This window comes from Nyctereutes procyonoides, unplaced genomic scaffold (assembly GCF_905146905.1).
Source record: "Nyctereutes procyonoides isolate TBG_1078 unplaced genomic scaffold, NYPRO_anot_genome, whole genome shotgun sequence".
Classification (NCBI taxonomy): Eukaryota; Metazoa; Chordata; class Mammalia; order Carnivora; family Canidae; genus Nyctereutes; species Nyctereutes procyonoides.
Genome location: NW_026575126.1, coordinates 21,494,029 through 21,769,436, shown reverse-complemented (window position 1 = coordinate 21,769,436; position 275,408 = coordinate 21,494,029). Strand labels below are relative to the sequence as shown.

The window sequence follows — 275,408 nt, the reverse complement described above, 5'->3', positions numbered from 1 at the left end:
CCTGACAGTAAATACATGACCCATAAAAGGAAAAACTGATAAACCAGAACTCATTAGAAGTAAAAACTTTTGGGGATCCCAGGGTGGCTCAGCGGTTTGGCACCTGCCTTTGGCCCAGGGCGCAATCCTGGAGTCCCGGGATTGAGTCCCGCATCAGGCTCCTGGCATGGAGCCTGCTTCTCCCTCCTCCTGTGTCTCTGCCTCTCTCTCTCTCTCTCTCTCTCTCTCTATATATATATATATATATATATATATATATATAATTAATAATATATATTAATATATTATTAATATTTATTGATATATAATATATATAAATCTTTTTTTAAAAAAAGTAAAAACTTTTGCACCAGCAAAGACCCTGTTACAGGGTTAGAAAAAGTAAGCTATAGAAAATAAAATATATGCAAACTACTTACCTGAAAAAGGACCAGATTATACAGTTGACTCTGTGCAGTTGAAACTCGTGTTGTTCAGGGGTCAAGTACATAAATTCTCAAAGCTCAAAGCAAGAAAACCAAATCAGTTATAAAAGGGGCAAAAACCATAAAAAACATGTAGATGCCTAATAATCATATGAAAATATATTCAACAAAATGATGTTTCATTAGCTATTAGGAAAATTCAAGTTAAAACCATAATGAAGGGACACCTAGTGACTCAGCAGTTGAGCATCTGCCTTTGGCTCAGGGTGTGATCTCAGAGTCCCAGGATCAAGTCCCACATCGGGTTCCCTGCATGGAGCCTGCTTCTCCCTCTGCCTATGTCTGTGCCTCTCCCTTTCTCTGTCTCTCATGAATAAATAAATAAAATCTTTTTTTAAAAAAATGAAGTATCACTACCCAAATGGCTAATATAAACATCACCAACAGCTGAAACTACTGTAACATTTTCTGTCAACTAAATTTTTAGAAAGTTACCTGATGCTGACAAGGATGCGAGAAAAATTAGATCACATTATTGGTGGGATAAAAAAAATGGTAGTCACTGGAAAATATTTTAGCAATTTCTTATAAAATTGAACATGCATTTACCATGCAACCCAGCATTTATACTCTTGGACACATCCCTGAGAAATAAAAATGTGCACATAAGAAGCTGTACACAAGTTACATATAGCAGCTTCATATTTAATAGCCTCAAACTAGAAATAACCCACATGCCCTTCAAAGAGTGAAAAACTGGTTAGGGGCACCTGGGTGGCTCAGTTGGTTAAATATCCGATTCAGCTCAGGTCCTGATCTCAGGGATATGAGATGGAGCCCCAAGCCAGGCTCACAAGCTGGGCATGGAGTCTGCTTAATATTCTTTGCCCCACTCCACCCCCCCCAAAAAAAACAAATAGTGAATGGTTAAACTTTGGAACATCCATACCTTCGAATACTATGCAGCAATAAAAAGAAACACACTTTGGATACATGTAATATTTGGATGGACTTCAAGGGAAATGTTGGGGGGGGATCTTAAAAGGTTACAAACTATAAGATTCCTTTTATGTAATATTCTTAAAATAACAAAATTAGATAGAAAACAGATTAGTGGTTGCCAGGTGTTAGGAATGAAGGGAACAAAGGGACTGTAGCTATAAAGACAGCCTTCTGATGAAACAATTCTGTATCTTGATTGTGGTAGTTGCACAAACCTATGTATGATAAAATTACATGAACTGTATTAACACACAAATGAATGTGTAAAATTGGTGAAATCTGAATAAATTCTGGATTGTACCAGCATCAACTTTCTAGATTTCATATTGTACTACATGCAAGATGTTACCACTGAACGAAATGGAAGAGTGTATAGGGACTCCTTGTGGGTATTTTGCAACTTGTGTATATTCCAAAATAAAAATTTTAAACAAAACGGCACAGATTAACATTATACCTGAAACAGACATTATTAGAATATTGGTATATATGTACATACTCTGAGTGAAGCCAGAACAAGTGATATAATTTTTTTAAATAAAATTAAAATATTCTCAGTTAAAAACAGATTGTCAGTTTAGGTATTACCTCAATCCTTAAGATTTATTAGTAGAAAGGGGAAACACTATATATTTCAGGGAGCTTAAGGAATTGAACTTGATTGTTTTTACATGAAAAATGAAAGTCAAACTTTTTCTTTTGGAATTCTATATTCTAAAAGAGTGCCCAGAGGTTATACTACAATTACGTGGTTATCAGAACACCACCATGGGAAAACCACACCAATTTCCCAATGTTGCACAATCAGCATTCCGTGTATCTCAACAGAGAAGCTATCCTTGACTTTCTCAAAAGCTGATTTTTCAGTGGACAATCCAGGCATACAAGTATATAATGAAACTCTTGAATACAATGATTGATTGATTCCTTCACCCATAAAGGTAACAAAGTCTTTTTGCTGTAAAGAACCTTAGGATTAAGGCCTATATGGCAGATATGACTGAGAAGCACCTTACTAAATATAATACAAACTACTATAAATTCTTAAATGCCAAAGGGGCATAAATTTAAAACCAAATGTGCTAGGAATTACTACTCCACTATCCTTGGACATACAGCAAAGGAGAAAAGGATGAACAAAAACCAGTTTGTTGAGACAGGGGAAGAGGGAAAGTTTAGGTAACATTATGCAAATAGCCCACATATATTATCAAAGGAAGGGTATTTTCTATTTGGCACCCAAGGGAAGATGAGGATGCAGTACCTTTATATCCTCAAAGCATCTAATACAAATTAAAATTACCACAATATTCCAAGTTAAGGTTTAATTTTTAGAATGAGAAAAATTTGAGCATTATTGTCTAGAACTTTGTAGAACACAAAAGCGAAAAATCTGCCCTTTAAGAGTTGACAGTGTAACTGGAGAGAAAGGCTAGTATTCAGGACTCATCAATTACTCATTTTTCTTAGCTTTGTCATTCATTGCTCCAAGAATTTAGCTGGGATCCCTCAAACTTGGGTTGTGTCCTTCTCATGTACTGTTTCAAAGCATTGACCACGACGTATCATAATTAATGCATACAAACCCTCTACCAGACTGACAGCAGAGAATATATAGGTCTATTCTACCCACGCATCCAGCACAATGCCTAAAACACAGTCTGTTAATGCAATGATGCCCACTGTTTAGAAATGAGATGTGAAGTTTCAAAACAACAGGAATGATCTTTTAGTAAAAATAAATTAAAAGTCTACAAGTTTAAGGCTATGTGTTTTTTTTTAATTATTTTTCTTTATTTATGACAGTCACACACACAGAGAGAGAGAGAGAGAGAGAGAGAGAGAGGCAGAGACACAGGCAGAGGGAGAAGCAGGCTCCATGCACCGGGAGCCCGATATGGGATTTGATCCCGGGTCTCCAGGATCGCGCCCTGGGACAAAGGCAGGCGCCAAACCGCTGTGCCACCCAGGGATCCCTAAGGCTATGTTTATATAACATTATCTCTGGACTGTAGAATGGAAGATTTTTGGAGTTCTGTGTTACACAAATTTCTTGCTAAATCATTTTTATATCACAGAAAATAATAAAGCTTTTCCTTTTAGGGAAAAAAAAACAGTTGATAAAAGATTTCCTCCCTTGTTTTTCTGATCTACCATATCCAATGCCCTTTTCTTCTAAACCACAGTTTCATTCTCTTAGGACTGCTTCACTAATTCTCTCTTTTGGTGCCAGGTGAGAAACAACTTGGGGTTAAGCAGAAAAGCAATACTTTAGAAACATTAGCATTATTAACTCCAAGTCAGGGTTAAATAGGGCAAAGGAGTACTTTTCACCCCAGGTTAGAATAATTTCTATCACAGGAAAATCCAGTATTGAATACTACTGCAGGTTACATATAAAAGGGAGAAATTACTTAGTAATATTTAGTTTCCATGGTCCTCTAATACTGGGCTATAGCAAAATGGTTGTCATTTTCTAAACCTAAACTTACACTTTTCAATACCAAAGACAAAATAGTGTAGTTTTTCAGTGAGGTCAGATTCAGTAACTACTTGAATATTTTGAAGTATTTTGATGCTGCTTTTTAGTGCTAGCCAAGAAGCCCACCTGATACTTTTCTATCACTCTGAATATAAGTATTTTAAGTATTATCATTATTTTTTCTCTCCAGGACAGTCTTTTCCTCATTCGTTTTAAAAATCAAACTATTTGCACATTATTTTCAGTATTCTTTTCAGAAAGTATTTCCAATTATGATTTTTATTACAACCTGCTTTTTATGCAACACCACTTTGGACTTAGCAGACATCTGAATTCACAACAGTGTCCACCTACAAAGCCCCACAAATTATTCTATTGGAAACACTTCCAAGTGCTTTTGCTTCAAAATAAAACATGTTTCCCCTGATACAGATATCACTTGCTTTTGTTCAGCTAACACGATAATTCTGCTCTAATTAGTTCTCTATGATAGTATGGTGAGACAGAAAATGGTCATATTTTTATTGAAAATTTTCTACAAATTTTCTTCGTAGTACCATCATGAAGAAACTTAAGTTTTAGGGTCTTTGCTTAATGAATGGTGATGAGCAAATTTTTAATACTAAAGAACAGAAGCTTCTGGGAAATGCCTAGCAGAAGCAACTAACAACTACTCTTGCTCAGTAATACAGTCCTACTCCATTTCTTTACTTCTTCCATTACTTTCAAGCATGAACTTTTTATTACAACCACATCTACCTTCCTTACTATTCTCTAAGTAGACCTGCTCCTCATCTATTCCATTTAATATCACTAGCTTCCCAGGTTCTCAAAACTTAAAAGCCTTACCTGCTCAGTCATCAGGTACTGTCAGCTCAGTTCCCTAATCACTCTTAGACATATTCCTACCATTCCCACTGCTTCTACTACCTCAGATTTATCTACATGCAAATCTAGACTTGGCACTCATCACCATTTCCCTCAAAGTGATGTTACACACCAGTGCCAAAGTAATCTCAAAACACACTATCACGTGGCAGTCCCATCAGAATCCTGACCCTTTTCAGCTTCACCCACATCACATCCCAACCATTTCTGTGTAGGCTTAAAGACCTTGCTTCCTTCTCTTTCACTCAATGCCCTATTGTGCTCCCTTTTCTACAGGTTCCTATCTTTCGTGTTCCAGTTTAAACTCCTTCATTAAGTCTTCCGTAATAATTCTTCTCTCAAAATGTCCTCCACAGCCAGTCCCCAGGACAAAAGTAACCTCTCCGGCCTCAAATCCTCTTGCGACTCTGACCCCTTTAAATAACTGAACATACACATTCTTATCTTCCTAGCAAAAAGAAAACTAGGGGATGAAGGTAACTTGCATCTATTTTACATTTTCCTCCTAGTGGTCTCTTGGAAAACTATCAACACCAAAATACCAAATGAGATGTTCAATCTCAACGCCAGGCCTATTCCTACTCTGCTTCTTCATTATGAACTGAGCTTTATTTTCCCTTAGCCTATATATTTAAGCTAACCCACTCTTCAAGGTACAACCTAACAAGTATGACAGCCCAAAACAATCTCATTTCTCTGGTGATATATATCCACCTATTTGGATACCTGGAGTCGCATTTTCCAATGTTATTTAATTCTCAGGTTTATAACCTACCTCCCCAACTGTGCCAGTTTCTATATCTCTTGAACTTTCCCTTAACCAAAGATCACTTCTGAATTTATTTATACTGTTTCTTATCCTATCCTACTTTTGCCAGTCAAAATCTGATCCTCCTTCAAAGCCAAATGCAGAGGCAGCCCAGGTGGCTCAGCAGTTTAGAGCTGCCTTCAGCCCAGGGCCTGATCCTGGAGACCCAGGATCAAGTCCCACATTGGGCTCCCTGCATGGAGGCTGCTTCTCCCTCTGCCTGGGTCTCTGCCTCTCTCTGAGTCTCTCATGAATAAATAAAATCTTTTTTTTTTTTAAGCCAAATGCAAACAACATTCTGTTCAGTAAGTCTTTCTCTAGGGGTGCCTGGGTGACTCAGTGGTTGAGTGTCTGCCTTTGGCTCAGGTCCTGATGCGGACTTGATCCTGGGGTCCTGGGATAGAATCCCACATCAGGCTCCCTGCTTCTGTGCCTATGTCTCTGCCTCTCTCTGTGTCTCTCATGAATAAATAAAATCTCTTAAAAAAAATCTCTAATGTCTCTCCAGGTTCCTATGGAACTTTGACAAGTATTCCATACTACTTACCACATTTCAACTTAAATTTAGCTGTATTTATAGGTCTGTGCCCTTCAAAACTTAAGAACTCAGACCAGGATTCCTAATATTTCATCTCCCTTCACAGCAACTCCTAGGTATTCAAAGAATGACTGTAGCATTTAAATAAACAGCACAAAATGGTTTGAAATACCATTAGGAACTGAAACATACAAAAAAAAATTCCTGTAATAATACTCGTGGGTTAAATTTTATCTCCCCCTTCCCCAACCAATGCCAAGTCCTAACTTAAGCACCTGTGAATGGACCTTAGTTAGATATAGGGTCTTTATAGGTATAATTAAGTTAAAGATCTTGAGATAGGATCCTCCTGGTTTTAGGGTGGGGCCTTAATTCAATGACTGCTCTCTTTATAAAGAATTAAGAGATTTGGCAGAGGATAAACTATAAAATTGGAGATAGGAAGTGGAGCAATATGTCTACAGCCAAGGATTGCTGGCTGCTACCAGAAGGAATCAACCTTGCCACCACCCTGATTTCAGACTTCTAGCCTCTAGAACCGTTAAGAGATAAATTGCTGTGGTTTTAATGCTACCAAGTTTGTGACAAAATGTTATGGCAGCCCTGGGAAACAAATACAAACACCTCAGTTGTATGGCATTTTAAGCATCTAGGAAAATAAACTTTTCTTCATTTTCAAAGATAATGAGATTCTTAGGAAATAATTTCTTTGGGTTGTATTTTGCTAAAACTTTATTTTACCTCATTTTATGCAATGGATTTTATTTATAAATAAGTTGTGGCTTATTTTAAACTGAGTTTAGTGCAACCTCTCAATATAAAATGTCCTATGTTAAGGATACAATTTTAAAAGATGTAAAACCAAAGTTATACCCATGTATGCTATGAAAAAGAAATCCATGCTATTTCTAAAGCAAATAATTCATTGTGAATAGATGGAGTTCTATTTTATCACTGTATTTTCACTGCAATATAAATCTGAATGTTCTTAATGGTGAAGGTTCATATTTTCAACCTAACTGGGTATTAGGTATGGACCAACATTTTGTTTATTCTCTATTAAAAAAATTTAACCCAGCACTTCCCTTTTAATTATTATGCCATGTTTCAAAGTTATCCAACTTTCGCTTAAGTCAGTATGCTTAAGAAACACAAAAATAATTTCAATGAGCCTAAACTAAGTGTAAAGCTCTCAGATTCCAAATATATGTATGACTGTGTATTTTTCTAATTTTGCTTATCTAAGACACCGGCAACTTCCATTAGCAGATAAAATCTATTATAATAACACAGCTGATAACATACATATTTTGTCCAGGAAGGATCCCAAAATAAATCTAAATTGTATTTTAAAGAGCACAAGCCTTTATAATAAGTACTACTTTTTTTTTTTTTTTTTTTTTTTTTAATGATAGTCACAGAGAGAGGGAGAGAGGCAGAGACATAGGCAGAGGGAGAAGCTGGCTCCATGCACCAGGAGCCCAACGTGGGATTCGATCCTGGGTCTCCAGGATCACGCCCTGGTCCAAAGGCAGGCGCTAAACCGCTGCGCCACCGAGGGATCCCAAGTACTACTTTTTAAGTACAAACTTAGTTTTAAAATATTTTCAAACTTTTGAAAATCATTTCAAAAATAATTTTTTAAAAGTCAAAAGTTTAATCCTGAAATGTTTTGAATTACACCTCCCACATAAAAAAAAAGTAACAAGCACAGGTCAACTTAAATTTTACACATTTTCCTGACTTTAGCCAAGTTCATAAAACAAACCAAAGTTATTAGTCTTTCTGCCCAAAGGTCCTGTCCCCATGCTTTAATAAAAGCACCTTTTTTCTGCACCAAAATCAAACAAAAAAATTCAGCTGACATACAAACATTAGTTTACATGAATTTGGTAAAACAATTATTTTCTTAGAAATTATGATCCTCTGAAAGCTTGACTGACATTTTAACTGCAATTTCAGCAAAGTACTAATAAGCTAAAATTTTTAGTATCAATTCTTGCACTCATTTAACCTACAAAGTCATGGGAATTCCCAGCCGTTAATTATTGCTCTGATTGAAATATCATCTCTTCTCCTTTTTATTCCTTCAAGCTACCTTTATGACTATTTAGTATGTGCATATAACAAAGCCATGTCAATTTGCTATTCTTATATGACAAGTCCACACTAGACAAGACACTATTTTCTCTTTTCCATAATGCAGAGATGGCATGGGCCATTCAGTCTATCATCTTATGGGAGTGGAGGAAAAGCCACCTGGCTCAACTATGAGCCATGGAGGCAGTTTTGGTTCCTATGACCCTGTTTATCATCAAATCTGTTCCAGAATCCAAAAGCAGATCCAGTGATATTCTTTTGTACTGTAATTTTGCTTTTGTCTAATGATATTGGTTTTGTACTGTAATTTTGCTTTTGTCCTGTTCCACTTCCTAGTTAATAGAAAACAATGGTGCTATGTTTTCCAAGACATTTTTGCTACCTTAAGGTAATCTCAACATCGTTTAGAGGCACAAAATAGTCAACCTACTCTAGCCTGTGTACTTATTCAGTTGTCAGATTTCTAAAAATCTCAACCACTTATACATTATAAAATAGGAAGCAAGAAAAACAAAATGAGAAATCCTTTTGAGTAATGAATATTTTAAAAGTGGGCTGCTGGTTTTTCAAAGGAAATCACTCTTGAAAACATACTCAAGAATCTTAAAAAAAAAAATTCAGAACTGTGGGTAAAATAAGGTTTAAAATTTTTACGTGGTTATGTCTTTGTGCCAGAAAACCTTGCTTAAATTTTTTTCAATCCTACAGTGAATTAATAATGTTTAGAAGCAAGGTGGGAGAAATGTTTAGAAGCAAGGTGGGAGAAAGGAAAGCCACTCATTGCACTGTAAATAAATGTAGTTTATTAATGTGGCACTGCCACAGAAGATATATGTAAAGCAGACAAGTATAATATAAAAGCACCACCTAGCCTAAGTCATGAAGAATACGGACTGATTCCCCTATCCACATTTAGACCTCTGAGAGTACCACCATATTATAGCAACATATAATAGATTAATGTTCACAATGTCTCAGTAATTAGGAAAAAGATTAACATGCTAAAGACAGTGTTTTAAAAACATCAAGTACTTAATACATTCTAGGAAAATCTTCAATGAAGTGGCATTTTAAATATTTCTGGTCTCATTTAATGGCTTAAAAGTTCTTAAAGAACAAACTATGATTTATGAGGAGGATCAAGAATGAGTTTCTAGCGACATATTTCACTGGAAATTTTACACCCAAAGATAAAAATAACATAGAAAAGTCTCAAATACCAGGTTATGCAAAATTATAATACAAAGGAAAAGCCAGACCTGTTATAGATCCACTCTAGGATTCTGGAAGAGATTTGGTAATAAAAGAATATAGGAATCAAACTGTGGTTCCACAAATCTTAGATGAGCTAATAGGTTTTCCCTTCCAAAACCTTCTCCAATGTGCATCATCTCCTTAAACTTCTCCAGAAAAAGTTTAACTTCACAGATATCTAAGCAAGCTTTATATACTTTGCAAAGGGGGCTCAAATTTTCAAAAATCTTGTCTCAAATTCTATATAGGCAAAATCTCCTTACTTCCACTAACAAAGTCAAAGATAAAATACATAAGAGGTCAATTACCAGCCAAAACAATACTAATTGTAACCCTTCACTAAGCATATATGTAGTATTTATACCAGATGCTATTGACATTTAACTTAAATTTATAACCTCATTTTGAGTTATTTATTTACTCATATAAATTGTTATATATCTACAACTACATATGCATAATTTATAGAAACACTATAATAGTAATATAATTAGATTTTTTAAATAAATTTATTTTTTATTGGTGTTCAATTTGTCAACATATAGAATAACACCCAGTGCTCATCCCATCACGTGCCCACCAAATTTTAAAAAGACATTCAAAACATTTGAAAAGCTTGATTTTTTTTAAGATTTTATTTTAAAGCTTGATTTCTTTTTTTTTTTTTTAAAGATTTTAAATTTATTTATTCATGAGAGATGCAGAGAGGGAAGCAGAGACACAGGCAGAGGGAGAAGCAGGCTCCATGCACCAGAAGCCAGACGTGGGACTCGATCCCGGGTCTCCAGGATCGTGCCCTGGGACAAAGGCAGGCGCCAAACCGCTGCGCCACCCAGGGATCCCTAAAGCTTGATTTCTTAAAAGAATTGTTTTTGGTGGGCTATGAAAAACTTACTTTTAATTAGCTGCTAAATATTCATTCAGATATTGTCAACAGTTTTTTCTTTTAAGCACTTGACATAATTAATGATGGGTTGAATAAACTTGGTAGAACTCCGTAACAAAAGTAAACTAGTTTTATTTAATCCCCAAGTCTAGGCCACACACAAAGCACTAAGGATCAAACATAAAATATCCACAAGGGAATCTGCAGACACTAATAGGCACATGGAGATTACCTCTCACACTATGCCTTCAATATTGAATAGAGCCCTCCAAAAGCATTTATCTGCCATATTTCTGTAGCACCGATCTTGCATATATTTTGTTTCATGAACTCAATGGCAGCGCTATCCCTATGATACTCAAGAAAATTCAATGAAAGTAATTAAATATTAAGGAATAAGATTTTTATTGGGTAAAGTTGAGCTCTGGAGGGCCACAAACCATTATCTAAGACTTTTTCTGACCCCTATGAACCAATCTGTGTCTCTTTTGAGACTGTATCACCCTTACTGTGCATGCATGGGAAGAAAAAGAGAAAAAATTGATTATCTTCTGGTAAATCCAAGAACAAAATATTAGACTAATGATTTTGAACAAGGTATATTTTTGTTTCATCCAATAAGTACGTTTTATCATCTATGAAGGTTTTGTTCATTTGTTGCTTAAATCCAGTAGAATTTTCTTGAATAAGATATCACATTCCTTGAAGGTGCTGCAAAAGTAAGGAATTATTATTACTAAGCATTCAGTTTCAATGCTCATCATCTCTAACAGAGAAAATAGCAAACGGAGCAAGCAAAGACTGACTGTGTTGGGCAGAAGTGAGGAAAGGAAGAAAAATAGAGTGAGCTAGTTAATTTGCAGTCTTATCCTAATTTTAAAAATAAAGACAATATAGTGTTTGATCTAGCTATTGCTCCAAGACATTTTAATATAACTTAAAAAGTACAAATATTGTATTTACTCCCATACTATTTGTTATTCAGAGAGCCAATCAGTTTGCTTTCATAGCTTCTCTCATCTCTAAATTTTTATCAGTTTGACATCTGGCTTCTTAACCACTACTAATTATAAAAGAATCCATTACCAGATAAAATTCTCACTTTACATTTAACTGTTAAGTTTTTATTTTCCTGAGGAAAGAAGTTGACTGATCAACTGCCACAGAAGAAATTAAAGGAGATGTTTGGGAGTGTATTATTTGTAGAAGTATTTAAATATAACTTAAAGACAAAAACTCTCCCACATTAAAAAGGGCATTCTTTTTACTATTTTCCAAAGGTGCATGGACATCTATCTTCCTTTGTCATCACATCCTCATTCAGACAACTCTAGAATTACATTATACAACAGTCTACTTTAACTATGTAAGTCAGACTATGCTCCAACCAAAACTTAATAGTACCTGATAGGAACTCAACCAAGTAGTCCAAAAGAATTCTACCCCCAACACTGATAACAGTAATCTTCTGAATATATACACAATAGAAACCAAACATGTACAATTGGACGTAACTTGTAAAATATAAGGAGAGAGGTACCCTCACTCACACATCAGTGAACATTTAGTTGTTAAACATTTAGTAACAAAAGATGACTAGCAAGATCTGACTTCATCACTCCTACATTAGAATTTATAGAATAACTCTTGATAAGCTCACATTCTGATCTAGTCAGATCACGTAAGAATCCATACTTCTCATTTTATAATCAGGATATTTATAAAAATGCATTTGTTTTGAATAAAAATGTAATTAAAACCAGTAAGGCATACTATTTTTACATCTTTTCTTTCTATAGTCTAGGGGCAAAGCTTTTTAGGAAAAAACAAAACAAAACCAAAATCCTTTGATGTGAACCTGACACCTTCTATATAAGCAAAAAGAAAAAAAAGTCGAAAGTCTGAATTTTTTTGAATTTTGGGGACAATGTAGATAGGGGGAGATATATTGTCTTTCAAGTAGGAAGTGTATAAACTGACTAAACGTAGTTTATTTTTTAAAGGATCATTTTAGATGAACATACAATAATTACTATTTAAGGGACAAGAGGAAAATGAAAGCCAAGTTTCATAACGATTAATTCAAGTGAACATATTTACAATGGAATTGGAAAATCCTCAGTTCCCTGGCTAGATAAAAGCAGTCATCTACTGCATCAGTGTGTATTTTCAAGCAAATACAGAAGCAAAACTCATTAGCTCTTTAAAAAATACACACATTTAATGTTGGTCTGTTTTAATTCTAAGTAAAGCAATTCCAAAAATACAAACTGAACATCAGAGCCATGTGGAACCACCATGATAAAATAAGACAGACATTCACAATAATTACGTCTAAAGACAGTTCAGCTTAATAAATCATCTTCCAAGTATACTAAAGAAAGAGTTACTAAAAATACTGCTGGTGTTCAGTTAGAATTAAAGGACTTTGGGGAAAATGAAATAATATGATACAGGTGGAGTGAATAAGGTTACACGGGATTTACATTTTCCATTACCCCTAGATATAAACAAACATTCAAAATCAACACAAACTCTGTGTGTTATTCAAAATATTGCAGCTGCAGGAAAGGCAACTTTAAATTAATAGCTAGGGGAAAATCAAGTTTTGGTGGAGGTAAACAGAAGTGACAGTTTTTAATTTGCACTTTTGTAAAGCTCATTTATACCTGGCCAACCAGGAACCAAATGCAGGACAACGAAGTTCTCTGCTTCTTTTGGCTATAATGTGATAAGAAAAGGTCATCTTTTGAAGATGTTTAAAGAAATAAAGCAACTTTCTTTATAAACAGTCAAATAATCAATCAATGGAATAAATAAGTACTAACCCACATTTTTACCGCTCTGTAACCACTACACTTTACATATTTTTCATTTTGGCGGCAAATTCCCCAATTTTTAGGCAAAATCCACCAATCACTTTTAAGAGTAAAATGAATAGCCACCAAAATAAGAATATTCTTCTGTTTACTCTTTGGCTAAAAAAGAAAACAAACAAACAAAACAAAACAAAAAGAAACAGAAGACAACTCTAACACTGGTGATAAAAGAAACTGTTTTTTTACATGTAAAATAAAGTTATCAATTTAAATCTTGGTACATTTTATAAAAACAAGAGGTAATGTTGTAATAAAACAGCAGTAGCCTTGTCAAGCAACATACTGTTTGTTAACCCTGTGCAATAAAATACTTTGTTCATACTACACTTATTCAACATGACTAACAGTTACTACAGACATTTCAGGAATCTTCACGGGACTCCTATAGACTTACTGTTAAAACTGAGAGACATTTACAATCATAATGTGCCATGAAAACTTGAAAACGTTACTTCTAGTAGGAAATAATGTTCATATTATTTGAATTGGTTTTAGGTACTGAACAGCTGAGTTACAAGGACTGAAACTGAAAAGCATTCTAAAAGCCCATGAACACTGTTGTTCACACCCTTCTTCAGAACACACTAAACTTTAAACTTGTTTGACACATTTCTCTTCATACATAGCAAGCAACAGCACCCAATAAAAGCCTGAGAAGAAATGCTGCTGTGTAAATACTGCAACTATTCCTGAAAAAAGAATTATGGGATATATACTCCAAAGCTGCCCATTCCCATAATTTGTATTGCATAGGTCACATAATCACACACATATATATACACCCTTGTGTATATATATGCACATGCAAAGAATATATTAAGACGACAATGAAGTCTAGTCACAGAGCAATTTACAGGCTCAATATATTTTTTACACTTTGCTTGAAAGAAAATTTCAATATTTTACAGTCTTTTAGTAGGCATTATATACACTGCACTTTATGAAATCTGAAAGGTATTGAAATAAATTTTTTCCAACATTTTGGTAACAAAACAGACAACGTTTCTCCAAATACTTGTGCTATCTATCTACATGATCTGTTTGATCTGATAACCACTAATCACAAAAACTGACTCAATGGAATAATTAGAAAAATTATCTAACACCATGCATGGATTTGAATCATTTTTAATATCCTATCCTAGAAACATTCTACAAATCTTAAGATTTAAAAAATTAAGTCTCTGTTCTGATTTTTAAAAGATATCTTTTTATGACAATATCCATAACATTGACAGGTACATGTTAAGGCTAGTATCATCTCCTTTTGTGAAATTTTTTGACTTTTTTTTTTTTTTATAAGAAAGATAGTAAAAGCCAGACTCCTTTATCCTTTAGGGCTTTGAACTGTACCTACAGAAAATGAGAGTGCAGTGAACATAATGTTCAGTCCTACAGTCAGGATGCAGTTGCTCCTTCCCATTCCACAAGATACTGCACCTTTCCATCAAGTGTCACCCGACGAGCCAATACTCGGTATTTTTCACCACATGCTATTCTACCTGCAGCACCAAAATAACTGGTAATGGAGTTTTTCAGATGATTGAGTTGCAACTCCTGATCTGCTAAGTTATTCAAAATCTCTGTGTTGAGTTCATCAAACTGGTAATCTTCTTTGCCTTCATCATCTTTTACAATTTCTGAGTTCTGAGTCTGGAGTGCTCTTCTTGGAAGACGACCCCTTCTCCTCCGTAAATGTGGTATTGCAGCAGGCCAAGATCTTCCTGTACGAGTTCTTTTTCTGGAGTCAGATAATCTATGGAACAACAGAGTCCTATAATTGTCTACTAAGTTTATAAAGCATCCTCTGACCAAACAGTACATTCTCAGATTTTTTTTCTATCACTCTAAGTATATATCCTTGCTGACATAAAAGTCAGCCAAACCAAAACAATACATGCTATTTTTATAAATGGATTATCACTCGCCTTCGTTAGATTCCATCACCTTCTTGGGGCTGACCTTTGAAGAGCTTTTCTTCCTTAACAATGTACTATTAAGCTTAAAAGAATCGGAGGAAGTTTTTAATTACGAGGCCAATGAGACAAATTCTTACCGAGAAGAGGCCCTATTGCATTATATATTGTCAACAGTCTTATCAATAAATAGAAGATAGTTCATTCACTCATTCAATACAGCAAATATTTAATAAGCACCTACTCCATACTCAACATTGTTCCCTGTGCTTAAAAAAATGGTAAAACTAGAATAAATGTTCTCTTTTTACCAGTTCTAGGCCTAGTGAAGTAATATAATAAACTGGAACAAGCATAAACTAGAAATCAGGGTACCCCTGAATCTAGCTCTGTGATACTGGCCAAATTCAAATATTCCTCTGTATTCTCTTCTGTGAAGAGATTAAGTGAAGGGGTTGAAATAGATCATCTTTCAGTCATTTTCAGCTCAGGAACTCAATGATTTTACAATCTTATAACAAGGGAAGCATATAGCATTACAGCTAAATTCAAAGGCTTTAACAGTAACACTGCTCAACTCAACACCCCAGCTCTGTTATGCTTGCTAATAAACATGCTAGTTTGGCGTATTTCTTAAAACTTAGTTTCAGTTTATCTTTAAAATGGGAATAATAGGGGATCCCTGGGTGGCGCAGCGGTTTAGCGCCTGCCTTTGGCCCAGGGTGCGATCCTGGAGACCCGGGATCGAATCCCACGTCGGGCTCCTGGTGCATGGAGCCTGCTTCTCCCTCTGCCTATGTCTCTGCCTCTCTCTCTCTCTCTCTCTCTCTGTGACTATCATAAATAAATAAAAATTTAAAAAAAAGAGTCTCTTATAAAAAAAAAAAATGGGAATAATAGGACTTACAATTCAACAGAATGTTTTATGAATTAAATAAGACAATATATGTATGAAGATCAGCACAATGCTTGGGTAAGAGGCCAAAAATAGTTCACCCTATTAATCATAATTCATTAAAAAATGAGTTACATTTTAAGCTTTTTAATACTCTGAATTTTGTATGATGTACATGAGCAGTTTTTCATTTGTGAACAAAAATTAAACTAAGGGAAATAGGGCAGCCTGGGTGGCTCAGCAGTTTAGTACTGCCTTCAGCCCAGGTCATGATCCTGGAGACCCAGGATCCAGTCCCATGTCGGGCTCCCCACAGGGAGCCTGCTTCTCCCTCTGCCTGTGTCTCTGCCTTCTCTCTCTCTCTCTCTCTCTCTCTCTGTGTCTCTCATGAATGGATAAATAAAATCTTGGAAGGAAAAAAAAAAAAAACCCTAAGGGAAATATAAAACTTGCAAACTCATAGCTCTGACCTCAAGAAACTCTCTCTTCATACCTGGTATTATCATGCTTTAGAAAGGTGTCCTTCTGAATGAATAGTCAGGTTAATTAAAATATTAGAGGAGAAGTCTGCTATTGACAGAAATCCTGAGTTTAAAATCCTTTTATTTTATTTTTTTTAAAGTATTTATTTTCTTTTAATTTTTTTAAAATTTATTTATTTATGATAGTCACAGAGAGAGAGAGAGAGGCAGAGACACAGGCAGAGGGAGAAGCAGGCTCCATGCACCGGGAGCCCGACATGGGATTCGATCCCGGGTCTCCAGGATCACACCCTGAGCCAAAGACAGGCGCCAAACCGCTGCGCCACCCAGGGATCCCTTAAAATCCTTTTAGTAACAAAAGGATTTACATGTCTGATTTAGATATTAAAAAAAAAAAAAAGTCTTTATGAGCAAGGCACACCTAAATATTATAAGCATAAAAAGGTCTCAAGTAAAATAACATAGCCTATAAACACCAGTATACCTCTTTTCTGTTCAAAAGGAAAATTTCCTGATAAATATTAACAACCTAAGGAATCTACATATGGATTGCTTCCCAAACGCTGAAAGCCATACTTAAATCACTTTAATTGCTAAAAATTTATTTAATCATTACAAGAAAAAAATTATCTAGAAGAAAATGAGTAAGGAGTATGAATATAAAATATCTACCCATAATGCCTGGAAATGCTAGACGAGGTAGTTTCTTTTGCACTGGAAGCACCCGTGAAATCCACATCTGAGGTATTGGATGAATGTGCAGTTCCCTCAGTTCTCCTGAGACAAAAGAATTTAAATGGTATAACGACTATATTACATAACAATAGAAATACTCATTTCCCCCCAAAAGAAAATTCCTAGGATAGGAGAAAATAACTTGCTATTTACCCTATAGAACAAGGTAAATCCAAGGTAGGATTCTCTGAAATTGATTCCTTATCCTGCAAAATAAAAAACGACATATTTAAAGCATTGTTCTAAAGTAAGTGGAAAAGATGCTCATTTCTCAGTTAACTTCAAGCATCCTTCCTCTCTGAGAACATATACCAACACGTCCTCTTACCAAAGGTGGCTCAGCAGTTTTCTGAATCATTTTTCTTGTATATGGGCCCGGTGGACGACCTACAGATTTTTTCTTTCCTTTTTTTTCTATTCCATTGCTTACTTCCCTGAAACATAAAACCATTAAGTATTTAATCTCTACATAAAGAAAACAAAAAGACAATAGATAATACACAGTGGCTTGGCTCTACTTACGTAATAATTAGGTTATACTTATTATATTTTTATATTAATGGTAATATAAAAACAAAGAAATTAAATGTAAGTTGAATCTATAAGCTTAGTCAAGGGCATAGATAATACATTCTAATTTAAATATACATTTCTTGATTTAAGAGATATTTACATAGAAAGGTTTAAGGAAAAAAGTGTTCTCTTTATAATTCTGAAAAATATATAGCACCTAAGAGTTAAAAAGCAAAAACAAAAACAAATAGACTACTTATATTGGATAGACGATTTCAAAACTCCCAGAAGTTCAATATTTAGTTTAGGTAGTTTTAGGTATTATGTGGGTACTTGGGAGATATTTCAAAATTTTACTACTAAAAGTTATTACAAATTTAATAGTTACCCACATGGAGCCAGGAAGTATAATTATTAAAAATATAATAGTTATAAACATAGGTTGCCTTTAGAAATGAATATATATTTATCCTTGAATTATGTTTATAAGAAGAGAATGAAGCCCAGGGTGGCAGTGTAGAGGAAGGAATTCTTCTTACAGGCAGGAAGTCATTCAAAAGGCACAATGTACAAAGATCTAAAAAACCATTTTTGAGACATAAAAGCAAGTATCCAAGCATCACGCAGGGGGGAGGAAAAACAATGGTCAAAGATTATCTCTAATTAATAGAAGGGAAGAAGAAAAAGGGTAAATACCAACATATAGAACATCTACTTAATTTATTCAACAAACATATCTACCATATAAAAGGGATATTAATATTAGATCATAGAAATATAAAGGTTTTTCCTGTGTAAAGGGGTTCAAAATATAGTCAGAAGTTAACAAGGATATATACAAGCAGGCTAATAAAAAGGGTTCAGTGCTGTAAGAAAATTACCCAGGAAAACTTAAATAAAAAAACATGGAAAAGGAGGAATAATAATATATAATAGGCTAAAAAGAGGTGAATGGAGAAAACCAGAAGACAACTACTCCAGGCACCCAACTAAAGTTGGGGAAGTACGAGGAAGGAGAAAGGCAACTAGAAAAACAAAGCATAACTAGAACTATAATCAAAAGTCTCAAGGATAAGGTAGATGGGGTATACATTTTGGTGGTGGTGGGGCGGGGGATCAACATTTATAGAGGACTCTGGGACTCAAGAAAGTACTCTCAGATTAAAAGGACCAATTCATAGTAGGATCCAGAAGGAATAGAGAAATGCCTTTAAAGAAAGTTGAACCATTTCCTGGTAGCATCAAATGAAAACCCGATAGCTAACCCATATGGAGTTATCTTATTAATATCATGATAGGAATGAGAAAATTTGCGTAAACTTTCTAATTCATAATATGGGCAACTGATAGCAAAGGACTGATGATAAAATCTGAAAGTGCTAGGAAAATTTTTTCCTTTAGGAAAAAAAAACTTGAAAGCAGTATCTACTTTATTACAAATTCAAATGGATATGAAACACTGTCAACCCTGTGTAATTAATTATCTTTTCTTACTCTCCAAGATGACTATCTCATACCTTTTATTTGCTCCTTAAATCTCTGCACAAACCTCTCAGCCATCTTTACAACTTATTATTTCACTTAGAAAACAGAAGCTACAATGCAATAATCTTAGTCATCTTCCAAATGTCAACTCTATAACAGAACTAGCATCTTTACCCATTTTCACCCAATTTGAACAAGAGTGTAAAAGTCCTTCAATCAAAGGCCATTCCCACATTTAAGTTTTAAATCCCTTTCCCTTTAGCTTCTCAAGGACTTTACAGTATCTTCAATTACCTTCCCACTCTCCTGTGCCAATCTCCTCTCCACTGTATCATTCCTACTAGCACATAAAAATAGGTTCCAATTAATTTTCCATCTATTAAAAAATCACTTGAGTACTTCCTTCTCCTCTTCAAACTTCCATTTGTCTACCTCTCTGCATAATAAAACTACTTCTGAGTGTTGGTGACAGATATCCTTTCCACTTTCTCCCTTCTCATTCAGAATTCTTCAGGATTATTTCCTATTTTCCCCTTTTCCTTTATTATCATCATTATTATTTTGAATCTGCCTATGTCCCTTTGTTGTAGATAAAGCCCAGTCTTGACATGTTAATTGAGCAATGCTGGATTCAATCACACTTCAACCACTTCAATCTGACTTCTATCCTTACCTCCAAAAAAAACAAAAAACAAAAAACAAAAAACCCTCCTGTTTCTGTCAAAGTCAGTAATAACAGAATGTTATTTTATGCAATAAACATTTTTCTCTCATCTTAAATCCACCTCTTAGCAGTATTCAATACTGTTTAATATGCTCATCTTCCTTGAAACACTCCCCTTCTCTTGGTTTTCAAGACACCAAACTTTCCTAACTTACTGATCCTCCTAACTTACTGATCATTCTTTTTTAGCCTCTTTCGTTTATTTTACCTCTTCCAAATCTCCAAATGATAACAGGGCATTATTCTCGGTCACAGTAGCCCCCCACTCTGACCCCGCTCTTGCTTCCTATGCAATTTCACTCATTTTCAAGGCCTTCTAAATCAGCTTCCAAATTTCTATCATGTGCCCTGATCTCTCCTGAGGCTCCTGGCTTTATACACCCAGTTGTCTGTACTTAACATCATCACTTACATATCCCTTATAAAAAATCCCAATCTCAATTGGTATGAGACAGAAGAATGCTTCACTCACCTTGCCAAAATCTGTTCTTGTAGGTCTTGATAACAGATATCACCACTGACCAGTTGCTCAAGCCAGAAATCTGGGCATTATATAACTTCATTCCTCCCTTTCTTTCATAAATTTAATTCATTAGCAAAGGCAATAAATTCTGTCTTCAAAAGAGGTCTTGGATCTATTTTCTCTCCATTTGATACCACCTACCGGGGCAATCTCTCACCTGGACAACAAGCATTTTTTCTTGCTTCTATTCTTAAACTCTATACCTATCCATTCTCCAAATAGCATACAAGGAGTATTTTTAAAGGATAATTCAATCTGCTTATATCTTTAAATAGCTCTCCATTACACTTAAAAAACAACCAAAACTCCTTAGAAGACTTACAGAACTCTATATGATCAGGCCCCACCCAAACTTTCCAACACCTGATGCTATTCTCTAGCCTTCATTCATACCTAAATAGTCTGTGATTTCCTAGAACCTGCCTTATAGCCTTCATACTTATATTTCCACCACCTGCAGTATTCTTCTTTTGTTCTTCACACTGTTAGGTTAGTCTCATTCTTGGTGTTTCAGCTTAAATATCATCTTAAATATTAAGGCATTCCTTAAGCCTTCTTCTTAATAGACTGTTTCACCCTCTATCCATCCCAGTACAATCTAAAACCATATGCTATGTTCTAGATGGCACTGGCATGATCTGTATTTTGTCACTTTTCCCCATTATACTGTAAACCCCATCAGGACAGAAAGAAAGTCTGTCTTGTTGTTATTACATCCACAGCACTTCGATACTAAGGTGCTTGAAATATGGAATGAATAAATGGATGAATGAATGAATGAGAAATGAGCAAACAAATGAATATGCCAGTACTTAAACTGTCTGCTAACAAAATCAATAGGGCTTATTCCTGGAAAGTCTAAGATCTAAAATAAATAAATAAACATCTAATTTAACTCTTTGTACCTTGTCTAAGCAAGAAATTATAAACAGGAAAACAAATCAAGGTAACTACCACTTGTACTTTCAAATATACTAGTAAGACTAAATAATACATTTTTAGTTACAAATAATCTAAAGAGAAAAACTAAGCCACAGATCAACTTTTACCTTGAATCAGATATAGGTTTGGATGCCTTTCTGCCTTTAATTTTAAATTCATGGGATGTTCCTTCAGGTTCTTTCTCTGCTTTGAAAGCCACATTTGGTGGCACAGGAGGAACACGAATTCGCAACCCAAACAAATGCTTCTTCTTCTTTATTTCTTTCCCAGACATAAACCTAAATTTTTAAAAAAATTAACTAAAAATTTAAAAACTGAACACATATACATGGCAGACCCTAACTCATAACTTTCAGATATAAAGCCTTTACACATGAAAGTCCACCCAATACTACACAACTCACTCTTTCCCTTTGCTTTCCTTGATTCTTATCTGCTCCAGAGCCAAATCCACAGTATATAAGGAGGGAGGGATAGTATCAGAAGGAAGGGAGAAGAGTACATGTCCACTTCCCTTTTTAAAATGTGGCATCTGACTTCTTAAAGGAAGAAGAGTAGAGTAGTGTCTTTTTAGTCCTAACATGTGTTTTCCCATATTTTGGTGTCATCTATTTAAAAGATGTCCAAAAAGATTTAGGAAAAGAAGAATTATATTTCAGGGTGGATCTGTCAGATCCACTGGCCAGAAGGTAACAAGTGTTATTAGCACTGGTAAAGAGGACCCAGTATGAGAGGTCCAAAAAAATAAAAAGAGTATCTAGTGTATCAGATCTAGAACTGGAAATAACCTGGAGCAGAGAAAGGTTATTTCAGTGTGGGGTTAGATCTCTGAAAAATGTGCCCCATAATTCTTTCCCAAAGTCCTCAGGCTCCTTTTTCCAAAACATCCCCACCTACCTTAATTCTACTGGACCCTGCCTAGCCTCAGGAACCACTACACCAAATGGTTGGAATGTTCTTCCACTGCTATGCAGGTTTGAGAAAGGGGAGCTCTCGTTTCTATCAGAATAGCAACAAATGTATTATCTGGTACCCTAGATTGGATTACAGAATTCACATCCCATAAAGTATTTTTACCAGCACAGTAACTGCTCAAGCACTTTATGGCTTTTTGAACTGGCCTAAAGATCAGCTACTAGTAATTATGACATTTTTAAGGAGAAAACGCCGTCAAGTTCAAAAAAAGCAACTTGCTACAAACAAGTATTTTATAAAATAGCTCAATGATTGGTTAGAGCCAGCATATACACTTACAAAATTATTTCTATTGAAATTTTTAAATATTTTAAAGAAACGTAGATATGCTTTTGCCTTTTTTTTTAAAAAAAAACGGAAAGCCCTATGGAAGAATATATTAAACAATAATCAATTATCAAAAACTTAGTACTAATACTACTTCTCTGTAACTGATGACAATAACGAATCTTAAAACCATAGAAAATCTCAATCATTTTAAAACCAATATTCTCTATAATACTTTCCACTGTTGTTTGCATTTTCCCACCAGCTAAGACTTTATTTTCAGAATACTGTATTATAAAAACAAGTCATTACTGAACATGTTTTTCAACTGAACAGGCCAAATTCCCCTGAGATATTGATATGCCTGCCTCCCATCCACCAGTCCCAGAGGAATGCTCTTCCCTTCTCCAACCCTTGAGAATCACTGCTTTACCTCTGACTGAAAAAGAATAGGACATTAAAAAGCTTTAATGGTTTGTACTAGTTCTAAACACCAATCCCAAAATTCTTAAACAATGCCATTATTCCTTATACTTACTAAATGTCTCCCTCATAGGGATACATAAAATAAATCAACTTACATGGTCTTGTAATCATTTAATGCCTCCAGAACATGCTCATATCTTTCAGATTTTGGTGTGTCTGCCAGCTGTGAAGTATCAAGAAACAATTTAACGCACTATAATTTCATCAATTAGTAATATACAGGTGCTAGACAGAGGCAATGTGATGCAGAAGAAAAGTGTACTGACTGGTAAGTCAGAAGATCTAAGTTCTAATTCCACGTCTTCATTGACTAGCTGTATGATCTAAGGCCATTTAACCTCTTAAGACTTGTGTTTTTATCTAGAAAAAGGGAGTAAAAATCTTTCTCTAATTACCTTACTAGTAATTATATGAATCAAATGATATGTCTGAAAGAACTGTAAAATGCAAAACACTACAAAAATGGGATTTTATTAAATTTATTTTAATTCTATAATCTGAGGAAATAATACATTAGAATGACTTTAATATCAACCATATATAGGTTCTAATAGATATTCTAATCGATACTAATAAGTGACAGTATAAAATGTAATGAGAAACATAAAATTTTACTTCCCGATACTTGTAATATTAGCAGAACCCAATAATCTCTATAACATTGAATAATTCTGTGAAACTCAGGGGGGAGGGGGTTATTTCATAAAAGTTATAGACTTTCGCCAGCCCTAAAATTCAAAATGTCTCAGTAATTTCTTATCACAAATCATTTTGAAAACTATCCAATTCTAGAAAATATTATTTTGTTTCAAAAGGGCTTCCTTAAGAGTCATTTCTGCCTCTTCCAAGTTTAAAGACCTAATAGCAAAAATTATAAATTATAAAAGGAACATTTTCAACTCAAGCCACAAAAGCTTTTTTAAAAAAATCCAGAATATTACAATTGATTTTCAAGTGTACCACCAGTATACTCTTTACCAATTTAAATTTCCAACCCTCAGAACTGCTTCAGGTAAAAAGATCGAACATATCTGCCAAATAGAATGTTGGAGGTAGAAGAGACTTATAGAGCCATCTACTTCAATTCTCTTTATTTTACAGATTAGTTAACAGATATAAACGTTAATAAATAAAGTGCTCAAATTCACATAGCTGATTAGTGAGAGAGCTAGAATCTGAACACAGGTGATGATAAGTCCTTTCATTCAACATTCACTAAGAGCCCATACTGTGCTAATGTGTTGGGTGCTTTTAGAAAAAAGAAAGAAATGGGACAGTTTTGTGCTCATGCCTCTAAACCATACCATTTCCTCTTAATTTCTGTAGTGTTCAATGACAGAAAATTTTTATTAAAGAAGAATTAACAGAATCAGACCTTAAAGCTTGAAAGACACTCTAGATGTCCATCTAATTCAAAGTTCCAACAATATTGCAATCCCTTTTAATATATAGTACAGATAGTCATTCAACCTTGGTTTAAATATTACCAATGATGAAAGCTGATGAGGTACCCACTGAGGAAGCCCAATCCGTAGGTGGACAAAACCTTTCTTCCTGGAACTCTTCTATTCCCTCTTTGACAAGACAGTTCTTCAAATATCTGACAGCAGCTATCATGTCTAAGTATAGGATATGTCTAAGTTTAAAATTTTTAGCAGCCACATTACATGATTACTTCATATTAAGCTTTGGCTAACTAATTCCAGCTCTTCCTCATCCCTCACCTCCCCATCTCAACTCAAAAATCTTATCAGATAAACTGATCAAATCAAGTATTCGCTCTCATACATTGCTTCTTCTGAACTGGTTGGTTGTATATTTAAGTCTAAAAGCAGAACTTTATAACTGTTGTTAATCTGATTTGGTTTTCAGGTCAGTGTTTGAGATAATCTTCTCTCTAGATTCTCTCATTCTTCTTGAATTAGGGGTAGACACAAAGACAGAACTCTGTGGAGTTCCAGGAGACTCCAGGAGACTCTCCGTCAAGGTTATTTCCAAGACACTGACTGCTTTTGTTTCTATTATTCAATTGGCTACATATCCATTTAATTTCTACTTTTAAACTTAACCAGTTCAAATTTGAGTATCTAATGTGAAATTCAGTTATACTATGTCTATACTACACTCATAGCATTTGACATACCAGTGTGGCTAACCATATCAAAAAAAAAACCTAGTGTATTTAATATGATTTATTCTGATAGTGTTTTTCCTTATTGCTTTTTAAATCTTCACAAACCACATCTGAAAAATGTGCTCTACAATTTCTGACAACGAAACTAACTTCTCAAATCTACTCTTTTGCTTTTTGAAAAGTACAATGAACTCTTTTTCTGGTACTTCCTCTCTATGGTTCTCAGAAATTTTACCTGTAAGTTCCTTTGGCACTCCAAAACTCTTTTGTATAGAAGTATTAATTTCAACTGGCATTATGGGGCCAAGGATCTCCTTTCTGTATTTTGAAGACTCTAAGTACAGATATTATAGTTTAAATCAAATAACCTGTACTAAAAGAGTATCATGTTGTATGTCGACCACCTGACCATGAGATTTATAATTTATACTGCAGACATAATAACCATTTTTGTTCCTCCCATCACAGACATTAATCTCACACTAAGCTTTTACTTTCAGGGTTGTAAATTCTATATAGACAAAAATGCTATTCAGTATAGTTAAAACTCTTCCTGTCAATAAAATATACCTTTAAATCACCAAGTTTGAATTCCATGCTGCCAAGGCTTAAGTATGCAAAAACAGATGAAGTCATCTGTTTGCCAACCTATATGCTGCATATTAATATGAAACACTCAAAGTCTCAAGTATTATTAATACACACCTCTATTACGCATTTTTTCTCTAGCCAAAACATCATTTCTGCTATAGTATTTCATTTAAGTTTTATCAATGCCTTTCTCCCTTACATCCTTCAAAAGGTAGCAATACACTACTCTGCTATGAATCTTTGAGGTTTAAAATTTAAGATTACCGTTAACAGAAAAGGAGGCTCCCCTTACAGAATTAGGATTTCAGATCACGTTAGGAATTAAGGACAAATGTTAATAAGCAGATTCCAAAGTATGAATATCTCATTTTAAACTCCTAAAAGCAATTTGGTACAACTGTTAATTTCTCAATCTAAATAAAAACCTTAAGCAACATTTATTTGGGATCTCAAATGTTGTATTACATACTTTTACTATCTCCAAGAAAATATTACAAAACAATAGTTTCTCAAATAGCTACAGTCTATACAAGGCATCAGGTTACAAAGATGTAAAAGAAAACAAAAATCACATAAGGAAACATGATATAGAACTATCATTATATTCCAATATGTCCTAAAAATTTCAGCTTCTCTTCACAATCTCAAAATAGCCAACTAAGAAAAAAAGTTATACATAAATGTTAAATTTGCCTTTCAGTATGAAAGGATATACTCTCCAAAAAGTTTAATATTTTTGAAACTTCTTTTGTTATAATAGAAGTCATAGTATTTTCTCTTACCAAAAACAAAGCACAAAACACTAACTGGATACTACTGATTCAATTAAAATTGCTCCAACTAACTAGAAATAGAAAAAAATATTTATGAAGCTTCCAAAATAACATAGTTACCATTAAATTTCGACCAGCTCAAATTAAGTCCTAATTCAGCTCAGAAATGATAAATATAAGTGCCTCCCTATCACTAGTGTGTCCACATGTATTCTTAACCAAAATGCCATAAAAATTTCAATCAACTTCTCAAGTCATCCTTTACCCACATGGGGGAAGAAACTCCACATTTAAGAGAGAGCAAAATCATAACTATTTTTCTGCATTGTTTCATCTTTGAAGAGAAACTTCTAGAGCAAGTGTCTATATCATACAATCTATGTATATAAAGTAAGAACTAATGGTCAAAATGACACTCAAGTACTCATTTAACCAACAATATACTTAACATACAGTATTTCCCATGTTTTAAAGTAATTAAAGGTACTTTATAAAAAGATTTTTAACATAAAAAGATTTTTGAACAAAAAGTTTTATAAACCTAAGTCTGGACTAGCGACAAAACTCAATTTGCAATTCAATTTCAGTTAACCAAAGACATACTATTTTAATAATCTAGAATAATCCATTATTTGTATTACCTTTGATTCTATTATCACAAACATTTAAAAGTAAGCTAAATGAAAATTACTGAATAAATGTTACAGGCTGGTATAAATTTTATGGTCTCATTATTAAAATCTCACTCTCAAAACCAATTATAATGACAATATAAAGATATAAAAGATTAATACAGAGGATTAAAAGCTAACTTCCATCTGTAAATATCTGAAGATGGAATGGCTAAGTTTGAACATTTTCTTTTTTTAATGCAGAGAAAAAGCAATCAGAAATGATTAGAAAATCATTTGTTCTGATAATAAAATTTTTTTTTTAGATTTTATTTATTTATTCATGAGACACACAGAGAGAGAGAGAGAGGCAGACACAAGCAGAGGGAGAAGCAGGCTCCATGCAGGGAGTCCAATGTGGGACTCGATCCTGGGACTGTGGGATCACGCCCTGAGCCAAAGGCAGGTGCTCAACTGCTGAGCCACCCAGTGTCCCTCTGATAATAAATTTGATGGCTCCAAAAAAATGGAAACACTCCTCAGAAAAGTAAAACTTCTCCATTGTAAAGTTTAAAAAGTATAATGTTCTTAATTTTTTAATTAAAAAAAAATCCCTATTAGCAATAAGAAATAGAAATTTATTTCTAGGACATTATTACATAAGCTAAAGAAAATGAAAATATATCTACTAGTGAATTTTTTCTGATGTACAGCCAGAACTGAGAATCCTGAGATTCATAACCTGAACTCCTTTCTTTGAAAGACTGATTTTTGTTTTCTATTTTCAGTCTCTTGAGTAAAATCTAAAAAGCATTTTTAATGAGATAGTATTTGAAATAAAATAACTTGAGTCTTTATATGTATGCCCACCATCTACATGAAGTAACTACAATAGAATTTAATGTGAACCATAAAATATACTAAGACTATAGATGTATCTGCATATGAAGTGCTAAAAGAACCATGGCAAGAAAGAAAGCATTTTTAAAAAGAATATATTAAAGCATTATATAATAAGATGACTATAATGAACACTACAGTTACTAGTGCCTTATATTTACTTTTTTCTATTACTAATCGTTTGTTAAAATTTATCAATTTTGTTAGTCACTTGTTCTCTCAAATTTCATCCAAAAAAAGCATGTAACAGAAAAGAATGTTCTATTTCTAACTTATAACACTCAAAACATCTTAACTCAATTAATTTTAATATCTTTGATTTTAAAAATCTAAGTATTCTACAAGTGTTTGATTTATATTTTATGTAGCTGATCTACCGCCAACTTTTAAATGTGCATTATTTGCTCTCCCTGATGCCCTGTAAACCCCTGATATCCTATTTGACAAGAACTTTTTATAAACTGTCCCATGTCTAAAAGCTACAAAAAAACAGAAATTCCTCCTAAATTTCACATTAGTTTATACCTCAAAAAGTAATGTGACTAAAATTCACACATCTAATTCCACATACTATAAAACAAAATTTTTATTTAAGCTAAGAGTAGTTAGGGGCACCTGGGTGGCTCAGTCAAAACATATGACTCTTCATTTCAGCTCAGGTCATGATCTCAGGGTCGTGAGATGGAGCCCAAGCTGGCATTGGGCTCTACAGTAGGCATGGAACCTGCTAAAATTCTCTCTCTGCCCTCCTCCTACCCTTCCCCATCATTCCTACCCTCTCTAAAGGAAAAACAAAACATTAAGCTAAGAGTAGTTAATATCCATATTTTAATAATCCTAAAAATGCTAAAAACAAGGTAGCTATTAAAGTCACTTTCTGCTTTGTGCTCATCTATGGTTTCAAAATCTTCTTCAATGAATATGCATTAACTTTTATATTGCTTTTTCTAAAAGACTCTGTAAACCAACATGTGTGATTAGACTTTGCAAATGAAAAGCAAAATGAGATGTCAGAATGAGGGGGATAATTTCCAACTAGGATAGCTTCACTCCCTAACTCACTATTTTACACTATTACTGGGTCCTCCCATTCCTGGAAGTCAAAGATATACATACATATATAAGAGAGTACCAATAAGAGAGGAAAGTAGAGTATTGGTTACATCTCTTAAGCTTATAGAAACTTAGAAAAACAGGAGGAGGAACCAAATGCAAGATATACAATAATTAGGATTTCTCCCTCCCTTCTATCTTTAACCACAACAATTCTCATTTCAGAAAATGGAAGAATCAAGTAATTTTCTTCTTCCTTCTACATTTTTCTCTGAGTCAAGAAACAATAAATGGGAGGATAAGAGGACTAGTCCTGATATCCTCATCAATGTTACTTCACCCTGAACTAAAAATAAAATTCTACTTTAAATGTGTGACTTGTACATGTATCTTAGTTGCTTTTAATAGAAACAAAACAAAACAAAAAAGACATCAAACAGCTAATGAAGTTAACTTTAACTCTAAGACCACTTACCTCTCCAGGATGTAATCTATCCCAGTTTTCATTAATGTATGTCATAAGTTCAAGTTCAGAATCAAAGTATTTCTTCTTGTGAATAACACTTAGGTTGTAAAGGCATAGGTGTGCTATATCTACCCTGGAATCCAAAAATAATCACAATATACAAAAACAATGTTTTTGGGTTTTGTTAAGAAATCACATTTAAAAAAAATAAAAACAGCAATTAAAAAGTCCAAAGTGAAGTATTTAGGTAACCAAAAGGTCAACAGCATAAGTCATATTCACAATATAATAAAACATCACATGAAAATAACTGGAAAACATTAAATACACTCAGTAGTAAATATAAAGTAAAAAATATCTGAATAATTACTTCAAATACATTCAAAGAGGAAGTAACCAAATGAAAAAATAACTTAAAATAAAAAATTTTGTATTTCACTTACATATAAGCCTTACAACAGATCATACTTTAACACTTTATCTGATTCATGTGTTAAATCTTATCTTTTCCTAAAATACATTAAGCATTTAATAAAAATTCCTAAGTATTTACTATAAGCATTTTATCAGTAAATCTCCAAAATTCATCAAACTTCCCATACCCAAGAATTACACCAAAGCAGAAACTGGCATATTAGGTATAAGACCTCTCTCCTCTATTTTATGCTATTCTGAAGACCCAGAAGAATTAAAACCATGAATAAGAATTTAAGAATCTAAAAAATATGTAAAGCTGCATTTTATGCATTAGAAAATAACTGGCTTTATTACTTTAGCAAGATGACTAGATAATCTTTAGTGAAATGACATCAGATTTAAGGATAAATAAAAGAAATAAAGACAAGCATAAAGAAAAGTGATTTTTCATTTAAACCAAGTTACTGTATACAGAATGTTTCACCCTGTAGGTTTAAGAACATGGCCCTTTATTGCTCCTTAACATAAATGTCCATACTTACCACTGTAATGGTAGACGTTTGAGGTATTCTGGTCCAGAACTGCAGACAGAGCAAATAAACGTATAAAACCTAAGGAAAAAAGAAAAGCTGTATGTTGAATAATCAAGGGTATACATAAATTATCCAACAGTTAAAACTAATATTCAGCAGGTACATATCCTACAATAGTTGTGTGATACACAAAGCAAAGTATAATTTGAATTATGATATTGTGATTTAAAGTTTTCCAGTAACAACAGATGAAACAGTTCATAATGGGGGGGGGGCAAAGGCAGTATTTTTTACCCATCAGACATTCAGAGTTCACATACAGACTCATACACAGGTATAGTTTACTAATGGTTTGTGTGTACCGTGAATTGCAATAGCAGCCCCCATATACAATGTTATATTCAATGCTCTAAACAATCTGGTAAAATAAAAGGAGATAAGCTGATCTTCCTAAGTTCTGAAGGATAGTAAGCAGCATAAGCAGCATTTAAACCCAGATTTTTACACCACGTTCAGTGCCCTTTCATTTTTCTTCCTAGAGCCCTCTACTATTCCACTTTCTCCTAATCCAGAAAGTACAGTGGGTCTGCTTTTGTAAAATCTTTAGATCGAAGGTGTAAATTTTGTACCAAAATTCTGTGGCCTTTTCCAATTTTCTGTCATAGGATCCATTTGAGGTTCTTTAAAGGAAGGTACCAATGGGAATAGTTTAGAGCATTGTGGGGCAATAGGAATAAATATAATCACTGATCAAATACTTAAAATTGTTCTGGAATAACATCTAAAAGCACAAAAATTATTTGTATTTTAAAATTATGCATAATTCTAGTATATCATTCAGTATTTTCCCTCTAAGGTGACTCCTTAAAAAAAATTTAAAAAATAAGGTGACTCTGCAAATCACCACTGCAATGACATTTAGAAATCTGAAACTGCAAACATAACTACAGTATAAAAGCTAAAAAAAAAAATTTTTTAAGTCGATTGGTAAAGGTCAAGTACCCTTCTCACCTGTCTCCAAATAGCATTGGCTTTTGAAGGCATTGCACACAAGCCTCATGAAACCACTGCTTACATTTGCAGCATTGTAGCATCTTTAAATACCAGCTATAAGAAGAGAGTTAAGGTTAAAATTACTACCTTTGGAAATAAACTTTTAAAAACAAAACCAAACCAAAAGTTGCATTATAACAAAATAGTTCTGATTACACTATGACATTTTTGCTATAGTTAGCATTAAATTTTTTCTTTCCCAAAAAGGCTACTGATGAATGATTTCACCCCTCTTTTCTTATCCACGAAAATTTATATAAGCTCTTTAAAGATACATGTACTATTTCCAGTCAACAAATGCCTGGTTCCTACACTAGTAAAGAATCTCAAAAAACAACCTAGGATTTTTTTTCACATTAACTCTCTACACTGAATAAGGGAGATTAGTTTCAGAAGTTACTGATGTATGCAGCTATTTGCCCCATATACCAAATAGTCACAGGCAGCTTTGTTTCTTCAGTGTTTCCATTATTTTTGTCCATTATGATGAGAAGGAATGAGAATAGCAATTTAATAAATTTGGTTAACAAAATTGTAAGTCTAATCAAAAACTCTACCAAATGTAAAGGCTTTGTGGCAGGTTCTGTTCTTTTTCAGATAGCTGAACAAGCTAATAAAACCAAATCTCTAGCCTAAGGATATCGTCTATTTTCAGCTAGTGTATGGTTTTGATATACTGATATCTTTATTTGCCACCCAAATAATGCCTTTTCTTCCAATAATTATTTTGCTCAACAAGTGAGTACCCCATTAACTGTAAGCCATATGTACACAAAGACAAAAAGACTGATATTAAGTAAGGTTATTCATTCATCAAAAGACTAATAAATACTAATTATGTTCCAGGTACTTAGCTAGGTCCCTGCTAAAGTTATAGAGTGGCTAGCAATATTAAACACAGTTCATGTGGTCATGGTATTTAAAGAACAACAAATGATCCACCTCATAAAACGCCTATGACAACTTCCACCAATTTTGAGCAATACTTTAAACTAAATGGTAGGTGTAAACTGAGTAAAGGAAATGATCACTCTCTATCCTTATTCACTGTATCTCCTTTATAAGTGATTAAAGAAACTAGACAAATATTTCTTAAAAATCTGCACATGAAAAAAAAAATCTGCACATGACCAAAAACTAAGAATTGTTATAAAAATGTTAAATCAAAAAAACTCCATTAAGTACTAAAGATTAAGCAGAATGAAGACCTAAAAATTCATTCATCTATACATTCACTTATTCATGTTTCATCACTGAACAACGTATATCTCAGTCATGGTAAACTTTTAAAGACATTTTAAGTCCATGCATTTGAACACATGTTAATGACAATGACTATCCCAGCATTCTCCTAAACAGTACCCTTATCAGGCGCCTGGTTGGTTTAGTTTGTTAAGCATCTGACTTTGGCTCAGGACATCTCTAGGTTCTCAGACTGAGCCCTGCATCTGGGAAGGAAATGGGAAGTCTACTTGTTCCTCTCTCTCTGCCCCTCCTCACCCCTCATGCTCTCTCTGCCGCTCTCTCAAATAAATAAAATATTTTTAAAAAGTAATTAAATAAATGGCACCCTTGCCTTAAGAGAAACACTGAGTCTGGAAGGAAGAAAGACACAAAAATCCAATAATTACAATCTAAAGAGTGAAATATAAAATGATTCGCTAGCCATTTTTTTTAAATGTAGTACAAAAACATGATGTATGACTTGGCTTAATGAGATTATAAAAAATAATAATAATAAAGAATTAGAAGTATCAGTTGACCACCACAAACCCAAAATGAGCCAAAAAAATAAAATGTGACAATTCAAGAGAAATAATATATACAATCTTTCCTTAAACAACAGAAGTATACCGTTCTGAACTCTAACAGCTCAATTATATTCTAAGGCTATTCTTGGAAACACTGTATTTTCTAATCATAACACCGTATTTCAAGATTAACTTTCAAAAACTGGAGAGCAACAAAGACAGAGGTTAGATGTCATGTTGCAAAGAATGTTTGATCATAATGGAGATTTTAACCTGAGAAAAAAAACTATTGGTATGAATCATGAGAGTAGGAAATATGATTGCTCGATTGAAATATTTTAAGAGTTACCTCCTAAGAAAGATAAGATGTACCCATTTAGTTCCAAAGAGCAAAAGTAGGACCAGTGACCAGCAGTTAAAGATAAATTTCTAAACATTCTTAGACTAATTTATTTAGCTCATATTCCATGATAAAGATGACTATAACTATGGCCTCTAATTTTCTCCCCTACTTTTCTTAATTGATATTTTCATGCATTTACAATTCACTACCATTCTCACACCACAATCAATAACAAAAATAAAGAAGATAATATAAACAAAAATCACTTAAGGGGCATAAAATAACTATTTACTTACTCTCCAGGGCCTCCACAATAGCAATAACATTGCTGGACATTGGTTTTATGACCTGCATCCCATTCAAGGTCTGCCACACTATAGGGTAATGTCTGCTTCATGACTTGCAATGCTTTGGCATTTGGTCCTTTCTTAAGCGCACCACCCCTCTATATTAGAGGGAAAAAGTTATTTAAATGAATGAAGGATAAAATTTTAAATACAATTCTTTAACATAAAAATGCTTCTGAAACTTCCGAAGAAATTTCCATTCTAAATTTCTTACCATATCACAAACTGTTTGACTAATAATAATCTTTATTTTGTCTTTCAAATTAATTGCCCCAATTCCAAGACCACTCACTATCAGAAAATAAGTGCAAGGATAGCTGCAAGTCACTTAAGCATCATTAGTCAAACAATAAGCATCACCTCTTTCTACCCAGCATTGATTGCTCATTTCAGTCACATAAACTTTGAACGTACACAATCATTACGTTGAGAATGCCTTACAAATTCCATTTAGGGCTTTAGCCCAAAACACTTAAAAGATACCTTTGTTGTTGTTGCAAAAACACACTGTCGACAGAGCCATTTTTCATCTGAATCAATCACACTGGAATCAATATGAGGTGTGTGACACAACTGATGATATCCTTAATATCAAAAAAAGCATAAAGCAAATTCTATTTTATTAATAAATACTGCAACACAATTTCAAGAAGGCATTTCAGTACTCTTCGCCTATATTAACATATTTACAATTGATGAATAAATTTATGATAACAGCTTCAAATTATCAATGTAAAGTATTTTTAATCATTAATTTTCAACAGGAGCATTAAGTATGTAATACAGCTTTTCCACAAGATTAAAAGAAATAAAGGTTTACCTTGGCCACACTTATCACAAATAACCATTTCATTGGGAGCTTCTGAATACTCTTCTTGACATATTGTACAGACCATTTCCCCACTACCAGTGGCTCCTAAAATGTTGAAAATATATATTAAAAGACAGTCATAATATAGAAGTATCTTATATAACAAAGCTACTTTTTTGACTCAGTGGGTAGCCCACATTGGCAATATTTATTCACTAGATCATAATGATTTCTTCTCAAGACAAAGTACTATCTATAAAATGCTATCTCTATGCACCCTCTGTCCCTCCCACTTTAACTTAAGATACCTAACTACCTACATTGATAATTTAACCTGTTTTTACAGCAGAGGGCATAATGCAAACTGCTCTCAGGCAAATCTCTTATCATTCACTTCTAACATTACTACTCCCCTTGTCACCTGCTGGACAAGAAGATGGGATGTTTTGTGAACACTCCAACTACTCTCCAGACTACACATCTACCTATATACATATATTCACTTACCCTACACTGCCTACCATCATGAGACTAAAGAAAGAGGGCAAAGAAGATAATGTCAATGACTTCTTTGTGGATTCAATACATTTCTTTTTATTTACTAACTTATGAAAGAAGCTGAACTCCAATGATTTAATCTCCCATTTCTGAAATCTGGAAATATGGTGTCCAACAGAATATCCTAACAAAATCTCAATGCAACAAATGTTAAGCTGTTTCACAGTTACTAATTGTATTTTTTACCTGAATAGGTAAATTATTTCTTTAGGCATTTTTACTCCAAAAACAATTTTATTATTAAAAAACAACAACAAAAACAATTGTATTCTACAGAATTTAGAATATGATTTTAACGTTCTAACATCATTATTCCCAGTATTCTCTTCTCATCAATTTCATAGTTAAACTACACAGTATATTCATTTGTCAACAATAATAAAAATGTACCATTATGGTACATTATGGTACAATCAGCCGGCCAGGTATTGTTAGGCTCTTGACATATATTACTTTGTTTAATTCTAAAATTATTACATAAGTATGTCACTTATAGAGAGGAACTGAGGCTCAGAAAGATAAACTAACCAACCCAAGGACTCTTAGAAAGTATGAAGGCTAGGATTCAAATCCAGATATGCCAGAGTCCATACTCTCTCCACTGTGAGTTCCTTCCTTCTTTTCATTATTTTGTCCTATTTTTTCTATCAAAAGTATTATTCACACTGCTATTTTCAAAATTATAATTTCTAATAGTTGTATAATATTACATCCAGTGGAAATAACCAAATTTACTTTATTACACCTCTACTCTTAGATCTGTAAGTTAACAAATTTTTTATTTGTTCATTTTTTGCAGTTTTTCTTGCCTTTTGGTCTCTCATCCTCTCTCCCTATCTCTCCCAGGCATTGTTTACTTCTTTGTACACTTGGAAGGACACAGCCTCCATAGCTTCTAAGTTTATGATTCCAGTCAGGAGAGCAACCAGACTGAGCCTGGCACCTCTCAGTCCAAGTCTGCAATTCCTGAAAAAGGACTGACAGCCCCAGGTTTTGTCTTAGGTATATCAATTTTGTTGTTTTTGTTAAAATAAAACTACAGTAAATACTTCCACCTACCTTTTCAGTTTGAATTATTTCTTTTGAATAAACTGCTAGAACTGCATACGCAGTATCGATTAAAGAATATAAAACATTAATGTAATTGTTAAAGGAATATCCAAGATAAAAATTATTTTCACAGAAACCATAATATTGTTAAATTTTAAAATCTTTTTAAATTTGTTTTAACCTATCTCCCTTTTGTAATGCACTTTTCTTTCACTACTAACATGACTATATATTTTTCCTTATTTACATAAAACTTTTAAAAGAGTCTTACTAGACAGGTGAAATTAATCCAATTTATCAAGTTGTTTTGATATATATCTATTGTTAGCAAGTTTCTTACAGAAAGAAAATTACTAAAGCTACTCTCCTACATTGAAATCTGCCATAGTGCAGTATTTAGTTTCACTTGGTCATTCTATAACAATTACATGTGTGCTTTTTGGGTGCTATAAAGAGTTAAATAGGGGTGCCTGGGTGGTACAGTGGGTTTAGCATTGGACTCTTGGTTTAGGCTCAGGTCATGATCCTAGGATCATGAGTCTGAGGTCTGCACTGGGTTCTGTGCTCAGCACAGAGTCTGCCTGAGTTTCTCTCTCTCTCTCTCATTCTGTCCTTTTCCCCTATGAATGGGCACACTCTCTCTCTCAAATAAATAAAAAAATATATTTTTTTAAAAAAAGGGTTAAATAGCTAAGGAGTGATCCTTTTTTTCTTTCCAATTCTAAGGATAATAATTTTTAAAAAGCCAGTCAGCAAAAACAATCACAGACCACTTAGCTGATAAACTGGGTGCAACACATATTGGACAGTACCTCTTACTGTAACAACTTTCTATATGTACTACTGGCATTTTTCTTCCTGTCTGGAAGGAAGGAGTGGAGAGAGGGAAGAAAGGAGACAGAAAGATCTATTTTTAACCTGCAAGAACCCTGAAAAGTTGAGAGAGTCACATTAACTAACAGGGGAACAGAAGCAGTATAACATGTTTCAGTCCTACCACAGAGAAAAACTCAAGTTTACAAACTAAGAAAGAAAAAATTCTGTATGCAGGATAACAAGACCTGCTCAGTATCACTACTGTTGGAGAACTATCCTCCTATCCCTTTCCTCATTGACTCAATTTCAGGTTCAAAACATAATTTCAGTACTTTAAACTGATTAGTCTTAAAAACTATAAAAAATTTGTCTTAAAAGATATTTTACTAGAGTTACAAGCTATTGAGTTCCCCACCAAAGCCTGGTACCAAACTATGTATATGGTAATTAGAAATTCTAATTCTTTTACCAAAACTTTCTTAGTCTTTAAAAAAATTATGAAATGAAGAAATAGAACACAGTAGTAACCTACCACAGAGTTCCACTTGGGATTCAAATTAAAAACCCAAGCACTAAGTACTTTAGAAAGATATCCAACCTTCAAGGAAAGAAAATTTACGTCTCCTTTCTACAAGATATGAAACACAGGTCTTATTGCAATTAAAAAAAAAAAGTGGGGGTTTGGTATACAACTAAAATACTTAGATTTTTTTTTTAAAAGATTTTATTTATTTATTTATGAGAGATAAAGAGAGAGAGAGAAGCAGAGACACAGGCAGAGGGAGAAGCAGGCTCCATGCAGGGAGCCCGACACGGGACTCGATCCCAGGTCTCCAGGATCACACCCTGGGCTGAAAGCAGCACTAAACCACTGAGCCACCCGGGCTGCCCAATACTTAGATTTTTAATAATCATAATTTATAAATTACTTTTCATGAAACATCTAGAATAACATGTTTATATGGCAGATTCAAAGCGCATACGTAATTATAGAAATTATTACAATAATAAAATAGAAAGCATTACAAGAAACATACCTATAACCAAACCAAGTCATACCTGTATTCATTTTTACTTCTACACAAATACAGAATAATTTTCCCATCTAAACATTAAAAATTCTAATTAACCGATCATTTCAAATGATTCTTATTAATGAATACTTCTAATACTCTAAACCTGTTTAAAATACCCTAATTTCCCCCAAAACATCTGGCAAATAGTATGTTCTCAATAAATACTAGCTCTCTGCATTACTTTTACTATTATAAGCAAGTAACAGTTAAGTTGAAGCCCAGTGGCTAAAAATTTTTCTTCAAAGTTATTAGATGGGTCCTAACAATAGTTCATAGATGTGCATCACTGATGCATCTGTTCTTTAGTCTTAGTCTATCTCTACTCTAACAAGAATAATCCCTGTTCTTACAGGGTCGATGACATAGATTATAACTCCTTGAGGACTGTGAAGAATACATTTTCTCAAAAGTGATTCAGAGTTACTCAATAGAAAATGACAGGCTAAAGGAAATCAAATTTTAGTGTAAATCATGTTCAAGAGAAATAGTAGCACCTGCCTGTTTGAATGTCCTTCCAGAGAACCCAGGATTTAGAACTGTCTTCAAATATGATGAAGCAGCTCTGTTTCAATATGTTTATCTGAAATATAAAGGAATTATGGTGATTTTCTTGTAAGTCAAAAACTAAGTTTTGAAGTTAAATTTATAATTCAAAATTATTAAAAGTTTACTGCAAAAAAAACAGCAAAAGATATATAAAGGTAACTTGCCTTTTTGATAGTTCCAAGATAAAACAAGCCATCTGACCATCTAGCTAGGACATCCTGACCCTCTTCAAATTTACATGCTGGCTTTTTGACTTTATGTCCATCCTGTAAAGACAGCTTGGTCAAGGATGTTGGGGTCTTTTGGTTTCGACGTAAAGGAGACCGCTTGTGGACCAGTGAATTACCTGCCCCTGTAGAGTCTCTGTTTAGGAAATAAAAGACCATACATAAGATTAACTTACTTATAGAGCTTATTTATGATATGCTTTATATATTAATCAAAAATTTTGATTTATTAAGAACCTTAAATTGGAGAAAAATATAATAGGTAACCTCAAATCACAAATGCTCTCTAGGAACAAATAACTTTAAAAGAAAATAGTAGATGTTCTCAATATTCATTCAGTGCCTACTTTTACTGAGGCAAGGATTCAGCAACCACTCCAAGATCACACATATTCAGGTCAACTATTATCAATATAACAGCTCTAAACTGAAGTAGGTAAGCCACAGTCTTGAGCAAAGGATGCCTTAAATCTCATGACTGGGTTTAAATAAACTAAAAGAAGTTACATGGCACATTCCATAGCACATGAGAAAGAATAAAAATGATTAGGCCACACATAGTAAAAACACACTGACCAATGACTTTGGGGTGGTTAGATATATTCAACTCATTGGAAGAGTAGTGATGACCTCCTTTCAGGGAACCCTACTGAATTAAGTCTTGTATATTAATGAGAACATGTCCCAAGTCCCTCAAATACAAAGATTAAGAGTTTATAAAAATTAAGAACTACCAATTTCACAAAATCATATTCAAACGAGAGGTATAACATCACTTACATTTTTTAACCAAGAGACTCCAAAATTGTATCCCAAAAATACATTATAATTTGCATATTAATTATTCCATAAACAGCACAGCATATCCATAGCATAACTACTATCAACTTTTCTCAAAGGTAACAAAGTACTGTTTGTTTTGTTTCACTTTCTTTACTTAGATGCTTTACTAATTAAACATACAACAATGTAGAAAACTAGACAGTAATTGAAAAGTAGATAGTATAAAAGTTAAGTAAAAATAAAAGAAGTAGGGACCCCTGGGTGGTTCAGCGGTTGAGGGTCGGCCTTTGGCTCAGGGCATGATCCTGAAGTATTGGGATCGAGTCCCACATCAGGCTCCCTAATGGAGTCTGCTTCTCCCTCTGCCTATCTCTGCCTCTCTCTCTCTGTGTGTGTCTCTCATGTATAAATAAGTAAATAAATAAATAATCTTAAAAAAAGAAACAAACAAACAAACAAGTAGGTGGGACACCTGGGTGGCTCAGGGGTTGAGCAGTTGAACGTCTGTCTTTGGCCCAGGGTGTGATTCTGGAGTCCCGGGATTGAGTCCCACCATCAGGCTCCCTGCATGGAGCCTGCTTCTCTCTCGCCTATGTGTCTCTCATGAATAAATAAAATCTTAAAAAAATTAACAATAAAAAATAAGTAGGGAAGAAAAAATGTTTCAATAGCTAGGAATTGGAACTACCCTACTGCAATACCTAAGAATACACAAATTCAAGGAAATTCTTGTCATCGGCTTCAACATGGATGAACCTTGAAGACATTTTGCTAAGCAAAATAAGCCAGACAAAAAGAACAAGTATTGTATAATCCCACTTATATGATGTAATTAGAGTATCAAATTCATTGAGACAGAGAGCAAAACGGTGGTTGCCTGGAGCCAGGAGGAGGTCAGCATGCAGAGCTGGTGTTTAAAGAGTAGTACAGAGTTTCAGTTTGAAAGATACTGTATTTTTTTTCAAGTTTTTATTTAAATCCCAGTTAAAAAATAACATCAGGGCAGCCCCGGTGGCTTAGCAGTTTAGCGCCGCCATCCACCCAGGGTATGATCCTGGAGTCCCGGGATCAAGTCCCACATCAGGCTCCCTGCATGGAGCCTGCTTCTCCCTCTGCCTGTGTCTCTGCCTCTCTCTGTGTGTGTCTCTCATGAATAAATAAAATACTTAAAAATAAATAAAAATAAAAAATAACATCACATAAAATAAATTCCAGTTAGTTAACATACATTGTGATATTATATTCAGGTGTAGAATTTAGGGATTCATTATTTACATACAATACTCAGTGCTTCACAAGTGCCCTCCTTAATACCTATCATCTATTTAACCCATTCCCCCACCCACCTCTCCTCTAGTAATGAAAGACCTACTACATTTTAAAGATATCTTAAGGAATAATGATTGGTATCTTCCCAAATTTGTTGAAAACCATTAATCTGGGGGTACCTGGTAGCTCAGTAGGTTAAGTATCTCTGCCTTCAGATAAGGTCATGATCCCAGGTCCTGGGATCAGGCCCCAAGGCAGGCTCCCTACTCCACAGGGAACCTGCTTCTTCTCTCTCTCTCTCTGCCTCTCCCCCTATTCATGCACACACAGACACACACTCTCTCTCAAATAAATAAAAATCTTAAAAAAAAATTAATCTGCACATCCAAGAAGCTCAGCAAACTACAAGTAGGACAAATGGTAAAATGACCTAAAGTATCTGCCATATACCCAAGTTAGTCCATTTCAAGTAAAAATAATAGTCCGTGAAAAAGCTGCTACTTCAGCTGACAACTAAAAACAATGACATAAATACCTTATGTATACTTCCTATTTCATCTCACACGACATTAAAAATCTAAACTCAGGGGCACCTGGGTGGCTCAGTGGTTGAGTGTTTGCCTTTGGCTCAGGGCAAGGTCCTGGGGTGCTGGGATGGAATCCCATACCGGGCTCTCCATGGGAAGCCTGCTACTCCCTCTATGTCTCTGCCTCTCTGTGTCTTTCAAGAATAAATAAATAAAATCTCAAGGAAAAAAAAAAAAAGAATGTTCTTAAGTGAAACAGGGTTTTCTCTGTGTGTGTGGGCACGTTGATGTATATGGAGGGTTTTTTGTTTTTGTTTTTACTGTAGGTGCTCAACAATAAAGAATATTGCCTTGTTTATGCTAACGTACACAGAAGTTTGACCAAACATTGTTTTCATGCCATCTATACAGAGATCAACACAGTGAAGAAGGGAAATAACATCTAAGCATTAAGAAAATAATTTTGATCTTTCAGACTTCTACAAGGATCTATTGTAGTGATGGATGTAGTGTAGTGTGATCCATCTCACACTATGAGAACCATGTTCTAAATAAAAGAATATATGTTACCATGTATCTAAATAAAGGGACTATGTCTGCCATAGATAGCTGTAAGGAAAAGGCATTTAGTATGATGATTAAGGAGTTAAAAGTCTGACAAGATGAGTGCTAGAGAGAAAAATGGAGAATGAATAACTACCATTAATCTTACCAACAGGAGTGCTCAATGCTAGGCTGAGAATCTTCTTTTACTAGACACTAAACAACTTATTGCCTTCAAATCACAATATGAAAATGACTCATATCACAGTAAGTACTTTCTGGAAAACTATAAATCCAGGGCACCTGGGTGGCTCTGTCCGTTAAGCTTCTGCCTTCAGCTGAGGTCATGATCTCAGGGTCCTGGAATTGAGAACCACATTGGGCTCCCTGCTCAGTAGGGAGTCTGCTTTTACCTCTGCTCCTCCCCCCACTTGTGTGCACAGCAAGCAATATAATTAATTATAGGTGAAAAATGACTTAATAGAATGCCAAGGTGGCTACTCGGACCTAGAATCTTCCAATTCTAGACTGGAAAATGTACAAAAATCAAAATTGCAAACATTCCCAGATTGGTTTTGTATGCTATGCTATTGCTTCAACAGATTCTTTTTCACAACTGTCTCCCACCTTACTCCCTTAAAATGCTGTAAGGATCTTTGAGGGAAAAGAGAACTAAAATTCCCTTGTTTCCTTATGCTCCCTGCTCCCTTCCACCACACTCCCATTTTCTTTCCTCCCATTCAGAGCCAAACCTTTGGAGGAAATTTACACACTCCCAACTCTCTCTACTATATTCTTCCCCATTTACTCTTCAGCCCACTGCAACACAAATCACTGTTCCCTCACTCAAAAACGCCACACGAAAAACAGGGAATGTGTCTGTCTTACAATGCTCTGCATAGGGCATGATACATAAAAGGCAGAAAGGTTATATGGAAATGTATAAAGTTGAAGCAATTCAAGAAAAATCTATATTTAAAGAGTTACATTATTTCTAAAAATGATTGCATGCACAAATAATCTGTTTTGTTCTGAATAAACAATAGAATCTAATTCATATACCACAACAAATACAATCTTTTATTCACATAAACATGAAGAACATAAATCATACAAAACTGCATTAATAAACTGGTATTTATGGAAAGTATTATCCTTTTAGAATTTTTGCCCAAAGAAACTAACAAAAAATAAAGCAAGAAAGTAAAGCAAATGACCTATATATAGCACAACTCAAACGTAATAAGGATAAACACTACATTTATTCCTCCCCCAAGGTTATTTCACCCATTATTGTCACTGATTACTTCCCTCTTCTCTAGAATGTGACCTTTATTAGAAGCCAGATTAGTTTTTCTAATTTTAGAATTTATTATTTCCTTTCTGATTAAAGGTAAACATAAAATGGTAAATAATACAGAAAGAGTGGAAAATGAAAATTTTCCATGTTACTTCCTCCCACAAAAGAACTGTTAATCTCCTGACTTTTCTTATGTAAATACCACATATAAAGACATAATTAATGTTTTAATAAAGAGCGGAATATTAAATATACCGTTCTATAACTTTTCTCATACATATAGTAATGTATCTTGACAATGTTATATCCATTTATGTAAGTATAAAACAAAAGTATGTAAGATAATTGTTTCTTCAAATGCCAAGCTACTTTCCAAATACAACCCAACTGAAGAACATTTAGTATGTTTTCAATGTTTTACTATTACAAGCAATATAAAGCTCATCCTTTTACATTTTTAAGTGTTTCTGCCACTACATGAGATAAATTAATAAAAAATAATTACCGTATCAGAGAATATACACATTTTTCCTTTTTTGCTGTAAAAATTACAAACATATGCAAAAGCAGACCAAACAAGTATAACAAATCATCAGGTACTCACCACCCAGTTTCAATTATCATCTCATGACCAAAACTACTTCATTTTAACACCCCATTTTACATTATATGTATTTTAAATTACAATGTCAAATGAATCTCCAAAAAAGTAGTCTCACTGACACTACCACAACAGTACTTGAAGGCTCATCATACCTTCACCAACAGTATTTATCCTTTTCCTATTCGACAGACAACACACACATACACACACACAGATTTCTATCTACAGTTCTATTATTATTAGAAAAGGATTTTTTCCACAGGTTTGTTAATTTGTATGTCTTCTGAAACAGCAGATATCCTGTCTTTTTTTAAAACTGAAATGTTGGGATCCCTGGGTGGCGCAGCGGTTTGGCGCCTGCCTTTGGCCCAGGGCACGATCCTGGAGACCCAGGATCGAATGCCACGTCAGGCTCCCAGTGCATGGAGCCTGCTTCTCCCTCTCCCTTTGTCTCTGCCTCTCTCTCTCTCTCTCTCTGTATGACTATCATAAATAAATTAAATTTAAAAAATAAAATAAATTAAAAAAATAAAACTGAAATGTTCATCTTTTTCATAATGACTTAAGAGCACCTTATATATTATGAATAACGCTTTGTTATACATGTTGGAAATACTTTTTCTAGCTCACACACTACAAAAGTGCCATAACAAAGACTTTTTGATAGGAGGATCAGTACTTAGGGTGCTCAGCTGGCTCTGGTCAGTTGCTACAAAGCTGTATCTCTCCTCTTGCATTCAGGCTAGGCTGCCTTGCCTGTTAAAGGAGTCAGACCAGAATACACACACACACCACACCACCACACACTCAGCTGTCAGAAAGGACAAACACCTACCATTTGCTTCGATGTGGATGGAACTGGGAGGCATTACGCTGAGTGAAATAAGTGGAGAAAGACAATCATCATATGGTTTTAATCATATGTGGAATGTAAGAAATAGTGAAAGGGACTACAAGGGAAAAGAGGGAAACTGGGGAAAAATCAGAGGAAGTCAAACCATGAGATTCCTAACTCTGGGAAACAGAGGGTGGAGGAAAGGAGTGACTAGGTGACAGGCACTAAGGAGGGCACTTGATGGGATGAGCATTGGGTGTTACATTATATGTTGGCAAACTGAATTTAAAGAAAAAAAAATCAGATCAGAGAAAATTTAAACAGAAAACCAAAGCAAATAAAGTAGTTGGTGTGCTTGCCCTTTTCTTAAGCTGTGTACTCTCAACCTCTGTTGTTGGGTTATGTAAGGTGCCCATGTTCTTCTCAAGACCATCAAATCTCCAGTCCATGCCTTTTTGTTTTTCATGTTACTAGTGCCAATAATACTGTTGCTTCTCCCAAATGGAGTTAGATAAAGTTAAATTTCATTCTACTGCCAAGTAAAGTGCATATCCCCCACTTAACAAGGAAACTATCTGAATATTACATGGGAGACCACAGTTAATTTCTTTTGTCTACAATAATCTATGAGGCCAATATTAAAAAACATAGATTAAGAACTATTTTCTCAATAAATGGCAAAAAATATGAAGAAATTTGACTTTCAGGTTAATTATTTTTCCTTCAATAAATATTTAGTAAGTATCTGTTCTAAGCCTGGTGAATAAGATAGTCAAGGTCTCTATCTTCAGGGTCCAAGATTTTGATAGGGAAGACTCAACTAGACCTTCCTTCTTAAGTCTCTTTTCCTGATTCAACCTCACCCACCTAGTTCAGGTTAGATGTTCTCTTGGTATGCAATAGTTCTCCCATCACTGTATTTCTCATACTGTGTTCCAATTGCCTTAGTTATCTTCATCTACTCTCCACTTCCTCAACAGTTTGTATTCGGAGGGAAAATGTCCCATTTTGTTTACCATTCCTTCCCAAGACCTAGCCTAGTGCCAGAATGTATTAAGAACATAATCAATAATCAGCAAATTACCAATAGTTAACTGGTAATTTAATTAAAGGCAATCTCTTAAGAGCCAAATGCCACTACCCCAACATAGGACTTATCTCCCCATAAGGAACTTTCATCCCTCTGCTGCTGAGTTTCCCCTCCTATTCTCTGATAACCCAATCAGTCATGACTGATCCCCCACCAAGTCTCTAGTATCCTTATCACTACTCTTCAACCCATGAATTTCCACTTGGCAGCAAAGGAAGGAACACCTAGTCTCACTTTGCATTGTCACCCTCCAGTGGAACACTTCTCTCACTGACTCACCCTACTCCAAAAAGTCAAAAGAGTATGCAATTGCAGGAAATAACAGGCACTGCTACAAAAGAGAAGAAAATACTGATTTTGCCACTATCCTTTTATCTGTCCCGTCCTAACCGATCTCATCTCTTAAAAAACAAAAGCTGCCATCTATCCCAGGCTCTTTCACACAATTTCTTCCCATCTCAGGAAAAAGTAGTACATGTGTGGGTGAATCACATGTGAACGATATAACATAACCTAACAAGCACCACATTTGGTGAGATTTTTCACAACGATATGGTTAAACTCATGAGGCTGTGCAGGGCTGAACCAGGGCCCAGGTGCAAGCAGAAGACAATCTACTGAAGCTTGGGCCTGGATTAAAGGTATGGGAAAATAATTCTCTTTCATCTCTTGCAGAAGGTGTAAGTAAAATGAAGCTTGAGGCTGGCTAAATTCTTTTTGGTAGAGATTTCCTTGAAAGTAGAACATCAAAGAGGACCAGGGTCAGACTGAGAAAATAGAAATCATAAAGCAGGCACCTTAATGACTGGCTCTACTCTAATCCTTAGTTTTAGAAATTATAAAAACATAACAATGCATATTTTTAAAATTTCAAGTAGATAAAAAGGTTTAAAATGAAATGCAATAGTTGCCCACCCATCCCTTCCTACATCCCAATCTTGCTCTCCAGAGGTTGGTGCTTTCTTTCTTAACTCTTTCAGCTATTTCTTCTGGGAGGTTACCTCCGTAGCTCTAAATAATGTGCATGTGCTTATATTTCTCTTTTTAATGGATCTATTTCGTCTTTTTTTTTAACTTTTTAAAAAAAGATTTTATTTTACTTGAGAGAGTGTGATCAAGAGAGAGAGAGAGAGAGAGAACACTATTAGGAGGGGGAAGGGCAGAGGGAGATGGAGAACCAGACTTCCTACTAAGCAGGGAGCCTGATGCAAGGCTCAATCCCAGGACTCCCAGGACTGTGACCTGAGCTGAAGGCAAACATTTAACTGACTGGGGCGCCCACGTGCACCTCACATCTAACTTATTATAAAAAATTGCAGGGGAGATCCCTGGGTGGCTCAGCGTTTTGGCACCTGCCTTTGGCCCAGGGGCGATCCTGGAGTCCTGGGATCGAGTCCCGCGTTGGGCTCCCAGCATGGGGCCTGCTTCTCCCTCCTCCTGTGTCTCTGCCTCTATGTCTATCATAAATAAATAAATAAATAAATAAATAAATAAATAAATAAATAAATAAATAAATAAATAATCAATCTTTAAAATTAAAAAAAAAATTGCAGGGCACATGGTTGGCTCAGTGGCTGAGCAGCTGCCTTTGGCGCAGGTCATGATCCCAGAGTCCTGGGATCAGTCCTGCATCAGGCTCCCACAAGAAGCTTACTTCTCCCTCTATGTCTCTTTGTCTCTGCCCCCTCTTTCTGCGTCTCTCATGAATAAATAAAATCCTTAAAAAAAAAAAATGTAACTACCAACTCCCAAACTCTACAATCTTATTGGACTAATTTCATGAAATCAATAATGTGTTGATATGGATGGAACTGGAGGGTATTATGCCAAATGAACTAAGTCCATCAGAGAAAGACAATTATCATATGGTTTCACTCATATGTGGAATATAAAAAATAAGGAAAGGGCCCACACATAAGGGAAAAGAAGAAATGAGTGGGGAAAAATTAGAGAAGCAGACAGACCATGAGAGACTCCTAACTCTGGGAAACAAAAAAGGGTTGCAGAAGGAGAGGTAGGTGGGGGGACAGGATAACTGGATGACAAGCATTAAGGAGGGCACATGATGAGCACTGGGTGTTATACTAAATGTTGGAAAACTGAACTTAGATAAAATATTAATAAATAAATAAAAGTATGTTTTAACTAATTAAAACTATAAATATTCATCACCGCAAAGCTAAATGGCACACTTCCATCAAACAATCTTTCTTACTTTTTTTTTTCCTGGAATTGCTTATTAACGTGTTCCTTTGTTTCCTTGGTTTCAAATTGTCAAGAATTTATTAAAACCTTTTTCTCTACAGGTAACTCTTGCTTCTAGAGCTCTCCATATTCCTGCACCACTCTGCACTGATTACTCTCTAGGCCTTATCATCTTCAGAGTTTCTCTTATCACTCTATTTTCTTGATTACATATTCTTTTGTTGGAGCTATGGCTTGCAATTAAAAGATATATACATGTACATTTTCTTTTTTATAACTTATTTATTTTATTTTAGAGAGAGTGAGAACAAGTGAAGGGGAGGTCAGAGAAAAAGGGAAAGACAGTCTCAAGCAGACTCTGTCCTGAGTATGGAGCCTGATGTGGAGCTCGATCCCAGGACCCTGAGATCATGACCTGAGCTGAAATCACCAGTCAGACACTTAACTGTGTCATCAGATGCCCCTACATGTACATTTCCTGAGCCTTTATGTATCTAAACCTATCTCAATCCTAAACTCATGATGGACTGTTTCCTGGATATGGAATTTGATGTTGAAAATATTTTCCCTAAGAAGTCTGATGATGTACCTATATTACATTTAATATTCAGCACTGATGATGAAAAATCTGATACCTCAGTAGAGGTATTCATTAAGAAATGAGTAAGTCATAGAGATAAAAGGTACAATAGGGAATATAGTCAATGACATTGTAAAAGCATTGTGGGGTGATAGCTACACTTATGGTGAGAAGAACATAATGTAAAACTAATATAATATTGTGTGTCAACTCTATGTCAAAAACCCACAAAACCATAAAAATAAAATCAGAAATGAAAGAGAAAACACTAAAACTGATACCAGAGAAATACAAAGGATTACTATACACAATTATAAACCAATAGACAATCTAAAAGAAATACATTGCTAGAAACATACAACCTACCAAGACTGAATCATGAAGAAACAGAAAATCTAAACATACCAATTACCACTAAGGAGATTAAATCAGTAATCAAAAACTCCCAAAAAACAGAAGTTCAAAACAAGACATCTTCACTGGTGAATTCTACCAAACTTTCAAAGAATCTTCTCAAACTCTTCCAAAAAAACAGAAAAAAAGATAACATTTCCAAACTCATTAATGAGGCCAGTATTATCCTGATACTAAACCCAGACAGGGATGCCACAACAAAAGAAAATCACAGGGTAATATTCTTGAACACTGATGCAAAAATCCTCAATAAAATATTAAGTAAACTGAATTCAATAGTACATTAAAGGAATCAAACACCATGATTATGCGGGATTTATTCCAGATACAAGATGGTTCAAAAAAAAAAAAAAACAAGATGGTTCAACATCCACAAAAATCAATGTGATACACCACACCACAAATAGAGGATAAACATCTTATGATCACAACAGATACAGAAAAAGCATTTGATAAAAGTCAACATTCATTTATGATAAAACTCTCAACAAAGTGGGAATAGAGGGAACACATCTCAACATAATAAAGACCATATATGACAAACCCACAGCTAACTCATACTCAGCAGTGAAAAGCTGAAAATTTTTCCTCTAAGATCAGGAACAAGACAAGGATGCCCTCTTTCACCTATCTTTCTCAACATAGTATTGGAAGCAATAGCTGCAGCAATTAGGCGAGAAAAAGAAATAAAAGACATCCAAATTAGAAAGGAAGAAGTAAACCTGTTACTATTTGCAGATGATATGATGTTATATATAGAAAATCCCTAAGACTCCACCAGAAAACTGTTAGAACTAATAAATGAATTCAGGATACAAAGTCAATATACCAAAATCTGTTGCATTTCTATACACTAGTAACAGACTATCAGGAAGAAAAATTTTAATTTTCATTTATAAATTGCACTGATAAAATTGGCAAATATCTGGGGAAGAATAATCAGGAAATCTAGGAAGTAGTTGGATAAAATGATGCACAGCTCAGAAAGAAAATCAGGTTTGGAAATAAAGACTTGAAGTCATGAAAACAGTGATGGTATTTGGAGCCCTGAATAAAAATGAGAAGAGAAATGGAATGAGAACTTTACTATAGTAAAACAGCAAAGTGAAAATTCTCTGCCCCTTCTCATGCTAAAACAAAGAGAAAAGAAAAACTTAAAACCACTCCATCTTCAATCATACTAGAGTACAGGTGAAACTCTAAATCACAATATACAAAAATGGAAAACAGCTGAAAGAATAATAAACACTGACAAAATGGAGAAAATTAAACTTAAGCACCCAGCAGGGAAAAAAAATGATGAGAAACAACCCACTTGTCCCTCAGAACCCCAAAGACTGAAGAACTGGTGGCACCGGACTCAAAAGACAGAGGTCAGGTGAGCTCAAAGAATAGAAGAATATGTGGAAGTCTGCATAAAAGGACAGGTGGATCCCTAGTCACATCTTGTATCTATATATCATATCAGGAGATGGAGGAAAGTTTATCCATTCAAAGAACTGAATAAAGGGAAACAAACAGAAAGCACAGAGAGAACAGGTAAAGTACTTACTGAAAATGGGGTAAGTTTTCTTTATGAATATATTCAAGGGGCAGCCCTGGGTGGCTCAGAAGTTTAGCACCTGCCTTCAGCCCGGGCGTGATCCTGGAGACCCGGGATCGAGTCCCACATCAGGCTCCCTGGATGGAGCCTGCTTCTCCCTCTGCCTGTGTCTCTGCCTCTTTCACTCTCTCATGAATAAATAAATAATATTTTAATAATTAATCAATTAATTCAAGCCATTACATGAAAAAGAAATGAATTTAAAAATACATTTTTCAATACCTAATAAATAAATGGATCTAGGCATTGAGTACCAGTGGCTCTAACAGCACAAGAGAAACAACCACTATATGCTTCTTGGTGGGAGAACACCACACCTATTAAATAGTCTTGCAAAAAAAAAAAAAAAAAAGGCAATCTGGGATAACTTCTAGATCTAACCACCAATTTATAGAAAATGCAGAGAAATGACGTTCAACTGTACAATACAGATGTAATCAACAAAATCCAAGTTGGGAAATCTACATCAAATGACCTAGTTTCTTCCACAAATAACCTGCACCCCAAAATAATTAAATTGAAAAAAAGAGGAAAGTAACAAAGATTTAAAACACTTTTTTTTTTAAGATTTCATTTATTTAAGAGAGAGCACACAAGTGGGGGGGGTGGGTAGAGAGGAGAGAGGAAGAGGCAGACCCCTGCTGAGTTCAGAGCCCCACCCAGGGCTCAATCCTAGGACCCCGGATTCATGACCTGATCTGAAAGCAGACACTTAACCAGGCGCCCCTAAGGTATATATGTTTAAAAGATGCTCAACATCCCTAATCTTCAGGGAAATGCAAATCAAAACCACAATAAGATATAACCTTAACATCTGTTAAGATGGCTAAAATTAAAAAAAAAAAAAAAAAAAACCAACAACACGAAATAATAAGTGTTGGGAAGAATGTGGAGAAAAGGAGGCCTCGGGGATCCCTGGGTGGCTCAGCGGTTTAGTGCCTGCCTTCGGCCCAGGTCATGATCCTGGAGTCCCGGGATTGAGTCCCACGTCAGGCTCCCCGCATGGAGCCTGCTTCTCCCTCTGCCTGTGTCTCTGCCTCTCTCTCTTTCTCTGCGTCTCTCATGAATGAATGAATGAATGAATGAATGATCTAAAAAAAAAGACGTAAGAAAGATACATTTAAAAAAAGAAAGAAAAGGAGGCCCCGTGGTGTGTTGGTAGGAACATAAATTGGTATAGCCACTGTGGAAGATAGAATACAGTTTCCTAAAAATATTAAAAATAAATACCATATGATCTAGTAATTTCATTATTGAGTATCTATCCAAAGAAAATGAAAACACTAATTCAAAGATATATGTGTCCCTATGTTTATTGCAGCACTATTTACAGAGGCAAGATATGGAAGCAACCCAAGTGTCTATTGATAGATGAATCAATAAAAATGTGGTGTATATACACAATAGAATATTATACAGCCATTAAAAGGTTGAGATTTGTGCCATCTGAGACAACATGGATGGACCCAAAGGGTGTTGTACTAAATGAAGTTAAACAGAGAGACAAATATCATATGATTTCACTCAAAAATGGGGAGGGAGGGAACAATCAGACTTGGGCACCTGTGGGGGACTCAGTTAAGAATCTAACTCTTGATTTTGGCTCAGGTCATGATCTCAGGGTTGAGAGATTGGGTACCACCTCCTGCACCACATTGGGCATGGAGTACCTGGGTGGAGTACTCCCACCCAGTACTGGGAGTACCTGGGTGGCTCAGTTGATTAAGCTTTCGACTCTTGGTTTTGGCTCCGTTCATGATCCCAGGGCCCTGAGAGCAAGCCCCATATCTGGCTCCACACTCAGCACAGTCTACTGGAGATTCTCTCCGTCTCCTCCTTTCCCCTCTGCCCCACCACTCCCAAAAGAAAAAAAAAAAAAAAAGAATCAGATCTGTTAATTAATACACAGAAAAAACTGATAGCTGCCAGAGGGAAAGGGTGGGAGTTGGGCAAAATGGGTAAAAGGGCAGTGGGAGATACAGGCTTCCAGTTATGAAATAAATAAGTCATGGGAATAAAATGCACAGCATAAAGCCTACAGTCAATGATACTGTAACAGCAATATATGGAGACAGACAGGAGCTGGAGCTACCCTTGTGGTGAACATACTATAATATACAAATTTGTGGAATCACAAGTCTATGAAGATTTATCACCCAAACACCCTTTTTTGGGCCTTAATAGACAATACCAAAGAGAGGCAATAAACAAATAAAAGACAGACATGGGTTGCAAAGGAATCAACACAGGGGAGATACAAAGGGAATTCCCAGGGTGACTGTGAAGCTTGAGCCCCAAGACTAAATCTGTACAGTTAAATCTAGAAAGCAAGTCCAGATTAGAGAAGAACTCCAGAAGAGCTCCAGGAAAGTATCTCTAAGAAAAACATATGTAACTGATAAATTACAGGACAGATGGGCAGTATAGAAAAGTAACTGCTAGACAAATGCAAACTGCAAGTAAATGCAAGACATTTTACAGAACAGTGGAAAGACGTGTGAAGATCTCAATGTTCAAAAAAAATAAACACACTATTTTTTTAATGAGGAAAATTTTAAATCCGATTGTGTAAGAAAGAAATGTAATCCCAGAAAAAAATAGCTAAAAACAGTTAACAAATGTTTAGCACAGTTCTAAGAATAACTCATTTAACTGCATGTAATAACTCATGTAATAATTCATTTAACTATGAGCATTACTTTGCCATGTCAATATTCCATATGGCTCATACTCAATGTTTATATAATAATACAAAGGAAATTTTTTGTATAAGCGTGTTGAAAGAATAGAAAAGACTATGATAGAAATTCCTCATCTAACATTATTGAAAAAAAGCCCAAAATTGATGAAAACAAAGCAATGTTTTACTCAGAAATATAAAGAAATAGCTTAAGAGTTAAAAAGCAGTTGCCTCCAAGAAAGGTAGAGAGAACATATCAAAAACTCACATATTTTTAGAATTTTATAACTAGAGCTTGATGGCTCACACTCTCAGAAAGTAATTTTTTTTAAGATTTTATTTATTTATTCATTAGACAGAGAGAGAGAGGCAGAGACCTAAGCAGAGAGAAAAGTAGGCTCTCTGAAGGGAGCCTGATGCGGGACTTGATCTCAGGACTCTGAGATCCTGTCCTGAGCCAAAGGCAGATGCTCAACCACTGAGCCACCAAGGCATTCCAAAGTAGTATTTTAATTTAAAAAAAATACTACGTGGAAAGGGGCTCTAATACCAGGTAAACTCGGGGGCCTTTTCACAGAACTACCTTGGAAGCTTTGATATGTTAAGACACATGTTATAGTTTTTTGCTAATATTAGATCACAAGGACTCCCACTCCCTCACGATGTACCAGCTCAAAAAAACTACAGTTTTAAGGCAGTGGTTCTCAAATGTAATCAATTCCATAGACCAGTACCAATCTATAGCAAAGTAAGAAAAGCAAGGACAATATATTTTTAATTAAGTTAAAATTAATCAACTTAAGCCATTCTGTATTTTGAGAGCACATCCTTCTTAAACTCTTAGTACCTTTTCTTTAGTGAGTGAAGGTAGTAAGTGGCAATTTCTAAACATTCTTACTTTTCCAAAATAAAAAGCTGGCAACCCTATGTCAGTACATTATTTCCATTCTGCCAAAGACAGTCAATCGTTCATGAAAATCAAATCAGACAATCTTTAGAAAACACTTCTTGGCATGATAGGCAAAAAAAAAAAAAACAAACAAAAAAACAAAACAACTCTGAGGAAAGAAGTCAAAACAAAAATAGAAAGATAACCTAGAAAAAATAATACCCTAAAAAAAAAAAAAAACAAGGAAAACCAGTAGTAGTAGTAGTAGTAGTAGTAGTAGTAGTAGTAGTAGTAGTATGTACCTAGTAGGTTAAATAAAATGAATAATAAAAACTGTTTATTGAAGTTAACAATTCCAAAGTCATCTAAGACCACAGAGTTCAAATGCCAGACCACACGGGGTTTAGAAGCAAAGACAAACAAACAGGCTGAGTTTAGGTTACTTTTCTAAAACTGTGGCTCCTCAAGGAAATCAAAGGAGGTTTGGGGGTGGAAAATATCTGAACATTAATACTAGCTGTTGCTTACAAAAATGAAGAAACTGTTAAAACTAAAGGAAAAATAACATTCATAATCTAAGAAACCTACTCTCTTACTTGCTTACACTGATGATAAAGTCAGATTAATCTGTGTAACATACATATTAAAAACCAAATCAAACAATATTTTAGAAATTTATACCTAAATCACTCTCTTGAAGTTCTAAAAATGTCAGGTAATACTGGATTACATCCCCAAGCTCTTGACTCTTAATATATGGTAAACTCTAGCAGGCCACATTGTCTTGTAGACAAAGTTAGTCTCAGTATTTGTCATCTGGTATCCCAATTATGAACTGGTCATAAAATAAGTGGTACGGTCAAAAATATTTGCAGACTTAACAAGTGGTAAAATGCCACTATCAAGCCTCTAGACCATAGTTTATTTAGCTACAAGGCTTTTACTGGCCTAATTTAAGTCTACCAGTAATGAAAGGCATTTCTAGAGATGATTCAACTTGATTAAGTTTCCTAGGATAGGAATAGCTGGCTGCCCCCGATTTTGACACAACTCAAGGACATCTGTCTCTAGTTTACTTTTTCAAAGCTCTGCATTTAAGAGTCTTATGTAGATAAATACAAAAGGACTTTATAAATAGTTCAAACAAAACTAAAATATTAAAATATTTACTAGGCTGGACATGGATGGGGCTAAAGAGTAAAATTTTAAGCAAAATAATTCAGAGAAAGATAAATACCATACGATTTCACTCCTACGCAGAATTAAAGAAACTAACGACCAGGAGGGAGAAAAAGGGAGAGAAAGAGAAACAAACCAAGAGTCTTAACTAAGGAGAACAAACTGATCATTAAGAGAGAGAAGAAGGGTAGGAGGATGGATTATTAAATAGGTGATGGGGATTAAAGAGCACACTTGTCATGATGAGCACTGGGTGACACATGAAATTTCTGAATCACTGTATTGTACATGTGAAACTAATATAGTACTGTATGTTAACTATACTGGAATTAAAAACTTAATTGAAAATAAATTTTAAAGATATTTACTAGGCTGAAAAGGTTAGAAATACAGGTTAGTTTTTTCCTCCTGTAGGAGGAGTTATTACATCTTTGCATCTTAAGATCTAGCCATACGGGGCTCCTTTTTCAATTCTTTACAAACCAAGATCTTTCCCACCCAAGATATCCATACATACTGTACCTAGTATCAAAACTGCCCTCTCCACTCCAGCTTTCTTTGCATATGACTGATTCTTCTAAGTAACTCTATAAAGTAGTTGCACTCTACAGTATTCTCTCAGAGAACTCTTGTTCTTTAAAGCGCTTATTATAACCCATAACTACATTTTTCTCCATTCTTTATTTTGAAAACTGTCAAATATAATCAGAAGAAAATAATAACCATCAATATACTCTTCACCTAGATTCACCATTAATATTTCACAATTCTCTCTCTCACCCCCATACACGCACACCTTTTTTGCTGATCATTTGAAAGTTTCAGACATCATGACACTTTACCTGTAAATATTAGGATGCACCCCCCCGCCGCCCCGCCCCAGGTACCTGAGTGGCTCACTGGTCAAGCATCTGCCTTTGGCTCAGGTCGTGATCCCAGAATCCTGGGATGGAGTCCCACACTGGGCTCCCCACAGGGAACCTGCTTCTCCCTCTGCCTATGCCTCTGCCTCTTTGTGTTCTCTAATGAATAAATAAATAAAACCTTAAAAAAAAAAAAAAAGATGTACCTCCTCCCAGAATGAACTTTGTCCCATACAGCCACAAGACTATGATCATAGCCAGCAAATTTAACATTAATATTACTGCCTAAAGTACAGTCCAAATTCTTTATTTGACATGAAAATGTTCTTTAAAGCTTTTTCAAAATCTAGGATCCAGCAGAATTCACACATTGTATTTGTCATGTCTCTTTCCTTTCCTTAATCTCAACTATATCCTTGTTTTAACAGGATATTTTTTGAAGCCATCTTCTAACTTCTATGCTGAATGCTAACATGCTACATATTCTGGATTTGTCTTATTGTTTCCTCATGACTGAAATGAGGTTAAACAGTTTTAGTAGAAACACTACATTGATGATGCTGTGTTTACTTGTTTTGTATGTGGGTGTGTGACTCCTTAAAAATACAAGGGCAGTATAAATAGCTTTGTTCAACAATGCATTTCTACCACCTAAGACAATGTCACATATAGGAGTCCTCAATAACATGTGTTGAACAAATAAGAAAACAAATTCTCCACAGCACATACTATCAAGTATTTTCTTCAAGAGAGGCAACCAATAGATATTTATGTTAACTTATGATTAAGAGATGTTAGAAACCAAAACTATGAGAATGTTTTGAAATTTAGTATAAATATATTTTCAGCAACAGATAAAGCGTTCTTTCTTTTATTTCAAGTTTTTATTTAAATTCTAGTTAACATAATAGTGTAATGTTAGTTTCTAGAATTTAGTGATTCATCATTTACATATAACACCCAGTGTTCATTACAGCAAGTTCCCTCCTTAATATCCATCACCCATTTAACCCATCCCCCGCACCGACCTCCCCTCCAGCAACCTTCAGTTTGTTCTCTACAGCTAAGAGTCTGCTTTATGGTTTAACTCTCTCATTTTTTTCTCCTATGTTCATCTGTTTTGTTTCCTAAATTCCACATTTGAGTGGAATCATGTGGTATTTGTCGTTCTATGACCGACTTATTGTGCTTAGCATAACACATTCTAGGTCCACCTGTGTCGTTGCAAATGGTAAGATTTCATTCCAGCTAACGTTCCATTGTTTATATATATCACCTCTTCTTTATCTATTCATCAGTTGAATAGATACAGCTAACGTATCCATTGTTTATATATATCACCTCTTCTTTATCTATTCATCAGTTGATGGACATTTGGGCTTTTGCCATAATTTAGCTATTGTTGATGCTTCTATAAACATCAGGGTGCATGTATCCCTTCAAATTAATGTGTTTGTATCCTTTGGGTAAATACCTAGTCATGCAATTGCTGGATCTTCAGATAGTTCTATTTCTACCATTTTGAGGAACCTCCATATTGTTTTCCAGAGTGCTGCACCAGTTTGCATTCCCACCAACAGAGTAGGAGGATTCCTCTTTCTCTGCATCCTCACCAATATCTGTTGTTTCCTAGACTGTTTTAGCCCTTATGATAGGTATGAAGTGGTATCCCATTGTTTGATTTTTATTTCCCTGATGATGAGTAATGTTGATCATCGTTTCATGTGTCTGTTAGCCATCTGTATGCCTTCTTTGGAAAAAAGTCTACTCATGTCTTCTGCCCATTGCTTAACTGGATTATTTTGTTTTTTGGGGTATTGAGTTTGATAAGTTCTTCATAGGTTTTGGATACTAGCCCTTTAACAGATAATATCACTTGCAAATATCTTATCCCATTCAGAAGGTCGCCCTTTAGTTTTGTTGACTGTTTTCCAGTAGGTAAGCTCTTAACCAGAGTTAAGATGCATAAAATGCTATCTACCTAACGGAGAATTTGCAAATTACTATCACAAAGTCCTCGGAGGAGTTCAAGCGCTCACAAAAGATTAATATTGAAGACAGGAGGATATGACACTCTCTTCTCAATGAAAATTGATTTGTTTTGCTCCTGTATGTTTAGAGCATCTTAGTATTAGAAAACTAATTCTCGGGGATCCCTGGGTGGCGCAGCGGTTTGGCGCCTGCCTTTGGCCCAGGGCGCGATCCTGGAGACCCGGGATCGAATCCCACGTCGGGTTCCTGGTGCATGGAGCCTGCTTCTCCCTCTGCCTATGTCTCTGTCTCTGTCTCTCTCTCTCTCTCTCTCTCTCTGTGTGTGACTATCATAAATAATAAATAAAAATTTAAAAAAATATATTTAAAAAAAAAAGAAAACTAATTCTCAAACAAAACAAAACAACTCTCCTAGGACAATTTGGTGGTAAATATGCCAGCCACTCTTTAAAGAGCTAAAAGTTCAAAATGATTAAGATCTAGTTTCTTGGGATCCCTGGGTGGCTCAGCGGTTTAGCATCTGCCTTCGGCCCAGGGCATGATCCTGGAGTCCCGGGATCGAGTCCCACATTGGCTCCCCGTGTGGGGCCTGTTTCTCCCTCTCTCTCTCTCTCTCTCTCTCTCTCTCTCTCTCTGTCTCTCATGAATAAATAAAATCTTTAAAAAAAAAGAAAAAATGATCTAGTCTCTTGGCCTCTGGGAACTTGAAATCAAGAGAAAGCAGATACATATTTTTCAAAAACCTTAGGAGCGTTAGCTAGATATATATGCAAAGTTTTTACTACACAACAAAAAGTTCTTTTAAAAAATAATTTTTGTTATGTACAAATCTTTAGAAAGAGGAACTTGATGAAAGGTCTGTTGGAGCATTCAATTTCTTCACTAGCAAGGTAGGGTCTTATTTCAGAGAAAACAGAAGCCACAAACATGAAATTCCTCAACTTTCTCCTTACCCTTCCTTCCCCAAAATCTATCCACAAAAGCATGTACCTAATTCACTTCTGTAAAGTGGACATGGCTTTTCTCTCTCCAGTTAGAGAATAATCTCACTTGATAAAGTTAATTGATAAATTAACTTCTTTCCTTTATTTTAAATCTTAATTTTCCTTGATGCAAATCTGTCATAACCAAAAGGAAATTAAAAAGAAAAATAGTCCTTACAAATGATTTCATTTTTCTCACTTTCACCAATAAACTCTAAAAAGTACAATCCACTTAATCCATTACAAATTGTCCTGATTACTGTTAACAATTGCATCAAAGACCTCCAAATAACCAAATACTAGACAATGTCCTTGTTTCAGTTCTCACCATACCCAATCTGTGTGTAATAACTGATGGTCATGACCTTTTTCTTGAAATTCACTTCCTTTGTTCCTGAGATACCTATCACCTGTAGTAAGTGATTCTTCTCATACCTTTCTGATGTTTCTGTATTGATTTTTCCTCCCCTGCCAACCCTTTAAAATGCTGCAGTGGTCTAGGGCTCCCTTCTTTTGTCCTACATGTTCTGCATGTTCTCCTAATGCTTCACTTAATTTTTATCTGTTGCCAATTTCTAAATCTCCAGTCTCATCCTGTCTCATAAGCTTTAGACCATTACTGCCAATTGCCCTAGACATCTCAACCTGGATTCTCCTAGCACCTTTAATTTAACAGAAATGAGATTTTCTTCAAATTCTTCCCCTTTCTCCAGTTAATGCCATTACTGTCTCACCAGTTCTTAATCCAGAAGTGTTATTTGATTCTTCCCTCTTTCCTAACTCTCCAAATATTCACCAAGTCCTAATTATTCCTTAAAGTTCATCTCTCAAACATCTACTAAAACCACTACCTTATTTCAGGTCATTACCAGTTCTCACCTGCACTATTACCATATACTTCTCTAACTGATCTTCCTGCTACAGATCCATCCTTTAATTAATGCACTTTCAATTTGCAGTATGGAAAACCTGTTTTAATTACTCTCTTGCCTAAACAGCTCCAACTGGTTGGTCCTACTGCCTAGACAAGTCATTAACCAAAGGACAATTTTTCACATTTTAACTCTATGAAATGTAGATCTGTGTTGTAAGTGGTGATATAATCAGCAAATAGCCAGACAGCATGAACAAAGTACTCATTACCAATGCATATAAATACACTAACAGCACCAGAATCAAAACATAGAATATTGGTGTTCATAGCCAATGGGGAGGAAATATTAAAGAAAATGCTGAGGCATCTTTTATCCCTAAAGAAACCAAATGGTTGTGAGAGAAGGTGGAGTACACAGTAAATGAGACATGTTCAGCTGGTTTCTCAAAGTGAGAATCAAGAACAGACATACTATCCTTAACTATAAATCTGCAATAGAGCCCAGCACCAATTTTTATAATTACTTTAATACTCATATAGATTAGCTTAAGAAATACTGTCACTAATAATACTAATAAAAATTGACACTGAGTAAACTATACTACAGAACTGAAAAGTGATTCAGAATCCACACACATACAAAACCGTACTAGAGGGGATCCCTGGGTGGCGCAGCGGTTTGGCGCCTGCCTTTGGCCCGGGGCGCAATCCTGGAGACCTGGGATCGAATCCCACGTCGGGCTCCTGGTGCGTGGAGCCTGCTTCTCCCTCTGCCTGTGTCTCTGCCTCTCTCTCTCTCTCTCTCTCTCTCTCTGTGTGTGTGTGACTATCATAAGTAAAAAAAAAAATTAAAAAAAAAAACCGTACTAGAATAAACCAGATCAGCAAAGTTGCAGAATACAAGGTTAATATATAACAATCAAAAGCATTTCTATGTGCTACCAGTGAATAATCTGAAAATGAAATGAAGGAAAAAATTCCATTTGCAATAGCACCAAATAAAAACTTAGGAATAAATTTAACAACAACAAAATATAAGGCTTGTGCAATGAAAACTGCATAACAAAGAGAAAGTAATTAAGTAAAACTTACATAACTAGAAAGAAGACATCCCATGTTTCTGGATGTTAACATCTGTTTTTTGTTGTTGTTGTTGTTGTTGTTGTTAGGATGTTAACATTGTTAAGAGCACAATATTTCCTAAGTGGAGCTACAGATTCATTACAGTATCAAAATTCCAGCTGCATCTTTTTTGCAAAAACTGACAGACTGCTCCTAAAATTCATATAGAAGAACAAGAAATTGGGATACCTAGGTAGCTCAGTAGGCATCTGCCTTTGGCACGGGGCATGATCCCCGGGTCCTGGGATCAAGTCCTGCATGGGGCTCCCGGCGGGGAGCCTGCTTCTCCCTCTGCCTATGTCTCTGCCTCTCTGTGTCTCTTATGAATAAATAAATAAAATCTTAAAAAAAAAAAAGAACAAGAAATCCAGAATATCCATTGAACATTGAAAAAGAAGAAAACCAAAAGACTCACACGTCCCCATTTCAAAAGTTAACACAAAGTAATAATAATAGAGACATTATGATACAGGCATAAGGACACAAAAGTGAAATAAAATTGAGGGCACTTGGGTGACTCAGTGGTTGAGCATCTGCCTTTGGCTCAGGTCCATGACCCCAGGGTCCTGGAATCAAGTCCCACATCAGGCTCCTCACAAGGAGCCTGCTTCTCCCTCTGCTATGTCTCTGCCTCTCTCTGTGTGTCGCATGAATAAATAAATAAAATCTTTAAAAAGGAAAGGAAAGGAAAAGGAAAAAGGAAAAAGGAAAAAGGAACGGAAAGGAAAGGAAAGGAAGAAAAAAGAATATTGAGAATCTGGAAACAAATCCTTACATTCACGTTCAACGGATCTTTGAAAAGAATGTCAAAACAAATCAACAGGGAAGAAGTTTTTTAACAAATGGTTCAAGGAAATTGGTATTCACATCTTTAAAAAAATGAAGCTGGACACCTACCATCACATGCAAAAATTAACTCAAAATGGATTATAGACTAACCCTAAGAGGTAAAATTACATAATTCTTAGAAAAAAAAAACATAATTTGTGTCACTCTTTGTTAGGCAACATTCTTTGATAGGACATCAAAAGCACATGCAAAACAAGAAAAAGGATAATTAGACTTCATCAAAATTAAAGACTTTGTGTTTCAAAGAACATCATCAAGTCAAAGAACCCAAAGAATAGGAGAAAATAATTGCAAACCACAAAGCTGATAAAGGACTTCTATCCACAGCACATAAATAATTTAATTTTTTACATGGGCAAAGGACCCAAATAGACAGTTCTCCAAAGAAGGTATACAAAAAGCTAATAACTACATGGAAAAGATGCTCAACATCATTACTCATCAGGGTAATACGAATCAAAACCACAATGAGATACCACTGCACACCCACTAGAGTGCTTATAACCAAAAAGACAGACAAGTATTGGTAAAGATGTAAAGAAACTAGAACCCTCACAGCTGCTGGTGAGACTAAAAGGGTGCAGGCTCTTTGCAAAACAGTTCAGCAGTTTCTCAAAACCTTAAACACACAGGTGTCATCTGACCTGGCAATTCCACTCCTAGATATGTAACCAACAGAAATGGAAATACATGTCCACACAAACCCTGTAAATGAACATTCACTGCAAATAAAAACTGTAACAGCAAAAGGTGGAAACAATCCAAATGCCTATCAACTGATGAACGGATTAACAAAATCATATAAATATCCACACAATGAAACACATTTTGGCTGTAAAAAGGAATGATACATGCTACAACATGGATGTACCTGAAAATATTATGCTAAGTGAAGAAGCCAGACACAAAAGGCCATATATTACATGGTTCCATTTATGTGAAATGTCCAGGATAGGCAAAATAAAAACATAGAAAATAGATAAGTGGTTGCCAGGGGATGGAGGGGGGAGGAGGAAATGGGAAGTGAATGCTAACTGGTATGGGATTTCTTTTGGGGGTAAAAAAATTTCTAAAATTAGACAGTTGGTGATGATTACATGTTCTATGGGGTGGGGGGAAACCACTAAATTGTAGAACTTAAAGGGTTAATTTTAATGGCATATGATATATTTCAATAAGGCTGTTATTTTTTTTAGTGACTCCAAAAGACTTAATAGGAAATTGTAGGAATACCTTAACACAATGTATTTCAATTATATTTTCCTTATGTTTACACAAGATTGATAGATATTAAAAAGCTGTATATAAAAGGTGAATAATGGAAAGTGACTGCTAATGGTTACAGATATTCATTTTGCACTGATAAGAATATTCTGAAATTAGATCATGGTGATGGTTGCACAACTGTGAATACACTAAAAAAGTCAGTAAATTATACCTTAAAAGGGTACATACGTGTGAATTATTTACATATGATATATGCATTATCTCAATAAAGCTATTATTTTAAAAGTATATGGTTAATATATGTAAATTTTACCTAAAAAAGCTTTTTAAAATCATAAAAACAATGGAGTGCGGAGTGCAGAGATATAGATGAAACCTACATGAATACAAAAAAGTTTATTATACTATTCTGTTCACTTTGTTTCTAAATTTTCCTTAATAAAAAAATTTTAATATAAAAATAAACATTTTTTAAAAAATAACAAAGTAAACTAACTTTGTCAACATCCATTTTTGTTGTTGTTTGACAAAGGAAACAGAATCAGATAACTAAAAGATCAGAGAAGGGGTGCCTGGGTGGCTAGGTTAAGCTTCTGACCTCTGCTCAAGTCATGATCAGGGTCCTGGTAGGGAACCCCAGAGTTGGGCTCCACACTCAGTGGGGAGTCCGCTTCTCCATCTCCCTCTGTCACATCTCCTCCCATGCTCACAGGTGCGTGTGTGCCTCTCAAGTAAACAAAATGTTAAAAAAAAAAAAATAGAAAAAGGTTAGAGAAGTTGCTACCTTTTCATTTTTTGGCAGGGATACAACAAAAGACTTGATGTGAGGCAAAAATGAAGACTACTTCATCTTAAAAATGTACAGAGAATTTCAATCCTTGGTTCCAAGATAGCTCCCTTCCCTTGGGTTCTGATGGTTTCCATGGTTATGAGATGCAACAATTCCTAATATATGGATGCAATACCCTCTAATACTATGCTGTCTAATACAGCAGCCACTAGCTACATATGGCCATTTAAAGCTTAGTTTTGTAATGAATTAAATTAAATTATAAATTCAGTTCTCAGTCATACCAGTTACATGTCTAGTGTTCAACATCCATATGTGACTATGGGCTAACTGGATGGAGCATAAACAGGTCACTGCCATCAGTGGAAAAAGTACTATTGAACAGCACTATACAGGAAAATCTCCACAAACCTATACACTCCAATTTAAGGTTGTTACACAGTATTTCACTGTAATAAACAAATCCTGAAAAACAAGGGAAACAAAACATAAAAATATCAACCAAAGAATAGCATTGATGGAAGTTTAGACTAACTAAAACAGTAGTTAAATTTTACTTTCAGAACCACCTAGCTACAGATGTTGACCATGACAACTCTTCAGAGGCAAATTTCCCCATCTGTTAAAAATTATGACTATACCACCAGTTTCCTAAAGTCAGATATAAAGATTATGCTGAAATAAGAATAAAGCAAATTACACTTTCAGTTAAGGATCTAATGAAAGGTATATTTATAAATCAATGACATCAAAGAATTTATGACCCATACCAAAATACACAGAATAAAATCCCTTTCCAAACTGAACTTTGAGGAAATCAGCATAATTAAAAAGATCATTGAATATATTTTGTTTCACTAGAAAAAAAGTTTAACCAGATGACTTCTACACTTCTAGTTCTAAAACTGTGTGCATTTCATCCCGATTAATTATAGATTTCTGTTAATGCCATTAACATGAATATGCAGCATCAGGAAACAGGTGCATTCTCAATTCAAATATTTCAGAATATTTTTAGCACTTTAAAAAAAAACTGAAGGTGAGCAAACTTAAAATGTGCATTCGAATATATTTTTATATTTAGAAACCTAAAAAAACAAGAACAGAATTTCACCTTGTATTCCCTCTCTAGTTTTACTGCAAATGGCCAGAGTGTGAATAACATTATAAATATCAATGACAGAATGCTCTATGTTAAGAAATTTAAAATCAACTCTTTCCTTGCCAAAACTACAGGGCACCTAAAGCTGTTAGTCAAAATGGCTCCCCGTAAAGCTTGACAAACCTCTGAAAAAGGTCACTTAATGCAAGTGTATTTTACTTTACCCTCGTAAAATACTCTCAAATTCAGTCTTTGCAATCTACTGCCCAAAACAAAACAAAAAGGAATTCTCAAGAGAGAATGAAAACATGGAAATGAAACCAGCGCGCAGGCAAGGTATACAGAGGGGTCACATGGAATCAATACTGAGGGAGAAAGTTACTACTACCGGAGCATCTGGAGTCCAATTAATTCAGGCACTATTTACATATTTCTAGTTCTGTACTGACCTCATGTGGTGCTTTCTTACGTTATCCACAGGCCTACGTAGGTCTGCATATTTGAATTTGTAAATGGTTCTAACTACGCTTAAAGTGAAATGTTTTCAAGCATAGAATAACATTCCATATCCCTTTTCCCATTGTTCACGAACCCTCTCTGTTCGTCAAATCACCCCGATAAATCCATCTGTTCCCTCTAGTTGCTTCCAAAGAAAAAATTCTAGCAACCAAAGACACCAGATTGTAAAACACACACACACACACACACACACACACAGAGTTAAGAGTTCTGGCACTACCAAAATATGTTAAGAAATCTTGGCAAATCAGTTAAAAATCCCTTGAACCGTAATTACCTCAGTTGTGAAAATGAATAATACATATCTACATCCGAGCAGGGAATAGGAGTTAGATTTCATTGTGTCTCTCCCCCTTCTCACACTTTCCCTCCCACTTGTCCCCTTTACAGCTTTCGGGGTTTGCTTCCAGGCTCCACTTAGTGTTTCACTTATCCTGGTACTCCATCCTGCCCTTCTACTCCAGCCCCTTACTCCAATTCCATACAATTCCACCACCCCCTGGTTCCAAACTGCTACTTCCCTTCGCGCCCCCTAAGGTCCCAGGCAGCCCCTCCACTCAGCTCCCCACGTCTCCCTCAGTCCGCATTTCCTAACGGCTCCTCCTCTCGGCTCCCCACCCCCTCATCACCAGGTTCATCCTGCCCCTCCAACCGTCTCCCGCCCCCAGGTTCCTTCCTGCCCCTCCAAACACAGCTTCCCCGTCTCAACGTTTTATCTTGGTCCTCTAACCGACTTCCCTGATGCCTCGCTCGCTCCCTATTTTCTCCGACACCTGACTACTCCATTCTGTCCATTCTTTTCAACATACACATAAATGCAAGGGACCCGCATACACACACTGGAGATCCCACCCCCACTTCGATCCTCCATCTTTCCCTTTTATACTTGCTTCCTTTCTTCCCTCTTTCCCCCCCGCCCACCCCCACCTCCTCCGGAAGAGCCTGGTTCCCAGGCCAAGGTCTCTCACCTCATTCGGTCACTTCAGTGGTGCCAACCGCTTCATACAGGAAAAAACAACCAATCACGTCCCCTTGGGCGCTTCCCCTGCGAGTCCAAGCACTTACTGGGCACCCGCCCCACCGGGCACCCCGCACATGCACACGCACAAACCGAGGTCCTGGGGACGAGGGTTGAGAGTAGAGCGAGCCTTCTCACACCGGCCTCAAACACAGCCCACTTCGCTACAGCCCTTCGCCATTTTGGTTTCCCGCGGACTGCCGGTGCATTCTGGGAGCGCGGAGCGACTCCGGTGCCGAATGGCAGCTCTCCAGGGCTGCGAGGGGGCGGGGACTGCGCAGCGAGCGCGGAAGGACACGGCGCGCTGCGGCCCTGGCCGGAGCTGAACAAAGAGGGACTCTTTAACGCAGCGGCGCAGGCAGGTCCTTCCGCCGCCGGCGCTAACACAATAGTGGTCGCTGCGCTTCTGGCGGTCGGCTGTCTTACTGCTGTTTCTCTCTCTTATAAAGGAAAGCGTCGTGTCCAGTCTGCACCGTGCATTTTTTTTTTTATCCTGAGAAATGCGGCAGTGCTCTGTACTACGTCTTGTCTTGCCGATTTCCTCCTGTAACCTTAGATAAAGCACGTTTCTTCTATCTTCACCTTGCAGCCTGCTGTTAGAATTGCCTTCAGCGAGCAGATCCTGGATGTCAGAATTAAATTGTGCTCGGCGATTATTGTCCAGTCCCAAATTCCTTATCAGGAGCTCCTTGCATAGAAGATTTTCGGACATTTTTCCCCCTTAACAATGAAAGGTTTTTCTGTGTGTCTGCTTTGCAGTCATTCCTCATTGTGATGAAACCTGAGAATCATCGGGTGCAAAGTGATTTATTTTAGGAATACAGAACTTTTTTCATACCAGGGCAGACCCTTAGCCTGCCAATATTCTGCTGCCGACCGGAAGCCCAAGTGACAAACTGGAAGTGCATGCTTGTCTCCGACTTAGGCTTAGATGCTGCCCAACTCCTCTTAGTAATTACCTGGGATACCTTTGCTTATAACATTGACAAAATGTTTTTTTAAATCATTTTATATGTTTGTCTCATTACATAACAGGGATAACTAATACACGGTTAAATTAATACATGGTTTTCTTTCTCTCTGAAAAAGTACTTCTTGGTCCTAAACTCGCTTTGCTCATATTTCAGATGGGATTCCCTCAGCCCATAATCTCAGGGTCTGGAAAATAAATATTCATTCTATACACACCATTCAATATTTTTAATATTTTAGTCATACCCTTCCAGTCCTTTGCTTCTCCTAATAATCCTAATCAAATTTCAGTCTGTCTTACTAAAGGTAGCCTCTCTCTGCTATCTTTCAAGTTTCACTTTCTCAATTCTACTATAGTTGCTCATAAATTCCTCTTCCGTGCCCTTAACACTTTTGGTTGAGAAGAGCTTTGACTTAAATAAAGCAGATGCAGTCCAAAAATGGATAGAGATCTTATCAAAGAGGTGTATTTGCTGTGCAGTAAAGCCTAGTCATAGGGACACCTGGGTGGCTCAGTGGTTTAGCGCCGCCTTAGGCCCAGGGCGTGATCCTAGAGACCCAGGATCGGGTCCCACATCCGGCCTCCTGCTTGGAGCCGGCTTCTCTCTCTCAGCCTGTGTCTCCGCCTCTCTCTCTTTGTGTCTCTCATGAATAAACAAAATCTTAAAAAAAAAAAAAAGCCTAATAACATCAGTTCTGGAGAACATTTGGTCTAAGTTCTCCTCAGTGTTTCTCTCAACGGGTCATCAAGCCACAACTTCAACATCTTGAGTGGTTAAGTAGCTCAGAGACAGTCATTTCAATTTCATAAATGCTAGTAATTAGAAAACTCCATCTGTAATGTATAATCTGCCTTCCTATGATTTCCATTTACTGATCTAACTTTTGGCCTCTTTAGCCACACAAAAGTATTCTAATCCCTTACACATTACAGAAGCAATGATGCCTATTAAAAAAAAGAGAGAGAGAGAAAGCTTGTCATTTTTCTACATAAACACACAGGTTCAGAAGTTCATTGATTTAGGGAAACCAGGTACTCAGGGTATCAAAGGCACTGAGAGTCACAGTAAAATATAAAGAACAACCATAACTGGGGGCTTAGAAATTTCTGTTAACCAAGCAACATGTGATAGATTAGGACTTTACATAGATATGGGTATTACGTAGGTATATCCGTGGCAGGAAGTGAGCCTAGGATCCTCCTCCTAATGCTAAGTTTCTCAGAAGCAAAAGCAAAGTAACTCCAGTCAAACTGTAACCTTACTGTTGTTGTTATTTATACCATAGTCATTAGGACTGTTCTGGTTCTCCTCAGCTTCCAGGCATAGTAAAATTGTACTCTCTTGCATCTTTGAAGTTAGACTTGGCCATGTAACTCCCTTTTACCAATAAAATGGGAGGAGAAGTGATGTGTATCATTTCCTAGGAAAAGCTTTAAGAGGCAGAAGCACATTCCTTTCCCTCCTGCTGTGGTGATGATGGAACCATGTGTTGAAAGAGAACATCTGTCACTTTAGGTCCCTTAATGACTACAATAAGCAGAAATTGGAGTTGTACAACCATCACAACAATCTAGTTTTAAAACATTTCTACCACCCCAAAAATATTCATTATGCCCTTTTCTAATCAACCACCATTTCCATTTCCACCCCCAGGTATCTGTCTCTATAGATTTGTCACTTCTGCTCATGTTATATAAATGGACTCCTACAATATTTTGATCTCGCTTGTTTCACTCATCACAATGTTTTCTTCCTTTTGTATTGCTTCATTGAATGAATGTACCATATTTTGCTTTATCATTTCACCGGTTGATGCACATTTGAAATATTTCCAATTTTTGACTATTATGAGTAATGCTGCTATGAAAATTTTTGTACAAGTCTTTTTAGATACTTGACTCCTAGAAGTGGAATTGCTGTGTTGTATGGCACATTGATGTTTAACTTTTTAGGATGCTGCCAAACTGTTTTCCAAAATGTGACAATGTTTGAGGGTTCCAATTTCTCCACATCCTCATCCATACTTGATATTGTCTATCTTATTTAAATTGAAGGATAAGTTACCTAACTTTCTACCATGACCTAACTGTACTATCTTCAACCTAGCCAAACCATTCCCCAGTCAAATGTATGATTCTCCTACCTCTTAGGAGATTTCTTATAGATTCCCCCATTTTTTTGCTAACAGAACCCAGAGTCTCCCTTCTCTGTCTCTTTCTCTCTCTCTCTTTCTCTCCCTCTTTTACTCCATAAATGTTGGGTGAATATCATCTTGTTTTTTGATTATGTTTCTATTTATACAAAGAATCAAAGAACTGTTGTCTCCAGTGGGAGTGAAGTGATTTCTCATTGTGGTTTCAATTTTTATTTCCCTAAAGGCTAATGATTTTGAGCATCTTTTCATGTGCTTATTTGCTAACCATTCTTATATCTTTGGCCCATTTTTAACTGGACTGTTAGTCTTCTTATTATCAAGTTATAAGATCTTTATTTATCCTGGATATAAATCCTTTACCACATACATGATTTGTAAATATTTGCTCCCACTCTGTGTCTTCTCTTTTCATTTTCTTAATGGTGTCTTTTGAAGCTCAAAAGTTTTTTTTAATTTTGATTAAATCCTATTTATCTTTTTTCTAAATGCCAAAACTTTAGATCTTATATCTTAGAACTTTTTGCCTAACCCAAGATCACAAACATTTTCTAGTATGTTTCTTTCTAGTTTTATAGATTAGCTTCTTTATAGTCCATGATTCATTTGAGTTAATATTTGTGTATACTATGAGATATGGGTATTCATCTTTTTGCATGTGCATACTAAATTGGAGGAAATAAAATGTTGTTGTATTGAACCACTGCAATTTGGAATTGTTTGCCACCCAGCATCTTTTATGTGTATTGCTTATCCTGACTGATAAAACCTAGATATGTTAATATGGAATAGAACTCAATAATAGCATTAGGGGATCCCAGGGTGGCTCAGTGGTTTAGCACCTGCCTTTGGCTCAGGGCATGATCCCGATCCCAGGATTGAGTCCCGCATCAGGATCCCTGCAGGGAGCCTCTTCTCCCTCTGCCTATGTCTCTGCCTCTCTCTCTGTGTCTGATGAATAAATAAATAAAATCTTAAAAAAAAAACAACTGAAGATAAAAAATATGAGAATTTTAAAAAAATATGAGAATTTAGCAGAATATTCAAAACACTAGGTAATTCTCAATATTTAATATTGAGAAGTCACAAGGAATATTATAAAATACTATGTTTATAAGACTAAAAGCTCTCAACTATTAGTTATTACTCTCTCATGGAAAAGGGCTAGAAGACCCTTAATATTGTGCACTGTACAGGAATAGAAATGCAAATCATCAGACAAGTCAGATATGTCAAAGAAAGACATTCTGTGTCTTTGTAGTTTGCTTTCATAAATCTGGAAAGGGAAGTAAAACTGAAAAAGCAAAAGAAAAATAAATGTTTCCATAATTATCAAATCAAAAGGATTTGTTAAAATCCCTTTTATTTTTGTCCAAAGTTTAAGCATCCATATATAACAACACCTCTTTTAAAACACAGCTATTTGCTGTAAAATGTATGTACAGTTGACCCTTAAACAACACATGAGTTAGGAACACTGACCCCACCCTCATCCTGCACAGCCGATAATCCATGTATGATTTTTGACTCCCAAAAAACTTAACTACTGTGCTAGCTTTGGGAGTACATGTACCAAAAAACTTAACTACTAACAGCTTACTGCTAACTAGAACCCTTACCAGTAACATAAGCAGTGAGTAACACATATTTTGTAAGTTATGTGTAGTATATACTGTATTGTTACAATAAAGTAAGCTAGAGAAAATAAAACGTTATTAAGAAAATCATAAGGGGGGAAGCCTGAGTGGCTCAGCGGTTGAGCGTCTGCCTTTGGCTCCAGGGCGTGATCCTGGAGCCCCGGGTTCGAGTCCCACATCGGGCTCCCTGCATGGAGCCTGCTTCTCCCTCTGCCTGTGTCTGTCTGTCTCTCTCTCTCCCTCTGTGTCTCTCATGAATAAATAAATAAAAATATTTTTTAAAAATCATAAGGGGAGCATGCCTGGGTGGCTCAGCGGCTGAGTGTCTGCCTTCTGCTCAGGGTGTGATCCTGGGTCCGCGGATTCGAATCAAGTCCCACAGGAGGTACCTTCCGAGGATCCTGCTTATCCCTCTGTCCATGTCTCTCCCTCTCAGTGTCTCTCATGAATAAATGGATAAAATATTTTTAAAAAAGATGAAAAGGAATTCATAAGGGGCATCAGGGTGGCTCTGTTGGTTAAGTATCTGCCTTCAGCTCAGATTATAATCAGTGGGTCCTGAGATCATGCCACAAACTAGCCCTGATTCCGCTTCTCTTCTCGCTTCCCTGCACAGCAGGGAGTCTGCTTCTTTCTTTTTCCCTTTCCCCCACCCCCTCACTTGCTCTCTCTCTCTCTCTCTCTCTCTCTCTCTCTCAAATAAATAAATAAAATCTTCTTGAAAACCTGGGTGGTTCAGTCGGTTAAGCATCCAGCTCTTGGTCTCGGCTCAGGTCATGGCTCAGGGTCCTGAGATAGTGCAGCAATCAGGCTCTGCGCTCAGTGGGGAGTCTGAGTTTCTTTCTCCCTCTTTCTGTTCCTCTCCCCCACCACTCATTCTCTCCCTCCCTCTCTCTCTCTCTCTCTCAAATAAATGAATAAGAAAAAGAAAATCATAAGTCAAATACATTTACAGTACTTTATTGTATTTATAAAAGAAATCTGCGTGTAAATGGATCTGTGCATTTCAAACCCATGTTTGTTCGAGGCTCAAACGTATAGAAAATTTAGACCCCTCACATAATACACCTTAAAATGTAGTGTGCCCATTATCAATGTATTGCCTGTAATTTCGAAATCCACTCTTCATTACTTGCTTTGTGAAAATGGATGGGGACCCTTTAAATATTTTTCCTTCACCAGCTTCCAGAACGTTAAGCTTTGTCAGAGAATTGAAGAGACCATGCATTATAAAGCAGTTTTCCCTTTTGGTTCTAAGTGCACTCTCAGCAGCCTCCTACAGTGTGCACAGCTTCCCCAGAGCTAGATCCTGACGTATATGCACCTTCCTCAGGCTTGTGAAATCATCTTCACTCTACCCCAACCCCAGAAGAATTAGCATGTGCTGCCATTAAAAGTGACATTTCTGCTGTCTTGGCAGTCAGAAATTTAAGGTGAGTGATTGAAAAGGGTGTGTGCAGTCCAAACAAATCACTCAAGAGTCATAAGAGCTAGATTCCAAATCCCATTTCCATATACCTGCTTATAATACAAGCTTTGGAAAATTAAATCACCAAAATTTGGGAGAACGGAGATGAGAGAGAGAGAGAGAGAGAGAGAGAGAGAGATTGAGAAAGAGAGAATTATATCCAATAGTAAGAAAGATAAACTGTGTTATCTATCTTTACACTGTTAATTTGCCCACTGAGCCAAAGATGTGGACAAGGTAAGAGAGACAGCATGAAGTGAGAGGCAGAGAAACAAAAGTAGAAATCCCAGAGGACTGAGGACCTTAGGTGCTAGCCAGATTATGTCACTTTATTAGCTGAGTGATCTTGAGCAATCACTAAACTCTCACAGTCTGACTCTTTTTGGGGGGTCAATGGGGAGGCTAAGAATATCAACATTCAATCTTTATCACACAGAATAACTGAAATGGTATATATAAAAATGTTTTTTTCCTCTTGGAACAATTATGACATGTTTGACTCCCCTGATTCAACTTCAAGTTCTTTGAGGTTTGAAGGGCATTATTCTTATTTATTTCTCTATCCTTGGAAACATCTGGGTCACAGAATAACCCTTACAATAACTAAATTTTAAAATGGATATTTACTTAACAATGTTAAGTATGTTCTTCTATATGTGGAGAACTATGCTGTGACTGTTCAGGACAGGATACAAACATCAATAATACATATCCATAAAGTAGGCTAAAAGGTCTAGAGATAGTGATATTAATAAGTAATTAAGGTACAATATAAATCTATAAAAATGTGAAAAGGTATGATATATCCTAGGAGTGAGAACAAATTCAGTGGGACCTAGTGTGAAGGATATAAACAAGGATAGAAAGATGGCCAGGTCTTATTGTGAGAGACCTCATATGATGAGTGGTATATAGGTCAAGACTTTTTTATGGCAAGGGTCATTTCTGCAACCCGAGCAAGCCTGGGAAGACCACAACCCTTTGCCTTGGTCTTGCCTGGAGACAGAAACAAGAAAGATAAAGGATCCTCCATCTCAGTCTCTCTCAATCTCCTCCTTTCCCCCTTCTCTCTCTCCCTCTCTCCCTCTCTTGCTTCTGCTCTTCTTGGAGTGTTTCATTTTCTTCTTCTGCAGATGGCCATCTCTGGTTAGTAGGAAACAGGGCATTTGGCAAGGCTACATATTTCTATAGTAACCAGTCAAGAAAAGAGAATTTTCTCCCTTTATCTCTTTTCCCAATCCCTACTCCTCACTTTTAGATTTCTAGGAAGGAAAGTAAGGGAACGGAAGGGAACAGAAGGGAAGGGAAAGGAAGTATTCCAATGGACTAGGCTTGGGTCAGAGGCCCAACCTGGACCTGATGTTACAGGCAAGAAGATGAGCTATGATGTTCAGCAAAAATTAGATCAGTACCCATCCCAGTAGCCAAAGAAGTGGAGTTTTCTTATCAGATGCCACCACAAGAAGCACATAATTGAAGTGGAAGAGAAGGTGTTTCCACCAAAAAAGGGGTTGTTCTTCTGGGCTGCCCAAATACTTTAAGTCTACTAATATGCAGTGAAGTTTGTACTTCCATTATAATAGCAGTAATAATGTTAATAATAATAATAATAACATCTGTTGGATTTTATCCTTTGTCAATATGTATGAAAAGTACTTTACAAATGTTATTTAATTTTCCCAAAAACCCTAAGAAGAAGATATTAATTCCTATTTATTTTACAGGTAAAGCAACAAAGACACAGAGAAGATAAATTATCCAAAGTCACACAAATAAGTGCAGATTTTAATCCAGTTTTGTTTACTTTGGAACCATTCTTTAACCACTATCCTATATAGAAACAGAAGAACCATCAGAGGCTTTAAGATAAATCCATTTGGGACACTCAGTGGTTGAGCATCTGCCTTCAGCTCAAGGTGTGATCCTGCAGTCCTGGGATCAAGTCCTGCATTAGGCTCCTTGCAAGAAGCCTGCTTCTCCCTCTGCCTATGTCTCTGCCTCTCTCTGTGTGTCTTTCATGAATAAATAAAATCTTTAAAAGAAAAGATAAATCCTTCAGAAATATCTCTCGAATAATGTTGTGGAAATTGGATTCAAGGTTGGAAGTACTGCAAATGAAAAGGCCACTGCAACTGTCCAGTTGAGTAATGGGTGAATGCCTGGACAGAGAAAAAGAAGGCACCCCAAAGACAGAAAGAGACATCAACAAAACTTGACAGTCATTGGAAGAGGTACGTGAAAGAGTGAATTGATTTAAGAATAATCTTTGAGGGACGCCTGGATGGCTCAGTGGTTGAGTGTCTGCTTTTGGCTCAGGGCGCAATCCCAGAGTCCCAGGATGGAGTCCCACATCAGGCTCCCCGCATGGAGCCTGCTTCTCCCTCCGCTGATGTCTCTGCCTCTGTGTGTGTATGTGTGTGTGTGTGTGTCATGAATAAATAAAATCTTTTTTAAAAAATTACTTTAATCTTTGAGGTTTGTGGCTTGAATAAGATGAAAGATGATGATTGTGTTTCTTTGTTTCTTCTTCTCTCTCCCCTTTCTTCCCTACTTCATCTTAACATAAGGTGGCTGAAAAAAAAAATAAGGCAGCTGATGTTGAAATTAACCAAGATAAGTAATAAAATCTGTGGAACAATTTAAAGGAAAAACTAATGAAATTAAGTTCTGAAGAAGTTGAATTTAAGGTGCCCATGGAATATTAAAATGAGTATGTCCCGTGGGCAGCTGGAAATGATGCATCTGGAGCTCCAGAAAGGAGTGGGTTGGTATTAGATGGAAAACTACACACCTAATCAACCCTTAGTACTCCAATCCAATCTGCTTCATTAGTATTCTCCCCCGACTCTCCTATGCTAGGAATAAGAGGTTGGCACAATTAGCAATTATAATTGAAGCAGAATAAAATATTAGGCAATCAAATTTAATTTCACAAAATTTACATATTAAACTGGAGGATTTGCAGGATTGCTGATAAGAAGACAAGAATGAGCAAATAGTGTTTATGGATTTTGTTTCACCATTGTCATCAGTTAATAATAAATGTACAGTTGGAGTGCCTGGCTGGCTCAGTTGGTAGAGTATGTGGCTCTTGATCTCAAGGTTGTAAGTTTGTGCCCATGCTGGATGTAGAGACTACTTAAAAGCAAAAACTTTACAAAGGATAATAATAGAAGTAGTAGTAGTAGAGTTTATGGTTATCTCTAAGCGGTAAGTTTTTCTTCTTCTTTGTGCTTGTCCCTATTTCCTAATTTTCCTGAACTTCTAATATTTAAAAGGTTATTTAAAACTCATACAGTGCAGCAATATAGGTTTTTGGTCATGTGACCATGAGAAAATTTAGATGCTGCCAGAGGCATTTGGAAGCTCCAAGGCTGTCAAAATCTGGGCTCCTTAGGGAGCTCTCCAGGGTACTAAACTGCCTCTCTTGAAATTCTGACCAGTGAATCGGATCTTTGTGTTTCTCTTCTGACTTATTTGCCCTTGGTCTACACTGAATCCTGGTCTTCTGATTAACTGGCTGTCTCAACAATGTCTTAACTATCAACTTAGTTCTCTAAATGAGTTCCCAACAGGCTTTAACTGTTGATTATACACTGATGCCTACAAAATCTGTAGAACCAGTAATTTTCTTCCCACCCAAATTCATCTATTCTATTTCTACTACCATTAGCCTTCACTAATTTGTTTGACAAACTGGTGTAAATGGATAGGTAAAATGTAAAATTGCTAAACTTCCAGGAGATAACAGAGAAAATCTATTTGGCTTGCATTTGGCAATTCGTTTTTAGATTCAACACTAAAACCATGTTCCATGAATTAAGAACACTGATAAGTTGTACTTTATGAAAAATATTTTTGCTTTGTGAACAACACCATTTAGATAATGAAAAGAAGGCCAAGGATTGGGAGAAAATATTTGCAAAAATACATATCCAGAATTCAAAATAGAAAGTGGATATACAGAAATCTGTTCCCTTTCTATACACAAAAAATGAAGTAGCAGAGAGAGAAATTAAGAAAACACCCTCATTTACTATTGCACCAAAAAGAATAAAATAGCTAGGAGTAACTTAGCTAAAGAAGTGAAAGACCCCATACTCTAAAAACTATAAAACACTGTTGAAAGAAATTGAAGGTGACAAATGAAAGATACACCATGCTCCTGGACTGGAAGAATTAATATTGTTAAAACACCCATACTACACAAAGCAATGTAGAAATTCAATATAATTCCTATCAAAATACCAACAGTACTTTTCACCAAACTAGAACAAATAACTAAAATTTGTATGGAAGCATGAAAACCTCAAATAGCCAAAGAAATCTTGAGAAAGAAGAACAAAATTAGAGGTATCAGAATCCCAGATTTCAAGAAATACTACAAAGTTGTAGTGATCAAAACAGTATTGTATCAGCACAAAACTAGACACATAGATCAATAGAACAGGATGGAGATACCAGAAATAAACTCATGCATATATGGTCAATTAATCTGACAAAGCAGGCAAAAATATACAATGCAGAAAAGACAGGTTCTTCAGTAAATAGTGTTGCAAAAACCGGGCAGCTACATTCAAAGGAATGAAACTGGACCATTTTCTTACACCATATACAAAAAATAAACTCAAAATGGATTAAAGACCTAAATGTGAAACCTGAAACAATAAAACTCCTAAAAGAAAATAGGCAGTAATCTCCTGGACACTGGTCTTAGCAACATATTTATGGATATGTCTCCTCAGGTAAGGGAAACAAAAGCGAAAATAAACTATCAGGGCTACACCAAAATAATAAGTTTCATATAGGCAGAGAAATCACCAACCAAATGAAAAAACAACCTGTGAATGGGAGAAGATAATTGCAAATGGTATATCTGATAAGGGGTTGATACCCACAGTATATAAAGAATTTATGCAGCTCAACATCAAGAAAAACCAAACAATCCAATTAAAAATGGACAGAGGACTTGAATAAACATATATCCAAAGAAGACATATAGATGACCAACAGATATATGAAAAGATGCTCACCATTGCTAATCATCAGGGAAATGCAAATCAAAACCACAACAACAAAAAAAAACAACTCACACCATTCAGAATAGCTAGTAACAAAAGGCAAGAAATAACAAGTGCTGACAAGGATGTGGAAAAAGAGAATCCTCTTGCATTGTTGGTGGGAATGTAAATTGGTGCAGCCACTGTGGAAGACAGTATGGACAGTCCTCAAAAAATTAAAAATAGATATCCTATATGATATAGTAAGTCCACTACTGTATTATTTACCCCAAGAAAATGAAAACACTAATTCATAAAGATATATGGACACTTACCTTTACTGCAGCATTATTTATGACAGTCAAGATATGGAAACAACCTGTTTATTCACAGAGGAATGAATAAAGAAGATATGGTATAGACAGATAAGTATACACTGGATTTTTATTCAGCCAAAAAAAAAGAATGAGATCTTGGGATCCCTGGATGGCTCAGCAGTTTAGCGCCTGCCTTCGGCCCAGGGTGTGATCCTGGAGTCCCAGGATTGAGTCCCACGTTGGGCTCCCTGCATGGAGCCTGCTTCTCCCTCTGCCTGTGTTTCTGCCTCTCTCTCTCTCTCTCTCTCTCTCTCTCTCTGTCTCTCATGAATGAATAAATAAATAAAATCTTTTTTAAAAAATTAGATCTTGCCATTTCTGACAACATGGGTGGTCCTATGGATATTATACCAAGTAAAATACGTCAGATGCAGAAAGAAATACTATATGATTTCACTTATATGTGGAAACTGGAAAAAAACAAAACAATCAAAAACAGAAACAGACTCATAAATACAGAGAACAAACTGGTGGTTGCCAGAGGGAAGGTGGGAGGGGATGAGTGAGGTAGGTGAAAGGGATTAAGAGATACAAATGTCCAATTGTAATATAAGTAAGTCACAGAGATGACAAGTACACCATAAGGAATACTGTGAATAATATTGAAATGTTGTATAGTGACAGATGGTAACTACACTTATCAAGGTAAGCATTGAATAATATATAGATTTGTTAAATCACTATGTTGTGCACCTGAAGCTAGTATATCATTATATGTCAACTTCACTTAAATAATAAAATCTTTCAAAAATTTTAATTATGATGTTTAGAAATGTATAAATCTTATAGATACTGTCAATTATGTCTAAAAATGATTCTCCTCTATAATCCATGTGCTTTCCCCTTACTCTTTTTTTTAAGCTGGTGGGAAGTGTTACAATTATTGAAGAGCAGTTTATAAAACTTTCTGAAATGAGTTTTCAAACAATCTTTTGTAATTGCAATTTCATTGTTTGGTACCTATTTTGCCTTGGCTGCTATTAAAATTTCTAAAACATCATAAGCTATAAAGATTTCCCATATTACATGCTCATATTTTTTAGTTTATCTATAATCCCAAGAAGTTCTGGTTTTAAATTGCTCATTTTTTTGAATCTTCAGTCCTTGAACAAATTTTAAATAGGCTATACTATACTATGATTTAAAAGAAACAGCAGAACATAAATGGGAAGGGAGGCCATGGATATCAGTCAATAGTCATAGTTGATAAATTTGGGGAAGGTCTAACTTTTTAAAATCAAAGTCAGTAGTGTCAATTGATTTTATTGAGAATTTTTTGGTAAGCAAATGATAGTCATTTCTACCCAGATCTTATTCTTATTTTCTCGAAATTTCACCTTGATACGTAGTGAACTCAGTGTGGTTGATGAGTATATTAGATTTCATAATAATGTGAAAATTACTGGGCTGAATTTTGGTTTAGAGCACCAATTGTTGTGGTATTTACTTCTGTTTGAATCAAGTATAGTGTCTAATGTCAAAACAATACATTGGATCCAGTAACTCTTAGGGTAAAAATTATCCATGTGCAGATGGTGACAAGAGTGACCAATTAAACTCGGATGTATAAATACCATAAGTATGTATTCACAGTTATGAATGAAATAAGAATTCTCACAGTATTAATGCACTTTCAACAAGCTGTGCAAATAAAGAGTGAAACACAATCTGTTCTATACGTTTTCACAGTCTTAATTGCTGTAACATGAGAAATCCTTTCTTAAGGGTTGAAACCCTCAGCTGCTTTTAGATCACAAAAGTCCTTCAGTTTACAGTTAGAGGCTTCTCTACATCCAGAATATTTGGTACTCTTATGGACAATAGTCTCACTGTTTAAGTTAACAGATTTCATATACTTGGAAGTAAAGTGCTTTTAAGTCATGACATGACTTTAGCTTTGGCCTTAAAATTAAGCCTTTTATTAAAAAGGACTTTTGGCCTTTTATTTCTAAGGACTTCTTTCTGTAAAAGGATTCTTCTGTTAACATATAACATATTTCCATTATAACATTTGATTTTTCTTTTGCATCTTCACAAAACCAAAAAAAAAAAAAAAAAAGTTTTGTGCCAGCCAATAGTTGTCTCTAACACATATTTTTTTCCAATTACAACGTGTTGGTGTTATTTCTGGAAAAATATAGAAAAGTACAAAGCATAAAATAAAAATGATTCATAATCCACATAGACATGAACACCATTAACAGTGTGGTATTCATAGTTCTATATAAAATACTTATTTTAAAAGAAAGAAAAATGACATTCCTGGTTCATTTAAATTGGAAGTGGGAATTGCTAGAAGTGTGGTTAGATAGATTTGTGAATATTTTCTTTTCCAATACCTATTGTGGAGATAATGATGAATAGCTCTATGATGGCAGAATGGGATATATCTGTAATTCCCATTCCCAAGAAAATTTCAAAAAATGTTACATAGGACTTAAATATCGCCATAAAGAAGAATAAGTGATGAATAAACTCATTATCAAAACTTATCTTAATTTTTTAAAGTTTTTTTTAAAGATTTTTATTTATTTGAGACAGAGGGAGGGCATGAACGGGGGTGGAGTGGGGTGGGGGAGGAGCAGTGGGAGAGGGAGAAACAGGCTCCCTGCTGAGCGAGGAGCCCAATGCAGGTCTGGATTCCAGGATCTGAGCTCATGACCTGAGCTAAAGGCGGAAACATAATCGACTGAGCCACCCAGGCACCTCTCAAGATGTATCTTTAATGTGAGGAAGAGGGAAGCCCTGGTGGCTCAGCGGTTTAGCGCCGCCTACAACCCAGGGCCTAATCCTGGAGACCCAGGATCGAGTCCAGCGTCAGGCTCCCTGTGTGGAGCCTGCTTTTCCCTCTGCCTGTGCCTCTGCCCCTCTCTCTCTCTGTCTCTCATGAATAAATAAATAAAATCTTAAAAAAAAAATAAAGTGAGGAAGAACATCAAGAAGTAATTTAAAAAAAACTATAGAGTTGTACAACACAGAGTGATGACTCTTAATGTAAACTGTGGGCTTTAGTAAATAATAATGTATCAATGTCAGCTCATCAATTTGACAAAGGTACCACCCAATGCAAGATGCTAATAATAGGGGACGCTAAGGCCTAAGGGTAGGGAAAGGGAGTATATGGAAGTTCTCTTTACTTTCTACTCAGTCTTTCTGTAAACCTAAAACTGCTCTGAAAATTAAAGGTTACTAATTTTTTTAATGAAAAAGAGAAATAAAATAAAATAATATGAATCTGCAAATCTCAATACTTTTGTGATGGATTTTTCACTTGCATGTTTGCTGATTCTTTTCCATTTCCTGAGCCCTTAACCAGTAACCATGACACACCTTCATCAGTTCTCTTCCTTTTTATTCTCCAGTCTACTCTTTCTAAACTAGTTCATCTGCTTCCATGCCTTCAATTGTTACTCATCAGATAGCACTTAGTACTTAGTGCCTTCGTTTCTTCCACTGAAAGTACTCACTCTCCCCGTATTCTCATCTTGGCCATATTCTCTACCATCTTCCATCCTGCTTCCACTTTCCATCATTTCAGGCATATCAGATGAATATGCTGTCTTTTCATACTTATCAATCTGCCTGAATGCCCTGGTGAATCCTTTCATCTTTCCCTATCATATTCTTTAAGCAAATCTTCTAAAGCAAATGTCCCTAGTTTTGTAAAGCTACTCCTACCTCAACCATTGATTTTTTTTTAAAGATTTTATTTATTTATTCATGAGAGACACACAGAGAAAGGCAGAGACATAGGAAGAGAGAGAAGCAGGCTCCATGCAGAAAGCCCAATGCCGGACTCCATCCCCAGGACTTCGGGATCACACCCTGAGGCAAAGGCAGACCCTTAACTGCTGAGTCACCCAGGCGTCCCTCAACCATTGAACTAAGTCAGCATTTGCTTATAATCACAGACGGGACTTTAAAAAAAGGGAAAAATAATCACACAGTCTGGCTTATATTGTCATTAGTTATATATTTTGCTTCCTTCCTTCACTAATCAATGACATCTCAGGAGGTAGGATATATACATATTACTCAATTTTGCATTGTCCTGTTACCAAGTATGGTACTAGGAGCATAGACAATAATAAAGATTTTGGTTCCTGATAATCAGGCTTGAGCCAAGCTCTGACTCACTCTTCTGCTTTCACAAAATACTTGTTGAACTGAGTGAAAACATTGATGGGGATTGTTGTCTGCAAGAAACAGTCCTGAAATATTAAAATTTACATTTTTATGTTAATAGACTTTTAGTATATATCTTTTTAGGTCATTAAAAAGCATCTACTTTAAAATATAATAAAAAATAATTTGTAAAATAGAGAATTATACTTTAAAAGGACTGTTGAACAATATAGTTTTTAAATATCATCAAAAGAAACTGAGTCTGATATGATCCAGAATAAGTAAAGTTTCATTAGCATTTTTCTAGAACTTTTCATGGGAAGGGTATCTGGATAAATCAAAATGAGTATTTCAGTTGGCATGAAAGCTACAGTCTTTTTTTTAAAAAAAAAGATTTTATTTATTTACTCACGAGAAACACACACACAGAGAGAGAGAGAGAGAGGTAGAGACACAGGCAGAGGGAGAAGCAGGCTCCATGCAGGGAGCCCGACGTGGGACTCAATCCAAGGTCTCTAGGATCACGCCCTAGGCTGAAGGCGGCGCTAAACTGTTGAGCCACCCGGGCTGCCTGAAAGCTACAGTCTTATGTGAAACATCAAATTTACACAAAGATTATGAAAGAGAGATATGATGACATGATTGTGTTTTTGGTTTTGGTTTTTTAAAACAGCACTACTTGTATCATATGCTGAGTTTCTGGTCACTAACACACACACACAAATACAACTGGATATGTTGTATTATTAATCTGGACTAGAAAAATAACACTTTACATGTTAATTAGCATATTTAGAGGTGAAGATGAAAATATTACAACAAACACAGTACGAACCTAATTCCTTAAAATGCAAATAGATGTTAATCGAGGAGGGCTGAAGTAGACCTTCAAGATTAGCACTAGATACAGATATATGAAAATGCAGAATATGATCAGAAGCAAACACAAATCCCTGTCTCTCTTTCTTCTTTTTCTAATAAGAGTTAATTTAGTGCTTATTATGTGCTAGGCACTGCGCTAGCAGCTGGAGATAGAAAAACCAAAGAGTCTTTATGAATCCTACCCTCACAGTTAAGTGAAGGAAAAGTAAGTAAACAACTGCAATACAAATTAAATGCTGTAATAGAAATAAGAACAAGGTTATGTGAGGAGGAAGAGCCTTTAAATTTGCACAGAAAGAAAGTAGGAAGAAAGTGAAACCAGTGTATGGAGTTAAGCTCTACATCCAATGAGATAAAATGTGCGGGTGACAGATGGCAGCCATGCAGTACCCCACCAATGGAGTGTTGTGGAGTGAATAGCAAGTAGGTTTGTCTAACTGGAACAAGGAGTTTGTGTTGGGAATAGGAGAACATAAATATAGGCAAGCAAAGGAAAGTATGTGACTTGGGAGCAAGGGCCTAGAGACATGAACTTTTTGTTAATCTGTTACCATTATGAAAATGGACATTTCCTTGTTCATGTGTGAGCTCCTCTTCATCCTTCAAAGACCAGTTTAGATGTTCTAGATCTTCATCCCATTAGTGCCAACATGGAAAGCTCCTTCTGTGCTTCACTTTGTTCCTATGTCCATGTTTCACTTGCTCACATTGTGATTTACTTAGATACTGATTTATTTGTTTCTTCCTTTTAGTCTGGGCTTCTTGAAAAAAAAAGGCTATGCCTTTTCCCTCTATGTCCTATTATAGGGAGGCTCACAATATAAATAGGGTGATGAAACAACAGAAGAACAGCATTTGTGCCTGGGTGGCTCAGTCAGTTAAGCATCTGCCTCCAGCTTAGGTCAAGATCCCAGGATGCTGGGATCCAGCCCACATCAGGCACCCTGCTCAGTGGGGAATTTGCTTCTCCCTCTTCCTTTGCCCCTCCCCCTGCTGTGTGCATTCTCTCTCTCAAATAAATAAATAAATAAATAAATAAATAAATAAACCTTTTAAGAAAGAAGAACAGCATTTGTTTCCTTGTTGTTGTTATGCTTTTTGAAAATAAAGTTGTATTTGGAGGGGGAAAAAGTGTTGACACTGACTATGCACATTGTCTTTCTTCTTTAATTTTTAATTAATTAATTAATTAATTTTTAAAAATATTTTATTTATTTATTCACAAGAGACCGAGAGAGAGAGAGGCAGAGACACAGGAAGAGGGAGAAGCAGGCTCCATGCAGGAAACCCGATGTGAGACTCGATCCCGGGTCTGCAGGATCACACCCTGGGCTGAAGGCAGCGCTAAACCGCTGAGCCACCCGGGCTGCCCTAATTTTTAATTTAAATTCAATTAATTAAGATATAGTGTATTATTAGTTTCAGAGGTAGACTTCAGTGATTCATTGATCTTATATAACATCCAGTGCTCATTATATCAAGTGCCCTCTTTAATGTTCACCACCCAGTTACTCCCTGCTGCAACTTCCTCCCCTCCAGCAACCCTCAGTTTTTCCTTTTTTTTTTTTTTTAGTTTCTTTCCTTTGATTAAGAGTCTCATGCTTTGTCTCCCTCTTCGATTTCATCTTGCTCTATTTTTCCCTCCCTTCCCCTATGATCTTCCATTTTTTTCTTAAATTCCACATATAAGTGAGATCATATGATGATTTTCTTTCTTTAATTGTTTATTTCACTCAGCATAATACCCTCTAGTTCCATCCACATCATTGCAAATGGTAAGACTTCATTTATTTGATGGCTGAGTAGTATTCCCGTGTGTGTGTGTGTGTGTGTGTGTGTGTGTGTATACACATCTTCTTTTTTTTTTTAATACCACATCTTCTTTATTCACTCATCTGTAGATGGACATCTGGCCCGTTTCCATAGTTTGGCTATTGTGGACATTCCTGCTATTGGGGTGCAGGTGTCCCTTTGGATCACTACATTTGTATCTTTTTTAAAATTTATTTTTTATTTTTTTACTACATTTGTATCTTTAGGATAAATATCTAGTAGTGCAGTTGCTGGGTGGGCTGTAGGGTAGCTCTATTTTCCACTTTTTTGTTTCCTTCTTTTTTTATTTTTTAAATTTTTTCTTTTTTTTAAAACAGAATTTCTCTTTTGCCTTTTCAATGAAATGGTTTTTCAGTAGCGTTAGTCTATATATACCCATAGAAAGGCAAGAAAACCCAATGTGAATTACTTGTTATATATTTCTTACAAGGTTTTTTTTCCTTCCTACTTTATAACTGCAGATAACCCAGGAATGTTATTTAAGGGTGTCCTGGAAGTCATTCTTCTTCAGTTCCCACCCATTCTATTTAATTCTGAAGTTTGAAGGCGTCTTTCAGGCTTATCTTTACTCTTAAGTCATAGAAGTACTTTTTGATTCAGATTGATGTCCTAGTCTTCTTTTCATTTAGACCATTCACAAGTCAACTGTGATTTATTTTAATGGCAAACAGTAGCTGCAACAGAAAGACACAATCGAATGAAGTCACTATAATGGCTTTTACCAAAGATTAAATCCTTTCTACCCTTTTTTCTACAAACAGATCCACCTGGTAGCTTCAGAAGCTGGATTTTCCTGGTCTTCGTCAGCATATGTGTCTTTTCCTGCTTATTTTAGAAAAAAAGTGCTCTGCTTATCAGCCTGAGACATTTTTTGTGAAATTGATCAATGCTGATTCCAGAAGTTGGAGCCACAGTGTTCCATGGAAAGCTCTCTGTCCAGGTTTGATTGTACTCTATATATTGTTTTAAAAAAATAAAAATAAAAAAAATAAAATGTTTTAGGGTAGCCCGGGTGGCTTAGAGGATTAGCGCCACCCTCAGCCTAGGGCATCATCCTGGAGACCTGGGATCCAGTCCCTGGACAGGCTCCCTGCATGGGTGGGGCCTGCTTCTCCCCCTGCCTGTGTCTCTGCCTGTCTCTCTGTATCTCTCATGAATAAATAAATAAAATCTTTAAAAAATATAAAAATAAAGTGTTTTAGTGCTAAGAACTTTTTTGATATTATAATTCCTTTGAAATCAATGATCCAAGTGTGAGATGTATGTAATTTATACTTGCTTATCACGCTGCAGACTGCCTAAGGGCAGACACTATCAGTTATAACACATTGGGCAGGGTAAAACCTAGTGAATATTTCTTGAATTAGGTTAATTGAAACCAGGGTTGGCTACATAATTTGGAAAGCCCGGTGTGGTAAAAAGTGAAAATACCAGGTCACTTTGTTAAAAAAGCAGGAGAAAATCACCATAAAAAGTACTAAAATGGAATGTTTATGGCAGTTTTTTTTTATTTTTATAAATTTATTTTTTACTGGTGTTCAATTTGCCAACATATAGAATAATACCCAGTGCTCATCCCGTCAAGTGCCCACCTCAGTGTGTTTATGGCAGTATTATTCATAAGACCCACATTAAGGAAACATATGGAAACAACACAAATGTCTATAACTGAAAAATGGATAAACAAAAATGGTACATTCATACATGGTATATCATTTAGCCATAAATAGGAGTGAGGTACTGATCCATGCTACAACGTGAATGAGCCTTCAAAGAAATGTGCTAAGTAAAAGAAGGCAGTCACAGAATGACCATATATTATACGATTCTATTTATATGAGATATCCCGAATGGGGAAATCTACAGAGATGGAAAATAGATTAGTGATTACCTAGAGCTGAATTGGGGGGGGGGGGGGGCGGGGAAAGGGAATGGATTTTTTTTTTTTTTTTAAGAGATGAAAATGTGGGCAGCTCGGGTTGCTCAGCGGTTTAGCGCCGCCTACAGCCCAGGGCGTGATTCTGGACACCCGGGATCGAGTCCCACGTCGGGCTCCCTGCATGGAGCCTGCTTCTCCCTCTGCCTGTGTCTCTGTCCCTCTCTCTGTGTCTGTCATGAATAAATAAATACAATCTTAAAAAAAGAGAGATGAAAATGTCCTAAAATGGAGTGTGGTGATGGTTGTACTTTTCTGTGAATATAACAGAAACCAATGAATTGTACACTTCTAACAGGTGAATTATATGATATGTGATCTATACCTTAATAAAGTTGTTTTCAAAAAGTACTAAAATATTTTTACTTTCTTCTGAAGTTTCTTTCTGGACTTGCCATGATGTTGTTTATTTGATATGTAATGTCATTCTAAATATAAAAAATATAAAAGTTAAAATTATTAGCATGAATTTTAATGTTCACTTTGTATTATGTGATACTAGTTTTAAACGTAAATATAAGAGTATTGGGAACCCTGGGTGGCTCAGTGGTTTAGCGCCGCCTTCAGCCCAGGGCTTGATCCTGGGGACACCAGATGGAGTCCCCTGTCAGGCTTCCTGCATGGAGCCTGTTTCTCCCTCTGCCTGTGTCTCTGCCTCTCCCTCTCTGTGTCTCTCGTGAATAAATCAATAAAATGTTTTTTTAAAAAAGAGCATCTCACTCGTACAATTACCAAAATTACACAATTCATATATTATAGTTCATACTTGTGCAAATATTTCGTTCTTACTAGAACAATGGAAACACTCTACAAAACAAACTCAACTGTTTTTATTTCACTTCTGGTTATGCACACATTATACCAGCACTGTCTTCAGCATACTGATGAGTGAGGAAGAACTGAAAGGAAAAGAACCATAGGTTGCTCTCTTTCTTTCCTTCTATGTTGTCATTTTCAGCATAAGTAGTTGACTAATACAGGGAAGTAACATGAGTAAAGAAGGATATGATGGGATTTCTGAGTCATTTGTGTTTCTTTAGGATACCATTGCTTGCTCTCTGATTTAGAGTAAGTTCTGGTCTGAATTGAAAAAATGGCCTCTCAGGGCCCTGCTAGTTTTAGATGTAATGCGATTATCTTGTGCTTGCTTTACAACTCACTAAACTCCCAGGCCGTATGGCTCTCCACTGGAATTTTGTGTTTGTGGGGGCAAATCTAGAAAAGCATATACAAATTCACCAGCAAAGAATGGATGACACTCTTATCTCTGCCTATGCCACATTGTCCCACCAGACTTCACTTACAAAATTTAAGTTCAAAGATAAAATAATTAAACATTTCCAGATGGAGACAGCAGAGCATTAAACCAAGTGGTGGACATTTCTGAGCATGAGCCCTAAGTGGCTTGCATGTCCATGAAGCCAACTCTGATTGAGAAATACTCCATTTCTAAATGATTTTAGTTACATCTTTGGATAAGCAATGCATCTGAGGGCAGAAAATTTCCTGAGTTCTGGTCTTTTCTTCCAACTGAGTGACTTTGAGCAAATGATGTTTTAATCTGCAGGCTCTCAATTTAATCGGATGTTTCCATCTCTCCTATATACTGCCTTGACCTAAAAAAAGCTAGAAGAGTAAATTACTGAGTCCTTTTTCACACCTTTTCCCAATTCAGTTTAAAAGAGAAGTTTGGTAAAAATATATGCCATGATTACTTGAATATCTAAGCATGAGTTTGAGTGGGAACAGATTACCCTGCACAAAAGGTTTTAATTCCCAAGAAGGCTGAGGTTGACTGAGGGAAGAAGGGAGGGGGTGAGCAGTTGGATGCTGTGGGAACATGGTTATGGTTCATTAGGGCATGTATCTAGTCTGGATGTGTGTCAAATAAACCAGGAGACGTCTAAGGAAAAGCTCATCAGCCCCCAACCCTCTCCAGAATAAATGAATAAAAAGGCAGTTTGTAAGTTAAAATTGCAGATGCTCAATGATAAAATTCAAATAGCTTTATATCCACAGCTAATTTAATGGCCTTAATAAGTAAAGGTCATCTATACAAACTGTCTAATAGAAATATTCAAGTTATTTATTTATTTACATTTTATTTAAATTCAAATTAGTAAACATATAGTATATTATTAGTTAGAGGGGTAGAATTTAGTGGTTTATCAGTTGTATATAATACCCGGTTCTCATTACATCATGTGTCCTCCTTAATGCCCATCACCCAATTACCCCATCCTTCCACCCACCACCCCTCTAGCAACCCTCAGTTCCCTATAGGTAAAAGTCTCTTAAGACTTGCCTCTCTCTTTCTCTCTCTCTCTCTCTCTATCTTATTCATTTTTCCTTCCCTTCCTCTATGTTCATCTGTTTTATTCCTTAAATTCCACGTATGAGTGAAATCATACGGTAATTGTCTTTCTCTGACTGACTTATTTTGCCTAGTGTAACACACTCTCATTCCATCCATCAAGTAAGTCATTTATAATGCTATTTAACAAGAAAAATACTTTTTTTCCATCAAGGTTCATGTAGCTAAAGCATAGAACACTTTTGAGTTATTTTATAAATATTATAAGAATAGGAGCTCAAAGTATTTACTGAATGTAGAATTATCATTTTTTTTATTTATTTAAGAGAGAGAGAGCAGAGCAAGAGAAAGAGCACAAGCAGGGGGGAGGGCAGAGGAAGAGGGACAAGCAGACTTCCTGCTAAGCAGGGGGCCTGATGCAGGGCTCAATCCCAGGAAATTGATCATGATCTGAAATCATGATCTGAGCTGAAGGTGGACACTGAGCTAACCGACTGAGCTATCTAGGTGCCCCTGAATGTAGAATTAAATAAGGAAACTCGTCTTGAAGAAAAATTGTTTAAGCCTGGGAGATGGGCCCCTAGATACAATTGAATGCAATAAATTCCACTAGCCATTATTTTATTGGTAAGAAATGCCTGTTAACAGACACTTCCCTTTTTAACCTACTATGTAATGATTATGAAGTTTCATATATAGCTCTAGGACTCACAAAAATTTTGGAGTGCCTGAGTGGTTAAGTGTCTGCCTTTGGCTCAGCTCATGATCCTGGAGTCTTAGGACTGAGCCTGCATTTAGGCTCCCTGCTCAGTGGGGAGTCTGCTTCTTCCTCTCCCTTTGTTCCCCCCCCTTCTACTCTCACATAAATAAATAAATAAATAAATAAATAAATAAATAAATAAATAAATAAAATCTTTAAAATAAAACAGAGTGCATGACTACATACAGTATATCCTACAGACAAAGAGGTGGAAAGAGGAAAAAGAAGACTGAGGTAAGGAAAGAAAGAAGAAGAAAGAAAGAAAGAAGAAGGAAAGAAAGAAAGAAAGAAAGAAAGAAAGAAAGAAAGAAAGAAAGAAAGAAAGAAAGAAAGAAAAAATGATCCATATTATAATGTCTACCACCAATACTACAGCCAAAGTATACAAAACAAACACACAAAACATTTCAAAATAACTCAGGAGGAAGATGATAATGGCTAAACTCTTGTAATATACCTCAGAGTCTATGGGAGAGCCAACCCACCTCACTGTGTAGTCTGCACATATGGTGCCTTGTGGTTTTTGCCGTAAGGAAGAAATACACAATTTTAAGTTTTTTGTTTTGTTTAGTTTTTTTTAGAGAGAGAGACAGAGAGAGAGAGAGAAAGCAAGGGGCATAGCAGAAGGAGAAGCAGGCTCTCTGCTGAGAAGGAAGACTGATGTGGGGCTTGATCCCAGAACCCCAGGATCACAATCTGAGTTGAAGGCAAACGCTTAACGGAATGAGTCACTGAGGTGCCCCTAAAATTTTAAGTTTAGGTTAAGAACTATAAAACTATAAGGTACCCATAAAAGAGGCTCACTCCTTTTTATTACTTATACTATACAATTTTAAAAATCCAGTTTTAAAAATGAGCACTGAATCATGTTATTATAAGGTAGGCAAATGATCCTCCTTCATTATGAAGAAAGTCTGAACTGGTCATGTTTTTTTCTGAATGTTTAGAGAAGAGGCAATGAGGGGCACCTGGGTGGCTCAGCCGATTAAGCATCTGCCATCCATTTGGTCCATGATCTCAGAGTCTCCTGAGATCTCTCTGCTTAGTGGTGAGTCTGCTTCTCCCTCTCATTCTCCCTCTATGTTCTCTCTCTCTCTCTCCCAAATAAATCAGTAAAATGTTTAAAAAAGAAAAGAGACAATGAGAGTACTTTGGTTTGAATTCAAGTAAGAGGGTTTCAAATAAAGATTTTGGAATTAAACAGCTCTAAGTCCCTTGAAGATTTAGTTCCCAGAACATTATATTTATAGTGCATGTGGTGTTTGATTAGCAATATGTACTATTCTCTGACCAAATATAAGTAAAGATTTTATTTACTTAGTTTCTAGATTAAGATTTTCAAACTCCTCTATATATCATCAAAAACATATTTCTGCTTTAAAAAACTTTTCATCTTGTCAAATAAATCGAATTCATTATTTTTCTAGATGCCTACTCTTTTAAGGTTATAAAATTCACTTTAGTTGCCTTCCTGTGTCACAAACCCTATCAAAACAACATACTTAAAAAAAAAACTACATGATGCAAATGTAAATTTTATCCCTGTACAGATGGTTGATACATTACCTTTTGGGTAAAGAGAGGTGGGGGTAGGAGAAACACAATCCCAGGCCAATTTTCATGGCATTGTTCAAGTGTAGAACAATCAGAGAGCCCACCTGCGATCTCCTTCTATATTAAGAATACTCAGTACATGAAAAGATACACGAACCTAACCTTTTAAAGTAATGACGTATTTAGCTGTTATTATTTTTTAAAGATTTCATTTATTTATTTGACAGAGAGAGAGCATGAGTGGGGAGAGAAGCAGAGGGAGAAGAAGAAGCCTCCCTGCTGAGCAGGGCTTGATCCCAGGACTGTGAGATCATGACCTGAGCCAAAGTCAGTTGCTTAACCAATGGAGCCACCCAGGTGCCCTAAGAGTCACATGCTCTTCTGACTGAGCCAGTCAGGTGCCCCCACATCATGATTCTAACAGGTTGTTTTTTTTTTTTTAATATTTATTTATTTATTTATGATAGTCACAGAGAGAGAGAGAGAGAGAGAGAGAGAGAGAGAGGCAGAGACACAGGCAGAGGGAGAAGCAGGCCCCATGCACTGGGAGCCCGACGTGGGATTCGATCCCAGGTCTCCAGGATCGCGCCCTGGGCCAAAGGCAGGCGCCAAACCACTGCGCCACCCAGGGATCCCTAACAGGTTGTTTTTTAAAGCATAACTTCACTTGAGTAAAGTATTTACAGAAGACAAATATATAAAATTGATGAAAATAGGATGGCTTTGGTGAAGGTGAGAAGTAAACAAAGACACTTCATACACATGTAAGTCTTTCTGGAGGTCAGAGCACTACAGACCCAGATTATTAATACTAGCTAACTTATTTGGGACTATTTCTGTGCCAGTCATTGTGCTAAGAACTCTATAGTATATTATCTCATATAATCACCATACCTTTCTATGAGAAAAAATCCCTTATTAGCTCCATTTTACAGACAAACTAAAAGTCAAAGCTGTTGTTCATTGTTAAATTAATTAATGGTCACATGCTGGTAGCTAATGGAGCTGAGCCTTGACACCAGATTCCCTGACTCTAAAGCTTGGGCTTTAACTGCCATGGGTATCTGACCTTCTACGAAAGTAAGCATGTTACAGGTGTCAAACGTTGGGCAGCGTGGGGAGGTAAGAGGAACAATAGTGGCCACACCCCATCCAGCCAAAGTACACTGGATTGATCTACATCTGCTCTCCTATCTCTTCATCTCTTTTCTCCCCCACCTGTCCTTCTTTCCCACCTACTCATTTGTGGCTTCCCGTAGACTGCAGCATCCCTCGATCAGATCTGGCACCTTGTGGTTAAACACAGGCTCCACCTTCTGATGTTCCCATTGCTTCTCTGATTGAATCTGACACTAACTTCTGCTTTCTAGGAGCCCAGACATCTGTTTTCAGTTTTCTGATGCCCCAGGTGTGGCCACCAAAATGCCCATTGTGGGAAAACTGTTGGGCTGGGGAAACTAAGAGAGCCAACATTAAATGCATTCTGTTTCTTTTACTTAGAAGGGAAACACAAGTTGCTTACATTTTGAGGTGAAATCCAGTGCTCTGGTTCCCACACTTACATGTGAGCTTCTTCTTTGCTCAAAATTCACTACCTCAAGCAAAAAGTATTTCAACACTGCTTTGAGGGCAGACCCGGTGCCTCAGTGGTTTAGCGCCGCCTTCAGCCCAGGGCCTGACCCTGGAGACCTGGGATCAAGTCCCACATCCGGTTCCCTGCATGGAGCCTGCTTCTCCCTCTGCCTCTCTCTCTCTCTCTCTCTCTCTCTCTCTCTCTCTGTGTGTGTCTCATGAATAAATAAATAAAATCTTTTTAAAAATAGTATTTCAATACTGCTTTGAAAAGAGAAACATTATTTATTCCATACCGACATGTAGTCATTAAAGAAATACTTGTAAGAAATGTGAGAAACTTTACTGCTTTTCTCTCTCTTTTTCTCTTCCTCTCTCCTGCCTACACCACAAATGCAGGAGGCAATTAATATTTATATAGAATCAAATGTATAGAAAGATTTCTGTAATAGTCAACAAAAATGCATATGAATAAAAATACTTGGTCTTTCAAAGAGAATTAGAAAAGGTATTTTCACTTGGATCCTTGCAAAGTTGTCTCCATAATATAATCCAAATGAACTATGGGATCAAAAATTCTGGGTTGCTGCAGGAGACAGGCCTTGGCTCTTATCACCTCAGCCTTCTAGGAAAGAGGCCTGCAGAGGGCTGAGGCAATGAGATGCCCAGACTGTACCTACATCCATCTCACCCATACCCCACTATCACCTAGAACTCTCTGTCAAGGGACAGTGCTCTTTGAAGCTTCTTCAGCCCCTGTGTCCACCAAATGTTCCTGTAATTCTCTGGGCCCAGGGAAGTCCCTTTCTCTCTGGACAGATTTCAGGGTAGGGAAGCACTGCCCATTTGCTTGCCAAAACCCCAGCCTTGATACTTTCTGTTAGGGTTTCAGTTGCATAATCAGTAACGTTTCTAGAGCTTGGAGCTGAGTAAGAGAAAGATACAAGAACAGGGCAGTTGTAGATCAAAATATCACCTTAATTTTGGCTAGTTTGGAGTATGTAGTTTAGCAACAGACTGCCCTATCCACTCACAGGCAGTACTGAGTGACCCTAGACCTCTCCCTATAGAATTCAAAGCATAGAGAAAGTCCAGAATGTATGTTCTCTGCAGGAAGGTAGATCTCAAAGAGAATCAAGGAAGGAGCATGCTCGTCTTCTTTAAAGGTAATTCCTCCACCCTGGTGGGGTGGTGCAGAAGGAGAAATGATTTGAGGTAGGAATATATGCAGACCCCTGGCAGTGGTCAATGGCCTGACCATCTGGTCAGGAACAGAGGAGGAAAAGGACTGGAGGATTGGAGGCAAGTAACAAAGGCATATGGATGGTCATAGAGAATAATCACTGAGTGTGAGGATTTTTGTATCATCTGTTAATGCCTGCTGGAAGCATCCAACACAACTGCTGAGCAAAGTAAACAAAATTTCTCAGCTAGTTGATGTTAGCCAGCCATTGCCACTGTCAATCCTGGAGCAGGCATGATGGGAATGGGAACAGACTGACTACTGTGGCAGAGATGGAAGCTATATGTTGGCCCCAGAGCATGGGCTTCCACGTGCTAGGGCCAGTCTAGCTATTGCTGCCTCTAAATGTCAGCAACTCAGACAAACACCAGGGTCCGCAAATGGAACTGTTCTTCAAAGAGACCAGCTTAAGTTCTTTTCTATCCTGGAAGAGCTGGTGGTTCATCCTCACATCCTCAACAATATATATTCCAAGTATGAGTTTGCCTTTCCTGCTCACAGGGGCACAACCAGCACCATTTTCTAGAGCCTTATAGGAAGCTTGATGCACAGACATGAAATCACACTCAAAATAACCTCTGACCAGGGGATCCATTTCATAGGGAGGAAGAGGTGGGAATGGTCCACAACTCCATTTTATGTTTGAATGGTACAGTCAGAAGATAACTTAGGCTATCCATTTGGCATTGCCTAAGTAGACGTTGTAGAGTGGTTAACATTTTGTTTTTCTTATATACTGTTATGGGCTGAACTTTGTCACCTGCAAAAATCATATGTTGAAATCCTAAGCCCCAGTAAGGAACTCTTAAAGAGGTAATTAAAGTAAAATAAGGTCATTAAGAGAGCCCTAAATTCCAGTATGACTAGTGTCCTTATAAAAAGAGCTTAGGACACAGACATGCATAGAGAGAAGACCATGTGAAGACATGGAGAGAGGACAGCCAGCTATGGAGAGAGGACAGCCAGCTGTAAGCCAAGGAGAGAGGCCTCAGAATGAAATCAACTCTGCTGGCCCCTTGATGCGAGACATCCAGCCTCTTGAACTGTGAGAAAGGAAACTTCTGTTGTTTCAGCCACCCAGTCTGTGGTATTTGTTATGGCAGCCCTAACAAACCGATACATACACTGTTAATAATAACTAACATGGATAGTAGTTACCTTTACAGGTCATAAAGCACTTGCAGTTACATATCTGATTTGAATCTCATAACAATGCTGATATGGTGATAATTTTCAGTTAGGGAATTGAGGACATGTGAGTCCCAAAGATCACATAGTAAGCAATAAAATTGGGTCTTGAGCCTATGAATTCTGAGTCCATCTCCTCTCTATGAAGGGCGACCGTCTCTTAAAAACCCATCAATGGCCACATTCCTTACTTAGAATGGTTTATCAAGGCCTTCACCTTCCAGGGTGCCCCTTTCCCACTCCATGTACTATCATTCACCTCCTTTTGGCCTTATGCTTTATCAACACAGAATCATCACTCTGCATTCAGTACACCTTGCTCTCTCATGTTATTGTGTGAACTGTTTCTCCAGCTGGGACACCTTTGATGCTCTCTGTACTTGACAAATTCCAATATATTCTTCAAAACCCAACCAAACACCACCTTCTGTGTGAGTCCCCCTCCCCATGACTTTCTCTCCTTTGTGCTCCCATATTTTGCCTATATATCTATAATTACACTTATCTCATGAGTCTGGGAAGCAAATTAGAGTGAAAAGGGCCAGAATTTTGGAGCCAGGCAGATAGGGTCAACCTCTGACTCTGCCATATTTCAATCAAATAGCTTTTATTGAGTATAAATTACAAGAAAGGCATTGAACTGTGGTTCCAGGAGTACAAATATGACAAAGCTGTGCTCACCCTGAAAGAAATTCAATCCTAATGTAATCTAGTTGAGAATTCAGACAAACAATTAATTAAAATTTAGACAGACAAGTGTACTGCTAGAGATATGTTCAAAGAGCACTGGACAAGGCACTGACCCTTCTCTAGTTCAAGGAAGGCTTTTTTAAAAAGGATTTTATTTATTTATTCATGAGAAAGGCAGAGACATAGGCAGAGAGAGAAGCATGCTTCCTGCGGGAAGCCTGATGCAGACTCGATCCCAGGACCCCAGGATCATGACCTGAGCCAAAGGCAGATGCTCAACTACTGAGCCACCCAAGTGCCACAAGGAAGGCTTTTTGAAGGATAAACAGGAATTAGGTGAAGATAGGTAGACAATTTCAGCCAGAGGAAGTAAATACACTGAGGAGTGAGAGACTGGCAAGGTAATTCTAAGTCTTGGTGTCTTCATCTACCAATGGGGAGATGTATACCAACCTCTTTGGGTTGGCAATAGGATTAAATGATACATCATATAGAAATCATCTAGTAAAGTTCCTGACTTTGAGTAAGTACTCAGAGTATTATTATTTTTAAAGATTTTTAAAATTTATTCATGAGAGACAGAGAGGCAGAGACACAGGCAGAGGGAGAAGCAGGCTCCATACAGGGAGCCCAATGTGGGACTCGATCCCGGGACTCCAGGATCACGCCCTGGGCCAAAGGCAGGCGCCAAACCGCTGAGCCACCCAGGGATCCCAGTACTCAAATTATTGAGGCTATTATTTTGTTGTGAAATGCTTCAATCTCTCCTGATTGTCCCTGAAAACTTTTGAGGGGTAGAAACAATCTTATTCATCCTTGTATCATTAACTTCTGACACTGTGCCTGGCACATAGTGAGCACCAATATATAGTTGTTAAATAAGCTTATGAATACATGAAGGACTGAGCACATGTTTTAGGATATCATCTATTCTAAGAAAAAGGTAAGCAGTTTAAGAAAGGAATCAAAAAAACTATAGCAGCCTTTTAAAAGTCTTCAAACTTTTCAAAATTTTCTCTTTTTTCAATTAATAGAATAAGTGTTCTTCTTGTGATTTATGTCTCCCGATTTATCAGAAATTACCAACAATTCTGCCTTAGAAAACTCAAAGAGCAGCAAATCTCAGATAAGTTCATTTTGATGTGGAAGGAAGGAATAATGAGTCCATGGGACTCCTGGCTGACTCATTCAAGAGAGGATGTGACTCTTGATCTCAGGGTTGTAAGTTCAAGCCCCACATTGGGTGTACAGAGTATGTAAAATAAGATAAAATCTTTCTTATTTTTATTTATTTTAAAGATTTTTATTTATTTATCCATGAGAGACACAGAGAGAGAAAGAGAGGCAGAGACACAGGCAGAGGGCAAAGCAGGCTCCATGCAGGGAGCCTGACGCGAGACTCGATCCTGGGTCTCCAGGATCACGCCCTGGGCTGAAGGCGGCGCTAAACCGCTGAGCCACCCGGGCTGCCCAAACCTTTTTTAAAGAATCCAAATTCCCTGATCTTATTCCTTCAACGGTAATTAATACTTTATTACAGAGGATTAAAACATATATTTCACTAAGAGTTGGTCAGTGATAGAAGCCTGGGAGACTAATGTCTCAGGAACTCTTTCTTTCCCATTGACAAGTCCTAAGAGGATCCTGGGAACATGGTGAAAAATACTGTTTTAATCAATTTTATAAATACCATGTGAGTAAATAGAAGCTTGTAGGTCTTTGTGACAACCATTCTTTTTAGCACCAAAAAAAAAAAAAGGTAAGATAAATAGACATCATATTCCAAGGTCAGATGCTCTTGAAACAGTACCAAGCTATTTACTGTAAGAGTAATTAAATTGTAATTGAAGCACAGTTTAAACAGCCTAACAAATCTTTGTCCAGTCAAGCATCCCTAGAGGAGGTGCTGTACTTCTGCATGAATCTTAAAGGTACTCCAGCTGTATGTGTAATCTGAATTTATGCTCCAAATTACCAAAGCCAGATTCTACTTTCCACTATTTAATCTATTTTCTTCAGTTTGTATGCAGAATCTGCCAAGCAGGTGGTCTGTAGCTTGCAACTGACAACACTTCCCAGCTGTTAAATTTACACATTGCTCTAATTTAAGTGCTTAATTGCTCTCAGTGCACTCAATTTACAGCTCATAAACCCCTTCCAAACGGCCCCCAAACCTCTCTGCCTATGACGGATTCAAAGTTAAATGAACCATAGTGTCCCTTGGTGGGAAAATGAAATATCTGATTAATCTTATACTCTTTAAATGCTTCTAATTATTTGTAAGGAAAAAAATTGATATCTGAGTGTTTTCTCTAAATTAGTTGTGGACAGAAGTAAAGGTTAGGCTCAGCAACTGCCAGGCAGTCTACTAGTCCCTTAACAAATATCCTTACTCTTTGAAATCAGAACATAAAGATGGTACCTGCCCTTATCTTTATATAGTGGCTAGGATGACCCCGGAGGATCATAGAACTATTCAGCACTTTGTGGGCAATGAGTACATCATTGCAAACTGTTACAACGTCAATGGCATCTAATGAAGGTGAAGAACACAGTTGCTGTGTTACAGTCTGATGGAGAGCCTGTGAAGATTTTTCTATCTTCAAAAAAAAAAAAAAAAAAAGATTTTTCTATCTTCCCCCTTTCCTGGGAAACTGAAAACTGACTTTGAGAGAATTCATCTTATTTAACTCTCACGTTTTAGGAACAAGGATACAGAGCTCCCAAAAGTTCAAGTGGGCTTGTCCAGCTAGTGAGTGATGACAGGCAGGACTGGAATCTCAGGTCTTTGCTGTCTCAGGCAGTGTCGAGTCGTTTGCCACTTGACAACCCAACCTCTTTTGTCCTTCAATTCTTGGCCATCACCTGCAGCAAGGAGAGAGCACAGAATATAAGTAAACCTTGCACAAATACAGAAATTGATTTTTTTTCCCAATCAACAATACCCAGGTGCTTTCTGCTTTAAGCCAAACCACATATGAAAATAGAGATTTATATACTAGGCTAAATTATGGAGTGCTTCTTGACTTAATTCAAAAGGATTCACTATTGGATTGTCTTAAAATCTGGCTTCCCTACTGAATTTTAAAGTGGTTTATGCTGGCCTCAAGAACACATCTATTATGTAAAATAAGGTATTTATGCATTCAAACCAATTAACAAGTGGTGTTTATAAGGTACCTAACTATGCCAGGTGTTATACAATTTTTAAAAATGGTAAGTACAATATAAGCCGTCTTCCATACTGACAAAGAGCTTGCATCTTAGTCATGGGCAGGAGACAAGCAAATGAAACAACCTGAAAATGAAACAGTATATAATGAAGTTAAAATGTACAGTATGGAAAATATATAGGATATGGATAACAAAAAAGACAAGTGAAATCTGCATGACACTTAAACATCTGTATTAATTTTATTTGTATAATTTTTGTTTATTTATGGGCTATCAAATAGAAACAGGTTAAAAAGCAATGTAAATGAAACTGTGACCATTTGACAGGTTTGTAAGAGTTTTGATGCCCCCTGGTGGTCAGTCATAATAGTATTGAATGTCTGAATTTACTGTTCTGCAACTTTGATGCCTGAAAACAATGGAGGAGACTTTAATTTTAAGCTACTTTTAAAAGGTTTTTTTTGAATAAACAGACGCCGCATAGTATGGTGGTTAACCCATAATCTCTGGAGCTATATTGCCTCAATTCAAACACCAGCTTTGCCACATACTTAAGCCTGGACGGGCAAGTGACCCTTAATCTTTCTAGGTCTCAGTTCCTGTCTGTAAAATGGGAATAATAATAGTATCCTATTCATGACATTGTTTTGAGAATTAACTTAGCTAATATCTGTAAAGCACTTAGAATAGTACCTATCACATAATAAGCATAATATAAATGCTAAATGAATTAAAACAAATCACAATAAAGATTATCCTTATATTTAGGTTATATACAGTAATTTATACTTTTGCTAACTTGGGAAAATTAACTTCCCTGGGCTTAAGTTCCTTTAATAGTAAATAATTATGTGTCAGGAAAATTTTTTTAAAAGACTACATATGTATGTATGTGCTTAAGACTTTTAGAGAAGTTTTAGCTTCATAGTTCCCCATTACTGACATCCCCTATCAGAGAGAACATTTATTATAACTGATGAACCTATTGACACACCATTATCACCCAGAATCCAAAGTTCACATTATGATTCACTCCTGGTGTTGTACATTCTGGGTGTTTGGACAAATGTTTTCCAGAATGTCATATAGTTGAAATCACAGAGTATGTAACCTTTTCAGATTATTTTCTTTTGTTTAGAAATATGCATTTAAGTTTCTTTCATGCCTTTTCATAGTTTGTTTTTCTTTTGTGTTTTGGGGGGGAGGTTGAGAGAGAGAGAGCATAAGTGCAAGGAGGGGAGGGGCAGAGGGAGAGAGAGAGAGAATTCCAAGCAGACTCCCCACTGAGCACAGGGCCTGATGCAGGGCTCAATCTCATGACCCTGAGATCATGACCTTAGCCCAAATCAAGAATCAGATGCTTAACCAACTGAGCCACCAGGTTCCCAGCTCATTTCTTTTTAGTTCTGAATAATATCCTGCTGTTTGAATGTACCACAGTTTATTTATCCATTCACTTACCAAAGGACATCTTGGTTGCTTCCAAGTTTTGGCAATTATGAATAAAACTGCTATAAATATACATATTCATATTTTTGTTGTGGACATAGATTTTTTTAAGATTTTATTTATTTATTCATGAGAGACAGAGAGAGGCAGAGACACAGGCAGAGGGAGAAGCAGGCTCCGTGCAGGAAGTCCGACGCGGGACTCAATCCCTGGGACTCAGGATCACGCCCTGGGCCAAAGGCAGGCAGTAAACCACTGAGCCACCCAGGGATCCCCCTGGACATACATTTTAAGTCTTTTGGGAAATAATAAGGACCCAGATTGCTGGATCATATTAAAGGATATTTAGTTTTATAAAAAATTGCCAAACTGTCTTCCAAAGTGATTGTACCGTTTTGCATTCCTATTAGCAATGAATGAAAATTCCTGCTGTTTCCATCTTTGCCAGAATTTGGTGATGTCAGTGTTCTGAATTTTGGCCATTGTAATAGGCATATAGCTCATTGTTGTTTTAATTTGCATATCATTCATGACATAAAATGTAGAACATCTTTCCATATTTATTTGCCATCTGCATATCCTCTTTGGTCAGGTGTGACTATATTTCTTTTTCTTTTTTTTTTTTGAGTTTTAGATTTGCAGAAAAATTGAGAACATAGTCCATAGAATTGACACATACCCTACACCCAATTTCTCCTATTATTACCATTCTATATATGTATTGTATATACACATATTACAATATACATTATTATTAACTCAAGTTCATAGTTCATTCAGATTTCCTTAGTTCTTACCTGATGTCCTTTTGCTACACATTCAGGATACCACATTACGTTTAGTTCACAAGTCTCTTAGACTCCTTTTGACTATGACAATTTTTCAGACTTCCCTGGCAACTTTGAGGAAGACTGGTCAAATATTTTGTAGAATGTCTCCTTCAATTGGAATTTGAGGTTTTTCTCCTGATTAGATTGGGGTTATGGGACTTGGGGAGGAAGATCACAGAGGCAAAGTGCCATTCTCATCATATCATACCAAGGGCATATACTATCAGCATGATTTATGACTGTTGGTGTTGACAATGATCACCTGGCTGATGCAGTTTTTGTTAGATTTCTCCACTGTAGGGTTATTCTGTTTTCCTCCCTTTCCATACTCTTTAAAGGGAAGTCATATCTAGCCTTCATTTAGGGGGTTGGGATTTATGCTCTCTCTCCCTGCAGACGGAGAGTCTATGTGAATTATTTGAAATTCTTCAGCACAATTTGTCTCTTCTCCTTAATTTATTAATTTATCCAATCATTTAATTATATCACTATTGACTCATAAATATTTATTTTATACTTTAGATTATTATCCAGTATTACTTTCATCTATCTACTTATTTATTTGCCCAAATTGTTCCTGGCCCCTGGAAACTCCTTCAGTTGGCTCCTCTGCCCCCCTTTTAAAATCACACCCTTACTTTCTGGCATGACAACATGCTTCAGGCTCACCCAGTCCTTAAATCAGTCATTTCTCCAAAGAGCCCTAGTTCTTTTCATTGGAGAATGATATTAGAAACCAAGATCTGGGCGTCAGGCATGTTTGTGATAGGGCTGTCATTTCTTTTAGGACCTCTCAGTTAACAGATCAAAGAAATATATGTGTGTGTATAGTGATCGGTGTATATATGCATGTCTATAAATATTTCTGTTATGAAACCATATGCATCTATGTTAGCTAAACCTGAGGTCCTACTGATGTCTCCAACTCTAATTCATTACAACATGGATGATTTTAACCTCCTGCTCCTGCTTATCTGTAAGTTCTCATTCCCAAAATGAGATACTTGGCTCCCACCAAGTGCCATCCCTGTACTCAATTGTCTAGACCCATGTGCAACCATTTTAGACTGGATTATTTCCTTTAACAGTATGCATTTAAGAGTCCTCCATGTCTTTTTGTGGCTTGGTAGCTTCTTTCTCTTTATCTATGAATAATATCCCATTGGATAGATGTACATTTTATCTGTCAGGCATTGTTTAAATAATTGAAAATGCAGAGATAAAGAAAAAAATAATTTTTACCCTGGAGAAGTCCACTGTGATTGGAACTGGTGGCCCATAAATACATTGCAGCATGGTAAGAACTGTGTTACATATATAAGCAAAATGCTGTGGGCACCCATGGGAGAAAGTGGATGTCTAGTGGGAATGCACTGAGGCATAGGTATAGTGAAAAGCTGGCATTTTCTTTGGGCCTTGAAGAAAAGTAGGTCTCTGAGGGGGATAAGGGAAAAGAAAGATGATTGGTGAAAAGAACCTGCCAACAAGTATTGCAAGAAGGTGAGAGAGATTATTTTAGGTCCTGGAAAACAAGTGCATTTTTCTAATCTGCATGGGTGAACTCAGAGTTAGATTTGCAGGATAGGAAGAAAGGTTCTATGGTGCCCCTTCCCTTGGATAATAGCAATAACAATGTTTCTCACTTAATGAGCAGCTACTACCATGTGCCAGGCACAGTGGAGGCACTTTACACATATTTTCCCCTCACAGAACTGGACTGGTATGTGTGTAATGCACATACATGCAAAGATACGGAAGGAGCCCATCATTCTTTGTGTTGAAAGCTGATCCCACTGATGATGATTGCTATTAAAGTGTGTGCTGGTGACCTTAGAGACATTGTCTTACATGTATAAAGAGAAACTGCCCTTTGATGTCTCTTCTTCTTTAGGCCCCTTTTAAAAAGCCATAACATTATCGATTGCTGCATTCTTTGGGAGTGTTCACTTCATCTGTCTGGCATCAGACTTCCAGATCACCTCATTTTCTTCTTTACATCTAAGATTTTATATTTACCTAAACAATTCCAGAAATATGTGATCATAGGGACTGAGATCAGAATTGGAGGACACCAAGCTTTTCTTTGAATAAAATAGCAATATGCTACTTTCTCTGGACTGTTCCATGTAAGTTTCCTTAATAAAGTCCAAACAATGCTTGGTGGCTCAATTAGTTAAGTGGCTGCCTTAAGCTCAGGCCATGATCCCAGGGTCCTGGAATCCAGACCTGCATCAGGCTCCCTGCTCAGCAGTGAGTCTGCTTCTCCTTCTGCCCCTCATCCCCTGCTCATGCTTACTCTCTCTCTCGAATAAATAAATAAAATCTTTAAAGAGAGAGAGAGAGAAAGTCCAAACAAATCTGCTGATCTCTTTTTGGGCTGCCAGCTTCTTACTCAGAGTTCAGAACTGAACTTTCCCCACCTCACACGTTGACTCTATAATATGTGGCAAGGTCTTCAGATTGGGCCAACACTCCATGGAGGCCATCAGAACAGCACTATTCTGGAATAGGGTTCTCTAGGGCAAAGAACTATAAAAATGTAGAAACTGGAAGAGTAAGATCTGCCTCAGTTCCAACTCTGTTTGATCATCAAGACTTTTGGCATTGGAAGATGACATGTCAATTTGTACCAAAAAACAAGTTACCAGTTTGGAATAATCTTTGATGAAGCCTTGGCAATCCTGTTGATGCTGCAAATCCTTTATATATTTCAGCCAAAGTAATCCGTCAGGGAATGTGTACTGAGTGACACATCACATAGCTAAAAATAAAGCGGGAGTTAATTTGACACCCACAACTAGATGACAAAAGTGAAGCCTACAAAGTGATTCAAAATTTATGTTATTTCCAACATTTTAAATACTGATGATTAGGTTTCTTGTATTCATTTCCTATGGTGCGAACTTTCCAAACACTCTACTTAAATTCATTGCAGAATAAAATTTTGAGATCTAAGGAATTATAAACTTGCAATTGCATAAATATAAATATGTGTCCCTAACCACATTTGGTTAGGTTAGTTAGTATTTGGTTTAAAGTCCTTATAAATGTATCAGTATTATAATCACAATCACACCTTTCCATTTAGGTAAAAAGCTATTTTGTCAACTTAAACTAGAGGTGGTTGTATGTACAACCAATTCTGCTACTTATTTGAAGCACCCCAAAGGCAGGTATGTGTTTTACAAGTACTTGTACTCTCTATGCAGCAGAGGCTTCCAGTTGTCCTCCAATAATCATGGTACTCCCTACTCTCCAATTTTTAAAAAGGTTTTTATTTAAATTCCAGTAAGTTAACATGCAGTTTTCTATTAGTCTCAAGTGTACAATATAGTGATTCAGCACTTTCATACATCATCCAGTGGTCAACCCAAGTGCACTCCTTAATCCCTGTCACCAATTCAACCCATACCCCCACCCATACCCCTTTGGTAATCATCAGTTTGTTCTCTTTAGTTAAGAATCATTTTCGTGGTTCGCCTCTCTTTCTCCCCCTTTTTTTCTCCTTTGTAATATTTCTGTGTGTGTGTGTGTGTGTGTGTGTGGTCTTGTCTATTTACCAATTGATGGACGCTTGTCTTGCCCTCCAGTTTTTAAGTAGGTCACATGACCACTTAGAATAAAGACCACATTTCCTCAGCCTGCCTTACAGGTAGGTGTGGCCTAATAATTAAGTTCAGACAAATGCTATGTAAGAGTAAGTGTCCTATAGAAGTCTCCAGGAACTTTCCTTCATTTAGCTTTCTTCTCTGTTCCTTCCTTCTTCATCCTGGCTGCATGGCGAGCGGTTATCTTGGACCATCAAGTGATCTTTGAACAGAGGCCAGGCCTAGCAGAACTGTTCTGGCCTGCCTCACTCTGGACTTTTATGTGGGACAAACTCCTATCTTGTTCAAGCCACTGCCACTAGCAACTGAACATAATTCTAACTGATAAACAAAATCTCCAGTATACCCTGGCATATCACCACCGAGGCAGAATGTATGAAAGTTCATTGCATAAATACTGCAAATTTCGGGGTATACATTATTTTTGTTGACCCAGAAGTTCATGGGCTGACACAGGAAAACAGTGAGGTCACCCCAAGGTCAGAGGGAAATGAAATCAAGGAGCTCCAGCAACCAGGAGTAGCCCTTGTCAGACAAATAAGGAAGAAATAGTCAAAGCCAAGTCTCAGCAAAGGAAAACATGACCCAGTCGGCGGGGACCTGAACGTAAGAGGAATTTGCGAATCTCTCTCTCTAGCCTGGAGGGTAATGAACGAGTAGCTTAGAGTCTATGTCACAGGCTCTTAACTGGGGATACTAATGCTCTTTGGGGGACTTTGGCAATATCTGAAGACATTTTGCCTTGTCACATCTGGTTAGGCGAGGGGAGGTGCTGTGGGCATCTAGTGCATAGAAGCCTCAGGTGCTGCTAAAAATCCTACCATGCATAGGACAGCCACCAAAGCAAAGAATTATCCAGCTCCAAATGTCGATAGTGCTGAGGTGAAGAAATCCTGGTCTAGCTGACTATAGCTGTAGAGGCTGGACCCTCCACTCTAGCTACTCCTGGAGCTCAGGCCAGAGGTCAAATGGATCATTTAGCCAGCCTAGATAACAGCTTGGAAATAGAAAATCCAGACTTTCATGTTCAGCGTCATTAAGCAGACTTTGTGACCAAGCTGAGTTCCTGCAAGTTGCTCCTGGAATACTAAACAGCTTATACCTTGAAATTCCTCCCACATCACAAAGATAATTGTGCCCTACCTAAGGCTGAGACTGTGACATGCTCCCCAGCCATTAAGGAGAACATGGAATATAAAACAGAGAGTGTGGGTATGTATGGGGGTTATAAGATCTCTCCTCATTCCAAATATGGGGAGAGAAATGAAACTGACAAGCAGCTTTTCCTTTGGTGTGTGTCATCTGTGTCCTAAATGTGGTAACGAGCCCACATTCCCAAGGCCAGGGCTTGTGCGAGAGATCCATGCCAGAGTGGCTGAGAGGGCAGATCTATTCTTGATTCTGCAGTTGATTTGCTGTTTGAACTGAAATAACCCTCTGACTTTTCCAGGCACCAGTTTTCCTTATAGTGTGAAAGTCAAAATTATCATTAGCTGAAGGGGAGGCCTGAGGGAAAGAAAGAGGAAGAGCAAGTTGATTGAACTGCTCTGGCTCTCAGGCACTATCTGCATAAATCAGCTCACTTCAGCCTCAGAATATCCCTGTTGGCTCTAGGATGACAGTACTGTGGAAATAAAGTCCTAATTATATTCCTGCATCTATGTCAGCATGCATACATCTGTTTCTCATACTAATTGGATTATAATAATTACTTTTGTTTCTCAGAAATGTATTTGCCCAACTGCATTAAATATTAATTGGATGCTTATTATACACAGAGCACTATACTTGATGTTATGTGGTTCTTGCCCACAAAAGGCTTTCATTCACATTCACACAATAAATTATAATACAAGATAGAAAGTCATAATGCCATAAAAGAGACATCAATAAAGTGTTATGGTCCTAGGGGGAGTGGAATAATCAATTTTGTTGGAAGAAGTAGGTTCAGTCATTCATTGTTTTGGTTAAAATATATTATTGCACCTCTGATATATGTCAGGCAGTATACTAAATTATGGACATTCAAAGATGAGAGAGACCAAAGAGCTTAGCTGGGTGGGTAAGAGATGTATATCAAGAAGTTGCATTTGAGGGCAGCCCGGGTGGCTCAGCAGTTTAGCGCCACCTTCAGTCCAGGGCGTGATCCTGGGGACCCGGGATGAGTCCCATGTCAGGCTCCCTGCATGGAGCCTGCTTCTCCCTCTGCCTGTGTCTCTGCCTCTCTCTCATTCTCTCTCTCTCTCAGCCTGTGTGTGTCTGTCATGAATAAATAAATGAAATCTTTTAAAAAAAAAGTGGCATTTGAGCAACATTATGTTAGAAGTTGTTCATAGTCCTTCCAAAGGTCAGATAGGTCGGGGGGGGGAGGGGGAGGGGTAATCCAGGCAAAGGGAAAGAATAAGGAAAAACTCAGGATGTCAAATCAGCCTCCACATAGTTCCTGATCACTACCCAAATCCCAATTCCCACCCATAACCACACCCATTACACCTTAATTTAGGAGGGAGCTTCTCCCTAAGTATTGCTCTGTAGCCTAAATCCTCCGCGAGGATTTTTTGTTTGTTTAATGGATGTGCAACATTTCTCCCATTAGCAATTATCCACGTTATTTCTGCTTGGAAACAACTATTAAAATGATACAGTAAATATCCTGATGTATGGATCTTTGAATATTTGTGTGAGTCTGTCTATGGACTAAAACTTTAAATTGGGGTTGTAGTAATTAATTTCAAGGACAAGTCACGAATTGACAGGGATCTGATTCCTAGAGAGATGAAGGGTGTATGATAGAGCACTGAGCCTCTAAGAGAAAATGGCAGAAAGAGAAAATGGAAGGCTCTCAAGACAAATTTCACCTGCCTCATATTTTTGTGTAAAGGCAACTCTGTCTATAAACTCAACCTGGGGTTTGCCAAGTGTGTCTTTACCCCTTTCAAGATTCTGCTTCAGTGAGACTCATTTCTATCCGGATGTGCTGAGCATTACTCCAGTGTGATCGAGAAAGATGGACCTTGTTCAATTTTAGCTTTTGATGATCAGTGCTTTGAGAACCATAGGTCTGATGTAATCATCAGAACCCACGTGGGAATCCAGGTCCTATTACTCTTGCTGTTCTAGTTTGCTGAAAGGTGTGGGGATGGTGCTAGCATAGAGAAGAGAAGAGGGCAAGGAAGCCAAAATAACCCTTTTTAAATCTTGCCTGGATTTAATTGAATCAACAAATGATACAATCTTTTTTTAAAAAAAAATTAGATATCATTCACATACCATAAAATTCACCAAAGAATGTACAATTCAGTGGCTTTTTGGTGTATTTACAAGGTTGTACCACCATTGCTATTATTTAATTCCAGAACATTTTCATATCCCAAATAGAAACCCCATATCCATTGGCAGTCTCTGTCCATGTCCTCTCCCCCAGCCCCTAATCTACTTTAAATCACTATGGTTTTGCCCATAGTGGACATTTCACATAAGTGAAATCATACAATATGTGGTTTTATGTGACTAGTTTCTTCCAGTTGGCATAATGTTTTCATTATTATTCATAATGTTTTCATTCACTATTGCTAAGAGATTTTACCGAAATAAACTGATGGAATGAATAGCTTAAATGCTTGTTTGTTTTCTGCAACACCAAACTCACATTCTTGCACTTTCAGTTTCTAGACCTAGGATTTATCTCTCTTTAAAAATCATTTCTCTTGAATATAGTGCTGATGTTATGAAAATCTGTGGAGAGGAAAGATGTAAGTGTGACCTTGTGCCTTGCCTCTACTTTCCAGAGTCATTTTTAGATTCAGAACTGATTACATATTATCTCTAACCGGCACAATGAAAGAATAGAATTTTAATGTCTCTTTCTATTAATATCTCACCTTTTAAAGCTACATAAAGTAGATCAGTCTTAGAATCCACAAAATCTACAGTAAATCTTATTTGAGCATGAAATTCTTTGCTGGATCCTGTAAATTTTCTACACTTCTTTTCAGCATCCAGAATTTTTAGCAATTACTATTGTCTGAGTCACAGAATTATCCAGGGCAGGGATATATGTCTGCTTTGTTCATTGCTATATATTTCCCCAGTTTCTAGCACAATAGGTAGGTGGTAGTGTAGAAAGTGCTCAATAAATGTCTGTTGAAAAATAAATGGGTGTGAAGCATTTAAGAAATCCTTATTTGTATATTGTCTGATTTAAGATTTGGTCTAATTTCTTTCCAGGAGGGGGGAGTTAGTTTCTTTCTTTCTTTCTTTCTTTCTTTCTTTCTTTCTTTCTTTCTTTCTTTCTTTCTTTCTTTCAGATTTTATTTATTTGACATAGAAAGAAAGTACAAGCAGGAGGAGCAGCAGAGGGAGAGGGAGAAGCAGGCTTCCCACTGATCATGGAGCCCGATATGGGGCTTGACCCAGGACCCTGAGATTATGACCTGAGCTGAAGGCAGATGCTCAACCAACTGAGGCACACCAACATTGAGAGTTTCTAACAATATACATAATAAAGCCCTGGGAAATGGTAGACTAGCCTGATCAGACTTGTGTCCCAGGCCTACTGAGGGTGGGGGATGGGATGGGCAGTTTCTAGGACTTGTGTGGGAGCAAATCTGCTAAGGAAAGGGGGTGCTGTTATCAAAAGAATAGGAGACAAGGAACTGGGGAAACAGAACCAATAGCTATCTACATGAACTCATTAAAAATTATTCAATCACATTACATACTCCAGAAAGAAAGCTTAAAATGAGAAAGAAGGAGAAAATGCGAGGTATTCCAGCAAGGGGTGGAGGGCAGTTGGAGGAAGAGAAGGGAAGCAGAATGTGTGAGGCAGAGATTTGGGGATGGGGAAGGAGAAGGAGGTTAGCAGCAGACAAGGCAGGTGCAAGCAGGCCAGGTGGCAAAGCTAGGATTTTATTCTCAGTGTGGTGGAAATGACATGGCCCATTTATGTGTTTAAAGATCATTCTGGCAGCCCTGTGGAGAATGAACATGGAGAGATGACAAGAGGGGAAGTCTGAAAACTAGTTAGGAGTTTATTGCCAACTAGGCAAGTGACGCTGATGGCAGGGACTAGGCTGGTAGCAGGCAAGGTAATGAGATATGTTAAATTACCCACATATTAAGTGACTGTGTGCACAAATAATTAACTTCAACTGGGATACATGCTACAAAGGAGATGAGTAAGGCAACTTGGTCTGGTCTGCCGGGCGGGAGAGCAATCAGGTGAAGTTTTAACCAAATGACATTCAATTGGGACTGGAAGGATAAGTAAAAAGGGAGAGGAGAAGAAAAATTTCTAGTGCAGGAATGCAAGTGGGAAGGCTTTGAGGCCAGGAAGGGCACAGCTCCCTCCAGGAGCCAAGAGGCAGCCCGTGTGGCTGGGGCAGAGAGCAAGAGGAGCAGTTACATGAGATGAAGCTGGTGCGGTCAGCAGGAGCCAGGTCTTGTAGGGTCTTCTAAACCTTACATGCCTTGTATGACTGTACACCTAAAAGCACAAGCAACCGTAGAGGGATTTTAAGCGTGAGTGGGACGTTGCTGGTTCCCTCTGTTAATGTATTAAACACCATCAACATGACCATCACCTACATGGTCAGATTCACAGTTTAGAAAGAGTACTTCTTAAATTTTATTTATTTATTTGAGAGACAGAGAACACAAGTGGGGAGGGGCAGAGGGAGAAGCAGATTCCCTGCTGAGTAGGGAGCCTGACATGGGATTTGATCCTGAGATTCAGGATCATGACCTGAGCCTAAGGCAGACACTTAATGGACTGAGCTACCCGGTGCCCCTAGAAAGAGTAATTTAACTGCAATATGGGAGGTGAATAAGAGAAAGTAAGAGTGAGTGCAGAGGACTGAGTGGTGGACTTTTGAAGCAGACAGTAGAAAATGGTTGTGGTTTGTAGTACGGAGGTGGCAGCAGCCATAGAAGGAGGAGGTGGATTATGTGGGGTTGGCGGATTGGGGGAGCAGGGGTGTAATAGAGGCTCAGAGACTGGGCATTGCACAACAGGCATTGGCAGATGGGGTTTAAGCAAAGGTTTGGACATTGTGTTAGATTCCAAAGAGCAGCTAATCAGTCCCCTGCTTCTTAACCTATAGCATCTTAGAATGTCTTTAAAGGACTGTGGCAAAGTTTGCAGAATGACTAGCAGGAAATAGATGGTGTGCTCAACTTGGAGCCCTTCTAAGTGAGCTTATTTACAAAGGGTTGCTTACAAAGACGTGGGCAGGATGTAGAAGAATCACAAAGAATAACCCTAGGCCCCAAATAGATGTGGTAAATTACCAGAACTTACTGAAGAAAGTCATATAGAAAAGATATCTTTGACTATGATCTTTGGTGAAGGGATTCACAGGGAAGAAGCCTGGAGAGTAGAAATTCTCCTTGAGTCTCTCTTCCCTCGCATCAATCCATTTGCTTGGGACCAACCCCTTTGGCTAACCCCAACCAGAAGCCGGAAGGCTTGGAAAATCTGTGATGGATTCAGGTTGGCCTCCAGGTGCTAGTGCAGAGTGAAAGGTGAAGAGTGGACCTGAAGGGGCAAACATAAATTCATCCTAGAACCCAATCAAATTAACAACTCAAATCCTCACCTCTTAGCCTGCATTGGAATAGGATTTTGAACATTTAAACTGGGAAGCAAAAATGGAAGAAGAAAAATGTTCTCAACTGTTGGAGGAAGTCCCTCCACCCATCCTTATCTATTATTCAGGATATTTAGTTGTTGTGATCTGATGAAAATTCCCTTTTGGGATCTGTAGCATTTGCCAATCTTTCAGCAAGATCTTCAAAAATACAGTTTGAGAAGTAAAGAATTTCGCAGCGAAATTCAAAGGAATCCAGTGTGCATCCTGCCCAAGTGTGAGTTGTTTTCTGCAACCTAGGCAACTCCTCCTCTTAAACACACCAGAAGCAGGGAATTCTGGCCAGATAACAAAATTATTTTGCTGCATCATGAATCTGATCAACCCAGGCTTTTTGCTTTTGTTTTCCCTATTACCCAAGTTACAGCAAATTTGTTTTTCTAAGCACATTGTCTTTTTAAAATCCGTGGCCAATCATGGAAAAATCATCTATTACTTCAAATTCTGTTGGTCAGCACATTTTCCATCCATGACTAGTAAAACAGGTTAGCCAGGTATCTTATTTCTTTACCCTGTAAAATGTTATGATCTTGGAACAGGCTTTTAATATTTTTCTTAATGGCTCCAGTTTCCACTGCAAGTTAACAATGATTATTTGTGGTCTGACAGTTCCCTTGGCATTACACCAAAAACAGAAGCAAGAAAGCACATTCTCCGCCAGAGAGGCTTAACATCTAAGCCAGACATTCAGCTGTGAATCCAAATTTCCTTCTCTTCTATACTTCTCTCTCTTGAGTAAAAAATGTCATCTGGCAGGTTCTTTGGTTTTCTAGTTCCAGAAAGCTATTTGAGCCCAGCAATTTCCAAAAATGTCATAGCATTTTCAAGTCAGTATAAATGTCAGTCTGTTTTCTTAAGTAGAATATGTGTGTCCAAGTTAAAAGAAATGAATTTTTTTTTTCTCTCCTTAGAAAGTTGGTTATCAAATATTGTCTTGGGGCAGAACAGCAGCCTGTGACTAGTAATGTAGATTGGTCAATGGTAAATTGTGAGGTGCATACAAACAGATTGGAACACTGTCCCTCTTTCTTGCTCTTCCTCCTCCAGCTCTGTCCTTGCCACCCCAGTCCCACCCATAACAGCACTCCAGTTGAGTGAAGAGAGACCAGTCATGATGGGAGGGCCAGGGGAAGGCTGTGTGAAGAACTCAGGATAGCTTGGTTTCTGAACACTTTGGCTAAAAGTACAATAACAACAAAAATGTTTCAGTTCAAAGCCTCAGAAACGAAAGGCAACTTAATTTTACTTTTTTAGGTTTAAAAAATAAGATCAGGGAACAGAGACCTCTATTTAACAAAAATAATCAATTTTAAAAGTCCAGTGCTACTTGATGGGATGAGCACTGGGTGCTATACTATATGTTAGCAAATCGAACTTCAATAAAAAAAAAAAAAGTCCAGTGCTAAAGTATGATTATTTAAGGGCAAGATATGACTGACAAAGACAGGAGAATGAAAAGCTGGAAGGAGAAAGAGAGAAATGACCCCAATGATTGTCAAATTCCTGAGAAGCACAAATTCAATGTATTTATAGTAGTGCTGGTATATTCTTACCAGTCTTTTCTTTGCAATAAAAATTGCTTAATTTATTATTTATTAAATATAACTTATATTTTCCTTTTAACAGTTAGTTTAGAGTATTTTTGAAGCAAATAATTAAATTTTTAAAAAGATTTTATTTATTTTAGAGAAAGAGAGAGAGAAGAGTGTGCACACGTGCAAGTAGTGGGAGGGGCAGAGGAAGAGAATCTCAAGCAGACTCCATGCCTAGTATGGAGCATGAAGCAGGGCTCGATCCCGCAACCCTAAGATTATGACCTGAGCTGAAACCAAGAGTCAAACATTCAACTGACTGAGGTGCCCCAATATTTACAATTTTTAAATCTTTAATAAAAACTTATGTATGGAAGGCATATAACATGATGATTTGATATACATAGTGAAATGATTACTACAAACAGGGTAGTCAACATGCTGTCTCCTTACATAGTTACTATTTTTGTCTATGTAATGAATGTACCTGAAATCTACACTCTTAGTATATTTTCAGTGTTTGGTACAGTATCTAGTACAGTTGACCCTTAAACAGCATGGGTTTGGGCCATGTGGGTTCATTTATACATGTTTTTTTTTACAGTACAGTATGACTGTAAATGTATTTTCTCTTATGATTTTCCTAGTAACATTTTCTTTTCTATAGCTTACTTTGCTGTAAGAATATAATACATGCAACATACAAAATAAGAGTTAATTGATTGTTTAGGTTATCTGTAAGGCTTCTGTTCAACTGTACGCTATAAGTAGGTAAGTTTGGGTGAGTCAAAAATTATACACAGGGAAGGCGAGTGGACCAATAGGGGAATAGATAAAGGGGTTAAGAGGTACAGACTTCCAGTTATAAATTAAATAGGTCACTGAGATGAAAAATACAGGACAGGGGATGTGTCAATAATATTGTAATACACTTGCCAAAGTATATCTTAATGTATATAATTGTTGAATCATTATGTTGTACACCTGAAACTAATATTTCACATCAATTCTATTTCAATTAAAAATTTTTTAAATGAAAAATTAAAAAGTTACATGCAGATTTCCAACTGCATGGGGGCATCTACCCCCAACCCTCCTGTTGCTCAAGGGTCAACTGTATAGTCATCATGCTATACATTAGATCTCTAGACTTCTTCGTACTACATAAATGCTCATTGGTATTCTTTGACTAACACCTCCTCAATCTCCTTCTATCTCCCATCCCTACCAGGCCCTGATTCTACTCTCAGCTTTTGAGTTCAGTCTTTTTTTAGATTCTACATGTGAGATCATACTGTATTTGTCTTTCTCTGGCTTATTTGACTTAGCATAATGTCCTCCAGATTTCTCTTGATAGGATCTTGTTCTCCCACACACCTCTCTCTAGCCTGTTATAAATCTATGTCTACACTTCTAGTTTCTAAGCTGATCTCTGAAACCTATGTCACCCTAACTTCTAGTGGCCTGGTTTATAATTAATAATTCCTTGCTTTAGGCAGGAAACAACAAATGTTGGAGAGGATGTGGAGAAAAGGGAACCCTCTTACACTGTTGGTGGGAATGTGAACTGGTGCAGCCACTCTGGAAAACTGTGTGGAGGTTCCTCAAAGAGTTAAAAATAGACCTGCCCTACGACCCAGCAATTGCACTGTTGGGGATTTACCCCAAAGATTCAGATGCAATGAAACGCTGGGACACCTGCACCCCGATGTTTCTAGCAGCAATATCCACAATAGCCAAACTGTGGAAGGAGCCTCGGTGTCCATTGAAAGATGAATGGATAAAGAAGATGTGGTTTATGTATACAATGGAATATTACTCAGCCATTAGAAACGACAAATACCCACCATTTGCTTCAACGTGGATGGAACTGGAGGGTATTATGCTGAGTGAAGTAAGTCAATCGGAGAAGGACAAACCGTGTATGTTCTCATTCATTTGGGGAATATAAATAATAGTGAAAGGGAATATAAGGGAAGGGAGAAGAAATGTGTGGGAAATATCAGAAAGGGAGACAGAACATAAAGACTCCTAACTCTGGGAAACGAACTAGGGGTGGTGGAAGGGGAGGAGGGTGGGGGTGAATGGGTGACGGGCACTGAGGGGGACACTTGACGGGATGAGCACTGGGTGTTATTCTGTATGTTGGTAAATTGAACACCAATAAAAACTCAATTTATTAAAAAAAAATAATTCCTTGCTTTACATTGGCCTCTAGTATTTGTTGACACCTGAATAAACATTTATTGCTGACTCATTGCTCAGTTTATTTAATAAGAGATCTTTTTCTGAACAAGTCTAGTAGAATAGCCCAGGCTTTAAAGTTAGGTAGATCTGAGTTTGGGTCTCAAACGCCAACCTAACAGCTGTATGATTTGGTTAAGTTACCTAACTACTCTGAGCTTAAATTTTCTCATTTGTCAAATATGGACACTCAGGTCATTGCTAGGATTATTTGATACTTCATATGTTAAAGAGAATAATGTCTGGCAAATGGATACTTTTCATTCTCCTTTATTTCCAACCCATCCAGTAGGAAAAAAAAGTGAAGGAAGAAGATATGGCTGTATGAATGTCTAAAGTTCTATTTAATATCTCACCAAAAAGAGAAATGGGATTCTCTGGGCTTATGAACAATCTAGCAATTAAAATTCCTGGCAATGGATGAGTCTCCTAATGTTTCAATCCCAAGATTTAGAATCATGAGAAAAGCAGTGGTGTCTGCAGTGTCAATGGCATTATTCAACACTCTGAATATTTCAGTTAGATCTCAGTAGTGATGTTTTTTTGCAGTAGGCCTCCTTTTTTTTTTTTTCTTGGCAAACTATTCTGGCCTAATTTTTTGAAAGAGAGGGGAATAGGGAAAAGAAAACTCTGAATATTAATAAATTCCATGCTTATAAATAGTAAACAGAATTAAAACTGCCTTATGAAATCAATCCATTAAAAATTCTCTTTCATAAAAGCAAAAAAAAAAATCTAAAAAAGCGACAACAACAAAAAAGTGTTTGGCATAATGTGCCTCTAAAGAAATAATCTTCTTTTCTCCAAGCAATAAGGGTGATGGCAGAAAAACAATGGTTAATTAATTAGGATAAACGTGGTCAAGAAAAGCTATTTCATAAAGTAAAAACCAGGGAGCAGAGAGAAACCCAGGCAAAGAGTTAGTAGTAAATAATAAAATGATCAAGGGACTGGCATTAAAGAAAATAAGTGGCCATCATAAATGAGTCCCGACTCAGGAAAAACACTCAATGATTTCAGCTGTGTAGATAATCCCATGATATATAGATAGATCTGCTGGATGATAGGCACCTGGGGAGAGCAAGAAAGTATGTGCTATGAGCAGGAACCTTGAAAAACTAGCAACTCTTTAGCTTTCCTATGCAGGATCTCCTAGGCATAGGACCTAGGAGTCACTGGGCTAAGCTGGCTGATATCCTTGTACCCATCTGGATCCTTCCAGAATGTCAGAGATATGGAGTAACCAGGCCAATATGCACCTCCTTCCTTACACAGAAATCTCATGGCTCTTCCTAAACCCCCATTTCTGCCCCAGTCCTAGGATATAAGAAGCAGCTAAGCAAGTAAAAAATGCAAGAGTCTAGCCAGTTCATCATACAGCAGGATAAAGAAATTATGCAAAATCCGAGTCTATGACTTCCTCACAGAGGGTCATGGGTTTTGGTTCACCTCAGGCTTCACTCCACCTGAACTGATTTTAATCCACAATGCAGTTCTCTAGGCTGCCAGCCTAACCTCCTGGAATCCACAATGGCTAAGGAGGGAGTCAGGACTGGCCCCGTTCCAGATTAAGGCAGAGGACACTGGCCTGCCCAGTTTGAGCCTGTGCTCTCATGACTGACCTAAAGCCAAATCACTCCCCAAAATATTTGCTTTTTCATAGTACTGAACACCAAAGGCAGGAAAGATTAGATGATCATGTCAATAACAGTGAAAGCTTACTTCCCTGCCTATTCTGTGGTTTGTTCTTACTTCTTTATCAGGCAATATTAACGGTGAGGCTGAGAGTGGGAATGTAGCAGAGTAAAGCATGCATGGTGGGAGGCAGTTGAGAAGAGAGATGCTATAACCATTAACTCCCGTGCTCCTAACCTTTTTCCTCTGAATATATCTTCTCCACTCCTCCAGAAAATTAAGGTCCTGTTTGCATGAGCATCTAGGTTTCACAGGGTTGAATCACTCTTTCCTGTGAGCCCATCAAAGCTTAAAAATGGGCTTAGATGCTCCTCAGCTGAAAACAACCCTAAATCCTACAATGACACTCTCAACATGAGCCTCTTAGAAGCCTTGGTGAAAAGAAAGCAGATCACCTTTCTACATCCCTTCTTGCTCGGTCTCCTGGCTTTTTTCCTTATATTGGCTCTGTAGGAGAGATTTCTACTCTGAGCTGCAATTAAAAGCCAAGGGCCTGCTTTTCTACCTCATTCCTGCTATCCCATTTCCCAGGAGTGGGCCCTTCACTAATATGGAATAGATTACTTTGAATGACACTGCTCTGCTTAGAATTTAGGACCAGTTAAGACCAGTAAACCCCATAAACACAGCCTCACTATTTTTTTTTACTGTAAAATAAGTTCTTGGATCAGAAGCAATGTCGTATGGTATACCATAGTGGTTGATTAAACATTAGCTAAGAACATGTATAGTATTTCTGGAAGATATATGGTATGCAAGAAAGATTATCCAGAATAAATTTCTATTCCAATGAAGACAAATTACCAAATTCCTTAGTCATAGTAATAGAAGGGGCCATATAATAAATCTGCCACCAGGTGGCAGTCTCTTCTTGCTGAATGTACTATGGAATTGAGGGCTCAAGGAAGGTGGAATCCAGGGCACAAGGTCAGGTTGACATTCAGCAGTGGCAGTAGCCAGACCAGCTTTGTTGAAGGGAACTTCATATTAAATCCTGAATAATCTCCATCCCTAACACCATTAATTTTTCTGAGTCTATTGTGCAAGTACTGAAGAGTTTAGAGAAAGAATCTGAGAGTCACAAAATGAATAATCTTGTTCACCCAATTATTCAGATCATCTTTGATGGGCATTCACAAAGGACACAAGTATTCCCACATCCTGGGATCATTCCAAGATATTCATTCATATACATCTTCCCTACACCTCCTGCTACCAATCCCCTGATGTTCTGTTTTTCCCTCCAAATTTCTGAACATGTGACCAAGCCTTTCATCATTGCCCTTGAGGGGCAGCCCTGGTGGTGCAGTGGTTTAGCGCCGCGTGCAGCCCAGGGCGTGATTCTGGAGACCTGGGATCGAGTCCCACGTCGGGCTCCCTGCATGGAGCCTGCTTCTCCCTCTGCCTGTGTCTCTGCCTCTCTCTCTCTCTGTGTGCCTCTATGAATAAAATCTTTAAAAAAAAAAAAATCACTGCCCTTGAATTTATATGGATCTACATTTCAGTCCATTTCTCTTTCTTTGCAAATCGACCATTAGATGTACTAGTCAGTTATGTCCACTGGGAGGATTTCCACTCCTCACTGTCTTTTCATGACACACCTAATTTGGACAACTGTAGCAGTTTTGACTGGTAACGTTATATTGTGGAAAGCCACTTAATGGCTTGTAATTTGTAATTTGTAATCCAGGCTTGAATTTTTTCATCCTTTGTCAATTGATCATAGAGAACTTTCCATAAGAATACAGGTGTGGGTTGAATGAGAGATATCTGCTTATGCAACTTACCTGGGTCTCAGAAAATACTTAAATCTTAAAAAAAAAAAAAGGTTACTTAAAACTGATTTTACATAGGCCATTTCCCCTTGATGATGGAATGCTCAGCTTACCAAATTCATGGTTTGGTGGTGCAGACAACTCCCAGTTAAGATGAGCAACTCACTTCATGTTGGGTGTTCTGAGGTCTGGTAGAGATGGCTAGAGGCCTTGGTAAGACACACATATTCCAGAGTTGGGAGATAAACTCTATGTAGATTCAGAGACCATCTACTTCAATGTAGTTTTTAGGAGTCCAGTGGTTCAGGCTTCTCGAATAACCACTCCAAAGTGAAAGAAAAATTGCAGCATCTTTCACTCTACCATAAAGAAAGAAGCAAAGAGCCCATTGATCTCATTGGGTTCTGGAAATAACATATTCCACACTTAGGAATCTTGTTCTTGCCCGTATACTGGGTGACGTGGAAAACTGCGAGCTTTGAGGGGCCTTGGAGCAAGAAAGGGCACTTTAGCAGGTCCAAAATGTGGTGCAATTAGCACTATCTCTTGGGTCATATGATCCAGCAGGCCTTACCGTGATGGAGGTGCCCATGGTGGCAAAAAATGGAGTAAGGGGCCTATGGAGAATTGCCGTGGGAGGATCACAAGGCTGGCACCTGAAATTTTAGTATATGTGCTGCCAAAGCGAACACTTGGCACCTGAAATTATGGAGAAAGTTCATGCTATCCACAGTAGAGGATTATATATCTTTTGCAAAACAGTTCCTGGCAAGTTACAGAAGACAAATTATTTTGATAGAGGCAAAACACTCTCTCCGAGATGCTAAAAAACAAAGTAGACAAAATGGGTCAGTCAATTGATATTATCCAGAACTCATCAACAGCAATCTCAGAGTTGACATGATGGACATATAAATGGAACAACTAGGGAATCCCTGGGTGGCTCAGAGGTTTAGTGTCTGCCTTCAGCCCAGGGCGTGCTCCTGGAGTCACAGAATCGAGTCCCACATCAGGCTCCCCGCATGGAGCCTGCTTCTCCCTCTGCCTGTGTCTCTGCCTCTCTCTCTCTGTCTTTCATGAATAAATAAATAAAATCTTTTAAAAAAATAAATAAATGGAACAACTATGTGGTAGAGATGGTGGCTACATATGTGCCCAACAGCATGGACTCATATTTAGCAAGGCCAATCTAGTTACCACTGTCTCTGAATGTCTAACTTGTCAGCAACAGAGATCAACATTATGCCTACAATGTAGCATTATTTTTTCTAGGAAATCATGGTGGACATTGGAACTGTCCTATTATTTTTTCTTTTCTTTCTTCTTTTCTTTTCTTTTCTTTTCTTTTCTCTTTCTTTCTTTCTTTCTTTCTTTTTCTTTCTTTCTGAGAGAGAGCATGAGTAGGGGTGGGAGGCAGAGGGAGAGGTAGACAGAGTAGCAGACTTCCTGGTGAACAGGGAGCCCAGTGCAGGGCTCAATCCCAGGAGCCCAAGGTCATGACTTGAGCTAAAGGCAAATGCTTAACTGACAGCCACCCAAGCACCCTGGAACTATTCTGAAAGAGCTAGTGGTTCACTCTTATAAGGATAATACAAATTCCAGGTATGAGTTTGCCTTTCTAAGAGAGTCTCCACCAGAAGCTTATAAAAGTGTAATATCTGACAAGGGGGCCTGTTTTGGAGCAAAGGTGCAGACCCATGACTACTATGGGTCCAATTGATCTTATCACATACCATACTGTCAAGATGCTGCCAGCCTCCAAAAATGTCAAAATGGCAAATGAAGTACCAACTTTGTCCACTGGTCTACATTTATTTATTTATTTATCTTTTTATAAAAAATATTTTATTTATTTATTCATGAGAGACACGAACAGAGAGGCAGAGACACAGGAAGAGGGAGGAGAAACAGGATCCATGCATAGAGCTTGATGTGGGACTCGATCCCAGAACCCCGGGATTATGCCCTGAGCCAAAGGCAGATGCTCAACCTCTGAGCCACCCAGGCATCCCTCTTTTTTTTTTTTTTAATTTTATTTATTTTTTCATGATAGAAAGAGAGAGAGAGGCAGAGACATTGGCAGAGGGAGAAGCAGGCTCCATGCCAGGAGCCTGACAAGGTATTTGATTATAGAAATAATCACTGTTATATATTTTTTTTATTTTATTATTTTTTTTGCTTACTTGTTTTTTTGTTTGTTTTTTAGTTTTTAAAAGTGTTACTGTTAAGTTAAAGGGGAAAGTGTAACAAAAACTCTTTTCATTGCTTCAGAAAGTAGCCCTTTTAACTTCTGAGCTCTAGAGTCTTTGCCTTTTCTCTTTTGAACTCTCTAAAACCTGTGTGGCTCTTTTATCATCATAAAAATCTTCTGGTGCTTTCAGAACCACTTCTCTGCAACTTCTTGCCACAGAAACTGCATCACTGAAACATATGTCTTCCATCGTCCTGAACCCTCTAAATCTATCATTGTTGTTTTTTCTATCAGTGTCTGAGTGTTTCCTATAGAATTTGACAAAGAAATTTATTTACCTGGTACCTCCTGAGTTCTAGAAGCCTACTAATATTTATCTCAAGTCCCAGAAAGTTCTATTCTAAAGTGAATCTGTTGTACAGATAATATAACAAATTATCCCAAAATTAGCAGTTAAAGCAGTATTTATTATCTTACACAGTTCCTAAAGGTCAGATCCAGGAACAGCTCAGCAGGGTGGATCTCTTATGACGCTGCAGTCCATATGTCATCTGGCAATGCCGTCATTTCAAGCCTTGAACGATGCCGAGGATCTGCTTCCAAGATGACTCACTTGCATGGCTGTTGGCTCAGTTCCTCATTGTCTGTACCTTTCCTCACAACATGGTAGCCAGAATGAGTAATTCAAGAGAGAGTAACCTAGGCAGAAGCTGCAGTTGCAATGTCTTTTAAAGCCTTGTCCTGGAATCAACACATCAAATATGGCATATTCAGTTTGTTAGATGCAGTCACTTAGTCTAACCCATAGTTAAGGGAAGACTCTTGTAGAAGAGCATAGCAAAGAATTTGTGGACATATTTTAAAACCACAAAATACAACTTTGGAAAGACTTCCCTATGTAGCAGGATCCACCCACCCCATTAGTTTCCTCTCAATCTTAAGGCTATTGTCAGAGAATAATGCCAAATTGCTGAGTTCAAACCTAGCAGAGTATTCAAAAGCCTACATACCATATACACTTATTCTGTTCCTGGTAATAAAACCATCATTTATTCCTTTTCTTGAGCACATGTGGATAACCCTGAGGTGTCATTAGATCCTTGAAATTTAAAAAAGCACCCTTAGATTGCCAAACATGCTGTTATTTTCCTCAAACTCCAGAAATGTGTTGAACTTTGAGCCATAAAATGCAATGAAAGGCCACAGAATATAAAAAGCGTAGGCTTTTCACTCAGGAAGGACAGTTAATTGTATTTTAATTTTGTTCAAAGAAATAAATGTAAAACAAATAAAAAATCAATTTACAGAAGTATTCAGGAGTAATGTATGAAATGGGATATTTGGAATCTGCAGGCCTAAAAAGTATGGAAGGAAAAATTTGGGTTCAGTGATGAATAAAAGTTTGATGAAGAGCTGATTACTATTAACTATATCTCACTTCTGTTTCCAGGCTTCATTGGATACAGGAACTAGATTTATTCTTCTGCCGGAAATAATAACAAAAAAAGCAGATTCAAAATGCTTTTGAAATTTAAAAAATTACCTTAAGAAATTAGGAAATGGATCCCTGGTGGCTTAGCAGTTGAGCATTTGCCTTTGGCTCAGGGCATGATCCTGGTCTGGGGATTGAGTCCTCCATCAGGCTCCTCACAGGGAGCCTGTTTCTCCCTTTGCCTATGTCTCTGCATCTCTCTGTGTCTCTCATGAATAAATAAATAAAATCTTGAAGAAAAAAATAAGGGAACTAGAAAATGAAGAGCAAATTAAACTCAGAGTAAATAGAAAGGAAATAGTGAAGATAAGATAGAAATTAATAAAATAGATAACAGGGATCCCTGGGTGGCGCAGCGGTTTGGCGCCTGCCTTTGGCCCAGGGCGCGATCCTGGAGCCTTGGGATCGAATCCCACGTCGGGCTCCCGGTACATGGAGCCTGCTTCTCCTTCTGTTTGTGTCTCTGCCTCTCTCTCTCTTTCTGTGACTATCATAAAAATTAAAAAAAAAATAGATAACAGAGAAAAAAATCAATGAAACCAAAAGCTGATTCTTTAAGACAATCAATAAAATTTATAAATTAATAAATTTCTAGCCAGATTGGTCAAGAAAAAAAGAGAATATGCAAATTACTAATAGCAAATTTATCAGTATCAAGTGATATCACTAATTCTATAGCTATTAAGAAGGTAATAAGGGAATATTATGAATAACATTGTACCTATAATTTCAACAGCTTAGATGAAATAGACAAATTCCTTGAAGAACACAGACTACTAAAATTTACTCAATTACTAAATTTACTCTTTTAAAAAATTGAATTTGTAGTTACGAACCTTTCTACAAAGAAAACTCCAGGCCCAAATTGCTTCACTGGCACATTATAACTAATATAGGAAAGAAAGAAAGAATACCAATTCTGCATAAACTCTCTCAGAAAATTGAAAAGTAGAGAGTTTCCCCCAACTCATTATATAAGGCTAATATTATTATCCTGATACCAAAACTAGACAGACATTGCAAGAAAAGAAAACTTCAGACCACTGTCCCCTGTGAACATAGTGCAAAAATTCTAAAAATACTTTTACCAAGTCAAATCCAACAATATATAAATGGGATAATAGAGTATAGCTAAATTGGATTCATCCCAGGAATGCAAGGGTGGTTTAACATTTGAAAAATCAATCAATGTAATTTATCAAATTAATGAACAGAAAAAGAAAAGCTATAAGACTACCTCAATATGTGGAGGAAAAAAATTGAACAAAATCTAGCATCCATTTCCAATAAAACTCTCAGCAAACTAAGATTAGATGAGAACTTCCTCAACCTGATAACAGCATACATCAAAAACCTGTAGGGGCACCTGGGTGGTACAGTTGGTTAACTGCCTGGCTCTTGGTTTTGGCTCAGGTCATGATCTTAGGGCTGTAAATTCAAGCCCTGTGTCAGGCTTTGGGCAGAGTTTGCTTGGGATTATCTTTCCCTCACCCTCTGCCCCTCCTGCTCATTCTCTCTGTCTCTGTCTCTGTTTCTCTCTCTCTCTCTTTCCCTGTCTCTCTCAAATAAATAAATAAATCTTTAAAACAAAACAAACCTATAGCTAATATCAAACTTAGGGTTAAATATAGAGTGTTTCCCCCTAACATTAGAAACAAGCCAATGATTTTCATTCTCACCACTTCTATCTAACATTGTACTAAAAGTTCTAGCCAGAGCAATAGGTCAAAGGAGAAATAAAACACATCCAGATCAAAAAGAGTATCTTTATTCACAGGTGAAATAATTACCTATGTATAAAATCTGATAGAATCTCCAAAAATCTACTAGAATAAATGAGTTTAGTAAGGTCTCAGCATACAATATTAATCTGCAAAAATCTACTTTACTCTTCCATGTTTCCAACAAACAACTAGAATCTAAATTTTTATTTTTATTTATTATTTATTTATTATTATTTATTTATTTATGTTTTAGAATCTAAATTTTTAAATGACTTTTATAATAGTATCAAAAATATGAAATACTTTGGCAAATAAGCACATGGAAAGATGCCCAATATTGTTAGTCATTAGGAAAATGTAAATTAAAAACCACAATGAGATACACTATACAGACACTATAATAAAAAAAATAGACAATATGGAGTATTGGCAATGATGTGGAGAAACTGAAACTTCATACTCTGCCGATGGAACTATAAAATAATATCATAAGTTTGGAAGTCTTTTAAAAAGTTAAATATATACTATTACATGACCCAGCCAAACTCCTAGGTATTTACCCAAGAGGAAAGTCAACATATGCTTACACAAATACTTGTACATGAGTGTTCATAGAAGATTTATTTGTAATAGCCAAAAATTGGAAGTAACCCAAATGTCTGTTAATGGGTGAGTGGATAAACAAATTGTGGTATAGCCATATAACGGTGTACTACTCAGAATAGAATACAATGAACTACTGATACATCAGCATGAATGAATCTCAAAATAATTACTGTAAGTGAAAGAATTCAGACCAAAATAAAATTTTAAAAAGCAAAATGAGTACATACGGTATTATTAAAACTCTAGACAACACAAACTGATCTATGGTGACAGAGTATAGATTGGTGGTTACCTGGTTAGAGAGTGTCAAGGGAGGGGTACAGGGGTATATGAAAACTTGTTTAGGTGATGAATACTTTCCCTATCTTGACTACGGCGGTTGCTGCATAGGTGTATATATATATCAAAACTTACCAAATTGTACACTTCAAGTATATGCAGTTTACTCTATATCAATTATACCCCATAAAGGTATTTAAAAATTGTGAAAGTGATTTTTAGTAAGACTTGAAGGAAGTGAGGACATTAGTCTTATGGATAGCTAATGTGAAGTTTTTAAAAATTAACAACCAGATCTTTGCAGTGGACATTTATTTTTTTCTTTTCCCCCAGCAATATTCCCTTCCTCTGGTAAAATAGCACCTTCTTCACCAGAATTAGTTTTGGCTGAAAGTGACAACAAATGCAAAATGTTAGGAGCTAAAACAAGCTAGAGTTTTGCTTTCTCTTTTCATAAATTTGGACAGCTCAGAGCTGGTATGTTTCCATTATCACCAGGGACCCAGATTCCTTCTCCTTCTAATTTGTCGCTACAGCTTCCATTTCATGATCCTAGCTATTCTAGGTCCAACTAAAACATTTCCATTCCAGGTAGCAAGAAGGAAGAAAGAAGCATGCCCCTTCTATTAAGAACTCTTCCTAGAAGTTGCATATACTCTTTTACTTAGATTCCACTGGCTAGAACTTAGTTGCACACAATGGGGAGAACTAAGAAATACTGTCTTCATTCTGAGCTGCCATGTGCCCAGATAAAAGTCAGAGATAAAAGGAGAACAAGGATATTGAGAGACATCTAAATAGTCCTTGCCATATCCACTTATTTTTTGGAAATTTCTTCTGCTCTCTTACAAAGCATGTGTTTAGTGAGGGCTACCGGTCATTTTAACATCTCATTGGTCACAGAGATGGATGGGCACATGATCTCAGCTGGGCCAATGAATGTGACAAATATGGGAGTTGGGAACTTGAGAGCGCCTGGCAGTTATGGGACCATCCTCAGGAAAGCCAATATGCAAAGGGCAGTGAAGACCAAAAGAAGGGTTCTGAAGATGTCCAAATCACTGCTGCAGCCACATTTGAGGCCCCCTTGGCTACATTGCTCACCCCTCATTTATGTTATCTGAGACAATGTACCTTCTGCAGCATAACTGTTAACCAAAGACAACCCTAAGGAACCAATTTAGCCTTTAAGAAGCCTTCTAAGGGGTCAGTTTCACTCAAGAATAAGCACTATCTTTGAAGTAATTCACATAAGAAATATAAATGATTAGAAAACATATAAAAAGATGCACACTCTCACTTCTAACTAGGGAAATAATTATTAAAGCAAAAGGAATATACCTTTTTCATTTGCTTAGCAGATTGGCAGTTTCAATAGTTCCTCAATATCTGAGCAAACATATTTTAGTATACAATTGTGAGAGTATAAATTGATACATTTGTGGAGAAAATTTTCCACTAACAACCATAATTTAAAATGCATGTATCCTGGGGTGCCTGGGTGGCTCAGTTGGTTAAGCGTCTGCCTTCCACTCAGGTCATGATCCTGGATCCTGGAATAGGGCCTTGTGTTGGGCATCCTGCCCAGTGGGAAGTCTGTTTCTCCCCCTCACTCTCCCCACTTGTGCTTTCTCACTCATTCTCTCTCTCTAATAAATAAATAAAACTAAAATATAAAATAAAATAAAATGCATGTATCGTTTGACCAGAAATTTCATTTTCAGGAAATGGCATGCCAGGAAACTAAGCATAAGAATATTTATTAAAGTGTTATTTCAACAAGTGAAAATTTGAGTCAAAGTAAATTATTTTTTTAAGATTTTATTTATTTATTTATTTATTTATTTATTTATTTATTTGAGAGAGAGAGCTGTGCAGGGGTAGAGGCAGAGGGAAAGGAATAGAGAGAATCTTTTTTTTTTTTTTTTTTTGAATAGAGAGAATCTTAAGCTGATTCCACACTAAGTAAGCGTCAAGCCTGACTGGGGCTTGAGCTCATGATCCTGAGATCATGATCTGAACTGAAATCAGGAGTCAGGGCTTTAACCAACTGAGCCACCCAGGCACCCCTAAAATGTTTATTTTTTTTCCCTAAAATGTTTATTAATTGGAAAAGTTTCAATACATTATGGTACATTCATGTGATGGTATATTTTATTTTATTTTAAGATTTTATTTATTTACTCATGAGAAACACAGACAGAGAGGAGAGAGAGAGAGGCAGAGACATAGGCAGAGGGAGAATCAGGCTCCAAGTGGGGAGCCTGACGTGGGACTTGATCCGGGGTCTCCAGGATCATGCCTTGGGCTGAAGGTGGTGCTAAACTGCTGAGCCACCTGGGCTGCCCTGATGGTATATTTTATTTTATTTTATTTTATTTTATTTTATTTATTTTTTCTGATGGTATATTTTATTTTTTTATCTTATTTTTTTGTTTTTTATTTTTTATTTTTTTATTTAAAAAAATTTTGATGGTATATTTTAAAACAATTTTATAACAAGGCTGTTATGGCCTTAAATATATATATATATATATATATATATATATATATATATATAAAACCATTATAAAGAATAGGATGAATTTAGGTGGTAGCATATAGGTGAGACACTTAAATAAAAAGAGCAAATTACAGTATGTAAAATATAATCTCATTTATTTAAAAAATATACTTGTACAGAGTCTTTCAAAATTTGGGATTATCTCTCTGACTAGGACCTTATATTCCTTTTTTTTTTTTTTTTTTTTTGAGAGTGAGAATGAGAGAGTGCGTGCATGAACTAGGGGAAGGGGTAGAGGGAGAGGAAGATTCCCTGCTGGGCAAGGAGCCACATGTGGAACTAGATTCCAGAACCTTAGATCCAGGACCCTGGGATCATGACCTGAGCCGAAGGCAGAAGCTTAACCCACTGAGCCACCCAGGTGCCCTCTATTTTCATTAAAAAAAAAAAAAAAAAATCACAATGAGACAAAAATCAAAGGATACTGAGAGTTGTAAAAGAGGTTTTGTTTTGTTTTATTCTGCAAATGAGAAGTATGTGTGTTTGTCTGTCTGTCTGTGTACATGTGTATGATGTTTTGTAATTTGACCAGGCAACAGCCTGATAACAGCCATACTATCCTTGCCCATTTGCCTAAAGGTGAACTTGCTTAATGATCTGAAAGGGACTGCCCCAGAGTGAGTTCTGCTCACTAGCCAATGAGGATCAGCAACAGGAGTGATGTCCTCTTCCCCTGCCAGACCTCTGCCAAACCAAGCAAGTAAATGTTCCAAAACAGGAAGATGTTCTGATGACTTCTATTAATTTCCTCAGGGCAGAAGTTGTGAATCCATGGTGATGGTGAGTCTGGCCTCTTACTTGAGACCCTAAGTGACTGAGTGACTGACAGATTTCTCCTCAGTCTTTTGTAGAAACATAAAAAGCAAGCATTGTTTTTTTGTTGTTGTTTTGTTTTGGTTTTTTTTGTTTGTTTTTTTTTTTTATACTAAGAAGCTTAAAGCAGGGTTTTCATGAGTGCATTATAAATTTTCCTTTATTGTAGATATGAGTCTTATCTTTTTGGAAAGACCACAGAGATCTTGGAGTATCTTGCTTAAGAATAAGAGATAACAGTTATAGCCTGTTCATCTTACCTGCTTTCTCCATGAAAAAAAAAGGAGAGAGAATCATCATATAACACTGTTAGGGACATAGGAATACCCTCTAGTTCCCCTGGGGACTTTTCTTAAGATTGTACATAGACAAAGTTCTGGAAGGAGACACAAGAAACCCTCCATGGTTACCCAGGGGTAGGGAGAATAGAGAGGATGAGGGTAGGAATGCTTTCTGTGTCTTTTGAATATTTCACAAGTGCCTATACTTTCATAATTAAAGTTTTTTTTTTTTCCTGATGTGAATTAATGCTGTATGCCTGTTGGGTGTGTGCTTTGAAATGGACCCAAAATAAAGTCTGAGAAAAATCTTGGTCCTGCATTTTCTAGTATACCTCCATGCAAAAGTTTGGTGGCTTTCTATTTTGGCATAATGGTTAGAGGTTTTCCTTCCATAAAAGGTATCAATTCTATGTTGATTATGCTTAATTACACCATGGAACTTCTACACTTCAGAGTCTTCTCAGAAAATATAACCTTGAATTGCTTGGTGTTGAATTATTCACAAAAGTTTAGTTGTAAAAATCATGTTCAGGGAGTTTGGCCTAATGGAAATGGACCCCTTCTCTAGATGTTCTAAATTTTGCAGATTTGGAGGTAGATCCTTTGAGAGATTTCTTGGCCTACATTGTCTCAACACCCCTTACCCTCACGACATGGCCTTTTTCTGACCTACATTTTGTCATTTTGCCTTGAGCGAACAGAGAGGTGTTTTAAGAAACAACTACAACTATCATTACATAAACTGTAGGATTGTTACTGTGAACATTGTCTAGACATCACAACAATATAGAAAAAGCTGTGTTTCTTCCTGAGCATCTAGTCTTCTTTTTATCTTATGCTATTCACACTGTAAATCTTATAGTAACTTTGTTTTCCCTTGGCCACTAGGAAACACTAAGCCAAATTTGTGTGTTTTTCAGCACCTATATGGAAGTTCAGAGATGAATTTTAGTACCTGGATATTATATATTATACTATATTATATATTATATTACTTTAATTTTACACTCTAGATATTATATTTTTCTACCTCTTAACTTTTCCTTTGATCCCTTTCCTCATTTATGTTAGTATATTTTTGTTATATTTTATGTATTTCTATAAAAGATTCTAAAGCTCCCCTCCCTCCTTTTTTTTTTTTTTTTTTTGAATAAAGGTTGAGGGATCCACTTTCGCTTTGGAGCATGTAATTTGCTAAACCTCTCGTGATTCAAACTAGGATTCCAAAGTCTTCTACAAGGTTTCTGGTTATATCATCTTAATGCCAGTGTCCTCAACATTAACATCAGACCCTGTTGTCACAATTCTAGAGTAATCATGAGTGTTGCAGACCCCTCCCTATGAAGTCAATATTGTCTAGATCAAGCTATTGTGTTTTGGTTAGTGAAAAAAAAAGTCATAAGACTTGAGCTCCAGACTCAGCTAATTTATTCATTTATCTAAAAATTTATTACTAGTTTACTACATCCCAGGCATGCAGTTAAGTTCTGTAGATACAATGGTAAGCGAAAAACAGACATGCCCTCAAAGAATTTATAATCTAGAAGTGAAAAAAGACACTAATCATATTAATCCCACCTGTAATGTAATTACAGATCATGAACAGGTTTGGGGAGCATGTGATGTGGGATCAGAACTTGTCTTGGGAGTCTGGAAAGACTTGTTTGACTTGGTATCTGCAAGACAACTAGGAGTTTGGGAAGAGGATAAGGAGAGGCAAGAAGCATTTGGGGAAGTGAAAACAGAATGTGCATAAGCCATGTAGCAGGAGAGAGCACAGTGGAATGGAGGAACTGAAAGAAGAACCCTGTGGCTAAATGCAAACATATGTGGGACAGTGGTGTGAGCTGAGGCCTATGGCAGTATGCAAGTGTAGCCTACTAAACCGCTGAACCGTTTTAAATAATGACTAACTGTGTAAGCTATGATAAATGATCCAACTTTTCTACACCTGTTTTCTTGGCTGTAGAACACTGATTCTTAAGTGCATGGTGATGCTAAGCTACCTACCAAGCTACAGTTAAAGTTACGGGGGGATTTACAGCTAAACTTTCTCTAGGGGCCAACATACGGAAATTTCCATTTACCCAAGAGAAGAGCCATCTATTTTTTTTAAAGGCCCTTGGGGAGTTTTTTTGTTTTTTGTCTTTTAATCAAATTATACACTGTGAAAGAACAATATCACATGTAAATAGGCTTGTGATGGATAGCCAAGAGAGAACAGTATACATCCCACCCCCTATTCAGGTACCAAAACTTACAGTTTTGTTAATCTTCACAGAAAACTTACAATATGCAAGACACTTCCAGCTATGTTATTTTGTTTAATCTACACAAGAAGCCTATGGCTTAAGTATCATTTTTAATCTTTCAGAGATGAGAACACTAGTGACCAGAGAGATTAGGTAACGTATTCAAAAACATAGAGCTAGAAAATTATAGAGCTGGAATTCAAACTCTGTCTGATCCAAACTCACAAAAATATCACTCACCACAGGGACCTCAACAAGACTAGATCAGTTCCAGAGTTGCCTGTCAGACCTTGTTTTGACAATGAGAAGGGAAAGGAAAAACTGGATCCACTAGTTCTCATTCCATGAAGCTAATGTAAAAAAAAGAAAAAAAAATCCTATCTTCTGAGGAAATGCCCTCAACTTCTGCTATCAACCCCCCTCAGGTAAGGCATGACCAGAAAGTCAGTTATCTGTCAAAGCATTTCCTCTGTCCCTTATCTGCTGGGCATTTATTCCAAGACCCCAGTGGATACCACAGATAGTACCAAATCCTATATATACTATGTTTTTCCTATGCACATCCACCTATAATAAAGTTTAATATATCAGTGAGGCACAGTAAGATATTAACAACAATAATAAAATAGAACAATTATAACAATATATTGTAAAAAAAGTTATATGTATGTGGTCTCTCTCTCTCAAAGTATCTTATTGTGCTATACTCACCCTACTTATGATGTTGTGAGATAATCCAATGTCTGTGTTATGAGATGAAGAAAGATGAATAATACAGGCACGGTGATGTAGTATTAGGCTACTATTAATCTTCTGAGAATATGTCAGAAGAAAGATTGTTTCTGGACTGTGGTTGACCGTGGGTAACTGAAACTGTGGGAAGCGAAACCACAAATGAGGGGGGATGGTCCCCCAGCTTAAAAGAAGGAAATGAAATAGATAAACCCTTCTGCCAATAAAGATAAAAGATTCTGTTTCCCCAATTGGCCCTGACAGGGAGTGGGTTCTGCAAGACCCATACTTTATGAAGAGAAGGGAAATGTCACCAGACTTTCATATCTGTAGAACTTGGCTAGCATTCTGTAAAGAAGGGGAATATAACATGGTACCAGCTGTCAATGCTTCTGTTTTAATAACAAAACTACCTTTGGAACAAAGTCAGACCCACACTGGGATGGAATAGGATGTCCTAGACACGAGTTCTAACTTGGTGTAGGATTATTAAGAAGCAAAGTACTACAATCCTGCTGAGTCAGTGGACAGAATCTATTTTCAGTTCTCAACTTGTCCTGAGATGCTGTAAATCTCTTGCCAAGACTTGAATCAGTACAGCATCTGTGAGAACTGATTAAGAATGCCACATCACCTTAGGAAGAGAGCAAGAGTGCTGTGAATTCATATTTGGATAAAAGTGTCCCAAAGTGAAGAAAATTAGCCAGGTATTTAGTCAGTCAAATCTTTTGTTAATAAAAGGAAAAAAAGGAGGACCTGCTCTGGTTGGCCCAATTCCATATTCCCTGAGCAACTAATTTCCTTTTCCCCTACTTCTCCTGATAGTACCAAGCTGGATACCATTTGGCCCAAGAATCAAGGTTTCCTTATAGACTTCTTTACCTAGGTATTTGGCTCTGTCATCCAGACCTCTTGTAGAGGATGTACTCTTGCATTCTTTTTTTTTTTTTTTTTTTTTTTAAGATTTTATGTATTTATTTGACAGGCAGAGGAGAGAGCACAAGCAGGGGGAGGGGCAGAGGGAGAAGCAGGCTCCCTGCTGATCATGGAGCTCAGTGCTTGGGTGGGGGTGGGGGTCTCAATCCTAGGGCCCTGGGACCATGACCTAAGCCAAAGGCAGAGGCTTAACCAAGTCACCCAGGCACTCCTGCTTTTGCATCCTGGGTTCCTATCTGCCTGGCTTTTGGCATTCCTGGTCTCTTAAAGCATTCTTTTGGAATTTCTGGTCAATTTGATGTCCTTGCCTGATTTCTGGCGCACTCTGATTTCTGCCTGTCTTTGGTTCTTGTGTACTGATATGTCTTGTCCTTTGGTTTCTGAGTGCTTTTCAACTTCTGTGTTTCCATGCCTGCTCACCCACTGCCTAGCAGAGAGCCACCTCCAACTTCCCTTACCTGTTTGATTTTTTTAAACCCATTTTTGTTGTAAAGCACCACCATTGTTCACAATCCAGAACTGACATTTTTAGAGCTTTAGGTGGAGCAATCAAGAGGAAATACCCTTTTGGAAAAAGGAAATGCAGGATTGGAATGTAGGGCTACTAGCCTCCTTTAGATCTGAATCTCAGGAAGGCAATACTAGGGAGCATAAAGTTAAAAAGATCTGAATCCAAAAAAGAGATATGTATTCCTGGTAATATAGGCAATAAAATAATAATCCCCTAAGGAGAACTTAAAATAAGAACCCTGAAAGATCATTAATTCTTAATAACATTCTATTTTTCATATCAAGAAAATTTTGTTCCTTTGAACTACTTTTAGCCTATTCAACCAAATGTTGAATATGTGAATTTAGAATTTTTTAATGGGTAAATATCTTAACATCCACAAACACTTATGCTAATGTAGTTTTAGGGTACCAAATTTGAAGCTAGTATTTAATTTCAAATCTAACTGAATTGTGCTATTTTCATAGGAATACACAGGCTCCTTTTGAAAAGTTTAATTTTAGGTTGTAGGAATTCAAAAGAGTTAGCTCTTAAGGTACACATGTCGCATGCCATTCCGTATCATCGATATATTTTTCTTATAAACAAAGGGGCAACTCACTCTTGTTCCCTCAAAAATTATAAGTTATGTGACTCTAGAATGTTACATTTGGAATTTTCCTTAGAATCAGAAAAACAAATTCAGTCATTTCTGTTTTCCAGAATAGCATAACCTTTGTTTTACTTTAAAGTGAACCAAGCAAAGCAGCAGAAATATGTAGGGACTCAGAGAGCCCGTGGTATAATTCTGACTGTGCACCTTTATAGCATGACCTTGGGCAAATTACTCAACATCTCCTTACCTGAGAAAGATTGTTAACCAATTCTGGCCCCACAGTCTATGACTTAGGGTCAAGTCATCCTTGTACTTGTTTTACCCTGACAATATGCTAGACTTTACCTCTCTTCATGTGTCCCTACTCTTATAATTAAGCCTCTGCTGTGGTCTCTGTTCCACAATTTATCTTCCAGTTGCTTGCCCAGCATAGTTATTACTTTTAGGTTGCAGCCCTGCCCTGTACACAGGTTATAGAACCTGGCAGTATTTGGACAAATCTTCCAGTGACCCCTTCCAGTCTTCTGGTCTGAATCCCAAAGAACTATGTCCCTCTGAGTTGTTTGATTTTGTGTCAACTTAACTCTGTGTCAACTTGGCTGTGTATTCAACTGCTGCCTCAGGCCATCCACTGACAACTGCTTTTATGAACTATGGCCTGATATCTTGAAATATTTTGAACACTTGTTAACATGTCAGTATCCCCAAGTTCCAATCCTCAAGTTCCAATCCATATCCCAGTGGATATGTTCAAGACTGGTTCTTTTCCCTTCTCTGGTACTAGTGGGCCATACCCAGCCTACTCCCAAGATGCCAGGTATGTGGTTCTATAAGGTATAATCCTATAGCTTCAAGAAATTGTTAAACTGTGTTCATTATAATCTGTTTAATAAAACAGGGACAAAAGTGACATAGTTCAAAAGATCTCTATTAATGTAACAGTGGTCAAAACTTTTACAGGAGTTGTACTTAAGGGACTAGTTTTGTTTACTTTTTTTACTTTTAAAGATTTCATTTATTTTTTCATGAGAGACACACAGAGAGGCAGAGTCACAGGCAAAGGGAAAAGCAGGCTGCCTATGGGGACCCTGATATGGAACTCAATCCCAGGACCCCAGGATCACGACCTGAGCCAAAGGCAGATGCTCAACCACTGAGCCACCTAGGTGCCCCTAGTTTTGTTTACTAAGAAAATTAATTTGTGGGGTGCCTGGGTGATTCAATTGGTTAAGCAGTTGACTCTTGATTTCAGCTCAGGTCATGATCTCAAGGTTGCAGGATGGAGCCCCCTGCGTGGGACTTTCTGTGCTCAGCAGGGAGACTGTTTGAGATTCTCTCTCTCCCTCTTCTTCCCCTTCTGCCCCTCCCCCCTAAAATAAATAAATAAATCTTAAAAAAACAAAGAAAATTAATTTATGTGGAAAAACTCATTCCCCTAAAACTCAGAAATGGATTTTTACCTAAAGCTTTTGAGGAAGGATTGTTGAAGATGTTTGTGTTCCATGAATTTGTTCAATAATAAGTTTCATAGGAATGGCTGTGAATTTACTTATTTACCCAGTCATGCTTTTGAAGTGAAAAACTCCTTCTATTGTTTTTTTTTTTTTTTTTCACTTAAAAAAAAGTGTGATTGCATGTGGTTTTCCAGCATGGCATTTTAGGCATCTATGTGTGTGTGTAGCACTTAGTCTGTGTGAGGTATTATGCTAAGAACTTTATAACATATAGTCTAATTTAATTGTCACATAGGTTTATTAACCTACTACTAAAGATGAAATTGAAGCATGGAGATTTCAAGTAACTTGCCCAAGGAGGTCATACAGCGAGAAAGTGACAGAACCAGTCAAACAGAATCTCCAGATAGCCCCTAATCACTACCTGGAAACAAGAAACACTAAAGAAAACGAGGAGAAAAAAAAAATTGGGAAAAGATAAGGAATATACTTCACAAGAAGTATGAACACTTACTACATTTTCTGAATTGGTTGGTTCTGACTGGATTTTACTAGGGGTAATCAGCGAGGAAACATCTGGGTCTCCTAAGATCTTTGCTGTCATCTGAGAGAATTGGATGTTTCCTGGATTTGGATGGTTATTCCTGTGCTCAAGAGAACTGGGAAATATTTAGGGCTGGTCTTCAGAAGGAAGATAACACTACAAATCACCCTAATAAACAGTGCTCTGGAACTGTGCTAACAGGTCAACTCTCGTTGCATTAAGTCTTTATGCAATTTTCCCCTTCTGTAGAGAGCATGGCATATCCTGGCATAACCTTATGCACGAAATAGGGAAACCAGATTGTGGAATGGTATTTGAATGTTAGGACATTGATAGTTATTCTAAAGGAGACCCTGAGACTATAGCCAGAGGCTGAAAATATTCTCAGTCTCAGGACAAGTTGATACCCTGCTGAAGACCACAACCCACCATAACAAAATAAACCCTTCAATAACTTCAATGTGATGAGCTTTGTTTTTCCTTCCAGGAGCTTCTTAAAGAATAGTTGTTTTCATGATTAATCCAAAGGTGTTCTAAGAAATGCCACCATCGCAGGCGTGTGACAAGCTTTGTATGATAATTTCTGACTTGCTTGCTATAGTCATTGTGAATTCTCAATAGAAGTCTTTTAGTGCCATGTTTTCATTGGGGGAATTTCAATTTCCAGAATCATAGTGTTATGCCTCAAGTCAGACAAAATCCTAGCATCAAATTATAAGCTGTTCCTTTTCTTGAGGAACTATTCCAAAAAACCCACAATATTTCTTCAGGGAATGTATCAATAGGAATAAGAAATGGAACATAGATTGTCATTCATGATTCTGTTTCAGATTTTGAATGTTGCTTTTAAGTTAAAAACATCTTTAGAACATATTCTGTTTTTACATTTTTTTTGTCCTCTTGGCAGCCTCATTTATTCATTCATTCTTTTAGCAAATATTTACAGATTACCATCTATATGCCAGGTGCTGTGCTAGGTATTAAGAACACAACAATGAACCAGAATTTGCTGTCAAATTCTAATCATTCCATTAAATTAAATTAAATTAAATTAATATTAATATTAAAAAACAGATACACAAAATGCCTGCCCTACTTCATATTAAATTTCTTATGTTCTACACTCCTAACATCATTTTATAATATTTTGGACACAATAGTGGTGTGATATCAATGGAAAATTAAAGAATCATTGTATTTTTAAAAATCAATATCCAATTGGCCTTTTCATAGAAGATAAATGAGTGCCTTATCTCTTGTTTCAGTTTTCTGTCTTTCCTTCCTTCTTTCTTTCTATTAAATTTTTAATTTTAATGCCCTGTCTCCCATTTTAGTCATGTTCTCCTAAGTTATAACAGACTTCATTTTTCCTGAAATGCAAATTCAGTCATCACCTTGCCTTAGCATTCTAGTGGGTGGTGGTGACTGAATTCGTGCCCCAGGAAACAGTGTAAATAAATATACTATTTATCTATCCTGTTCTCTGAGGAATTTCACATAAAACAAGCGTTCTTTTTAATTTTTATTTTTAATTTATTTTTATTTTTTAAAATTTTATTTATTTATGATAGTCACAGAGAGAGAGAGAGAGGCAGAGACATAGGCAGAGGGAGAAGCAGGCTCCATGCACCGGGAGCCCGATGTGGGATTCGATCCCAGGTCTCCAGGATCGCGCCCTGGGCCAAAGGCAGGCGCCAAACCGCTGCGCCACCCAGGGATCCCGAATTTTTATTTTTAAAAAAGATTTTATTTATTTATTTGAAGAGAGAGAGAAAACACGAGTTGGTGGAACTGCAAAGAGAGAGGGAAAAGCAGGCTCTCCACTGAGCAGGGAGCCCAATGCGGGGCTGGATTCTAAGACCCTGAGATCATGAGGGGCTGTAAGGCAGACCCTTAACTAGCTACCCAGGCCCCCCAGGGGTTCTCTTTTAATTGAATCACTAATTCAGAGCCTCATCTCCTCCCTTCTATTTTCTCCACTAGTTCCTTTCCTGCTTTCCCTTCTGAAGCTTCAAAGAAGCTCCTGATTGTGTCTACTTTTCCAAATCACTCACAAGGAGGTCAATTCAGAGGTCATAAAGTCAGATGCCTGTAGGGACCAGCCTGGAAAGAGAAATAAGTGCTGGAGGCTGAGGGGAGTTAGGGGGGACTCCAGCAAACCGTCGAGCGCAGGCCCAGAAAAGAGGAAGATGCTGTACTTAGTGTCAACTCATTGTTGGGTGAATGGAACACTGGGTTAGCTGATCATCCCATTTTCAAAAGAGTTAGAAATCTGGATCTTTATGTAAAATGTCCCAATCTGTAAATGTTGAACCACTCAAAGGAAACAGTCCTGCCCAGGACTGCCATTTGCAATCTTGGTTCTTATTGGTGTTGAATTTGAAAAACTAAAAGCACCAGAGGTTTTTGAAATGTCCTTGAAGAATATGAGTTGAATTTGTGACCCAACTCTTACACTCAAGGGAAAAGGAAAAGGAAAAGTTCTTATCAGGGGTGTGATTGGATATTGGTCTAATTAGTACATTTTCGTTAATCTAATCAGTGCATTGCCATTTTACAGTTTTAAAAAATGTAATAAAGCAATCCATCTTTTATGTAAGAAAAGGAAAGGTGAGATACATATTCAACTTAAAAAACATATTCAGTTTTGTTTTTATTTATATGAAGGAACACTGGCACTGAAAGAATACATTAAAAATTAATGAGTGATTATCTTTGTAGGGTAGGGATAAGGTAGAGAGGCATGAGTGTGGGAATAAGACTTTTCAATCTACACTTTTATTTAGTTTTTATTTTTGAAACAAGTGAGAATATTATATATTCAAAAATCAAATTTTTAAAAATGAAAATAAATGGCATTAACATGCCAAATTACTTTTTATTGCAGGCAAGCATGGCAGATGACAGGTTGAAAAAGAAATTAGAATGCATAAAAATAGATAACAGGACAAAATTATTTAAGGTAAATGTAATTATAAATGCTAAAGAAGAAGCAAAAGGAATAATGTTTCAATGAGGATAGCTAAAGACATTTTTTTTAATTTACTCTTTAAATGATATCAAACTGCTGTGGTATTTATAGCCCACTGAACATACATACTTAAGACTTATTTTTTTTAAAGATTTTATTCATTTATTCATGAGACACACACACACACACACAGAGGCAGAGACACAGGCAGAGGGAAAAACAGACTCCATGCAAGGAGTCTGACGTAGGACTCGATCCCGGGTCTCCAGGATCACACCCTGGGCCAAAGGCAGGCGCCAAACTGCTGAGCCACCCAGGGATCCCCAAGGCTTATTTTTTAAAGATTTATTTTATTTATTTATTTATTTATTTATTTATTTATTTATTTATTTATTTATTTATGAGAGACACAGAGAAAGGCAGAGACACAGGCAGAGGAAGAAACAGGCTCCATGCAGGGAGCCCGACATGGGACATGGGACTCGATCCCGGGTCTCCAGGATCATGACCTGGACCAAAGGCGGCGCTAAACCGCTCAGCCACTGGGGCTGCCCCCCAAGGCTTATTTTTTTTTTTTAATGTTTTTTTTTAAATTTTTATTTATTTATTTATGATAGTCACAGAGAGAGAGAGAGAGAGAGAGAGAGAGAGAGAGAGAGAGGCAGAGACACAGGCAGGGGGAGAAGCAGGCTCCATGCACCGGGAGCCCAACGTGGAATTCGATCCCGGGTCTCCAGGATCGCGCCCCGGGCCAAAGGCAGGCGCCAAACCACTGCGCCACCCAGGGATCCCTCAAGGCTTATTTTTTAAATGCCAATATTTACAACGTAATATTGAAATACTTCCTTTACTATTGTTTTATTTTATGATAAAAATTTTGGACATCTATATAAAAATGAGAAGGGGATAGATGTATTTTTCAAAATTCTTTTGTGAGTATATAACCAAAAACGTTCAAAGACTGCTGATCTTTATGTACCTATACAGTTGACTCTTGAATTACATGGGGACTAGGGGTGTCAACGCCCCAGCACGTAGTTGAAAATCTGCATAATTTTGACTCTCCAAAAACTCAATAGCCTACTATTGACTGGAAGCCTTACCTATAACATAAATAATGATTAACACATTTTTGTATATGTATTATATGCTATATTCTTACAATAAGTTAGAGAAAAACAAGTGTTACTAAGAAAATCATAAGGACGAGAAAATACATTTAATGTACTGTAGAACATCTGCATATAAGAGATCTGCAAAGTTCAAACTTATGCTGTTCAAGGGTCACTTCTACCTGAATTACTGGAGTCATTCCTTGGTCCATGGAAGGCCAAAGTTAACATTACACAATGATAAATTAGCACCTCTGAACAGAATCATATGGATTAGTTTTGGATTAGTTAGCGTTTACTCAGAAAACCAGAAAACCTTTAAGTTCTATAAGGATGAACACCAGGTAAACAGGTAAATTTATAAGGTAAGTCCAATATGCAAGCTCAAGAATTTGCAGGGCTAACATGGTAAGAGTACAAAGGAGGTGTACTCTACCAAGTTAAGAGGTAGAAAGTTTCTTACTCAAATTTGCTATAGGCCAACCTGCTTGGGCCCATCTTGGGACACATACAGGTGGATTTAAAACCAAAAGTACAAGTCTAAAATTAAAAAAAAAAAAAGCAAAACAAAAAAACAAAAATACAAGTCTAGTTGTATGAGGGCTCATCAAACCCACCTATAATGAGGCTCACAGTGTGGACCTTGGGAAATTGCTCTAGCCCCACGTTTCTCTTTCAGGTTCTTGGAACATATGATGACAAGGAAAACAACCCAAGTTTGAAATGAAAATGATCTAAACTGGGGCACCTGAGTGGCTCAGTGATTGAGCATCTGCCTTCGGCTCGGGATGTAATTCTGGGGTCCGGGTTTGAGTCCCACACTGGGCTCCTTGCAGGGCCCTCTGCCTATGTTCCTGCCTCTCTCTGTTGTGTCTCTCATGAATGAATAAAATTTAAAAAAAATAAAATGATCTAAACTAATTTTTTCTTTCCACATAAGAAAATATTAACTAACTTAAGCTTTGTTGACTCTAAATAAAAGCTGAGTAATTGTTTCTTCTCATTTGGTTGAACTTTTGTCTTTGTTATTCCTGTTTATTATATCTCTTACCAGGGAAAATTGAAGACTCCCAGGTCACCTTTCATCTATCACCCGCTGGTCCACTCAAAGCTCTTCATATGACCTGTTTTGAATCCTTTTCTGGCCACTCCTCAAATTCTGAGACTATTCCACTGTGTCCTCTGGAATTCATGGTCCATCACCAGCAAAATCCTCTGTATCCTCACTCTCTTCTCTGAATATTTCCTTCACCTTGTTCTAAAGCAAGCCTGGCTCACATTCTGTAGATGCAATTGTCCCAGCAGCCTTTCCAGAGACCTCATACCACTGGACTTGGAGGTGGGCTAAGAATCTTCCTTGCTGTTCATTGCTTCTTTCAGTCTGTTCTTCCTCTTCCTTTTCTAATTTCTCCCCCTGCTCAGTATTTGCTTTGTTTTTTAACTCATGTCCTCTGGTGTTGTTACTCTCGTCATTGTGGTAGTCACCTACTCACTCATAATCACTCTGCCTGATTTTCCCAGGGCTACTGGCATCCTCTCTAGCATCTCTCCTAATTCTAAGTCCTATTTTCAACACATACATACATACATAATCCTTATGGCACTCTCCTTGACTCTTTTCCAATGACACTGTATCCACACTTCTTAGGCATTCACTGCCATTGTTGTATTTCACTCTAGACTTCAACACTTCTCCATAATCTTGTTTTCATGCACCCCACTCTAATGACCATATTGCTGTGGTCACTGCAGAAGTAGGATGGACTCCTCTACCCCAAATTTTGTTTGAATGTCAAGACTAACATTCATGTACCCGAGAGTATGCAAAGTTGTATGGGGCACCTAGCTGGATCAGTTGTGGAGTTTGTGGCTCTTGGTTTCAGAGTTGTGAATTTGAGCCCCATGTTTGGTGTAGAGATTACTTAAAAATAAAATCTTAAAAAAATAGTTTTAACATTCACAAAAAGTAGCTTTCAAAAAGTAGAAAGCAGGGCAGGCTCCTAAGCTGGTACAAATATGGGCTGAGGGAACAGAGAAAGAGACTATCTTAGGGTTTTATGGTGATTGAGGGGTGGGACCAGGATGAAGGTTCCCTCAAGTGGGGTGAGTGTTCCATGGTTTGAATTTTCCACTAGCACCAAAGGAGCTATCTTATCAGTTCTCTCAGATGTGGGGCAGACGGAAAAGAGGAGAGGTGGGGCTTGAAAGCTGCCAATGAGTATTTAAAAAGTGGAGTCAGACTCTTCATTATACATCTATCTTTCCAGTTCATTCCCCTTTATTCTCTGACTCTTACAGTCTCTCAAACCCACAAAATCTTGGAATTCATTGATCCTACCACCTTTCTCTGTCCTTAATCTCTCCATATTCATTCTTCCTTCATCCTAAACTCCATGGAGAATCATAATCACTCCCTTACTTATATTCTCAACTTCCTTGCTCTTTCCTTGGTAAACCTGATTAAAAAGAATTCTAAGCCTGCTCTGAACCTGCATCCTGGTAGCTAATTATTATTGGACCAAAAAAAAAAAAAAAAAGCACAACCACACTGACTTATCTCACTTACCTTCATGATCCTGAACTCAAGTGGGTCCTTTATGGCACTCAGAATTTTTCCTTAGTTCATTCATCTTCCCATTCTCCTCGATAACTACTTCACATCGTCTCTTTTCTCTTCAAAGCTCTGTTATCTTCTGCACCTCTCTATTTTTTTAAAATATTTTATGTATTCATGAGAGACACGGAGAGAGAGGCAGAGACATAGGCAGAGGGAAAAGCAGGCTCCATGCAGGGAGCCTGATGTGGGACTCAATTCCGGGACTCCAGGATCACACTCTGAGTGTGAAGGCAGACACTCAACCACTTAAGCCACCCCAGTGCCCCTGCACCTCTCTATTGATGACCTTACTTCCTTTGTCTCTGAGAAAATTGAAATGATCAGAAGAGAACTTCCACAGATTCCCACAACCCCTCCTATCCACCTGCTTGCCTGTTCCCATAGAAGATCCTTTCACTTGTGTGCTAGATTCCAAACTCTCTCTCACTCAGTGACACTGCTTCAGCAATTCTTTTTTTCAAGATAAGGGTTTTTTTTTTTAAAGATTTTATTTATTCATGAGAGACACAGAGAAAGGCAGAGACACAGAGGGAGAAGAAGGCTCCCTGCAAGGGGCCTGATGTGGATTTGATCCTGGACCTGGGGATCACACCGTGAGCTGAAGGCAGATGCTGAACCGCTGAGCTACCCAGGCGTCCCAGCAATTCTCTCTTCTTGATGCTACATTAATTTTTCATCTTCCAGATCTTTTCCAGATCATTCTGCTCAAAACCAAGTTTTTCTCCCAATTTGTCAATCTGCTTTTGACTCCACTTCCACCACCAGTTATTGCTCATTTTTGGGCTCCCCTTTAGAAAGAACTTCTCAAAAGAATTGTATTAGATATCCTAATTCCCTCCCCCCATTTTTTTTCTTAAACCCACATGGATCAAAATTTCTCCCATTGCTCCACTGAAGTGTTACCATTAGCTTCCATGGTACTAAATCCAAAGGTTAGTTCTCAGTCCTTACATATAAGCATTCACCTCTCCTTGATACACTATCTTTACTCCACTTCCAGGCATCTCTTGGCTTTCCTCCTTCACTGGCTGCTCCTTCTCAATCTCCTTTGCTAGCTTCATCCTTGGTTCTCTCCTATTTACACTCACTCCTTTGGTGATATTGTCCAGTTTCTTGACTGTAAATATCATCTAAATGTCAGTATTACTCAAATATTTCTGGCTTGACCCTCTCTTTTGAACCCCAGACTCAAATACACAACTACCTACTCAAGATCTTCCCTTGGATTTCTAACAGACCTCATATGTCAGATGTTCAAACTGAACCCTGATCTTTCTCCTCAAACCTATACTACCTGTAGTTCCCTTCATCTTCACTATTTTTTCCTTTTTTTTTTCAAATCCCCTACCAGCTTTATTACCCTATTAGATTTCACTGGTCCTATTTATTATTTATTGCCTATTACCCCCACCTCGAAACATGTAACATTCACAAGGGTTGAGATTTCTGTCTGTTTTGTTGGGCTTTATAACCCTAACAACTAGAACAACTCCTGGTGTCCGACTAATTTATTGGGTGAATGAATGAATGAATGAATGAATGAAACAAGTAGTATCCATTCTTACCTAACCAGCTGAGTTCTCTTAACCCAAACTGAAAATCAATGAAAAAAAAAAAAGAGGGATTTATCTGCAAGCAATAACCCTGATTTAAAATCTGTGTATATAGGTTGGGGGAGGGGCCGGTGCGAAGTTGTTGTTTTATTCCCCCCCCCCCCCCCCAGATAAGCAAAAGCACCAGAACAAGGTTTAGGTAAAAACCACAGCGAGTGAGTAAAGGTTGATTTCTGGAGAAAACCCTTCTCGGCGTACTGAGCTAGCAGGAGGTCTAGCTGGCTCCCTAACCCGCGCTGGCATCGCGTGGAAAGGTGGCCTGTCGGGTGAGAACAAGCAGGATGCGTCTCCCTCCACTACAAGGCTCTCGGATCAACAGCTGTTCTCCCACTAGGGTGGCTCTTTTTTTTCCCTTATTTGGACTTCACTGTCAAAAAGAAAGACACCACACCCTTCGTTATGCAGCCTTCACCGCGTAGCTGTGCCACGTCCCAGGTCTCCTATCTTCGGGACTGCGTTTTTAATTCAGTAGTATTTTGGGGTTGTTGTTTTTTTTTTTTTCCCCTTTTGAGTCAGGGTTCCTGGGTGGGGCCAGAAAAACTCTGAAGACGCTTGAAAACAATACAAACCGAAAAAGTCTGAATTTTTAAAAAGTACATCCAAAAAGAAAAAGAAAAAAAAGTTGAAGGCCGTTACGGGGCGGGACGGCTTCGGGGGGCACTGCGAGCTCAGCGGCGGGGAGCCCGGTCCGCGGTGGCTCCGCCGCGAGCGCAGAGCCCCCCGCCCGCCCCCCAGCGGCTGCAGGGGGCGCCCCCGGCCCCCGAGCCCCGCCGCCGCGCGAGGGGCGGGTCGAGCCAGGGGCCACGCCACGAACCTCGAGCGTCCCCGAAATTTCCCTGCAGCGCGCCCGGGACGCGTCCCGAGTGAAGGAGCGCAGTCCGCATCGGGGTTGGCGGGAGGCGCGGCGAGGGCGGCGAGGTCCGCAGGGTCCGCAGGGTCCTCGCCTCGCCCCGCGGAGCGCGCGCCAGCCGGCCCGCCGCGGCGCCCCCTGCCTCCTCCGCACGCCTCCCCTTTAAGCGCCAGGCGCAGCTGGATTTGTGTCGGCCGAGGCGAGGCGCGACTCCCCTTTATGGCGGAGTCGGCGGCAACGTCGCTGACAGCCGCGGCGGCGGCGGCGGCGGCGGCGGGGCGGAGCGGAGCAGGAGGCCGAGCCTCGGGCCGCCGGCCGCCGTCGCCGCAGCGGGGCCGGGGGGAGCGCGGCGCGCGGCGCGGCGGGGGCGGAGGAGTGGGCGGGCCCGGCGGGCTGGGGGCGGGGAGGAGGGGGAGGCGGGGGAAGCGGGGAGCCGGGCCGCCGGCGCTCGGGTCCGCCTCTGACTGCGGCGCGGCGGGGCGATGTGTGATTACCATGGCGAGGAGTCTCTGTCCGGGCGCCTGGCTCAGGAAACCCTGTTACCTCCAGGTAGGCCGGCGGCGAGCCCGCCGGGAGGCCCCCCTCGCCGCGCGGGACTCGCGCCCCCCCCCCCCGCGGGTCGGCGCCCGCCCGACCCCCGCTGCCCCCTGCCGTCCGGCACCTGGCGGCGCGCCCTCCCCGGCCGCCCGGCTCCGGGGCCCGGGTCTCCCCGCCTGGGCTCGCCCCGGCGCCCCTGGCGTCCCGCGATCCCCGAGCCGTGCCCCGGGCGCGACCCCACGTCCCCGGGAGTTGAGGCTGGGCAGCCGGGGCTCGGACGTGCCGCCGGCTTCCCCCGGGTCCGCTGCTCTCCTGCCCCTCCCCGGTGGGCCCCGCAGGTCGGCTTTTCAGGACTCTGTGTCTTCGCTCGGTGGTGGGAAAGGTGGTGTGTCATTCCACCATATTTCAGAAGATTGTGGCAATTTGTCACCTCAGTGTTTCCCCCCCAGATTCGCGGAGCAGCGACGTGTGCGTGCCTAGCGCTGAGCCCCTGGATTCGGTCCTCCCATCACGCCCGCGCTTTAAGCGGGAGGCCGGGCTCAGGAGCCCGAGAAAGAGGCGGGTGGGGGTCTGCCTCCTAAAAGGACGGGGGACGGTGCCTGGTGCCGATCTCAAATACCCGAGCAATGCAAACGTAATTCTCAGTCATGTCATGTGTACCGTTCGCGTGTTCATCTTGCATGATTTCCCGTTCCACCCTCTGTGCCGCTGCCAGGCTGTGTCTTGGAGCCCTGCTGCTGCCTTCATGTAGTGTCGGTCACCAGGGGGACCCAGCCGGCGTCGTGGGCAGCCGAGCGCACAGCCATCACCCCGGTGCAAAGACAACTACAAATCAGTGCCTCGCGTGGGTCAGCAGCGTTGTCCGCATCCAGAGGACAGTACTCCCTTTACCCCTTACATTAAAAGGCTACGGTATTGATAGATTATTTTGGGGAGAGGAATTCATGCCCTGCTGGCGCTTTTATGAATTAGTCTAAAAGTTGAGAAGAAACCATCGAGGGGCAAATAAATCATTCTTGTTTGGAAATTGCCTATGTAAATGGTTACCCTGCATTGAATGATGTACTGCAAATTGGAAGCCTGATTTGACAACATATGATACAAAGAATATAGGAGTGAAAATTGAACGCCCTGAGTCCTTGGAGCAGCTCCACCAGTAGTAATTATGCTGGAGTGACAGTGGAGTGAGGCAGTGTGGAATTCAACCCAGGCCAGACACCGCTTCATAACCCTTTACGTGAACAAGAAAAATCTTTCTAGGCTCTCTCCCCAAAATAAGTTTATTGGGATATTTAGATCTTGTTTTTTTTTTTTAGACCAAAACTAGCCATTTTAATTTTTTAGATACTGTGGCCGACTTTATTTTAGATTTTGATTAGTCTCTAAATGTTCTCCATAAATGTGGACAGGTTTTGGCGCCATAGCTCAAGAGCTTTCAGATTGGCTGAATTAAGATTACTTTTACAAATAGTTATGCTTCCATTAATGGCAAACATTTGGCAATTCTGCCTTTCTGAATGTGCACATCATTATCTGTTACTAAATTAAGGGAAATTTGGATTTTTTAGACATTTCAAAAGGATTTGGGGGCATAGTGATATTTTTTTAATTTTTTTTTTATTGGAGTTCAATTTGCCAACATATATCATAACACCCAGTGCTCATCCCACCAAGTGTCCCCCTCAGTGCCCATCACCCAGTCACCCCAACCCCCCACCCGCCTCCCATTCCACTACCCCTTGTTCATTTCCCAGAGTTAGGTGTCTCTCATGTTCTGTCACCCTCACTGATATTTTCACTCCTTTCCCCTTTATTCCCTTTCACTATTTTTTTTATATTCCCCGAATGAATGAGACCATATAATGTTTGTCCTTCTCCGATTGACTTATTTCACTCAGCATAATATGCTCCAGTTCCATCCACATCAAAGCAAATGGTCAGTGTTTGTCGTTTTTAATGGCTAATATTCCATTGTGTATATAGATCACATCTTCTTTATCAATTCATCTGTCGATGGACACCGAGGCTCCTTCCACAGTTTGGCTACTGTGGACATTGCTGCTATAAACATTGGGGTGCAGGTGTCCCGGCGCTTCACTGCATCTGTATCTTTGGGGTAAATCCCCAGCAGTGCAATTGCTGGGTCGTAGGGCAGATCTATTTTTAACTCTTTGAGGAACCTCCACACAGTTTTCCAGAGTGGCTGCACCAGTTCACATTCCCACCAACAGTGCTAGAGGATCCCCTTTCTCCACATCCTCTCCAACATTTGTTGTTTCCTGTCTTCTTAATTTCCCCCATTCTCACTGCTGTGAGGTGGTATCTCGTCGTGGTTTTGATTTGTATTTCCCTAATGACATAGTGATATTTTAGTAGACTACTTCTACATAAAATAATGATTAAATAGAAACATTATGAATTTTAGTTTTATATTTGAATTAAATAAACTTAAAACTTGGGAACCCGGGGGACTGGTGTCTTAATATCTTGGTATTAGTATTTATTCTCTTTATGAATTTTCTTGTTAGTTCATTCTCACTGTACTGTTTCAGTTTAACCACATTAAAAAAAAAGGCCTTCACATTACTTAAGTGTCATATCTTTTTCTGTTTCCTGTTGTCTAAATGCCTCCTCACCTTCTGCTTTTTAGAATTCTTCTACTGCTAGGTGCTTCAACCTTGAAATTGTTTTGGGCAAAGTCAAAATACTTCCAACTGAGACTATTATACAGCTACTCAAGTTTCTCAGCTACTGAAGATTGAGTTAATACGTACAGTACTCCCTTTCCTCTTTTATTGTTTTATTTTTCCTGAGAATAAAATCATGTTCTTTTAGGAACAGCATGAGGCCTGAGAACAGAGCTGAGCTTTGTTCATTTGTGCTTCTGGTTCATCATGACCTTGAAAAAGTTTCCTGACTTTTTAGTTCCATAGTTTCCATATCATAAAGTGGAGATTAGGGTTCTTAACTGAGTACATCACATGAGTATAGTGAGGACAAGCTAGATGAGGTTAGAGCTGCTTTGTGACATTTTTACTACACTTTATTTATTTATTATTTATTTATTTATTTATTTATTTATTTATTTATTTATTTTTATTTTTTTATGATGGTCACAGAGAGAGAGAGAGGCGCAGAGACACAGGCAAAGGGAGAAGCAGGCTCCATGCACCGGGAGCCTGACGTGGGATTCGATCCTGGGTCTCCAGGATCGCGCCCTGGGCCAAAGGCAGGCGCCAAACCGCTGCGCCACCCAGGGATCCCTTTTACTACACTTTAAATAGAAAAGTGTGTGAATTTAAATGGCAAGTATATATAGGTAAATATGTTGAATTCCTTCATCCAAAGATTCCTGGATTTCTACTCCCCTTCTTATTTATTAGACATTTATTGATATTGACCTAGGTACAAAATGACTTATCATATTGAGTTTAGTCACTTCTTTAATATTTGCTGGAGGCCTGTCACATGCCAGTAACTTTGTGAGGTGGTAGCAATTCTTTTGGAGCTAATCAAACGTATTTGTGATCCTCATGGAGCTTAAAGTCCAGTTAGGGAGACAAACATTAAATAATCCCAGAAACAAGGCACCTGGGTGGCTCAGTCAGTTAAGTGTCTGCCTTTTGCACAGGTCATGATCTCAGGGTACTGGGATCCAGCCCTGCCTCAGGCTCTCTGCTCAGTGGGGAGCCTGCTTCTCCCTCTCTCCTGCTCCCCTCATTTGTGCTCTCTCTTTCAAATAAATAAAATCTTTAAGAAAAAATCTCAGAAATGTGTAATGACAACAGTAAATGCTATGAATGAAAAGAGAAGCAGCAAAAGACTACCTGAAAGGAAGAAAACTGTTTCTTGCTCTTTTAAAATTATTTTACTATGGCAATTTTTATACAGACGTAAGGCAGAAAAGAATAATGAAGTCTCACCTACCTATCTACCTGCCCTCAAGAACTACCAGTATTTTATTTCATTTCGACCCCCATCGTCCTCCTTCCAACTAAAATAGGGTTTTTTTAATAATTTTTTAAAAAAATTAATTCTAGTATAGTTAACATACAGTGTTATATTGGTTTCAGGTGTACAATTAGTGATTCAACACTTCCATACGTTACCCAGTGCTCATCATAACTGTGCTCTTAATCCCCATCACCTATTTCACCCACCCCCACTCTACCTCATCTCTGGTAACCATCAACTTGTTCTCTATAGTTAAGAGTCTGTTTTTTTGATAGTCTCTTTATTCTTTTGTTTGTTTTGTTTCTTAAATTCTACATATGGAATTTGTTTTTCTCTGGCCAACTTATTCTACTTAGTGTTATACTCTCCAGCTCCATCCATTTTGTTGCAAATGGCAATATGTCATTCCTTTTTATGGCTGAATAATATTCCATTATATATGTATATACATATATATAATATATATATGCCACTTCTTTATCCATTCATCTATTGATAGACTAGGCACTTGGACTGCTTTCATAATTTAGCTGTTGTAAACAATGTTGCAGTAAGCATAAGGGTGCACATATGTTTTTGAGTTAGTGTTTTCATAGTCTTTGGATAAATTCCCCAGGAGTGAAATTACTAGATGATAGGGTAATTCTATTTTTAATGTTTTTATTTAATAAAGTTTTATTTTTCAAAATGTACAGTTGGTAGGATCTATTCATACATCTTCACCAGCAGCTATAGGGCATCTCCATCCTTAGTATTTCTTGTGTAAATTACTTGAGCTCTGTGCTCTGAAACCAGTTTAATAGATCCTTTACTAAGGAGCTAAAGGTCTGCCCTGGCTAGGAACCTCAAATCTTCAGTGTCTCAGAGACAATAGCTGGAGTTATCAGTTTATAGTTGAGAACTTCCTTATGGAGTTTGTCGTATGTTGCCAGGTTATTGAGATTGTCCCAAACTTTGCCTTTGGATCATTTTTTTTTTTTTTTTTTTTTTGGTCTTACCTCAGGTTTGTTCACTGAGTCTTTGTCTTTCTTGGATGACTGTGGCATCTTTTCTTGCTGTAGTCCTTGGGTAACATTGCAAAGCTCAGAGAACAGCAGCCACCCCTGTAAACTCACTAAGATGACAGACATTGAGATAAGAAGCTTTTTTACATTTTTTAAGGAACCTCCATTTAGCTTTCCGTAGTGGCTGTGGAAACCAGAGTTCACATTCCCACCAACAGTGCAAGAGGGTTCCTTTTTCTCTACATTCTTACCAATACTTGTTGCTTCTTGAGTTTTTTATTTTAGCCCATTCTAACAGATGTGAGGTGATATCATATTGTGTTTTTGATTTGCATTTCCCTGGTGATGAGTGATGTTGAGCATCTTTACATGTATCTGTTGGCCATCTGTTTGTTTTTGGAAAAATGTCTGTTCATGGTTTTTGCCCATTTTTAAATTGGATTGTTTTTTGGTGTTGAGTTTTATGAGTTCTTTATGTATTTTCCTTTATTGGATATATCATTTGCAAATACCCATTCACTTTCAGTAGGTTGCCTTTTAGCTTCGTGGATTGTTCCCTTTGCTGTGTAGAAGTTTTTATTTTGATATAATCACAATAGTTCCTTTTTGCTTTTGTTTCTCTTGCCTTGGGAGACATATCTAGAAAAATATTGCTATAGCAGATGTCAGAGAAATTATTGCCTGTGCTCTTTTCTAGGATTTTTGTGGTTTCAGGTCTCACGTTTTGGCCCTTTATCTATTTTAAATTTATTTTTGTGTATGGTGTAAGAAAGTGGTTCAGTTTCATTCTTTTGCATGTTGGTGTCCAGTTTTCCCAGCACCGTTTGTTAAAAGACTGTCTTTTTTCCATTGCCTCCTTTGTCAGATTAATTGACCATATAATCATGGGTTTATTTCTGAGCTCTCTGTTCTGTTTCATTAATTTATGTGTCTGCTTTTGTATCAGTACTATGCTGTTTTGATTACTACAGCTTCATACTGTATCTTGAAATCTGAGATTGTAATACCTACAGGTTTGTTCTTTTTCAAGATTACTTTGGCTATTCAGGATTTTATTGTGGCTCCATACAAATTTTAAGATTATTTGTTCTAGTTCTGTGAAAAAATGCTCTTGGTATTCTGTTAGGGATTGTATTCAATCTGTAAATTGTTCTGGGTAGTTTGAACATTTTAACAATATTTATTCTTCCAACCAACTATAGTACCTTGAAGCAAATCTCAGATATCACATCATTCCATCTAAGTACCTTATTATGCGTTCTAACAAATAAGGATATTTTTAGACATAATCACAATACAATTATGATACCTGACAATTTTGATAACAATTCCTTATTTTCCCTGCCTTCCTTGTGGATATGCATTACCCTGAGAGAACTGACTAAATTTGCTATGGAGTGGGCTTACTGTGATTCAAGAGGGTCTCTCAGCAAAAATAAAACAAAACAAAAAAATACCACCTCACCAGCTTGTTCGTGCTGGAAATTCATCTAGGGAAACTAATTTTCATTTTGTATTTTGGGAGAATGTCTGAAAATAAATGTCTGGTTTAAGTAATATTTTCATGTAAATGTATTATTTTATTTAGAATGAAGTGCATTAGTTAACAGGTATTAAAGATCTTGTTTTGTTTTGGGGATGGGGATGGAGTTAAGAGTACAGAAGGAATTGGATTTCAGAGATGGAAGGGAGATAGGGAAGGTTGCAGAGACCAACTTTAAATAGTTATAATTTTATTGTTTATCTTCAACGGGGTGAAGTAAAAAAGACAGATATGTCTTGAAGTGTTCAGGCCTCAGAGTTTGTAAGTTCCTTTCCCCCTACAATTTATAGTGAAAAAATTTTATTTATTTTTATTTTTTTTATTTAAGATTTTATTTATTCATTCATGAGAGACAGAGAGAGAGGCAGAGACACAGGCAGAGGGAGAAGCAGGCTTCATTCAGGGAGCCTGATGTGGGACTTGATCCCAGGACTCCGGGATCACGCCCTGAGTTGAAGGCAGATGCTCAACCACTGAGCCACTCAGGCATCCCTATAGTGAAAAAAATTTAAACGGTTGACTTAATTATAAAGGACCTGCAATCCCAGTATTTTTATTGATCCAAATAACACTGTGGTAGTTGATAACACTTCTAGAGAACTAGAGCATTATGCAATTAATGATATATTTTCAGCTATAATATGGATTAAATAGGTATTTATGGGCTAATGTGGGGGCATAATCACTGTTTAAAGTTTTATTTTGGGATGCTGGGGTGGTTCAGTCCGTTAAGTGTCTGCCTTCGGCTCAGGTCATGATTTGGGGGCCCTGGGATCCAGCCCTGCATCAGGTTCCCTGCTCAATGGGGAGCCTCCTTCTTCCTCTCCCTGCCCCTGCTTACGCTCTCTCTCGCACGCACGCTCTCTCTCTCAAATAAATAAATACAATCTTAAAAAAAAATAAAGCTTTGTGTATGTAGTGAAAGGGATTCTATGACTGATGAAAAACTGATGTGGCATATCCATATGTTAGAGTATTATTCAGCAGAAAAGAGGAATGAAGAATTGACACATATACAATAACATGAATGAACCTTGAAAATATTAGATACATGAAATAAGCCAGCCATAAAATACCACATATTATATAGTTCCATTTGTATGAAACACCCAGAAAAGGAAAATCTATAAAGACAGAAAATGGATTAGTTATTGCCTAAGGCTGGGAGGGTTGAGGGGAAATGGGTATGAGGTTTATTTTGGGGGTAATGGAAACATTCTAAAACGGAGACTGGTGATAGTTTCATTCTTTTTTTTTTAATTTTATTTATTTATTCGTGGGAGACACAGATAGAGAGGCAGAGACACAGGCTCCTTGCAGGAAGCCCAATGTGGGACTCGATCCTGGGACTCCAGGACCACGCCCTGGGCCAAAGGCAGGCACCAAACCACTGAGCCACCCAGGGATCCCCTGATGGTTGCATTCTATGAATATACTAAGAACCATCAAATTGTATACTTCAAATGAATAAAATGTATGGTTTGTGAATTATATCTCAGTAAAGCTGTTAAAAAGAAAGAAAAAAGAAAGAAAGAAAGAAAGAAAGAAAGAAAGAAAGAAAGAAAAGGAACTGAGTTTAATCCCATTGATGTGGTCCTTTTCTCTGCCCCTTGTTTCAGATTCCACCAATGCTGGCTTTTTGATGCAGGGAGTACTTCTTCCAGAGAAGTGGTGCAGGTGTACTGTTTGTGTGGGGGGCCCCTTTGTCAGCCAGGAGGGTTTGTGACCTGCCTGAAATAGATAGCTAACAAACATTTACCTAAGCAACAAGCTTCTCATGGCAAGGTATCATTCTCAGAGCATACTAACTTATAATTCCATCCTTTCCAGCTATTTTGTTGAAAACTTACCTGAGAAATAGTGCTTCTTGAACTGGCTAAATGCTGTGGTGCATTGAATAGAGTCCTGCATCTGAGATGGGAAACCATGGATGTATTAACCAGTTCAGGCCATTTTTAGGCAGTATTTTTCTTCTACTTGCCATTATGATGATACTACTTGTGGCTCGGTGGGTGTGGCAACCCAGAATGACACCTGCATTTATCTGTTTTTAGCAGTATGTTTTCTACAAATTAGGATCTACTTTGTTCAGGGGTTGCTCAAGTCTGGGCGGGACTGATAACACAGTCCTATAATTCCTTGGTTTGAGTTTAGAATACCTTCTTCCTTCTCACTGTCATTAAGTCCTGGAAGAATGAAAGTGAAGACAATTTAGAGCAATTCTCTATATTTAGATTATACACATTTTCCATTCTAGTCATTACGTCTGCGTGCCCTGTTGCATTGACAAAGCTGCTGCAGTTCTACTGGAATTTGAAGTTTGAGATCAGTATTTCTAAAGGCTTTTAAGCCCTTTAGATTGCAAAAGTTTCATATTTATTGAGGCATCTTTTAAAAAATTATTAGTTCCAGTAGGTGTTCAGTAGGGCTGTCAGGAAGGAGTGGATAGATAGCATGTTCTAATTAGGATGAGGGCACATGTTTAACATTTCTGATGCCAGGCTCTTTGGCATATATTAGTATTGTTTTTCAAACATGACTGCTGTAGATGGTTTGGTTCTTTATGACCTAGGGTGGTTATTTTGTGGGATTTAATGCCAGATGGGGTTACTGATCTGGATTAACTGGTAGTAAGTGATAATGTTGACAAATATAATACTTAAGAGTGTTGTGGCTTCTTGCCCATTTTCAGCCTCCAGGATTATTTTAAATCTAAAGATAATTAGAGCAGGTGATGGTTCCCTATTCCCCAAGGGCTATAAGTGGTATGGTTCTCATCATGTTTGTTTGACCTGCTGTTCTGAGCTAAATTTTTGCCTTTGCCTGAAACTAAATCTCTAAAACTATGATTAGCTTCCTGAGGCCAGTGAGTGTATTGAGAGCTTATGCATCCCATAATGTCTTAAATTCAAGCAAAAAATTATAATGTAGCCATTCATATTTCCATTAGTTGCTTTTTACCTCTGTTAGGAGCTCAGAGAAATGATGCATTTTCAGGCAGACAGCATCCTCACCATACTTTCAGGCTGTAGCATACATAACAGTGTTAGTAATTGTTGGTTTCTCATTGCTGCCTTCCCAGTGCCACCCTGTTTTTTTCGTTTTGATGGATTATAGAGTTGTTTTGTATTCTACTCTGTAGAAGTTTCCTCCCTCCCTTTCTTTCCTTTTCTTTTCTTCTTTTTCCTTCTTTTCTTTCCATTCCTTCCTTTCTTCCTTCCACAGTTAGGTAGGTACATTTCAATGTTTTCATCTCTTCTTCTTTTAAGATTTATTGTTTATTAGAAAGAGAGGGCATGCAGTTGGGGGAGAGGCAGAGGGAGAGGGAGAGTGTCACAAGAAGACTCTGGGCTGAGTGTGGAGTCCAACCTGGGGCTGGATCCCAGGACCCTGAGATCATGACCCGAGTAGAAACCAGGAGTTGGGTGCTCGACTGACTGCCACCCAGGTGCCCCATAATTTCATTTCTCAAAGTGCTTTGAAACAATATTATACCATTCTGTTAAATATCATATTTTTACATCATTTGGTTGAAAAGCTAAATGCCTCACATTTTTAACATATTTCTAGACATTCAAATATTTTGTGAATAATTTAAAAAAATTTTAATCTACAAAGTATATAAACTTAGAAAAACTAGGATATTGTAGTATGAACATATTTGAAAAAAACCCAAAATATTAGTGGATGAATTTTTCTTTAGAAATAAGTAATTCTGGGCAGCCTGGGTGGCTCTGCGGTTTAGCGCCACCTTCAGCCCGGGGCATGATCCTGGAGACCCGGGATCGAGTCCCATGTCAGGCTCCCTGCATGGAGCCTGCTTCTCCCTCTGCCTGTGTCTCTGCCTCTCTTTCTCTCTGTGTCTCTCCTGAATAAATAAATAAAATCTTAAAAAAAAAAAGAAATAAGTAATTCTTTTGGTGGGGGGAGTTGACTTAGTAGTTACTGAAATTAAATAATTTATCTTTTTTAGCTGTGATCATGGTACTGTGGTTTTTTCCTTTTGTTTTTTATTTTGAATCCAAACATATGACATAAAATACACCATCTGACCATTTTTAAGTATATGGTACATTGGTGTTAATATATATGCACGTTGTTGGGGCACCTGGGTGGCTCAGTCGGTTAAGCATCTGCCTTCAGTTCAGGTCATGATCCCAGGGAATTAAGGTGGATGGAGCTGGGCATGGGGCTCCCTGCTCAGCAGGGAGCCTGCTTCTCCCTCTCCTCCCCACTCATGCTCTCACTATCTCTGTTGCTATCTCTGCCTCTCTCTCAAAGAAATACCCACACACACACTCACACACTGTTGGCATCAGCTCTCTGGAACTTTTTCATCTTGCAAAACTGAAACTCTGTATTTATTAAACAACAGCTCCTCATTTCCCCCTCCCTGCCAGTTTACTAACCTCATTGTACTTTCTGTTTCTATGAGTTTTGACTTCTATAGTAGCTCATATAAGTAGAACCATGCAGTGTTCGTTTTTTTTGTGACTGACTTATTTCACTTAGCATGATGTCCTCAAGATTCATCCATGTTGTAACATATGACAAAATTTACTTCTTCTAAAGGCTGAATAATATTCTCCTGTATGTGTATACCATGCTTTCTTTATCCATTCATCAGTCACTGGACCTTTAGTTTGCTTCCACCTCTTGGCGATTGTGACTAATGCTGCAGTGAATATGGGGATGCTAATATCTCTTTGAGATCCTGCTTGCAGTTATTTCAGATATATACCCAAAAGTGTGATTGCTCAATCATAGGGTAATTCTATTTTTAACTTTTTGAGGAAAATCCATACTGTTTTATGTTGTGGCTGTACCATTTACATTCCCATCAGCAGTGCACATGGTCTCTATCTGCTTGCCAGTACTTGTTCTTTTCTGTTTTTTTTTTTTTTTTTTTTTTTTAATAGAGGCCAAACTAACAGGTGTGAGGCACTATCTCACTGCGGGTTTGATTTGCATTTCCCTGGTGATGAGTGATGTTGAGCATCTTTTTATGTGGTTGTTGGCCATTTTTATGTCTTCTTTGGAAAAGGTTTCTTCTTAATTTGTTGTTTCAGATTGGTATTTTTTTCAACAGGATTATGGGTTAGTATAAACAGAGTTCCCCTTTCTGTTCTAAGAACTGAGTAATTATGTTTAAGGATATTCTTGCAAGAGAGATTTATAACATGCTAACAACTTCCTGAATTAATTACTACAGCCATTTCAGATATGCATGGTGTCAGAGTCACAGACTAATAGATCCTAGAGCTGGCACTACAAGTTTTACTGCCTGCCCTCACTGCTTGAAAATTAGAGTTTCTTGTTTATATTAAATTTAAAATATTGATCAACATGCCAACCTCTGTACCATTGATTAGATCTAGTTTTTGAATGAAAAGTGATAAAAGATTTTTGAGATAACGGGGATACTTGAAAATGGATATTATTGTATCATTGTTAAATTGTGGTATATAAGAGAGTATCCTTAGTTTTAGAAGGTACAAACTGAAATGTTTAGGGTAAAAAATACCATAATGTCTATAATTTATTTATAAATAGTTCAGGAAAATGTGTTTGTATATACATATATAGAGACAGCAGGGTGTCTTAACTGCAGCACTATTGACCTTTTGGGATAGATAATTGCTTGTTGTGTGGGGATCTGTTTTGTAGGGTGTTTAGCAGCATCTCTGGCCTCTGCTCACTAGATACCAGTAACACTCCCCAGTAGTGACAATCAAAATGTCTCCAGACATTGCCAAACGTCCTCTGGGACGCAAAATTTTTCCTAGTTGAGGACCACTGATAGAAGAAGAAAGCAGGAGAGGAGATATTTATGTATGTTTAGAGAGAAGAGAAAGCAGGCAAATGTAGGACAATGTTACCAATTGATGAATTTAGATATAAGAGTATTTTTTGTACTATTCTTTTAAATTCTCTACAGACTTGGGCAGCCCTGGTGGCGCAGCGGTTTGGTGCCGCCTGCAGCCTGGGGTGTGATCCTGGAGACCCAGGATCGAGTCCCACATCGGGCTCCCTGCGTGGAGCCTGCTTCTCCCTCTGCCTGTGCCTCTGCCTCTCTCTTTCTGTGTCTATGAATAAATAAATAAAATCTTTAAAAAAAATAAAAATAGTATTAAAAAATTCTCTACAGACTTAAAGATGTTCAAAATAAAACATTGAGGGAAAATACATTAGACTGAATTTCATAATAACTGAGTATTAGTGGAAAATGTGTGAATTCTGTCCAAAGTTACATTAAGGGTCAAGAAAATGAGATTTGATAGAGCACACTTGACATCAGTAATTAAAGAAAGTATGTTAATTTTTCCGGTGGTCCTAGAATATATTACCACAAATTTAGCAGCTTAGGCCAACATCCATTTGTATCCTTATCTCACAGTTCTATAGGTTAGAAATCTGGGCAGGTGTTTGGCCTGGCTGGTTGTCTGCTCCAGGTTTCAAAGGTTGAAAATAAAGGTGTCACTAGGGTTGGTTGACTTTCTTTCTGGAGCTCCGGGGATGAGTTGGCTTCTGGGCTTTTTCAAGTTGTTGTAAGAATTCAGTCCCATACTTTTGTAGGACTCAGGTGTCTCTTTTCTTGCTGGCTGTTGGCTGGGGTGGTTTTCGGTTTCTAGAGGCCCCCTACATTGTCTGGTTCATGGCTCCCTTTCTCCATCTTCAATGCCTGCAAGAGTGGTAGAGAGTCCTTTGCATGGTTTATATCTCTGATTTCCTCTCTGCCTCATCTGCTCTGCCTTTTTTCTCTTCTGCATTAAGAGTTCACATGATTACATTGAGTATAGCCAGATAACCCAGGATATTTATTTTAAAGTCAATTGATGAGTAACCTTAATTCCAGCTGCAAAGTACCTTCATTGCAGTACCTAGATTAGTGTTTGATTCAATAATGGGGGTGGGAATCTTGGGAGACATCTTTAGCATTCTGCCTACCATAAAAAGAATATAATGGAATTCTGACAAAAAAATCAGTTATTTCCTGAAATGTTTTATTGGTGTCTCTCCCATTACTATTAGGTTGTTGTTGTCATAGAATCATGACAATTATAATCAACAATTAAAGTTGTCATAGAAAAAAAAATAAAAAAATAAAGTTGTCATAGAATCGATTTTATGAGAATCATGACAATTATAATCAACAATTAAAGTTGTCATAGAATCGATTTTATGAGAGTTGAATTTCTTAGTTTATTTATTTATTTTTTTTAGGAATCTCTACACCCGACATAGGACTTGAACTCCTGACACCAAGATCAAGAATTGTATACTCCTTTAACTGAGCTAGCTAGGCATCCCAAAAGATTTGTATTTATCATTCCAGAAACTACTATGGGAAGAATCATGGATATTTACTAAAGGAAGAAAATGCAAATAGCTGCTGAACATCACATGCAAAAATATTTGTTTTTACAATAGATAGGATTCTTAAAACTTTTGTACCTTTATACAAATGAAAGTAAGAGCACAAAAATTTCACTTTATGAACTCTTAAGAAAACTTTCTTAAAATGTAACTTATTTCTCTTTATTACTATGATTAACTAAAGTCGTTCTTTACTGCTTAAAGCACTTTAAGCTTGGTTTTATTTTTAATGTGCCAAGTGACAACATTTTCAGGCACACCTGATCCAGTAGAACTCACTTTGTTTCCAGTGAAAGCAGAGCCTATTTATTACCCACACCTTGCCCTTTGTCCTGAGCATACACTCAGATTGTGGAAAATGATACAGTATAGTACACATGTGTTTACATGCATTCAGAAATATTCTGTAACCACTCTTAAGATATACTGAGCTCTGGTAGCATACATTCCCTTCTCTCTTGTATTCCTGTCTTTATCCTTACCACCACCACCATCTTATCACCATCATTGTATTTGAGGCCTTTGCCTACTCCCATGCCTTCCAGTCCATCAGCCCTAACCCCATGCTTCCCTCCTTTCCCTACTCAGTCAGGAGGCCATGATCTGTCATTTCAGCTGCTCATTTACCATCTGTTTGTTGCCCTGACCTTCCTTCATTCTTTCCTGAGACTCCTGCCTTCTCCTTTAATCTCTTCAGTCCTTTGCTCCCTGCTTTCCCCCAGGACTCCAGCCTTCTTCGGCTTCTCATTTTTGTAGTCTGTTGGTCATTGCAAGTAATCACATGGCTTCCACTACAACCCAATATTCATTGGTCTCAGTCTTGTTTCACCAGCCCGAACCTCTCCCTCAGATCCTTTAGATGGCACTTCATGTTTAATGTGTCCTAACCTAAACTCCAGCCCCCTTAAAACTTGCTTCTTTCCCTGTTTCAGTTATTGATACTCTCCACTTACTCAAGAGCATTTCCCTGTTGGTCAGTAAGGATGAGTACCTTTTCATGTACCTATTGGCCATCATCTCCTGCTGATACCATGATTCTCTCCTTCTGTCTCATTAGGCCCACTATTACAGCCTTCAGAATGGCCTTCCTATCTCATTTACCACTTTTAGTTCCATCTTCCACATTGCTTCCAGAATAATCTTCCCCTAAATGTACATCTGACCTAGTCTCCCTCCCTCTCCCTGCTGGTGAAATCCTTTAGTGGCTTTCCCACCATCTTCAGGAGACTGCAGAGTTCTGAGCGTGGCCCTTCATTTCTGGTCCCTTTCTGTCCTGCTGTTTCATTCCTGCCACCACCAACTCATGCACCGTTTGCCCTAGCAATCCTGAAAAACTTCCAGCTTACCGACACACCATGCTCATGTGTCAGCCTGTCTACCTTCCTCCTACCCACCTTGTTCTCTCCTTTGCCCTAGAATGCCCTTCCCCCATTTCCCTGCATTCCTCTCTACCTGGTTTATTCTCAGTTTTCTACTTGTACTTCAGGTTTCAACTCAAAGAGGAAATGACCCCTCCCTCACACCCCACATAGTGTTAGTATGCCTCTTCTGTGCCCCAGACCATGCATGCATGATATGTTGCACATACTTCTCTTACAGCATTTATGATACTGGTTTATCATCACTGGTTTTCATATCTTTCTTCTGTCCCAGACTGTGATTTCCTTGAGGATCAGGATGTCATTTGCCCTTCTCTGTCTCCTGTGCCTAGCCCAGAGCAAATGTTGAGTAAATGTTTGTGGAGACAGAGTTTTATGGGGCTGATTAGATTTATATATTTTTTTAAAAAGATTTATTTATTTCAGAAAGAGAGAGCAAGCAAGCACACATGAGGAGGGGAGGTCAGAGAGAGGAAGAAAATTAGACTCCCTACTGAGCATGGAGCCAGAGGTCATGAGATCAGGGGCTTGATCTTATGACCCCAAGATCATGACCTGAGCTGAAATCAACAGTTGGTTGCTTAACCAACTAAGCCACCCAGGCGTTTTTAGAGTAATCCTTTATACAAAAGAAAACATGTAAACTATAAGTAAAATAGTATAGATAAGCTTATAATGCAAATGATAAGTCTCCCCTTTTACTTCTCTTTACTCCTGAAAGATAGCCTCTTTGAACTTCTTATCTTTTGGGATTTCCTAGTGGCCACATCTCTAACTTCTAGAGCTCTGTATCTAAAAACTTCATACATCCTAGGAGGTGCCTTGTTCTCATATACTTTTTTATATCTTAAAATATTTTTTTTGTCAGAATAACTGGTTATTTTCTGTTTCTGGTTTATTACTACAATAAGTGTTCTTTCTCCATAAAAAAATCCATTCAAAATTATTCTGATATGCTTTTAATGTCTATTTTTGTATAAATCACAATATATATGTAGTAGATTAATATAGTCGTGAGTTTATGTGGGGCATAAATAAGTAAATATCCAAATGTTAGGGATTTGTGCTCTAAAATACTTTCCTAAGAGGGTTGTACAATCAAAAGGATTTGGGGCTCCTGTTCCAGATAATAGACTTTTATCTATTTTTTTCCATTGATCAACTTTAGATATTATCTAATGACTTTCCACTTTCAGAAATGAATGTGGTTTCTAACACTATGGTCATCGTAATCTCTCTTCCAGTGTTTGATACAGTAGTTGTATTAATTTTACTTCCTTTGCTGCTTGACTTAATAACTTTAAATAATGATAACTCTATTTCTCATTTCATCGACTTATGACCGTATCTGTCGACTCTCCCATTTTTAAAAAGGGGCATTAGAACTTGTGCTTCTTTTTCCGTCTGCTTTTCTCACTTTCTGTCAGCGACACTTACTTATACATCGTCAAAGTTGGTAACTTATATTTTGTCCTGTTACCAAGGACAACCAAGTCTCTATATAAGTTGAATCTGAAAGATGAAAGCTATAAATAGTATTATACTGTTATGACCTGTTAATTCTTCACAAAGGAAAGTCTCCCTTATGAACCTGTGACCCATTGACTGCAGCATGAAGTTACTTTCTCCTTGTCAGAAAAGCAGGTAGGATTAACAGACAAGAACAAATGCCTCTTGTTATTAAGCAGATTATTGCAAGGATTTCTCCTTTTCCAAAAGCTAAATCATATTTCTGCCAGTGGAGAAGAGAACATGTGATGTTTGAACATTCCTTTTAAAAAGTTTCTTTTTGGGACACCTGGGTGGCACAGCGGTTGGAGTGTCTGCCTTTGACTCAGGGTGTGATCCCAGGAGCTGGGATCGAGTCTCGCTTGGGCTCCTGTGGGGAGCCTGCTTCTGCCTCTGCCTATGTCTCTGCCTCTCTCTCTCTCTCGGTCTCTCATGAATAAAAAAATCTTTTTTTTAAAAAAAGTTTCTTTTTGCTTAGAAATCATGTTTACTTGCTTTTTAATATTCCAATTAAAGAATAATAAATTTAAAGCCTAACCTTTAGGATCTGTAATGAAGTAACAGAGTTATGATTTGTGATTACCATGGGCTACAATTTCTTCCCTGAATGATCAATATACCTTATTTTTCTGGATGGTTACCTACTCAGCAGACATTTCTTCTGACATCTGCCCCCAAATTGAAGTGAACTGAGCTAGTTCTGGAATGCTGGACCATTTTTTAAAATATATTTTTTAAAATTTTTCTTTATTTATGATAGTCACAGAGAGAGAGAGAGAGAGAGAGAGAGAGAGAGAGGCAGAGACACAGGCAGAGGGAGAAGCAGGTTCCATGCACCAGGAGCCCGATGTGGGATTCGATCCCGGGTCTCCAGGATCGCGCCCTGGGCCAAAGGCAGGCGCCAAACCGCTGCGCCACCCAGGGATCCCCTGGACCATTTGAATAAGGAAAACAACTATAATCTTTAGGGAGAGTATTACAGGTAGGAACTGGCTATCGTTTGGTGCCATGTTTATAGAAAATAAGAGTCAAACACTTTTGCCAGTCTTTCTTTTAAGATCCTGAAATTTATGTCTTGAGGCCAAAGTATCAAAGTTAGTTCTGGCCTAAGATGAAGGATATCTCTATTTATAGTATCCCCTAAAATATGATTCTATAAATATTTAGTGCAGAGCCAATTTGTGTGCTAGTATTACATTTTCTTCTCTCCAGGGCCAGGGTAATGAACCCAAGACTCTCTAGATCTGTGATCAATAACAAATAGATCCTCTTTTCTCATACCCCATTAATTTCTTATAATTGGGGTACATATAAGCTTGCTTCATATTTGAAATGTATTTTTTGTCCCTTTTTTAACCCCAGGGAGTTTCTAATTGTCTTTCTTACTTTTATTCTTCTCTTTCTCCTTCTCAGGCATAATATACCTTTGTTATGACCTCACTTCTTCTCTACTCTCAGGTCTATTTTTTGATTCTGTGGAATCCTTCTTTGTACCCAAAGGCTTTTGTAGGCTACTGCCCTGCTGTCTTCTGAGGATCTCCTTCCACTACCCTAGTTGGAATCACTGTTCTCAGGATCCTGTGTCTCCCACAGGATCCACTTCAACGGTCCTGATTTCTTCCATCATCTTACTGGAATGTATCCAGAAATAAGTTCTTTAGAAAGGATATGTGGAAAATAAACTTTCTGAGTCATGTCTAGAACTGTCTATATTGTACCTTTATAATGGTTCCCAGTTGAGTTGGGTGTAGAATTCGGGGCTGAAAACAGCATCCTTTAGAAAATGTGAAGACATGGTTCCATTGTCTTCTGACATCCTCTGTTGTTGACAAGAAGCCAGTTTGTTTGTCAGTCTTTTCTGGGTGACCTGTGTTCCCTGCTCAGGGTCTCTTTTTTATACTTGTTTTTGAATTCCATGAGGAAATGTATAGATGTGGGGGTTTTATCATTAGTTGTATTCAGTACTCACTGAGCCCTTCTAATCTTAAGATTTAGGTCTTTATTTATCTCTGGAGAATTACCTTATTTCTTAAATAGTTTTCCCTCTCTTTTTTCTGTCCCTCTTTCTGAGGCTCTTATTAGTCAAATGTTGTACCTCTTGGATTGACTCTTATGTCTCTTATGGTCTCTTTGTTATTTCCATATTTTTATCCATATGCTCTCATTCCGTGCCTCTCAGTTTTGTTTCCCAGACCATATGTTGATTTACTTTCCATGTCTAATCACTCTTTAAATACTAAGAATTTTAAATTTAAAGAATTCTTCCAAGTTCTTTGTTCCTTTTTTTTTTTTTTGTGGTTTCCTGTTCCTATTTTATATGGGTGCAATACCCTCTGAAATCTTTAGAGTATAGAAGTTTTTTTTTTAATGTTTTCTTATGTCCCTTAATTATGTTTGCTCCCCTCAGGGTTCTTTTCTTTTTTTTAAGGGTTCTTTTTTCTATATGTTTTTCTTAGTTGTTCTTTCTCATGCTGCTTGTTTTCCCCATGTGCCTGGCAATCCTGGTTGTCTATTCCTATTTTAGAAAGAAGGACTGAGGAAATGGATTTTCTATGCCACTTTAAAAGATGTTCTCTTTTCTCCCTAGACCTATTACCTGTGTGGATGGCTGACTGAGTCCTCTGTGTAGAGCCAGGTGCCGTGGCTGGCCTGCTTGGTCTAGGCCTGTGGTTGGACGCTGCCTTTGTGCTAGAGAAGTGCTCTGCTGTGGGCAGACTGTACTCCCCGGTAGATGCCTTGGCTTTCTCAGGTCATTTGTTCTTTCAGCTATCTGGCTTTTTGACTGAGGGTTTGTGCCAGGCTGCCTGTGATATGTGTGGGGGTGGGGGAAGCGGATGGGGATGCCAACCAGTGCAGTTCCAAGTACAGACCTTCAATTATTCCCTCTGTCTTCAGCCCCACTTTTCCCTTCTCTCCTCCCTTGTACCTGCTGGCCTGGAGCCCAGAGCCATCAGGTGTTCCAGGGCAGATTGGCTCTCTAGATTCCTTCTAGCATTCCAACAAGCATTTTGGCTCCCAGCTCCTCTTAGGTTGCCTTGTGGCTGTGGCTTTGTCTGCTTGTCTCATCTATCACCACAATTCCATCTGCTTTTTGAATTCTAGAAATTTGTTGTATCTTTTATACACTGGTGAACTCCTTAACTTCTCTTTCCTTTTGCTATTACAGGTTTATTGCGTATTTTGTCTCTTTTATTTGAGTGTGGTTTTGTAAGTTGTAGGTAGTAAGCATATATCCTCAACCTACCATCTTGAACTAAAAGTCCTGGTGTGAATTTTAAACTATCTCTCTCATGAATATTTATCTAACCTGTTTATCTTTATGGCTGCAATGTCTATTTAAGCATTGCATAATTTATAAATTATTTCAATAAAGTAAGACAAGAGAATTAGAATAAATAACTTCAGAGGGATAAAGATAAAATGGCACTTTTTTTCCAGAAAATCTTGTATAATAACAACAGTTTATTTTGGTTAAAAAACGAAAAAGAAATTGTACTGAACTTGTAGCAGTGACTTGATCTCTGCTCTCAGAGAATTCACATGTTGGTTTAGGAAGTTTCAGGAGTTTTTCTGGCACTGATGGATAAATAATAAATGAATTTTAAGAACAGACAACACAAACATTGGGCAGCTATGTACACAATGCACATAATTAAAATAGGTGATGTGCTAAATCGTGTCAGGACATCTATTTGGCCAGCTGGTCAGAGAGCCTTTCTGTGGAGGGAATGGTTATTTGAGATCTGACTAAAGATCAGGAGACAACCAGGGAAAACCTGGGATCTTGGCATTACCATTGGACACCATATCCTTTCCACTCTGCTCAGATCAGGGCTTCCTACCCTTTGGTTTTGATCGTACTTCCGTCCTATAAAGATTTTTATATTAATGTAATGAATTGCTTAAACATTTCATAGCTTTTAAATAGCACTTTGGTGAAATAAAAGACTCATGAGATAATTTATTCTCCTAGGACAGAGGAGGGATAAACAAGGCTTTTTATTCCGTGATAACAGAATGGTTTGGTAAATTTAAAGGTCTTAATTATTACGCTTTAAGCAACAACTTAATTTGCTTCAGTCTGATTCTTAGCTTTTAAGGGGGGTTCTTCCTTTGATATATCATGTTGCTATTTTGGTGCTTGTCATTTTGCTCTTGCAGTTTCTCTCATAAAAAGCATTTACAGCTCACTTCCATGGAATCCCTCTGCTAGTGTTGATATCGCAGGCTGCAGATGCACATTCACTTTTATCTTTAAATTGGGTACACTTTTCAAGGAGTATAGGGGAGATATGGTTTAAGAGAGCCAATTTGTAGACCTTTAAACTCACCATGTAGTTTTCCTCACATTGTTCTGGCTGAGAATGTGTTTGTGATGGAGGTGCAGGGTCTGCTCTTCCCTTTCTCTTTCACCATTGCCCCCTTCACACTATTAAAAAAGAAAGGCATACTGCTCCATCTCTGATCTCACAAAGGTCCCTGGATGTAAAAACACCCGGGCACCAAAGGGCAATTGAAAATATTGGTGTCTGTGGGAAGATAGTAGATGACTAAGTAAGATTATCTCATGTAATGATGGATAAAGGTTCCTTTTGCAATTCCAAGACTTTTTTTTTTTTTGCTCTTTTTTTTGCTCTTCTAAAACTGAGAGACCTCACTGATTTGTTTGCTAATTAACTAATAGACTGTTAAGTGTGTATATATTTTAAAGATTTTATATATTTGAAAGAGTGTGCACAAGCAGGGTGAAGGGGAGAGGGAGAACAGAGCGCCTGATATGAGGCTTGATCCTAGAACCTTGGGATCTTGACCTGAGCTGAAGGCAGATGCTTAGTCAACTGAGCCACTTAGGCACACCTATTAAGTATACTTTTGATGATATATTACTGTCATATTTTTAAAAAATACTGCTCAAAAATTTTTGAAGAATTGAGAAATAATTGCTCTAACAAGACTTCCATTCTCCTCTCATTTATGTGAAACAGGTTTCTCACCATTTAAAGTTATGAAAACTGAAAGTAGTGATAGAATTGGTGCAGAGCACTATTTCATCCTGGCAATAAATAATAGTCACTTCATGGAAATGTGTACTAACTGAAGAAGAAAAACTTCACCCATCTCCTTTTAAATTTTATTTTTTTTATGAGTCTAAGATTACATATATTTCAATTTGTCTTCTTATAATACCTTTTGGCTCTATGATAAAAATAACTCAGACATATGGAATTCAAGCTAATCTGTGTAACTGTCACAAGAAAAAAGCATTAAATGCATTTCTGAAATAAGTATTTTCATTTAATTTCAGAATCTCAAAACAGCATCAGACATTGGCTTTGTTTTGAAAAAGTTTATTTAAACACTAAGCTAGCTAAAAAACCTTCTTGAAAGGTTCAAACACAATAGATATAGAAAATGCTTTCCCACTAATCTCAATCTTACATAAATGGAAGAGGTGAGGAGGAAGAGGTGAGGAGGGAAAGGTGACAATTTCTTCAGCAGCATATATGGCTAAACTCATCAACTGCCTTAAACTGGAAAGTCCATTACTAACCCTTAAAAAGTGCTGGGCAAATATCAAAAGTCAACCGACTTCATAAACCAGAAGACAACAATTTTAGGGTTACAATAAGTAAAATATTTTTGAAACACATAAAAAACTTTTAAACTAGAGGAATCATGGGGCACTTGGGTGGCTCAGTTGGTTAAACATCTACCTTTGACTCAGGTCAAGATCCCAGGGTCCTGGGATCCAGCCAAGTCGGGCTTCCTGCTCAGTGCTCAGTGGGGAGCCTGCTTCTCCCTCTCCCTGTTCCCTACTCGTGCTCTCTCTTGCTGTCTCTCTCTCTCTCAAATAAGTAAAATCTTAAAAAAAAAAAAATCTCAAGGGATCATCTCTTAATTGTAAAAAAGAAAGGCATGAGAGAAAGTAAAAGACATTTAAACTAAACTGATTCTTCAATCCTCTTTGAACAAAAGAAATGAAAAATAATGGTTAATTAGCTAAGCTTTGTACTCTAACCAAACTAATTAATTACAGTAATTTAAAATGGGAACAGCCCACCTGTGTAGTTTGACAGTTTTGAATACTTTTGCAGTGATTTTTTTTTTATGCAGATACTAAATGATTGGTTATGCAATGTGCATCTTACACATCCTGCATCTGCCAATCCTGCATCTCTGCATCTCTGCCAATCCTGTAGCTAAGGATCTAGTTCCAGTCATTCTTAGTACATGTCATTGGCAACTGTGGAGGTAAATCTTTGAAAGTAGTGTCAGATGTTGTCTAATAATTCTCACTGATAGCAGTCTGATACTCATTTTCTGCAGCTTCTATAATCTTTATAAATTCTTTTGCGGTTTGTACTTCATTAGATGCTGTTAGGGAATCTAGTATATTTTTATGACTCAGTGAACATTATTATCTTCATAATAGTGAACCTGAATTTTCAAAATGCCAACCACTTGAGTGGTTGAAGAAGTGATTGTAAACTTCCACTCTGACCTCCAGTGACCATTCCAAAAGTTTTTTGCTTGGAACTAATGGCTTTCCCTGCAAGCAATAATGATTTGCTGTCCATCTATTTTTAAAAACCATATAACAATGCAGACCTCATTTAGATAATGTTCTTTTATATATGCTTGCAGAGTGGTTTCTACTGAAGTTCTCCATGTATCAGCTGCATTTTCTGCTTCATATGATCTTGGATCAGTTGCTTCCATTCTGAAATGATCAAATTTGAAACAGATTCTTGTTGGAATCCAAAAACTTTCCATTTCCTAAGTTGCCATGTTCTTTTATCAATAACCTGTTCTTCATAACCTTCAATTTTTATTGGAGTAAACTGGTCCAAGTTATATTGTGCAAATGTATGAGCTGCTCCTTCCCTAAGAAGATTATCATTAAGTGGTAACCAAACATCATTAAGGACCTTATTAAATTCTCCAGGAGGGACATGAGTAATGAATTTTGCTGCTCTACTCACCTCCTCCTCATTGGAGAACTGCTTCTCCATATCCGCCATTTTCCTTCTGGCAACAAACCAGGTGGTGGCAATGGTGGCAGCAGCAGCCACCTGAATTCCCCTCACACCTATCTCTTTAATACAGTTTTATTTATTGCATTTAAGAATCTTTAAAATCAAATTTTGCAGTGTATTTATATTTTAATTGATTGGTTACTAATTATAATTGTAAAAAAAAAACTCAAGAAGAAATTGTGTTAACATCTGAAGTCTTTTATTACAGAAAATAAAGAGAAATTTAGTTTTAATTTACAGACAGATTTTTGTTGGGGGAAAATATAACTGTCTAGTAAAAGACTTTCAAACAGAAAATACATTACAATAGAAATAATTCATGTGGGAGGAATCACCTTTTCTCAAGCCTTTGTCAAAGCTTGACAGTATAGCTTCATTAATCAAGATAGTGTGGTACTAGTGGAGGAATAGATACAGATCATTGGAGCATGGGGAACCCAGGATTAGAGCCACATGAATATGCTTAATTAATTTTTGACAAAGAACCTAAAAGCAATTCAAATAGAGGAGGAATAGCTTTTTTTTTTCTTTTTTTAGGAATAGCTTTTTAATGATGGGTGCTGAAGCAATTAGATATCCATTAGCAAAAGAGAAAAAAAACTTTACATAAATCTTATATAAAAATGAACTAAAAATAGATCATAGACAAAAATGAAAAACATAAAACTACAAAACTTGAAAAAAAGTGGAAAAATATTTGGGGCCTACAACTTAGGTAAAAAGTTCTTAGACTTGACATCAAAAACATGATCCATAAAAGGAAAAATTGATAAGTTTTATCTCATCAAAAATAAAATCTTGGGGCAGCCTGGATGGCTCAGCAGTTTACTGCTGCCTTCAGCCCAGGGTGTGATCCTAGATACCTGGAATCGAGTCCCATGTCGGGCTCCCTGCATGGAGCCTGCTTCTCCCTCTTCCTGTGTCTCTGCCTCTCTCTCTCTCTCTCTCTCTCTCTCTCTCTCGGTGTCTCTCATGAATAAATAAATAAAATCTTTAAAATAAAATAAAATAAATAAAACAAAATAAAATCTACTCTACAAAAAACCTTGTTAAGAGGATGCAAAGACAGGGATCCCTGGGTGGCGCAGCGGTTTGGCGCCTGCCTTTGGCCCAGGGCGTGATCCTGGAGACCCGGGATCGAATCCCACATCGGGCTCCCGGTGCCTGGAGCCTGCTTCTCCCTCTGCCTGTGTCTCTGCCTCTCTCTCTCTCACTGTGTGCCTATCATAAATAAATAAAAAATTAAAAAAAAAAAAAAAAGGGAAGTCTTCCCTTAAAAAAAAAAAAAGAGGATGCAAAGACAGGGTACAGATGGGGGGAAAATGTTTGCAAGCCACATATCTGACAAAGAACTAGTATCTAGAATATATAAAGAACTCTCAAAACTGTAAAAGACACACAATCCAATTAGAAAATGGGAAAAGGAAATGGGAAAATTGCTAAAGAGTTTAAATTCATTTGATACATTTATATTTAAGATGATATAACAGCTTTATTTTAAAATATCAATATTTACAATGAAGTTACTCCTGTGCAACTACTTAAACTTATGGTGAAAAATTTTAGATGTCAGTTTAAGAATGTGTGAGGGGATGTATAGTTTTCAAAATTTTCTTGGGCGTCTGCAAATAAAAAGCTAGATTTCAATAATACGTAACCCCCATTGATGAAGGGGCTATATTCCAAAATTGAATTTTAAAAATCAAAATCTGGGGCATTTGGTTAAGCAGCCAACTCTTGGTTTAGGCTCAGGTCATGATCTCAGAGTTATGGGATGGAGCCCTGAGTCTGGCTCCAGGCTCAATGTGGGGTCAGCTTGAGATTCTCTCTCCTTCTCTGCCTTTCCTGCTTATGCTCTCTCTCTCTCAAATAAATAAATCTTAAAAAAAAAAGAAATCAAAATCTTAATTGCCAGAAGTAGTTGAAATAAATACTAATGAACCTGGGAGGTGCCAGTTAAGGGTAGGATTACAAAGGAAGAAGTATTGTACTATTTAGATGCTTTCATTGGCCTTTAGTATCTATTTTTTTAATCAGTACAGGTGTGTTCAGTTGTGTTCCAAACAGGCAAGAAAGGAAAAAGAAAGGAGGCAGAGGAGGGTTCTGTTTTTAGCAGTCTCTGTTGGAGAGGGCAGAGGGACAGAGAATATCTATCATCTGAAAAGGACTAAGTCAGGTTTACCATTAGATAATGCATGATTTCAGACTTCCAATTCCTACCTCCCCCCCCCAAAAAAAATTCCTCTTTCTACCTGATGATGTCCCAGTCTTTTTTTTTTTTTGTCCCAGTCTTAAGTAGGAAGTTAAGCCTCCATTTACACCATTGGCTGACTTAATTAATATATACCAATACTTTGAGATTAGCTAATGTTATAGGGTAAATTAACTGCAGTCACTTGATATATGTAATTTACATCTAATCATATCTTAGATGATAGAGGAGTGGAATGTGAAAGGAAGAGTTATGGAATACAAGGAGGTGTTTGGGAAGGTGGGAAAGCAGAGAGTTATGCTCTGAAAACTGCAAATAGAAATAGAAAGTGAGGGATCCCTGGGTGGCGCAGCGGTTTGGCGCCTGCCTTTGGCCCAGGGCGCGATCCTGGAGACCCGGGATCGAATCCCACATCGGGCTCCCAGTGCATGGAGCCTGCTTCTCCCTCTGCCTGTGTCTCTGCCTCTCTCTCTCTCTCTGTGACTATCCTAAGTAAATAAAAATTAAAAAAAAAAAAAGAAAAGAAATAGAAAGTGAGGTATTTTGGTCTTGCTAATGGATTGTTTAACATGATTTATGAATGTTTTGGTTAATATTTTAAGATACTGCTGACTGCTTTATTAAGGAATTTATATCTCTGAGGATTAATTAATCTAAAATAGATCCCATTAAATCAGGTTAATAAAAAGTGGCCCATAGCTAGATCTGCCAAATAAATTTGAAAGTCATTATGTTGTGTAGACTTCCCGCCCCACAGGTGATAGAAATTAACCATACAAAATGATAGTATTGGGTTATAGATGTCTTATGTAGCAAGCCTTTTTATTGAAGTGATTTTTTTTTAATATTTATTTACTTAGGATAGTCACAGAGAGAGAGAGAGAGAGAGGCAGAGACACAAGCAGGCTCCATGCACCGGGAGCCCGATGTGGGATTCGATCCCGGGTCTCCAGGATCGCGCCCTGGGCCAAAGGCAGGCGCCAAACCGCTGCGCCACCCAGGGATCCCTATTGAAGTGATTTTTAAAAAAGATTTTATTTATCCATTTGACAGAGAGAGAGAGAGAGAGAGAGAGAGAGAGAGCATAAGCAGGAGGAGGAGCAGGGAGAGGGAGAGGGAGAAGCAGGCTCCCAGCTGAGCAGGGAGCCTGATGTAGGGCTCAGTCCCAGGACCCTGGGATCACAACCCCAGCCAAAAGCAGACACTTAACTGAGTGAGCCCACCCACGCATCCTATTGAAATGATTTTGAACTTTAAAAAAAGTAGAAAGAATTCTAATGTTATATTAAGATGAGTAATATGCTTTAGCATGAGATTTCAAGCCTGTGATTTGCCTTATATCAAGCTCCTTTGTCTTTCTTTCTTTTTCTTTCTTTCTTTCTTTCTTTCTTTCTTTCTTTCTTTCTTTCTTTCTTTCTTTCTTTCTTTCTTTCTTTTTTTCTCCTTTGTCTTTCTTAGCCTTATGTTTTTCATTTACTGGTGAGATGGTAATGATAGTTGATAGGAACAGTTTTTTCTTACCTACCTAGTAACACTATTTTCAGTAATAAAAGAGGAATGCTTTAGCTTCCTCATAAAATGTTATGATATCCAAAAATTAATAAACATTTGAATGGCTTTTAAAAAACACATTATGGCCATCTATGTTGTGTGCTTGCCTATTTCAAGAACTTTTTTAAAAAAGATTTTATTTATTTATTCATGAGAGACACACAGAGAGAGGCAGAGACACAGGGAGAGGGAGAAGCAGTCTCCATGCAGGGAGCCCGGTGTGGGACTCGATCCCAGGACCCTAGGATCACACCCTGAGCTAAAGGCAGACCCTCAACCACTGAGCCACCCAGGCGTCCCTCAATTTCTCCCTTCAAACTATTTCTCTTGGCATATATTTACGGCTGCCTTGGATAAATCAATGTATTTTTTCTTATCAAGAACTTTTACTCTATCCATTACATAAAAATTTCTCAAAATTAATATAGTGGTTATTTTAAAATTCTGTTATATTGAATATAGAAAATATCATACTGTATGATGATAAATGCTTTAACAGCGTGACACAAAATTTCTTTTTCCACTTTCAGTTAGAGGATGGCATATTTTTATTACCTAATGTGAAAAATATTCTTTTAATATTTTTGTAGAACTTGGAATAGAAAAGGGCCTAGACAGAATAATGCACAGAGAGATACAATCGATACTATCTGTGTTTACTAAAGAGAGCCACATCGTCTTCTTGTTCATATAAATGCTTTCAAGAGACAAGTAGTAGATGTATGTCTAGGGACATGAAGTTATGCCCTTCATCTAAGTGGCTGGTATACCTTAGAGTTACACGTCGGCCGCCTCCATGGAGAAGTGGTGCAAATTATAGCATCACTGGGAGGCTGCTTCACCTCTCCGTGTGGGGAGAGGTGAAAGTAGGGAATAACCCTAGTTCATGATTTAAGATTATGACTCTATGAAAAACTCTAACACTCATTAAGTATACAGTTCTTTGATATTGGCAAGTATGTTTTTAACTCTGTTATAAAGAATGGCATTTAAGGTTAAATCTTCATGTTGAATGGTTCAAAAGTAAACTTTGAAATTCCTTATAAATGAAGGATGATGGAGTCACCCTCAGGTCAAAGTATGATTTTTTAACCCTGAAATGGACACTTGACACAAACGGACAGTTACTTTTTAAGTTTAGTGTTTTCCAAAGAAGAATGAGTAAGTGAAAGTGCTTGTTTCTTCTTAGGTACCATATCTGCAACTTGGGAAGGCATCTGCTAAGTGATACTTTTCTGGACAGAGAAGTATCTGATTAAAGATTAGAAACTAAGTACAGATCAATAATCCAGTCAATCATGTTTCTCCTGCCAACCTAAACTTTATTAAAGCTTTACTAGCATCCACATTCAATAATCTATCCTTGTCAACATAACTTTTGAAAATAATAACATTCTCTAGAGGAAGATTTAAAGAAAAGCAGACACCTTTGCACAATCAGGAACCTTCATACTGACCATCATTTTTTACAAAATTGCTTCGTCTGTCCCTGCTTCTTCCATTATTGCATAAGTAGAAACACTCACTCTGACTTGTCTCATTTGAGACCAGTCTGCTGAGACTTCTACTGAGTTTTCCATGTAGCCAATTGTTAAAAACAACAAACAATACTAAAATTTGTACGGAACCATAAAACCCCGAATAGCCAAAGCAATCTTGAAAGTGCAAAGGAAAACTGGAGACATCACAATTCCAGGCTTCAAGTCATAGCTGTAGTGATCAGAACACTATGGTACTGGCACAAAAATAGACACATAGATTAATGGAACAGAACAGAAAGCCCAGAAATAAACCCACAATTATAAGGTCAGTTAATCTTGGACAAAGCAGGAAAGAATATCCAAGGGGAAAAAGTCTCTTCAACAAATGGTGCTGGGAAAACTGGACAACAGCATGCAAAAGAATGAAACTGGACCACTTTCTTACACCATACACAAAAATAAATTCAAAATGGATTAAAGACCTGAAACCATAAAAATCCTAGAAGAGAGGAAGGCAGAAAGCACTTAGGAGTGCCTGTGTGGCTCAGTGGGTTAAGCATCTGACTCTTGGTTTCATCTCAGGTCATGATCTCATGGGTGGTGAGATCAAGCTCTGTGTTGGTCTCCCCTTTCAGCAAGGAGTCTGCTTGAGATCCTCTCCCTCTGCCCCTCCTCACACTTGCACACACTGTCTCTCTCAAATAAGTAAATCTTAAAAAACAAAACAAAACAAAAACTCTTGGGACTACATCAAGATACAAAGCTTCTGCATAATGAAGGAAACAATCAACAAAGCTAAAAGGCAACCTATGGAATGGGAGGAGATATTTGTAAATGACATATCTGATAAAGGTTTAGTATCCAAAATATATAAAGAACTTCTAACACTCAACACCCAGAAAATAAATAATTTAATTTACAAATAGAAGACATGAACAGATATTTCTTCAAAGAAGATATTCAGGGGCAGCCCCGGTGGCTCAGCGGTTTGGCGCTGCCTTCGGTCCAGGGTGTGATCCTGGAGACCCAGGATCGAGTCCCACGTCAGGCTCCCTGCATGGAGCCTGCTTCTCCCTCTGCCTGTGTCTCTGCCTCTCTCTCCCTCTGTGTCTCTCATGAATAAATAAATAAATAATAAAATCTAAAAAAAAAAAAGATATTCAGATGGCCAACAGACACATGAAAAGATGTTCATTATCACTTATCAGTGAAATGCAGATCAAAGCTACAATAGGGATATCACCTTACACCTGTCAGAATGGCTAAAATCAACAACACAAGAAACAACAGGTGTTGACAAGGATGTGGAGAAAAAGGAAGCCTTTTGCACTTGAGGAATGCAGACTGGTAGCCACTGTGAAAAATAGTATAGAGGTTTCTCAAAAAGTTAAAAATTGAACTACCCTATGATCCAGCAATTTTATTACTAGGTATTTACCATCAAAATACAAAAACAGTAATTTAAAGGGATACATGCATTGCTATGTTTGTAGCAGCGTTATTTACAATAGCCAAGATATGGAAGAAGCCCAAGTGTCCATGATGAGGAATGGATAAAGAAGATGTGCCCCCCACCCCAGCTATAAAAAGAATAAAATCTTGCTCTTTGCAATAACATGAATGGAACTAGAGTATAATTCTAAGCAAAATAAGTCATAGAAAGACAAATACCATATGATTTCACTGATATGTGGAATTTAAAAAACAAACAAGCAAAGAGGGAATAAAGGGAGAAAGAGAGAGAAACCAAGGAACAGACTCTGAACTATAGAGAACAAACTGATGGTTACCAGAGGGGAGGTGGCTTGAAGGATAGGTTAAATAGGTGATGGGAATTGAGGGGTGCACTTGTCTTGATGAGCACTGAGTAATTAATGTATGTAATTGTTGAATCACTGTGTCATACACCTGAAACTAATATAACATTGTATGTTAACTGGAATTAAAATAATTTTTTTTTCAAGATTTTATTTATTTATCCATGAGAGACACAGAGAGATGCAGAGAGAGAGGCAGAGACACAGGCAGAGGGAGAAGCAGGCTCCCCGTGGGGAGCCCGATGGGGGACTGGATCATAGGGCTCCACGATCACACCCTGGACTGAAGGCGGCGCTAAACCGCTGAGCCACCTGGGCTGCCCAAAATAAATTTTTTTAAAAATCTGTTACAATGTATTGTAGGTCTACTGGTGGCACGGATTTTCTGTCTTAACACCCATCTTTCACTTCTTAACAGCCCAGTCCCTCCATGAGTCTTTTTTAAAAAATTTTATTTACTCGAGAGAGCGAGGAAGAAGCAGACTCCCTATTGATCAGAGAGCTCTACTCAGGGCTCTGTCCCAGGGCTCCATCCTAGGACCCCCAAAATTGTGTCCTGAGCTGAAGGCAGACGCTCAACTGACTGAGCCACCCAGGCATTCCCCCAGCCCCCTCCTGAGTCTTTAAAAAAAAAATGTGTGAGGGAACAGAGGGTTGGGAAGATGTTCTGTTCACATATAGCAGCCTAAAGTGATTAAGCAAAAGCCAAAGAAGATTATCATCACCCCATGCTGTAAAGCCCCCAGTATGACAATGAGGCAGAGATAAAATGGTGGTTAAGAATATCAACCTGGGTGGCTTAGTGGTTGAGTGTTTGCCTTTGGCTCAGGTTGTGATCCTGGGGTCCTGGGATTGAGTCCTGCATCCGCCTCCCCACAAGGAGCCTGCTTTACCCTCCGCCTATGTCTTTGCCTCTCTGTGTGTGTCTCTTATGAATGAATAAATAAATATTAAAAAAAAGAACATCAGCTTGGGAGCCAGACACACCAGAATTCAGGTCCTGGCACTACCACATTTGTACTGTTTGCCTTTAGACAACATAATCAGCCTATGTTTCTTTACCTGTAAAATCATGAAGATTATAAAATTATTTCACAGAGTTAGGAGAATGACATGAAATAATATATGTAATGCACCTTGCTCTGTGTATAGTTCCTGATAAGAACAATGATAAAGAGAGGGATAAGAAAATCATTGTTTTACTAACACTTTTTAATTTTTTTTAATCAGAAAAGAGCAAATTCCCTATCCTAGACTATAACTAGATCTCTAATTCTGTGAAGCTATGAATTTGCTAAAAGTTAATCTGCAATTAGCTTAAAATCAGTTTGGCTATTAGCATGTACGTGTGTTTTGGTATTTATTTCAAGAGGTGCTGATTTTTTATGTGAAAGATCAGAACCTTAACACAAAATAACAAAAAGTAATGCTTCTTAACTTTTTACTAACGTTTAAATGCATATGGAAATGCATATTTGATCAAGAAATTGAACCTTGAGGGGTACCTGGGTGGCTCAGTTGGTTAAGCATCTGACTCTTGATTTCAGCTCAGGTCACAATGTCAGGTTTGTAAAGCCCTGTGTTGGGCTGTGTGTTGGGCATGGAGCCTGCTTGAGATTGTGTCTCTTCCTTTTCCTCTGCTGCTCCCCCACTTTTAAAAAAAGTAAAAAAGAAAAGAAATAGAACTTGTCAGCACTCTCGAAGCCCCCTGCATGTTCTTTCTGTCACCCCCACCCCCTGCAGTAATAACCACAATACTGACTTCTGATGGAACATATTAGTTTTGTCTGTTACTATTTTGGAGATAGATAGAAGATAGATAGATAGATAGATAGATAGATAGATAGATAGATAGATAGATAAAGTGGACTCATGCCTTTTGGGTCTGGATTCTTTTGCTTAGCATTACATTTGTGAGACTCATCCATATTGTCACATGTAATTATACATATTCACTCTCATTGCTGTGTAGTATTTTGTGTGTGTGTGATCATACTCCAACTTATTTATCCATTCTGTTAATGGATTTTTGGTTTGCTTCCAGTTTTTAGCTATTACAAATATTGAAGCTGTGGACATTTTAGTACTTGTCTAGTGAATATTTATGAGCATTTCATTGGAGTGGAATTGCTGGGTCATAGATATTCCTACATTCGGTTTTAATAAATAATTACAATCAGTTTTCCAAAAAGATTGTTCCAGTTTATACCACTAACAGTGTATGAATACTCCATACATTGCACCATATCCTCACCAATACTCGGTATTTTACATCTTCTTCATTTTAGATGTTCTAATATGTGTAGAATGATATCACATTGTGGTTTTAATTTGCATTGGCCTGATTACTAATGAAGCTGGACATCTTTTCAGGTTTATTTGCCAAATGGATAGCCTCTTTTGGAAAGTCACCAAAGTTCAGGTCTTCTGTTCATATTTCTGTTGCATGGTCTATATTTTTCTTATTGATTCACAGTAATTCTCTATGTAAAATCTATATGGGTTATTTTCAGGTATATTATTATTATATCTATCTTTGTGGGTTGTCATTTTGCTCTATTAATGGCATCTCTTGATGAACATAAATCTTAATGTAATCAAATGTATCAATTTTTTCTTTTGTGGTCAAAGTTTTTATGTCTGATTTAAGAGGATACAAATACTTCAAATACTCTAAAGTCACAATGTTTTTCTCTGAATTTTATCTTTTTTTATCTTTCATAGTCCATTAGAGGTTGATCTTTTGTAAATAGGTGTAATGTGAGGTTAAGACATCCCTCCCCCCACCCTCAACTGGATGGTCAGATGACCTTTGCTGAGATTTTTTCCAAAAGCAGCATGAATATTTTGGTGATGATTGGGTCATTCACTGCTAGAATGAGTTCCAGTCCTAGCCCCAAAAGAGACTGAAGGAGCATTTTTAGATCTGTTATTCTTTCCTGATTCGCTATTTGATCTCCAGCACAATAAAGCAGGTATGGATTTTTATTGAGATTCCCTTCTCCTAGGCTGAAAGTCATATCTACTAGAGTTAGGTAGAAGTATAATATAACTGTAAAGTAATACTTGCAAATTATTCATGATGGGTTAGTCATCAGTAAGTGTGCTGTAAGAAAGTTGAAGTGATTGTAGAAAGATTTTTTTTAAGATTTTATTTATTTATTCATGAGAGACATAGAAAGGGAGAGGCAGAGACATAGGCAGAGAGAGAAGCAAGCTCCATGCAGGGAGCCCGATGCTCCGGGACTTGATCCTGGGATCCTAGGATCATGCCCTGGGCCAAAGGCAGTCACTCAACCACTGAGCCCCCAGGTGTCCCTGGAGAAAGATGTTGATCTGACTGTATCTAGCTTTGGATTTTATATGAAAGGTTCAAAAAACTTAAGCTCAATAATATCACCTTACATTTATAGAATAGTTTGCAGAGTACTTTCATTTACAGTATTTCATTTTGATCCTTATGGTAACTAGCACTGCAAGGCTTTCAGGGCAGATATTATTGTCCCAGTTTAACACAGGGGAAAACCCAGAAATTCAGATCAGTTAATTAGCCTGATAAATAATTTGACAAAACTGATAACCTAGTAGTCTTATTGCTCTGACCCAACCACTTTTACAAGACTGCTCTAGGCAAATTGAACCAGAGATACAGACAGTCCCCAGATATGATTTATTCTCTCAAAGGGATATAAAGCTTCAGTGTTTAATCAAAACAAAAATATTTTAGGTCTGACGAATAAGCTGAATCTTGGAGGGGGTTCAGCTCATAGTTTGATAATCTCACATTTTCTAGTTGTCTTCTCTTTATAACCATCAGTTGGATTAGCTCTTTATGATGCTTTAATCCCTTTCTCTATTGCATTATAAATGAACTTTGTGTTTGATGTCTATTAGCAAAGAGACATAGGACCTAAGTGCAATTAAACTAGACACAAAAACTGGTGAGAATTTAATTTTAAAAGTATAACTCAGAGGTCATCAAATTTGCATGATCCTACTCAATTGTAAAATCCTGGAAGCTGGTGGTTGCAGAACTTATGTTAATACTTTCTGGTTTTCCCTAGAGTAGCTAACAGTGAATTGCATGTAATGAACATCTGTAGTCTGTATGAACTAATAATTTTCTCAAGTAGAAAAGTGAAGGTAAAAGTTGTTTCTACTAATGGTAGATTGAAAAAAAATATCTAAATGACCTGTTCATTAAAGAGCTGGAACATAAATCATCCAAGGCCATGTATAACAGCATTCAGTTAAGCAATAGATCAGGGTTCTTCATACCTGATGGAGGTGCATGCTATCTGCTATGGTGGTTCTGGCCGAGCCAGACTAAACAGCCATGCTGAGCAGCTTTTATGTTCTTCTCTGTTTCCCTTTCAGAAAAACTAGACTTGGGTTTTTGAAACTATCTACTTGGTTAAATGAATGTAGAAAGATGTGATCTAAATCATAAATTCAACTGTGTACTACAATTTTTTCGTGATAGTATCCTTCTCTCTGACTCTATACAGAGCCAAATCTACTACTTTCTTATACTGGAGGTACTTTCTATGTTTTAACTTGTTTAATCAAATATGTATCGTTGTGTTTGTTTCTTTGCTCTTATTTGAATGTTATAAGATAATTAAGGATTAGAGGGCAGCCCTGGTGGCGCAGCAGTTTGGGGCCGCCTGCAGCCCGGGGTGTGATCCTAGAGACCCAGGATGGGGCTCCCTGCTTCTCCCTCTGCCCCCCCCCCCCCGCCATGAATAAAATCATTTTTTAAAAAAGATAATTAAGGATTAGATAAAAGTCTTATCATCAAGTTACATGGAATTATAATTTAAATGATAGAATAGGGGCACCTGGGTGGCTCAGTTGGTTAAGCATCCAACTCTTATTTTCTGCTCAGGTCATGGATCTCAGGGTCCTGAGATTGAGCTCCACTACAAGCTCTGCTCTCAGTAGGGAGTCTGCTTCTCTCTTTTCTCTCCTCTCCCTTGATCCCATCCCCTGCCCACACACTGTCTCTCTAAAATTAAATAAATAAATATTTAAATGATAGAATAAATTATATGATAATATGATATAATGAATCATATATAATCATATCATATATTAATATGATATAATAAATTATGATCCTGATCCAACCTGCTTGTTCTATAGGTAGGGAGGAAACAAGGCTCAAGTCACACACCTAGTCAGTCACATACCATAATCTTTAAAGAATCTTTCCAAGTTTAAAGGTACAGGATTTCTTAGATGTGTTTTTATAATTTGGAATCCAGTTCTAGACTCATTTTACTTTGGTGACTCCAGACTTAAAATACATAATCCTTTTAGAAACTATTATGTACAGTCACAAAATAAAAGTATATTGCCATTTCTAGTAAAATACTGATTGAAAAAGAGCCTATGATATTCAAGTTTTAGATTAAATAAAAAGACTTTAAGATACAAGCAACATGGTCTTTTAAATATGATTTAGAAAGATAGTACTGCTTAATGGAAAGGTTGAAAAATTATTGAACTGGGAGTCTCAAGACCTGTGTTTTGTACTGTCACCAATTAGCTGTGTCATTGTGGGCAAATGACCTACCTTCTCTAGGCTTTGGTTTGCTTGTTTGTACAATAAGGAATGAGGGCTAGATTTCTTACTGTCTCTCCAGTAAATAACTCATTATTGCAGAATGTAAGAAATTAAGCAGAGCAAGTTTGATGTCAGAAGTCTTTGGACATGAAAATGATCTGTGCCTAATATTCTTTATCTTGACACTACTAAGTAACCACAGACCAGCCAGCCAGTAATCAATCTCCATCTGTAGGGCAGCCACTGTTTTCCATGTATAGAAGTCTGGAGAAGGGCCAGGTTTTATTTTTGCCAGAAACACTCTTGGCAAATCCGTATCCCTAGAGATGTCTGTTTAATTTTGTGGTGCAGTGCATGGTTTAGTGAAAAAGAAAAGGAATGCTGAGCTATTTCATTCTGAATATTCTCAGAGACAGCTTATGTTCTTTGTTTCCATACTATCTATGTTTCAAGATGTATAGAGGGTAGAGGTGAGCCAAAATGAAATGAAAAGAGGAAGGCAAGAAACCTTTCACAGTGTATGCTGACTTTGGAGATGAATTTGAACTGTAGGAGCGATGTGTGTGTTTACATATATTGAAAACTTCTGATATATGTATATAGTATTAAATATCTTGCAGATTTGTCATTTGACTTTCTTGTGCTAATTTTTTATTTCCTAGCTTTAAATTGTTTAAAAAAAACCAAAACAACAGAACACCTTTTTCTTTTATGTGTGACATTTCCCATAGATATTTCAAAACTATCCCATTATCTTGCCTTCTGGCAATAAAGATAAAAGTATGTAAATTTGAATAAATGTTCTGCTGGGTTTTATTCACTTGTAAAGATCCCAATTAACAACTGGATTTAAAATTTATTTGTCAAAGATCCCTGGGTGGCTCAGCAATTTAGTGCCTGCCTTCGGCCTGGGGTGTGATCCTGAGGTTCTGGGATCGAGTCCCGCATCGGGCTCCTGCATGGGGCCTGCTTCTCCTTCTGCCTGTGTGTCTGCCTCTCTCTCTCTCTCTCTCTCTCTCTCTGTCTCTCATGAATATAATAAAATATTTTAAAATAAATAAATAAAATAAAATTTATTTGAGAAAGTTTGTGACCAAAAGATAAATGCTGAAAGTTAAATATCCAATTTCTTTTTTAAAAAAGATTTTATTTATTAAAAAAAAAGTTTTATTTATTTAATAAGGTCTGTAAACTGTCACTGTATATCACCAGTGATCTCCCATCCTGCATTTTCTTAATTTTTTCAGCCTTTTAGATACTTTTCACATCCTTTTCTCCTAACTTCCATATCCATTTTTTAACAAATCCTAATAATTTTATTTTCATGATGTCTCTCAGATTTTACTGTTCATCTTACTGCATTTGGCATGTCCTCATCAAGTCTGGGCCTAGATTGCTGTAAAAGCATCCTATGTAGGCTCTCTGTCCTCAGTATTCCCTCTTACATAGTAAGCCCAAATCCAGATCAGTCTTGAAACATCACTTTTACTAGGCTCTATATCTGTTTAGAAATCCCAGGACCTCAAGATCGCACTCCAGTTTAGAAAGACTTCTTAATTCAGTTCTCAGTACTATCAGGCATTTGAAGTCCTCTATATGCAATACTTTGTCTTCCAATTGAGTTAATTCAGCAAATACTGTTTTGAGCATCTATGTGGGAGACACTGTGCAAAGGTAAGAATAAATAAAATCTAGCTTCTTGCAGATGTATAATAGCGTTAATGTTAACATCTCCAGGATTTTTTTTTCCATTTAGAAACTAGTTCTACTTCATTCCATTCTACTTAAACTGTTCTTGGCTAAGGTAATCAGTGATCTCCTTATTGCCAGAGTCATCAGGCAGTTTTCCATTTTAACTGTTTACTTTTTTGTGCCATTGAGTACTGTTGACCAGGCCTGCTTTCTTGACACTTTTTCCTTCCTCAGTTTCTAAGTGTAAAAACTATTCACATTTTCTATTTCTTCTTGGAACTTTTTTTTAATTAAAAAAAAAATTTTTTTTTTTAGGTAATCTCTACACTCAAGGTGGGGCTTGAACTCACAGCCTGGAGCTCAAGAGTCACATGCTCTACCAACTGAGCCAGCCAGGTGCCCAGAACTTTTTTTTTTTTAAGGAACAAAGTTTCATTTTGTTAATCTTCTGTACTTTAGGTTATTCTCTATTTTACTAGTTTCTGTATTCTTCCTTTCCTTCTACCTCCTTGGTTGTTTTTTTCTGTTTTGTTTTGTTTTTGTTTTGTTTTCTGTTCTAACTTCTTGAAATGTATGTTTAGCTATTTAATTAAAAAAAAAATAGACTTTAGGGGCACCTGTGTAGCTTAGTCGGTTGAGCATCTGACTCTTGATTTCAGTCTAGGTCATGATCTCAGGGTTATGAGATCCAGCCCTGAGTTGGGTTCTGTGCTGGGTGTGGAGCCTGCTTAAGATTCTTTCTCTGCCCCCCCCCCCCAAAAAAAAAATAGACTAGGGCATCCCCGGTGGTGCAGTGGTTTAGTGCTGCAGGGTGTGATCCTGGAGACCCGGGATCAAGTCCCATGTCAGGCTCCTTGCATGGAGCCTGCTTCTCCCTCTGCCTCTCTGTCTCTGTCTCTGTCTCTCTCTCTTTGTGTGTGTGTGTGTGTGTGTCTCATGAATAAATAAAATCTTTGAAAAAAAAAGACTATTTTTATAGCAGTTTTGGATGCATAGCAGAATTGATCAGAAAATAGAGTTCCTATAAACCCCATATATATACAGCCTCCTCTACTACTAAGGTCCCCCACAAGAGTAGTGCATTTGATACATTGATGAACCTACATTGATACTTCATTATCACTCAAACTCTGTAGTTCACATTTAAGTTCATTCTTGGTGTTGTACAATGTATGGGTTTGGACAAATGCATAATGATACGCATCCACCATTACAGTATCATATAGAATGGTTACACTGCCCTGAAAATCCTCTATGCTCCAACCCATTCTTTTCTCCCATCCCCAACCCTTGGTTACAACTGTTCTTTTTATTGTCTCCATAGTTTTACCTTTTCCTAGAATGTCATATACCTGAAATCAATCAGATTGGCTTTTTTCACTTAATGATATGCATTTAAGGTCCCTCCATGGCTTTTCATGGCTTGATAGCTCATTTCTTAAGACTTAATAATATTCCATTATCTGAATATAGCACAGTTTATTTATCCACTTCTATAATGAAGGATATCTTGGGTACTTCCCAATTTTGACAGCTGTGAGTAAAGCTGCTATAAACATAGCGTGCAGGTTTTTGTGTGGACATAAGTTTTTAGTTAATTTGGGTAAATACCAAGGAGCATGATTGCTGGATTAAATGGTAAGAGTATATTTCATTTTGTAAGAAACTGCTGAACGATTTTTCAAAGTGAATATACCATTTTACATTCCTATCAGCAATACGAGCATTCCTATTGATCTACATCATCCCCAGTTTTTGGTATTGTTGGTGTTTTGAATTTTAGCCAATCTAATAAATGCGTAGTGGTAGCTCATTGTTGTTCTATTTTGCAATTCCCTATGGCATTTGGTGAGGAACATCTTTTCATATGTTTATTTGCCATTTGTATATCTTCTTTAGTGAAGTGTCTTCAGATCTTTTGGTTCTGTAATTTTCAGACTGCTTTTATGACCTGTGCATTTAAGGCTACAGATGCCTTGTGAATGATTTGAACTCTGAATCTTGGTGAGACAAAATTCATACCTTAGCACTTAAAAAAATGTTCCATGTGTGTTGCAGTATTGGGTGAAATATTCTATATTGTTTCCAAATCATGTTGTCACATTGTTCAAATCTTTTCCAGTCTTACTGACTTTTTTTGTCTACTTATTCTACCAATTATTGGGAGAGGTGTTCAAATCTCCCACCATTATTGTGAATTTACCAATTTCTCCTTCTAGTTCTGTCATTTATGGTTTAGGTATCTTAAGGTTGCATAGAGCCTGTTAATTCAAAAATGCTATAATTCATGATGATTTCTCATTACATCATTAGAATGTATCCCTTGAAGTCTGTTTTGGCTGGTAGCAATATAGTTATATTATTACCTATAGAACCTGTTAGGACTATACCAGCTTTCAGTTTGTATTTGATTAGTGTAGCTTTTTCCATTCTTTTACTTTCAGCCTTTTTTTTAATTATTATTATTTTAGATGTGAGCCTTATGAAGAGCACATCTTTGGATTTTGTTTTGTTTTTATCTTTGAGAATCTTTGTCTTTTCAGAGGCTGAAAATTTTTGTTTTTTAACAGCATTCTTGTTCATTCATATTTTATGTTGTTGCTGATCTGTTTGAGTTTAAATCCACTATCTTGTTTTGCCTCTCTTAGTTTTGTGATGCTATGGTGCTGGTTCTCTTCACACCTTTTTTTTTTTTTTAAGATTTTTATGTATTTATGAGACAGAGAGAGAGAGAGAGAGAGAGAGAGAGAGAGGCAGAGACACCGGCAGAGGGAGAAGCAGGCTCCATGCAGGGAGCCGGACGTGGGACTCCATCCAGGGTCTCCAGGATCACGCCCTGGGCTGAAGGCGGCGCTAAAGCGCTGAGCCACCTGGGCTGCCTTCTTCACACCTTTCTGAGTGTTTATTTGTGTGTATGAGCTGGGGGTGGGTGCCATTTTTTCTTTACTACTTAAATGCCTATGATCCCCAAGATCTTATTCTTTGCCTTTTATTTTTCTTACTCTATTTACTTGCCTTGGTGGCTTTATTCATACTCATAATTTCAACTGTTAAGTATTTGCTGAGCTCCAAACCTCAATATTCAAATGCCTCCTGGACTTCACCTCTTGGAAATTCTGTCACCACCCTAGATTGATCATATCCAAAACCATACTCACCTGCTCTAAAAGTAGTCCACTTTCTATATTTCCTGGATTGGTAAATAGCACTACCTTTCCTCTTTCAGTATATCCTCATCTCTGCTCCCTGCATAATCCAGTCTCCAGATCTTAGAGTCATCTCCTTTTTGTTTCCAAAGCCAACTGCCTGTATTTTAGGTCTTTATCATGATTTGCCTCGCTCATTACAATGGTTTTCTGAATGGCCCCGCTGCATGTATTCTTACATTTCTTATTGTCTCTATAGTTTTACCTTTTCTCTCTGCATTTTACTTTCCATTGCTTTCAGAATGATCTTAAAGGGTTTAAGCAGGAGAATGACATTAGATTTGCATCTTAGATGTATAACTCTGAAAATTTCTGGTAAATATGGCAGACAGTTATTTAAATCTAATGGCTATGTCATTTCATAGCTCGTAGATTCTCTAGAGCAGTTGACTTTCAAACTTTTTCAACCACAACCTTAAGTAAGAAAAATACATTTTATACCTTAACCCAGTACACACACAAACACCCCCCACACACACACATAATATAACTGAAACAAAAGTTTTACTAATAATACTTACTTTTATTGCATTCTGATATTCTTTAATCTAGGCAATTTCATTTTTTAAAGATGCTGGCTGTAGTCCACTAAATACCTCTACTTTGAAAAACTCTGGTCAAGAGTGTGTCTCTTTCAGCTGATTTTAGATGAAGAAACAAAGGCAATTCAGTGGAGAAAGGATAGTCTTTTTCAACAAATGATGCCGAACAGCTAGACGTCCACATGCAGAAAAGTAAATTTAGACACTGACCTTACACTTTCTAATAAAAATGAACTCAAATGGGGTTCATAGACCCAAATGTAAAACATGAAACTATGAAGTTAGAAAATAATACAGGAGAAAAGTCTAGATGACTTTGTGTTTCATGATGAGTTTTTAGATTCAACACCAAAAGCACGAATTATGAAAGAAAAGTATAAGTAGGACTTAATTAAAATTTTCTGTTCTGCAAAAAAACACTTAAAAAATGAAAAGACAAGCCATAGGCTGGGAGAAGGTAATAGCAAAACATGTATGTGGTAAAGGATTAATATCTAAAATATACAAAGAACTCTTAAAACTCAACAATGAAAGAAACAACCAAATTAAAAGTAGGCAAAAGGCCTGAACAGACACCTCATCAAAGAAGAAATAGAAATGGCAAATAAGCATATGAAAAGATGCACTGTATAATAGACCATTGGGAAATTTTAAATTCATTTATTTATTTTTTAAAAATATTTTTAAATTTATTTATTCATGAGAGACACACAGAGAGAAGCAGAGACACAGGCAGAGGAAGAAGCAGTCTCCACCCAGGGAGCCCGATGTGGGACTCGATCCCAGGTCTCTAGGATCATGCCCTGGGCCGAAAGCAGGTGCTAAACCACTAAGCCACCCAGGCATCCCAGGAAATTAAAAATTTAAACAATAATCAGATACTATTGCATACCTGTTAGAATGACTGAAATTCAAAACACTGGCCATACCAAATGCTAGCAAGAATGAGGAACAACAGTATCTCTCATTCTTTGCTTGTAGGAATACAAAATGCTATGGTGACCATGGAAGACTATTTGATAGTGTCTTACAAAGCTAACTGTAGCCCCTTACCGTATGATCCAATAATCATGCTTTTAGGTATTTACTCAAATAAATTGAAAACTTGTGTCCACAGAAAACTATACACAGATGTTTATAGCAGCTTTGTTATAATTGTCAAAACTTGGGGAGCACCTGGGTGGCTCAGTTGGTTAAGCATCCAACTCCTCGTTTCAGCTTAGGTCATGATCTTAGGGTTATGGGATGAGCTCCTTATAGGGCTCCCCACTCAGCAGGGAGTCTGCTTCCATTTCTCTCTCTCCACCCCTCCCCCAACTTGCAAGTTTTCTCTCTCTCTCAAATAAATCAATAAAAACCTTAAAACCTTGGAAACAACCAAGATGTCTTTCAGTAACTAAATGGATAAACCATTGTACATATTAAGAGTGGAATATTATTCAGCAGTAAAAAGGAATTAGTGATCAAGCTCAAAAGGACATGGAGAAAACTTAAATGCATATTGCTAAGTGAAAGAGGACAGTCCAGAAAGGCTACATATTGCATGATTCCAACTGTATCGCATTCTGGAAAAGACAAAACTATGGAGATAAAAAAAAAAAATAAAAGTAAAAAAATCCAGATTTTGGATACTGACCCTTTCTCCCTGGTTATCCAGGGTTGGTGGTGGGGAAGGATAGCTAGGTGGAGCTAAGGATTTTAAGGACAGTGAGATTATCCTGAACAATACTGTAATGGTGGATGCATGATATTATGTATTTTTCAAAACTAATAGAACTATACAACACAAAGGATGAACCCTAATGTAAACAGAGAGTGGGGGAGAGATGGAATATATGGGAACTCTACGTTCTGCTCAGTTTTTCTGTAAATCTAAAATTGCTCTTAGAAATAAATCTATTGATTTTTTAAAAGTAAAAGAAACATGTATGTCTCTTAATCCATTCATTCATTCAACAGATATTTATTAAATACCTACCATGTGCTTAAGAGTGAAGTACTAGAAATAGTAAATTATGGAAGACCTATTTCATTCGAAGAGCAGCTAATCTAGTGGGGTAAGTAAATAAACAATTGGGGTGATGTTTGCTATATCAGAAGTGTGTATAGATTGTTATAGGACCCAGGGAAGGACCTTGTTAGTCTGGGGTGGAGAGGGGAAGGTAGTGACTAGAAAGGCCTCTCAGAGATTTTTAGGCTTAGTAGCAGTTGACTAGATAAAAAGTTTGTGTGTTATGGAATAAGCACCCCTAGTTTTAAGTTTTTATTTAAATTATAGTTAGTTAACATATAGTATAATATTAGTTTCAGGAGCAGAATTTAGTGAAAGATCACTTACATGTAACACCCAGTGCTCATGACACAAATGCATTCCTTAATATCCATCACCCATTTAATTCATCCTCCTGCCCACCTCCCCTCCAGCAATCTTTACTCTGTTCTCCATAGTTAAGAATCTGTTTTATAGGGGCACTTGGGTGACTCAGTTGGCTAAGCATCTGCCTTCAGCTCTGGTCATGATCCCAGAGTCCTGTGTTTGAGCCCTGCATCGGGGTCTCTGCTAAGCAGAGAGCCTGCTTCTCTCTCTGCCTGCCATTCCCCCTGTTTGTGCTTGCTCTCTCTCTCTCTCTCTCTCTCTAATAAATAAATAAAATCTTTTCTTTATTTTAAAAGAATCTGTTTTATGGCTTGCCTTTCTCTATTTCCCCTCTATGTTCATCTGTTTAATTTCTTAATTTCCACATATGAGTGAAATCATGGTATTTGTCTTTCTCTGATGACTTCACTTAGCATGCTCTAGCTGCATCCACATAGTTGCAAATGGCAAGATTTCATTCTTTCTTATGGCTGAGTAATATTATATGTATATAATATAACACACACACACACACACACATACACACACCCCATATCTTCTTTATCCATTCATCAGTTGATGGGCATTTGAGCTCTTTCCATGATTTGGCTATTGTTGGTAATGTTGCTATAAACATTGGGATATATGTGTCTCTTCGAATCAGTATTTTTGTATCTTTTGGGTAAATACCTAATAGTGCAATTGCTAGATCTTAGGGTAGTTCTATTTTTAACTACCTCCATACTGTTGAGGAACCTCCATACTGTTTTCCAGAGTGGCTGCACCAGCTTGCATTCTCGCCAGCAGTGAAAGAAAGGTCCCCTTTCTCTGCATTGTTGCATCTGTGTTGTTGATTTTAGCCACTCTGACAGATGTGAGGTGATATTTCATTGTAGTTTTAATTTGTATTTCCCAGATGATGAGGAATGTTGAGCATTCTGTTAGCCGTCTATCTTTTTTGGAAAAATGTCTGTTCATATCTTCTGCCCATTTCTTACCTGGATTATTTGTGTTTTAGGTGTTGAGTTTGATAATGTCTTTATAGATTTTGGATACTGACCCTTTCTCAGATATGTCATTTGCAAATATCTTCTCCCATTCTGTAAGTTGCCTTTTAGCTTTGTTGATTGTTTCCTTTGCTGTGCAAAAGCTTTTTATCTTGATGAAGTCCCAGTGGTTCATTTTTGCTTTTTGTTTCCCTTGCCTCTGGAGAAATTTCTAGTAAGAAGTTGCTATGGCCAATGTCAAAGAGGTTGCTGCTGTGTTCTCCTCTAGGATTTTGATGGATTCCTATCATATTTAGGTCTTTCACCCATTTTGAATTTATTTTTGTGTATGGCATAAGAAAGTGGTCTAGTTTCATCCTTTTGCATGTGGCTATCCACCATTTGTTGAAAAGATTTTTTTCCCATTGGATATTCTTTCCTGCTTTGTGGAAGATTAGTTGACCATATGGTTGTGGGTCCATTTCTGGGTTTTCTATTCTATTCCATTGATCTATGTGTCTATTTTTGTGCCAGTACCATGCTCTCTTGATTACAGCTTTGTAATATAACTTGAAATCTGGAATTGTGATCCCTCCAGCTTTGCTTTTCTTTTTCAAAATTACTTTGGTTATTCAAGGTCTTTTGTGGTTCTATACAAATTTTAGGATTGTTTGTTCTAGCTCTGTGAAAAATTGTTGGTATTTTGATAGGGATTACACTGAACATGTAGATTGCTTTGGGTAGTACAGACCTTTAATGATATTTGTTCTTCCAATCCACGAGCATGGAATATTTTCCATTTCTTTATCTCATCTTCAGTTTCTTTCAGAAATGTTTTATAGTTTTCAGAGTACAGATCTTTTTACCTCTTTGGTTAGGTTAATTCTTAGGTATCTTAAGGTTTTTGGTGCAGTTATAAATGGAATTGATTCCTTGATTTCTCTTTCTGCTATTTCATTATTGGTATATAGAAATGTAACAGATTTCTGTATGTTGATTTTGTATCCTGAGACTTCACTGAATTTGTAATCAGTTCTAGCAGTTTCTGGGTGGAGTCTTTCAGGTTTTCTGCATAGAGTATCATGTCATCTGTGAATAGTGTAAGTTTGACTTCTTCCTAGCTGATTTGGATGCCTTTTATTTTTTTTGCTGTCTGATTGCAGAGGCTGGGACTTCCAGTACTGTGTTAAAAAACAGTGGTGAGAGTACACATTCCTGTCTTATTCCTGACGATAGAGGAAAAGCTCTCAGTTTTTCCCCATTGAGGATGATATTAACTATGGATCTTTCATATATGGCCTTTATGATGTACAGGATGTTCCCTCTATCCGTACTATGTTGAGAGTTTTTATCAAGAATAGATGCTGTACTTTCACGGCTTTTTCTGCATCTAGTGAGAGGATTATATGGTTCTTATACTTTCTTTGATTAATGTGGTGTATCATGTTGATTGATTTGTGATTATTGAACTACCCTTGCAACCCAGGAATAAATTCTACTTGATCGTGGTGAATGATTCTTTTAATGTACCATTGCTGGTATTTTGTTGGGAATTTTTGCATCCATGTTCATTTGGAATAATGGCCTGTAATTCTTTTTTAGTGGGGTCTTTGGTTTGGGGTTGAAGGTATTACTGGCCTTGTAGAATGAGTTTGGAAGTTTTCCCTCCATTTCCTTTTCTTGGAACAGTTTGAGAAAAAAAGATATTAACTCTTCTTTAAATGTCTGGTCGAGGGCAGCCCCGGTGGCCCAGCAGTTTAGCACTGTCTTCAGCCCAGGGTGTGATCCTGGAGACCCAGGATCGAGTCCCACGTTGGGCTCCTTGCATGGAGCCTGCTTCTCCCTCTGCCTCTCTCTCTCTCTCTTTGTCATGAATAAATAAATAAAATAAAAATGTCTGGTAGAGTTCCCCTGTGAAGCCATCTGGCTCTGGACTTCTGTTTGTTAGATTTTTGATTGCTAATTCAATATCTTTGCTGGTTATTAGTCTGTTCAAGTTTCCTATTTCTTCCTGTTTCAGTTTTGATAGTTTATATATTTCAAGGAATTTATCCATTTCTTCCAGAATGTCTGACTTGGTGGCATTTAATTTTTCATAATAATGTCTTGTAATCATTTGTATTTCTGTGGTGTTGGTTGTGATCTTTCCCCTCTTATTTGTGATTTTATTTATTTGGGTCCTTTTTTTGATAAGTCTGCCTTAGGGGTTTATCAACATTACTATTTTTTAAAGAACTAGCTCCTAATTTCATTGATTAGTTATGTTGTTGTTGTTTAGTTGCTATATCAATTATTTCTACTCTAATCTTTATGATTTTTCTGATGGCTTTAGGCTTCATCTGTTGTTCTTTTCCCATCTCCTTTAGGTGTAAGGTTAGGTTGTGTATGTGAGATTTGTCTTCTTTAGGCCTGTATTGCTATATACTTCCCTCTTATGACTGCTCTTGTTGCATCCCAGATGTTTTGACCATCGTGTTTTCATTTTCATTTGTGTCCATATATTTTTTAATTTCTTTTTTAATTTTCTGGTTGAACCATTCATTCTTTAGTAGGATGTTCTTTAACCTTCATGTATTTGTGGTCTTTCCACATTTTTTCTTGTTGTTGACTTCCAGTTTCATAGCTTTGTGGTCAGAAAATATGCATGGCATGATCTCCATCTTTTTGTCCTTGTTGAGGGCTGATTTGTGACCTAGTATGTGATCTGTCCTGGAGAATGCCCCATGTGTACTTGAAAAGAATGTATATTCTCCTGCTTTAGGATGAAATATCCTGAATATATGTGTTAAGCCTATGTGGTCCAGTATGTCATTCAAATCTATTATCTCCTTATTGATTTTCTGCTTTAATGATCTGTTCATTGATGTAAGTGGGGTGTTAAAGTCCCTTACTATTATTGTGTTATTATCAATGAGTTCCTTTATGTTTGTTATTAATTGTTTTATATGCTTGGGTGCTCCCAAGGTGGAGGTATATTTACAATTGTTAGATCTTCTTATTGGATAGACCTTTTTCTAAAGTATAGTACCCTTCTTCATCCTCTTAAGATTATTGCTTTTTTTTAAGATTTTATTTATTTATTCATGAGAGACACAGAGAGAGAAAGAGAGGCAGAGACATAGGCAGAGGGAGAAGCAGGCTCCACGCAGGGAGCCTGATGTGGGAGTCAGTCCCAGACTCCAAGATCATGCCCTGGGCTGAAGGCAGGCGCCAGACCGCTGAGCCACCCAGGCATCCCATGATTATTGCTTTAAATTTTGGATCAGGCATATTACTTATATCTGTTCTGATTAGATCCCTGGCTGTGACCTTTTCTTGTTTTTTCTTTTGGAATGAATTCCTCCATCTTGGCATTTTGTCTAGGTCTCAGTCTTCTTCTCTGTGTTAGGAAAACCTGTTGTTTTGAGAATAATGGGCTTATGAAGAGATCATAGCCAGTCCAGGGCCTGGCACTTCAGAAGGTGTCCCTGGTATATGCTGTGTGTACTCCGCTACTGTGTTTTGGCTGCTGTTTCCCTCAGGTCAGTCATCTGCAGAGTTTTTCTTTGCCTGCAGTGGGAGTGTTTGCACTTTGGCCAGAGTGTGGCAAGTTTTAACTGGGTGTGCTCTGGTCTGCTTGTTAAATGAGACCTAATGGTATTTCCACTAGAGCTGAAGCTTTGCAGAGAACTCTCTGCTCAGTAGACATGGTACATGTTGGGGTTTTGTACCAGTCTTCTGGAGGAGGGTCCTGCCACACTGATTCTTAGGCTCACCCGCCTGGGAAAAACAACACCTCCAGAGCATAGGGGATAGGGCTTAGAAGCGGTTTATACTGCCACTGTTGGCACTGTGCTGTTTACTGAAGTTAGTTTATGCTGAGGGGCAGGGAAGAGAAATAGCACAAGCCTCCTTACTCATCTCCTGAGAGGGGAGTTGACACCTACTGCTGTCTGGAAAGCCCTCCCAGAGGAGCAGTCTCCCCTGGTGTATCCCAGGCATGTCCCCTGGTGTATCCCTCTGTGTCTGGGCCATCTGCCCAACAGGCAGCATATTGTACCTTGGACCCCCAGGCAGGTCAGCTGAGCTTTAAACTCCAGACTTTAGGGACCTGATGTGGTGGGGACTCTTGTTGGCCTCTGGGGGAGCATCTCACTATGCTGGGACTGGGCAGTTTTGTTTCAGAAAGGCAGTCATGCCAAAGAGCAGGGGCATGGAGTTTGGAGTAAAGCACAGCAAAGAGCCAGTGTCCAGCTCGTTGCCCTCAGCAGGTGTCTCTGTGCCTGTGCTGAGTAGAGGGGAGGGAAATGGTGCCTGCTAGCTCTTTTGTCCCCAGAGAAGAAATGCCACATCTCCCAAATGAATCTCTCCCAGTGCTCCCCAGGGGATCCTCAAATCTGCCATCTGCCCTGGGGCTGTCTGCCCTTCTCCACAGAAGCACTATGGTGCACTCAGGGCTCCACACAGGCCAGGCCATGCACCTTTAAAACTTCAGTCTTTGAGCCCAGCTGGTTCTAAAAACTCACAAAAATCAGCCCGTCTCATTTTCCCAGACAGTGGCTTTGGGGAAGTGTTCTCCTTGTATGAGCCCCTGGGTATCTCTTGTCTTTCTCTGTCTTCCCCTCCATCCCCCACCTCGGTGATCAGGGCTCCCTCCCCTCCACGGCACCCATGATCCCTTTCTCCTCCAAAACACATCTCTGCCCCTCCCACCTTTCCCAGCATGGCCTCCTCTCCCTCTGGTTGTGACTTGTTCTATCAGTCCTCAGATTGACTTGGATATTCAGAATGATTTGATATTTATCTATTTGTGTTCAAGGGACAAAGCAAGCTTAGGGACCTCCTACTATGCCATCTTAGCTCCCCTTCCCAGAACTTACAAAACTTAGAACAAGGGCAGCCCTGGTGGCTCAGCGGTTTAGCACCACTGTCAGCCCAGGGCCTGATCCTGAAGACCCGGGATCGAGTCCCAAGTCGGGCTCCTTGCATGGAGCCTGCTTCTCCCTCTGCCTGTGTCTCTGCCTCTCTCTCTCTGTCTCTGTCTCTCAGGAATACATAAATAAAATATTAAAAACAAAAAACAAAACTTAGAACAAGTGAAGGGGAGCATTATTATGATGATTTATTTTTTAAAATATTTTATTTATGTATTCCTGAGAGACACACAGAGAGAGGCAGAGACATAGGCAGAGGGAGAAGTAGGCTCCCTGTGGGGAGCCCAATGCAGGGACTCAATCCCAGAACCCGGGATCACAACCCAAGCCAAAGGCTGACGCTCAACCACTGAGCCTCCTAGGTGCCCTCATTACGAAGATTTAAAGGAAGAAGAACTCTGAAAAGTATTTAGTATAAGAACTATAAGAAATTTTGAAAGTTTTCTGTTATTCTTTATTGATGCAGGAAGACCTACCTGTCCTGTACTGAACTAAACCATAAAAGCATAAGGAACAAGAAGGCTGAGATGAAAAGGGGCAGTAAGGATGGATAGATATAGGTAAACTGAACATACAATAGCAGAATTAAGATACAAATTGGAGATAGTAAAAGGGAGAATTCACACTGGAGTATACTGAAGCAATGATGTAGAAAACACATATGAGATATGTTCTAGGAACATAGGGAAAAATAAAAGATGAAAACCTTGGAGAGCTGGTAGTTATTGATTCTGTCAGAGGTCAGAAGGTGAACCAGTGTTCAGGAGGGAAGATGGTGATTACAGTATGGTGCCCAGCTGCATGTTCTTTCATTCATGAAGGTAACAGACATTCCTGTGTACCAGGGCTCAAAACCATGCTGACAATTCACATAATCTCTGAAAGAAGGAGAGAAAGAGAGGGGGGGGGGAGAGAGGGGGAGAGGGAGGAAGGAAGGAAGGAAAGAAGATTTATTTATTTTTCATGATAGAGAGAGAGAGGCAGAGAGAGAGAGAGAGAGGCAGGGACACAGGAGGAAGGAGAAGCAGGCTCCATGCCGGGAGCCTGACGAGGGACTCCATCCCGGGACCCCAGGATCGTGCCCTGGGCCAAAGGAAGGTGCTAAACCGCAGAGCCACCCAGGGATCCCTGGAAGGAAAGAAATAAAAGGAAAGGAGGGAAGAAGGGGGTCCCTGGGTGCCTCAGCAGTTGAGCGCCTGCCTTTGGCCCAGGGCATGATCCTAGAGTCCCACATCGGGGTCCCTGCATGGAGCCTGCTTCTCCCTCTCCCTCTGCCTGTGCCTCTCTCTCTCTCTCTGTGTCTCTCATGAATAAATACATAAATAAAATATTTTTTAAAAAAAGAAAGAAGGGAGGGAAGGAAAGGAAAGGGAAAAGGGCAAGGAAGGATAAAAGAAAGAAACATTTAGTTAACTGAAAAACAAATCAAAATGAAAAACTTAACGGAATATATGTTGTGAAAGGCCTTGCAGAGTTTCTAGGGGACTACCAGTAAACAGAAGGCCACACAGGTCCTTAGGACAGTCATCCTAGCAAACAACACAGATGGAAGAGAGCACACTGATGAATCTGAAAGAATGTGTATCTTGTGGTATCTGGATTAAACTTAAAAGCAAACAATTTCCTCATGAGTTGTTATTCCCACTGGGCAGAATTGTGTAATTCGGCACAAACAATTCATCTGGAAAATCCTCTCCCTCAGGCACTGTTTACCACAAGATCCAGAAGTTCAAATAAATAATATTACAGTACAGTAATTAAAAAAAGAAAAACTTATCAAAAGAAAAGACTGAAAGGAAATACTTCAAAGTGTTAAGTGATTACTACAAGACTATGATTTGTTAATCTTCTGCTTTCCTTTATTTTTCGGCTTTTGAAATGAGCTTGTGTTATTTTCAATGAAAACTAAAAATTTGATGAAAATGCCATCTAAGCAAGAAAAAAGGCATATAAAATAATGGAACAAGAGAGAGCCAAAAACAATTAAGATTTCATGAAATAATTAAATGAGAATACAAATGTTATTCAAAATATAGTATTAAAAACAATGTAAAAGTGAACATTTAAATATTAGCCCTTTCAACTTTCAAAATTCTTCAATTTTAAAAAAGACCATAAGACAAAGGTGATATCTTAATACCCTTGTGCAATGTCTTCTGTCCTGCAGTAAGCAGTAAGAGGGCATTCCGCTGACCTTCAAGTCTGATGGATTTCCAGGTAATTGGAGTCAAGAGGTTGAGAACAGAATTCCTGGCCTCTGGCCTTGTACCTTCTGTAATTGACTTGCCTGAGGCTTTTTAACAACTACCCTGCCTTGACACTTGAAAATGGAGGTAGGAGCAAATGGTTAGCCACACCCACACCTAAGAGGCACCATCTCTAGCCCGCCTCACCCTGGCTTCTCAGATACCTGAAGAGGAAAGCAGAAGCCTTACTGTCTTGCTGGCTCTGAACGTTTCCATTGTTCATTCCCTGCCTGCCAGCACTGGGCAACACAAGGTAATTAACTTTAAGTACTTTAGTTGGGAGCCTGTGCTCCAGCTGGGGACAGCTCACCCCTTGCTTGAGAACTCCTTGGAGAGTTCTCTATATGTGCCACTTCTGACTCAGGAAATCTTCCCAGACACCTCCCCTGACCTCATGTGTCAGAATCTTGTAGGCTCCTCACTTCTTGCCTACCACCCAGCCCAAAGGAATTATCTTTCTCTGTGTTCTTACTCCTGAGACAGTCTGTCTGAATCTTTACCTCACAGCCACTGTCCAACCTGATTCTAGTTCCTGGGTTGCCACTCTCCTACTATCTATCCTCAAGGGCACTTAGAATGTAACATATGGTCTTTTTTTTTTTTTAAACTCTCTACCACCAAACTCTCTAATTAGTAAGCCTGTTTTTGCTACCTTATTTTATTTCAAGTTTTTTTTAAAAAAGATTTATTTATGTATTTTAGAGAACATGCAAGTTAGGGAAGGGGCAGAAGGAGAGGGAGAGGGACAAAGAGAATCCTTAAGCAGACTCCCCACTGAGTGGAGATCCTGACTCCGGGCTCAATTCCAAGGACCCTGAGATCATGACCTGAGCCAAAATCCAGAATCGACCACTTAACCAGCTGAGCCACCCAAGCACCCTTACTTCAGTAAATATCCTCTGGACTTGGTCTGATATCCTCATCTTTGCATTCTACTTGCATTCCCTCCCTTTCTGGGAAATCTTTCACAAGTTTTCTATCCTGAGTGCGTTTCTATAGCACTTAAAAATGAAAACAATTGCTTTTTCAACACAGTTGTAAACTCTTTTGCTCGCTGGAATGGTGTCTCATACTTTTCTTATGCAACATAGGACAAAGCAACCTGGGATTTAAAATAATAATAAGTGTTCATAAGAGCGGCAAGTAAATATTTCTCTTCACCTTAGCCTCCCAACTTTGGCGGCTCTGGCTTCCTCCAAACTCTTTCCCAACTAAGTCAGAGCCCCAAGGGATAGCTCAAATCTGCCTCGGAACACAGTTTTCCAGGCTACTTCATGGGTAGCCATTTCCTCCAGCCTGGGTCCCTAAATGTTTTTCTCTCTGCCATCACTTCTCACACTGGGTACCCTGGTAAAGTCTTCATCTACCCCCATGCTCTGATGCACAATGTCCTTTGAAATCCAGTTCTGTTTGGTTCTTTATCTGGTCCAGTTGAAGACACAGTATTGCCTGCCAATGTGGACCCATTGTCCTTACCCTAGCTTGTGCTAGGATTCAGTTCCCTTTGGGATGAGTGATTTCCTAGAATGATACTTGAGCCATAGAGCAAGGAGTCTCCCCTGCATGGACCAATCCAGCAACCAAACATATTAAGGAACGTCTCGATCATATAAGACTGAGCCCAGGGACCATCTTTCTCAGGAAGTCTTTCCCAAATTCTCCTCCTTCCCCATCACTGTCACCTCCAGCTAGATTACATACATGTCTTCCTTGTACCCTCATATGCTGAACATGTCCTGGATATAGGTTTTATCATATTATATGGTAATTATCTTTTTATGAAGCTGATTCCCTATTTAAAATATGAACCCTTTCAGGGAGAGAATTATGTCTCATACATTTTTGAATTCCAAGTGCCTAGCTTAGTTCTTGGCATTAAGATCCATAGAGTCTCAAGCTGGGCTCTTAATGTGCTTATGTGTAACCACAATTGATTTGGCTCCAAAAATACATTGTTTTTGATTAATGGCAAGTTTTTCCTTTAAGAATTTCATGCCAAGGTGGTTTATTTTTTTTTCTTTAAGATTTATGTCAAAACAATTTATCATACATTTGGTGAGTACTGTATGTCCTAAGACCTGCTCTACTCCCTGGAGATACGGAGATGAGTAAGACATGGTTCCTGCTCAGAGAAGGTCACAGAAACTTCCGTGGGTCTCCTTCCCTCCATTTCTCCATTCTTTCCTCCCATTCTTCCTCATCTGGATAAATGTTCTCTGAGCCTAGAATTGTGTCTAATGGAATAAATACACATAGTAGGTTATTTACAATACAGTACATTCAGCACAACAGAAGTTTGTTCCAGATACAGAGATAGGACAGAAGAGAACATCATGTGGTTCTTGGGGTAGACTTGGGGGATCCTGGAGGAAGTGGCTTCAGAGTGAGTTATAAAGAATGGAAAGATAATCCAGATGGTCAGGTGAGTGAAAGGCACTCTTGAGAGAAGAAATCACATGAAAGGCCTAGAGATGTGAAAAAAAAACAGTGTGTTTCAGAAACATTAATACTTTGGTGTCTCTGCAGCATGAAGTTCAGTAGAATGGGGGTGAGCTGGGAGATGAAGGAAGGGTAGCAGGCAATATTTTCAGGGTTAAAGTCTTTAACATTGAGCAACTATTTAGTGAAGATAATGGTAGAGTCCAGAAGAGCTGGTGGTACTAATATTCCAAGGGTGAAGCCATATATTGCTATTTTCCATCCTCTTCCCTCACAGAATTCAACAAGGTTCTGTGATCACCTAGCTACATTTTAATGTTCATTGTATTGGTAGATAAGAATGAAAAGAAGCCATTTCCTGGAGTTTAAGTCTTACTGGGGATACAGAATATACCTACACAGTTTAGAGCACTTACCAAGCAATACAGACTAGTGCAAACTAAAATTATAAAGACAGTATGTAAGCACAATCTTGACGTTGGGTTATAGGAATGATTAGGAAAGTGTGGGGTTACAAAGAGGGAACCTGATTTTTGGCTTAAGAAAAAACTGTCCATCAGAGCTGAGTATAGAAAATGCAAAATTGAGGAATGAACTTACAAACCAGAGACTTTTTGATGTTCTGTAGTCTAGAGCCAAGAACTGTCCTTCTAAGTTAGACCAATAAGCATTCATCTTTAAGCTTTATAGTATAAAGAAGAGACAAATTTATTTTTTTCTGAATATTTTCCACTAATTTTATTTTTATGTACTTCTAGATAGATACTCAGTTTGCCTAGGGATTGTTCATCACTTATATAAAATGAGTCCCTGTGTTCCTGCCAAGCCCCTCTGTCTAGACTGCACTAAGATGATCTTAGCCTCCTCTTTCATCTCTTTACTCTCAAAAATGTACCACAGCTTCTGTCTTTTTCCTTGTGGAGTGTTTACCCAGCATCCTCTCTTTGCCCCACTGGTCATCACATCCCACAGCCCTCTTATATATGCTTTCCTTCCATGGAGCTAGTGTCGACTTTTGTCAGCCCATAGAGTTTCTTTTCTTTTTTTTTTTTTTAAGATTTTATTTATTTATTCATGACAGACACACAGAGAGAGGCAGAGACACAGGCAGAGGGAGAAGCAGGCTCCATGCAGGGAGCCCAACGTGGAACTCGATCCCGAGTCTCCGGGATCACGCCCCGGGCTGAAGGCGATGCTAAACCGCTGAGCCACCCAGGGCTGCCCAACCCATAGGGTTTCTATGTGAACTACCCTAGAGCCTTTGATCACTAAATCACATTTCACAGGTAAACTCAAATTTAGGAGGTGATGTGTTTCATCAGTCCTCCAGGAAACCTTTCCCTTTTTATTTGTATCCTTTATAAATTATTTAAGTTTGACAATGAGCATTTGCTATTTTCATAACGGAAAAGTAAAAGCAATTCCATTTTGAACAATCAAATTCAATAGTAGAGCCTTTCATACCATTTCATGTTTGTTAAATTAACCTTTCATCTAGATCCTCACACACACATACACACCACAGCACAAAATAGTGTTGAAAAAGTCATACTAGTTTAGGAAGCAAGAGCCATAAAAATGCTCATACTGTATGACCCAGAAACCTACTGTTAAGGAACAAACTAAGGAAATAATTCAAAAGAAGGGAAATATAAAAATCTATATACAGCTTGTCTACCCACAGAAAGGTTGGGGAAAGACGACTTTAAAATCAACATAAGGGGAAGAGTTAGGAAAATAATGATACATCAACTGGATGAAATATTATTGCAACACTGAAAATGATTGTTATAAAAAACCATGTTAACAACACAGCATGTTTACAGTATAATGAGAAAAGGAATACAAAATTATATACACACTGATTACAGCTGTGTATAAAATGAATTACATGTGGATGACTAGAGGGAAAAAAAGAATAATGAAAACAGCTGTTGTTCTAGTGTGGAATGATGGGTGAATGTTAAAATGTTATTGACTGTCTCCTCAAATTTTTCCAGTTTTATTTATTGAAAAATTTTCAGATTGTCAAATAATTCAGGTTATTGTTCTGGGGTTTTTATAGCAAAAAGAAGAAAGGATTCTGGAATCTGAGCTCCTTCTTTTATCATTGGTCAAAGAATTACCCCTTAGGAAAGAAGGAAACCTTAACTTCCCTAGGAAGTTATAGAAAGGAACATTCTTGGGGCACCTGGCTGGCTTAGTCAGAAGACAGTGTGACTCTTGATCTCAGTGTTTTAAGTTCAAGCCCCATGTTGCATTTAGAGATTACTTTAAAAAATAAAATAAAATAAAATCTTAAAAAAAAAAAACACCAAAAAATTCTCAGGACATAAAATACTGGATGGAATAGCCTCCTGGGGAAGATTATAGACTTCATTTTTTAAAATCTAAGAAAAATTAGAGAGTTATTGTGGTTGACTCATTTATTCATTTTATTAAAGATGGATCAAATCTGATTTTTTTTCAAATGTGATAGTTTTTAATATCTACTTTATTGAGATAAAATTTATACACCATAAAAGTCACCCTTTTTAAGTACACAATCAGCGGTGGTTGGTATAATTGCCAACCATTACTATTTTTTAAAAGTTTTTAATTTTAATTCCAGTTAATTAACCTACAGTATTATATTAGTTTCAGGTGTACAATATAGTGATTCAGCACTTCTATACATCGTCCACTGCTCATCACAAGTGCACTGCTTAATCTCCATCACCCATTTTACCCATCTACCTCCCTTCTGCTAACCATCAGTTCTCTATACTTAAGCATCTGTTTCTTTTTTTTTTTTTTAAGGTTTTATTTATTTATTCAAGACACACACAGACATAGAGAGAGACAGAGATAGAGACACAGGCAGAGGGAGAAGCAGGCTCCATGCAGGGAGCCTGATGTGGGACTCGATCCCAGGACTCCAGGATCACGCCCTGAGGCAAAGGCAGATGCTCAACTGCTGAGCCACTCAGGCGTCCCAAGAGTCTGTTTCTTGGTCTCTGTCTCTCTCTCTCTTTCCCTTTGCTCTCTTGTTATGTTTCTTAAATTCTGCATATCAGTGAAATCAAAGAGCATTTGCCTTTCTCTAGTTAACTTATTTTGCTTAGCATTATACTCTCTAGCCCCATCCATGTCATTGCAAATAGCAAGATTTCATTGTTTTTTTATGGCTTACTAATATTCCATTATATGTATGTGTGTATACATATATATATACCACATCTTCTTTATCCATTCATCAATTGATAGATAATTGGGCTGCTTCCATATCTTGGCTATTGTAAATAATGCTGCTCTAAACAGTGGTGCGTATATCCTTTTGGATTAGTGTTTTGTATTTTGGAGGTAAGTACCTAGCAGTGTGATTATTGGATTGTAGGGTAGTTCTGTTTTTACCTTTTTGAGGAACCTCTGTACTGTTTTCTTGAGTGGTTGCACCTGTTTGCATTCCCACCACCAGTGCACATGTGTTTCTTTTTCTCCACATCCTTGTCAACACCTGTTGTTTCTTGTGGTGTTGAGTTTAGCCATTCTGACAGGTGTGAAATGATATCTCATTGTAGTTTTGATTTTCCTTTCCCTGATGGTAAGTGATGATGAGCAACTTTTTATGTGTCTGTACCACCTGGATATCTTCTTTGGAGAAATGCCTGTTCATGTCTTCTGCTTGTTTTTTAATTGGATTATTTGTTTCTTTGGTGTTGAATTGTAGAAGTTCCTTTTTTTTTTTTTTTTTTTTAAGTAGGCTTCATGCCCAGTGTGGGGCTCAAACTCATGAACCTGAGATCAAGAGTCGCCTGCTCTATGGACTGAGCCAGTGAGGCGACCACCTGAGTTGTATAAGTTCTTTATATATTTTGGATAATAATCCTTTATCAGGTATATCATTTGCAAATATCTTCTCCCATTCTGTAGGTTGCCCTATAGCTTTGTTGATTGTTTCTTTCACCCTGCAGAAGCTTTTTATTTTTAAAATTTTTATTTATTTTTAAAATTTATTTGAGAGAAAATGCATGCATGTATGTGGGAGGGGCAGAGGGAGAAGCAGAATCCCTGCTGAGCAGATGTGGGACTCCATCTTAGAACCCCAGGGTCATGACCTGAGACAAAGACAGATGCTTAATCAACTGAGCCACCCAGGTGCCCCAGAAGCTTTTTATTTTAATGAAGTTCCAATAGTTTATTTTTGCTTTTGTTTCCTTTGCCTCAGGGGACCTAACTAGAAAAACATTGTTATGGCCGATGTCAGAGAAGTTACTGCCTGTGCTCTCTTCCAGGATTTTTATGGTTTCAGGTCTCACATTTAGGTCCTTTACCCATTTTGAATTTATTTTTGTGTATAGTGTAAGAAAGTGATCCAGTTCATTCTTTTGCTTGTAGCTGTCCAGTTTTCCCAGCATCATTTGTTGAAGGGACTGTCATTTTTCCTTTGGATATTCTTTACTGCTTTCTCTAAGATTAATGGCCATATAGTTGTAGGTTCATTTCTGGGTTTTCTATTCTCTTCTATTGATCTATGTGTCAGTTGTTGTGCCAGTACCATACTGTTTTGATTACTACAGCTTTGTAATATAACCTGCAGTCCAGAATTGTGATGCCTCTAGCTTTGTTTTTTATTTTTCAAGATTGCTTTGGCTATTCATGGTTCCATACAAATTTTAGGGCCATTTTTTCTAGTTCTCTGAAAAATGCTGTTGCATTAAATCTGTAGATTGCTTTGGGTAGTATAGACATTTTAACGATATTTTTTCTTCTAATCCATTTCCATTTCATTGTGTCATCTACAACTTCTTTCATCAGTGTTTTATAATTTTCAAAATATACGTCTTTCACTTCTTTGGTTAGGTTTATTCCTAGGTATCTTATTATTTTTGGTGCAGTTATAAAAGAGGTTGATTCCTTGATTTCTCTTTCTGCTGCTTCATTATTGGTGTATAGAAATTCAACAGATTTCTGTATGTTGATTTTGTATCCTGTGACTTTACTGAATTTGTTTATTGGTTCCAGCAGTTTTTTGGTAGAGTCTTTCAGGTTTTCTATTTATAGTATCATTTCATCTGCAAATAATGAAAGTTTGCTTCTTCCTTACCCATTTGGATGCCTTTATTTATGTTGTCTAATTGCTCTGGCTAGGACTTTCAGTACTATGTTGAATAAGAGCTACCATCACTATTATCTATTTTTAAAACATTTTTTTAAGTACGCTTTAGCAACCACACCCCATTCCTCCCTCCTGCCAGCCTCTGGCAATCACTAATCTTTCTGTTTCTATGGATTTGCCTGTTCTAGATACTTCATGTAAACAGAATCATACAGTATGGCTTTGTGTCTGACTTCTTTCATTTAACATAATTATTTCAAGGTTTATCAATGTTGGAGCACATGTTAATACATTAGTTCTTTTTTGTGGTTGAATAATATTCCATTGTATAGTATGCGACATTTTATTTATCCATTCCTTGATTAATGAACATTAGATTGTTTCTTTTTTTGGCTGTCATGAGTAATGCTGCTATGAACATTTGTATAAAAATTTTTGCATGGATATAGGTTTTCAGGTTTGGGGGGATATATACATAGGAGTAGAATTGCTGGGTCAGATGACATCTCTATGTTAGGAACTACCAAACTGTTTTTCAGAGTGGCTGCGCCATTTTATACTCTCACCAGCAATGTCTGAAAGTCCTCCAATGATCTTTTGATACCTTTTCCAGTTGGGGGGGTGGGGGGTTTCAGGTTTGTTTTGTTTTGTTTTTTAAGGAAACTCTGTGCCCAGTATGGGGCTCAAATTCATGACCCCAAGATCAAAAGTCCCATGCTCTACTGGCTGAGCCAGGCAGGCGCTCCCTCTTCCAATTCTTAACACAGTGCTTGGCATGGTGAAAATATTGAATGGATGCCAACTATTCTTACTGTTATTGTCACCATTGTTGTTAGAGGAATTTATAGTTATAAATTGCTTGGAGATCCATTGCAAGTAAAATGGAGTCACTATTATTTCCCTCACTGGACTATATTTTGGCTCTTTTTATGCTTATTAATTAGTAAGGAATGATATATATATATATATATATATAACTATATTATAGGGAGAGATTATAAATGTATGGGGGATGTGTGTGTATGAAGTTCTTCCTTTCTCTTCAGTAAACTACTTTCACATGGATCTTAAGTCTGTAAATATTATGTACATGTACTCATGTATTTGGGTATGCCATTTCATCCTCTTGAGTCCCCAGTCCTGCCTTAAATGTGTGGTAGAGATGGTGTAGATGCTCTGTGGATAGCACCAGGCTGTTGGAACAAAGGAAGATGAAGAAGAAAAATAGAGATCTGGGCCTTGAACACCAGAATCACCAAAGTTAGAAGTCTATGGGGTGTGTAGGATTTGTGCTTGCTTGCTTGCTTTTTAATTTAGTTTAATTTAGTTTATTTTTTTGAGAGAGAGACAGAGCATAAGCAGGAGAGAGGGGTGGAGGGAGAGAGACAAGCAGACTTCCCACTGAGCACAGAACCTGATGGGGCAAGGGTGGGATCATGACCGGAGCCAAAGTCAGACACTTAACTGATTGAGCCACTCAGCCACCCCATGTGCTCACTTTCTTATGGGTGATCTCTCTTTCCTGTCCTGACCTCCTTTGCTATATTCCTCCTCCCTCACTCCTTTACTGCCTCCCTCATGCTTGCTATTCCTATTTCTTTGGTTTGATTATTATTTTTTAAAATTTTATTTGAGAGAGAAAGAGCAAGCACACATGTGGAAATGTGAGTTGGGGGTTGAGGGAGGAACAGAGGGAGAGAATCTTCAAGCAGACTTCCCACTGAGTGCAGAGCCCCTGCAGTGCTCCATCTCATGACCCATGAAATCACAACCTGAGCTGAAACCAAGAGTCAGTTGCTTAACCAACTGAGCCACCCTGATGCCTCTGCTATTCCTATTGTAATGGAACATTCGTATACAAAAGCTCCATATATATATATATATATGTATATATATATGTATATATATATATATATATATATAAAATTAAAGTGTTGATGATACAAAGACCCAGTTCAAGCCATTATTTAACATCTTCATGCTCTTTTCCCCATTGCCATATTTTAAAACTTTCCTTACATTTGTGCCCATTAATCTGGTTCATAGCAAGGCACTGTTTTAGGTACTTATTCCTGTTTATCTCCATTGCTTTTTGTTCCTATCTTTTTCTACCCTTTTAATCCCTTTCTTTGCCAAATTGGAGGTCAGAGAGAAAGACAAATGAAATAAATTGTAGGATGGAATGTCAATATATATTATATTCTCTGCATATTATAATCATTTCATGGATTTTCTTTGATTTAAAAAAATTGATGTTTTGCTTGAATGCCTCAGAGTCTGAATGACAAGATGTCCCATTTGTGTATGCATCGGATTTAAAGACTTATTGCCAGTTATCTTACTTTTTTTCTCGGATGGCAGTAATGATTTGTTGTTTATTTTCTGAGTTTGGCAAAAAGCCTGGCAGAAGGAGAAAGAAAGATATCTACTAGAGGAGATAGATAAGCAGAAAGCCAAAATGCAAGGCTCTGACAGCAGCCACTGTGAGTCAGAGAAGTGAGTGAGGTCTCCAGCTATATGATATCCTACACACTTATTTATGGTATTGTTGCATTATCTTGCCCCTATTTGTCAGTTATTAAAGTAGTTTAGTTACACCTCATGGAGCTAGAAGGAATTTTAGAGATTATTTAATTCTCTTATAAAAAGTATGCCATGGAGCATGCACAGTACCTATTTTCACCCAAATTAATACAAAGGGGCTGATAATAGAATAAATTGGGTATTTTTTTAAAGATATTATTTATTTATTCATGACAAACACAGAGAGAGAGAGAGAGAGAGAGAGAGAGAGAGAGAGAGGCAGGCAGAGACACAGGTAGAGGGAGAAGCAGGCTCCATGCAGGGAGCCCCACGTGAGACTCGACCCTGTATCTCCAGGATCACACCCTGGGCTGAAGGTGGCGCTAAACCGCTGGGCCACTGGGGCTGCCCCTAAATTGGGTATTTTTGCTATCCTTTATTTACTGACTCAGTATCCATCTTTGTAGTAGTCTCAAAGCAGAAATATTCTCCAGCTAGGGAGACAAATGAGTAGACTGGTATTTCCCCATGTTTTTCACATCTGGCAAAAAAAGAGAATGATAATTTGTAAAATACTAGAGAAAACAGAAAGGGTTACTGGTGACCAGAGCTGACTGGCCTGAGGTTCAGGCAACCAGTATCTTGACCCACCTCTTACCCTAGCTCACACATCAACTGAGGAGGTTGGGAATCAACTGTATAAATCACTATTGTGCTGGAGTCAGTATTAAATCTTACCCCTTGCTTGTGATGAGCACTCGGTGTTATATGAAAGTGCTGAATCACTCTATCTTACACCTGAAACTAATATTACACTGCCTGTTAACTAACTGGAATTTAAATAAAAACTTAAAAAAAAAAAAAGAAGCATACACACAAAAAACCCACAAAGCACTAAAGTAAAAAGCAAGCAAGCAAGAAGATATGTTTTGGCATGAGCAAGGTGACTGGAAATAATGGCCTAATTAATTATGTGGCTCCCTATATACACGTATGTAAACATGATGTTGTTGCTGGTAATATAATGTACTTATCACTTCTCATTTTTAAAATGTGCGGTGATGAAAACTAATGGGCATAAAGGAGGGCATGTGGTGTGATGAGCACTGGGTGTTATATGCAACTGATGAATCACTGAACTCTACCTTTGAAACTAATGAACGATACACTATGTGTTCATTAATTGAATTGAAATAAAATTTTTTAAAAAGTGAAGTCAGTGACAACACCAAAAGTTGGTGAGGATACAGAGAAGCTATATCTTCATACATTGCTAGTGGGAATGTAAAATGGTAGAGCCACTCTGGGAAAGAGTTTGGCCATTCCTTTAAAAACTAAACATGTCATTACCATGCAACCCAGTGGTTACACTCTTGGGCATCTATTCCACAGAAATGAAAGCTTATTTTCACTTCAAAACCTATATAGTAATGTTCATAGTAGCTTTATTTGTAATACTCTAAAACTGGAATCACCCCGGATGTCCTGCAATAAATGTGGTTAAACAAACTGTGGTATGTACATATGGTGGAGTATGACTCAGCAATAAAAGAGGAAGGAGCAAGCAACACATAAAACAACCTGGAAGACTCCAGAAAATGATGCTGAGTAAAAAAAGCCAGCCCTGATGGTTTACATACTGTGCGAATCCGTTTATATGACATTCCTGAAATTGTGGAGAAGGAGAACTGATTGATGGCTGCCAGGGAGTAAGGGGAGAGCATAAAGGTAGATGTGGTTATAGAAGAGCAACTTAGAGGATCCTTGTAGTTTTGAAACTGTTGTGTATTCAGCCCTAGTAGAGGATACACAAACCTGCTACATGTGGTTCTTCAATTACTAAAAAAAAAAAGAAATCTAATTGTAAATTATTGGTTCAAATAATTAAGAACTATAGCATACTCCTCTTAATAATAGTTGTTATTATATATTACTAATAAATCCTTTATTATTTTATGAAATCTTGGAATGGAAAGGACTTTGAATGATACATTCTAGTTCTGGCACTATTACCGGTAAAGTAGTTGTTAAATGTAATCTCATTTTAATAAACTAGAAAGGTGATTCCTGAGAGATTATTATTTGTTTAGCCTTTGTCCATAACTGGTTCCCCTAAATTTAATATGAATAATCTGGGGAGCTTTTAAAATGCATATTCCAAGGCTTCATCACTAAGGATTCTTATTCATTAGGTTTGAGGGTAGATCTTGGCAACCAGCATTTTAAAAAATTACATCAGCTGATTCTTTTTTCTTTTTTAAGATTTTATTTATTCATGAGAGACACAGAGAGAGAGGCAGAGACATAGGCAGAGGGAGAAGCCAGCCTCCTGCAGGGAGCCCAATGCAGGACTCCATCCCAGGACCCTGGGATCACATCCTGAGCCAAAGGCGATGCTCAGCCACTGAGCCACCCAGGCGTCCTAAGAGATCAAAGGGCTGCACTTTAAGAAATATTGAATTATAATTTTTATGGTGAATAGAAATAAGAACCCTTTAAATTTCTTTGTGGCATGGAGAATTTGTGGTTAGGTGAGAATTTTTAGAGCAAAGTACTGATAAAATTTTTCAAACACCCACGTGTTGAAAAAAGAATGTTTGACCAAACTGAATTATGTACTTGATCTGAATCAACAAGAACTGAACAAAAAGGAACTTGCCCCTGGTTCTTATTCATGATAAAGGAGTCTTGCCTGACCACTTGTGATTTATTCGTACAAAGAAGGCAAAGACTCCTGTTTCAGTTACATAGATTGCATAAAGGGAATGCTCTGCCAGGGTGAGGAATGCTGAAGTGCTCTATGAGCTCTGAAACTAATGTACTCCTTAATTCCTTAGTTGTTGTTTTTTAAAAAATATTTATTTAAATAATCTCTACACCCAGCATGGGGCTTGAACTCATGCCCCGGATATCAAGCCAGGTGCCCCTTATTCCGTTCCAACTGCAGTAATTAACCCATCCTTATTTTTTCCCCTGAATCCTAGTACAGGCATACTTCAGAGATAATTGTGGATTTGGTTCCAGGCCAGTGTAATAAAGTGAATGTTGCAATAAAGTGAACCAAATGAAATTTTTGGTTTCCCAGTGCATATAAAAGTTATGTTTATGCTACACTATAGTCGATTAAGTGCACAGTAGCATTGTGTCTAAAAAATGTACATACTTTAAAAAATATTTTATTGCTAAAAAATGCTAACCATCACCTGGACTTTCAGTGAGTCGTAATCTTTTTGCTGGTGGATAGTTTTGCCTCAGTGCTGATGGCTGCTGACTGAGCAGGGTAGTAGCTGCTGAAGACTGAGGCAACTGTGGCAATTTCTTAAAATAAGACAGCAATGAGTTTACTGCACCAGTGAACTCTTCCTTTCACAATTTCTCTGTAGCATGTGTGGCTGTTTGATAATACTTTACCCAAAGTAGAATATCTTTCAAAATTGGAGTCAGTCCTCTCAAGCCCTGATGCTGTTTTGTCAATTAAATGTATGTAATATTCTAAATCCTCTGTTGTCATTTCAACAGTCTTCACAGCATCATCACCAGGAGTATATTCCATCTTAAGTACCACTTTCTTTGCTCACCATCAGAAGCAACTCCTTATCTGTGAAAGTTTTATCATCAGATATCATGAGATATCACATCTTTAGGTACCACTTCTAATTCTAGTTCTTTGCTGTCTCCACATCTGCAGTTACTTCCTTCATTGAAGTCTTAAACCGCTTGAAGTCATCCATGAGGAGTGAAATCATCTTCTTCCAAACTCCTGTTAATGTTGATATTTTGACCTCTTCCCATGAAGCATGCATGTTCTTAATGGCACCTAGAATGGTGAATCCTTTCCAGAAGGTTTTCAATTGACTTTGCCCACTTCTATCAGAGGAATCACTGTCTGTTGCAACTATAGCCTTATGAAATGTATTTCGTATGTAATAAGACTTGAAAGTTGACATTATCCCTTGATCCATGGGCTATAGAATGGATGTTGTGTTAGTAGGCATGAGAACAACATTAATCTCATTGTGCATCTCCCATCAGGAGCAGTAATGTTTTGAAAGGAAACTTTTCTCTGAGCAAGAGTTTTCAACAGTGGGCTTAAAATATTCAGTAAACCATGTTGTACACAGTTCTGGTGTCATGCAGGCTTTGTTGTTCCATTTATAGAGCACAGACAGTGTAGATTTAGCACAATTCTTAAAGGCCCTAAGATTTTCAGAATGGTAAATGAGCACTGGCTTCAACTTCAAGTCACCAGCTGTATTAACTCCTAAATAAGAGAATCTGCCTGTCCTTTGAAGCTTTGAAGCCAGGCACTGACTTTTCCTCTCCAGCTATGAAAGTCCTACATGGTATCTTTCTCCAACATAAAGCTGTTTAGTCTACACTGAAAATCTACATTGAGTGTAGCCACCTTCATGAATTATCTTAGCTACATATTCCAGATAACTTGCTGTGGCTTCTATATCAACACCTGATGCTCATCTTACACATTTATATCATACAGACGGCTTCTTACCGAGATATTATGAACCAACCTCTGCTAGCTTCTAACTTTTATCCTGCAGCTTCCTCACCTCTCTGAATCTTCACAGAACTGAGGAGTTAGGGCCTTGTTCTGGATTAAACTTTGACTTAAAGGAATGTTGTGGCTGGTTTGAGCTTCTATCAAGACCACTGCAACTTTCTCTGTGTCAGCAGGAAGGCTGTTTCGCTTTCTTATCATTTGTGTGTTCACTGGAGTAGCACTTTTAATTTCCTTCAAGTTTTCCTTGGCGCTCACAATGTGGCTGAGTGTTTAGCACAAGAGGCCTAGTTTGGGCCTATTTCAGCTTTTGATACGCCTTCCTCACTAAGCTTTGCCATTTCTGGCTTTTGATTTAAAGTGAGAAACAGTATGATTCTTCCCTTCACTAGAACACTTAGAAGCAATTGTATGGTAATTATTGCCTAATTTCAATATTGTGTTTCAGAGAATAAGGAGGCCCAGGGGAGGGTGAAAGATAGGGGGAGGGGTGTGGAATTGGGTCACTCTATGGAGTAGTCAGAAGATACAGCATTTCTTAAGTGTACCATTTTATATCTGAGTGGCTCCCCAGAACAATTATAAAGATCATTGATCATAGATCACTATAGCAAATATAATTTTAAAAGTTTGAAATATTGGAAGAATTACCAAAATGTGATAGACACAAAATGAGCAAATGCTATTAGAAAATGGTACCAATAGGGGGTCTGTAGGTGGCTCAGTCAGTTAAGCATCTGCCTTCCAACTGGGTCATGATCTCTGGGTCCTGGGTTCGAGTCCCTCCTTGGGCTCCCTGCTCGGCAGGGGACCTGCTTCTCCTTCTCCCTCTGCCCCTCCCCCCTGCTTGTGTGCTTGTGCGCAGGCTTTCTCTCTCGGTCTCTCAAATAAATAAAATCTTTTAAAAAACATACACACAGTATCTGCAACATGCAATAAAGTGAAGCATAATAAAATGAGATATGCCTGGAGTTGCTGGATGGCTCAGTGGTTGAGTGTCTGCCTTTGGCTCAGGTCATGATCCTGGGGTCCTGGAATTGAGTACCGCATCAGGCTCCCCACAAGGAGCCTGCTTCTCCCTCTGCTTCTGTCTCTGCCTCTCCCTGTGTGTCATAAATAATTAATTGATTAATTAATTAATTAATTAATCTTTAAAAAAAAAACTTCTGCCTCAAGCCCAGCTAATGCCCTATGTCTTTTTTCCTCTGTGTAGTCCGACTTCTCTTAAGAGCTGCTACTTGGTCTTTATTTTTCATATCTCCTGCTCTTCAGCTCACTCCAGTTTGGCCTCTCTCCCGTGAAGTTGCAGGTAAACCCTCACTTCGGTGTCAACGAAGGCCGTGAATACTTTTCAGCCCCCAGCTTCACCACCTCTCAGCTACGTTTGCCACTGTCGGTTGCCCTCTGCTTCTTGAAATCCTCTTTCTGTGATTTCTACATGACATTCTTGTTTTCTTCCAGCCAGTCTGCTCCTGCATGTTCTCTGTTATAGCTCTTCCTTTTTCACCCCATCATTAACTAGTGAAGATTCTCAGGACTCAGTACTAAAAACCCTGTTCTTACTCTGAGTTTTTTCTGTGATAGCAGCTTGCCATGGGTTTTATTACTTTCCTTGTGTCTCTCCTGAGCCTTCCCTGTGACTCCTAAACCTCTGCCTCCAGCTCTGGCCTCTGTTTTCTCAGTCACAGACCTGTATATCCACTTGCCTCCTAAATATCACTTACATGACTCACAGGCAAGGTTAGTCTCAGCATGTGCAAAACTCAACTCATCCTTTTATCCTTCCCCTAATGTTTATGTCTTCCATTGTTCCCAGTTTTAGGAAGTGACACCATGATCCATCCAGTTATTCAAGCCAGAAAACCAGGAGTCCTTGATTTCCCCCTCACCATCACTCCCATGTTGATTTAACCACAAAATCCTGATCATTCTACCTCCTATCTTTCAAATGCTTCTCTTTTCCTGGTATTTCTTATGGCCATAACTCCAGTATAGTTGCTTCCTGATTTTTTTCTTGACTCTATAAGAGATAGACATTTTTCAGTGTAGTTCAGTACTTGACATATTTATTTTTAAAATTTTCTTATTGAAGTCTGATTTACATACAATAAAATGCTCAGATATTAAGTTGTACAGTTTGATCAGCTTTGATAAATGCATTTATCTAATGTAACCCTCACCTCTAGTAAAATGCAAAATATTTCCATCTCCCTAGAAATTTCTCTGATGAGCCTTCCCAGTCACCCACCAAAGTAGCCACTGATTTAATTTATTAAAATATTTTAAAATGTATTTTTTTAAAGAAAAATACTTGATGCGGAGCTATCTAAAATACATAACCTGTGGCATGTGGTGATTAACTTTATCCAGCTTTGTAAGCTATTTTTACTATTAAGTTCAATATAAATAGGAAAATAATGACTGATTTTCTATCGAACTACCCATTAAGTATTAGAAATATTTTAGACTATCCTTTTAAGTTAACTTATAATTTCAACACTATTCTAATTATACACACACACATATATATATAAATACACACACACACCCTTTACACTTAGAGCTGAGGTGATAGGGAAAGTGAGTCCAGAAAATAATTTAAATTTTATCACTATATTGAGAATCTTTTATGCATACACATACATAAAGCAATACAAATAATGGTTATTTTTATTTATCTTTAGAAGAATTCTATATTTGTATTGAGATAAGATGTGCAAAGCCGCCCCAAAATCTCCCAAAAATGTAGAAAACTTTTGGTGTTTATGGGCTACGCAACATCTTTTAATTTCTCTATTTTGCTATTTTCCCAATTAATTTAAGTCATACCTTTAAACTCCTAGCAACCTAAAATAAAGATTAGAAAGTTTAAATTATTCTTTCATGTGCTTGAATATCAAACATTTAAAGAAGCTGGCAGAGCCAGGAAACTGACCTCTTTTGTGTAGTCAGTCACAGGGTGGGTCCAGTGGAGGCAGCCAAAATGTGAGCTTCCTTCTGCTGGTCCAGCACTGGATGCATTTCCAATTCAGCTTTAAAAATGAGAGGTAGGGATCCCTGGGTGGCGCAGCGGTTTAGCGCCTGCCTTTGGCCCAGGGCGCGATCCTGGAGACCCGGGATCGAATCCCACGTCGGGCTCCCGGTGCATGGAGCCTGCTTCTCCCTCTGCCTGTGTCTCTGCCTCTCTCTCTCTCTCTCTGACTATCATAAATAAATAAAAATTTAAAAAAAATCTTTAAAAATGAGAGGTAATTTAGGCTCCTCCATACAGACAGCTCAGCCCTTTTTCTTTCACAGCTAGGCTGGTTTGGGGTCATTAGATTCTAGATAGAGACCCATGGCATAATAAAAAGAGCAAGAGTGCCAGGTCTCTGAACTTACTTGGGAGAAACGAACACTACCAGGTCCTGGGCACTGTGCCTTTTTCACTGATCCCCACAATTTTCATTGTGCATTTGTTTTGGGAAATTTTTTTGAGCACATATCCCTGATACATATGTCATTGTATTATTACTTATCTTACACTTCTATGAATAGGAAGTCTTAAGTATATTTTTTTTTGTCTGTGATTTTGTTTAGTTTTCACAAAAACGGCATTTCATAGATGAAGACACTAAATCTCAGGGAAGTTTAGTAACTTGCCAAGGTCACATAATTTACTGAGTGATATATGATGAATTCCAAGCCATTTGGGGCCTCTGTTATAAAATTATAGATTCCAACTGTGTGATCTGCAAGGCCTCTTTTAGCTCTGAACAACCTGTGCTTCTATGCTGTTGCTGATACTCACCCATCTAAGACATAATCTCTGGTTTAATATTTCTAAGCAGATAAGGCCTTATTATGGTCCATATATTAATAACTAGGAATTTTAGGAATTAGTGGGTTGTGGAAGAAAAACGGAATACTTAAAATAGTGTCAAGTTAGCTTGGCCTTAGGTATAACTTTAAAAATCCACTGGCATTTTTGTGTTTAGAGTATATGTTGCATATTTGGGATGCCAGGGTGGCTCAGCAGTCGAGCGTCTGTCTTGGGGTCAGGCCGTGATCCCGGGGTTCCAGGATTGAGTCCCGGTTTGGGCTCCCTGTGAGGAGCCTGCTTCTCCCTCTGCCTGTGTCTCTGCCCCTCTTTCTGTGAAATGAATAAATAAATAAAATCTTTTTTAAAAAATAGAGTATATATATTGCATATTTAAGATATTGGTAGCAACAACCACTACAAACATAATTTATTTACAAGATATCCATTATCTTAAGCACCATAGGTAATTCTATCACTATATTTAAATGAGAATTTTTTTTATTACTTTTCAGCATTTTCCCCTCCGACAAAGTATTTCTCTCAGTACTTGTGTTGCAATAAGTGACTGCTAGTGTGTAGGTACCTCACTTTCCACAAGACCAGCAAAATACTTTCATACAGAAACTGTCTCAGTGCATTCCCTTTATAAGTCAGCTCCTTTTCTTGTAAGTGGAAATTGCTATGATCAAAATCACTGTCATTTGCCTTTGAAGCATTTTCTATAAGTTTTGCTTTGTTGTTGCTTTGTGTTTTTTTAGCTTTCTCTGGAATCGAAAAGAGAAATGAGAAGACAATTTTAGATTAGCACCTGTCTGAGAAATTCCAAAATTAGAGATTGCCATCTGGTTTGCATGATTTGTAGTATTTTAAAAATAGAATCTACCATTCTAAATGGACTTTGAGAGTTATTCTAAAATAATGATACTTAAAAACTGCTTCACCTATCAAGTTTTACTATCAAGCTGAAAAGAGGATAGGTAGATGTTGGTGATGTTCATTCCAAGAAGGAATGCTTCTGTAACCTCTCTGTCCTCTGATATGAACAGTTACAAGGTCACATTTGCCATTGGTTGGACTCACATAACCTGAAGGTTCATCTTAGATTCCTCTGGGCTTCTAGTTGTTCTTTAGAATAATTTACTTAGGTCAGGCCTAAAATATTCAACCACAGTAGCTCTTAAGATATTTGAATTGGTCTGAGATCATCCCTAAAGTGGGGGTACTTTCAATTTTGACTGATATTGGCCACAACCAATGCTAAAGATTCAGAGAACATATAAAAAGCATCAAGGCCTTTGTCAGAAAATTGAAACTAAAACTGTAATTTGCCTTAAAAATTGGATGTGGAGGAAGGTAAATAAATGCATCTGAAAAACCAGTAGAATGTTAATTGTTGTAAACCTTTTGGAAAGCATTTAATGATATGTATTATAAACCTTTTAAAACTACCTACCCTTTGGCCTAGAAATTTCATTCACTGAAATCTTTCCTGAAGAAATACTCAGATACCCCAGCAAATATTTGCATATTTAATACAATGGGTGATAGAGTAAAGTAAAATAAAGCAAGTACAGGCACTGAAGCCAGGTTGCCTCAATTTAAATCCTGGTTGTCGTACTTACTACTAATATAGCCTCGTATTTTTTGAGTTTCTCCATCTGTAAATAGAATACTCTTCCACTCATAGAAATCCCTATAAGGAGAGAATAGTAATTCCCTCCAGTATCTGTTAGCTACCACAACAATGCTGCATAACAAATTTCCCCCAAAACTCAGTGACATCTAATGAGCATCCGATGAACATCAGTGACTTCTAATGAATAATCACATCTGCTGGTCAGCTGGTATGCAGCTGTTTTGGGCTGCACTTTATTCCAGACCATGCTATTGGTTCAAGTGAGCTATGGATTGGTGGCTTACCAGGGACTGGTCTTCTGGCAGTGTCTGAAATAGAAGGCAGCAGCCCAATTATATGCTTTCCTTTGCATGGCATCTACTAACAGACATTGGCCAAAGCAAGTCACATGGCCAAGCCCAACATCAGTAAGACAGGGAAAGTGAGGCAGGGGGAGGGAATAAATATTTGTAACGCAAGGGTTGACATAGTATTTCTATAAAGAACCAGAGAGTAAATATTTCTGGCTTTGCTGGCCATACAGTCTCTGTTGCAGCCACTCAACTGTGCTGTGTTAGCATGAAAGCAGCCTTAGACAGTAAATCAGTGCATGGTGTGGCTGTGTTCCAATAAAAATGTATTTACAAAAACCCAGTGGCAGACAGGATTTGGCTCATGGACTGTGGTTTTCTTACCCCTAACCAATTTATCACATTGAATCATAGAGTTTTTGTGAAGATTAAGGAAATTAATGTATAGAAAGTACTTATAACAGTTCTTGGTAGAGTAGCACTAATAAATATTGGCTCTCATTAATAGTGTTGTTATTGCTATTATTATAGCACAATATGAGAAATAATAAAACTGTCTAACAATAGAGATAGGGTGAAATAATTTATGGCACATCCGTACTCTAAAATGTTATACATTAATTTAAATTTCATATTTTTTAAATATCAAGACTATTTAATGGCCTAGGTACATGTTTGTAGTATGTTAAGTGAAAGACACATTTTTCTTAAAAAAAAAAAAGTATATTTTTTATACATACATAGAAAACAATCAGGAAAAGAATATACCAAACTGAATCATTTACTTTTTTTCTTTTTTGTTTTTGTTTTTTTGAGATTATGATTGATGTATATCATGGTATTAGTTTTAGGTGTACAACACAATGATTTTATTATGTTGCATAATGATTTGCAATATATATATATATATATATATATATATATAGTGCAAAATTATCACTACTGTATCTTTACTTAACATCTACTGCCACACCTAGTTACAACTTTTTTCTTGTGATAAGAACTTAATTTTTAAATTTTATTTTAAATTCTAGTAGAGTTAACATCCAGTATTACATTAGTTTCAGGTATACAATGTGATTCAACAATTCCATACATCTCCCAGTGCTTATCTCAAGTGCCCTCCTTAATCCCCATCTTGTGATAAGAACCTTTATAGTCTATTCTTAGCAACTTTCAGATATACAATACAGAATTAACTATATTCACCATGCTGTACATTACATCCCCACGACTACTTATAACTGGAATTACGTAATTCTTTATTGCCTATTTTCTTTTTTTTTTCTTAAGATTTTATTTATTCATGAGAGACACACAGAGAAAGGCAGAGACAGAGGGAGAAGCAGGCTTCCTGTGGGGAGCCCAATGTGGTACTCAATCCCAGGACCCCAGGATCACAACCTGAGCCAAAGGCAGACGCTCAACCACTGAGCTACGCAAGCATCCTTTACTGTCCATTTTCTTTCCTGTACTAGACATGTACTGTTTTCTGGTATTAATGTACTTTGATGGAAAAAAAAATAGAGTCTGCGTCCATTGAGGACTCTTCTAACTCTGATATAGTTTCTATTTTATATGTCAGTTACATTTTAATTGCTTAACAAATTAAAAGTTTACCCTCAGAGATGTCTGATTAGAATGGATTTTGTGGACACTCTAACCTGTTGTATTTTTAACTAAGGAGAAATTGTTCTGCTCTAGGGCTCCTAGAAAACTGTGGCAGGGTACCAACCAATGAGAAGAGAATCCCCACAACGTCTCTCTGGTCATAGGAACAGTAGCTCCTTTCAGACTACATTCCCAGAGCAGCCACAGTCCTTTCAGTGATAAAAGGCAGAATGTTGTTGTACAGAGGTGAACAACAACACCCCTTCTCTGGCCACCCCAATGTTTGAACATACACAACGCTTTTCTCATGTATCAGAGGGAGATTAGGCTTTAATATTTAATTGCCACTGTGCCTAGAAGTCCCATAAATAAATACTGTAAAGGGAAGCTAGAGAACCCAGCAGTTCATCAATATCACAAAATATTAACTAAAACTAATTTCTTTTTAAGAACCCTTTACAATAATCAACTTTCATTTAAATTATAAACGGTTAGCCTCTGGATTCTCCGAGAGAATCCAAGATTCTAAACTGTATTAAAAATTGGGTTGTATAACCTTAGATATAACTATTTCAAATAAAATTTGCTCTAGAATGTGCTTTAGAATCTGAACTTTAAAGGAACTGTGGGCAGCCCCGGTGGCCCAGCAGTTTAGCGCTACCTTCGGCCTGGAGTATGATCCTGAAGACCCGGGATCGAGTCCCACATCAGGCTACCTGCGTGGAGCCTGCTTCTCCCTCTCTATGTCTCTGCCTCTGTGTGTGTGTGTGTGTGTGTGTCATGAATAAATAAATAAAATCTTTTTTTTAAATTTTTATTTATTTATGATAGAGAGAGAGGGAGAGAGAGAGAGAGAGAGAGAGGCAGAGACACAGGCAGAGGGAGAAGCAGGCTCCATGCACCGGGAGCCCAACGTGGGACTCGATCCCGGGTCTCCAGGATCGCGCCCGGGCCAAAGGCAGGCGCCAAACCGCTGCGCCACCCAGGGATCCCTAAATAAAATCTTTTTAAAAAATTTATAGGGATCCCTGGGTGGCGCAGCGGTTTGGCGCCTGCCTTTGGCCCGGGCGCGATCCTGGAGACCCGGGATCGAGTCCCACATTGGGCTCCCTGCATGGGGCCTGCTTCTCCCTCTGCCTGTGTCTCTGCCTCTCTGTCTCTCTCTGTGTGACTATCATGAATAAATAAATAAAATCAATCAATCAATCAATAAATAAATAAATAATTTATAAAGGAACTGTGCCTTTTAATCTTCGGGTTTCAGTAAAGCCTAGCCAACCTTTATTTTTAGTAAGTGAATTGTTAGTGAATTTAAATGCCAACTAGGATTCCCACTTAAGATTTGTATGTGACGGGGATCCCTGGGTGGCTCAGCGGTTTAGCGCCTGCCTTTGGCCCAGGGCACGATCCTGGAGTCCCGGGATCGAGTCCCACGTTTGTCTCCCGGCATGGAACCTGCTCTGCCTGCCTCTCTCTCTCTCTCTCTCTCTCTCTCTCTCTCTCTGTCTATCATAAATAAATAAATCTTTTAAAAAAAAAAGATTTGTATGTGACTACTGTATGTTTTAGTAAGCTCTAGACTCAGTATGGTGCCTTTGGCCTACTTAAAGGGGAAAACAGACACCTGATTTTCCCATTTTAGGTACCAGAATCGTAAATAAAATAATAAGATAATGTGAATGCTAAACAGAAATTTATCTATAACTGTATCTCAAGTAGCTTTTTAATTTGGGACTTTGCATATAGAAGCTCAAGATCTATTGGTAGTTTTTGAGCTCATGATATGAAATGAGAGCTATGTTCAGTCAACTTAAATATTTACAACTACAGTACTATTAACGGATTTAACTGCAGTTTCCATTTCTTACCCACTAAGGAATAAAGGAGAGCCCTTAATTAGAATGGCCAAAAAAAATGATCTCCCTTCTGGCTGGGACCTCCATATTGCTTTTCTTCTCACCCCTAGACCCTTCTTTGCTGAACCTATTCTGCAGATGTAGCTAGTCTCCAGACATGACCCCTCAGTGAACCATGCCTTCTGGCATTCTTGCCTTTAGGGAGTACCCCCTATATTCAATCTGGTCTGGCCCTGTGTTACCATAAGAGTGGGGCAAAAATGACACAGCTTCCATCTTGGTCTCTGGGAACATGTGTTCTGTGGTTAGTCAGCCATCATGTAAAAAGCCTGACTACTGACCGTGAGCACCATGCCCTGAAGAAGTCCAGCTAGCCACAGGAAGCTGTTCCAGCTCTTCCAGCTGAGAGGTCTATGTCCTTCACATGCCTTCAGCCCTGATCACAAATGCATGAAAAACTTGAGAGAACTGACCAGCTGAGTCAGTCAACCCTCAGAACCATGAGAGATGGAAATTATTGTTGTAAACCACAAAATTATGGGGTAGGATGTTATATAGCAAGAGAAAATTGGAACACTTTGCTTTCTTAACCCGTCTTTCTGCACTGTTACGTTGAAGAATCCCACGACTGAGTTAATTTGTGGTTACAAATGCTAATATTACTTTTATGTAGAGTGCTAATAGAGGCTACACTTCCCTCCCACATGCTTTTTTTTTTTTTTAAGATTTTATTTATTTGAGAGAGGGAGGAAAGGAGGGGGAGAGAGAGAGAACACAAGCAGGAGGAAGGGCAGAGGGAGAAGCAGGATCCCCGCTGAGCAGAGAGCCCAAAGCAGGGCTCAATCCCAGGATCCTGGGACCCAGACACAGAGCCAAAGGCAGATGCTCTAGCATCGGAACCACCCAGGCACCCCTCCCTCCCACATGCTTTGTAATATGCTGGCTCTCCACTTTTTCATAAAAAATAGGAGTCCTACAGATCCTGTAGATATATTTTTAAATAGATGTGCTAAGCACCTACATGCAAATATGTAGGGGTTTTCTGATTAAAATAGTAATATAGGGATGCCTGGGTGGCTCAGCGGTTGAGCATCTGCCTTCAGAAGCTCAGGGCGTGATCCTGGAGTCCCGGGGTTGAGTCCTGCATGGGGCTTCCTACGGGGAGCCGGCTTCTCCCTCTGCCTATGTCTCTGCCTCTCTCTCTGTATCTCTAATGAATAAAATCTTTACAAAAATAAAATAGTAATATATTTATTATGGAAACCTGTGTAATAGAAAATAAAAATAAAAATAAAAATCATTCATGATCCCGCCACTCTTGACATTTTTGAGATAACTACTCTTGACATTCTGGTTTATTTCCTTACAGTTTCTACAGTCTATTGGCGACTTTTTCCCTTTTCTTTTAAAAAGCAAAATTGGGAACATATCATACATGCTGTTTTGAAAACTGATTTTTTTCACTTACTATATTACGAATATTTTTCCATACTTTGACACTTGTTTGAAATAGTAAGGTACCGTTCAAACTAGCCACAGACCTAAGGACCAACCCATGCAATTAATTCCCCAGGTGTTCTTGCATTTTCATGCCATTGGCCTCAGAAGCGTAAGAAATATGAACCAGCGTTCAGAGAAAATGTAAAAATTATCTACTCCTTACTGGAATTTTATTTCTGTAAGAAAATCAAAACAGAGAATATGCTCATGCAAATATATAAATAAAATAAAACTTTTAGAATTTAGATCGGAAAACAACTAGGATTCATCCTATAAATATGAAAATTCACATCTTAGATAAAGAATGCTTAAAAAACTATTAGACTAATACTGCTGTTTTACAAGGAATTCTCTAAAAGTTTTTTCATAAAAATAAGCATTTTCATGCTTAAGACAAGCTGGGGAGCATGGGCATTTTTAGAACCTTTCTTTTCACTATTTTTAAGTTATAAAAACCCAAGGTTTTCCTTGTTTGGAATGACATGAAAGGTCTTTTTTAATGCTTCTTTGAATATTGTCTTTTGATGTTTGTGAAAGTTAGCACTAGGATAGTTTACATTTGGTACATTTAAACATTCTTCTGAATAGTTTTCCAATAGCCTCCAGCTAATAATGAGACACCTTTTTAATAAAGGTACAGGATCCATTCCAAATAAAGTTTATCTGCATGTGCTGTGGCATATAGTAAATATTTACCCTATTAAATGGTTTCTTCATATTTCTGTTTCTCATAGCTAGCATATTTTTCAAAAGTATTACTATAAATAGAATGTATTTAAAGAAAAGGGTAAAAGTTATATCTGGGGACATTTATCCATAATTTTAACTCTAGTTTTATCAGCCAGCCAGGTTAGTCCTACCAAATATTTAGTAAAAATTACCCAGCTGCAATGTTGTCAATATAACAATAAGGAAAAAAATATTTTCGAAAATTATTTCAGAGTAATAGTAATTGAAAAACTTGAATAAAAAGACAAACATATATCTCTCAGCTTTTTCTTTGATATGATGAATGATAAGATGATTGTATTTGAGTTTATGCAAGTCAAAACAATTTGTTATGTTTTCTGAATGTTCAAGTCCACTAAATATGTTAACAAAATATGTGTGGGTAAAAGTAAAGATATGATATTTTATCCCTACTTCTCAAAATTAAGAACATCTGTGTGGAGATTAGTCAAGGATAAAGCAAACAGGACCATGTGCTTTATGTTTACATAAGATGTTGAGTATAAAAAAAGGTAAGTAATGGAAGTAGTCTTAAATTTTAATGTATTTCCCCTTTATGCCTGTTTTTAAAACTTAATATAAAATTCTTCAAATAAGATCAAAGGTTTCCAGATTTCTTTTGAAATAAAAAGTTATCACAATGAGATCAAGCAATATAGAAAAGAATAAAAACCATCACTGTTCTTTAGAGTGGAGTTGGTAGAGAAAGTTTGCTTCATTATTTATAGATTTGCCATCTCCTGTGATTTTTCTCTAATATACTGCTAATCATTTACTCTAGTCATAAAGAATTGCTTCTGTTATTTCCAGACAGATGTTATATTTTTCTAATTAGTAGTAGTTGATACCTTAAAGACTAATTGAATATAAAATGACAATGTAATATAATTTTGATTCTTTCCATTTTTGTTTTCATTTTACAATGTAACCATAATGCAAGATTTCTCACCCTTAGCACTATTGACATTGGGGTCAGATAATTCTTTGCTGTGGGAGGTTCTTCTGTGCATTGCAGGATGTTTAGCAAAGTCTCTGGCCTCTACCCACAAGATACTAGTAGCATTCCCCAGTTGAGAAATAAATGTCATAAAACAAACAATGTCACCAGACATTGCCAGGTGTCCCCTAGGGGGCAAAAGCAGTTCCTTGAGAATCACTGCCATAGCATATTTACTAAAATTCTTTTTTTAAAGATTTTACTTAATTATTTGAGAGAGAGAGCACAAGCAAGGGGAGGAGTGGTTGGAGAAGCAGACTCCCCGCTGAGCAGGGAGCCCGATGCTATATGGGGCTCCATCCCAGGACCCCGGAATCATGATCTGAGCTGAAGGCAAACACTTAACCGAATGAGCCACCCAGGCACCCCTTGCTAAAATTCTTATCATGCTTCTCAGGAGCATAATTTAGAATAAAGCAATGTATTTCAATTTTGTGAAAAAATTGAAACAGAAACTGCTAGGCATTATTTTGGATAGTTCAGCATAAATAAAACGATCACATTTCTTAATCAAAGACTGGATTGTCTAGGTAATTGGTACAGAACAGACCATTTTAGTGATTACCGCACAGGAAAATAAAATTAGTTAATAGCTAGAAATGTCATTTACGGCTGTTTTTCTTCAATCATTATTTTAAAATGTGAAGCAGTGGGATCTGCAGATATTAGAGGACACATGAAGGTCCTTGTAACTATTTCATGTTACCTCTAAATCACAGTGATTTTCCATGGCGTGCTGGAATAAAAACGTCTCACTCCTTTTGTCATTATGTCTACAACGGTGATGCCCAGTGCCCTACTGGGAATGCCATTAATCTAAGTTCCTCTCCAAAATTTTTGGCATTCAGTACCATGACAAGCGCTCAGCAGGCACGCCGGTTCACAGAGTGTTTTTCAGTTTAAACATATGCCAGAGAAAATCAGAAAATGTAGCTATTTGAGAGATACAGAAAAATCACAATGATTTCAAATTTTATTAGGTTTAATATGCAGGAGAGAGAAATATACAAAAGCCTTAATTGTCTATACATAATTAAGCTTAATATGCACTTGAAAGCATCTTACAATAGCTTTACTGAACATGTATACAAAAACCTGAATAGAAATGATTGATAGAGGGCAGTTAACATCTCTAGATTGCTTGAGGTAGTGTCAAGAAGAAGGTAAGACAGGACCAGATCCTGAATACTGGGAAAAAGCCCCCTTCACTAGGTCTGTGTTTTCCTTTACTCTGGGACACATACCTGCCGCAGAGCAAGGCAGGAAGAGGAAAAAGGATATAGCATGTCTTCCTTGATTCTTTTCAAAATGAATTGAACCCATCTTGTTTTAAAATCATGCCTCAAGGAGCGCCTGGGTGGCTCAGTCGGTGACTCTTAGTTCTAGCTCAGGTCACAATGGAGATGGAGCCCCACATGGAGCCACAGCAAGTTCAGCATGGAATTGGCTTGAGATTCTCTCCCTCTCTCTCTGCACCTCCCCCTTGCTCACACATGCTTGCTTGCTCTCTCTCTCTCAAATAAATAAAATATTTTAAAAAAAGAAACCCTGCCTAAAAAAAAACCCTATAAAACATTCATATTATATTGGACTTCAAAAACTAAAATCACGTTATGCTGTGGTCCTTTAAGTGACCCTCTGAACTATTGGGCCCTTGTAGGGTAGATTTATAATTTGTTCTTAAAACTAGAGATTGTTTTGTTTTAAAGAGAGAGAGAGTTCAAGCATGAGCAGTGGAGGTAGGGAGGGTAGGTGGGTAGAAGAGGCGCAGAGGGAGAGGGAAAGGGAGAGAGAAAATCTTAAGCAGGCTCCACGCCCAGCACAGAGCCCCACTTGAGGCTTGATCTCATGATCCTAAAATCATGACATGAGTGGAAATCAACCCCTAACCAACTAGGCCATCCAGGTGCCCCAATAACTAGAGATGTTCTTAAAATGCCTAAGACAATAACAATAATAGTCAAAACAGACAACCAATAAATAGCGGCTGGATGAATGTATGGGAAGTGTAGAAGTACGCCTTATTGCGTAACATTAAAAATTTTACATCAGTAGAAAAAACATACACAATTACACAATAGAAGGTATGCATGCACCCATCACTCAGCTTGAAAATTATCAACTCATCGCCAGTCTTGCTTCAACTATATCCCACCTACTTTTCTCTTGAATGTTGTTTTGAAGAAAATTCCGAATATATCACTTCATTCATAAATATTTCAATGTCTATCTCTAAAATATTGGGCTCTTTTCTTTAAAAATTATGTTACCATGCCTGAAAAATTGAAACAATTTCTTTTTTTTTTAATTTTTATTTTTATTTATGATAGTCACAGAGAGATAGAGAGAGAGAGGCAGAGACATAGGCAGAGGGAGAAGCAGGTTCCATGCACCGGGAGCCCGACGTGGGATTCGATCCCAGGTCTCCAGGATCACGCCCTGGGCCAAAGGCAAGCGCCAAACTGCTGCGCCACCCAGGGATCCCCAACAATTTCTTAATAACATCAGATATCCTGTCTTCAAATTTTCAATTGTCTCATAAATGTCATTTTTTTTACAGTTTTTCATTGGAATCAGGACTCAGAAAAGATCCACAGATTGCGATTATTTGATATATTTCTTAAATATTTTTTAGTCTTCAATTTCCCCCATCTTCTCCTTATTTTCTCCCCTGTAACTTACGTGTTGGAGAACTGGGTTGTTTGTGTTGCATTTTCCACAGCCTGGAGTTTGCTAATTATATTCTAATAGTGTCACTTACTGACACTATTAGACTGACACTATTAGACACACTTACTGGCACTTACTGAAGGATCACTTATACTCCTCTGTCTCCTGGATTTCCAGTAAACTTGTAGTTGTAGCTGAAGCCTTAATCAGATTCAGATTCAGTTTTCTTTTTACGAGTCCAAAAAGACAGTAGTGGCTAAATCATAGTGAAAGCTTTCTTGGCTTTTTGCTGAGGGCCTTGCAAATTGATTTAGCTAATATTTGTTGGGCATTTTGCATGTGCCTAGGATTGTGCTTATGTTCTATAGGCATTACATCATTTAATCATCTTTAAGCTTCATAATACTGGTTCATGTCAATTTCTGTCTGATGACTAGACACTCTTTAGTAGGGCCAAGTAATCTTAAGTGTCTTTCAAACAAACCCCTCAGTGTATATCCCATTGTCATTTATGTGATTTAATTTAGAATTCTGTCAATTTTCTTATTATTGGATCATTTAGAGCTATACAAATATAGCTTGCATTAAAGGCATTTTTTATATTTTAATAATAAAGCTCAAAGACCTGTTACTTCTCTGTGAATTCGTTGTACTCAAGCATTTCGGTACCGGAATTCACCATCTGTTAATCTCACAGACACAGATATCTAAATCACAAATAGAGCCAACAGAATTCAGTATTTCCTGGGTCTCTTTTTCCTTTGCACTCATTGTCTTCTGCAGGTGCACTTAGGTCTCTTTCATCTCTCTCTGCTTTCTTTGCATGCTCACAGTGCTCACAGTATCCTACTGTTACCCAGTGTGAGAAACTGGCTCCTGGTTGTAAAAGCAAAAGTAGCTTTTCATTATTTGTTTACATATCTGTAATTTATTCTGTTCAATTATCTCCATACCCCGCAAATTTACCATTTATAAAACCAGACCATTGGAGATCCAGACTTAAAAAATAAATGTCCAATTATCTTGACCAACTGACACTTTTGAGGATTAAACTGTTTGATATGTTGTTGTTGGAGAAAAGGCAGTAACCGGCCCAAATTGCAATTAGATAGCGAAGAACAGGGAGCAGAACAAAGCAAAGAGGATCCCATTGTGTGGCTTCATAAGCTGACACAAGAAGAATAATTTATTCTTTAACCCTTCTTCTCCAATCATTTTTCCTTTTGTAGTTGCAACAACATTCTCCTCGAGCTTCCAGAATATCTATTAGGTGAAGCGTTTGGTTGGTTGAATGGAAGGAATGTAAAGCCTTGGTGAATACGACAGAGAAAAAGGAATGAGCAGGAGGTTTAATTTCTTATTCTGGTTACACTTCACTGTGAGACATTAAACAAATGGCCAAATTCTCTGTCTTTATTTCTTTAAAACAAAATTATTTTTATACTGATTATCCATAAAGAATTTTAAAAATCTTATTTGAAATCTATCTCCTGTAAGCTCATAGTAAGTAGGAATTGTGTATCTCTTTACCTGACCTCAAGGAGTTCCCAGGGAAACATGGTGCACGTGCTCATGCTTCATAAGTAGTTTTCCATGCTGGTGGTATTTGAAAGGTTATACATTTTAAAGGGTATTTTGTTCCTTTTTCCTTGGCAGGATGGAGGAGCTTCCTTTTCTGAGACCAGTGCTGTTTGGACTCCGTGAAAGTACACTTTGTTCTAGTAGAATTGCCATGTGAAAGCCTAGAATATATATTGAGTTCTTCCAAAAGGGGGGGGGGGGAATCATGTTCTAGGACAATGAATGCTGACTTGGTGTTGAATGAATAATTGTTATGTGCTCTTTTACTCACAGGCTCGCTTTTCATATGTGCGGATGAAATATCTTTTCTTTTCTTGGTTGGTGGTTTTTGTTGGAAGCTGGATTATATATGTGCAATACTCTACCTATACAGAACTATGCAGAGGAAAGGACTGTAAGAAAATAATAGTAAGTATTTTTTTTATTTCCTAGCCTATAGAAAAACTATCATAATGTTATATTTACTACTTACATACTTATTGTTTTCAAAAAGTAAAAGTTAATTTAATTCGACTCTAAAGTTGTATTGAACTTCTTAGCTTTTCATTGTGACCAAATTAGTAGGAGTGTTTCATACCTTGAAAAATCTACACTTCAGAAATCTAAATATATAATACAGATTAGTGTGAGAGCATTCTTATTACAGAGAGGGATTCTTTTTAAAATACACTAAAAGTTTAGTTTACTTACATCACATGAGTTTTTAAACACTTAGAGTATAAAAGTATTATTTACAGGCAACCTTTCTAGAATACATCTTTTGAATAAATGGAGTCATTCTCAAATACCAAAAATGTATCTGAAAAGCATATTACATATGTAGTATTTTATTTCTAGCCTAATGATTGGCTATATCTTAGGAAAGTTGCTCTATCAATCTTAAGATTTCTAGTAGTAATTATTGCTTACATGTTTGAGGACCAGTACATTTAACTCCTTGTTTTCTTCTAATATCTTCTGATATAAATAATATTAAAACATTTTATCTGAGAATTATATTTTTTATAATGGTTGTTGGAATTCCAGTTATTTTAACTTATTAAATATTCTGTGGTTACTCTTCACCCAGGCCAGTGGTGTCCAGGTATGTGCATATAGCAGGGAACAAGCTATCATGGCCTTAGGAACTTACAGTCTAGCAGGGAAGAAAATGAATACAGTAAGGCATGATAATGATTATAATAGCAAGTGTTAATAGGAACATAAAACAGGACGACCTGAAGCTTTCCAAAGCTGTAAAGAAATGAAAATCAGTTTAACTCTAGGCATTCTCAATTAAGATAAGAAATTATTCCCTGGGAGTATTACAGCTTCTTAAGTAGACAAGAGAGGAAACGGATATAATAAGCAGGGAAATGAATTAGTAAAGATGAGTCCCAAATCAAGTTCAAAGGTGTCAATCTTGTATGCCCATTCCAACTGGCCATTCCAGATCCTTGAGGAATTTTTTTTTTAAATTTTATTTATTTGAGAGGGAGAGGGCACGTGCTCACATGAAGTGGGGAAGGGGCAGAGGGAGACAGAGAAACAGACTTCCTGCTGAGCAGGGAGCCTGACGTAGGGCTCGATCCCAGGACTCCACGATCATGATGACCTGAGCTGAAGGCAGATGCTTAACTGGCTGAGCCACCCAGGCACCCCCAGATCCTTGAGGAATTTTAAAATAGGAATGTTGGGCAACCCGGGTGGCTCAGCGGTTTAGCACTGCCTTCGGCCCAGGGTGTGACCCTGGAGTCCCAGGATCGATTCCCACGTTGGGCTCCCAGTGTGGAGCCTGCCTTTCCCTTGGCCTGTGTCTCTGCCTCTCTCTCTCTCTCTGTGTCTCTCATGAATAAATAAATAAAATCTTTTAAAAAATAAAATAAAATGGGAATGTCTGGAGCCAGGCAATTACTGCATACTGATCAGTAATAATACAGTACTATGAAAGTCTTCCATGCCCATTTTATAAATGAAGAAGTATGTTCACATGAAATTAATATAACATTGTATGTCAACTATACTTTTAGTAAAAAACATATATATGCCTAAGAGAGAAAAGAATTTGCTTGTGATGGTGGAGCCAGAATTTGGGCCTAATCCTGCCTCTGTATAAAGCTCAGACTCTTTCTGCTACTTTTTGTCAGGGAAGGCTAGCAAAATTATAGCTTAATAAAGCTTAAAAAAAAAAAAAAAGAAAGAAAGAAAAACCCACAAAACTCACCTGCTCACCTTCAGTAAAGAAGAAAGAAGCAGGAGTTATATAATCAATTATAATAACATAAAATAACCAAAGTTATTTGAAATGTCTATTTTCCCTTTCTAGGACACTTTCCTCAAACTAGATGTCCTGGAAACATTAAAAGGTGTCCCATGGATAAAAGCTTTCTGCTCTCAGATATATTTGAAAACAGCAGATTTAAACAAAGATAAATATGTGACTTTACTGAGGACTTCCCAGGATCTTTAGTATACTAATAAGTACTGTGCATCTCCAGAAAAAGCAAATACACTTGATTAGGAAAAAAACCCATCCCACTATAACTCTCTCAGGAAGACCTATTAACATCATCTGGGGATGTTAGAAATACTAAGAGACTAAAACAAAATGAAATAGGTATGTTGTTCTTGTGTATGAATACAATAATATTCAAATTATAAGGTATATGTTGGTGAATATTCTAAGTGAGTTATAGTTGTGAAATATTTTTTATTTTATTTTTTATAATATTATTAAAGTATTTTTCATGATTTTTTAATTTTACTTTATAAGAAATAGAAGCAGAATTCTAGCATAATTTAATAATTCTAATATAATAATTTTAGCATCATTTAATGGTGATCTTACTAAAATTTGAAAATAAGGAAAACATTTTCTGAGCCTAAAATACATCTTTTCCCTGAGACTGGCTTTAAAAAAGTTCTAGTTTCTCTGCATTTGGGAATTACGTTCTTAAAACTTAACAAAACTGGTAGTATTAAGATCCGTAGTACTAAAATAGTGTTAATATTTAATAGGAATTGTGTGATTAGAACTAAAAAGCAAGGAGAAAAAAATATTTTTTAAGTACACATTAAAGCTTCAGACAGCTAACAAGATAGTGAGGAATTACTTGATCAAGATTTGGAAGAGGATAAGATTTGAAAGAGGTGAGCCTAGATTTGGTGAGTGTTTGCTTGGGGTGTATGACCTAAAATAGAGTTTTATGCTGGTAGGAAGTTAAAAATCTAGTCCAGGTCCTACCAAGGGTGGGATCTTGGTACACCATGCTGTGGGCTGATACGCTAAAGAACTGAACCCCAACAGTAAAGGTAAGCTAAAAGAACCTCAGAGATGTGAGCTGACTTTTGTAGCTCTTTTTCCCTCAGGGTTGCTGATACTGAGCATGAACAGGGGTCTGAGAAACAGGACTGTATACTGGGAGAGAGCTGCTGCTGGGGACAAGAAACCAGCAAGCTTTTGTAGAAAACTAAGAGAGCCTCAAGCAAACAGCCAGTTATCCTGTTGGGACATTTGCCAAATCCTAGGGTTTTACAGAATGGGAGGCCAAACATCTCATTGGAAAGTCTTTGAAAAGCAGAGCAGACATTTTGGCAGTCACACAAGATACAGCCTAGAGTTATGTACCTGCTAGTGGGGGGAACCCCATTGAATTCCCAGGCTCTCTATTTAAAACCCCAGAGGGCTATGCTCTTGGAATGGAGATTAGCCAAAAATAGCTTGAGCTTTACCAGAGGCTGCAGTCCAGCCTCCATTCAGCACAGTCCCTGACTGGGTTAAGATGATCAGCTGCTGTTGTATCTGTCTACCCAAGGGAAGGGAAACTCTCTCTGGAGGCACTATGTAAAAAAATTACAGGACATAGCAAAAGACAAGGTGACATGATCAAAAACCAAGAGAGAAACATGGACAATAGAATTAGATTCACAGATGATCCAGATATTGGAGTCACCCAGAAAGGATTTTAAAATAACTGTGTTCAATAAATAGGAAGTAAGGTAAAGAAATTAAATAAAACAATAGATCATTTCAATGAAGAATTGAAAAATATTAAAAAGAATCAGAAAGACAATATGGGTAGTTCCTCAAAATGTTAAATATAGAATTACCATATAATCCAACAATTCTGCTTCTAGATATATACCCAGAAGAATTGAAAGCAGGGACTCAAGCAGATACTTGCATACCAGTGTTTATTGTAGCATTATATACAATAGCCAAATGATGGAAACAACCCTAACATCCATTAACGTATGAATGCATAAACAAAATACATGGAATATTATTCAACCTTTAATTAGAATGAAATTCTGATGCATGCTACAACATGGATGAACCTCAAAAACATTATGCTGAATGATATAAGCCAGACACAAAAGGAAATATTGTATAATTCCACTTATATGATGTACTAGAATAACAATTACATATATATTGGGAGGATGGTAAAAGGAGTTCAGATGTTTAAGATTCTTATCATATAGCTTAGTAGGTTAACAGTATCAACCAGTTAATATCAGTTAGTCTATTCATATCGATTAATAAAATATCACTCAGTTAGCTTTAGACTTTGCTGACTGAAATATGTGTATTGTTATTTCTAGGATAGCCTATGGAATAGAAAAAAGAGTCTATCATCTTCAAACTAATAAGGAAAAATGGAATAATAATAGAATACTCAGTTCTAAAGAAGGCAAGAAAGAAAAGAAAAAGAAACATAGGCCTGAGAAGTACAAAATACATAACAAGATGATAGATATCACAAATACAATCCCATGGGAAATAGACTCAGAGACTGAGATTGCCTGCAGGATGTTTATTGGGATGAGCTCTTGAGATTAACATCTGTGAGGGAGTGAGGAAACAGGACAGACCAGAGAAGTTAAACTGCAATATGGTGGTAACAAAGACCTCAGTTGATTCTACTGGGAACTTTGGAGCTGGGATGGCCTTGCAAAGGTCCAGGCGTTTGTTTAGACCCTGTCACTGACCAGTCATTGGATACGGTTTTCTACCCTCTTCTACCGTCCCATAAAGGGACATGATTTGGGGTAAGGCTGTATTCTAGGGCTGAGAACAAGTCCCAAAGAAAAATTCAGCTGAGAGCTGTTGACTATACAGCTGAGAGAATGAGTATTCCAGTTCTGGACAAGATATGGCTGGCTTACCATGGCATTGGCTGTAGTATATTTCAACCCAAATATGTTTGTAATTACATTAAATGTAAGTGGACCAAATGCTTCAATTAACAAGCGAAGGTTGTCAGACTGTACTAAAATTTAAATATATATATACTTACTAGAGACTTATCTAAAATATACAGATGCAGATGGATTGAAAGTAAAGAATAGGAAAAATATTCATGCAAATATGCAAATTGTAAAAGAGGGCGATGTTTAAAGGAAAAACCATAGCCATATATATTCACATAAGTTTTATATTATGCAAACTATATCTCTTTTTAAAGTCTAAATCAGCCCTTACTGGCTTGAAATGTAATACTTTTTAAATTTGTTTCTTCTGTATTTTAGTTTTACAATGTCTGTCTAAGTAATTGGCCTTTTCACAAGTTTTGGCAATATCCACACACACTTTTTTGGTCCTGGTAATTTCTGTTTTTTTTTTTTTTTTTTTTTAATTTCTGTTTTGAAATGTAGAGTCTAAACTGATTTTCTTTTTCCCTCTGTATTACTGCATAGGCTGTTCTCCTATTTAAGTGGACTTACATGAACCAGAGCATATCATAAGATCACTGATTTTTCAATTTGGATATAAAAATATAAAACTGTGTTATCTCGGGACACTTGGTGGCTCAGTGGTTGAGCGTCTGCCTGGGATCAAGTCCCACATTAGGCTTCCTGCAGGGAGCCTGCTTCTCCCTCTGCCTATGTCTCTGCCTCTCTCTGTGTGTCTCATGAATAAATAAAGTCTTTTAAAAAAAATGGTTCTTTCTTCCTTTTTAAGTTGGCAGTTTGACTTTTAGCTTTTTCCTAGTTCTTTTTTTCCCTATTTTTAATCATTTAATGCTTATTTTCAAGGTAACTACTATCACATAGCAATCAAATAAAAAGCATAGTCCATTTTAGAAAAAGTATCAGTCAACAAGTGTTTTTGAACACCTATTACATGTCAGTCATTATTCTAGGTGCTGGTGATACAATGGTAAGCAAGATACTCAGCGTGCATGTCTTAAGGAACTTACATTCTTATAGTGGAATATGTATAATAAAAACAAAAGCAAATCAATAAATGACTTCAGAGACTTAAAAGTGTGATAAGAAAGGATTAATAGCAACATTTTGTAGAAGATGGCTAGGGCATGCTACCTTAACCATAGTGGCTGGGAAAGTCTTCCCTAAGAAGATGGCATTTTGAATTAGAACCTGATAAGAAAGAAGGAATTGTGTGAATACCTGGGCAGAAAGCATTTAAGAAGAAAGTACAGTGAGTGCAAATGCCCAAAGTGGGGAGCAATGTTGGGAAGTATGGTTGTTTCATGAGTATAAAAATCTGTCTCATTACTTTAGTCATATCATGTACATTTAAAAATCTTGGATATTGATGGCACAATTCATCAAGTGAGGGGAACCTCTTGGATATAAGCAGCTCTACCCTATCATATAAGTCTATTGGAGAAAGTACTAGGCTGGAGTCCAAGCACCAGACTTACCCTTTCTGACTTGAAGTCAGACTTCAAGTACCGTCTGACTTTGAGTAAGTGATTTCATTTCATTGACTTACTGTTAAGCCCACTGTATAGGTAGGAAATATCCCTACCCTGCCCTACCCACATCACAGATTTTATAGAGATATAGTAGAATTGAACCAGTTATGATGGTTTCCTATCACTGAATGATACTCTTAGATATCTATTGAATATAGAGAAGATTCTCAAGTCTTTGACTTGATTCCATTTGACCCAGGGCAAGTACCTTAATGGTTGCTGTTGCTATAACCATAACATTGTAATTTAAAATTTTTCCCAGAAGGTTGCTATGGCTGTCCTGTTCTGAGCATTGCCTCCAAGCTAGATAACTGTGTAGGAGTTAGATATCATAGGATTAACAGAGTGTGATAAGCAGTTTACTTATGTTTAAGAATCATGGTCTATCTTGTCCTACATAGCTTTCTTGTTCTCTATATATATCTCTCTTTCCCTCCCTCTCCATTTGTGTGTGAGGTCATAACTATTGTAGTGGTTAAGAGCATAAGCATTGGAATAAGGGAGCTTCAGGTTTGGGTTCCAGCTTTGCCATTCCTTAGCTAGACAGCTTTGTCTTAGCCTCTGTAAAGTGGGGATTAAAATCAGGTAGTTGTGAGGATTAAAATGAGTTCATATATTGAAAGACTTAACACTGTGCTTGACACATGGTAAGTACTCAGTGAATCATTATTTTCTCAAGTTGATGCCTTTGAATCTGACTTGGGAAGATAAGACACACATATGACATTATATAGTCAGTTGTTTCAATCAAGATACAAGCAGAGAAGAGGAACCCAAAAGAAATATATATTAAGATATTTATTATTTACATTTTTGTTTACTGTTATTTATTAACAACATGGATGGACCTTGAGGGCATTACACTAAATGAAATAAGTTAGACAGAGAAAGACAAATATTGTATGATCTCACTTATATATGCAATCTAAAAAAATAACAACAACAACAACAACAAAAAACTAACTCATAGATACAAAAAACAGATTGGTGGTTGCCAGAGGGGGTAGCAAGGGAGGCAAAATGGGTGAAAAGGATCAAAAGGAACAAGCTTCCAGTTATAAACTAAGTAAGTCATGAAGATATAACCTAAATCAAGGTGACTACAGTTAATAATACTATTGTACATTTGAAAGTTGTTCAGAAAGTAGATCTTAAAATTTTGTCATCACAAGAATAAAAGATTTTGTAACTGCGTGGTAATGGATGTTAATTAGACTTACTGTGGCAGTTATTTCACAGTGTATGCAAATATCAAATCATTATGTTGTATACTTTAAGATAATGTTATATGTCAGTTATATTACAATTTTAAAAAAGAGAGAGCTATATTGCATGGAATTGGCTTTCCCAGTTGTGGGGACTGGCTAGACGAGGCTGAAATCCTTACAGTGGGCTGTCAAGGACAGGGTGAGCTGAAGTTCCCATCCACAGACAGCATTTCTTCCACATCATGGAAGCTCCATTAATTCTCTTAAGTCCCTTCAACTAATTGAATTAGGCCCACCCAGAATATCTAGGATAATCTCTCATTAAAGTCAGTTATCATGGACTTCAGTCCATCTACAAAAACCTTCACAGCAGCACCTAGACTGTTGTTTGCTTTATTAACTGAGGACTGTAGCCTAGCCAAGTTGATACATCTAGAAACCATCAGATCAGATTAAAATGGTTTAGTCTGTACTAGAAATAGTTGTATTACACAAATTTAAAGAAAGAAGGCTTCCATGAACAGAGAGATCACTGTGGGTAAAATAGTAGAGAAAGGCTTCATAGAGGGTATAGCATTTCTATAGGCCTTATAAAATAGAATCTGGATAGACTTTTTTTTTTTAAGGTTTTATTTATTTATTCATGAGAGGCCCAGAGAAAGAGGCAGAGACACAGGCAGAGGGAGAAGCAGGCTCCCTGTGGGGAGCCTGGTATAGGGCTCCATCCCAGGACCCCGGGATCATGACCCAACCTGAAGGCAGACACTCAACCACTGAGCCACCCAGGTGCCCCTAGATAGGCTCTTAAGGAGCATCTTTCTCCTTTTAATTACAAACCAGGCTTGCTTTAGCACTTTTATCCCAAAGAGAAATTTGCTAATTAACATTAGATCTGAGAATTCCCAGAAGCATGCAGTAGTAGCCACTGAACCACAGCCTTGGTTGTTGAGCCATTTGGGTGCCCTTAAAATAACATATCTTCCTCTTTTGTCTTTTTATTATAAAACTTAAAAACTAATTTAGAATGTTGAACAAATCAGATATATATTTCATATAAATTATGTTCTATATGTGAATTAGTCTAATTTAATAATCGATATATTTCTCATAATTTCAACATTGGAATTCACTATAGAGCATTAGTATTATATACCTGAGATGTTTTCTCTAACCAATGGATAATTTTTATTAAAAGGTGTTACAAGGTTAATGGGATTCTTAACTTATCTAAGCTTCCAGGATGCTAGGAGCGAAAACTGGAATTAATTTTGCACATTGGGAATCCCTGGGTGGCTCAGCAGTTTAGCGCCTGCCTTCCACCCTGGGCATGATCCTGGAGTCCCAGGATCGAGTCCCACGTCAGGCTCCTTTCATGGGGCCTGCTTCTCCCTCTGCCTGTGTCTCTGCTTCTCTCTGTGTCTCTCAAGAATACATAAATAAAATCTTTAAATAATAATAATTGTGCACATTGTACATTGACAATTTGAATTAAAGTTTCCTCTGTTCAGTTTTTAATAAAAGTATAATATTTTCCACTGTCACATCATTATTTAGAGGTTGATTCCAGTGAAATGCATAATAGGCTTTTAAATAGTATGCTTTTGGGCAGCCCCGGTGGCTCAGCGGTTTAGCGTCGCCTGCAGCCTAGGGTGTGATCCTGGAGACCCTGGATCAAGTCCCACGTCAGGCTCCCTGCATGGGGCCTGCTTCTCCCTCTGCCTGTGTCTCTGCCTCTCTCTCCTCTCTGTGTATTCTCATGAATAAATAAATAAAATCTTTAAAAAATAAAATAAATAAAAATAAAATAAATAGTAGGCTTTTAAAGCTTTGAAAAGGAAATACAGGGAGGGTAGTAATATCATGGGAAGCCAAGGTTAACTTGTGAAAGTTGTGAGCGCTGGGAATTGTGTTCTGTTCTTCTTTGTTTAAAGGCAGCTTTCTCTGACACTGAGGGCAACTACTACCTAACCCTAATTAAATGTGCTTGGAAGGACCTTTTGGTTTTCCAGTTGTGCTCTTTTTCTTTTATCCACCAAGCTAATTATAATATGTTGTATAATTCATTGTACATTTTCTCTGACTATAGAAATCACTAATTCAAAAAAAAAGAAATCACTAATTCATTCATTATTTCAGCAAGTCCTATTTGGTGTCTGCCCATAAAGAAATTTTGCACCATTTGACTATGTAGTTTGCTGGGTTCCTTAAAAAAGAAAAATTGAGTAGGGGTAGGGAGAAAAAAATTTCCTTGTATATAATTTTCAGGACAACATTATTCAATGGTGATATTTCTGACATTTCCCTCTATGATTGAGAGTGTTTATTTTGAGTTTGTCTCTGGATAATAATGAGGAATCACTCACTGCCATTCAAATGAACCTTTGTATTGTATTACATGAGTGCGTGCTTGCTTGCTTCCTTGCTTGCTTGCCTGTTTTATTTATTTATTTATGAGACAAAGAGAGCAAATGAGAGCGGAGTTAGGGTGTGGGGCAGAGGAAGAGGGAGAGAATCTTAAGCAGGCTCCAGGCCACTGGTGCAGAGCCCGACATGGGGCTAGATCTCAAAACCCTGAGATCATGACCTGAGTGAAAATCAAGAGTTGGATGCTTAACCAACTGAACCACCCAGGCACCCCTTTTTTGTTTTTTTTTTTTTCTTTAGACAACAAGCACATGCTTTAAAGTGGAAGAAATAAGAAATGAAAAATAAAAGAGCCCTTAAATTTTATTACAGTTTCTTCTGAAATCTAATTTCTAGAGATAATGGCTTGTTGGCTAAAACAACTAGCTTAACATACACTAAATTTGGTAATATTTAGAACTATGGTTTTAATTAGATAGTGATACATAATTATTTCATTTAGCTTTGAATTTGCTTAGAATCAAAATTACTATTTGGCTATAGAGGTACATTTTGTGCATTTATCTTCTGTTTTTAAAATATATGGAATAAATCCAGTTGGAATATACTGTTTTCAGAGTACAAGCTAATTTTTTTCCTTTTACAAATAGTTTTTTTATGCCAACTTGAATTAGATTACCAATCTCTTGATGAACTTACAGAAGAATATTTACTAAACAAGTTTATTTCAAATCTTAACAAATATAATAAGCCCTATTCTAAGAATAATGTTACTGGTTAGATTATACTAGCATTTCTGGTGACCTTCATGGGTTATGCTGCATGCTCTTATATCAGGTGGTGGTCACTATAATCCTGAAACAGGTGGTATTATTACTATTAGCATAACTATGGGAAGGAATAAAAAGACTAAAGGTTAAACCAGTTTAGAAGAAACAGCAACCATAAAACACCATGTTATTTTAGTTATGTGCTTACCAGTACTTGCTAGAACCAGCAGATACAGAGATAAGACATGTCCCCGCCCTAAAGATGCTACAGACAAGTAGAGGATATGGAAAAATAAACAAGCACATAATTGAGACTGAAACTAGTGTTGCTAAATTTAGCAAAAACAGACAAACACAAAAACAGGATGCCCAGTTAAATCTGAATTTAAAATAAACAATGAGTTTTTTTTTTTTAGTATAAGTATATCCCAAGTATTGCCAATAAGCAACTAATAATTTTTCAATGTAAGTACATCCCATGCAATATTTCACTGGGCAGTCCTAACTCAGAACGTCCCAGAAGGCTTTCTGGAAGAGGTTTTATCTTAGCTGAATTTTGAAGAATAGAGAGGGAGCAGAAGGAGGCATGTGCATAGCTACAAAGATAGGGAAGAGTGCTACATTCCAGGAAGTGCCTGCCTAGAGCAGTTTACTGAGGTCACATTAGCAGAGTCAAATCTTAAAAGACTGTGTATGTCCTGTTAAGGAGTTTGCCTTTTAGCCTCAAGGCAGTACAAACTCAATAGAAGTTTTCTTTTCTTTTTTAAGATTTATTTATTTTCTTGAGAGAGAGAACATGTGGGGGAGACACGAGTGGTGGGTTGGGGGGATGTAGAAGTGAGTTCCCTGCTGTGGAGGGAGGGCTCCATCCCAGGACCCTGGGATCATGACCTGAGCAGAAGGCAGATGCTTAACCAGCTGAGCCACCCAGGCACTCCTTAAGCAGGGAAGTAGTCAGATTTATGTTTTAGAAGAATTTCACCAGTTGTGGTAGAGAGGGTAGTAGATTGGATAGGAGACATCACAGGAAAGGAAACCAGTTTTATGGCACAAAGCAGTCAGGGCTTAGCATTGGTGGTGGGAATGGAGGGGAAGAAAAAGTTTCAAAGGATATTAAGAAAATAATTTGATTGCCAGTGCTTGGTGACCAGTTAAGTGTGGGGGGGATGAGGAAGAAGGAGAAGTTTAAGACAACTCACTGTTTCTTCCCTCAGATGCATGGGTGGATGATGGCACCTTTTAATGAGGTAGCGAATAAAGAAAGATAAAGTTTGGACAGGAGGAAATAACTGTGAACAACAAGTACAGACTCCTGTTTCTAGGAGCTGTGCTGAGAAATCAGTTGGTTTTGATCTGGTTTAAATTCTTTAAACTTGTGGTAAAATATACATAACATAACATTTACTACCTCAATCACGTTTGTTTTTCAGCTTGTCATTACCTTTTTTCAGCCTTATTGATGTATAATTGACAAAATTGTAAGATTTTTAAAATTTATTTATTTATTTATTTATTTAATTATTCATTCATTCATTCATTCATTCATGAGGGATACAGAAGGAGAGAGAGGCAGAGACACAGGCAGAGGGAGAAGCAGGCTCCATGCAGGGAGCCTGACGTGGGACTCGATCCTGGGTCTCCAGGATCACGCCCGGGGCTGAAGGTGGCGCTAAACCGCTAAGCCACCGGGGCTGCCCAAATTGTAGAATTTTTAAGGGTACAATGGGATAACTTGATATACATATACATTCTGAAAAGGTTCCCTCCCTCGATCTTTAACACATCCACTACTTCACATATTTACCCTTTTTCGGGCGTGGGGGTGAAAACATTTAAGGTCTACTCTCAACAAACTTCATTTCTACACTACGGCATTACCAACTATAGTCACCATGTTATACATTAGATCCTCAGACCTTGTTCATCTTCTAACTGAACATTTATACCCTTTTGCCAACCTCTTCCTAATTCCCATACCCCTCAGCCTGTGGTAACCCCTTTTCTACTCTGTTTCTTCAAGTTTGACTTTTTTTTTTTAATTCCACATATAAGCAATACCATGCAGCATTTGTCTTTCTCTGGCTTACTTCACTTAGTGTAATGCCCTCCAGATTCATTCATGTTGTCACAAATGACAGGATTTTCTTCTTTCTTTAAGGCTGAATAATATTTCATTGTATGCATGTGTATGTATATATCTGTGCACATACACCACATTTTCTTTATTTGTCATTGGACACTTAGGTTGTGTATATATATGTATGTATGTATTGTATATATATGTGTATATATAATATATAGTAAGTTCTCTTTCTTTTCAAAAAAAATTTTAAAGCAAGCTCTACACCCAATATGGGGCTCGAACTCACAACCCTGAGATCAAGAGTCACATATTCTACTGACTGAGCCAGCCAGGCACCTCCACTTTGGTTGTCTCTATATCCTGGCTATTGTGAATAGTGCTGCAATGAACATTAACAGATACGTCTTTTGAGATAATGATTTCATTTCCTTGGCATATATACCCAGAATTGGAACTGTTGGATCATAGGGTAGTTCTAAATTTCTTAAAAAATTTCCATACTTTCACAGTGCATAGCTATTTTTATGTATACAGTTCAGTAGTGTTAAGTATACTCATTGTTGTGTAACCAGTCTTCATAACTTCTTCATCTTGCAAAACCAAAACTCTATACCCATTAACAAGAACTTCCCATTTCCCCTCCCCCACAACCCCTGGCAACCACCATTCTACTTGCTGTTTCTCTGAGTGTGTCTACCTTAGATATCTCCTAAAAGTGGAATCACACAGTACTTGTCTTTTTGTGACTGGCTTATTTCATTTAGCATAATATTCTTAGGGTTAATCTATGTTGTAGCATGTTTCAGAATTTCCTTTTTAAGGTTGAATAATATTCTGTTTTATGTATATGCCAGGTTTTGTTTATCCATTGCTGGATTCTTGGGTTGCTTCTGCTTTTTGGCTGGGAAATTGTTTTAAATTGACCTCATCCAGTTTGGTTATGCACGCCTTAGATTCTGTTTTGAAAGATAATGGTAGCTATTGAAAATGTTTGATACTAGGGAATAGTAACTACTCCTGTACAACTTTATTACTAGTTTATAATGAAAATGATTTCTGCTACACATATAGGCATTTATTTAGCACGTATTTATTTGTAAGCAGTCACAAAACTTTTCATATAATCAGTCTGTAAATTACTAAAATTCTAATTCCATCCTTTTAGGTATGCTCTCAACTTGTATGAAAGATTTACTCAAGGCAGAAGCAGTGATACTCGAGAGGCAAGCTTCCATTACCCTCATAATTAGCATCAGGCAACTAGAAATGCTTAAACAGTGATTCTCAAAATGTGGTCTCCTAGGGCAGCCCCGGTGGCGTAGCAGTTCAGCGCCGCCTGCAGCCCGGGGTGTGATCCTGGAATCAAGTCCCGAGGTGGGCTCCCTGCATGGAGCCTGCTTCTCCCTCTGCCTGTGTCTCTGCCTCTCTCTCTGTGTCTCTCATGAATAAATAAATAAAATCTTAAAAAAAAAATATGGTCTCATAGACCTGCAGCATTAGTAGCACTTGGAAACTTGCCACAAATGCAAATTTTCAGCCTCACCTAAAACCCAATGAGTCAGAAACTAACACTGGGATCCATCTGTCTGTGTTTTAACAAGACCTTCAGGAGATCTGAAGCTCCCTGAAGTTTGAGAATATCTGTTGTAAAATTATTAACCCTGAGTACTTCCCCAAAGGTAAAGGTTACAGCTTCAACTGGTTCTTATACCCCCATTATGAAAAGGTAAGGGATATCCCATATTTTAGCCAATCCACATGTATTAATCCCTCAAATTCACCAACGATAGTCCATTTCTGACATTCACTATGATATTTAACAAACTAAAAATTTCACCAATACAATCCTAATTTGGTAATTAACAAAATCCCAGAAATGAATCATTCTTGATCAAGATATGTACAATAGAAGCATGTGTTGTAGCTGACTGGGAGCACATGCTTCCTTAATACCTGATTAGGATTCTTGCAGAGCCCCTGTGCATTCCTGGATTATGAACACACAAATAGCACACTGTGTCTGCTGAAGAATTTTGAAGTAAATTACAGACATTTTAACAGAAGGGAAGGAGACAGTGGAGAGGGTTCTTGTGCGTGTGCATATGCAGATGTGTAGGGAGAGGAAAAAGGGATGTGATGAACACAAGTAATGACTGACAGGAAGAATTCAGGAAAGAAGGAAAAAGAAAGGAGTTGATGATACAGTGAGAGCACAGAGAATGAAGATTAAAATAGCTGGTATGGAGAATTGGAAAGGGTGCTGACTAGACTTGGAGAATTTTTAGGCAACCCAACTTTGCTGTTTTTTCCTAAGGAGAAAGTGGTAAGATTGTGTAAAATACGTTTTTAGAATGTGGATCTTAGAAAATGTTTTAAAACCTAGTTACTTAATACATCTGTTTGTTATCGCCCCCTTGAGGTACAGTTTCCACAGTTCATGAAATTATTCCTTCAGCACCAATGGGTTTTGTAAAATTTAGCTGAAGAGTGCCATCTTCTGGTACTACCAGGTATGTGCAAACAAAGTCAGGGTGTACGTAGAATTGTGATAGAAGTAAAATCTCAGGACCAGAAAAACCTTCAATATTTTCTGCAGAGTATCCTGTTGTAAAGTTGAACTTCTTTATAACCTGTGTCTTTTTAGTTAGGAGATCAGATTCCTAACAATGATTATAATCTGTGTGTATGGCCATGCCTGAAAAACAAACAAAGCTGTATGTGGCCAACCATACTTTTCATGTAAGCATGTGGGAAATTTGCTTTTGGTTTGTGATGGAAGCCACAAGTTGAAGAGCCTGTTCTTTGTGACTACCTCTTTGATACAGAGTTGGCTTGAGGCCTTTGCTCAAAACAAGAATCTGATTCTTGTAGCTGAATGTCAGATTTGTCTTCACTGCTCAACGGTTTACCAATAAGATACTAATTTTTATTCTTTTTTAAAAAATGTGTAATGTATTATAGAAGATTATTAATTTTATGCTCAGTGAGGTTTTAAAATCAAAACTACTACGTTTTATTATGGTTATTTCATAAACATTACTGAACACTTAAAATACTAAACTCTGTTCTGTGTGCTAAAAAAGGGAGATTCAGAGATGAATATAACCTTGTCTCTGACTTTGAATCATCTTACTTTCTACCAGGGAGGATAACATGAACATAAACATAAATGGTGTTAGATTTGGGGGTATAAGAGAAGAAGGAGGAATAATGTAGACTCAGGAAGGAAATATACAGTCTCAAGATTATTCATTGGAAAATTGGTGTTATGCAGAGGGTAACATTTAAATCTTGACCTGGGGCTGGGTTATGAATAGAGTGTTCCTCCAGATTCAGGAGCCAAGATCAGGACATTTGAAGGGGATAGTTCTTTAAGTCCTATTCCAGAAGCTGTTCATAATAGAATGTGCTATTTCTGCATAAAAACGCAGAACACAGGAAACAAAGAGGAAAGTCCTGTCTCTACTTTGCATTGCTTGTGCAGGGGGAATGAATGTGACCAGAACCCCTTAGTGGGAACACTGGATGGGCATCCAACCCAGCTATTATTAAATTTACTCTACATGTTCCTCTCCAAGATTCTGGTTCTTTTACCTCGATGGCTAATTAAAAGCACACACCCCGGAGGCAGACTGTCTGGCTTCAGATTCCAGCACCACCACTAACCTGCTGTGCACATTTCTTAACCTCTCTTACCTTAGTTTCTTTATCAATAAAATGGAGATGATGGTAATATCTATTTTATAGGGAGGTTGTGAAGATTAAAGGGATAAACATGAAAAGGCTCTTAGAATAATGTTGACATACAGAAAACAATATGACAAACACTCGTGTACCTGTCATCTAGGTAACAAACGTTTTCCTGTATTTGCTTCATTTGTAAAAGAAAAAAAAGCACTACAGATACAAGTGATGCTTTCTTTATCCTCCCTGATATTCTCCTTCCTCCTCCTCAGGACTAACCACCATCTTGAATTTGGTGTAAGTCCTACCATCATGTTTTTATACTTTGACTATGTGTATATGGGTACAGAAGCAATATATAGCATTGCTTTATATGTTTCTAAATTTTAATTAATTATATACTAAACTGCAGATATCATTTTATAACTTTTTCCATTTGACATTATTTTCACCATTTTTCCATGTTGATCTATGTAGCCTGAGTTTTTTTTTTTTTTAATTTAGATTCTAGTTAGTTGACATATAATAATTCGATATTGGTTTCAAGAGTAGAGTTCAGGGCAACCTGGGTGGCTCAGTGGTTTAGCGCCACCTTCAGTCCAGGGCCTGATCCTGCGGACCCGGAATCGAGTCCCACGTCGGGCTCCCTGCATGGAGCCTGCTTCTCCCTCTGCCTGTGTCTCTGCCTCTCTCTCTGTCTCTCATGAATAAATAAATAAAATCTTAAAAAAAAAAAAAGGAGTAGAGTTCAGTGGTTCATAGTTTACATATAACACCCAACTCCCTTTCTAACAAATGCCCTCCATAATACCCACCACCCGTCTATCCCATCCCTCACCTACCTCCATCAACCCTGTTTGTTCTCAGTAGTTAAGAGTCTCTCATGATTTGTTTCCTTATCTTTTCCCTTCCCAAATATTCATCTGTTTTGTTTCTTAAATTCTGCATATGAGTGAAATCATATGGTATTTGTCTTTTTCTGATTGACTTATTTTGCTTAGCAGAATACACTGTAGCTCCATCCATGTCACTGCAAATAGCAAGATTTCATTCTTTGATGGCTGAATAATATTCCATTATATATATTATATATATATATAAATTTTATATATATATATAATGGAACATATATAAATTTTATAAATCTTTATAAACCACATCTTCTTTATCTGTTCATCAGTCGATGGACATTTGAGCTCTTTCCGTAATTTGGCTATTGTTGATAATGCTGCGATAAACATAAGGGTGCATATATTCCTTCAAATATTTATTTCTTTATCCTTTGGGTAAATACCTAGTAATGCAATTGCTGGATTATAGGGTAGCTCTATTTTTAACTTTTGAGGAACCTCATACTGTTCTCTAGAGTGGCTGGACCTGTTTACATTCTCATCAGCAGTGCAAGAGGGTTCCCCAAGCCTGAGTTCTTTCATTTTAATTACTGTATAGTCTTTCATTGTATGAAAACACTTCATTTTATTCAGCCATTCTCCTGTTAATGGTCATTTGTGTTGTTACCCATTTTCCACTTACAAACAGTACTACATCCTGGATGGCACCCTGAGGTCCTCCCAGACTGTATCTTGACCTGATATTTTTAGAGGGAAAGATTTTTCATTATGGATTTCGTTTTTTTAATGTTTACTAGTCTTATTCAGATTTTCTATTTCTTCTTGCATCATTTTCAATTGTTTCTATTTTTCTAGAAAAATTGTTCATTTCAAATGTGTTGCCATGGTGTTGTTTATGTTATTCAGTATCCCTACCCTTTTCTTTCATAATAATCTTTAATTGTGCCTCCTCTTTTTCTCATGATCAGTCTTATTAAAGGTTTATTTCCTTTGTTAAAGTTTTCAAAGAACTAGTTTTTGGTATTATTGATCTTTTTCTTTTTTTATTTCTGCTTTTTTCTATTTCTTTTGGAGGTTTATTGTTATTGTTGGGGTCTTTTTAAGCTTCTTTAGTTGAGTGCTTACTATTTATATTCAGTCAGCTGTTTTTTCATCTTTGCATTTAAAACTGTAAATTTCCCTCTAAGAACTGCTTTAGCTGCATCTCACAAGTTTTAGTATTTATACTTTTGTTGTTGTTCAGTTCTAAATATTCTACATTTCCACTGTCATTTATCTTAAAAATCCACAAATTATTTACAAACGTGCTTTTTACTTTCTGAACGTGTCAGTGTCTATGTTTACATTATTATTATTTTTTTTTAAGGTTTTATTTATTCATTCGTGAGATACAGAGAGAGGCAGAGACACAGACAGAGGGAGAAGCAGGCTCCCTGCAGGGAGCCCGATGTGGGACTCGATCCTGGGTCTCCAGGATCACGCCCTGGGTCAGAGGCAGACACCAAACCGCTGCGCCACCCAGGGATCCCTGTTTACATTATTTTTGTTGATTTTTTATTTCTTTGTGGTCAGAGGATGTGGTCTAAGATCTAAATTCACTAGAAACTCAGGACACCTGGGTAGCTCAGTGGTTGAGCATCTGCCTTTGGCCCAGGTCATGATCCTGGGGTCCTGGGATCGAGTTCTGCATCAGACTCCCCATAGGAGCCTGCTTCTGCCTCTGCCTATGTCTCTGCTTCTCTCTCTCTCTCTCTTTCTCTCTCATGAATAAATAAAATCCTAAAAAAAAAATTTCACTAGAAACTCTAAGCTGTATCTGTAGGAGGTTTCACTCCAGCTCCTGAGTAAGGCCTCAGAACTCCCACCACCTTTGCCTCAGTGAAGACACATGGCAGTGAAATTGCTGGCCATCTGCTACAAGCAGAGATACCAAACAGATGGTTCTGCATTCCCTAAAAATCTCCAGGGGAGACCTGGGGAAGAAAGTATTGAGCATCTCCCATGTGCCCCCCCCCGCCCCAAAACCACCATCAGAATTGAGTATAGGAACTAGTTTGCTCTGCTCTTCCTATGAAAATGAAACTTCATATTCTTGGTTACAGCCAGGTCTGAAGGAGAAAGCAGGCATGGTCAAGGCTTAACCAGGAATTTCTCTGGTAGTGACAGCTGAAGAGCAACAGTTTGTAGGTGTTGGCACTTCTTCACATGGACAAAGCTCTCCATCTCTACCAAAGCTATCCTTATCCTCACAGCAAACTGTTAAAGTGTTGGTAGGGAGGCCCAGTGGCTAAGACTGAGGAGCCTATGCTGGTGTCTTCAAGAATTAAGTATTTAAGAGACTCGGCTGTACTTTGGCTTGGGATCCTTGGGTTCAGTGTTTCCTTGGGATCAATGAAAAATTTAAGCCCCCAAAATGAAGGGCTCAGTAAATTATCCTTAATCCCTATTACACACACAAGATAAGCCCAGTGTTGGCCCTCTAATAGGTTGCAAATAAACTTATTTCTTCTAATAAAAGACTCTGGTCCAGTGCCTATGGTTTCACACCTGGACACTGCCAAATTCTTTAGCTAGTTTTACATCCAGACTCTTCCACTCATTATCTCAGCCATCCTATCATTCTCAAGCGACTCATGCTTAAAAGGCTACATCCATCAACTTCAGTTTATTAAGATTTTCTGCATCCCAAGAACCAGAGCAGGGCAAGATTGATCTGTGAGTAGCATCATGTCATCAGACTGAGAGAACCAGACAGACAAGGAGAATTCTGGGGAAAAAACCATCAAAAGGTAATTGCAGAAACCAGAAAAGAGCAAGAAATCCAAAGTAAAGATTGGGAGATGAAGGTCAGAGGAATTCTTGCAACAACAGCAACATACCATAACCTTGTATTGTTATTTTATATTGATTACTTCTTTCTGCTTTCTGTAGATTTTTTCAAAATTCTTGAATTTTTAATTCATTTGTTTTGTTCTTTGCTGTTTATTAACATAATTAAGTTGCATTCTTCTTTAAGTGGTTCTTTGATTTTATCATTTGTTTTATTTTCAGTTTCAGTTATTGTTATTTCCTAGATACTTAAGTATTTCAAATTGGACTTTCTCTTTGACTTTCAAGAATTAAAAGAACATTTAATTATATGTGGATGGATGTTTTATTAATTTCATGTGTTATATTGTGATTGGAGATGCCATTTCTACTAAGCGGAATGTACTAAGGCTTTGGTCTAATTTTGTAATTGTTCCATGGGCATTTGAAAAGTTTGTTCTCAAGACAGATCTACTTTACTAGATTTTTTAGCTCTTCTATATCCTTTTTTTTGTAGATTTCTTTATCTGTCATGGGCTAGAAAAAGTGAACTAGGGTCTCCCACTCTAATGCCTATTTCTTTTTTTGTTTTTTATTTCTTATAGATCTTGCTTAATGGATTTTAATACGTCTTTATTTGCCTTATAGAAACTCATGAATGTAATATCTGGTGTGGATTATATGTTTTATCATTGTAAAGCCCCCCCCCCCTTTTTTTAACCTTATTTAATGCTTTCCTTACCTCTGATTTCAACCTTGTCTGGTTTAAAATTGTGACTTAATTGTGTTTTCTTTGTGTTTGCCTGATATACCTGTACTGTCCCTTATTTTCAACTTTTCTGACACTTTTCTAAGGGTATCCTTCTTTCAGTAGATGAACTTATCTTGCTGACATTTATATAATATATACGACATAATTCTGTATCACATTTTTTTATAAGATTTTATTTATTTATTCAGAGAGACACCCACACAGAGAGAAAGGCAGAGACACAAGCAGAGGGAGAAGCAGGCTCCATGCAGGGAGCGCGACATGGGACTCCATCCCGGGGTCTCCAGGATCACACCCCAGGCTGCAGGCAGTACTAAACCGCTGAGCCACCCAGGCTGCCCCTGTATCACATTTTATGACCTACTTTCTGTTTTTAAGGATTCATTTGGTTTGCATCTTTCTCTAGATGGTGTATATTTCTTGTTTTATGCATGTTTCTTTTGATCATTTAGGAAGCTTTGTATTCTGTATTTAGGTCTTCTAGTGTTTAGCTTTATACTATAACTTTTAAAAATGTACTTTATGCTCTATTTCTTTAGACCAAATCTACCTATTAAAAGCAGTGACAAAATTAAAATTCTATTAATCTGATCTCCTTTGTTCTGCCTAATTTTAAACAATCATTATTATTAATTCTTCTAGTGATCATTGGTGTACTTTTGAATATACTTTTTTTTTAAGATTTATTTTATTTATTTGATGGAGAAAGAGAGAGCACAAGCAGGGGGAGCGGCAGGCAGAGGCAGAGGGAAAAGCAGGCTTCTTACTGAGCAGAAACCTGATGCAGGGCTGGATCCCCGGAACCTGGAATCATGACCTGAGCTTAAGGCACACACTTAACCGACTTAACCACCCAGGTGCCCCTTGAATAGACTTCTCTCTGTTACTTGATTTATAAGATGTAAATGTTATCTCCTGACCTTGAGTATTAAAGAAATCAACATCCTTTTGTCACCTTCCATCTATTTACATCTTCCCTTCTTGGTTTTTGTTTATACCGGTACAAGTAACAAAATTGTTTATAATAACATTCTGAAGAATATACAGTAGCTATTATGAGAATGAGCTCTGAAACCAGACTGCCTAGGTTGGAATCTTGGTTTTATCATTTTTTAGGTATGTAACCTTACCTTGTTTTTACAATGGATATAACAATAGGCTCTACCTCACAGGTTTGTTTTCATGATAACGAAAGTATAGCACTAGAATAGTGCCTGACATAAAATAAGCATCTAGTAATATTGGATATTTTATTAATCATTATGAAGTAGATTCCCAGGGTTTTCATCCCAGTCCTATATTTCAACTGGCTTCCATGTTCAGGTTCTTTGTTCATCTTTTGGTTACCTAAAATTCATTTTCTAGTAGTTCTTTAAGAGGGAATGTTTTTCTAATCCTTGTATGTTCAAAAACATTTGACGCCTTTTACTTGAAAGAAAGTTTAGCTGTGTAAAATAATAGTACCTGCTATTGAGCACTTTTTAAAATCACAGGTGATCTGTATTCATTATTATATCATTTTACCTCATAATAATGCTATAATTTTATTACGTATTTTTAAGTGAATTCTGTGCCCAACATGGGGCTTGAACTCACAACCCTGAGATCAAGAGTCACATCCAACTGAGCCAGCTGGATGCCCTCTTCATAATTATGCTATAAATCAAACATTACTCATATTCCCTTTTACAAATGAAAAATTAGGATCCAGGCAAGTCACACTTCCTTTCTCAAAGACTTTGCTGGCATTGCACCATTATCTACCATTATGTGGCTGTGGAAAAATCTGAGGCCAACCTGATTTATTTCCTTCTAAAGGTGCCTTGATCTTTTTGCCTGAATGCTCAAAGGATTATTTATTTTTGAAGTCTAGTAAAATTCAATAGGGTAGATCACAAGGGTCGTTCTATATGTCAGTTTTCTTGGGATATTGTATGTCCTTTCAATCTATAAAGTATCCTTTCACTTTACATGAAGTTGCCTTGAATTCTACTTCTATTTTTTCTTTTCCACTTGTACTGTTCTCCCTCATGTGGACATGCTGGATATCCTTTGTCTCCTGTATCTATAATATTGTCTCAAATTATATTTAGTTCTTTTTATACTTCCATTGCCTTTTCCCCACTTTTCTTAACCTAGCCCTCGTTTAAGTCTGTGTTGTCATCTTTGTCTGTCTCCTTCTCCCACCCCCATTTATGTGGCTTTAATTCCTAGGATTTTTTTCCTTTTCTTCCTTTCTGAGCTCTACTAGCTTATTTTACATTTCCTTCTGTTGTCTCATCATTTCTTCTACCATGAGGTCTTATTTTTTAAACTGTTTCATTAAGTCCTTTGAATTCACAGCATTATGTTTGGCCTGCTTCATGGCAACATTTTTCTGGAAAATTTCTTTTTATAACATTAGCTTTTCATTTCCTTTCCTCCTTTTTCTTGTAGATTTGCTCTGTAGATCTTGTTTTCCTTTGGTTATTACTCCTTATTGAATGAAAGAGTTCTTCCTCAACCAGCTATTTGTAGGAAGCAACTGGAGGAGTGAATTGTGCTAGTAGTGAGACTGCTATGACCCAGAGTTTGTGTGTATGCATGTCATGTGTGAGATAGAAAAAACGAGAAACACAGAGACAAAAATACACAGATTGGCTTATCCAGTGTTATCTCCCCAGGAGATGCTCATAATGTACTCTCCCTCAACCCATTTCATTAACAGACTGCCTCCAACATAGATAATATTTTTAAAGAATTTATCATTCAGCACTGCCTTGTCCTGCTACTTCGTGATGCCATATAGACTCCTTGAAAGTTCCCACAGCATGTGCCCCTTAAACCTACATTGTAAATCAGGGTGATGGTTCTGCATCTCATCTCTTTGGTGCTATGCCAATGTTGAGAAGCAAAGTCACAGCAGTTATTTAATCTCAACAATCTCTGGACTCTGGTGTAATTTCACTGAATTTGGCAGGCTATCCTCATTAATTGTGCCTTAGGGTTACCTTGATATCTTGTTGAAGATGGAGTTTGTGTTTATTTTTCTTATTTTCTTATTTTTGGGTGATCTCAAGGATGACCAGATGTCAGAGGTAATTTTTTTTTTTTTTGGTAATTTTGTTTTTTATGTATTTTCGTATTTAAAACTTTAATTTCTTACTTTAAAACCAGAGCCATTTTTAAAGTGTGCCTCTAATCTTAGGGGGGAAGCAGGTACCTTACCACCTCAGACCATGTTAAGTGGGGAAAAATAGCTTCCAAATTCCAAGCACACTTTGGTCGCAGCAATATCTCTCATCATCATATAGCTGGTAAGAATAGAGCTTGGATTCAGATTCAAGTCTGTCCAAATCCAGAGTCTGAGTTCTTTTCATTATAGAACTTCATCCTAAAGAATACAGGTATCTCCTTATATTGTCTTTATTATGTTTCTTCTTATAAAACAGTTTTCTATTAACTGCTTTTCTATTTCCTGGTTTTTAGTGTGACAAGTACAAGACTGGAGTTATTGATGGGCCTGCATGTAACAGCCTTTGTGTTACAGAAACCCTTTACTTTGGGAAATGTTTATCCACCAAGCCCAACAATCAGGTATGGACATTACGAATAAACATCCCAGAATAACAGTGCACTCTAATTTTACCTTAAATGAAAGTATTATTAAAAGAATTCTTGAACCATAGTGTTAGGATATTTTATATACTTCAATGTTGTATGCTTTGATTCACTCATCCAACAGATGTTTATTAATCCTTATTTCCAGTATATTCCAGACATAGTTATTAGGAATGCAGTAGTGGTTAAGATAGATATGATTATTTTCATGGATCTTATATTAATTAATAGTGACTAATTTGGGAGTATGGGTTTAGGAAAATGGAAACAGAGGAATTTGCCTTTCATCTTTCTAGGCAATGTGACTTTTTAAAAATGTATTTATAGTTATAAATGTTTACATTAAGAAACAAGATCTCAAATCAACAAGCCAATTTTACAATTTAAGGAACTTGAAAAAGAACAAACTAAACCCAAAGCTAGCAGAAGGAAATAAACAATTTACAGCAGAGATAAATGAAATGGAGAATAGAAAAACAGGGATCCCTGGGTGGCGCAGCGGTTTGGCGCCTGCCTTTGGCCCAGGGCGCGATCCTGGAGACCTGGGATCGAATCCCATGTCGGGCTCCCGGTGCATGGAGCCTGCTTCTCCCTCTGCCTGTGTCTCTGCCTCTCTCTCTCTCTCTCTGTGTGACTATCATAAATAAAATAAAAAAAATATATATATATATAAAAAAGAAAAAAAAAGAAAAACAATAGAGGAAAATCAATGAAACCAGAACTTGGCTCTTGAAAAAAATCAGCAAAATTGACAAACCTTTAGCTAGATGAGTCTAAGAGAAAAAGAGAAGTCTCAAATTACTAAAATCAAAATTGAAGTGTGGGGACATTACAGAAATAAAAAGGATATGAGAGTACTATGAACAATTATGCACCAAGAAGTTAGATAGCCTAGATGAAATGGACAAATCCCTAGAAACAGAAAACCTAACAAGAAATAGAAAATCTGAACAGACCTATTATTAGGAAGGAGATTGAATCAGTAATCAAGAGTCTTCCAACAAGAAAAGCCCTGAGCCCGTTGCCTTCACTGGTGAATCCTACCAAACATTTAAATCCTTCCCAACCTTTTCCAAAAAATTGAAAAGGAAGGAATACTTCCTGACTCATTTTGTGAGGCCACCATTACTTTGATACCAAAGCCAGATAAAGACATTACAAGGAAAGAAATCTACAGACTTTTTGTACATTAATGCAAAATCCCCAACAAAATACTATCATGCCAAATTGAGCATATTAAAAAGATCATACACCACAACCAAATGGGATTTATTCCTGGAATGCCAGGATGGTTCAATATATAAAAGTCAATCAGTTTAATACGACAGATCAACAGTGACCCCACAGGATCATCTCAGTTGATATAGGAAAAGTATTTGATAAAATTCAGTACCCTTTCATGATAAAAACACTCAACAAAGTAGGAATAGAAGGCAACTACCTCAACATAATAAAATCCATATATGAAAAATCAATAGCTAATATTATATTCAATGGTAAAAGTATGAAAGTTTTTCCTCTAAAATCAGGAACAAGGCAAGGATGCCCACTTTTGCCACTTGTATTCAACATAATATTGGAAGTTCTAGCCAAATCAGACAAGAAAGAGAAATAAAGGTATCCAAATTAGGAAAAAGTAAAATTATCTCTGCTTGCAGATGACATGATCTTTTATATAGAAAAATATTTTATGTAGGAAAAAGTTGTTAGAGCTAATAAATTCGGCAAAGTAGCTGGAAACAAAGTCAACACACAAAAATCAGTTCTATTCCTATACACTAACAATGAACAATCCACAAAGAAAATTAAGAAAACCATTCCATTTACAGTAGCATCTAAAAGAATAAACTACTTAGAAATTAACTTAACCAAGGAGGTTTTAGGACTTGTACAATGAATACTTCAAAGTATTGCTGAAAGAAATTAAAGATACAAACAAATGGAAACACAGTCCGTGTTCATGGATGGAAGACTTAGTATTGTTAAGATCACTACCCAAAGTGATCTACAGATTCGTGAAATCCCTTTCAAAATCCTGATGACATTTTTTGCAGAAGTAGAAAAACCCACCCAAAAATTTGAATACAGACTGTCAGAGGACCCCAAATAGCTAAACCATTGTGAAAAAGAACTACAGAGCTGGAAGACTCATACTTCTGATTTCAAAACTTAACTGCAAAGGTACAGTAATCAAGACAGTGTGTACTGGAATGAAGACAGACATATAGATAAATAGAGTAGAGAACCCAGAACTAAGCCTCACATATTTGGTCAAATGATTTTTGATGAGTGCTAAGACCATTTGATAGAGAAAGGACTTTTTTTTTTTATTTTATTTTTTTTAGGACTTTTTTTTTAAGGTTTTATTTATGTATTTGAGAGAGAGTGTGTGTGAGACAGCACAGGTTGTGGGGGAAGGGAGGGCAGAGGGAGAAGTAGGCTCTCTGCAAAGGAGGGAGCCCAATGTGGGGCTCAATGCGGAGCTCAATCCCAGGGCCCTGAGCTGAAGGCAGATGCTCAACCAACTGAGCTACCCAAGCACCCCTAGAGAAAGGACCAACTTTTCAACAAATGGTGTTGGCAAAAACTGGATAGCCACATGCAAAAAGAACAAAGTGGGATGCTTACCTAATGCCATATGCAAAAATTAAGTCAAAACAGATCAAAGACTTAAATGTAAGAACTAAAACCATAAAACTCTTAGAAAAAAATATAGGGTAAAAGCTTCATGACATTGGATTTGGTAATGATTTCTTGGCTCTGACACCAAAGGCATGAGCAACGAAAGAAAAAGACAAATCTGTACTTAATGAAAATTTAAAAATTTTGTGCATCAAAAAGTATCAAATCTACAGAATGCAAGAAAATATTTGCAAATCATATATCCAATAAGGGATTAATATCTAAAATATATAGAGAACTCCTGGGGTACCTGACCAGCTCAGTTGGTAGAGCATGTAACATTTTTTTTTTAAGATTTTATTTATTTTTGTGAGAGAGAAAGAAAGAGAGCATGAGCACAATTATAGGGGAGGGACAGAGGGAGAAGTAGACTCCCTGACCAGGAGCACAATACAGGACTCAATCCCAGGACATTGGGATCATGACTTGAGCTGAAGACAGACGCTTAACTTAGCCACCCAGGTGCTGGAGCATGTAACTCTTAATCACAGGGTCATAAGTTCGAGACCTGCGTTGTGTGTAAAGTTTACTAAAAAAGAGAGAGAGAGAGAATGAGAGAGAGCAAGAACGCCTAAAATTCAACAATAAAGGGATCCCTGGGTGGCGCAGAGGTTTGGCGCCTGCCTTTGGCCCAGGGCGTGATCCTGGAGACCCAGGATCGAATCCCACGTCTGGCTCCCGGTGCATGGAGCCGGCTTCTCCCTCTGCCTATGTCTCTACCTCTCTCCCTCTCTCTCTCTGTGACTATCATAAATAAATAAAATTTAAAAAAAAATTCAACAATAAAAACAAGATTTAAAAATATGCAAAGGACTTGAATAGGCATTTCTCAAAAAAAAAAAAAGATATACAGATGGCCAATAAGTACATGAAAAGATAGATGCTCAACATCACTTGATCATTAAGGAAATACAAATCAAAATCACAGTGACATACCACTTCATACCCATTAGGATGGCTACTATCAAAGAAAGGAAATTTCTTTGTCAACAAGCGTTGACAGGGATGGAAAGAAATTGGAACCTTTGTGTACCGTTAGAAGGAATGTAAAATGGCACAGGCATTGCAGAAAACAATATAGCAGTTCCTCAAAATATTAAAAATATACTGTTCTTGGGATCCCTGGGTGGCGCAGCGGTTTGGCGCCTGCCTTTGGCCCAGGGCGCGATCCTGGAGACCCGAGATCGAATCCCACGTCGGGCTCCCGGTGCATGGAGCCTGCTTTCTCCCTCTGCCTGTGTCTCTGCCTCTCTCTCTGTGTGTGTGTGACTATCATAAATAAATAAAAATTAAAAAAAATATATACTGTTCTTATGATCCAGCAATTTTACTTCTGGGTACATAAATTGAAAGCAGTCTCCAAAAGATATTTGTATACCTAAGTTCAGATCAGCATTATTCACAATAGCTAAAAAACGAAGCATCGAAGTGTTGATCAGCAGGGAATAGAAATGCAAAATATGAAAAAAAAAAGAAATGCAAAATATGGTATATACATACAATGGACTATTATTCAGGTTTAAAAAGGAGGAAATTCTGACACAATACGATACAGATGAATCTTGAGAATGTAATGCTAAGTAAAATAATCTGTGCCATAAATACTGTCCAAATCAGACTCACAGTGACGATCCTTTATAAATTCTTTCAGGTTTGTCACAAAAAGAGAAATTTTATATGGTTCCATTTATATGAGATACTTAGTCAAAATTATAAAGACAGAGAGCAGAATGGTGATGCCAAGGGCTAAAGGGGAAAGGGGGAACAGGAAGTTATTATTTAATAGGTATGGAGATTCAGTTTTACAAGATGGAGTGCTGCAAAAGGGTGGTGGTGATGGCTGCATTGTGAATGTAATACCATTGAACTGTACACTAAAAATGGTGAAGATGGTAAATTATGTTTTTAATATTTTACCACAATTTAAAAATTGGAATAAATAAATAAAATTGATCCATGGTCAAAAATGTATATATTTAGGCATGCATTGCTTTTATAATCAAAAAGTTATAGAAAAAAGCTAAATCTCTGTGTTTTGTTACTTACTTTTGTGTTTTTGTAAGAGGAAGAAGATACTAAAAATACAGTGGTGTATAATTCTACTCAGCCTAAAGAGTGATTTGTCATTCTTTTTCCACATAGATGTATTTAGGGATTTGGGGTAATCTACCAGGTGTTGTGAAATGTCAAATGGAACAAGCACTTCACCTTGATTTTGGGACTGAATTGGAACCAAGGAAGGAAATAGTGCTATTTGATAAGCCAACGAGGGGAACTACTGTACAGAAATTCAAAGAAATGGTCTACAGTCTCTTTAAAGTAAGTATATCCATTCCCATGTTACTATTATGAAGTGGTACATTCTTCTGGAAGAGTTGGCAAGACCTCATCCTAAGCCACAAAAGTGTTGCTATTCTTTAACATATCAGGGGCTCCATCTTGAAACAATTCAAAAATGTATAGAAGATGTTTACATTATTTATAATAAAGTGTCCAGATATGAAAGGGGAGTTCATTAAGTAGGTGAGCTGCTCTATAGTTTGACACTATAGCTGATACACATTTTTTTAAATGTGGGAGAAGGGCTAAAATCAGTATACATATCTGATAGCAAATTATTTTTTAAAAATTAAATAATCATACAAAGATTAAGTATATTAAAAGATAAAAGTAGTTAAAATTTTATAAAAAGTCTCTTTTCTTTTATTGCTGTCATATTTTCATTCAAAATCTTTAAGTTTACATTTTCGGACTATTTTATCCTAAGAACCTTCACAGGGAAATACTTTTTAACTTTCATCATTGGAACAATACAACTTGAACAAAATAGTTGTTAATGTGTTAACTACAAAATAGGAGAAAATAATTTTCAGTTGACCCTTATTATAACTTTGGATATGAGCACATTACACTGCAATTTTGCAAGTAAATATATGAGTAAGATAGAATTAGTGTGTTGAGTAACTATCAACAGGGACCAAGAAGCTTGCCATTTCTTAAACAAATATACTCAAGAGTGCGTTTTACTACAATTATATAAAACATACTTCTTAGTAAAAGCATCATAAATTGGAGCTGTATTAAGTACCTTTATGGAGACTAACAAAATTATTACTTAGCATAATTCCCATATAAAGTTAGTATGTATATTACATGAGATATTTTTGCAAACTTTCTGTATTTAGCTAAATTCTTACCTTTATAGGCAAAATTGGGTGACCAAGGAAACCTCTCTGAACTGGTTAATCTCATCTTGACCGTGGCTGATGGAGACAAAGATGGCCAAGTTTCCTTGGGAGAAGCAAAGTCAGCATGGGCACTTCTTCAACTAAATGAGTTTCTTCTCATGGTGATACTTCAAGATAAAGAACATACTCCCAAATTAATGGGATTCTGTGGTGATCTCTATGTGATGGAAAGTGTTGAATATACCTCTCTTTATGGAATAAGCCTTCCATGGGTCATTGAACTTTTTATTCCATCTGGGTTCAGAAGAAGCATGGACCAGTTATTCACACCATCATGGCCTAGAAAGGCTAAAATAGCCATAGGACTTCTAGAATTTGTGGAAGATGTTTTTCACGGCCCCTATGGAAACTTCCTTATGTGTGATATTAGTGCCAAAAACCTAGGATATAATGATAAATATGATTTGAAAATGGTGGACATGAGAAAAATTGTACCAGAGACAAACCTGAAAGAACTTATGAAGGATCGTCACTGTGAGTCTGATTTGGACTGTGTTTATGGCACAGATTGTCGAACTAGCTGTGATCAAAGTACAATGAAGTGTACTTCAGAAGTGATACAACCAAACTTGGCAAAAGCCTGTCAGTTACTCAAAGACTACCTATTGCGTGGTGCTCCAAGTGAAATTCGTGAGGAATTGGAAAAGCAGCTTTATTCTTGTATTGCTCTCAAAGTCACTGCAAATCAAATGGAAATGGAACATTCTTTGATACTAAATAACCTAAAAACATTACTGTGGAAGAAAATTTCCTATACAAATGACTCTTAGTTCATTTGGACATCGTGAGCATTATAGGAAACTTCAAAATTTTAAGGAAAAACTTTGAGCATTAAAAAAAAATAAGGCTTCTGATTCAAGTCCCTGTCAGCTACACAAAACCCCCCTTCCCCTGGTTTTAAGAAGCCATCATCTTAAGATACAAGTTGATTGAAATAATGGCAGGAGGTAAAAGATGACCAGGTCCAAAGATTTCATTCCTGCTGTTAGAAGCCCTGGTAGATTTTCCAGTATTCACTGTGTAACTATTTTAACTAATGACCTAAAATAATGCTGTGAAAAGCCTCATTCCATAAACATCGACAGTGGAGTATTTTGTAGATTTGTCAGCCAAAATACCATTGCTGGAAACATTTTTGCATTGAAGCTGTTGAAAAAAAATATACATTTAAAAAGTCTTAGCATGGTAAAGTTTGCACATTAACAGAAATTAAGACTGCAAAGGTCAAGTTACTCCTTTACAAACAGATGTTGGGTTAATAGCATGGTTTTTTTTCTACTTAAAACACTTAGACATCAAATGTTATATGGCTTCAGAATATTGAGTGGCTGTTAGCCTCTTAATCAGTAAGAAAATGTTCTACTTGACAATATAGAATTGCCAATTTTAGAGGCTGAAACTAGATGAGCATTCGTCATCCTCATTTTCATGGGTCCTTCTTAGTTGTCAATGTGCTATAGTCCATCAAAACTGATTTTTTTCCAAAACTGGTATTAAGGCCATCAACCCAATCCAGATCCATGTAACTGAATTTGAGCTATGGGGAAATAGGACATTAGGAGCCAGACTCTGAAATCATGGAACTTTTTAGTTCACAATTTTCCATTTTTGAACAGTATTTCCTGTTGGCCAAAGGGCTATTTCTTAAGAGGCATGCAAATTTTTTCATGTAAACTTGATATGCAAGTTAATATTTGCCCTTTTAATGTTGTTTTCATGTTTATTAAGATCTGGCATGTACCTTTCAACATCTCCATAAAATGAACACTTCTTTTGAAGGATATTCTGCTCAAAGGTTTCACCTGATTAAAGTGAACGTTATGTGAACTTCATTGGACAGCTCTCTCTCAAAATTAAAGCCATTGATTAGCACCAGTTCTGCTTACTTTAAAATTGTGTACTTTGAAGGTACTTTTTCTTCCCACTAGCCATCTGGTTACAATAAATGAATGGAAGAAATATTTCCTAGTGGATGGTTGGTCTGTTGCTTGACAGACTGTTTAGAGGGAGCTGGACGTCACACTTGAAGGGATAACTGTTAGGAAAAACAGAAGCCTGAGAAGCCGGTGTGAACTTTGAGTCAATATGCAGTTATATTTGTTTCTTGAAGAAGAAAAACTTAACTCCTCTACTTTTGTACTTCACGTATCTCCTACACTTTCATTAACAAGAGTTTAACACAAAGTTGCTTGGTGAATAAGTTTATTATTGGCTTTATCTGAAAAATCTTCATAGAAAATTATGGTTTGGTTTATTAGCTCTCAGCAGCCCGCTCCTGAGCTCTAAGGAAGCTTGCCTTCTTCTGAGCTACCCGATCTTTCTTTTGGGCAAGAGACATCTTAGGACGGTTCCACCTGCAAAACAAAGTAAAATTAACTTTGATTGGAAAAGACTATGATCAGGTCAAAACAATCCAAGTTCTAATACATACTTCTGATCTTAAAGGAACTTTCAAAATGCAGGAACTGGTTAAAAAAAGTTTTTTAAATGCTGTAACTGGTAGTTACACTGTAATGGGATAGAATAGGTCAGCTCAGTAAGTACCTTCTGAGGCTAATACATTTCTATCACCACAATTACTTTAGCAAACCTGGTTCCCCTCACTTCTGCAACATCATGCAGAGCTAGTGATCGAGTTTGCACAACTTCAATGAGTTTGATAAAGACCAAACAAGGCAAGAAATTCCTCCCAACCTCTCTTAAAAAGACAGTAATAGTAAGATGCATACCTCTTCTTCTTAACTTCTTTCTTAGGCTTCTTCTCATAGACGGGATTCTCTCGTATAGCAGCGTGAGCTTTCTTATACATCTCCTCCATCTGAAAGAAAGCAAAGCAAACAGTACTTGGTTTCATTTCACATGCCCTATACAGTCACGTAACATATTGCATTCTACCACTTGCTCAATTTTGTCCCTAAACCAGACTGTCAAAGGGAACTAAACCGGGTCAACACTGGTATCTCAAATTTCTGCATGTAACCCACATTTTCCTAAGAAATTTCCAGAGGCAGTGTGAATTGACACTATTCACAAAACTCATACTCAAAAAATGTCCACTTATTTCTAAGGAATTCAGCTTTACTTCTTTAAGTCACTCAAGAGCCAACAGGTTTCTGCAAAAACATTTATGTTCATTTAAAATACTGTCTGACCCGAATTCTTTTATTCAGGGGAGGATTTGTGCTAAAACAAAGTATTTAAGATATTAAGATGAACAGGATATGGGGCCAACAAGCATTTGCTATTAATTCATTTTTTTCTACCACATTCCTCAGATTTGTATTTTCCATCAGTACCTAATAGGTCTCTCGGTACTACTCCCAGAACTACATACCAGGGACCTCTTATATCTACTAATATTAGGTGTCTATGGAAACAGAAGGTTTGAATTTTCCTACAAAATGCTCAAACACCATCCAATTATCTCTTAATGAGAATTATGTTCTAAAACCCATCAAAAACTAATGCTGAAATTCTTGGAATTGTTTCAATTACCTCCTCCAAATAAATGACTATTGATTCTATGGTAGAGCAGGTCATGAAGCAGCTATAAAATGCCTGAATGTTCACTATCAAAATCTAGTAACAATTACAGCCCCCCCAAAGAATAAACCAAAGTATTCAAATCTCTAAAACTACTCCTTCATTATGAAGAAAATATGACTACTACATGCATTTGTAGAAAACTGAGCAAATGAAAAGAATGCAAACACTGCATGAGACCTCAACTACCTAAATCCCTTCCTTTAGGAATTACTTTAATTCCTTTAATTTCTCTACCTCTTTTAAGCACTCTATTACAGCTTTCCACTGTATTTAACAAATCCATTTGATGACTTCAAATACAGTTATTTAATAAATCTAAGCAATTTGGTCCATTCCTTCCAAAAGACAAATAGGATACACAACCATGCATATAGATAAGAACATGAGTTTAGGTAAAGACCACTTCCTCAGAAGACATGTCAGATGTCTATAGAGGATTTCAGCAGGCACGCATAAGAGGCCTCCAAAGATCAAATTAATGAGCTAGCTGGGAAAAGTACATTAGCCTAAGAGTGGTCCAGCTGAAGTATACCATATATTTAGGAAAACATGAAGTGGGAGCTCAAAGCAGCTTGGGAATTTGAAAAGTTGTGAACAAGTGTGACATTACCAGAGCAAGAGAGGTCTTCAGAAGAAAAATTATGCAGGCCAAGTAGAATTATAGTCACAAGTAAAAGATCTATTTACCAGAGTGAATGAGGGCAATGCCAATAGTAACAAAAAAAGTATGGATTTCTGAAAATTAACATGCATTTGCATTATTACCATTTTCCTAGCTCAAAAACTCAAGCTATGTATTTATTGATCCCTAGACTGTAACTAAGCATATGAATAACAGGCAATTATCTTTTCTAATTACAACTCTTTTTTTTTTTTTTTAAGATTTTATTTCATGAGAGGCAGAGACATAGAGGGAGAAGCAGGCACCTTGCAGGGAGCCCGATGCAGGACTTGATCCCTGGACTCCGGATCACACCCTGAGCCAAAGGCAGCTGCTCAACCAGAGCCACCCAGGTGTCCCTAACAACTCTATTTTAAAATAGGGACACCTGGGTGGCTCAACAGTTGAGCGTCTGCTTTAGGCTCAGGGCGTGATCCTAGAGATCTGGGATCAGGTCCTGCATCAGGCTCCCTGCACGGAGCCTTGCTTCTCCCTTTGCTAACATCTCTGCGTGTGTGTGCGCGCGCACGCGCATGCACACCTCTCATGAATATATAAATAATTTTTTAAAAAAAATAAAAATAAATTTATAAATAAAGTAATTTTCACAGGGTGCCTGGGTGGTTCATTTGGTTAAGCATCCAACTCTGATTTCAGTTCAGGTCATGATCTCAGGGTTTTGAGATTGAGACCTCATTATTGGGCTCCATGCTGGCCGTGAAGCCTTCCCTTAGCCCCTCCCTCACCATGTGCTCTCAAAATTTTTTTTCCATAATCAAAACTGTATCAAAATAGAAACTATGCACTAACAGAACCTTTGATATATAACCATCAATTCATCTACAACTCTACAGTTGCATAATTTTATAATAAGCAGTGCTATTTTTGTGCTCTATGCCTATCCTCTTCCATTACTACAATGTGTCAATAGATGCCTCAAAGATACAACTTTAGGCTGATAAATTTTCCAACATTAAACTCTTATTTGCAAAGTCATGCAGAACTAGTCATCTACTCAGTACAAACTCTCCATGTGCATAGCCTGAGATATTCACAAAGTCCTGAACATAGAACTTCACTTGCTTTACAGAAAAGAACCTTTCCTCCACATTGCTTCAAAATGAATTTAGTAACTAGCATCTCCAATCAGACAGATGACTTTTAACTATGACTACAGGAATGAAGTCTGCAAACTTAAAACAGCCAAAATGTGTAAAAGCCATCTTTAGATTTAGATGCTTGAAGTCTGCCACCCTTCACTATCTAAAAAATTCCTAAAAGCATGTTAAGACTCTTTGTAATTATTCTTATCCCATCTGACTCTTAACTTACCCTCACCCTATTTTCCAATTTCATGTCATTCCATTTTAAGGAACTGCTTGAGTCTGTCTATACCTCTTAACATACTCATGTTCAACTTTTAACTGTAACCCTGAAATAAAATATATCCACGAAACCAAATAGTAAACCCAATACAGACATTTTTAGTAAAAATGTTTACCATGTCTGGAGTAACGTTGTTCTTTATATATTGAGAGAATTGTTTCTTGTAAGCATCTTCATCTTCCTCCATTAGGTAACGCATATAATCTGCAACATTCTGACCCATGATGTGCTTTCGATGAACTTCTGCATTGAATTCCTTGCTTTCTGAATCATAACCAGGGAATCGTTTGGTACTAAAATAAAGATTTTCATATTTTAGTACATAATGATTGAAATCAGTTCATTAGCAGGAATTCATTTCAGTAGCTGCCATCAGTCCCGTCTTGAAACAATTAACTGCATCATATGCAACCAAAGGACCAACTACTGACTGCTCAGTTAGTGGGATATCATCATTCAGCAGCTCATCTCTGAATTCCAGGATAGAAGAGGAAATGATGCCACAAACACCTTCAAAGCCATGAAATAAACCAAGTTCTCACCACTAAAGTAAGTTCTCCTTATTAACATAGGAAAGGATTTCAAAACTGCTCCCTTTAAATCCTAGAATTTCTTAGTGCTGCCTCAGGGTACATGGGAATTAAGTGATTTGTTCAAGACCACATCTAATAGGTGTCTTGCAAGAGACCTGAAGGTCCTCAAAAAAAAAATATGGCCCACCATTATAAAAGTTCCAGTTAGGTTACATTTTGTAGGCTAAATCCCAAAACCTATAGCCAGAAAAAATTTTGGTGGTTAGGGATTTCTCCAACCTCTAATAAATTCAGATAACCCACGGGATCCCTGGGTGGCACAGCGGTTTGTTGCCTGCCTTTGGCCCAGGGCGTGATCCTGGAGACCCGGGATCAAATCCCACGTCGGGCTCCCGGTGCATGGAGCCTGCTTCTCCCTCGGCCTGTGTCTCCGCCTATCTCTCTCTCTCTCTCTGTGTGACTATCATAAATAAATAAAAAAATTAAAAAAAAAAAAAAATTCAGATAACCCTAAGAAGCTAATAAATCACTTTCTAAAGATGCACCTACTCAACAAGAAAAAAAATCCTTAACTCAAAACCAAAGAACTACCAAATTAAAACCTACTTAACTTCCTTAGAAGATGGTCTACAATCTTATTTCCAGTTGAAAGCTCTCAGCTTTTCTCTTTCTAGAGTTGACAGTTTTCCATAACTGAGCAAAACTATTTTATTCTGAATGAAAAAAAAATGCAATGGAGTTGCTCATTTCTAATCAAAACTAAGCCACAACACAAAAGCTAGTGGTTTTAACCCTGGCTCTTCCACTACTAGCTCCAAAACCTTCAACAAACCCTATACTTCTGAACCTCAATCTCATTTATATAATGTGTTACAATTCCCTCCTGCCCTGCCAGGTTCCTTTACCATAGTACTAAGCATATAGCAGGTATACAATGCTGTATACCTACTCAGTGATCTCCACAGTCCAACCAGTTAGAAATAGAACTACTGGGAGTCTAAACAATGAAGCCTTGAATACTGTATTACCTGTGAGGGATAGACAAGCCTCCGTCCACTGCTCCCTTGAGGGCCCCAAAAACTTTATTTCCAGTAGTAGTTCTGGCAAGCCCTGCATCCAAATAGCAGGTGAAGGCACCAGGTTGACCATCAATGCTTTCCACATTGTATTCATCTCCAGTCACTTCCACTTGGCCTTCATAGATCTTGTCCATGCCAAATCTATTGAGGAGCTATTAACAAAAAAGCCAGTCTAAATATATTCAAACAATTCTAAAATTATCAAGTCACGTTTAATGACCCAATGCCCACAAAAAATTACCTTCCAATTCACTTATCCCTCTGTACCAACTTACTTTTAAATATTAAAATGCATAAACAAATAAACAAATAAATAAATGAAATGCTACCAGAGGGCAGCCTGGGTGGCTCAGCGGTTTAGTGCAGCCTTCAGCCCAGGGTATGATCCTAGAGACCTGGGATCAAGTCCCACATTGGGCTCCTTGCATGGAGCCTGCTTCTCCCTCTGCCTGTATCTCTGCCCCCTCCCCCCACCTCTGTGTCTCTAATGAATAAATAAAATCTTAAAAAGAAAAAAAAAACTACAAGAAAACTTCAAATATTCAAACTCACCACAACTGTCTTATAGCTTCTGAATCTTTGCTACATGCCCATACTTGATTTACGTAATAATCAATTAAGATGTAACCATACCATTATCTATTCAAGGAAGATATTCTCCATATTTCTTCAGTCCTATTTGGCCACAGTAACTCAAGAACCAAATATTAAGTGGTATCACGTGCAATTTTGATTAATTTGATTAAAATCTTAGCAGGATAGTGGGCAGAACAGAGCATCTTTTATGGCTCTACTACTCCAACCACATTATGTTAATAAGGGAGACTCTTCTACTGGTACATCTATCTAGCTACCGCTTCACCACAGTGTGATTTTGTAGAACATGTCGCTTTCATATAGAAGGACATTATTCCTCATCCTTATTCAAACATTTATAACCAATGAGGATATAGGTTCCTAACAATGATGCATGCTTAACAAGTCCACTGCAAACAAGATCAGTAAGAGAACAAAAATAAGGCAAAATCACATTTTCACCTACTTTCTGTGTTATTACAGGAAATGCTGCCACCCAGAGGTAAAGATAATTAAAACAAAACTGAATTCCATACCTATGCCTGCCCACCCTCCAAATTGAAGACCTTGTTTCTCAAAATTTAACATGTATATAAGTAACCTGGACATCCTATTAAAATACAGATTTCAAGGGTGTGAAGTAATAAAGCCTGCATTTTAAATGTACACTGATTGACAGAAGATCTATACTTCTGAGTAGCAACGGTCTGCACTGTCCAACAAGACAGCCAGTAACTAGCCACAAAAAGCTATTCAAATTAAGTTAAAAATTCAGTTCCTCGGAACAGCACAGGTCATGCACTCAATATCCATTTGTGGCTAGTAGCCACCATTCTTTCGTTTAGATTCCACTGACTTATGGGGTCCCTGGGTGGCTCAGTGGCTTAGCACCTGCCTGTGGCCCACGGTGTGACTCTGGAGTACTGGGATCCAGTCTCACATTGGGCTCCCTGCATGGAGCCCGCTTCTCCCACTCTCTCTGTCTCTCGTGAATAAATAAAATCTTTGAAGAAAAAAAAAAAAAAAAACTCCACTGACCTAGATCTACCCAACAGGCAAAAAACCAGAAAAACTACCTCCGCAGAGTATTAGAAAATGTATGGCTGCCTCAAATTCTGGATTTATTAAAACTATCCTCCCCGATGACCCCATAACCAACAAGCTCAACAGCAGGCATTCCCCAGAAGCCAGAGCTGAGGGTATCTTACTCATATATAAGAACATTTATCTTGCAGTGAACTCCAAACAATGAGCTAATTCCAAATATATTAAAGTTATCTTCTGCATACCCTGCGGGCCAGCAGCAGGCCGGTACAATATGCTGCAGCATAATTTGTCAGGCCAACCTTCACACCATACTTTGGGAGTTCATGAGCATAAGCCGCACAAACGATCATGTCTCCTTCTATGCGGGCATAAGCAATCTGTAAGAGAAAAACCAGATTAATCATCTGTGCTTTCAACTATCTGATTACTTATCCTAGGGGCCTTCTTTTTCAAAGGACTTAAGGAGAGAAAAAAAAAAAGGACACAAATCTACAACACTTTAGAATCTCTTTGTTGATCCTACTACACAATGACAGTTTATGGCTTCGTCAACTATAGCAGGTAGGTTTTCTGTAAATGTCAGAATGATTATCACAAATAGAGCTAAAATTATGACCTAAACAGTGAATACTGAAATGCCTCTGAAGTTAGAGACTGTCGTTCTTTCTAAATACTGAAAAGGATTAGCTGCATTAGCCAATGAACTAAAGAGGCACCATGAAAAGTCAAAAGAAGAATCTCCAATAATTTCAAACATCTTTTGAACTCAGCATATCAAAGTCCAATATGGATAGGGTTATCTAATTTAGGTATGAAGGAACATGGTCTTCACAACCAACATTAGTTTGCCTAGAAAATAGGTGTGCCTGCCCCCTTCCCTGCAAAGGCTCAGTAAATCTTAATTGAAAATTTTCTCTATTTGTAAAAGCCCAGAAAACTAGCTTCTAAAGGAGCAAACTGCCGTTTTCTAGAGGTCTTTTATATGGGAGAAACTTTCATACCTATTTATCAAAATTTTATGTATCAAACAATAAGCAGGAGTAAAAGCAATCTTAAGAGCCTAATTAAACCTTCACAACTACCTACCTCTTCGATGTGGAGCGGGGTATGTGGCACCTAGGGCTGTACAGCATGTTGGGATTTAATCCATGACAAATTCTATTATTCTACTGGAAATGGAATGTGCAAGAACCTTCTACTTGACCTCAAATTTATACTACCCCTATAAAATAGGGCGATACCTTTGATTTCTCTAATCCTCTTTTCCTCCATTAGAAAATGAGATTAAACTAGTTTGGTCAGGATTGCCAAACACAACTGATTTTCAATCAAGTATTTTAAAGTACCACCCACCCCCACCAGCTCCAACTCCAGACCTACCAAAAGGAAAAGAAACTACTCAATGTTTTTAGAATGCCAGGCACTAGAGGTACCTTCCAATCCATATATACGTTTTGCTTCCCCAAGTACAACTTCTCTAGCAGGGAGTTCAAGGGGTGAGGCATAGCACTCATTGCTGGAGTTCAGAATACAACTTACCTGACAAATGATGTCTCGGTTGGTTACACGAACTATCATCCTGTATTTAGGTGTGTTGTACTTATTTTTGTCCTGAATTACCAAGCGTTTCCGGGCATAATAATCAGTTTTACCCTCTGCAAGAAAAAAGTAAGTTAAGAAAGTCTATTCCACTGCAAGTTCTTCTAATATTGTGAACGTGGGTAGTAACCATACCTCGTCGTCTTCTAAATTTCACTTGGTATCTCTTGAAGTAAGCCTTATTCTTGACAACCTTAACAAACCCCTTTAAGAGAAAAAAAAAGTCATTAAAACTTTGATAAATGGTTGATAGTACTTCTGACATCTGAAGTAACTGTGTAACAAAAAAACACTTTAACTTCAAGAGTGAATCCACACAACTGTCACTTCTGCAGAGCCCAGTTTCTCACACCACAGGGAGTCCAGCATCACCTTTTCCACTTCCCATCAGTCACTTTTCCAGAGCATTGCTCCAGACAGCCAGCAGTCTTGCCTAACGTCAGTCTGTTGTGGACGCTGTATGCCCCGTTTTTGAAAACCTACCCTCGTATTTCCTGCGCTGTTCACACGCACGTTTTTCAAAAGCCGAATCACTTACCACAAAACTCATCTGGTCAAGGCCTTATTTAGCAATTGCTCCCGATTAAAACAGCACTGTCCCCGCCACCAACCAAAGCAACACCTCATCCGCAAAATCACGAAACACTGGTGCCAGCAACAATCTAGAGCGAGCGACAGGAGGCACATGCCAAACTAAACGAGCTTCCTTCCGAGGCCCAGAGAAGCCCCAGCCTCCCCGCTGACTGCTGGGTCTAGGAGCCACTTCCCAAAGACCCACCAACTCGATACTCCCGGAAAAAACCCACGAAGCAGTCGGGGTGGACGGGTCCGAGGGCCCACAAGCCGCGTCCACTCAGGCATCCCTCTGCTAGCCTGAGACCAACTGCACGGAGTCCTCGCCGCCTGCCGGCGCCCAGTCGGCCGAGCCGAGCCGGCACTACCCCCGCAGCAGGTCTCCTGAACTCGCCCCCTCCTCAATCCACCGCCCTAGCTCCCGAACTTCTTCGTCAACCCCTCCCCCAAAGCTTGCGCGCCGGGCGGCAGCCATTAAAGCCACGCTGGGAGCGGCAACCCTACCACAGCAGAGCCCACAATCCAACGCCATCCAACCCCCGCGCCGCGCGAGACGGACCCTAGGTCAGCGTTTGGGCAAAGACAGGGAAACCCAGTGCAGACGTAGCCCCGATTCCAGATATCCACTCACCATCCTGCGGAACAGAGTCCGGCGGCCGCGGCTCACCACAGACCAGCAGGCCCAGCAGCGCTCGGCGGGGGGAAAAGGCCTCAGCCCGTGCGCAGGCGCAGTATGTAGCACTGACGATCACGCGAGCTACGTGTGGAAGAGAGAGCGCGCGGCCCTAGGTGTGCGTTGGATTGCCCTCTGCTGGCGGGAGGACCGATGCCCGCCCTCGCTGTGTGGAAACGCTCAAGGCCACGGAGTCCCCAAACCGCTGACTGGTAATCCCACAGGGATGGGCGGTAAACAGCAGGGAGGATAATGGGAGGTTTGCAGTTTCCTATGCTAAGAAGTTGTTTCGTAAAAGACAATATGGCTTTTGAAAATAGGAAAAAAAGTTTAAAGTTAAGTAGAATCTATTTGCTATGGAGCCTTTTTGCCCCCTCCAGGACACCACCACCTGGACTGCGCATCCTGCTCCAGAGCATACAGAGTCCCTTCTGGAAGCACAAGTGCTGACATCCCGAAAGTGCTCCGTGTTTGTTAAATGATAAAAAAACTGCTTGTAAAGAACTGCTTGTGTTCCCTGATCCCTGACAGCTACATTCCTTTACCCCCCCCCCCTCCATCGCTCTGAACTAGTCAACTTTTCTCAGTAAGTCCTTTTTCCCCCATTCTTCTACAACTAATTGTAACTAGGGAATGAGCCGATTCATTCTCCACACGCAGACTGAGGAGAACCAATCAACCACCAACCAACCAAACAAAAAAGCACCTCAAGAGAAAGTATTCCCTTGCCTAACAGCATTTCTAAGGTGGTCTTTGGGCTATTGCATGGGAATCGTTGGGTACTAGTTAAAATGCAGGTATCTGAATATCCTTCACCTCTACTGAATCAACCTTGCTTGTCTGGGGACCAGGAATCAGTGTTTTTAACTTGGCCTCAATCTTAATCAATTCAGGAGGTCTCAGGAAAGCAGAAAACAAATCCTGTTTTGCCCAATAATGGAATTTACTGACTCTACCAGGAAAAGAAGACAGATTACTTACTGGCACAGCTGCTTAAAATATTCCCATCCTCAGAATGAATGTTAACTCTATACCCCCATTGCTCAGTAATTTAAACCTACTCTTGGGAGATGAGTATGTATATGTTTAATCTATCAGGAAAAATAAATCAGTGTTTAAACTGCTCAGTGTCAGAGCAGAGAGAAGGGTCTGGCAAACAGGATGACAAAGTTAAGTGGCTCCAGAAAACTGTCACTAGAATAAATTAGAATTATGATGCCAATTTCCTCTGCTTTCAGTTTGTAACTTCTTATGTAGCAGGAAAAATGTACATCGAGTCCACTCTGGCCAATGTCAAGAAAGCTTTCAAGGAGAAATGTTAAAACACTCTCCCAATGTTTATAGCAGCAATGTCCACAATAGCCAAACTGGAAAGAGCCCAGATATGGAAAGAGCCCAGATATCCATTGACAGATGAATGGATAAAGAAGATGTGGTGTGTGTGTGTGTGTGTGTGTGTGTGTGTGTGTATATATATATATATAATGGACTACTACTAAGCCATTAAAAAAAATTGATATCTTGCCATTGCAAAGACATGGATGAAACTAGAGGATATTATGCTGAGTGAAATAAGTCAATCAGAGAAAGACAATTATCATATGATCTCACTTATATGTGGAATTTAAGAAACAAAACAGAAAATCCTAGGGGAAGATAGGGAAAAATAAAACGACAAAATCAGAGCAGGAGACAAACCATTAGAGGCTATTAATCATAGGAAACAAACTGAGGGTCACTGGAGGGGAGGATAGTGGGGGGACGGGACAATTGGGTGATGGACATTAAGGAGGGCATGTGATGTAATGAGCACTGGGTATTACATAAGACTAATGAATCACTGACCTCTATCTCTGAAACCAATAATACATTATATGTTAATTGAATTTAAATAAAATTGTAAAAAAGAATGTTGAATATTTCTCATGCATTTTCATTTAATTTAGAAAAAATTGTCTAAAATTTTTTTTAAGATTTTATTTATTTATTCATGAGAGACACAGAAAAAGGGAGGCAGAGACTTAGGCAGGGGGAGAAAGCAGGCTCCATGCAGGGAGCCCGATGTGGGACTCAATCCTGGTATTCCAAGATCATGCCCTGAGCCGAAGGCAGACATGCTGAACCACCAAGCCATCCAGGCATCCCTAAAATTTTAATCCTTTTAAGAATTAGATGTCTTTGAGTTTTGAATACATTTAAGTATTATAAGAAGCAAGCAATACTATATATCAAATAACTAGATAGCACAAATTCAAAATTCATTCTTCTTCCAAAGCCTCTGATTTGCTCTTTGAGCACCTTCTATTCTTTCACTTTAACCTTCTACAGCACCTCATGTTTTATCTAAATCCAATCTAACTGTTTTAACATGATGAATACCTCTGGAACCAGGAACTGGAACATAGAAGTAGACAAAAAAATGGAGTTTGGGCTTTACTCAGACATGGAATTTTGTTATAGCAGAATTTGAGGGGTTTAACATTATCACAAAGAAAGGATTTGACAAGTTAATTTGTTTTCTTCCTCTTTCCTAAAATATTTTTCATTACAGAAATCCTCCCACATTCCAAAGCAGTGTCTATTTCAAATGTCAACAGCAGCACAAACCCAAAACCTTCATGACCTTCAGATACAATTGACTTTTGTTTCAAGGACAAAGCACAAGAAAAGTGGGATAGCATTTCCCTGGGTCCTGGAAGGTGTTGATTACCAAGGTAGATGCTTAGGGTTTCTGGTCAGAGGTGAATATCAAGTCCTGCATGACTGAAGCAGCCAGAGCCATGCATTCTTTAATAAATTTACTTTTCTGTGTGTTTTGTGACATGCAGGGTATTACAAAGTGCAAGGCCAGAGAATGGGCCCCTTTTGCTAGGCCAAAGGGAGGAAGCTTCATACCCACCAAAGAT

General features: G+C 37.5%; 3 protein-coding genes, 3 non-coding genes and 1 pseudogene across 9 annotated transcripts; 1 reads left to right on the top strand and 6 right to left on the bottom strand.

Annotated features, from left to right (window-relative positions):
* Nucleotides 1-11,629: 11,629 nt before the first annotated feature.
* Nucleotides 11,630-67,314, bottom strand: MTF2 (metal response element binding transcription factor 2). Of its 4 annotated transcripts, XM_055340365.1 has the most exons (16): nucleotides 67,052-67,314; nucleotides 39,381-39,397; nucleotides 39,199-39,300; nucleotides 38,987-39,068; nucleotides 34,998-35,093; nucleotides 34,661-34,761; nucleotides 34,127-34,275; nucleotides 31,695-31,790; nucleotides 30,693-30,761; nucleotides 29,743-29,866; nucleotides 23,301-23,368; nucleotides 21,585-21,755; nucleotides 17,619-17,724; nucleotides 17,444-17,496; nucleotides 17,228-17,332; nucleotides 11,630-15,018 (listed from the first exon to the last, which is right to left on the bottom strand). In XM_055340365.1, exons 5-16 carry the CDS (start codon nucleotides 35,071-35,073, stop codon nucleotides 14,661-14,663), a joined length of 1,476 nt encoding a protein of 491 aa, XP_055196340.1. In that variant the 5' UTR covers nucleotides 35,074-35,093; nucleotides 38,987-39,068; nucleotides 39,199-39,300; nucleotides 39,381-39,397; nucleotides 67,052-67,314; the 3' UTR covers nucleotides 11,630-14,660. The 4 variants fall into 4 exon arrangements, with proteins under 4 accessions (XP_055196340.1, XP_055196338.1, XP_055196339.1 ...); XM_055340363.1 differs by having other exon boundaries at nucleotides 39,199-39,397; XM_055340364.1 differs by lacking the exon at nucleotides 21,585-21,755 and having other exon boundaries at nucleotides 39,199-39,397.
* A 69,908-nt stretch (nucleotides 67,315-137,222) lies between these two features.
* On the bottom strand, nucleotides 137,223-137,288 carry LOC129520340 (small nucleolar RNA SNORD58). Its single transcript, XR_008666573.1, has one exon. It is a non-coding gene; the product is annotated as a small nucleolar RNA SNORD58 (small nucleolar RNA).
* Nucleotides 137,289-146,334: 9,046 nt separating this feature from the next.
* DIPK1A (divergent protein kinase domain 1A) lies at nucleotides 146,335-262,790 on the top strand. The gene is made up of 5 exons (XM_055340183.1): nucleotides 146,335-146,445; nucleotides 230,329-230,463; nucleotides 254,768-254,875; nucleotides 259,724-259,900; nucleotides 260,787-262,790. Exons 1-5 carry the CDS (start codon nucleotides 146,392-146,394, stop codon nucleotides 261,597-261,599), a joined length of 1,287 nt encoding a protein of 428 aa, XP_055196158.1. The 5' UTR covers nucleotides 146,335-146,391; the 3' UTR covers nucleotides 261,600-262,790.
* Nucleotides 169,345-170,221, bottom strand: LOC129519272 (F-actin-capping protein subunit alpha-2-like; annotated as a pseudogene).
* Nucleotides 262,791-263,014: 224 nt separating the features above from the next.
* RPL5 (ribosomal protein L5) lies at nucleotides 263,015-272,568 on the bottom strand. Its single transcript, XM_055340184.1, has 8 exons — nucleotides 272,461-272,568; nucleotides 271,392-271,461; nucleotides 271,197-271,312; nucleotides 269,900-270,034; nucleotides 267,984-268,186; nucleotides 266,538-266,715; nucleotides 263,559-263,647; nucleotides 263,015-263,183 (listed from the first exon to the last, which is right to left on the bottom strand). Exons 1-8 carry the CDS (start codon nucleotides 272,461-272,463, stop codon nucleotides 263,084-263,086), a joined length of 894 nt encoding a protein of 297 aa, XP_055196159.1. The 5' UTR covers nucleotides 272,464-272,568; the 3' UTR covers nucleotides 263,015-263,083.
* On the bottom strand, nucleotides 263,336-263,472 carry LOC129520341 (small nucleolar RNA SNORA66). The gene has a single exon (XR_008666574.1). It is a non-coding gene; the product is annotated as a small nucleolar RNA SNORA66 (small nucleolar RNA).
* On the bottom strand, nucleotides 266,788-266,883 carry LOC129520338 (small nucleolar RNA SNORD21). The gene has a single exon (XR_008666572.1). It is a non-coding gene; the product is annotated as a small nucleolar RNA SNORD21 (small nucleolar RNA).
* Nucleotides 272,569-275,408: the final 2,840 nt, after the last annotated feature.

Bases quoted from the DNA above. Each gene is read 5' to 3' on its own strand.
- RPL5 (XM_055340184.1), bottom strand. The intron at 263,648-266,537 runs GTAAACATTTTT...GCTTTCTTTCAG, and splicing joins ACAACGTTACTCCAGACATG to ATGGAGGAGATGTATAAGAA. The intron at 263,184-263,558 runs GTATGCATCTTA...TTTGTTTTGCAG, and splicing joins AAAGAAGTTAAGAAGAAGAG to GTGGAACCGTCCTAAGATGT.
- MTF2 (XM_055340363.1), bottom strand. The intron at 35,094-38,986 runs GCAGGTGCTACT...TCAACATTTTAG, and splicing joins CTGGAAGGACATTCAAACAG to GAGCCACTGGTAGTGGGGAA. The intron at 31,791-34,126 runs GTAAGTAAATAG...CTCTTCTTATAG, and splicing joins TATTGTGGAGGCCCTGGAGA to CTGGTATTTAAAGATGCTAC.
- DIPK1A (XM_055340183.1), top strand. From the start codon at position 146,392: ATGGCGAGGAGTCTCTGTCCGGGCGCCTGGCTCAGGAAACCCTGTTAC. The intron at 230,464-254,767 runs GTAAGTATTTTT...CCTGGTTTTTAG, and splicing joins AGGACTGTAAGAAAATAATA to TGTGACAAGTACAAGACTGG. The intron at 259,901-260,786 runs GTAAGTATATCC...TTACCTTTATAG, and splicing joins TGGTCTACAGTCTCTTTAAA to GCAAAATTGGGTGACCAAGG.